General features: G+C 39.4%; 1 protein-coding gene across 1 annotated transcript; it reads right to left on the minus strand.

Annotated features, from left to right (window-relative positions):
* Positions 1 to 3,523: 3,523 nt before the first annotated feature.
* CNGB3 (cyclic nucleotide gated channel subunit beta 3) lies at positions 3,524 to 194,740 on the minus strand. The gene is made up of 18 exons (XM_044928514.2): positions 194,630 to 194,740; positions 190,772 to 190,853; positions 174,493 to 174,619; positions 97,933 to 98,078; positions 96,778 to 96,906; positions 95,696 to 95,904; positions 88,358 to 88,408; positions 83,002 to 83,088; positions 79,688 to 79,752; positions 78,837 to 78,959; positions 64,622 to 64,763; positions 59,892 to 60,051; positions 57,869 to 57,966; positions 36,582 to 36,665; positions 30,019 to 30,137; positions 7,088 to 7,234; positions 6,673 to 6,847; positions 3,524 to 4,135 (listed from the first exon to the last, which is right to left on the minus strand). Exons 1-18 carry the CDS (start codon positions 194,738 to 194,740, stop codon positions 3,878 to 3,880), a joined length of 2,313 nt encoding a protein of 770 aa, XP_044784449.2. The 3' UTR covers positions 3,524 to 3,877.
* Positions 194,741 to 288,358: the final 93,618 nt, after the last annotated feature.

A 288,358-nucleotide genomic window follows, 5' to 3' on the forward strand; every position in this document is an offset into this window, starting at 1 on the left:
TCCAGACCTGTGAGAAATACATTGTGTTGTTCATAAGCTACCCTGTATGTGGTACTTTTATTACAGCAGCCCAAACAGTCTAAGATAGTTGTATTTGAGAAAGGCCTGACTTTAGCCATGGCAGAAGGACCAAGAAAGATAATGTGATTAAAGTGGATAGTGGGTAAAAAGTGATTATTTATTTGAATTGAACAGAAAATATGAACTGGATGGTTAGCATTGAAGTTGAAAAGGAAAGGGAAATTAGTAAGATTTAAGAAAGAGACAGGATTTGGTGCACTATATAAGCAATGGAAGAATTGCTAATTATTCTTAGATTTGAGTCTGAGAGTCTGGTAGAATGAAGATATTATCTAAAAAGGGATAGTTTGGGAGAGAAAATAAATGACAGAGGAAGAGCATAATGGAGGTTAATTTTACTTTCTTTATAGAATATAAGGGGGAACATATTATTCATAAGCTCAGGACTTTTCTGATTTATTTTTTTCCCTATTATCAGACTTTTTAGAGGTCCTATTTTTACCTAACAGAAGCAGAAGATATTAAGAAGAGATGGCAAGAATACACAGAAGAACTGTACAAAAAGATCTTCACAACCCAGATAATCACGATGGTGTGATCACTGACCTAGAGCCAGACATCCTGGAATGTGAAGTCAAGTGGGCCTTAGAAAGCATCACTACGAACAAAGCTAGTGGAGGTGATGGAATTCCAGTGGAGCTATTCCAAATCCTGAAAGATGATGCTGTGAAAGTGCTGCACTCAATATGCCAGCAAATTTGGAAAACTCAGCAGTGGCCACAGGACTGGAAAAGGTCAGTTTTCATTCCAGTAACAAAGAAGGGCAATGCCAAAGAATGCTCAAACTACTGCACAATTGCACTCATTTCACACACTAGTAAAGTAATGCTCAAAATTCTCCAAGCCAGGCTTCAGCAATATGTTAACCATGAACTTCCTGATGTTCAAGCTGGTTTTCGAAAAGGCAGAGGAACCAGAGATCAAATTGCCAACATCTGCTGGATCATGGAAAAAGCAAGAGAGTTCCAGAAAAACATCTATTTCTGCTTTATTGACTATGCCAAAGCCTTTGACTGTGTGGATCACAATCAACTGTGGAAAATTCTGAAAGAGATGGGAATACCAGACCACCTGATCTGCCTCCTGAGACATTTGTATGCAGGTCAGGAAGCAACAGTTAGAACTGGACATGGAACAACAGACTGGTTCCAAATAGGAAAAGGAGTTCGTCAAGGCTGTATATTGTCCCCTTGCTTATTTAACTTCTATGCAGAGTACATCATGAGAAACACTGGACTGGAAGAAACACAAGCTGGAATCAAGATTGCTGGGAGAAATATCAATAACCTCAGATATGCAGATGGCACCACCCTTATGGCAGAAAGTGAAGAGGAGCTAAAAAGCCTCTTGATGAAAGTGAAAGTGGAGAGTGAAAAAGTTGGCTTAAAGCTCAACATTCAGAAAACGAAGATCATGGCATCCGGTCCCATCACTTTATAGGAAATAGATGGGGAAACAGTGGAAACAGTGTCAGACTTTATTTTTTTGGCCTCCAAAAATCACTGCAGATGGTGACTGCAGCTATGAAATTAAAAGACGCTTACTCCTTGGAAGGAAAGTTATGACCAACCTAGATAGCATATTCAAAAGCAGAGACATTATTTTGCCAACAAAGTTTCGTCTAGTCAAGGCTATGGTTTTTCCTGTGGTCATATATGGATGTGAGAGTTGGACTGTGAAGAAGGCTGAGTGCTGAAGAATTGACGCTTTTGAACTGTGGTGTTGGAGAAGACTCTTGAGAGTCCCTTGGACTGCAAGAAGATCCAACCAGTCCATTCTGAAGGAGATCAGCCCTGGGATTTCTTTGGAAGGACTGATGCTAAAGCTGAAACTCCAGTACTTTGGCCACCTCATGCGAAGAGCTGACTCATTGGAAGAGACTCTGATGCTGGAAGGGATTGGGGGGAAGAGGAGAAGGGGATGACAGAGGATGAGATGGCTGGATGGCATCACTGACTCGATGGATGTGAATCTCAGTGAACTCCGGGAGTTGGTGATAGACAGGGAGGCCTGGCGTGCTGCGATTCATAGGGTCACAAAGAGTCGGACACGACTGAGGAACTGATCTGATCTGATCTGATTTTTACCTTAAAAAAAAATTTTTTTTTTACCGTTTCTTTCTGGCTCTTGTAATCACTCTCCACAACAAATTCCCATTTATCAAATAAGCACTATTTAACAATTTCTGTTTGCTTAACTCTGGAAAAACACCACCCAACCTTTTCTAAAATTTGTCATGTCTCTGTGATACTCTTAATATTTTTGCATATAAAAATGGTGAGTAACAAATGATACATTTTATTCTAGTGATTAATTTATACAGTTTGCTGAATGTGTCTGTGTTGTAGGCTTCTTGGCTAATATAATTTGTTAAAACACTCTCAGCAAAGTGCTGTTACAGTGACCATCTTGTGAGACTTGGAAATAGCCTTATTATACTGATCATAATGTTATACAGCAATGACATTTATTAGAATGGAATTCTATATGTATTATTACTTCCGACAGCAGCCTGGCTTTTTTAGCCTCCTCACAGCATGAGACTTTGGTAATTATGCTAATGCTAGCTGATTCATGAGGACAACTTCCTAAAGTGCACTTAATTAACTCGGAGATTTTGTAAACAGCTGTACATGTAGTTTCCGGAAATTGTAGGGATATGTCAATCTGACATGTGTACAGTCTGCCTTCCTAACCTCATCAGTTTTTACTGAAGCTGAAAACAAGCAGCTCAAATTTGGCATCTTCTGAAGCAAATGCCTGCAAGCTTCTGAGAAATGTTGCTTTAGCCTCCTGGAAGATGGGGACAATCTGATTTCCCTTGTTTGAGTCTGTTGAGCCAGATGAGACTTCTAAGCTGATATGAATGAAAATATTAAAGCGTTGTCTTTAGTAAAGGGTATAGCTTTTCCAACATGTTGCTGCAATGTGATTTTGCTTGTGGGTTTGGGCTTCCCTCTTGGCTCAGAGGGTAAGGAATCTGCCTGCAATGCAGGAGACCTGGGTTCGATTCCTGGGTCAGAAAGATACCCTGGAGAAGGGAATGGCAGCCCACTTCAGTATTCTTGCCTGGAGAATCCCACAGAGAGAGGAACCTGGCCGGCTATAGTCCATGGGGTTGAAAAGAGTCTACACGACTAACACTTTCACTTCCACTATTGTTAGTATTGCTAACCAGCTGTGGTCTTCAGAGGACTCCTCTGCAAGGTGGATTTTACATCCATTGAGTTCATAATGATTGCTTCCTTTAATCCCACCTGGTGGGTTGATCTGATACTTGACTGACATAACCCTGGCTTGGATAAAAATCAGTTGATGTTTGACATTTTATTAAAATCTCATACTCCCCAAGTAAGAGGTAATAGTCATATACATGGAACATTTAACCAAGACTAAGTGCAATGCAAGACTTTAACACACACACACACACACACACACACAATTAAGAGAAAAACCTAGTGAATCATTTCAGAGCCAAGACCAACCTCATCAAAACGGAGGGAAGAAACATCATCAAGAAAGTACAGAAGGAAAATAACCTTCTAGGTACCATTCGGAGAATACCAATTGCACAAAGCTGATGACAACGGAGAACAGGGATTTTTTCCTTAATAATCTTCTTATTGCCACTGCAGAAGATCACACTCTCAGATATGCCCTAGAAACTAAGCTAGAGATTTGCTTGTGGTTTCTCAAGGGTGCCGGCAAGGTCTTTTCCTGTCATTAGTTTAAACTCCTATCCTGGCTATAATCTCTCGGGGAACTAGCTAGAGTGTATCTAAAGATCATCACATATTTATTGTTTAGCCTTTTCTTTGACTTCGATCGTCAGAACCTCTTCCCCGGCCTCGGCAGAAGGAGCCATGCTGATGATGAGTGATTGACGGGTAGTTCCTCTGGGTAAAACCGCCTTTCTAATTGCCTGGGGCGCTTCCTCCGCTGTAATGGAACTCGTTTGACATTTGGATGTTTCAAGTGGTTTCTCTGCTGTTGCTCTTCCTTTATCTTCAGATTCTTTTCCTTTATCCTCTTCTTCCTGGTTTTCATCTTTTCGCTAGAAGAAAGTTATTGAAAAGAATTGATTGGTGCTGAAATCATAATCGAGGATATTGGAGTCTTTTGATTACTATGCAATACCTAAGGATCGCAGTCAAAAGACTGACGTAATATGGGAATCCTGTCTGCCTTTGACTATCCTTTAACTAAGTTTTCAGATGTGCTGGAGAACGGGGTTGAGCTGTCACCTTTGAATTCAGGGTTAGTGTGCCTTACATTTCTGTTCCTGCCAAGGAATTTGCTCCCTATTGGCCCCCATGGTCTCTTAATTATTAGACTTAGTGCTCAAGACGCTTTGCTCTTCAAATATTTACTTATTTTATGAAGATAAAATTTTAAATATTTATCTTTTAATAAAAAAGTATTAGCCCAATACCAAATAATGCTCTAAAAACACTCTAGAACTATGGTTTTCCTCCTGCATAAGCTCATGGGAGCATCTCAGGGAGAAATTCATGTCTCCTTCCTAGTACAGTCTTCTCCATTTGCCCTGTGGGTATTTGATATAGTTTTAGAAACTTTGGCATTTAGTGTCATCTGTAGAAATTTCACATTAAGAAACATACCATGCTCTTTGCTGGTGATGCTTGAGATCAGTTTGAGAGAGGCTTGTACAGGGTATGAAGGCACATATACAGAGTTGAGAGCCTTACTTAACACACAGAGTTGTTTTCCCCATAAGTCTTCTACACAGATTATTATTTTCCTGCCAATTAAACGAGGCATCTGGTGTACCCTGACCTCCATCACAGTGTTGTGTGTGTGGAAAAGGAAGAGGCAAGTTTGAATCTCTTGAGTGTGATTGACTTTATAATATTTGCTTTACCAATTTTCGGAGTCACAGATACTCATTTCTTACTGTTTTAGAGACAACAAAATAACTAGATTCAGAAAACTTGAATCTCTGCTCTGTTTTTCGGGATCTGCCCTCATAAACTTATCATGAGAATCAAAGAAATATGAAAAAAAAAAAAGAGAAAAACGAAAACATTTCAGTTTCATGACATTTCTAGGAATTAGGAGACAGCTTGGTGTAGGTGTTGAAGTCTGAATTTCTGACTAGTAACTTTTGCTCTGTCATTGATGGTGATCTTATCTAAATAATTGATCTGGATCTCAGTTTATTCAGCTATAACATGAAGGCTGAGATGCCCTCTGTGAGGTTACTTCTGACTTAGTGATAGTAATTGAATGAATACTGGTGAAAATGTTTAACGGCTGGTAAAATGTCTTACACATTTATAGGTATATATATGTTTATATAAATACAGTTGATCCTCATTATTCATGGTAGTTTTGTTCTATAAAGCTGCCATGAACACTGAACTAGCAAACCCTGCTCTTTGGGGTAATGCAGGTTTAGGATCCTACAAGCCTCTGGTTTTAACATTTTTGTCAACTCCTCAATACATAACTTTGTTTTACATACATTTCTATTTAGAAACACCTTATTTAATATGTATGGTTTATTCATTACATTGAACTCACAGCCAATAGCACTCTGACTCATGCCCGGATGAAGCTTATCTAATACACGTGTTTCTCTGTAGGGCACATCACTGCATTTTTGCCCTTTGGAACACAGTACTTTGGCACTATGTTTGAGGGCCATTTTTAATAGTGTGTGTGTGGGGGGGGAATGCACAAAAATACAAAAAAAATGACAAAAAATAGACCATGAAAAGTTCATTCATTCACAGTGTAAGAGCTGAAACCAGAAGGCAGAGTGTCTCCTTGTTCAAATCCAGCTGAAAACATGTGCCTCCAGAAACTTAAATTTTTGCTATTCTGTACATGTATGCCTGTGAATGACCCCCAAACACCTTAAATATTGGTTTTGAGGCTACAAACACACTGTAGTGAGTAAGCAGTTTCACAAACACAGAAAACACAAATTGAGCCGCCAGGGATGCCATATACACAGAAGTGCGGTGTTGGGTTTAGTCGCTCAGTCATGTCCAACTTTTTGTGACCCCATGGACTGTAGCCCACCAGACTCCTCTGTCCATGGGGATTCTCCAGGCAAGAATACGGGAGTGGATTGCCATTCCTTTCTCCAGGGTATTTTTCCTGACCCAGGGATCGAACTTGGGTCTCCTGCATTGCAGGCAGATTCTTAACCGTCTGAGGAATATAGAATCCAACAGAAATCAGTCTAGATTAAAGTGGCTACCCAGTCCAGTATTCTTGCCTGGAGAATTTCTTGGACAGAGGAGCCTGGCGGGCTATAGTCCATGGGGTCACAAAGAGTCAGACACTGCTGAGCAACTAACCCTTTCACCTTTGGTCATATATATATATATATATATAGTCACAAAACACTAAAACTGTCATAATAAACCCAGGGGGTTAACTGTGATGATACATGGGTATACAGTAAATAATAGTAAGTGCTGTGTATAATGTAGCAATTATATGCATTAGATGAATCCAGATTATCCCAGTGTCTGACATGGGATTAAAGTAGGAGCTTGTCTGAGTGTATTTCGTCCCCGGGGTCTCTGTTACAGCCCTCCTTTCCCTCTGTCCTATTACCTGAGCGGTTTGTTCTCTCTTCAACATGAGTAGTCTTGCAAGACCTGCTTTTCCAGAGCTTCCCAGAAGAGCTTTAAACATTTTTGGTGTTTCTTGTTTCGGTGGGAAGAGAAAGGCAAGTCCTTTGTTTGGGGGGGTTGCCCCTGTGCCTGGAGCTTTGTTCTTTAGAAGCACTCTGTGGGCAGGAGAGAAAGGCCATTTTAGATAGCATTGTGACGATTCTGGAAGAACTTCCCAGAAATACTATCTTTTTGCCTAATCTGTGAAGTTTTCAATGCATAACCACATAAACAATAGTATGTTAGGTGGTTCTCCTGGAAACAGTTAACTGCAGCCATGAACACAGTGTCAAATGAAGCCAACTCCTCTCTAATGGGTTTTTTTTTTTTCTCTAATGAGATTTCAAAGGTGGTACCTGGCTTTCTTCATGAGCAGCTTTTCAGAATCTGGATAATGCACTAGAATTTCTTGGAGGGTCTTTTTGTCCAGAGTTAAAAGATTGGCAAAGCCATGGGCCACCACGTTGGCTGTTCTTCGGTTTCCTCCTCTTGCCGCTAGAAGGCTGTAAGAGAGAAAAGCAAATCTTTGCCACCATATTCTATCTCCCTCCACCAAAATCTTTAAAAAAATAAATACCACATGTCAGAGCCATTTATACTGCTTCGGGGTCATTCCCTGGAGTGAGAGGTCAGGTGATTCTGTGGAGAGAGTCAGGATGTGGCGGCAATAGAAGTGGCAACAGCTTTTAACATGTTTGGCATCTAACTCCCGCCTCAAATCAAGGCTTTGTAGCCATCAGAGCCAAGGAGACTCTTCCTCCCAGATTCCAGAAGTGCTGCCTCTCTTTGGTGGGAATCCTTTATTTGCTCTTCCAGGTTCACATTTTATCCCTCCTGACCTCTTTGCCCTCCAGGAAGCTGAATTGTGGGTTTGCTCTCTGACTTTGATTTGGGGTGAGCCAATGGGAAATAGGAGGAGGAAGTCAGAAAGCAGGTAGAGAGTGCTTTTGGAGCATTTATTCCCCCATTCTTGCCCTGCCAGGACTTAGGTTAGCAATGGCTGCAGTTGCTACCAAAAATCCACAGCCCCTGACACGTGGCCATCTCCTAGAAGAACAGCTCCCACAGATTTCTTTCTGGGCCCTGATAACATGCCCTGCCCTTGTCCCCTTTAGGCTTGGCTGTGAAAACAGCTCCCTTGTAGCTAGCTTTGAGGTGTATCAGCATCTCTTGTTGGGTACTCTTAGATTTGTCTTTTAATTTTCTTTGACTGACTTCTGTCAAAAATCCCTTTATTAAAGTCTTCTTAGTTAATTTCCTTAAAGGTACATTCTGTTTCGCCTGTACTCTGAGCAATAAAGCTCTGACAGCAAATCTTAATGATACTTTGGTAACACTAGGTGGATTCAGTCTCTTCCTAAAAGTAGTTTCCAGATCAAATTATTTCTCAGTATCATAAATTCCTCTGTAGTACCGTCATTAGGGCTTCCCAGTGGCTCAGTAGTAAAGAATCTGCCTGCCAAGCAGGAGACACAGGTTCAATACCTGGGTTGGGAAGATCCCCTGGAGAAGGAAATGGCAACCCTTTCTAGTATTCTTGTCTGGAAAATTCCATGGGCAGAGGAACCTTGGCAGGCTACGGTTTGTGGGGTTGCAAAGAGTTGAACGTGGCTTAGTGAAACAATAGCTATGGTCATTCATATACCACTTTTCACTTGGAATGTTCGAGAATTGTGGGTTTTATATCTCTCAGGGTATCAGATCAGATCAGATCAGTCACTCAGTCGTGTCTGACTCTTTGCGACCCCATAAATAGCAGCACGCCAGGCCTCCCTGTCTATCACCAACTCCCGGAGTTCACTGAGACTCACGTCCATCGAGTCAGTGATGCCATCCAGCCATCTCATCCTCTGTCATCCCCTTCTCCTCTTGCCCCCAATCCCTCCAGTATCAGAGTCTTTTCCAATGAGTCAACTCTTCGCATGAGGTGGCCAAAGTACTGGAGTTTCAGCTTTAGCATCATTCCTTCCAAAGAAATCCCAGGGCTGATCTCCTTCAGAATGGACTGGTTGGATCTTCTTGCAGTCCAAGGGACTCTCAAGAGTCTTCTCCAACACCACAGTTCAAAAGCGTCAATTCTTCGGCACTCAGCCTTCTTCACAGTCCAACTCTCACATCCATACATGACCACAGGAAAAACCATAGCCTTGACTAGACGAAACTTTGTTGGCAAAATAATGTCTCTGCTTTTGAATATGCTATCTAGGTTGGTCATAACTTTCCTTCCAAGGAGTAAGCGTCTTTTAATTTCATGGCTGCAGTCACCATCTGCAGTGATTTTTGGAGGCCAAAAAAATAAAGTCTTACACTGTTTCCACTGTTTCCCCATCTATTTCCCATGAAGTGATGGGACCAGATGACATGATCTTCGTTTTCTGAATGTTGAGCTTTAAGCTAACTTTTTCACTCTCCACTTTCACTTTCATCAAGAGGCTTTTTAGCTCCTCTTCACTTTCTGCCATAAGGGTGGTGCCATCTGCATATCTGAGGTTACTGATATTTCTCCCAGCAATCTTGATTCCAGCTTGTGTTTCTTCCAGTCCAGTGTTTCTCATGATGTACTCTGCATAGAAGTTAAATAAGCAGGGTGACAATATACAGCCTTGATGAACTCCTTTTCCTATTTGGAACCAGTCTGTTGTTCCATGTCCAGTTCTAACTGTTGCTTCCTGACCTGCATACAAATGTCTCAAGAGGCATATCAGGTGGTCTGGTATTTCCATCTCTTTCAGAATTTTCCACAGTTGATTGTGATCCACACAGTCAAAGGCTTTGGCATAGTCAATAAAGCAGAAATAGATGTTTTTCTGGAACTCTCTTGTTTTTTCCATGATCCAGCGGATGTTGGCAATTTGATCTCTGGTTCCTCTGCCTTTTCTAAAACCAGCTTGAACATCAGGAAGTTCATGGTTCACATATTGCTGAAGCCTGGCTTGGAGAATTTTAAGCATTACTTTACTAGCGTGTGAAATGAGTGCAATTGTGTGGTAGTTTGGGCATTCTTTGGCATTGCCTTTCTTTGGGATTGGAATGAAAACTGACCTTTTCCAGTCCTGTGGCCACTGCTGAGTTTTCCAAATTTGTTGGCATATTGAGTGCAGCACTTTCACAGCATCATCTTTCAGGATTTGGAATAGCTCCACTGGAATTCCATCACCTCCACTAGCTTTGTTCGTAGTGATGCTTTCTAAGGCCCACTTGACTTCACATTCCAGGATGTCCGGCTCTAGGTCAGGGATCACACCATCATGATTATCTGGGTCGTGAAGATCTTTTTTGTACAGTTCTTCTGTGTATTCTTGCCATCTCTTCTTAATATCTTCTGCTTCTGTTAGATCCATACCATTTCTCTCCTTTATCGAGCCCATCTTTGCATGAAGTGTTCCTTTGGTATCTCTGATTTTCTTGAAGAGATCCCTAGTCTTTCTCAGGGTATAGCTGGGGCATTTTGCCTTTTGGAAGTAGCCAATACATAGTTATCAAATAAATGAACAATGGAGTGAATGAAACAAATGAATATAACATCTGTAATTCAGCAGTCATCTAGAAAATGAGGGTTGATGTTTGAAAACAAGACAATAAAAAGCACATTTCAAATGTTAAAAAAAAAAACAAAACACTACAGGCTCTGCAGTGAGATGGTAACACTCCCTGAGATTCAGCCTCTTGGAGTCAACCATTTAGGAATGGAGAAAGAAGTCTCACATTAATGAAAACAATCTCCAGAGTTGGGAAGGACTGAGCAAGCGGTCTGGCAATGGAAATGCTCACACTTTCACAGCCCTGCCTTTGGGGGCAATGAGATGTGAGAAGCTGCCTGGATCTTGGGCCTGAAGATTGATATCAGACCATGTGTATTTCTCCAGCTGTTGTTGCAGAAAATGGAACATTCTGACTGGCCATTAATCATTAGAAAACTAACACAGAGTTTAGCTGTGGCATGTAAAGAGCGTGGAAGCTGTCATTCCTGTCTTTACCACTTGAAAAAGTTGAACAAACTGAAAACCCAATGACTTTTCTCAGACCTGTCAGAGAACTGAGGTTGCAAGGTCAATCCCTGCCCCAGTCTGGATAATCAGATGATTTCAGAAGGTCATGGCCAGACCTGCTCATCTGGGCAGAAGCCCTTGGAGCTGTAACTGGTAGGGAACACTTAAATGGTAATTTTGACAAACTGCTATAGGTTGAGAGTAAATTATCAAGAGAATGAGAAACTCAGAGGGCCACAATGAGGGGGAAACTGATACTTTTATGGGTTTGACGTTGAGAAACTCCAGCAAATTCTCATGGTTGAGAGCCAAGAAAGATCTGCTTGCTGGTCTGGCAGTAAAAGGGGACAATTAATCATTGTTAAAAAACAAAACAAAACAAAACTCCCAGAGTGTATTTTTTTCTCCATCACAAAGGCCTACATCCAGGGAAAAAGATTACCAGAGTCTTATCCACCTTCAGGAAGGGCATTTCTCCCCCTCTAGGCACTTCTAGCCTTCCTGTCTTATGTAATAGGATAAGAAGGACCTGTGAAGATCGCATCCCAGGGAATTAAGTGCCCTAAAAGACTGAGATTTAATCCTAAAGTCTGAGCTCTCCCCCATACCTTAGCACCATGTCAAAGGGGCTTCTGTAAAAAAAGAGTGGATTATAGTTGAAAAATGCAGACTTGCTCTGAGGAGGAGTGTTTAAGGAAGGCCAAAGGCAACAGAGGAGATGGAAACAAGGGCGCTAGAGACATTTAGAAGCTCTAGCACCCACAGCTACAGCAAACGGTAAACACAGCTCAACTACTAATGAGAGTACTATAACATCTCATTCTAAACCTTTCGCCTCAGTTCCCATTACATCATGTACAACTTTTAACAAAAATTACAAAGCACGCTAAAAAACAAGTGAAATACAGCTGGAAGAGCCAAAGAAAGCATCAGAACCAGACTGAGATGTAAAACAGATGTTGGAATTATCAGATAGAGACTTTAAAATAACATGATTAATATGTTAAAAGATCTATTGGAAAAAGTAAGCATCATTCAAGAACAGATGGGTAATGTAAGCAGAGAGATAAAAATTCCAAGACAGGTTCTAGAGGAAATGTTAGAAATCAAAAATACTGTAGCAGAAATGAATAGTGACTTTGATGGGCTCATCAATAGACTGAGTATGGCCAAGAAAAGATTACATGAGATGTGTAGAAAGTCCTGAACTGAAATGCAAAGAGAGAAAAAGAAAATAAAAGCAGAACACCGAGAACTGTGAGACATTCTCAAAAAGTATTATACACACACACACACACACACACACACACACACACACAGAAGCACCTACCAATCTCTAATACTAAAAAAAGAACTTGAAGTAATTATAGCAAGAACTTTCCCAAATTAATGACAGACAACAAACCACAGTTCCAGGAAGCTCAGAGAATACCAAGCAGAAGAAATTCCCACCCCCATTCCTTAGCATATCATATTTGAATTGTAGTAAACCAAAGACACTCTTGAAAAGAGATAAGAGGGGAAAACATTACTTATAAAGGAATGATAATAAAAATTATGGTGAACTTTTCATCAGAAACCATGCAGGTAAGAAGAGAGTGGAGTGAAATATTGTGCCTGAGAGGAACAAAATCATCAACCTAGAATTCTATGCATAGTAAAATTATTCTTCAAAAGTGAAGGAGAGACAAAGATTTTCTCAGAAAACCAAAAACTGAAGGACTTTGACATTAGCAGAACTACTTTTTAAAAATGTTGAAAGAATTTCTTTGGGAAGAAGTAAAATGATACAGATTAAAAACTTAGGTCTATAAAGAGAATTAAAGACATGGGAGAAGGAATAAGTAGAGGTAAATAAAAGTTTTATTTTTCTTATTTTTGATTGATCTAAAGTATAACTTTAAATAAAGTAGCAGTGTATTGGGTGACTGAGCATAGGGATAAGTGAAATGACCGACATTAATGTCTTCAGGGCTGGTACGGAAGGCAGTTATAAGACTCCTGGATTACCTGTTATGTCAGTCAGTTCAATCCCTCAGTCGTGTCTGACTCTTTGTGACCCCATGGACCACAGTATGCCAGGCATCCCTGTCCATCACCAGCTCCCAGAGTTTACCCAAACTCATGTCCATTGAGTCGGTGATGCCATCCAACCATCTCATCCTCTGTTGCCCCCTTCTCCTCCCGCCTCCAATCTTTACCAGCATCAGGGTCTTTTCCAATGAGTCAGTTCTCCCCATCAGGTGGCCAAAGTATTGGAACTTCAGCTTCAGTATTGGTCCATCCAATGAATATTCAGGACTGATTTCCTTTAGGATGGACTGGTTGGATCTCCTTGCAGTCTGAGGGACTCTCAAGAGTCTTCTCCAACACCAGAGTTCAAAAGCATCAATTCTTCAGCACTCAGCTTTCTTTATGATCTAACTCTTACATCCATACATGACTACTGGAAAAATCACAGCTTTGACTATACAGAACTTTGTTGGCAAAGTAATGTCTCTGCTTTTTAATATGCTGCCTAGGTTGGTCAGAGCTTTTCTTCCAAAGAGCAAGTGTCTTTTAATTTCATGGCTTCAGTCACCATCTGCAGTGATTTTGGAGCCCTAGAAAATAAAGTCTGTCACTGTTTCCATTGTTTCCCCATCTATTTGCCATGAAGTGATTTGCCATGAAGTAACGTGTGATACCAGAGAAGGCAATGGCACCCCGCTCCAGTACTCTTGCCTGGAAAATCCCATGGATGGAGGAGCCTTGGTGGGCTGCAGTCCATGGGGTCACTAAGAGTCAGACATGACTGAGCGACTTCACTTTCACTTCTCACTTTCATGCATTGGAGAAGGAAATGGCAACCCACTCCAGTGTTCTTGCCTGGAGAATCCCAGGGACGGGGGAGCCTGGTGGGCTGCCGTCTACGGGGCCGCACAGAGTCGGACACAACTGAAGCGACTTAGCAGCAGCAGCAGCAGCAGCAACGTGTGATACTGGTGTAGTGTAAATGTGAAGGTAAACTTATTTTAAAATGTGTATGACAAACACTGAAATTTTTTGCAATGAATCATAATAGATATGTTAAGAGAAAAAGAGAATTATATAAAATGCTCAATTAAAACCAGAGAGGGCAAAAATAAATAAATAAAACAGAGGGAAGAAAAGCTTATTGTTAGGCCACCATAGGGCATCAGAGACTCCTACCTGAACTTCATGTTAAATTTGAGTTAAGACTATTCAGGTCACTTAAGAATGGATTTACTCCTCCTAGATGGAAACTACTTCTTTGGAATCCACACATGTTGACCATGTTAAGGCCTACTTATTTTGCTCAAGATCTCACATTAAAAACTTAAAAGTTTGTTTCTCCATGGCCAAAAAAACCCTGTTTACTTTATAGTCCTTTCCTGAGGTTCTCCCCAAGACAAGCTCTGCCTTCAATTTCTTTTCTTTTTTGAGGAAGAAAAAGAAATTTTACTGTATCATTCATCTATTTTATCATCTGTCTTCCTACCTATCTATGAAATGGATGTTAACATTTGAAGGACAGTGATTGGATGAGCCTATTTCATTCACAGTCCTATCTCCTTGGAATAGAGTAATCCAGTGCCTAGGCAGGGCTAGATGGCATTGAGGGGCTTAATTTGGACCTTAATTTGGACCTTAATTTGGACCTGAGATTGTCTCTGTGTGTGTCAGACTATGAGAGCAGAACAGAAAATAACATATTTAAATGTCAAGTTATTTTGAGATTTCTCAAGCCTTAATTAAAGTTGCCTACAGGTTACACATTTGGAGGGCTTGATGAGTTTTTGAACGGAAGAAGTAGTCTGTCTGCCAGATGGATTTTGCCCAAACTCTCTCAGCAATGTTTAAAATAGCATCTTTTTTTTCCTTCTGTCCACAAAATGCTTCTCCAGCATTCCACCAATGGAAAGTTTCGCTCACTAAATAGCTTAGTAAGAAGATCTCTAAATATTTCCAAGCCCACAGTGTTTCGGAAAGAGCACGTGCTGGAGGGTGAACAGCTGAGGTTAATGATAAGTGTCCCCAGGTCAAAAATAGCGAATAGAGCAACAGCTCAGAAAACGATGGGATGGATTCTAATCCCAGGTCTGCCTCTGTTTGCTGGGACCTTAAACAAGAACTTAAGGACCTTTTAGATGTTTCCTCCAAGCACATAAGTAATTATTGAGCACCTATCATGTATTCAGCAGGCCTAAAGGAAAAACACTAAAGCATGATATGGTTTTGTGCAAAGAGTACAGATTTTGGAACCAGATAACTCTACCATTTATTTATTTATAATGTTTAAAATTAAAAAAATTGAACTATAGTTGAACTTTGCTATTTATTAAGTATATTTCTGAGTAAGATACTTAATCTCTCTTTTGGGAAGCAAGACCATCTTTAGGCACCTACTATAGGTTTCATTATCTTTAGGGAGAAATAGGTGTTTGTGGACTCCTGACATTCAATTATGAAGGTGTAATTAGGTAAAACTCCTGGCTGAGAAGTTTTAAACCCTAATTTGGGGTATGTAATTGTAATAAGTATCAATAAGTATAATAAACTTTATTATTCAAGGTTTTCCAGAGAAACAGAAAAAACTAGGGTGTGTGTGTGCGTGAGCGCAAGTGTGCATGCGTGTGCTCACGCGCACGTGTGCACGCGCACACACACATGTATGTATATATAAAAGGAGATTTATTGTGGGTATTGGCTCACGTGGTTATGGAGACTGAGAAGTCCCACCGTCTGCCACATACAAGCCGGAGACCAGCAAGCTGGTGGTACAATTCAGTCTGGGTCCAAAGGCCTGAGAAAGCAGAAAGAGGAGCCTCTGGTGCAAGCGCAAGTTTGGGTCTGAACTTTCAGAACCAGGAGCTCCGATGCCTGAGGGCAGAAGGCAGATGCGCTAGCTCAAGCTGAGAGGGTGAATTTGCCCTTTTTTTGCCTTTTTGTTCTATTCAGGCCCTCAGTGGATCGGGTGGTTCCTCCTACATTGCTGAGGGTGATCTTCCTTACTCAGTCTCTGATTCAAATGCTAATTTCTTCCCCAAACACCCTCGCAAACACACCCAGAAACAATGCTTTATCAACTATCTGGGCATCCTTTAGCTTCATCAAGTTGACATACAAAATTAACCATTATATTACTAGCATGAGAAAGGTGAATAAGTGAATGAAATCAGTGATGGGAATGTCAGAGGGAAAAGGTATAAATATATTTAGTGTGAGATGACCTGTATGTGCAAAACTTGATAAATGTCAGGAATCAGTAGCAATATGGAGGTTATATATGTACGTATATAGCATATTTACATATATATTATACATGTATAATATACACACATATTATACATGTATGTAATATACATACATCATATACATATAATATGTAATATGCACATATACAATAAACAATCATGCCTATATATGTGTCTATGTATACATAGGTACATGTTGTGTGTATACATCAGAAAGAGCTAGAATATTCAGATGGTCCCTTGTCAGTCATTCATTCCCAGTTCTTTTCCAGGCCTGCCACGTATGGCATCATAAATTGTGCACAGCACACACCAACTATAATATGACTGGAACACACCATCACAGCCCTTTTTAGCAGAGCTGGTTTACGCAGAAGGCGTTCACAAGGATAAGCAGAATACAAAAGAGCCTAAGAGCAAAAGAAAAACAAAAATGGAAACATGAAATGAGGTTTATACAAGATTGCAAACTCTGCCACCAGAGGGCTTCAAATTTGGCTTTAAGTCTCTTACATCATAAAAAGCGATCAGTTCTTAGTTTTAAGACAGAAATACCTCCTGAAGGGCTTTAGTAGAGAGGCCACCACGTAAACGGGTGGACAACAAGTTCATATTCTTATCACAGATGCGAAACTAAGTTTGCCAGCACCGTTTGTGATGCGGTCCTCAGTAAACGCCGTGTGTCATTCCAAAGTCCAGTTCCATCAGAGCAATTCTGTGGGCGGGGAGGGCAGTCAGTATAGTGCATATAAGGTACTCCTCGCTCTTTGTTTTCAGTGGTACCCAGACTATCTAGAGAAAAATAATCCTCCTAAACAATGCCTTTCTCAACTGTTCTCTTGATTAGTAGTTTTTTCTAAGAGTTTGAGATTGTACGGACCATTACACTTTGGAGGCCAATCATGCAGAAACATATAAGAAATCCACTGTATGAACTGAAAAGGAAAGAAAAAAAGAAATTAGAGATAAATCAGGAGTGTGTAGAAATAGCATACTCCATAATGACCTAGATACTGTGCTAAGTTCTGGGGTTATAAAGATGATTAATATCTGTCCTCAAACCAAGAGGGTACCCGCCTACACTTGGTGGGAATGTAAATTTGTGCAGCCACTGTGGAGAACAGTGTGGAGGTTCCTTAAAACACTACCATATGGTTCAATAATCCCACTCCTGGGCATGTACCCGGAAAAGACAGAAGCGTTGAAAAAGATACATGCACCCCAGTGTTATAGCATCACTATTTACAATAGCCAAGACGTGAAAGCAAGTGTCCATTGGCAGATGAATGGATGTATGTGTTACACACACATACACAATGAAATATTAGTCATAAAAAGAATGAAATAATGTCATTTGCAGCATCATAGATGGACGTAGACATTATCATATAAAATGAAGTAAGTCAGATAAAGACAAATATTATATTACGTATATGTGGAATCTAAAAATTTGTACAAATAAACTTATTTGCAAAACAGAAATGGACTCACAGACATAGAACACAAACTTATGGTTACCAAACAAGAAGGGACAGGAGGTAAATCAGGAGTATGGGATTAACAGATGCACACTACCAAATATAAAATAGAGAAACAAAATTATTTACTGTAGAGCACGGGGAATTATATTCAATATCTTATATAAACTATAATGGAAAAGGATAAAGAAAGAATATAGATATATACATATATATGTATAACTGAGTCACTCTGCTGTATAACTGAAGCTAACACAATATGGTAAATCAGCTATATTTCAATAAAAAAAAACTATCTGACCTCAAGTTTCTTGCGATTCAGGAGTGGGAGAAGCATGAGTGAGGTTATCCGACTTTTTCTAGTTGTCTAGTCAACCAGAAAATATTGATAATGATATTAGTAATAGTGAGAGTTTTATAGTAACAGCTAATATTTGGGGGCATTTTTCTAAGTTCTTTTTGTATATTAATACATATAATGCTTTTCAAATCCTATGAAGTAATTATGTATTATTATTACTCCTTTTAACTTTCATTTCATGAAGAAATGAAACCTCAGTTTGGAACCTTGCCCAGAATCACACAGCTCATTGTTGATGAGTTGGATGCAAACCCAGACAGACTTCTTAAATAGAGATGCACAATTCAGAATGATTAATGCCTTGATAACCGTAAGAAATGAGAATGCTTCCTAAAATGAAGAAGTTTCTTGACTAAAAGCATTTTCTCACATAGAATTATTCCCTATAGTAGAAATAAATCCAACTCTAAATACTGTCTATGGAAAGAATAGCAATCATATCCCATGCCGAGTGAGAGATCACAACTTCAAATATCTACTCTCATTAAGCAAATTTCCAACAGGATTATATTTGGAAGGTAGGAGGTTAGGTCACCTAAGTAGGCTTTTTTGAGATATTCTTTAAATTTTTTCAGTGTTATTGGAAAATACTTCGTTGCTTGAATATTTTTACCATTTCACTAAAAATAAATTCTAATGAAACTTTAGTGGGTTAGCAAATATCAGAGGATGTTCTTATGTCACCTCTGCCCAGGCTGCTTGCTCTTTGCCGTGACTTTGATATTCATAAAATTACTGCAAGGCAAACACATGTTAACCTTCATGTTTGAGAAAAATCTCTGGGTATGGATTTTCATCAGGGTTAGAGGGTTCAGATTTCACAGATACAAAACATGTAGCCCTCTTTGCCCCAAGAGGTCTTTATTTCAGAGTTGAATTGGCCTTAGAAGTGGATGATCAATGAAGAATCCAGGTAAAAATTCTAAGAAAGGAGAAAGGAAAAAAAAGAATATCATGCACTTTTTACTCCATGCTTTACTTATATCCCTTCAACTACCCAGGAAGATATATGATACTCTGCTAGAAAATAGCTAACGATGTCATACGTTAATGACCACATCAACCTGGTGAGGTAGGTTATCAGCCTACACTTATTGACATAGAAATTGAGGTCCAGAGTCCAGTGAAGTGACTTATTCCAGAACAGATACTTATGCTTTCCGCTGTTGAAATCCAAGATCAGAGCTGACCTCCAGTCATGAGGTCTTTTTTTATATCCTAACTCGAGCGCTGCTAATGAAGCCATTGTTATTGTTTTAATGTTACGGATTTGCCTATGGATGTCAGAAAAAATCAGGGAGGAAGCCTGCTAGGCTGGCCAGGATAAGCTCTGCCAAATTCTGAGCGTTAGATTCTTTACTCCCTCTCTGCTCTTCCAAACAATGGTAAAGATCCTTGATTTTCATAGAATTGGTTACCAGATGGTCACTTTATGAGGAGTTCTGAGAACATCTGAATACAGGTTTAAACTGGTACTGATAACAAGTATCAGTGTACTCCAAGCCAGGCTTCAACAGTATGTGAACCTTGAACTTTCAGATGTTCAAGCTGGATTTAGAAAAGGCAGAGGACACCTCATGAGAAGAGCTGACTCATTGGAAAAGACTCTGATGCTGGGAGGGATTGAGGGCAGGAGGAGAAGGGGACGACAGAGGATGAGATGGCTGGATGGCATCACTGACTCAATGGACGTGAGTCTGAGTGAACTCTGGAAGTTGGTGATGGACAGGGAGGCCTGGCATGCTGCAATTCATGGGGTCACAAAGAGTTGGACATGAATGAGCGACTGAACTGAACTGACTGAATGGTGGTATCTACAACCATGAGAAAGATCCTTGTCTCTGAAGATCATAGTGAGCTGAGATGATCATCATCCAGTATAATACAAATAACACTTATGAATAAAATAAACTACATTCTTTATTTGCCTCAGAAAAAAAAAAAAAAAAAAGAAAAGACAGAGGAACCAGAGATCAAATTGCCAACATCCACTGGATCATTAAAAAGCCAAGAGAGTTCCAGAAAAACATCTACTTCTGCTTTATTGACTATGCCAAAGCCTTTGACTGTGTGGATCACAATTATCTGTGGAAAATTCTTCAAGAGATGGGAATACCAGACCACCTGACCTGCCTCTTGAGAAATTTGTATGCGAGTCAGGAAGCAACAGTTAGAACTAAACATGGAACAACAGACTGGTTCCAAATAGGACAAGGAGTATGTCAAGGCTGTATATTGTCACCCTGCTTATTTAACTTCTATGCAGAGTACATCATGAGAAACGCTGGGCTGGATGAAGCACAAGCTGGAATCAAGATTGCTGGGAGAAATATCAATAACCTCAGATATGCAGATGACACCACCCTTGTGGCAGAAAGTGAAGAAGAACTAAAGAGCCTCTTGATGAAAGTGAAAGAGGAGAGTGAGAAAGTGGGCTTAAAACTCAACATTCAGAAAACTAAGATCATAGCATCTGATCCCATCACTTCATGGCAAATAGATGGGGAAACAGTGGAAACAGTGACAGACTTTATTTTTTGGGGCTCCAAAATCACTGCAGATGGTGACTGCAGCCATGAAATTAAAAGACGCTTACTCCTTGGAAGAAAAGTTATGACTAACCTAGACAGCATATTAAAAAGCAGAGACTTTACTTTGCCAACAAAGGTCAGTCTAGTCAAAGCTATGGTTTTCCGGTATTCATGTATGGATGTGAGAGTTGGACTATAAAGAAAGCTGAGCACTGAAGAATTGATGCTTTTGAACTGTGGTGTTGGAGAAGACTCTTGAGAGTCTCTTGGACTGCAAGGAGGTCCACCCGGTCCATCCTAAAGGAAATTAGTCCTGACTATTCATCGAAAGGGTTGATGCTGAAGTTGAAAGTCTAATCCTTTGGCCACCTGATGTGAAGAACTGACTCATAGGAAAAGACCCTGATTCTGGGAAAATTTGAAGGCGGGAGGAGAAGGGGATGACAGAGGATGAGATGGTTAGATGGCATCACCGGCTCAATGGACATGAGTTTGAGTAAACTCTGGGAGTTGGTGATGGACGGGGAGGCCTGGTGTGTTGCAGTCCATGGGGTCGCAAGGAGTCAGACACGACTGAGTGACTGAACTGAACTGAACTGATAACAAAGTTGTTCACAGGAATATTGTGAAACTTAGGTGAGGGTTGCTCTTTGCTCTGAGGAAAAAGATGTTACACAATCAAAGACACTGTCTCTTGAAAAATGTGGTGAAAATACAAACACGTCTTTAAAAACATAGGTAGTATTCACAGTATTGAGCTAGAAAAAGATGGAAGTAAAATTTTTCTCCTTCAGTATTAATCAGTCTTCTTACCCCTTTCATACTTCCAATGTATCTATTATTTCTGTATTTTAGGAAAAGCAGTGTTGTGGAGGAAAGGATAACAGAGTTATTCTGATGAAGAATAAAAGTATGGAATTAAAATAGTTCAAAATAACTAAAACTCTACCTTATGTGCTCCTGTGTGCTAAGTCGCTTTGGTCATGTCTGATTTTGAGACAGTATGGACTGTAGCCCGCCAGGCTCCTCTGTTCATGGGGATTCTCCAGGCAAGAATACTGCAGTGGGTTGCCATGTCCTCTTCCAGGGAATATTCCTGACCCGAGGATCGAACTCACATCTCTTTTGTCTCCTGCATTGGCAGGTGGGTTCTTTACCACTAGCGCCACCTGAGAAGCCCAGAACTCTATCTTGGTACTCACACTTTGAAAACTGAGTGGTTAGGAGAAGCAGGCAAACTTTGTTTTGAGGGAACAAAGAAGTTTAAAATTATTTTGCAAAATATTTTGCCTTTTCACAATGGCTTAGAGTAAATATTTGTTAAATATTCTGCTAAATATGCAGGTGTGATTTGACCAATATAGCTGGTGGAAGTCAGAACTTAAATACTTTAAATGAAATCCAGAGTACATAAAACATCAGTTCAGTCACTCAGTCGTGTCCGACTCTTTGCCACCCTATGGACTACAGCACACCAGGCTTCCCTGTCCATCACCAACTCCCGGACCTCACTCAAATTCATGTCCATTGAGCTGGTGATGCCATCCAGCCATCTCATCCTCTGTCATCCCCTTCTCCTACCACCTTCAATCATTCCCAACATCAGAGTCTTTTCAAATGAGTCAGTTCCTAAAACATATCACTGCCTAAATTCTACTCAATAACTTGTTATGTGTGATGAAAAAAGAATGTTGTACAATGAAAGAAATGCGGAAAGTAAATGATTGCTTTTATGAAAATAAATAGGCCCAGAGGAAATTAATTCATTTAGAAAATATTTATTAAGGACCTATTATTTTCCATGCACTATTTAGAGAAATGAAAATTAAAACAACCTATTAAAATGCAAAACCAGTGAGAGTAATGAGGTAATATCACTGATGCTAGGGAAAAATAGCTTTATATTGCATGTTGTATCATAAATTGGTTCAATTTTTCTAGAAAATCATCTGCCCATATATTCCAAAAGTTATAGAAATGTTTCTACTTTTCGACCTAGTTATTTCACTTTGGGGAATAAACTTCAAAGAAATAAAAGAAAAGGAAAATGACTTTACAAGGACAAACATAGCAGTCTTATTCTTAATAATAAAAGCTGACAAAAAGGGCACAAGGCCGAATATGCATGTTCACGACAAAATGAATGTGCGTTAGTACATTTACAAAGATAGAAAGATAATGATGTTAACTTATTTATTCAATAGCTATTTATTAGGCGTTTATGTGGGCCAGGCACAGCCCTAAGGGCTGGGGATCAAGAGCAGATTGAGTGTGGTGTCAGCTAGGGCCTGTGTCTTTGTGCACAGTGGAAAAATACAGCCTCTCTGGGCAAATGCAGTCCTGTAGGTCAAGCTTGGCCAGAAAAATGCCCCCTTTTGCAAAGTAAAGGGCACCTGTGCATGAGGGGAGCGCAACAGCAGGGCTCACACTCGGGAGCGGCGCACAGGCTGCATTGCAGACCTCCCAGCCCTTCCCTGGACATCCTGACACAGAGGGTGACCAGCACAACCACACAGAGGAGTCCTGGTGCTTACAGTTTAGTGAGGAAGGAAGAAAGACGCTGAGGAAATAAATGCACCAGTGAGTGCATGCTTACAAAGGGAAGTGCTCTGAAAGAAAGGAATGTAGCCCAACCAGAGCATATGGCAAGGAGACCAGGTAGGTCCCTACAGTGGAGAATAAAAGAGGTCCCAAAACAACCTGAGGTTAGGTTAATGGGGTGGGTAGTGCATTTGGGCAGAGGTAAAAACTCCCCATGGTTGCTATGGAAAAACAGCATGGAGATTCATCCAAAAAATTAAGACTAGAACCGCCATATGATCCAATTGTTCCACTTCTGTATGTTCATCCAAAGAAAACAAAGACTAATTTGAAAAGATATATGCACCCCTATGCTTGTTCATTGCACCTCTATTTACAATAGCCATGATATGGAAACAGCCTAAGTGTCCATTAGTGAAAGAATGAAGAAGATGTGGTATACATACATAAAATACATAACCAGCGGGAATTTGCTATAAGATGCTGGGAGCTCACCCTGGTGCTCTGTTACAACCTAGACGTGGGATGGGGTGGGAGGTGGGAGAGAGCTTCAAGAGGGGGCACTTATGTATACCTATGGTTGATTCATGTTAATGTATGGCAGAAACCAACAAATCAACACAGTGTTGTGAACAACTCTCCTCCGATTAAAAATATATAAATTAAAAAGAAAAGACGTGGTAGATACATCCAACGGAATTCTACTCGGCCATAGGAAGATGAAATCTTGCCATTTGTGACAAAGATGGACCTTGAGGGTATTGTACTGGGTGAAATAAATCAGACAGAAGAAGACAAATACTATATGTTTTTTCTCATATGTAGAATATAAAAAACAAAACCAATGCAAAATAAATGAATAAACCAAACAAAAACATAGATACAGAGAACAGAATACTAGTTACCATCAAGGGTTTGGAGGACAGTGAAATGGATAAAAGGGGTCAACTATATAGACAGATGAAAACTACATTTTTTGTGCTAAGCTTGCAGCAGTATAAGTCAAAATGTAATGTATACATGAAACATATCTAATGTCATAAACCAATATTACCTCATTTTTAAAATTTAAAATTAGGAAAAAATAAACCAACCCTCCACAGTTGATTGGCATGTGGCACATTCCTTGGCACATTCAAGGAATTGAAGTACGGATTAAAGTGGGCAAGGGGAGTGTGGTACACCCTGCAGTGGAGAGGTAGGCAGGAGCTGGATTCTGCAGGGTCTTGGAGGTCAGGCAAGAGCTGTGATCTTATTCTCTGATCTTATTTCTAGGAAAGCACTGACAGCATTGAGTGGTTTTAAGCAGGAAGGCAATGACACGGTCATCCCTGTTTCTGAAAGACCCCCCAGCCTACGAGTGGGGCCTGGATTACAGAGGGCATGGTGGTTGGGGTGGGAGACTTGGAGCAGCGGCTGCAGTTGTCCAGTGACAGAGGGAGGTGGTGTGGACGGAAGTGTGGGCAGCAGAGAAGGAAAGGTACAAATGATCGGAGACACACTTTGGAGGTGAAACTGATAGGTGTGGACCTGCCATGTAGGGTGAGTTGAAGGGGTGCCACGCAAACCTTTTTTTTTCCCCAGTAAATTTCAAAGGTTAACAGTGTAAAGAGCTTAGTTTTATATTAGTTTCCTGGGGCTGCTGTAACAAATTCCTGCAAAACCAGTGACTACCAACAGATATTTATTTTCTCACAGTTCTGGAGGCCAGAAGTCCAAAATCAGGATGTTGGCAGGGCTGGCTCTCTCCGAGGACTCTAGGAAAGAATCCCGTCTTGCCTCTCCCAGCTTTGGTGGTTCCAGGAGTTCCTTGGCTGTGGCTGTGTAACTCCAGTTTCCGCCTCTGTCTTCACGTGGCCGTCCCCTCTCCTCCTTGTGTCTGTGTGTCTTCTCTTCTGTCTCATGTGAGGACACTTGTCATTGGATTTAGGGTCCATCCGACAAAATCCAGAATGATGTCACCCTGAGATCCTTAGCTTAACTACATCTGCAAGCTCTTCTCCCCACCTCCCCCCACCGCCGACTCACAGGTTTCAGGGATTAGGGCATGAATATGTCTTTGTGGGGGCCAACGTTCAACCCATTACAAGCATTATGTGAACAATCTTTTATATACTGCTTGACTTCCCTGGTGGCTCAGACGGTAAAGAGTCTGCCTACAAGCCTGGAGACCTGGGTTCCATCCTGGGCTGGGAAGGCCCCCTGGAGATGGAAATGGCAACCCACTCCAGTATTCTTGCCTGGAAAATCCCATGGACGGAGGAGCCTGGCAGGCTACAGTCCATGGGGTCGCAAAGAGTTGGACACGACTGAGCAACTTCACTTTCTTTCTTTCTTTTTTCACTTTGTATGGGCTACCAGGACTGACCTTCATGCACACATATTGTCCCACAAGTCTTTTGAGAAGCTCTGAAAGGCTTGCCTTCACCTCCCAAAGCAACTGCTAAATCTAACGGATTGATGCTTGTGAAACCTCTGCAGTCTATAACCTCCTGTGTATGCTCCATCATTGCGTGCAATCCGAGCATTTTATCACCTGCTATTGGAATCTTGTTGTTTCCTCATCTCTTATTTGTAAGGCCCTTGGAGGAGGTGATTGTTTTCCTTTCTTGTTCACCAGGCCAGGTGTGGCCTTCCTTGAGGCACTTCACATTATGCTGTACGGTGTCTTGAATATAATTTTTAAAAATTTTTTAAAATCAAATCGCAATTAACTACTTAATTAATTAGAGATTTCTGAATAGCACCTGCAAACTATTTTGGTTGGCAGAATATCAGCGAGAATCAACACATTGTATAGTTTTTCTATAGCTGCTGGTGACTTAAAGATGGAAAGTCTTAGTTCTTACATTTTAATTGCTTAGTCTATTAAGATCTGTTTGAGCAAATTAATTATAAATTAGTGGTAATTTCTGTTGTAAAGTCATGCATGAAATGCTATGGAACAACAGGGAGCAAGCAGCTGGTTATTTTGGTGGAGGTTAGAGGTGGCTTCCCCTGGAGGAGGGCATGGCAACCCACTTCAGTATTCTTGCCTGGAGAATCCCATGGACAGAGGAGCCTGGCAGGGCTCCTGGCAGTTCATGGGGTTGCAAAGAGCTGGACCCAACTGAGCGATTAAACAGCAGCAGTAGAGTTGGCTTCAGGGAGGTGACATGTGAATTGAAGTCTTGGGAGGCGAACAGATATTTTCCAGGGGGAGGTTATCCAAAGAAATCTGAAACCGGAGGGATTCCTATTGAAATCATAAGAGCACTAGCAAGGGAAAAATTTCAGATGCATTTTCAGGAAAAGTGAGATTTTTAACAGATGCAGAAGAAGGAGAGGAAGTGGTTAAATATATTCAGGGAATAAGACTTGGTAATAAATGTATTTGTGAAAAAACCAACAGTGGAGTCAGAACTACTACAAGGCCATCGCCCAGCAGACCCTGGGTCTCTCTGTTAAAAATGGGGTGTCTGAACTCTTCAGATGTTAATTGGAAGTGTGGTCTGGGTTTTCTCCATGACAGGCTGTAAATCTATATTTTAGTCAGGGCTTTGCTCTTCTGGATTAGTATGTAATGTCCTTGAAAGCCCTCGGTTCTTTTTTCTTTCTTTTTTTTCCAAAGAAAAAAGAATCTTCTTCAAAAAGTTACATGATGCTGTTGGACTTAGCTAGTTTTTACAAAGGTCACAGCATTTTTGAGTAGTAAACACGATTGCTAGATCTTTCCAGTATCTAGATATTTGGCAGGCAAGCCTCCATTGCTGGAATAAATAACTAGAGTGCCAGGGGCATATGACAGCTTTGGGCCTGCGAAGCCTGGGAGTATCTGGGAAGAAGCAGACGCATCCTATCTCTCCTCAACCACGGCCAAGAAGACAATCGAGGCAGAAATCTCCCTGTTGCTTGAATTAACCAGATTATTCAGCAAATTTAGAGCTTGTCTGGTCTACTGGTTTCAATTTGGCCTTACAAACCCAGTGCGTAACAGGAGATTTATTTGAGAAACTGCTGTCAAGAATCTAAGAGTCCTTTCAATCGCAGCTCAGCAGCACCTGGATTGTATTTTTAGAGTATTTCCTCCTGTGATGATAATATCAGCAATTAACGTACTTGTATTTATAAAGCCTTATTCTTTGGGGAGTACTCGACCCTTGAGAGAGGTCACCTAATTAATTTCTGCAATGTTTTAGATTAGACTGTTGCTTGTTTTGTGACCTTGAAGATTGCAGTGATTATTAAGTCACTAAAATATTAAATCACTTTTGCAAGGACTCCCAGTAAGGAAGCAATAGGAAACAGGCAAAGAACACACAAAGACCTGGACATTCTGGGAAGCGTTTTCACTCCTGCAACAGAGCAGGACCCCCACAGGCATGCCCACCCTGTTTTAAGCAAGGAGGAAAAATTAAAAAAGAGAATCCACATTATCAACAGAGAAATAGCATGCTTCAATATTCTAAGGAAACTTTAGTCATACTCATATAAACTCATCTGAAATTAGTCATATCTCTGGAACCTTGAAGATAACTTCTTAGCAGCTCTGAAATAAAAGGTTGAATGAGCACCTTTCTTCCTGGTATGGTAGAAAGATCACTTGACCGTGATCCATGAAACTTGTGTTTGAATATTGTTCCTTTCCTTATTGGCTATATTATCCTGGGCAAGATAATCGATGCCTTGGAATTACAATTTTCCCAATTGTGAAATGGATATGTTAATAACTGCTTGACAGTGCACTCTACCTTAAGGGCCAAAATCCTAGTTCAAGACTCCTTCATCTTTCACTCGAACCACTGCAACTGGCTTCTAACTGATCTCCTGTATTTCATTCTTGTTCTGCTGCTGCCTTTTCTCCGCATAGCTGTTAGAATTGTCTTTTAACATCACATTTCAAATTGTATCATTCTTTTGCCTAAAATCCTCCACTGGCATCCATTGGTATTTCGAATAAAATGCAAGTCCCTTACCATGGCCTAAAAGATCTGTACAGTCTGGTCCTTGCCTACTTCTTTGTCCTCATCGCTCCACAGGGCCCCTTATTCACTGAGTTCCAGCCATACTGACTTCTGGATGTTCAGCCAGACATGGCCGCCTTCCCTCTAGCCTCCCACACTTGCGGTTGCATCATCCGGGAGGCTCTTCTGCCACGTCTGGAAGCTTGCTCCATTTACTCTCGCAAGGCCCAGTTGGAATACTATCCGTCCAGAGAGGTGTCCCTGGACACTGTATGTGAAGTGGCATCCCTAGTCACTTTCCAACAATTCTTACCTCCATAGCAGTTATCACCATGGGAGTTTATCTTATCTAGTTAGTTGTTTATTTATTGCAACCTTTATCCCACAAGACTGTAAGCTCTTGTTCACTGTTTACACAGTACATTCCCAGAGTTCAGAGCAATACCTGACAGTCTAGCATGTCCGAGGCACTCAAGGGTTTATCAGAGGAATACATGAGTGTAATAATATATACGAAATGTTTAGCCCATAAAATGCTTAAATTTGCTGTCTGTAGCATCAGACCTTTGTATCCACAGGTTGTGCATTTGCACACAGGTTGTGCAGGCTGGTCTGTTGAATCCTGGGGTGTGGAACCCTCACACGAGGGACCCACAGACACAAATGGCTGATTCTACTATGCTATTTTACATAAGGAACTTGAGCACTGGTGAAATTTGGTATCTGTGGGGGTCCTGGAACCAATATCCTGATAGATATTGAGGGTCAACTAGAAGCCGAGAGGACCCCATGCCTGAAGGGCGGCGGCCAAGAGGAGTTACCCCACGTCCGTGGTCAGGGGCAGTGGCCGAGAGTGCCAGACGGCGACGGCGCAGGAACTGCCGAGAGGAGCTACCCCGCGTCTGAGGCCAGGGGGTGCGGCGGAGAGGAGCTACCCCGCGTCCGAGGTCAGGGGCGGCGGGCGGGAGGAGCTACCCCACGCCCCCAAGCCCAAGGCCAGGGGCGGCGGCCACGAAGAGCTACCCCACGTCCAAGAGCCGTGGCTGCGCGGGCGCAGGAGGGCCTAGAGGAGCTGTCCCATGTTGAAGGTGAGGAAGGGCGGTGGTGAGGAGATACCCCTCGTCCAAGGCAAGGAGCGGCGGCTCTGCTTTGCTGGAGCAGCTGTGAAGAGATACCCCATGCCCAAGGTAAGAGAAGCCCAAGTAAGATGGTAGGTGTTGCAAGAGGGCATCAGAGGGCAGACACTCTGAAACCATACTCACAGAAAACTAGTCAATCTAATCACACTAGGACCACAGCCTTGTCTAACTCAATGAAACTAAGACATGCCGGTGGGACAACCCAAGATGGGCGGGTCATGGTGGAGAGGTCTGACAGAATGTGGTCCACTGGAGAAGGGAATGGCAAACCACTTCAGTATTCTTGCCTTGAGAACCCCATGAACAGTATGAAAAGGCAAAATGATAGGATACTGAAGGGAGGGCTGGCGTGCTGCGATTCATGGGGTCGCAAAGAGTCGAACACGACTGAGCGACTGAACTGAACTGATTCTTACTCTTGGGGAACTCACCTTTAGGACAAACTTCTCCCGGCCAATAGCAAATAATAATAACAATAGCTAATATCTATTGAGTTCCTAATAGATGCTGAACATTGCTCTAAGCGCCTTTAATGAATTAACTCACTTATCAATCCTCTAAGATATGTGTTAATATTATCCAGCTTATTAAGATGAGGGACAGATGGTTCAAGAAACAAAGAAACAAAGGTTTTTGTTCCTAAGTAGAGGGATGGGGATTTGGACTCAGGTAATTTGGTCCCACAGCGATAATCGTTATCACTCACCTACTCAAACTACTGTCTTATCCTGGCACCCCAGCTTTCCAACAATCTGATGCCTAGCTGTCCCAATCTCTTCTTTCATCATTCATCCATTCGTTCATGCACACATCCATTGTTCAACATATATTGAGTAAATGCCTTATGCCAGGCACTGACCTAAGTCTTGGGCTTAAATGGTCTTTGGAGGAAGGGAAAGGATAAATAGAAATGTTAAAATCTTTATTCTATCCATGTTGTCAGCACAATAAAACCACTGATGAATTTGAGCAGGAATTTTACGACTTAAGACTTCTCTTTTATGACAAATGACAGTCTTCAACATCTACAAGGTGTCTTTTGGATACCTGATTTCTCCAAACACTGCCCCAGCTTTCAGAGTAACCAGAACTTGACTGCCATCAGCACCTCCAAGAACTTGGACTTCTCCTTGCTTAATGATATACATTTCCTTGCCAATTTCTCCCTGTATGCCAAATAAAAAGAGGAAATGATAGTCACTTTATTCTTGACAATTATGCCCCAAATTAAAGAAATATACACTCCTCTAGATGAATAAACATAAAGGAAAGAAGTGTAAAAGCAATTATTTGAAGACTTGAGGGGGTTATGGACATTAGTTTGATATATCACGTGAAAAGAAATGATAAGGAAAGTGATACTCTTCAAAATGAGAGCACTGTGTGCCGTCACTGGAGAGTCAAAGATATTTTAGCTAGCACATTGTTTCAGGAATGGGATTGGAGAGAGGAAATTAGAGATTGTAAGAACAGCAACCTTTTCTTTTTTATTTTTTGGTGACCACTGCTTTGCTTTGAAGAAGTTGCTTAATTTATGCAAAGAGTATGGGTTACAGTCATTCAAAGATGAACTCTACTCTTCTGCCTATAGCTCTGAGATCTCATTTTAGTAATTGGGGCATAGGAGACCCTTAAGCTATTATTCTTGTTCCACATTGAAAGTGTTAATGCAGCAGGTTGTTTTTATTCAGTTCTTGTTTATCTCTGGGGACCCTGGAACCAGGGCAATGACCCTTGTTCAAAGCCCCGAGAACTAAACTCCTGGAGTGTTCACATAGCCACTGGTTAATGATGCTGTTCTGTATGCCTCAGGCAGCGTGGCGGGATGTACCCGGCTGTCAACACTGTTTAATGTAAACACGAAGATTTATGATGTGTACTTGGTGTCTAGTTTGTAGTCTGAACTATGGCTGGTCATGTAGCTATGTGGCCAGACCCATTTAAAAACTCTAGACTCCAAGACTGTGTTGAGTTTTCCTAGCAGAGATGTTTTTTCCTTGTCCACAGCAGGTGATAAAGATGAATTTCATGTGACCCTCGTGGAAGTAGGACCTAGTAAATCTGCACCTTATTTTTCTAGTCTTTGCCTATAAATGTCTTTTTCTTGCTTTTCCTGCACTGTATGCTTTACTATAATAAATCTTAGTTGATAAATACCATTTTACATTGAGTCATGCAAATCACCAAACTAGTGGGTGATTGTGGGACCCTTGGAACACATCTCACTCCAGGATCCAAAAAGAATAAATATGCTTTACAAGAGACCTGAATGGCACTTGGGTCAAGAAAAGCTGTTAAACTTTAAATAAGACAGTTGTCATAATACTAGGCAAACTGGATAATAGTACCTATATGTCTTAATGAGTTGAGTCTTGATCAATCTGAGCTATTAAAAATAGCATAAATACAATAAATTCTCTTATACTTGGCTTAGGAGGGGACTAGATTATTTGAGTTCATCAAATATTCTTGTTAATCATATTTTCAGAAGATTAGAACACACTAAAATTAATTTAGGATTAAACAAGGTTGATTATAGTTTCTGCTCTGCAAAGACTGAGACAATGTCTCCTTTGTTCCAGTGCTGAGCATAGGAATTATGACGTAGACAACTCATTTATGAATAATTTATAATTTCACCATTCTCTGGGAAATTCTTTAATACCAAGGGTTATTTTCCTGATCATTACTTACTGTCACATTCTAACTGTTAGGTTAAGTTTGAAGTTTTTAGGTTCTACCTCTTAGCTGACATCTGTGACATTCTCATTTTATCTCCTTATGACTTTTATGAGGAAGTTAGCATAGATATTATTATTTTACCATTGTACAGAAAGAAAATAAAGGCACAGATTGACTTACTGGCTAATATTTGGCTGAGTAACCAACGCTCCATGACAGTAATTAGAAGCAAAAGGAAGCCTAGAATGCACATCTCTGGATGAAGCAATGCAAAAAGTATATTTAAATTCTGCATTGTGGAGAATATTAAGCATATATTTATTCCCAAATGTAGATCTGAGTAGAAATTCCAATACAGATGGATCTAATTATAGTTATTTCCATAATATCAATACTAATAATACATCTTGCATTTTTGCAAAGTATTTTTAAACTCACAATGTCAGATTTTACATTGCTCCTTATTTTATGCCTGTGTTTGTTTGATCAGAACATGCTACTTTATAGCTGCAAAATATTTTCATAGATATTAACTTATATAATTCTTGCAAAAATCTCAGTGAGGTCATATAGGAAAGATATCATTAGTTTTATTTAAATTTGGTAGTGTGTAAGTCATTCAGTCATGTCTGACTGTTTTCAACCCCATGGACTATATAGCCTGCCAGGTTCCTCTGTCTATGGAATTCTCCTGGCAAGAATATTGGAGTGGTAGCCATTCCCTTCGCCAGGGGATCTTCCTGACCCAGAGACTGAACTCAGGTCTCCTGCTTTGCAGATCAGATTCATTACCATCTCAGCTACCAGTAGAGACTTGAAAAGTTAAGTGTCTTGGGCAAATTTGTGAGGCTGGCAGATGACAGCATTAGAATCAGCAACACACCTATGTCACCTGACTATATAATATGTGTATTAAATATGATATAGTATATCTATACATATAGAACATATTTAATGAGGAATCCAATAGCAAGACTGATCTCTTTAAAACCCAACAAATTAGCTATGAGTTATTTTTAAAATGAGGGACAGTGTCTGAAAATTAGTTTTTCAAGAAATACTCCAAGAAGTAATGATTAGAACATGGTCATATTCCTTCATTTTTTGCATGAAGTCATTCTCAAGGAACTGGAATGATTTTTCAAAGGCAGTTTTTACAGCTGATTGGAGGTAGAAGTACGTAATGGGTACTTAAATATAGTTCAGCACTTTTAATTATTTTTTAATGATCATTTCAATAATTTTTCAAGGAGATCTGGCATAATCACCGGACCAAAACTTTCACTATTTCTTGCATATTTCTAGGCTAATTTAAGACTTTCCTGCAAGTTTAATTAGCATTCAAATGAAGTAGACATTCCTTAGAGAAGAAGGTCTGACAGCATGTGCAAAATAAGACCAAACCAAGCTTTTGTGGTTGGTTTACGTGCTAATTTGGAGAAAGTATAGAAATGCAAGCACTTCATATACAATAGGGTAACTCTTCCTGAGAGAGCATTTAAAATTTTCCGAGTTCCCCTGTGAAAGGCTATTCCAAGGCTGGCAGGGGTATTATGACAGTCAAATTAATTCTTGCAAATTAATCTTGGGAAAACTCCCAACACTCTTTGAAGCAGTCCAAGCTAGCCACTCAGTGAGTTTAGGAGCCATCCAGAGGATTGGGGCTTCTCTGGTGGCTCAGACAGTAAAGAACCTGCCTGCAATGCAGGAGACTCAGGTTCAATCCCTGGGTTGGGAAGAGGGGAATGGTTACCCACTCCAGTATTCTTGCCTGAAATTCCATTGACAGAGGAGCCCGGATGGCTACAGTCCATGGGGTCACAAAGAGTCAGACACGACGGAGTGACTAACACTTTCACACTTTCAAGCATATGTATCTAATTCCTTTGGGGAAACTTGGGAATGCGAACCCAGTGTTAGGAGATGCTTAGAGGATTAGGTAGGTCAGCAGACTCAGTCTGAGCCCTGCCATTTCTTCAATTATTTAAATGACCTCTAATGAACATGTTGGTTGTTTGTTTTTCTTCCCTTTTCCTACAATGATTTGTGGAAATGATAAAGCAAAAGCAAAGCTGAATTCAGCTGTCTAAAATCTGGTCAAGTAACAACTTTTCATCTCTACGTTTACTATTAATTAAATCCCTTCTTTAAAACAGAAACGGAAGCAGAGAAACGTGGCTTGGGTCTCATGTCTTTTCATTTCTGCTCTTCCCCCTGCTTACTTTTTTCCCTTCCTTCATTTGTGTTCAACTGATCCGTTTTTATTATTAAGTGATGGATGTGATGCAAAGAAGAAATTAGAAGCCAAAAGGCTGCATCTACTCTGCATTTCACACTTTGTTAAGCAAGTTTTCACTGCTTAGGGGCATGAGTGCTAAAGTTTCTATGAGTTGTCTCAATTTTCAGTCCCTGCTGCTATTGGAACAAATTGAAAGGCTATTTGGGTGCATTAAGGCCATGCCATCCTAATGCATCATTGATTGAAAGGAGTCCTTAAATCGAGCTGTGGTTTGCAGTTTCCATTTTCATGAAAATGATTTCATATCATCAGTATGCCCACTTTTAATCTGGGCTTATTTGTGTGGGCTTATATATTCCTCGGATGGTAAAGAATCTGCCTGCAATGTAGGAGACCCAGATTTGATCCCTGGGTCAGGAAGACTTCCTTGGAGAAGGGAATGGCAACCCACTCCAGTATTCTTGCGTGGAGAAATTCAGATAAGAGAAGCCTGGCAGGCTACAGTCCCTAGGGTTGCAAAGAGTCGGACATGACTGAGCGACTAACGCTTTCACACTGTATTCCTGGTTTCATGAATATCACAATGTCTCATCCATGTTTTCCTCTTTTACTACTGAGAGCTCCTTCTCAGTTGCCCTCCATGATTCTTCTCCACTGACCTCTTCCATAAATACTGTTTTTCTTCAAAGTTACAACCTTGGTCTTTTTCATGTACCTTTGCTGAGCTTCTTATGATTATCAGTTCTGTTATATGCTGGTTCCTAAAGATGTACCTCCAGTCATATCCTCTCTCGCAGACTACATTATTTCCACCTCTTCACCTGGGTGACTTAAAGTACCTTCCCTCTATCTGACTTTGTCTTTTGCCATTATGCTAGTTGATTATGTGCTTCAATTCCTTAAGTTTGTCAAGTTCTGTCCTGCCTCATGTCCCCAAGTCTTCATCTAAAAAACTGTCCTCTCTAGTTTTTTTCTTTTTTTTAAACTAGAGAACTATTTCTGTTTAGATTTTCACAAAGATTATGTCTGACAATCTGACAACCTCCCCACCTCTGAGTCCTCCAATCTAAATTAAGTACCTTTGCCACCACACAAATTCTGCATTCCCTTCATAGAAGTTAGCACGTTTTGGAGTTACGCATTTATTTAATTTGTTCATTGTTCATCTCTTCCATCAAGACAGTGATATTCAACTTTGGCTGCACGTGAGAATCACCCGGGAGGCCTAAAAAGTATTGATATATGGGCTCTACCAGACCAATTGAATTGCTGGGGATGGAGCCTAGACTTCTAAATTCTGGTGAATCTGATGTAGACTGTGAACTGAATACCCCAGCATCAGACAGTAGGCCTCTGAAGGGCAAGAACCACCCTTTTCTGATATATACTGAGTATATCCAGTATCTAGCACAGTGCCTGGCCCATAGCATTTCAAAATTATTTATTGAGTTTCACTGAATAAATGACACTCATATTTTCCAGCTTTTGACTTGTAGTTCCATACACTCTCTCCGTAGACAGTTCCTTCCTTTCTGCCTGAGCTCATGTGAACTTTTCCCCTTGATCTGGAACTCCTGCTTCTTCTTTCTCCTGGTTCATGCCGATTCATTTTTCAGGACTTTGCTTGACCAGCATCTTCTCCAGGAGCTCTTACCAGCACCCCAGGGAGAAGCATTCTCGACCTATGTCCCGCTACAGCTTGTGCTTACTTCTCCCACCGCATTTACCACATTATTTTGGGATGTAAGTGCTTCTTACCCCCACTTGTCTGTAAACTCCCTAGGGTTTTGGATCACCTTTCATTTCTTTGAACTACTCATCTTTCTCTACATTTAATTTTGATTGTTGCCTTCACAACTGATTTAATGTCTCAAGATGAAAAACCCAAGGTCATCATTCCTTCTCTCTCCCTTAAGTTAGTAATCAGAGATGTGCAAAAATACTCATTTTGGAGTTATTTATAATAGCAAACACTTGGAAATTGATTATGATACATTCATAGACTGGAATACTATGCAGCTTTAAAAAGGAGGTTGTAGATTACTTCCTATGATATATTGTGACGTGACAAAGCAAGTTTCACCCATAAGGCAGGTATGATGCTAATTTTATGGAACAAGCTCTAACTATCCATCAATCTATTCATAAAAGAGATAGGTTGAAATATATTAATAGTGGTTATTTATGGATGCTGGAGTTTTTGGCTTTGTGCTTTTAAGTGTTTCCCATGTTAAAAATAATGACCATGTATTACTTTGTAATTACAGTAAAATTTAAAAAATATGGCATTGATTATCCACTAACTGGGTGAGCTAAATGGAGGTAACTGATAGTTTGCTGAAGACATAAAAGGGGCAGAACCACCTTTCACTTCTTAAGGGAAAAGGTAGAATTAAAGGAAGGTATTTGGAATTAATGGGGTATGACAGTTGATGACTTCCATATACACAAACCGACTTTTCAGACCACCCACACTCATATGCTATAAGTAATGAAATCCATATTGTCTTATTCTGTTTTGAACTCTGAAAGCACATTATTGTTTTACAGAATTGTATCTCATGATTATTTTCATACTTTGGAGCTCACCCTAGGCAGATTTTGTTTAAACTGTTCTCCTGATTTATATCTGAACTCTTCAAATATATTTATTTATGAGTCATGCATTTGAAAAGTTGCAGGCACTCACCTTTTTGCAGACAAAGTCACCAGGTAAATAGACAACGGACTTCAATCTTAGCAGCATGTCATAAATCATCTGCATGTCACAGCCCTAAAGACAAATAATAAACAGAAAAGTAATCCTTATTGATCCAGCTAAGAGGCAAATATTCCAAGAGATTTAAAAAAGCAGTGAAAATAAACACTAATAGATTTTTGTCTGTGTTGATGCTAAAATAATAGTTGCCAGTAGATATGGACTTGTCTTAGAACAAAATATAGAAAAAAAAAACCTACAGTATAATGGTTAGAATTTAAATGCTGGTCAGATATATTAGATCCCTCTGGAGAAGGGACTAGCTACCCATGCCAGTATTCTCGCCTGGAAAATCTCATGGAGAGAGGAGCCTGGTGGGCTAAAGTCCATAGGGTCACAAAGAGTTAGATACAGCTGAGTGACTAAGCATGCACTCCTGCAGATATATTTGGGTTTTAATCCTGTTTCCACTACTTATTGCTATGTATCTACATATCTCATGGCCTCATTTTCCTAGTCTGCTAAATGGGAGTTAAGTGGTACTAATTTTGTAATAGTAAAATTTTACTCATGTAAAACTGAACATAATCTTAATAAATGATAAGTATTAAAGATTATGGTAATGTAATGGTAATAACAATTGATTATTAATATATTAACACTGACATATAAAATATTTGCCACATATTTTTCTTTTTAATAACATCTTTCATACTATTGTGAGATATTACATTTGCAAACTTGTATGTTTTTCTTCCCCAACTTGTCCTCTTTAACTGTACTTAAGAGATATAAAAACAATATATGTTAAATAAATGACTGTTCATATTCACTTCAGTAGTGTAAGAAACAAATTTGATTTGTTTGAAAATATGTCTATATTTGTTCTCTGTCTAAATAATTATAATTCATCTATGTGTGTGTGCTTAGTCACTCAGTCGTGTCCAACTCTTGGCGACCCCATGAACTGTAACTTGCAGGCTCCTCTGTCCCTGGGGATTCTCCAAGCAGCAATACTGGAGTGGGTGGCCATTTCCTTCTCCAGGGGATCTTCCAGACCCAGCGAACGAACCCAGGTCTCCCACAATGCAGGCAGATGCTTTACTATCTGAGCCACCAGAGAAGCCAATAATTTATCTACAACATAGGTTAAAGAAAAATCTGTAGATGTTCCAAAAATCTCACCTCACACAGTGATTTTGGATTTTCTACTTTCATTAGACTTTCTACTCCTCATAGTCAACAAAAGAGTCCAAAGTGCAGTAGTTGGGTGCAATCTCAAAAACGACAAAATGATCTCTGTTCATTTTCAAGGCAAACCATTCAATACAATAGTAATCCAAGTCTATGCCCCAACCAGTAATGCTGAAGAAGCTGAAGTCGAACCATTCTATGAAGACCTATAAGACCTTATAGAACGAAGACTCAAAAAAGAAATCCTCTTCATTAGAAGGGACTGGAATGCAAAAGTAGGAAGTCAAGAGATACCTGGAATAACAGGCAAATTTAGCCTTGGAGTACAGAATGAAGTAGGACAAGACTAACAGAGTTTTGCCAAGAATATGCACTGGTCATAGCAAACACCTTCTTCCAACAACACAAGAGAAGACTCTCCACATGGACATCACCAGATGGTCAACACTGAAATCAGATTGATTATATTCTTTGCAGCCAAAGATGGAGAAGTTCTATGCAGTCAGCAAAAACAAGACCAGGAGCTGACTGTGGCTCAGACCATGAACTCCTTATTGCCAAATTCAGACTGAAATTGAAGAAAGTAGGGAAAACCACTAGGCCATTCAGGTATGACCTACATCAAATCCCTTACATTGCATTTCAGTGGAAGTGACAAATAGATTCAAGGGATTTGATCTGTTAGGCAGAGTGCCTGAAGAATATGGATGTAGGTTTGTGACATTGTACAGTAGGCAGTGATCAAGACGATCCCCCCCCAAAAAATGCAAAATGATTGTCTGATGAGGCCTTACAAATAGCTGAGAAAAGAAGATATCAGATCAGATCAGTCGCTCAGTCATGTCCGACTCTTTGTGACCCCAAGAATCGCAGCACGCCAGGCCTTCCTGTCCATCACCAACTCCCGGAGTTCACTCAGACTCATGTCCATCGAGTCCGTGATGCCATCCAGCCATCTCATCCTCTGTCGTCCTCTTCTCCTCTTGCCCCCAATCCCTCCCAGCATCAGAGTCTTTTCCAATGAGTCAACTCTTGGCATGAGGTGTCCAAAGTACTGGAGTTTCAGCTTTAGTATCATTCCTTCCAAAGAAATCCCAGGGCTGATCTCCTTCAGAATGGACTGGTTGGATCTCCTTGCAGTCCAAGGGACTCTCAAGAGTCTTCTCCAACACCACACTTCAAAAGCATCAATTCTTCAGCGCTCAGCCTTCTTCACAGTCCAACTCTCACATCCACACATGACCACAGGAAAAACCATAGCCTTGACTAGACGAAACTTTGTTGGCAAAGTAATGTCTCTGCTTTTGAATATGCTATCTAGGTTGGTCATAACTTTCCTTCCAAGGAATAAGTGTCTTTTAATTTCATGGCTGCAGTCACCATCTGCAGTGATTTTGGAGGCCAAAAAAAAATAAAGTCTGACACTGTTTCCCCATCTATTTCCCATGAAGTGGTGGGACCAGATGCCATGATCTTCGTTTTCTGAATGTTGAGCTTTAAGCCAACTTTTTCACTCTCCACTTTCACTTTCATCAAGAGGCTTTTTAGCTCCTCTTCACTTTCTGCCATAAGGGTGGTGCCATCTGCATATCTGAGGTTATTGATATTTCTCCCGGCAATCTTGATTCCAGCTTGTGTTTCTTCCAGTCCAGTGTTTCCCATGATGTACTCTGCATATAAGTTAAATAAACAGAGTGACAAGATACAGCCTTGACGAACTCCTTTTCCTATTTGGAACCAGTCTGTTGTTCCATGTCCAGTTCTAACTGTTGCTTCCTGACTGGCATACAAATGTCTCAAGAGGCAGATCAGGTGGTCTGGTATTCCCATCTCTTTCAGAATTTTCCACAGATAATTGTGATCCACACAGTCAAAGGCTGTGGCATAGTCAATAAAGCAGAAATAGATGTTTTTCTGGAACTCTCTTGCTTTTTCCATGATCCAGCGGATGTTGGCAATTTGATCTCTGGTTCCTCTGCCTTTTCTAAAACCAGCTTGAACATCAGGAAGTTCACAGTTCACATATTGCTGAAGCCTGGCTTGGAGAATTGTGAGCATTACTTTACTAGCGTGTGAGATGAGTGCAATTGTGCAGTAGTTTGAGCATTCTTTGGCATTGCCTTTCTTTGGGATGGGAATGAAAAGTGACCTTTTCCAGTCCTGTGGCCACGACTGAGTTTTCCCAGTTTGTTGGCATATTGAGTGCAGCACTTTCACAGCATCATCTTTCAGGATTTGGAATAGCTCCACTGGAATTCCATCACCTCCACTAGCTTTATTCATAGTGATGCTTTCTAAGGCCCACTTGACTTCACATTCCAGGATGTCTGGCTCTAGGTCAGGGATCACACCATCATGATTATCTGGGTCGTGAAGATCTTTTTTGTACAGTTCTTCTGTGTATTCTTGCCATCTCTTCTTAATATCTTCTGCTTCTGTTAGGTCCATACATTTCTGTCCTTTATCGAGCTCATCTTTGCATGAAATGTTCTGCTGGTATCTCTGATTTTCTTGAAGAGATGCCTAGTCTTTCCCATTCTGTTGTTTTCCTCTATTTCTTTGCATTGATTGCTGAAGAAGGCTTTCTTATCTCTTCTTGCTATTCTTTGGAACTCTGCATTCAGATGTTTATATCTTTCCTTTTCTCCTTTGCTTTTCGCTTCTCTTCTTTTCACAGCTATTTGTAAGGCCTCCCCAGACAGCCATTTTGCTTTTTTGCATTTCTTTTTTATGGGAATGGTCTTGATCCCTGTCTCCTGTACAATGTCACGAACCTCATTCCATAGCTCATCAGGCACTCTATCTATCAGATCTAGGCCCTTAAATCTATTTCTCACTTCCACTGTATAATCATAAGGGATTTGATTAAAGGCAAAGGTGAAAAGGAAAGATATACCCATTTGAATGCAGAGTTCCAAAGATAGCAAGGAGAGATAAGAAAGCCTTCCTCAATGATCAACACAAAGAGATAGAGGAAAACAATAGAATGGGAAAGACCAGAGATCCCTTCAAGAAAATTAGAGATACCAAGAGAACATTTCATGTAAAGATGGGCTTAATAAAGGACAGAAATGGTACAGAAGCTATTAAGATATTAAGAAGAGGTGGCAAGAATACACAGAAGAACTGTACAAAAAAGATCTTCATGACCCAGATAACAACGATGGTGTGATCCCTGACCTAGAGCCAGACATCCTGGAATGTGAAGTCAAGTGGGCCTTAGAAAGCATCATTACGAACAAAGCTAGTGGAGGTGATGGAATTCCACTTGAGCTATTCCAAATCCTGAAAGATGATGCTGTGAAAGTGCTGCACTCAATATGCCAACAAACTGGGAAAACTCAGTCGTGGCCACAGGACTGGAAAAGATCAGTTTTCATTCCAATCCCAAAGAAAGGCAATGCCAACGAATGCTCAAACTACCACACAAATGTACTCATCTCACACAATAGCAAAGTAATGCTCAAAATTCTCCAAGCCAGGCTTCAACAGTTTGTGAACTATGAACTTCCAGATGCTCAAGCTGGATTTAGAAAAGGCAGAGGAACCAGAGATCAAATTGCCGACATCCATTGGATCATTGAAAAAGCAAGAGAGTTGTAGAAAAACATCTACTTCTGGTATGCCAAAGCCTTTGACTGTGTGGATCACAACAAACTGGAAAATTCTTCCAGAGAAGGCAATACAAGACCATGTGACCTGCTTCCTGAGAAATCTGTGTGCAGGTCAAGAAGCAACAGTTAGGACTGGACATGGAACAACAGACTGATTCCAAATAGTTAAAGGAGCACATCAAGGCTGTATATTGTCTTATTTAACTTATATGCAGAGTACATTATGCAAAATGCTGGGCTGGATAAAGCGCAAGCTGGACTCAAGATTGCCAGGAGAAATATCAATAACCTCAGATATGTAGATGACACCACCCTTATGGCAGAAAGTGAAGAACTTAAGAGCCTCTTGATGAAAATGAAAGAAGAGAGTGAAAAAGTTGGCTTAAAGCTCAACATTCAGAAAACTAAGATCATGGCATCAGGTCCCATCACTTCATGTCAAATATATGGGGTAACAGTGGAAAGAGTGAGAGAGTTTATTTTTTGGGGCTCCAAAATCACTGCAGATGGTGACTTCAGCCATGAAAAGATGCTTGCTCCTTGGAAGAAAAGCTATGACTAACCTAGACAACATATTAAAAAGCAGAGACATTACTTTGCCAAAAAATGTCTGTCTAGTCAAAGCTACATACATGACTTTTCCAGTGGTCATGTATGGATGTGAGAGTTGGACCATAAAGGAAGCTGAGTGCTGAAGAATTGATGCTTTTGAACTGTGGTGTTGGAGAAGACTCTTGAGCATCCCTTGGACTGCAAGAAGATCCAACCAGTCCATCCTAAAGGAGATCAGTCCTGAGTGTTCATTGGAAGGACTGAAGCTGAAGCTGAAGCTCCAATCCTTTGGCCACCTGATGCGAAGAACTGACTCATTTGAAAAGACCCTGATGCTGGGAAAGATTGAAGGCAGGTGGAGAAGGGGACGAAAAAGAATGAGATGGTTGGATGGCATCACTGACTCGATGGACATGAGTTTGAGGAAGCTGCAGAGGTTGGTGATGGGCATGGAAGCCTGGTGTGCTGCAGTCAGTGGGGTCATGGGGTCACAAAGAGTCGGACACAACTGAATGAGTGAACTGACTTTCATCAAATATTTTTAGTTTTTCCTCCCAGAACTGTTAGCATGTAGCTGCTTTCTTTTTGTGCTTGTCCATTTTTTAGGGACATTATTATTTTCAGATAACTAATCCCAGGTAGAAAAACAAAGTATCTACCCCCAGTTCATGGATTGGATAATCATTTCTTTAGCCATCATGCTGCTGCTGCTGCTAAATCGTGTCAGTCGTGTCCGACTCTGTGCGACCCCATAGACGGCAGCCCACCATGCCCCCTGTACCTGGGATTCTCCAGGCAAGAACAGCTGGAGTGGGTTGCCATTTCCTTCTCCAATGCATGAAAGTGAAAAGTGAAAGTGAAGTCGTTCAGTTGTGTCCAACTCTTAGCGACCCCATGGACTGCAGCCCACCAGGCTCCTCCATCCATGGGATTTCCCAGGCAAGAGTACTGGAGTGGGGTGCCATTGCCTTCTCCATTAGCAATCATAGGTTTCCATAATAATTTCAATAGCAAACACTTGACCTAGATCCATATAAAATTTACACCTCAGGCTTGCTTGACTGATAAGGAAAGTTAATGATTTATGATTGAAGTATTTTCAAATAGCCATGGGTTAGAAGCATTCAGATGAACTTGAAGCTGGGATTTAACAATTTATTTGAGAAGCTATAGCTTTGGGTTCTCTTGAATAGAGAGAAAGGCTGAAGCCAATAGGAATACCTTCTTAACACAGTCCAACACGTAATGTAATGACGAGAAGCTGCTATGAACCACGCCCTTGGTCCAATCAGAGGTGAAAGAGAGTGAGTCTAGTTGGGAATAATGTTTTAAGTAAACAGAAAAACAGTAATTTGTGGTAAAAGTTAATCATGCTGTAAGTTATGTCATGTAAATATCCATAAAACTTTTCAGAGGCGGGGGCACTTACTTCTGCCTGGGAGTGCAGACAGGAGACAGGGGAGATGGGAAGAAGGCGCTAATGTGGGCCACAAAGCTGAGTCATTTGATGAGTGTGATTTATATTTGAAAAGACATGCAAAGGTCCTTTGAGGGAGAGAGAAATGTACTGCTTCTTTCTTTGTTATATATTTGCTTAGAGCAAAATGTATAATTTTTATTTATGTTGTCTTTATTCCTACTATGTCTCAGATTATCGTATTTGTTAAGGCAAATGACAAACATTAATTTCTTTCTAAAATTTATTATTTTGCTTTTAGTAAAGCTTCTCTAACTCTACGGCTCAAGTGTTCTGTTTCTTTCAGTGCTGTCATTGATTCAGAGAAATTTCATTTCAGAAATTGGTGTTATGATCACTCAGGACTCTATTAGGGAAAAAACAGTATTTTAAGATCTATCCCACTAAAGAAAGTTCATGTTTTCGATATTTTAGAGAAAATTCATTAGAAATATATTTGGAAGTTCTTAAAGCTTAAGCATGACTTCTCTACCCACAGATTGTGCTATTGTTGTTTCCAGTCTTTTCAGTACATTTATGGAATTATTGCCATAAGAAAACAACACTTAATTAATAATTCATATTAACATAACACAGTTGGGAACTTTCATCAAAGTTCATTCCAGCAGGAATGACTATCACTGCGATGAAGGTAACTCTCAATTTTTTATACCTATGGAGAATAATTCATGGGAAATAGATGGGGAAACAGTGGAAACAGTGTCAGACTTTATTTTTCTGGGCTCCAAAATCACTGCAGATGGTGACTGCAGCCATGAGATTAAAAGACGCTTACTCCTTGGAAGGAAAGTTATGACCAACCTAGATAGCATATTCAAAAGCAGAGACATTACTTTGCCAACAAAGGTTCATCTAGTCAAGGCTATGGTTTTTCCAGTGGTCATGTATGGATGTGAGAGTTGGACTGTGAAGAAGGCTGAGCGCTGAAGAATTGATGCTTTTGAAGTGTGGTGGTGTTGGAGAAGACTCTTGAGAGTCCCTTGGACTGCAAGGAGATCCAACCAGTCCATTCTCAAGGAGATCAGCCCTGGGATTTCTTTGGAAGGAATGATGCTGAAGCTGAAACTCCAGTACTTTGGCCACCTCATATGAAGAGTTGACTCATTGGAAAAGACTCTGATGCTGGGAGGGATTGGGAGCAGGAGGAGAAGGGGACAACAGAGGATAAGATGGCTGGATGGCATCACTGACTCGATGGACATGAGTCTGAGTGAACTCTGGGAGTTGGTGATGGACAGGGAGGCCTGGCGTGCTGCGATTCATGGGGTCGCAAAGAGCTGGACACGACTGAGCGACTGAACTGAACTGAAGTGATGGAGAATAATGGGTCTCCCTAGTGGCTCAGATGTTAAAGAACCTGCCTGTAATGCAGGAGACCTGGGTTCAATTCCTGGATTGGAAAGATCCCCTGGAGGAGGGCATGGCAACACACTTCAGTATTCTTGCCTGGAGAATCCCATGGACAGAGGAGCCTGGCGGGCTACAGTCCATGGGGTCAGAAAGAGTCAGGCACGACTGAAGCAACTTACCAAGCATGGAGAATAACAGCATTGCAAATGATCAGAAAGAGAAGGTCTTTTAAAAAATCTACTTACATTTATTTTAATGTGCATAATTTGAAATTTGATGTTTTTGGCCTTAACTTTTACAATTGTAATATATAGGCCAAAATACAATATAACGTGTAGGCCTTGCAGTCTCTTGGACTGCAAAGAGATTCAACCAGTCCACCCTAAAGGAAATCAGTCCTGAATATTCATTGGAATGACTGATGCTGAAGCTGAAACTCCAATACTTTGGCCACCTGATGTGAAGAACAGACTCATTGGAAAAGACCCTGATGCTGGTGAAGATTGAAGGTGGGAGGAGAAGGGGACGACAGAGGATGAGATGGTCGGATGGCATCACTGACTAGATGGACATGAGTTTGAGTAAGCTCCGGGAGTTGGTGATGGACAGGGAAGCCTGGTGTGCTGCAGTCCATGGGGTTGCAAAGAGTCGGACACGACGGACTGACTGGACTGAACTGAACGGAGGCCAAAGTAAAGTTTATATTCCTTAAACAATTCCTGCTGGAATGAACTTGGATGAAAGTTCCCAACTGTGTTATGTTATGTTAATAGGAATTATTAATTATTTTGTGTTGTTTTCCTATGGCATTAATTCCATAAATTTAAAGATGTATGTGGCAGTATCATTTTCAGTACTGAAAAGACTGGAAACAACAAAAGAGCAATCTGTGGGCAGAGAAAAGTAGCGACGGTGTGTAGGTTGCAGTAGCATACTGTGGTTAAAATAACACACCGGCTCTCTCTCTCTCTAGATGTGGTTCAATTCAACAAATAATGTGTTCTGCACAAAAACAAGCTATAGAATATGTTCACTATGACTCCAACTATGAAAAAAACACTGAACACAATAATACTGCCTGTCACTGATTATAGATACTTCATACTGCCTGATACTGTTTATAGATAAAAAGTAAAATAAAAATGAGGGTTGGAAGGCTATTCTTAAAATTATCTTAGTGGCCACCTCTGGGGTGGGAGAAAGGAGAATGGAACTGGGGAGAAGAACTGATTAGACCTCAACTTTAACTTTTATTAATAATAGTAAAAATAAAGCAAAACACACATCCTAGGATTGGTTGTAGGAACAAAAATCCTCTTCGAGAAGGACCACGTTTCATCTTTCTCTTCTACCTTTCAGGTTAACTCAGGCAGAAAGCACTCTAAAGAAACCTAATTAACAGAAAGTATTGGATGAAACTAGGAGATAAACCTTAAAATAACTTAGCAAACGATTAGTGCTTTCCTCAGTAGAAACGCCCAAATACTTAAAAGGAGAGAATTTAGCTTATGTCTTGGATTTCCTCAGAGAAAAACATATGAACCACTACAAATATATATTTTTATCAACATACTTGCATAAAATATGTATTAATTCATGTAAATAGGCCATAGCAATTGTGTGTTAGAAAAAAATCTACAACTTAAACTTCATCAATTGATTCTGGACCCTAATGATTGCTTTGTGGGCAGGTTGCCACTGGCCTTGGGGCAACTGTGATTTAGGACTAGGTCCTTCCTTTCTCTCTTAGTGAAACAAAGTTTGCGTTATGAAGCTGTTATATCTTATGATGTATTTGAGGATAATTATCTCCTCCCCCTCTCCTGCCAAATGATTATTTTCTTGAGATACAGTTTGTTCCATTATCATATGCTTAAAAAGAATCACATCCCAGGGTTGGCATTTTTTTCTTTATAGTGCAGCTCTATTTCCTTTATAGAAGTAATTAGGAAAAATTTCTGATTCTCAGAAAGTCAGCACACAGCCATTGTTTCATAAATGTTCCTTTTTCTATAAAGTGAGCGTACCTGTGAGAGTGTCAATATTCACTTTTGTATGTATTCATCATCATTTGCATTACATTGTATTTCTTATATTTTTTGTTTAATTTTTTTTTTTCTATCTGTTTAATTCTCTCAACCTCCCTGTGAGGCCTGACATTCATTAACACATTGTCAACACTCTTGGATTTTAGATGAGGGAACACAGGCTCAGGACGTCTATTGACTCTTCAGCTGAGGTCACATGTGGAATCTGTGTCGGAGGAAGACTCAGCAGGGCGTGTGCGGGGGGAGTGCGCTGTTTAATCCGCACTCTGAGCAACAGGGCAAGACAGTGGCTTCCATCTCCCCGGTGTCTTGCCAGGGCTGGGGGCATGCCAGGTACTAAATAAATAAGGCCTGACGTCCGTCATGAAGTTGTTAGAAAGCATTCTCTTTTCAACAATGGGAAGTTCAGTGCCGTATAAAATTGGATTCATATTTGAATAAGGCTCCTGGAGATTTGAATGAAGTTGGGAGAAATTCTATTTTTAGTCAACACATGAGCTATATGTTAGATGAGTGTTCCCATACCCAGGGAGTCCTTTTAATACCGGCAAACTCTGAACACAACTGTCAAGTTGGTAAAATTTATCTCTGGGCGCTAACCTTCTCAGTCTTGAAGGATTTCTTCATTTCTAAGCTCATTCTCCCTAAGTTATTTGAAAAAGAACTCAAGATACTATCAGTAATATATAACTACTGGGACTTTCAGTCACCCTCAAGTATAAGCAAGCGTCTTCAAGGCTTTTCTAAATTCAGCCGTGTTTGTTAAAAGAGGCCTTGCTCTGTCCCATCTGAAACTGCACTCCCACTAAGCCAGGGATGGGTGATACATCTAGGCAGGAATTCTGAACCCAGTCGCCCATACTATCGACTATGCCAGTCATGTTATTGATTGGTAGCTTTGGGAGCAGCAAAGTCAAATGTGATAAATAATTTGCAAGGCATTATGATGGCATAACTTACTGAGTTCTAAGTGATCTTAGACTGAACCCTATGCTTCATGTTTGCAAACACGAGGAGAGTCATTTCCATCAGGCTTTCCCTGAGAACTAACAAAAATTCTCTTTTGCTAGGAGCCTCAGTATCATAGTCAACATGAGAAGTCACAAGCTGGATGCAACCCCCAGGATGAATCTAATCCATCTTCCTAGGACCCAGCATGACCACACACTGGTTTTACCTGCGTGAAAACTCCTCTGTGGCTGAATCAGTTTTATCCCTCAGGGACAGTAGTAATAATCATAATATACGAATAATGTACTTATATCTGATGTGTTGATATAAGCGCTTTGTATGTTTTGAGTTACTGAATTATCACACAACAGCCAAGGATGTCATCTCATTTGTGTAGTTTGCCTGCCTTCTGGGAGGCAGTGGAGAGCAGTGGCCATAGGGGTACAGGGTCTGAGGCACCCCACTGGTGCTTTAGACCGAGTGACTGCTCAGCGTGTTTCGCTGAGTGGAGTTCATCTGGGTTATAAGCTCAACGTCAGAATACTTTCAACAAGTCTAGCAACAGTATTTGGAGAAGGCCATGGCACCCCACTACAGTACTCTTGCCTGGAAGATCCCATGGACGGAGGAGCCTGTAGGCTGCTGCAGTCCATGGGGTCGATGAGAGTCGGACACGACAGAGCGACTTCACTTTCACTTTTCACTTTCATGCATTGGAGAAGGAAACGGCACCCATTCCAGTGTTCTTGCCTGCATATCCCAGAGAAGGCAGAGCCTGGTGGGCTGCCGTCTATGGGGTCGCACAGAGTCCGACACGACTCAAGCGTCTTAGCAGCAGCCGCAACAGTATTACTGATACCACCGTAGTTAAACATAGTTAAAAATGAAAAGTAGTAAGCGTCCTGTAATGCTCTGATTTCAGGCCCCTGGGAAGAAATATGTGAACAGGTGGACCCTTGGGTGAGGGGAAGTGCCTTTCCCATCCCACCCCTGGCACAGTCTGCCGTCACAGACGAAACTCGTCTCCGCGTGCTTCCTGTCTCTGACATCACAGCCTCTCCAGGCTCTGCTTGCCACACAAGGACGAGTCACAGCCGCCCCTGAGGGGTCCTGTTTGGGAAGCAGTCTGCATTGTTACCGGAGCAGCAGATGGTGAGACGCTTCGCGCTTTCCTTGACAGGCCGGTGGTACCTCCATTTTCAGTTTGGTGTCTTTCCTTTCCTACCTTGGAGCTGGGGCTCTGTGTGCTCAGTCGTGTCCAACTCTTTGCAAACCCCTGGACGCCTATGGAATTTTCTAGGCAAGAATTCTGGAGTGTGTTGAAATTTCCTACTCCTGGGGTCTTCCCAACCCAGGGATGGAACTCATGTCTCTGTGTCTCTTGCATTGGCAGATGGATACCACCGCTCCATCTGGGAAAGTGAAAGTCGCTCAATCGTGTCCTACTCTCTGCGACCCCATGGGCTATACAGTCCATGGAATTCTCCAGGCCAGAATACTGGAGTGGGCAGCCTTTCCCTTCTCCAGGGGATCTTCCCGACCCAAGAATCCAACCGGGGTCTCTTGCATTGCAGGTGGATTCTTGACCAGCTGAGCTATCGGCTTCCGGGAAGCCGATCCGGGAAGTCCTACTAACAAGCTGCTGCTGCCGCTAAGTCGCTTCAGTCGTGTCCGACTCTGTGCGACCCCATAGACGGCAGCCCACCAGGCTCCCCCGTCCCTGGGATTCTCCTGGCAAGAGCACTGGAGCGGGTTGCCATTTCCTTCTCCAATGCATGAAACTGAAAAGTGAAAGTGAAATCGCTCAGTCGTGTCCGACTCTTAGCGACCCCACGGACTGCAGCCCACTCGGCTCCTCCGTCCATGGGATTTTCTAGGCAAGAGTACTGGAGTGGGGCGCCATTGCCCTCTCCGTACCAATAAGCAGGGGGATCGTTTTCAGTTTCTAAAGAATGCAATCTTAATTCTACACACTAGGTGGCGCAACAGAACTTTCACTAAATTTTCTCCCATTTCTGGTACTTTAGTGGTAGACACAAAATGTGATTTCCCTAGCATTTAATTTGATAAAACATATTTAAAAATCAATACAAAAGTAATAAATCAACAGATAGGAAGGGAAATTGTCCAACCTCATAGGAATGAATCACTCCTTATTAGCTTAATACTTGAGTTTGGGCTGGAAAAAGAGACCCATTTTTGTGGAAAAAAAAAAAAAAAGTCAAAAAATGACTATTCATCTCGAAGCTCTTTGGAAACTCTGATCACTCCATGCAGAAGGAGCAAATCTTACTAATTCACCACAATTGATTGAAGCAAAGTTTTAGTGAAATTCTGTGACTTTAGTTCTGCCTGCTTTGAACAAGAGGGAGAAAACCACCTGAGCTACAAGGTCTTAGTAGGAGAGTAGCAAAGAGTGTGTAAATTTAGGTGTCTGGTGTGAAACTAATCAATGTGCCGAGTCTAAGTCTGTGACATTCACTGCAGGATGCTAAGTTGCTGTTTTTTGACTCCGGGGACACTTTCTCAGTATCTTACCACTTATCTAGACAGGGCTGGTGGGGAGCTGAAAGGTCTCATCACCGAGCTGCTAAGACTGTAGCCTGTGCAGTAAAAATTTGCTTCCTGCTCTCTTTGGCCTCAGTCAGGTAAATAGTTTCTACTTTCTGTAAAATGAGGGGTCATAAAACTTTTCTCAGAGACATGCTGTGAGAATTAACTGAGAGAAGGTAGCAAAGAAGATAATACAGTGCAATCAGAACCCAATAAACAGTAGCTATGATTTTTGAGAAGTAAAGAACCCATCTGACAATGCAGGAGACATAAGAGATAAGAGTTTGATCCCTGGGTCAGGAAGATCCCCTGGAGGAGGGCATGGCAACCCACTCCAGGACTCTTGCCTGGAGAATCCCATGAGCAGAGGAGCCTGGCGGGCCACAGTTCATGGGGTCACAAAGAGTTGGACACGACTGAGCAACGAAGCATGCATACATGCAAAGCAAGGTCCACTCCGTTATGTGGGTTGGCCTCATCCGATAAACTGAAGGCCTTCAGAGAAAAAAGTCTAAAGTTCCCCGAGGAGCAGGGGAATCTGCCTCCAGACTGCCTTTGGATTTGAGCTGCAACAGTAACACTTTCCAGGGTTTCCAACAAGCTGACCTGTCCTGAAGGTTTTGGATCTGTTGTTCCTCTTTACATGAGCCCTTCTTTAAAATAAATCCCCCCCTCCAGTTGTGTCCAAGTCTGCGACACCCTGGACCGCAGCCCACCATGGGATTCTCCGGGCAAGAGTACTGGAGTGTGCTGTCATTTCCTTCTCCAGGGGATCGTCCCATCCCAGGGACAAGCTGAATCTCCTGCATCTCCACCATTGGCAGGCTGATTCTCTGCAGTACCCTAATACAGGGGCCATGAGACAATTGGTTACAGCAAGGTATGAGGTGACAGCCCTGGGAATGAAAGATCAGGGGCAGCACGGACCACCTTCATGTAACATTGTCCGTATTATAATCTGTGATACTCCAGCATGACTTACATTATTTCATTAAAGCAGTAGGACACTCACTGTTTCCCTAATAAATAAACAAACTTCACAAGGTTAAAAGGAAAGAAATATAAGCACATTGTCCTTTGGAATGGAAAAGGTCAGTTTTCATTTCAATCCCAAAGAAAGGCAATGCCAAAGAATGCTCAAACTACCGCACAGTTGTACTCATCTCACATGCTAGCAAAGTAATGCTCAAAATTCTCCAAGCCAGGCTTCAATAATACGTGAACCGTGAACTTCCAGATGTTCAAGCTGGATTTAGAAAAGGCAGAGGAACCAGAGATCAAATTGCTGACATCCGTTGGATCATCGAAAAAGCAAGAGAGTTCTAGAAAAACATCAACTTCTGCTTTATTGACTATGCCAAAGCCTTTGACTGTGTAGGTCACAACAAACTGGAAAATTCTTCGATGGGCACACCAGACCACCTGACCTGCCTCTTGAGAAACCTTTATGCAGGTCAGGAAGCAACAGTTAGAACTGGACATGGAACAACAGACTGGTTCCAAATAGGAAAAGGAGTACATCAAGGCTGTATATTGTCACCCTGCTTATTTAACTTATATGTAGAGTACATCATGGGAAATGCCTGGCTGGATGAAGCACAAGCTGGAATCAAGATTGCCGGGAGAAATATCAATAACCTCAGATATGCAGATGATACCACCATTATGGCAGAAAGTGAAGAAGAACTAAAGAGCCTCTTGATGAAAGTGAAAGAGGAGAATGAAAAAGTTGGCTTAAAACTCAACATTCAGAAAACGAAGATCATGACATCCAGTCCCATCACTTCATGGGAAATAGATGGGGAAACAATGGAAACAGTGATAGACTTTATATTTTGGGGCTCCAAAATCACTGCAGATGGTGACTGCAGCCATGAAATTACAAGACGCTTACTTCTTGGAAGAAAAGTTATGATCAACCTAGACAGCATATTAAAAAGCAGAGACATGACTTTGCCAACAAGGTCCGTCTAGTCAAGGCTATGGTTTTTCCAGGAGTCATGTATGGGTGTGAGCATTGGAATATAAAGAAAGCTGAGCACCGCAGAATTGATGCTTTTGAACTGTGGTGTTGGAGAAGACTCTTGAGAGTCCCTTGGACTGCAAGAAGATCCAACCAGTTCATCCTAAAGGAAATCAGTCCTGAATATTCATTGGAAGGACTGATGTTAAAGCTGAAACTCCAATCCTTTGGCCACCTGATTTGAAGAAATGACTCATTTGAAGAGACTCTGATGCTGGGAAAGATTGAAGGAGGGAGGAGAAGGGGATGACAGAGGATGAGATGATTGGATGGCATCAGCAGCTCGATGGACATGAGTTTCAGTGAGCTCCGGGAGTTGGTGATGGACAGAGAGGCCTGGCGTGCTGCAGTCCATGGGGCTGCAGAGTCGGACACGACTGAGCGGCTGAACCTAACTGAACTGTCCTTTTAAAAATTGAATACAATGCACAGTTAAAGCAACAGACATATATCTTTGGAAAAGCTGAAACAAGTTTATTCTAATTTGTTAGTTTATTCTAATTTATTTAGCATAGACTTATTTTCTGGTGCTACATTGCAAACAAATTCTACAGCATCTGCATCCCTTCACACATTTACAAAGTGCAAAGAGTCCTTGTGAAATTTCTAACTGAAGATTCAAGATACAAACTTAAAGCATTCTTTCAGTTCAGTCGCTCAGTCATGTCCAACTCTTTGCATAAAGTATTCTTTCGGGCATCTCACACTAGGTATTTGTGAATTAAGTGATTTTCAAGTACTTTTAATTTACTCTAATCCTGAAGACTGGAAAGACACAGAGCATGCCTGCCAGCCCCAAGTCCTGGTATCCCTCTGTGTGTGTGTGTGTGTGTGTGTACGTGTGTGTGTGTGTGTGTGTGTACGTGTGTACGTGTGTGTGTGTGTGTATGTTTATGCGCGCGCTCTCTGTCTCTTTTTCTCTCTGCTCCTGCCTGCTGGCCTTTTAAAGATGTGGAAGATCCATTTTCAGGGAGAATTCAAGATATGGAGGTTGTTAACCGTTGACACCTTTTTTTTGTTATCCCTCGATGTTCTGTTCTATTCGAAGTATCCCCATTTCTTGTCTTTGTAAAACTGAAATCCGTGCTGTTGGGTTCCTCCTTTCCAGCTTTCTTGGCCTGCAGGGTCGGGCCTGTGTGCCTTGGTTTCTAGACTGTCTGTAGTTGTCGACACATGCTCCGGTCCTAACGAGGGACAACAAGGCCCCTGCCTGGGAGCCGACCCCTTTTCACTCCAAAGCCGCCCGGTGAACACAAAGGTTTTCTCCTTTGTGCCTCAGACCCTCGAGGGCAGAGGTGACTCTCAGTGAACGCTGACTGAATGAGAAGCAACGCGTCATTTGGGTATAATTTATGAGCTAAGGGTGTAGGATTCCCTAGTCAGTCTATTTCCTCCCTAAGAAAATAACAAATTTGTGTCAACTACAAAGATTGTCTTCATAAGATTTAGAAAAGAAATAAATTTAGGAATTTTTCCATACCTGCTTATTTTCTACTTCACTGGCTTTAGGGAAAAAAAATAACTTTTTTCATTTAACAGAAATATAGATGGAAATGGGTTCTTTCTGGAAGGAACTACATCTTTAATGGAAATGTCAGGGAAGAATGAATCTATGTTTATGAATAATGGTAGCAACATGTGATGATCTAACCTTTTTTTCTCAATCAGATATTGTTGATTTTATGGATTTCCAAAAATATATGCAAAAACAAAAGAAAAATATTTTTAAAGCTGGAAACTGATAACTTCCTAAGTCAGAGATAATTATATAAAAGTCATCGGTGTATCAGTTAAAGGTTTTGTTTTCTTAAACATAGCTCCGGTTGTTCTCACTTAGTCTCAATTAAGCCAGTCATTGATGTGAAAGTCACTCATTGGTGTCTGACTCTTTTCGACCCCATGGACCGTAGCTGCCAGGCTCCTCTGTCCGTGGGATTCTCCAGGCAGGAATTCGGAGTGGGTTGCCATGCCCTCCTCCATGGGATCTTCCTGACCCAGGGATTGAACGCGCGTCTCTTACGTCTCCCGCTTTGGCAGGCAGATTCTTTACCACTAGCGCCATCTGGAAAGCCCATAGATATGTATATGTATATTTAAAAGAATAAATAACAGAGAAAAAAATTCTGTAGTATAATGCTTACCCTTATTTATGTGTGTAGCACTCTGATATTTTCTTGTCTATTTTATATGCTGGTTATGACCCATTTAATTGAATTCATGATCCCCGAATGAATTGCAAGCTGCAGCTTGAAAACGATTTATTTAGAGGCACCTGTTAACCAAGGTAGAAATCCCTTTCCTGACCTCCCTGATAGAAAAATCAGAAAACTGAACGCGTTCCATGATGCTTCTAACTGCTTTCCAATTAGGAAACCACATTCTAAAATCTCCAGGAATTGACCCCAGGGCACCTTCCCTTCCGTCCTCTCTCTTTCCTCCTAAGACCCCTCCTGTGGGGATCAAGACCATTAGGACCAAGACTTTTTCCCCAAGAATGTTTTATTTCAGTAGCTGTATCTTCAGCTTAGAAATGGGATTTACAGTTGAGTGTTATTTTGCCGAAATAGGGAGAGTAAATGTTATTCCTTGTTCATTTAACAAACATTACTCTATGTAATCACTGTTGCTCTTGAATTAATTTTCCCAATAACTAAATACACTCAGCATGTATACATTTTCTTTTGAAGCCATTCTTTTTTTAACTGAAGAATAATTTATATGCTGCGAAATGTATAAATTTTAAAGGACGGATCAATTTTGACAAATGCATGCATTGTGGCACTTCCCTAGTAAGACAAAATTTCTATCACTCCATAAAATTCCCTCATGTCTCCTCATAGTTAATATCTTCTTACCTACTCCCAATTATAAGCGGTCATTGGTCTGATTTGTACCATTATAGAATAATTTTGTTTCTAAAATCATTCTTTTGCTATCTTCTTGGTTCTCTTCTACTCAATCCATACTTCTTATCCCCTGAAAGATACTCTAATTTGTCAAAGTCCTTCTTAAAACTGAGCTTCCCTTTTGGCTCAGCTGGTAGAGAATCTGCCTGCATTACGGGAGACCTGGGTTTGATCCCTGGGTTGGAAAGATCCCCTGGAGAAGGGAAAGGCTACCCACTCTAGTGTTCTGGCTTGGAGAATTCCATGGACTGTATAGTCCATGGGGTCACAAAAAGTCAGACACGACTGAGTGACTTTCACTTCACTTCTTAAAACTGGTTATTTACTATATATGTTAAAAGAAATGTAGTTGCCATAATCAGGAAAATTAATATTAGGTTAAATTTTAGGGCAATATTGTATATAACGCTATTGACTCACATGTAGCTTGAGGTCAACTAAAACTCCCAGATATTAAAAAAATTGTTATAAAACTATTGGTCTTTTATAATTTTAGGACTAAATGCACGATTTTTCCTTTATGCCTATGGAAGTTAACCTTGGTTTTGCTCATTGTTTCAAACTATTCAGTTAATTTTAAGTTTCGTCATCTAACACATTTATAACTATTCCTCTTGCTTTGTTTCATCTGCCAATTTGAAAATCACATGGTTTATATCTTCATTCAAATCCTTATGGAAATTTAGAACAGGACCTATCACCCAAGAAAAGGGTCTAGGATACTGACACATCTCTAGTTTCCTGCAGTCTTGGGTTAAGCTAATCTCGAGAGTGACCCTGCCTAACCATTCCAGCATACAGGGTCTGCCTCTTCATCTTTTATGCAAAAGTATCTTTCACCTATTTTCAAGCCATCTCTTTCTGTGTGGATTACATAATAGGGGATCGTATCTAGTCCTTAGCTTAAAATCCATCAGTATATTGATTTGCCCAAATCTATGGCTCCAGCTTGGACCTCTCCTCTGAACTCAGATTTATTTATCAAACTGCCTACATGATATTCCATCTGAATTCTGGTTCTCACTTCATACTAACACATCTCCAAACAATCTGTTTCTATCTTTCTCACTCTATGCTTGCTTTAAAACTTCCTATTTTGCAAATGGCATCTTTGTTCTTACTGTTCCTCAGCTTAAATCCTAAATTATCCTTGATTTTTTTCTCTGTTCACACAATCAAATAGCAAAAACTATAGGCTCTTTCTTTGAATGCGTCCAATATTGGGCCACTTCTTAACTCTGCTGCATGGGGTCACACAGAGTTGGACGACTGAGCGACTGATCACACACACACACACAGACACACAAACTCTGCTCCAGCTACTCTGGGTCTGAGCGCCATTATCCCTATAGAATTCTGTAGATGGTGATCCCTCCTTGGCTTCCCTGACTTCCATATTTGCTTCTGTGGTCTATTCTCCAGACAGCAGGAAAAAATCTCTTTCAAAAAGATCTCAAGTAGGTCACCTTCTGCTCAAGATCTTCAGTGGTTTCTGCATCTCAGAGGACAACCCGAAGTTTACGCCACAGCCTCCAAAGCCCTCCATTAACTTGCCCTGACTGATCATTCCAGTTTTTCCTCTCCTCTGCCTCCTCTTGCTGCACACCACTCTGCCTTTAGCCTTGCAGATCAGAGCTTCATCTCATCCATCCTCCTGCAGGGCACCCTCTCCGTCTATCCCTCCTTTCCTGCTCCCAGTAGCTGCACGCTCACTCCCTTGCTTCCTGCAGTCCTCTGCCCCAATACTCAGTTGCACTTCCCTAGAGCAAACCTTTCATGGCCAATACCACCCTTACTCTCCTTAACCTGCTTAATTCTGTTCCTAGCATTATCACCTCCACACATGTTCTATATTGCTTTTTTATTCCTCTCTTTCGAAATATAAGCTCCATGTGTGCAAGTATTTTTTTTTTAAAAACCATTGAATTCCTAGTAGCTAAAATGGTGCCGGGAACATTTAAGTAAGAACTGAATAAAATGTTTGTTGAATGAGTTAATTAAACAGATGAATCAGTGAGTGCCCCACACAGAATAAGTGTTAGGTGAAAGACACTTACATGTAATATAATGCATTAAGAAGAGGCAAATTAGAAAATTAGAAACATTCAAAACATTAAAATTTCTTTGCTATACATTTTTTCTTTACAAAAAAAGACCTCTAAATTTGAATTTGGCCATGTAAAACGTTTGAATCCAAATCATTTGTATTAGAGACATAATTAGGCGCTGATTCTCTGATTGTCAGGCCAATCCAGAGCTAATCTGGGGCCTGATTGTCATGCATTGCCAAGGCATATTCGTAAATGGGAAATGACGGGCTTAGTAGCAAAGACATAGAGCTGTAGAATTTAATTGTATTTAAATTAATGCCAGAAGAGCCTGAAGAGCTCTTCTTCTTTGACACCAATTAGGAGAGAGGCTGCTAAAGAATAAGTCATCTGCTGAAGACAGACCCATAGTTTATTTGACTCTAATTTCACATAAAGTCTCCAGATAACTTTCATTTTATTAAAAATAGGGCAAAAATCATAAATGCTGTATTCAGGAAGAGCTTTGATACTTATCGGGAAATTGATGTGTTGCCTTCCTACGCACTGGAGAAGCACTTGCCTTGAACAAGTCGACTTTGCTGATGACGCCGAAGTTGACGTCAACAGTGAGGGCGAGCTGCATGGTGGTCGGCAGCGTCTCCAGCAGATCGGACTCATCTTCATAGAGATAAACACATCAACCCACAAAGAAGAGTCATTAATAAACAATACTGAAGCTCATTAAACATTACAACAATAAGAGTAACAAAATGCCAACTCCTGTTTTGTAAATAAACAGCTGCACCACTGTCTATATTGTCGTTACTTTTATTGGACTGGCATGCCCCATCACAACGGAAAAGAAACATATTTTCACTATTGACGACACGACAATTCTGAATAATTCCGGAACTTTGTGCTTGCTGAAACTTTAGATATAAAATTTAGAGAGGATGGGGCCAAGACTAGTGAACAAACTGAGGTGGGAAAAGGATCTGGTTCCCATCTTCTGATTCCACAGCCTTAACATCCTAGGGATGGCAAAGAAAATTGAGTATAATGAGTACCACGTGGCTTACAGAGTTCTGTCATGATCTTATTGGATGCTTGGGACAACCCTAAGTATGTTCATTCCTGCTTTCTGGAAAGAAGAAAGGAAAGTGGAAATGAAACTTAGAGCAAAAAAGTGTTAAGTGTCTTGTTTGTGTGTAAGTGCTGAGTGGCTGAGCTGGGAATGGAATCTAAAGAAAAAATGTAATAAGTGAGCAAATTCAAACGATTGTTATTTCCTTGCTTATAAACTCAATGAACTATGTGAATACATTAAAGATTTTTCTACCTGTGAATTAAATCATGGGCCTTTAGGCTGATAAAATGGTCCATGAATAAGACTACCCATTCTTAGTCTATAGTATAGTATGGGTTTCTGAGAGTTGATTACGTGTGATGTTTTCTTACATCTGTCTAATGTTTCTTACATGCTGTCTAATTTTGATTCAAATATTGAAATTTTCAAATATTCAAATCAATATTCAAATATTGATTCATATTCTAAATATGAAAATCCTTCCTATAAAAACACAGATCTTTGTTTCCAAGGGCTGCTTATCTCTAGGTCCTTCCTAAGCCGAGGGTTTGGAGCAGGGTCCACAGGGAAAGAAGGAATGGGTCTGCCACCCTTTCTCTCCCTGCTCCTCCCCCTGCATGAGACGCCCTCAGGAATATTTGTGGGTGCTTAGGAAAAGATTTGATTTTTGTCATTTAGATTCGGGAAGATGTTCTAAACCTGTGGTTGGCATCTCTTAAGACCAGTAGAGAGGAGAAAAAAACCATCAACAACCAGTGGTTCTTACCTGCTTTTTGGGAACTTTCATGATTTGGGAATCACACTGTAATTTGCATTTTGAAGGCAATAGCCTTTTTTACTTCTCAGTAGCACCAGTTCTTATTTTTATAGGGTGAGGTGCAAACTGAAAGTTGAATCTGATTATTGTTAAGTAGCACATTATCTTTAACTTACTTTATATCTTTTAGTAAGCGTTATTTTTACCTCCAGTGCTATGGCACTAACAGTAGGCACCGTGAATGATTAAGGGTCTCCTGGTAGAGACCTGCAGCTGAGAGTGGCCTGAAAGATCGCTGCTCTGAGCGCTGAGCTCTGGGAAGAGGATGATATTGCAGAGGAGCAAGAGTTTGGAGAACAGGTGCACATCTGAGCTCAGTATAGGCCATTTGCTGGCTCTGTGCCCTTGGCCAATTTTTTTTTCAGTTAGGAGCTTCCATTTCCTTGTCTCCTAAAAGGGGGTTGGTAACACCTAATTTCCCCCATTTTTCTGGGTGAAGATTAGATGAGGTAATGTGTGTAATATCTAGCATCTGTTGGACACTGAAGAAAATTTAGCAAGCCTTCCAGGATTTGCATAATCAGTAAGTTATGTCTGATTTGAGGAAAAAATCCCATGGTATTAAGTGAGTGCTTTAAAGATTATTTAGTTGTTTCCCAATCTTTTGTTCAAATCCAATTAGTCTCTGCTGCTGCCTTACAGGATTTTCATTACGGGACACGGTTTACAGGGACTTAATCAGTAATTCGCAATGCTTACCTAGCATTCTTTGAGAGGCCCACATATATTCATACCAAGTCCGGACCCGATTCTGCACAATCTTAGGAATCGAATAAGTATTCATATAGGCAATGGTATGATCCATGCAGATGCGGAAGTTGTTCTGATTGGCTGTAGCTGCCCCAATTACGTCTTGCATCTAAAACCACAAATACGGTCACTCCACACCCAGCAGAGGAAGTGGAAGAGTTACTGTAAGCCCAGTTGAATTAAGAGTCCTCACATGACACAGTCCATTCTAATGCTGACTACCTGATCTTTTAACACACTGATACTGGATCTTACTTTCAACCATTTGCTGATAAGATATTGGACAAATCATATCCTTTATGACCCAACGAGGACAATAGAACCTATTTTACCTACCGTGTGAGGCTTTTGTGAGGATTCAGTCTCATAATGCATGTGACTGCACACGTTCTTATTTGCAAGCTTGCATATTACTACAAAGGTGTTAGTTGCTATTTTAAAAATATATAGCTTGTGCTTATGCAAGAAATGTGCAAAGAAAGGTAAAGCAATTAATTACGTGGCAGAATGGCTAGTCCATTTCGGTGAATCTCGTTTTGCAAGCATCCTTCAGATTTTGCAGTGTGGCTGGCTATATGGACTCAATTCATCATGAAACTGCAACCTCTGTACTTCCCTTTGTGTTGTTTAGACAGATAAAATCAAATCTCATCATGCTTAAGGCATAGTATTCAGCAGAAGTTGAAATGTGCTGAAATTCCTGACGCATCATCTACAGACGTGACAACGCTTAAGGAAGTGTCAGGCTTTAGCTCTTGGGTGTTTATAACTCAGCCATAAAAACCCACTCTAGGTTAAAAGCTGATCTTTAAGGTCTCAGCACAAAAAAGATCTATAGCCCGACTCTTCCTCTCACATAGAGGGAAGCGAGTGGTTGTAAATTTGCTTTGACTGTGGGTTTATAATAGGGAGGAAAACCTGGGCCTCGCTTTCACACTCTTAAGACTTCGCTCATTCATTCTAGTAGCTGAGCTTTTTCTGCTTATGGAAAAACCACTCATTCTTTGAGGTCTAGATCAAAAATGGCTCTTTTGCTGCGATGCCCTCTTCAGTTTCCACTTTTAGAGTTAACAGGTTCTTCTACTTGTTGGGAGCATCTACTGAGGAGCTATGCAGAGAGTCAACTGTACACACCTTTTCCAGTTCGGAACTTACCCCTTGAGGGCTATTCATCATCAACCTCAATGCCTAGACCCCCTTTTTCCAAGCCATTTTAGACAAATGATGGACATTACCCACTCACCTAAGGCCTTGAGAATTGGGATATTAGAGGCTGGGTTGGGAGATTTAATAGAGTTTTAAATTGAGACCCAAGGACAATTAAAAGCCTTATCGATTGGTGTTGAGGGCAGAGGATTTGTAGTGACAGTAATCTGAATGCTTTATGTGCAAGGCTGGATTTTGATGGTATAGGTGAAGAAGACATATATTCTATGATGTGTGTTCCAGATTGGAGGAGGAAGATGTCAGTCTCTATGAGCTGTATTCGAGAATAGAATACTGCAGCTAAAATGTGATGTGATTATCCAGGGTGTAGTTCTTGGTATGGTTATATGTGGGAATTTTGAATCAGTGGAGATTCTGTTCAGGACTTTCTGACTTTTGTTTCTGTTTTTCTCAGCATCTTTTATTCACTGTACGAGTCAAGGCACAAACCTCTATCTCCTGCCTCAACCTTTCTTTTGGGCTCTACTCCATTTTCTCGTGGCTTGGTGGTTCTCACTGATCCATTTGGAACGTCACAGTCAAGGTACAGGCAGGTGTGGTGTGGGGAATAAAGCAGCGCTTTCAAACTTTTGTGTGCATATGAATCTTCTGAAGATACTATTAAAATGCAAATTCTGACCCAGTAGGTTTGGGGTGACGCCTGAATTCTGAATTTCCCAGGTGATGCTTCTACTCTTAGTCCAAAGACCACTTCGAATGGAATTTTAACTGGAGCTGGGCATAGTTTTTTAATCTTGTAAGAATTGCCTTGAACATAGTAACTGCTATATATGCCAGACTTTACTATTTTTATTGTTATTATATGGTCTTATCTTATGACTTCTGAATTACATGTATGAATTTGGGATACTTTTTAATCTCCTTAAACTAGAGTTGTCTCAACTGCAAAACTGAGAAAATACTGAAGGCGATCTGGCTACTTCACATAGATTTTAGAAGTTATAAAATAATATGATCTTTGCCATTTATATTCAAATTAGTTGCATTTATATTCAAATTAATTGTCTTTCTCTATAAACAAACTTCCTATTTTCAATCACTGTTAATGTGTCTCCCCAAGCATTAAGATTATGATAATTTATACTCATAGTTTTTAACTGCATAGTGTTCATCTTCCAAACTGAAATATTTTCTAAATCGAGTTTCCTTTACAATCTCTCTCTCTACTCAATTACCACGTTCAGGTTGAAGTGGCATATATTCACCATATTTTTTTATTTTTTGTATTTTGATGCTTCGATTTCTTGGACTATCCCTCCCAGAGTTAGCTAAGCCAGGTGGTGCAGTGGTAAAGAAACTGCCTGCCAATGCAGGAGATGCAAGAGATGTGGGTTCCATCCCTGGGTCGGGAAGATCCCCTGGAGCTGGAAATGGCAACTCACTCCAGTATTTCGTGCCTGGAAAATTCCATGGACAGAGGAGCCTGGTGGGCTACAGTCCACAGGGTTGCAAAGAGTAGGACAAGACTGAGCACACAAAGATTGCAACCAACTCAAATGGGAGAGCCCCTTTCATATGCAAAATAGCCAATCCTGGGCCCTGACTTCAGCAGCCTTCTTCACTGGCTCTCATATTCCAGGCTACTCTCCACCTGCTGCAATTACCTCAGGTCCAATTGCCAGGCCACTGAGAGAGTCCCTACAATCCAGAGCCTGTTGAAATGATACAAACTTGCCAATCTTAAATGCTGTTACTCTGCTTGATCAGTTCCTTTTCTGGTTCCCTCCTAAGTAGGCCTCTGGGCAAGGAGTGACCATCTCCTCCTGGATCTATTTGTATAACAGACTATCTTTTCAGTGTCAATCGTCTCCTGATCTGTTGCCCTCACCATCTGTAAATGATAATAAAACCTGTATTTTAAAACAGTATGCATGCATGCATGCTAAGTGGCTTCAGTTGTGCCTGACTCTTTGCAACCCTATTGACTCTAGCCCGCCAGGCTCCTCTGTCCATGGGATTCTCCAGGCAAGAACACTGGAGTGGCTTGCCTCTCCTCCTCCAGGGGATCTTCCTGACCCAGGGATCAAACCTGTGTCTCTTTCTCCTAAATTGGCAGGCAGAATTTTTTTTTTTCTAAACCACTAGAGCCACCTGGTAAGCCCTTAAAACAGTATAACCCTTCCAATTTATATTTTGATTGATCTTCCATAAATCTCTTTGTTCAAAATTCTTCCCTGGCTGACTTTCCATTGCCCTTAAGATGAAGTTCAACATCTGCAACATTCAGAGCCCTTAAACTATCTGGTCCTTACTACGTCTCTAACCTTATTTACAGGTGTCTTTCTCTCCAGCTATTCTGGTACTCTTCTGTTTCCTCAAACGTATATGGTGCTTTATTATTGCCATCTTTCACACATAGTTTCTGATTGACTGAACTCTCTCTCTTTAACTACCGAATCCTATCTGCTTTTTTAAGATGTTGCAAAGACATTTTCTCCTCCATGAAACCTCCTGGGAAGCTTCCTTTTTCTGCTCTAATACAGAGCTTTCAAACTCCCCTCTGGAACTTATCATGGTTAGCAGCTCCTTGACATTCATGGAAGTAGGATTTGAGTTTTGACTATTTGTGATCAGCTTTTTGTTGTTATTTAGTCACTTCAGTCGTGTCTGACTCTTTGCGACCCCATGGGCAATAGCCTGCCGGGCTCCTCTGCCCATGAGATTTCCCAGGCAAGAATGCTGGAGTGGAATAATTTTCATTGCTAAATTTTGTTAAAGCATGGGTTATATTCATAACACTGTTAGTGTAGTGAGTGGGAATCAGTCGCTTATCTGGTGGTAATAATCATTTTGTGATTACAATCTCAAGATGGGGTTTTGCTTTCAGACATAAAATGTGTAAAGCGCCTTACAAGGAAGTATAATTCTAAAGACGCTGTGCTGTTGAGCTTTTTATTTCTTGTGGTCTGAGAAATCTCAAAGGTGCTGGGCTCTAACCTTGGCAAATGCCAATCATCTTGCAATAAAGTTATTTGGGTATTTGATTTACTTTCTCACAAGACTGTGATTCCTTGAGAATAAGGACAAGAAGATGCCATAATAAACATTTATGAACCAAGGATTTTAATTAATTTAGATGACATTTGGTAACCTCTGATTTAAATGACCTCTGAAGTTGACTTTAATCCAGGGATACTATGACAATATTTGAAGTTTAAGTAAAAAAAAAGAGGGCTTCTAAAGGTTTTCAGAAAAACTTAGAAATGTGACTCCCTGAGAGTCTAACAGATACTCATTGTGTACAAGTTTTCTGATAGATTTAATAGTTTAAAAATGGAAAGGCAATGTTGATCCATTTACAGCCCCCTTCAATTCATTAAAAGAGATGAAAGTTAGTAAAATTTAAAAAGCACCATATAGATTTTTATTTTTCCTATGTAAAGTTTATAAAAAATTGATAGGGTTTCAAAAATGACAGCATCATGTATCTAGGGATTCACATCTCAATTTACCTGACCAATTAAGCTGGAGAACACAAAAACTCCAGAAAAGAAGTTCAACAGTTGAAAAAGAATTTCAAATGAAGTTTGTGGTTCTGGAAGGCCCCCAATGGTAATCAAAGTTCGAACTGCCCAATAATAACATCTCAGATACCTGTGAAAAGAGAAGATATGCATTTTGCTTTTTACTATAGCAGTAAAATGCATTATGCTTGGGAATATATTGCTATAATACTAGATTTTAACACATTCCCTCGCAATTAAGATTTCCTAGTTTTAAGCAGCATTAGCAACTACCGTGTGTATTAAAGTAAACTTCTCTTTTAAGGTAAACTTCTTGATAAACACTGTGAAATGACTAAACAAAGCCAAAGAAGGTGTCTATTAGTCATTCCACTTATTTCTCCCTGCAAAACAAGTCACCCTAGAGTTTAGTGGTATGAAGCAGCAACTATTTTACTAGGCTTGTGACGCTGTGGGTCAGATGTTTGTGGAAGACCCCTAAGACGGCTCATCTACTCCATGAGGAGTGAACCCTCAGGAGACTTGAATGCCAGGAGACAGCTGGGAGGACGTGATTGAGGCCAGAGTCCTGAGGCCGTGGTTCCAACTGTTGGCTGAGTTCTTCTGTCGTGCATGTCTGTTTGGAACACCCAGGTTGTCTCCTCTCACAGTCTGAGCTGGGATGGTGGCACCCGCTGGGGCTGGCTGTGTATTTTCATTCAGCCTGTGAGTGTGGCTAGCTTGGGCTTCCTTACAGCATGGAAGTCTTGGTGTAGATGGACTTCTTGCCTGGCTGGCTTCCCCCCGAGTGGTAGAAGCTCAGGCAGTAGCTTGTAAGGCTTCCTGTAACTCAGAAACCCTATAATGTCTTAATCTCTTGCCACATATATTTGCCAAGCAAGTCTCTAAGACCAGCCAGATTCAAGGGAAGGGATATTCAAATCTACCTTTCAATGAGAGGAGCAGCGAAAAGTGTGAGGCTACCTTTAAACTACTTCATAGTGACTAGTGAGGGATATCATAGATATCAAGGGGGTTTATGGAGATTGAAAAGACCTTTATAGTTTAGAACCAGCTGTTTTTTTACTGATGGAAGATAGAGCAGGTGGGTATATACCTCCTGTCTCTTTTCTACTCATATCTTACTATATGATTGAATATATAAACCATGACAGAGACAGAGAACTGAGTTCTATCTTAAAAGGGAAATTACTCTTGAGTGTAATAGCTAATTTTTCTAGAAATTTAGTATTGAAGAAAACCAAGTATGCTCAGAAATATACTTTATAAAGATTCTGTACTAAACTTTAGCAATTGCAAATGGAGAGACAGATCATTATAGCCCAGATGGGAAGAAAATCTGGGACCAGGGCAACAAAAACGAATATGATAAAGATGAGGACAGAACATGTGAGATTCACTTGGCTATATGTGGCTAAGGGTTTCATGGAGTCCCGAGTGAGGTGGGAAGAGAAATTAGTATTACAACCCATTGTATATATATTATAATTTTGGTCCATAATTAGATACTGTTTGTTGCTGTTTAGTCGTTAAGTTGTGTCCGATTCTCTGCAACCCCGTGGACTGTAGCCAGCCAGATGCCTCTGTCTATGGGGTTTGCATGGCAGGAATATTACAGTAGGTTGCCATTTTCTTCTCCAGGGGATCTTCCTGATCCAGGGATTAAACCCATGTCTCCTGCTGGCAGGTGGATTCTTTACCACTGAGCCCCTGGGAAGCCCACACAATTAGGTGCCTATTTGATATATTCCATATAGCTCTGATAACCTGGTCTGGATCAGATATTTCCACTGAATCCTGGAAGAAAAATGTCCTATATAGAGAGGCCATTTTCAGATATTGTTGCAGAGAGGCATGCAGACTTAGTGGGCTGCAGCCAGCTATCTTGGTTTCCAGAGTACACAGGAAAGCAGCACTGCTACAGAATCCTGGCCTGGCCAGTCCTTCATTTCTTATCCGGGTGTGCCGCATAAACGCTTGCACTTTAAGCAAACGTGCATTTATCTTTGAACAAGGATGGCCTTTTCTGTGTGTGTGTGAGAATAGGTTATACTTTTCAGGTCTTCAAACAGTAAGAAGTTGAGGTTTACAAAGAAGGAATCAAACTGCAGTTAAAGTCAGTATTCAAATAAAAACAGACCTAGAGAGAAATCACTTGTTTTGAAATTCAATACCTTTTGAAGGACATGAGTCTTTTTGTTTGTTTTATCTGGTACATACAAGAACGGACAAATAATTAACTCTTTGGTAGGATCTGAAACCACTGTGCCAAGAGAATAAAGTATCACTAGTCTGCAACATTTTTTCTAACAAGCTTTCTTGGACTTACAGATACTAGAGTGAACTGGATGTCAAAGAGAACTACCTTGAAGAAGTATGGAATTAATTTTATGGATTGCATTTAATTTTCAACTCCAGTTTATAATTTCTCATCACCTGACTTAGCGTGATCACAAGTCCTGGGCCTGTGGGTCTCTGAATTAAGGAAATTTATTGACCCCAGCGCAACCCACGAGTGGGACATGGACCAGATTCTCTCCCTACATAGCCAACTCCAACTATTGGGATTACTGTGCCCTACAAAGTCCCTCTAGTATTGAGAGGAACAAATATAGGAATTGCTTTCTCTTATTTTCTTATTTACAGATGTTACAAAATAACAAGTGTAAAATTTAGGCATTGATTTTCCAAATCTGAAGGGTCAGCCTTGAACCATTTTTTTCATGATGAAAAAGCCTGCAACGTTATTTGGAAGTTTTCTGCCCTGATGCTTTGTGGTTTACCTTGGAATTCTTTTCTCAGTCATGTCTTATATCCAGGCATGCACAAACAAAGGTAAGATTTGTAATTTAATTAGATGGCACCATATTGATCTTCCAGGATTAGCTTAATTAGTCAAGTGTGTCCACCTCTAATATTTACGCCCTGGGCAGATAGATCTTTTCAAGGAGATTCTGTGTGGCTGATTTAATACATGAGCTATCTTATAGGCTATATATATATATATATATATATATATAGCCTCAAGTTAAAGCACCAAGGCAAAATTTGACATAAAACCATAAAAAATAATTTTGTATGAAAATAGAACTTCTTCCTCTGTGAAACAAATGCAACATGAAACTTCCCCCCAGCATTTTGTTTTGAAATATTTCAAACAAGCAGAAAAACTGAAAGAATTTCACCCTTGTATTCACAGCATAGATGTTATTAATATTATGAACATTTTACTTTGTCTTCTTTGTCACATGTTTCTCCACTTTCCATCCATCAACCCATCTTATTTTTGGGTGCATTTCAAAGTAATTTGCAGACAGACACTTCCTCCTAAATACAGTACTTCAGAATATATATGTGTGTGTGTGTGTATATATATATATATATATATGTATTACTACAGTTCTAGACTGATATAGTTATTTAAAAAAACTTGAACATACATTGAAAGCACAAATCTTAAGTATACCATCTGACACTATTTGATGAATTATGAGAAATCCATACATCTGTGTAATTCAGAAACCCATCAAGATAGAGGACATTTCTATCACTCCAGAAATTTCTCTCATTTCTTTTCCCCAGTCAATTCCTGCCCCCAGGGGTGGCTGTTGTTTCAGATGAGCTTTGCCTGCTTTAGAATTTCACGCAAATGAAATCACACATGTGTACACGGTTGTGTAAGATTTCTTTCACTCAGAATAATGTTTTTGAGATTTAGCTGGGTTTTTGTGTGTTTATTCGTTTTTACTGCTAAGCATATCCCTTGCATGACTATGGCACAGTATGTTTATCCATCTTCCTGTGGATGAAAACCTAGACGTTTCAAGCTTTTGGTTCTCATGAATAGACATTCTATGAATATACTTATATACATTCTTTCATAGACATATATTTTTAAGTTCTCTTGGGCAAATATTTAGGGTTGGAATTTTTGTTTTTAAGGTAGGTGCTATATTTAGTTGTAAAACAAACTGTCAGATTTTATCCCTCCAACAGTGTATGAGATTTCCAGTTGCTTTATATGTTTAACCCAAGAATATGAAGTTTTAAAAAATTTTAACCAATGTGGTGGATGTGTAGTGGGACATGCAACTTTTAAAAGTACCCAATTTCATACTTTATGAGTGAACCTTTTAACTACCTCCACCTGTCTTAGTTCCAGTTCCAGGTTTCTGTAAATTTCTCACTGAAGACACTGAATCTGGAGGAGAACGTTAGGAGTCTAATCTCATTAGAAGATAAACTCCTCAAAAACAGGCATGACAAATAGGAGCTTAATAATATTTGTTAAATGCTGTGAAAGAATAAGTGAAAGATCTTGCAAACCCAAGACTGAAGAGCATGGGAAGCTGCATCTGTGATTACGTCCATGTAATCCCCATGCGGACTCCTCCCTGTCACGCCACCAGCTGCCTTTCATCTCCCTCTGGTCTGCCGATCTGCTGTTCTGGAGTGGCTTTGATGCATTTAAGGGAGTCTAAGTGTCTAGTGTAAAGACCACTCTTTCTTTCTTTTCCTGCTAGTGTCTGAACTGAAGTATCTAGGGGACCCTGACTTAATAACTTCATTTACCCTTGTCTCATCTTCCTTGTCAGATAAGGCAATGGCACCCCACTCCAGTACTCTTGCCTGGAAAATCCCGTGGACGGAGGAGCCTGGTGTGCTGCAGTCCATGGGGTCGCTAAGAGTCGGACATGACTGAGCGACTTCACTTTCACTTTTCACTTTCATGCATTGGAGAAGGAAATGGCAACCCACTCCAGTGTTCTTGCCTGGAGAATCCCAGGGACGGGGGAGCCTGGTGGGCTGCCATTTATGGGGTTGCACAGAGTTGGACACGACTGAAGTGACTTAGCATAGCATAGCATCTTCCTCGTGTACAAAGGGAAGGGAGTAAGTTATCCTAAATTTCCCAAGCACTAAAGTATGGACATTCCAACTCCTTCACCCCATCTAGAGTTATTATTCCCATGACAAACTTGCTTCCTCTTTTACTCGTTCATTTGATGATTTTTGTGTCGGGGACTGAGGTTAGGGATTTGTTAAGAATTTTTTGCACATTGGGAAATTTGTATCAGAAAATAAATAAATTGTGGTATATATGGATAAAGGGAGACTGGGAACATTTCTGGATACCAAATAACTGGAGGCAGGAATGGCAAACCACTCCATTATTCTTGCCTGGAGAACCCCATGGGCAGTATGAAAAGGCAAAAAGATATGACACCAGAAGATGAGCCCCCAGATTGGAAGGTGTCCAATATGCTATGGAGGAAGAGTGGGGGGAAATTACTAATAGCTCCAGAAAAAATGAAACAGCTGAGCCAAGGTTGAAACGATGTTCAGTTGTGGATGTGTCTTGTGGCAAAAGTAAAGTCTGATGCTATAAAGAGCATTGCATAAGAACCCGAAATGTTAGGTCCATGAAGCAAGGTAATTGGACATGGTCAAGCAAGAGATGACAAGAGTGAACACTGACATCTTAAGAATCAGTGAACTAAGATGGACAGGAGTGGGCAAATTTAATTCAGGTGACCAAGATATCTACTAACATGGGCAAGAATCCCTTAGAAGAAATGGAGTAGCCATCATAGTTAACAAGTCCAAAATGCAGTACTTGGGTGCAACCTCAAAAACGACAGGAAGATGTTGGCTCATTTCCAAGGCAAACAATTCAACATCACTGTAATCCAAATCTATGCCCCAACCACAAATGCCAGAAAGCTGAAGTTGACTGATTTTATGCAGACCAACAAGACCTAACACCAAAAAAGATGTCCTTTTCATCATAGAGGATTGAAATGCAGAACTAGGAAGTTAAGAAATACCTGGAGTAACAGGAACATTTGGCCTTGGAGTACAAAATGAAGCAGGGAAAAGGCTAACAGGTTTGCCAAGAGAACACATTGGTTATAGCAAATACCCTCTTCCAACAACACAAGAGATGACTCTACACAGAGACATCACCAAGTGGTCAACACCAAAATCAGATTGATTATATTCTTTGCAGCCAAGGGTGGAGAAGCTCTATACAGGCAGCAAAAATAAGACCGGGACCTGACTGTGGCTCAGATCATGAACTCCTTATTGCAAAATTCAGGCTTAAATTGAAGAAAGTAGGGAAAGCCACTAGGCCATTTAGGTATGACCTAAATCAAATATCTTACAATTATACAGTGGAGGTGATAAATAAATTTAAGGAATCAGATCTGGTAGACAGTGGGTCTGAAGAACTACAGAGATTAATAACATAGTACAGAAGGCATTGATCAAAACCATCCCCGAGGAAAAGAAATGCCAAGAAGGCAGAGTGGTTGTCTGAGGAGGCTTTACAAATGGATGAGAAAAGAAGAGAAGCAAAAGGCAAGGGAGAAAGGCAAGATACACCCAACTGAATGCAGGGTTCCAGAGAATAGCAAGGAGAGATAAGAAAGCCTTCTCAAGTTAACAGTGCAAAGAAATAGAGGAAAACAGTAGAATGGAAAGGACTAGAGATTTCTTCAAGAAAACTGGAGATATCTAGGGAACATTCTATGCAAGAATGGGCATGATTAAAGGCAGAAACAGCAAGGCCTTAGCAGAAGCAGGAGTGATTAAGAAGAGGTGGAAAGAAATACACAGAACTATACAAAAAAGGTCTTAATGACCTGGGTAACCATGATGGTGTGATTACTTACCTAGAGCCAGACATCCTGGAGTGTGAAGTCAACTGGGCCTTGGGAAGCATTACTATAAACAAAGCTAGTGGAGGTGATGGAATTCCAGCTGAGCTATTTAAAATTCTAAAAGAGGATGCTGTTAAAGTGCTGCATTCAAATATGCAAGCAAATTGGGAAAACTCAGCAGTGGTCATAGGACTTGAAAAGGTCAGTTTTCATTTTAACCCCAAAGAAGGGCAATGCCAAAGAATGTTCAAACTACTGTTTAATTGTGCTCATTCACGCTAGCAAGATAATGCTCAAAATTCTTCAAACTAGGCTTCAACAGTACATGAACTGAGAGCTTCCAGGTATACAAGCTGAGTTTAGAAAAAGCAGAGGAGCCAGAGATCAAATTGCCAACATTCACTGGATCATAGAGAAAGCAAGGGAATTCCAGAAAAACATCTACTTCTGCTTTATTGATGATATTAAAGCCTTTGACTGTGTGGATCACAAATAATTGTGGAAAATTCTTAAAGAGATGGGAGTATCAGATCACCTTACGGGTTTGCTGAGGAACATGCATGCAGATAAGAACACTTAGAACTGGACATGGAACAACAGAGTAGTTCAAAATTGAGAAAGGAGTAAGTCAAGGCTGTATTTTGTCCCCCTGCTTGTTTAACTTCTATGCAGAGTACATCACGTGAAATACCAGGTTGGAGGAATCACAAGCTGGAATCAAGATTGCCAGCAGAAATATCAACAACCTCAGATATGCAGATGATACTGCTCTAATGGCAGAAAATGAAGAGGAGCTAAAGAATCTCTTGATGAGGATGAAGACGAGTGAAAAAACTGGCTTAAAGATCATGGTGTCTGGTCCTATCACTTCATGGTAAATAAAAGGGAAAAAAGTGGAAATGGTGACAAATTTTATCTTCTTGGGCACCAGAATCACTGTGGATGGTGAGTGCAGCATGAAATTAAAACATACATGCTCCTTGGAAGGAAAGCTATGACAAATCTTGACAGCATGTTAAAAAGCAGAGACATCAGTTTGCTGACAAAGGTCCTTACAATTAAAGCTATGGTTTTTCCAGTAGTTATGTACAGATGTGAGAGTTGGACCACAAAGAAGGCTGAGCACCGAAGAATTAATGCCTCTGAACTGTGGTGCTGGAGAAGACTCTTGAGAGTCCCTTGGACTGCAAGGAGATCCAACCAGTCCATCCTAAAGGAGATCAGCCCTGAATATTTTGCTCAAGCTCCAATACTTCGACCATCTGATGTGAAGTGCCAACTCATTGGAAAAGACCCTGATTCTAGGAAAGATTGAAGGCAGAAGAAGGGGGAGACAGAGGATGAGGTGCTTGGATAACCTCACTCCAATCAAACTCCAGGAGACAGTGAAGGATAGGGAAGCCTGGCATGCTGCAGTCTATGTGGTCTGAGTCGGGCATGATTTAGGAACAGCAGCAACTTATGTTCTGATTTTGAGCTAAGTAAGCCCTTTCCTGCTTTGTCATATTTCACAGTCAGATGAAGGCTGCCATGTACTTAGTATAAATGAAAATAACCTCTTGTCTTCTACTGAAATGAACAGACATTGTTATTTTGATGAAGATTAATAGAATTGTAATAAATGCCTCTTGTTTTAAATGTTCACAGTGCTTCACTTATACCCTACAGTTGCTGCATAATTCTAACTAGGACAAGGTTCACAAGTCCAGTGATCTCATAAGCAACCTCCAAATTATATGTCATCAGGAGCCATCACAAGGGTTAACTAAAAAAAGACTTTATGCTTTTGAGGTCAAAGAGTAATATGAAGTAAGAGAAGAGATAGGTGCTGCTTTAAAACGGTGGGAAATGCAGGTGTATTAACAACTGCCATTTACAAATTATTTATTATCATTTTATTTGCCTGTGCCGAGTCTCAGTTGGGGCATGTGGGATCTAGTTCCCCTACTAGGGATCAAACCCAGGCCCCCTGCATTGGAGTGTAGAGTCTTAGCCACTGGGTAAACTCTGGGAGATGGCGAGGGACAGGGAGGCCTGGCATGCTGCAGACCACGGGGTCGTAAAGAGTCAGATGTGACTGGGTGACTAAACAATAACAAGAACAATTATTTATACATTATATATATACACATATACATATATATATATATATATATATATATATATATATAAATAAAACAGCACACACACATTTGCTACTTTTAAAGGCATTTTCTTGGTAAGGATGTGTCCCTGACACTTGGTAAGAGGATTATTGGGCTTCCCTGGTGGCTCAGCTGGTAAAGAATCCGCCTGCAATGCGGGAGACCTGGGTTCGATCCCTGGATTGGGAAGATCCCCTGGAGAAGGGAAAGGCTACCCACTCTAGTATTCTGGCCTGGAGAATTTCATGGACTGTATAGTTCATGGGGTTGCAAAGAGTTGGACACGACTGAGCGGCTTTCACTTTCACTTTCAAGAGGATTATTAGAGCTTTGGTTTTGGGTGAGAGCCCTCCTGTCTAAAGGAGCAGAGAATGCAGGCTGTTTGATAGCAATGCTGAAAAATGTATTGAAACATGCTCTTTGGGCCAGAAAATGACCACTTTTTTGTAATCTATCATGAATGATTAAGAAGAATGAGTGGCTTCTTTTTCCAAAGAGAAAATGCAGATAGCCTATCAGATCAGATCAGTCGCTCAGTCGTGTCTGACTCTTTGCGACCCCATGAATTGCAGCACGCCAGGCCTCCCTGTCCATCACCAACTCCCGGAGTTCACTCAGACTCACGTCCATCGAGTCAGTGATGCCATCCAGCCATCTCATCCTCTGTCCTCCCCTTCTCCTCCTGCCCCCAATCCCTCCCAGCATCAGAGTCTTTTCATGCGAAGAGTGAGTCAACTCTTCGCATGAGGTGGCCAAAGTACTGGAGTTTCAGCTTTAGAATCATTCCTTCCAAAGAAATCCCAGGGCTGATCTCCTTCAGAATGGACTGGTTGGATCTCCTTGCAGTCCAAAGGACTCTCAAGAGTCTTCTCCAACACCACAGTTCAAAAGCATCAATTCTTCAGTGCTCAGCCTTCTTCACAGTCCAACTCTCACTTCCATACATGACCACAGGAAAAACCATAGCCTTGACTAGACGAACCTTTGTTGGCAAAGTAATGTCTCTGTTTTGGAAGATGGCCTATAGACACGTGAAAAGATGCTCAACATTGCTAACCATCAGGGAAATGTAAATCAAAATCACAATGAGATATCACCTCATACATCTTAGAATTTCTATCATCAAAAAGAACAAAAATAACAAATGTTGGCAAGGATGTGGAGAAAAGGAAACCTTTGTACACTATTGGTAGTAATGTAAATTGGTATAGCTGCTATGGAAAATAGTACAGAGGTTTCTCAAAAAAATTAAAAATAGAACTATCATATGACCCAGCAATTCCATTCCTGGGTATATATCCAAAAAACCTACCAATCTGAAATGCACCCCAATGTTCATAGCAGTGTTGTTTACCATTGTCAAGATATGGAAGCAACCTAAGTGTCCGTTAATAGATGATTGGTTAAAGAAGATGGACACATCTTTTCCATATAGACACAATGGAATACCACCCAGCTATGACAAAGAACGAAATCCTGCCATTTGCAGCAACATGGATGGACTTGGAGGGTATTATACTAAGTGAAATGGATCAAAGACAAATATTGTATAATATCATTTCTATGAGGAATTGAAAAAAATACAACAAACTAGTGAATATAACAAAAAAGAAGCAGACTCACAGACATAGAGGACAAACTAGGGGTTTCCAGTGGAGTGAGGGAGCGAAGGAGGGGCAATGTGGGGACAGGGAATTGAGAAGTACAAGCTATTACGTATAAAATAAGCTATAAGAATATATTGTACAATGTGGGGAATATAGTCAATATTTTACAATAACTATAAATGGAGCACAACCTTTAAAAATTATGACTCACTGTATTGTACATCTATAACTTACATAATATTGTACAGCAACTATAACAATAACAATTTTTGTAAAAGGATGAGTAGCGTCTAATTCTTTGGTACAAGGTTCCATTTGCATCTCCTAATACAAGCTTATTAGTGAGGTTCTCAAATCTTTTATCTTTACTGTCTTTGGTGCTTGATCGGTTAATAGTTGTGTGTTGATGTCTCAGACTTTGACGGTGTGTTTGCCAGTTTCTCTTCCTTCTAGTAATTTTTGCTCTTCAAGTTTCTTTGACTCATTGTAACTGTTTTGCATTAGGTGCATTACACATTTAGAACTGGGAAATACTGATGGCGAATTGAAACTATTACCATTATATGGTGACTTAATTTTTCCCTAAAATAATTTTTGTTTCGAAGTCTATTTTGACTGATATAGTTTGATAATCTCTTTCAGCTGGTGAATTTAGTCCATACTAACTTATTCTGCTTACTGATATATTTTATCAGTAAGAATTGATGCTTTTGATCTGTGGTGTTGGAGAAGACTCTTAAGAGAGTCCCTGGACTGCAAGGTGATCCAACCAGTCCATCCTAAAGGAGATCAGTCCTGGGTGTTCTTTGGAAGGAATGATGCTAAAGCTGAAACTCCAGTACTTTGGCCACCTCATGCGAAGAGTTGACTCATTGGAAAAGACTTTGATGCTGGGAAGGATTGGGGGCAGGAGGAGAAGGGGAGGACAGAGGATGAGATGGCTGGGTGGCATCACCGACTCGATGGACATGAGTTTGAGTAGACTCTGGGAGTTGGTGATGGACAGGGAGGCCTGGCATGCTGCAATTCATGGGGTTGCAAAGAGTCGGACATGACTGAGCCACTGAACTGAACTGAACTAATATATTTTAAATTGTTTTAGCATCTCACCATTTTTTTTCTTCTAATGATTAAGAATTTATCCTCTCTATTTCTGTTCTTTACTGATAATCTCACCACTCAACTCCAGCTTCAGGACACATAATATTTTTCTAGATTTCAGAGATTCCTTTTACTTTCTAAAGAATTTAGCAATCATTGGGAACTGTTGTAATATGTTATATAGAAATGTGTCTTATAACAAGTAATTACAATACCTAATACAACAAACATTTCAAGTAGGTTATCTTCTTGTATTTTAATGAGAGGGCATTTTGAATATCTGGTCTACACTATAGCTGGAATTAGATGTCTAAAATATTAGCACACTTTAGCTTTAGCTTCTTATGGGTCAAAGCTGAGGTTTCTTTCTTCTTATTATAATAATATAAATTTAATCGCTCCTTCCTTTTTTCTTTCCTTTCTCTCTCTTTCATATACTCAGTATATGTTAGGTATTTAAAGAAGGCGAGAAGGAAGAGAAAGAGTGAAGAAACTCCCTTCTTGTCTTCTCTAAGACCTGACATATACTAAGCATGTGCTGTATACTTAATATTCTAAGCACTGAGAGCAAGACATATTCTCTAAAAATGCTGCAGAGAGGCATCCAGGGATGAAGAGAGAAATAGCTCTCCTCTTTCTAGATGGCAGAAATTTTTCTAATTTGAGTAAAACAGTAATCAGACTCATGCATCTGATGATATTTAATTATATACTTCTAGAAGATATTTCGGAGAAGGCAATGGCACCCCACTCCAGTACTCTTGCCTGGAAAATCCCATGGACCGAGGAGCCTTGTAGGCTGCAGTCCATGCTAAGGTTCGGACACGACTGAGCAACTTCACTTTCACTTTCCACTTTCATGCATTGGAGAAGGAAATGGTAACCCACTCCAGTGTTCTTGCCTGGAGAATCCCAGGGACGGGGGAGCCTGGTGGGCTGCCTTCTATGGGGTTGCAGAGTCGACATGACTAAAGCGACTTAGCAGCAGCAGCAGCAGACAATATTTAATATCGTTGGTATCTTAATCAGTTTTCTATATAGTTCTATTAAGCTGAATACATATGTAGTTTCTAAAGGAAATTACTTATAGATTTGGTTATAAACTTTCTTCTGTTGCTGTGTGTGTGCGTGTGTGTGTGTGTGTAGTTTCCCAGTCAGTGGGCCCTATGACTTTAAATTTTTAAAATTAGTTCTGGCTAAAATTTCAAAAAATGTTGTTACCATCCCTCATTCAGATCCTGCTCACTCTAGCTGGTGTGTAATTCCGTGAGTTATCTTTCCTCCCTCCTGTAATTGCTTTCCTTCCCAAGGCTGCTGTGAGCTGCCCTTCAAAGTCATGCTGGGACCTGCTATTTTCCGGTAACGACATTGCCTTACAGTATGCTCAAACTCATTTCCCTGGAGCAGAAAGTCAGTGGCGGCCACTTTATGCCAGGCCTTTATATTTACCAAAAATTTCACTATTAAATAATTCAGCTGCCATTATTGAGTTGTGATTCTACTGCACCAAAATTTTCAGATAATCTCTTTTAATCTCGGAGTACTTGCACATCTAATTATCAAGTTTAGTTTATGATCCTTGTTTAAACTTTATCCTAAGTTTAGTTTATGGTCTGTAAGCGTTTAATTGAGTTAGTGGTTATAGCTGACTCATAACCCATAAAACCCTTCAGTGGTAAACTAATTAGTCATTGCACCTGCCCTCCAAATAATTAACATTGTTCACTACTAACATCAGTGTTGGAGTTATTAAAAGTTACTTTACCACTCCGTTATCTATAGCAGAGGCTTCTCAACTTCTCTGATCTTGATCCAGAATAAGAAATGAATTTTACAGGTCAACTCAGGACACACACACACCCACACCCACACCCCCCCACACACACAGACGTGAATGCACACACACGCACACACACATGCACACAGATACACACATGCACACATGCGTGCACACACACACATGTACACACACACACAAGCACACGCACATGCACACACACATGCACACATGTGTGCACACACACACACAGATGCACACATGCACGCACACACACAACACACCCCTACTAGGAATGACAGCCAATTTTCTACTCTGTCATCCTCTATTCATTCTACCCTCTCTCACTCAAAAGCATACTGACTTCCTACAGAGTTTTTACTGTCCACTAATGGACTGTGCTTTACAATTTCAAAAACACTGGCTTACGAAAACTCCCACTGGAATAGAAGTTAAGAAGAGTCAGTAAAAGTTTCCTTCAAAAGGAACGCTTACCCTGCACGCAGACATAGAGAACAGACTTGTGAACATGGGAGGGAAGGAGAGGGCGGGGTGAACTGAGCGCAGGAGTGAGATATACATGTCACTATGTGCACAATAGATGCTCCTAGCTCCTGGGAGGTGGCCGTGTCACAGAGGCGCTCAGCCTGGTGCTCTGTGATAACCTGGGGGTGTGCGCAATAGATGCTCCTAGCTCCTGGGAGGTGGCTGGGTCACAGAGGCGCTCAGCCTGGTGCTCTGTGATGACCTGGGGGTGGGGTGAGGCTGGATGGGGGAGGTTCAAGAGGGAGGGGTTAGATGTACACTCGTGGCTGATTCACACTGCTGTACAGCAGAGCCGACCCAACATTGTAAAGCAATCATCCTCCAATCAAAAATAAATAAAAAAATAAAAAAAATAAAACTCACTTGTTTCCCTCACCATCATACACCCATCTGGTACTTCCAATTCCTTCATAGTTTGAAGCCCAATAATACATACAAGCATTAATGTGCAGCGTAAACAGCAAGTATCCAGTTGTACGAATTACTCTGTCAATGAGAAGTGCAAAGTGAGGCTTGTGTTGTTTCTGGAATACAGCCTATTTTAACATTTTCTTTTTCTTAAAGTCTCTGCTGAATCTCCTTGCTTTAAATTTGTGAACTGTTAGCTCTCATTAGTACAGTATAAAATGATGGTGCCGTCACAGGTTTTCAGACTTCAGTCTCTTGACTGGGACTGACAGAGTGGAAAAAAAACCTCTTCTCTTCTCACAGATGGCATGAGTCAGTTCCCTGAAAGACATGTCTCCAGGGTCACCTCTCCAGTCTGAGTTCCATAAAATACACCATGCTGATTTCACTGGATATCTCCGAAAAGCTCATGGGACTTCATGCTACAGTTGACTGACTAGAGGTCTCTGGGCAAGTTAAGTTCAGAACAGCGAATGAATGAAAATTCAGATTGGAATGAATTGTCAGGAGAGAGATGCAAAGTCAGCTTGGAAAAGAACACATTTCTCTGACCTTGTTCTGAGGGAAGCAGGTAATATGCCCTCTTTTTTTGGTCAGGTATTCTTCTAAATCTAAGTTTCATACTTTCATCTCACTTTGAAGTGTTCAGATCTGTTTTAGAACATAACCCAATATTCTACATGGCCCCAAATCTGAGATTATTCCTTACTCTCTTGCAGGGAGGCCATATTCGTCCCTAATTCTGTCTGAAATGTCATAGCACTGCGCTCTCTCCCAGCCCCAAAGTACACTGAGTTATACTTTACCTGTAAATGTACGCCTTGTTCATTATAGACTCGAGGTGATGGTTAAACTCAAAAAATGAAGAGTACTGTGTAGGAAACAAGCAAAGGAATCCAAAAGTGTGTTAGTCTTAAATACATCTCTTACATTTAAATAAAACAATATGAAATAAACCTTATTTGCTACTGAAAATAATTATATTCATGTCTTAAACAAAAACCGAGATCTGTTTAAGTGGTGTTTTCCTCTGGGCAGTGCGTTTCAGCAAGGTGCCAAACTTATAGAGCTTCTTGCTTTTTTTTCATTTCTACTCTCTAGTTACGTCTTATTTGTAATGCTTTTAGAAAATCAAGCTTAAAAACATTTCTTTCCTTTTTTCTTTTTAAAGCATATAGTGGAACTTTGTCTCACAATAATTAAAAATCACACCTCCCTTCAACATATAAGTAAAATAGGAGAAGAAGAATAAAATACATTGAAGTCACAAACAGGTGTTAAGTCCTGGTGCTCAACACTGGCATTACATATAAGCAAGTTGCATTAAATGTGTATTTATTTCAACAAAATTTAAAGTCCAGTAACTGTTAGCATTGGTTTTCTATCCATGACACTGTTCAAAGATACAGTGGGTTTAGATGCGTCTGAACAGTTGCTATTTGCCTCAAGGTTTTCTTCTGCTTACACCCACTTCCATCTCAGCAGATACTCCCTACATGCACCCCCTACTTTCTCTTTTAATTTATAGGCTGTAAAATGCAAGAGCATGAAATCCAGAGGTGAACACCAATCTCCTCTCTTCCATTTATTAACTGTGTGACCTTGCAAAAGTCACTTAATATTTCTGTATTTCATTTTCCTCATCTGTAAAATGAGGACATCAGAGAACATGACTCCAAAAGAGGTTGCATACTTACATGACTTCATGCATTTAATCGTATAATATGCTTAGACTCATAGGACCTTACAGATTGGAAGGGCTATGAGAGGTTATTAAGTTCAAAGAGTATTTGGTTCACAATTTCATCCAATGCAGGTATGACTATAATAGAACATTTGGGAACTAGAAAACAGGTATAATAGCAATGACTACTAATCTCGGAATATGCACAAACGATTTGTTTTTCTAGAATTCCTGAGTAGGAAACATCCATTCAGCACTCAGATTAAGATAATTTCCATTTGTGGTAACTTGTTTACTGTGCTCTTGATAGAAGCTTGCACAAAGACACATTTTAAAGTTTTGCTTAAGTGTTCACTGTAGAGAAAATTCATATTCTTAATTTGTTTTTTCATATATACTTTGGGGGTAGACAAATGATATTTTCTCTAGAGAACTGCAAACTAAAATGACACACTTCTGTGGAAATGGCTGGACTGTGGGGCTATGATAAGAAGATTAATGCTGACTTTCAGGACTTCCTAGATTTTAAAAACCTACTACAGATAGTGGTAGTATCTTTTGGACACCATAGGGATGCAAAGATGGGGTGTGAAGATGTAGCGTTTTATAAGATTTTATTATGATACAAAACTCCCCAATTCATAGGAACCAGAGACTCTCTGAAAGTTGCTCATCTGAGAAGTGGGCTCCTGAAATGTCCATTTGACACTAGAAAACTGATGATGGATGGCCAGCCCACCAAGCTGCTAGGAATGTTAAATTCTACTCAGTCTAGAACCACACCCTGTGGTCAAAACAAAAGTCCCTAGAGTAGTCTTGAGTGTGTGAGACTATAGAGTAACATCCCTCTTGATGTGGAAAAATCATGAACGTGGAAAGAGAGCCTTTCAGCCTGAAGTTCACTTGCTCATCTGATGATAGTAAAGACTTTGGAGTCAAAACATATGTGATAGACTCCAGATACTGCCACTCACCAGCTGCGTGTCTGGACAGATTTTTTTAAACCCTGCTTATTCTCATTTTCATCTCCAGAAAGAGCTTGTTTGGAGGAATAAATGAGACAATGAATAAAAGTTTAACAAAGTGTGTAGCACCGAGCATGGATCCAGCAAGCAGCAGTTGCTGCTGCGTCAGGATCCACTCGAGCCTCCAGGTTATGCCATCTTGTCTTCCCAAAGTGTCAAAGAGATAATCGCCTAAAACTGAAAGAATCCGTGGTATTCCTTTTAAGAAGGCTGTCTTTGGGAATGCAAGCTACTATTGCTATTATTAAAGATTTCTACAAAATTCCACATGCTGACTCTCCTCAGACTCATTTTAGGTACCTGATAAAGCTATGACTTATAAAATATTTATATCTTAGAATCTTTATCAACAGGTAATTTATTAATACAGTTCAAGAACAGTAAGAAATGCATACCTTCAAAGTCTTTTCTCCTATTCTGCCCCCGTGCCTGCCTGCTAAGTCATTTCAGTATTGTTCGACTCTTTGTGGCCCTGTGGACTGCAGCCCGCCAGGCTCCTCTGTCTGTGAGATTCTCCAGGCAGGAACACTGGAGTGGGCTTCTGTGCCCTCTTCCAGGGGATCTTCCTGACCCAGGGATCGAACCCGAGTCTCTTATGTCTCCTGCACTGGCAGGTGGATTCTTTACTGCTAGGAAAGGAAGCCCCATTCCTGCCCCTATGCATCCTGATTTCCTCTCCAGCCTCAGTTAACCATTTTTATTAGATTTTTTTTGGTAGTTGTCCACTGTTTACATAATACAGAAAAATAGAATATGTTTTCTTTCTGTTGCAAGACTTAACATTGTTCTATAAACTGTTTTGTAACTAACATTTTTTCCTTAACTTTGTTGTTTTATCTTGGAGGTTGTTCTCTACCAGTTCACAGAAAACTCCCTCTTTATTTTTACATTACAAAGTCTTCTACTGTATAGAAGTACTGCGATTTAACTAGTTCCCTCTCAATGAACATTTGAGCTCTAACTATATAAATACTTTTGTTATGCAAAAGTGTTTGCATTTTTCTATAATTATAGAATTTTAGATGAGTAGGATAGCTTAGCAGTCATCTCATCTGACACCCTCATTTTAAACCCAGTGTTCCAAGCATTCAGTGACTATGTAATAAAAAGTGACAAGTGGAAAAGAATAGATTTATAAAATATTCATTCATAATTATAGCTGTATTTAGAAACACAAAAGCATTCCTATTTTAAAAATACCTGTTATGAGGTACAGACTCAAAACAACCAAGAGCAAGCAACTTCTATCAGTAGAAATAATGATATTTTCCCTTCATTCAGTTTTTAAAATTTATAGCATTGATGAGGGCAGAAAAAGGGAGGACAGTTTTTGGAAACAATTGGGATATTTTAAATTACTTGAAGAGTTCCATTATTATAAGAAGAAGACAATTAAATATAGTAATCTTACCTTTAGCATCCTATTTGTCCTAAATATTGGATTAAACCCAAAGACGAGGTAGAAAACATCAAAGGGCATTATTGATGCCATATCCAGCTGTTGGAAGAACATACTCATAATTATGATGTGATTACATAAGGTTTTGGACATAAATTGACATATCAGTGTATGTAAAAGTTAACTAGTCACTGTGAATTATTTGCTGTTTAATATAAAATTGTTTTCAGTTAGATATGCATGGTGTCACTGAAAGGTAGATCAACACCACGAAAACAAGAGCACTATTTCATAGCTTCTGGCCAATGAATTTCATTGCCAGCTGCATGCATCTGGTCTTGCTAAGCTTAGGCGTTGCATTTGTCTGGAATTTTGTTGAGCTGTCACATGTATTTCAGAGATGGCATGGTTGCTACTGTTAGAATATATTTTAATAGTATTTTGAACTTGGGGTTTTTGGACTGAAGCTCAAGCTCATGATTGATTTTATTTGAAACAACTGGACATTCATTGTAGTGATAAATTTTTATGTTTCAACCAGTTCTCCAGTGGTCAGGCTGATTATATTGTTGGTGGTACATCCAGATGCTTCAGTCCTTTCTACTGCTCTCTACTTTGGATCATATTGTTTACAACAAATAGCAGGGAGCATATCTGTCACAGAATGTACAGGCTAACAGAGATGAGAGGAAAGAAATCAGTTCCATTTACAATTAATTATCAGTTCTGATGGGAGAAGGTATTGAAAGTACCATTATAGCTAAAAACATATTTTAAATATGTGATGTATTTAAATTATTCTGGCTTTATATTACCTTGGTAATTGTGAAATGAAAGCATCATACTTGCATACTTTCTTGATTTCAATGATAACAATAAAAATTTTTATGTAAGATAATGATTCATTTTCATTCATCTTTATGTTATCTTGAAAAATAGGGTACATTAAAGAAACATTTAATTTATTTAAGATAATTAAGAGCAGTTAAGAATTTTCTGTAAGGCCATACATATGAAATGAAAAGTTAAAGTAATTGATTGTGTACTAGAATTTCAAAGCCTAGTGATATTGGAAAGAAATGGGACTCTCAGTTTGAATCAACCAGATTGGTTACCATAAACAAAGGATTTACTAGAAGTATTGGCTTAAAATGCATAATGTCATCAAACCTTATTGATTTTATCCTACAGATACTGAGCCTCCTGACAAGTTGAGAGGTGTACATAGAGTTACTATAATAATGTCTTATAAATGAGGAAGCAGGAGCACGGAATCGCTGATTTGTCTAGTGCTATTTCAACATCCAATTGCTTGAAGGCCCATTTGACTTTTCCCATGCAGACAGTCAATAAGTTGTGCTTGATATTAACATATTGTCATGGATTTGTGTAGATAGAGATGATTTATTTCTCACTGAATTGTAGAAAATTGAATTAATGATCAACACTGTACTCTGTACAAGGAACTTTGCAAAGCACATTGGAGTTAAGATACTGTTTCTGTCCACAAGAAATTAACAGTCAATGATAGGATAACCAAGCACAAAAATAGGTATAACACAATGCCATAAGACATGTATTATATGTCTACCTGCAATGCAGGAGACCCTGGCTTGATTCCTCGGTCAGGGAGATCAGCTGGAGAAGGGATAGGCTACCCACTCCAGTATTCTTGGGCTTCCCTGGTAGCTCAGCTGGTAAAGAATCTGGCTGCAATGTCGGAAACCTGGGTTTGATCCCTGGGTTGGGAAGATCCCCTGGAGAAGGGAAAGGCTACCCACTCCAGTATTCTGGCCTGGAGAATTCCATGGACTGTATAGTCCCTGGGGTCACAAAGAGTTGGACACAACTGATTAGCTTTCACTTCACACATGACCTGTGGGATGTGCTAAGGAAATTCAAAAGAAGTGACCTCAATTAGACGTGAAAGTTTACACTTAGAAACCCAAATTAAATATGTGAGTTAATTTGCATTTATTCAAATTCAAGAAAGTGATTAAGAGTTTGAAATAAGCTTTGTAGCACTTACAAAGAATATTAGTTCTCTTTGTAGAGTTCATCAAAGTAGTTTAGATCTTTTAAGACTATGTCTAAGTATGTGGGAAATTTTTACAAAGAAAATTAGTTGGAGATGAAAACAGATTGAAAGAAATTGCAATCACCATAGATTGCCAACAGGGACAATCTGGCACCTAAACCTAGATCTGTATATTTTACAAAGTCTGAGGCCACTGTAGTGTCCTTGAAATGGGAAGTTGGAGTTCAGTCATACAGATTGGGTAACCTTGTATCACCCTCAACTCTCTGCCTATTTCTCAGAGTTAGGATAAACAATAAAAGATAATAAACTACCTTGTAAATAATTATTCGAAGAGGCAGAGGAATCAGAAGTCATATTGCCAGCATTTGTTGGATCATGGAGAAAGCAAGGGAGTTTCAGAAAAACATCTATTTCTGCCTCATTGACTATGCTAAATAAAGCCTTTGGCTGTATGGATCACAGCAAACTGTGGAAAATTCTTAAAGTGATAGGAGTACCAGACCACCTTACACTCTGCTGAAAAACGTGTATATGGGTCAAGAAACAATGGTTAGAACTGGGCATGGAACAAATGACTAGTTCAAATTGGAAAAGGAGTACAACAAGGCTGTATATTGTCACCCTGCTTATTTAACTTACACGCTGTGTTTTTGTTTGGTTAAGTCGTGACTGACTCTTTTGTGACCCCATGGACTATAGCCTGCTCCTCTGCCCATGGGATTTCCCAGGCAAGAATACTTGAGTGGGTTGCCATTTTCTTCTCTAGGGGATCTTCCTGACCCAGGGATTGAACCTGCATCTCCTGCATTACAGGCAGATTTTTTACCACTGAGCCACCAGGGAAGCCCATCGTGTGAAATTCCAGGGTGGATGAATCACAAGTTAGAATCAAGATTGCAGGGAGAAGTATCAACGACTTCAGATATGCATATGATACCACTCTAATGGCAGAAAGTGAAAAGGAACAAAAGAGCCTCTTGATGAGGATGAAAGAGAGTGAAAAAGCTGGCTTGAAACTCAACACTGAAAAAATGAAAATCATGGTATCCAACTCCATCACTTCATGGTGAGTAGAAAGGGAAAGAATGGAAACAGTGACAGATTTATTTTCCTGGGCTCCAAAATTACTGCAGTGACTGAAGCCATGAAATTCAAAGACGCTTGCTTCTTGGAAGGAAAGCTATGATGAACCTAGACAGTGTATCAAAAAGCAGAGACATCACTTTGCCAAAGAAAGTCCATATAGTCAGAGCTATGGTTTTTCCAGTAGTTACGTACTGATGTGAAAGTTGGACCATGAAGACTGAGTGCCAAAGAGCTGATACTTTTTACCTGTGGTGTTGGAGAAGATTCTTGAGAGTCCCTTAGACTGCAACGAGATCAGTCCATTCTAAAGGAAAGTCAACACTGAATATTCATTGGAAGGATTGTTGCTTAATCTGAAGCTTCAACATTTTGGCCACCTGATGCAAAGAGCCAACTCATTGGAAAAGACCCTGATGCTGGGAAAGACTGAAGGCAGGCAAAGAAGGGGAAGACAGAGGATGAGATGGTTGGATAGCATCACTCACTCAATGGACATGAATTTGAGCAAATTCCTGGAGACAATGAATAAGCATGGTGTGCTGCTGTCCATGTGGTTGCAGAGTCAGACATAACTTAGTGACTGAACAGCAACAACAACAGATAATTATTGGTGAAAAACTACATATGGGTGAAAAAATAATATTATACAATTATTTGAAAAAAAGAAGGTGCCATGTTATCTATATAATTGCTTCTTTTTAAATTTGCTGTATGCCATTTGAACAATTTCCAGAGATTTTATCTTATTTAAAACATTTTTATTTTGTATTGGAGTATAGGTGATTAACAATGTGTGAATTTCAGGTGTACAGCAAAATGATTCAATTATACATATACATGTATGTTGTTGTTTAGTCACTGGGTCATGTCTGACTCTTTTGTGACCCCATGGATTGTAACCTGCCATCTTCCTCTGTCCATGAGATTTTCCAGGTGAGAATACTGGAGTGGGTTGCCATTTCCTTCTCCATGGGATTTCCTGACCCAGTGATCAAACCCGTGTCTCCTGCATTGGGTGGCAGATTCTTTACTGCTCAGTCACCAGGGAAAGCCTGGTGTTGGATGTATACATGTATATTGTATACTGAAAAGCAAAGACGTTACTCTGCTGACAAAGGTCATATGGTCAAAGCTATGGTCTGCCCAGTGTTCACGTACGGTTGTGAGAGCTGGACTGTAGAGGAGGCTGAGCACCAAAGAATTGATGGTTTTGAACTGTGGTGCTGGAGAAGACTCTTGAGAGTCCCTTGGACTGCAAGGAGATCCAACCACTCAATCTTAAGGGAAATTAACCCTGAATATTCATTGGAAGGACTGATGCTGAAACCGAAGCTTCAGATTTTTGGTCACCTGATGCAAGCAGCTGACTCATTGGAAAAGTCTTGATGCTGGGAAAGATTGAGGGCAGAAGGAGAAGAGGGCATAAGAAGATGAGAGGCTGGATGGCATGACTGATGCAATGGACATGAACTTGGGCAAACTTCGAGAGACGCAGCCTGGCATGCTGCAATCCATGGGGTCACAAAGAGTTGGACATGACTGTGCGACTGAACAACAACAGCAGTGTATGTGTTTGTATATGTATACGTGTTAGTTGTGTAGTTGTGTCTGACTCTTTGAGACCCCATGGACCGTAGCCTCTGTCGATGGAATTCTTGAGGCAAGAATACTGGAGTGGTTGCCATTTCCTGCCTTCCTTCAGAGGATCTTCCTGCATTGCAGGCAGATTCTTTACTGTCTGAGCCACCAGAGAAGCCCATGTATATGTACATTCTTTTTCAAATTCTTTTTCCCATTTAAGTTATTGCAGAATATTGAGCAGAGTTTCCTGAGTTATTTCATACTGTATTTTATGTTATATGAACAAGAATGAAATAGGAGTAGAAACAATTTTGTTGACTTTTACATCATCTTGCTACATGAATTGGAGGCTAAAATTCTGAATGGACAGGACAAAAATACACTCCATATTCCTTTACTGACATTTAATAGGATTTAAATATGACCACTCTGTTTTGTTTTGCTTAATAAAGACCCATATTTTGAATTACACACTTGCACATACATGGAAGTATATTGTATAATTATTGAGAAGAAGAAACTCAGCCTAATACAACTTCATCTGTATAAACTTTGTTAAACAGGCTGCAGTTTTGAAAGGAAGCAGTTTTTTTTGGTAGAAATTTGTGGATGGACTTAAACTCAAAATGATATTGGATTTTGGAATTGTAAGTCACCTACCTGAAATTTTGTAGAATTCCTGTAGTGTCTCTTTAGTTCATTTGAATCCACCTGAAATATATTATAATTCATATTAATTTTATGCAATTTCATTAAATACATTCTCACTTAAAAATATTTATAACTATTTCTTTCTATTAGGCCCTTCCAATTTCAGCCTATAAATATGCTTCCTGTTTACATATCTTAAATCAATAAACCTTCCTTGGCTTTGTTTTCTTTTTGTATTTTTTCTAATTATTTGTCACACTCAAGCTTCTTAGAGAGTTGCCTACCTTGTTTTGTTCTATGCACTTCCCTCATATTTATTCCTCAGCAAAAGGTAATTTGATGGTGATTTGACTTTTGCTTACTTCTTCAATTCCACCAAGGCTACAGTTTTGAAAGCCACCAGTGATCTCCTAATGAGCACACCCGGGGGGTCCTTTATAACACTATCATTCTTTTATGGTGGGGCTTCCCTGATAGCTCAGTTGGTAAAGAACCTGCCTGCAATGCAGGAGACCCCAGTTTGATTCCTGGGTTGGGATGATCCGATGGAGAAGGGAAAGGCTACGCACTTCAGTATTCTGGCCTGGAGAATTCCATGGACACAGTCCCTGGGGTCGCAAAGAGTCGGACAGGACTTAGCGACTTTCACTTTCACTTTTCTTTTATGGCATTCACTGTGTTTTGAAATCACACATACCTTTCATTCCCATTTATTTAAAATCGGTCTACTCTGTGAATGATAATGTATTTCTGGACAGGGTTGATTTTGTTTAGCAACTGTGTATAACTAGTGACTATAAATATTAAAAGCTCAATAAATATTTGAGTGGATGAACAGGTAAAGGAACAAAGAGATGAAGAAAACTTTTGAAGCAGTTGACTTTTTGGGGACAATATTAAACTTTCTTTTTCCCAAGAATCTGTAATGCCATTCTTTACTTCTTCAGTTTCAACTGAAGAAGTTGAAAAAAAACTGCTTCCTTTCAAAACTGCAGCCTGTTTAACAAAGTTTATACAGATGAAGTTGTATTAGGCTGAGTTTCTTCTTCTCAATAATTATGCAATATACTTCTGTGTATGTGCAAGTGTGTAATTCAAAATATGGGTCTTTATTAAGCAAAACAAAACAGAGTGGCCATATTTAAATTCTATTAAATGTCAGTAAAGGAATATGGAGCTTATTTTGTCTTGTCCATACAGAATTTACTTCTTCAGTTTCAACTTTTGAGTGTCCCGCTTGCATTCTTTGACTAACCATTTAAAAGTCAATATTTCCCAGGTTTCAGCCTTCTTCTCTTTTCTCTTCATATTAATTATACTTCCTGGGAAATTTCATCCACTTGCAGAGTTTCAAAGTTACTAGGTATGTTGATGCTACCAAACCTCTACCTCCATTTAATACCACTTTCTGGAGCTGTTAACCTGTCCAACAAGTGGCTCCTCACTTATCAGTTGTGTTAATCGCAAAGTTAGCCTACAGCAAACATGAATGCAGCATCATCTCCATTTCCCCTGAAGCCTGATCACACTCCTTCTCCAGCTGAGTATCCTACGCGCGTGTTTTCATCTCCCTAGTCAATGAGCCCACACCACGCCCTCTCGCTCAGCTCTCATCCAACCAGCAACCAAGTTCTACTGGTTCTCCTTCCTACAATTTTCTCATGCCCAAGGATCAGACCCATATCTCCTAGGTCTCCAGCAACGGCATGTGGGTTCTTTACCACTCACGCCACCTGGGCAGCCCTGTTCTCAAGCCTGTTTTCTCCTCTGGCTTTGGTTTCCTTGCCTTGAGTCATGCTCTCTTTGATCAATTCCACAGGGGCAGTGAGATGATCGCTCTAGATCACTAGCAATTCTATTGATTCATGATGTCACAGGACCTAAAGGAAAAAAAAAAATCTGCTCCCTTGCATGTACACAAAGCTCTGCTCTCTGTCCACTCGCCTCCTGCAGCACGTCATACTCACTCTGTTTAGAAGTGCATCACCAAAGTTCCTACCTTGGTGCCTTGACTCTGCTGTTCCCAGAGCTTGGGACATAGTTTTTCCTTTATCTTAGGGGAACAAAGGTGTGCAGGCAATTTCAACTCATTCCTCAGAATGTGGGCCAAGTGTTCCCTCCTTTGTATGGTTTTCTCTGTATCAAATAGCACCCAGGGCTCACCTATGTCATGACTCACATCACAAAACGCCACCGTTTTTCTTTTGTTTATTTCTCCTTCATCCTCTGAGCTACTTAAAAAGATAAGGACCATATCTTTTCCCTCCATTTCTCAGTTCCTAACACAATGTCTAACACATAATGGGTGAGCACTAAATGTGTGATAAGAGGTAGAGGAATAGAAAGACATTCATTAATATTCAGACCTAAAGGAATTAATGCTAATATTGGACTGATGGGGCTCCCAGGTGGTCTTAGTGGTAGAGAATCTGCCTGTCATTGCAAGAGACTCAAGAAACGTGGGTTTGATCCCTGGGTTGAGAAGATCCCCTGGAGAACGGCATGGCAACCCACTCCAGTATTCTTGCCTGGGAAATCCTACAGACAGAGGAGCCTGGCGGGCTACAGTCCATGGGTTGTAAAGAGTCGGACAAGACTGAGTGACTACTATTACTACTACTATTGAGTTTATATTTTTCGATTTTAGCTATAGGTAGGAAGAAACTGTGTACTATTAATTATTCAACCAAAGTATTATAACTTGGACACATGGAAGCAGCATCCTCTAACATTATTATCCAGGCTGTCCATGTTCAGAAGTTTTAAGCTGCTCTTGAACAGTGTTGAAAATCGGTTAGCTAACTTTCCAATTCCTGTCCCACCACCTCATTTTCCTTATCAAATTTTACAGAAGTGTATTAGAAAATAAACAACAAATTTATTTAACAATTGTTTTCTCTGAAACAAAATGGCATCCTGAGCCACAGGTAGACATAGATATGTATATATAAGTTTATGTTGAATCAAGTACCAAGCTTGAGTAAGATGAGTCAGTTGCTTTAAAGCTTATATGGAACAAGCAGACATTTCAAGTGCTAAGAAGTTACATTAAAGTGTAACCATATCCTTCAACTCTGGAAGAATTCTCTTAGCATATTCGTACCTTTGCTTTCAGAGTTGTCTCTGATCCTATGATGGAATAAATGGAAGTGTGCTAAAACTTGCTGCTACTGCTAAGTCGCTTCAGTCGTGTCTGACGCTGTGCGACCCCATAGACAGCAGCCCCCCAGGCTCCCCCGTCCCTGGGATTCTCCAGGCAAGAACACTGGAGTGGGTTGCCATTTCCTTCTCCAATGCATGAAAGTGAAAAGTGAAAGTGAAGTTGCTCAGTTGTGTCCGACCCTCAGTGACCCCATGGACTGCAGCCTTCCAGGCTCCTCTATCCATGAGATTTTCCAGGCAGGAGTACTGGAGTGGGGTGCCATTGCCTTCTCTGAAAACTTGCTAGATTATATGAAAATGCCGTCTGGGGTTTCTAAAACCTCTCTTCTTGGCACATTAAATATATTTGGCATCGTTAGCCTTCTGAAGATCAGTATGCTAACTGAGGACAATTAAGCACTTATTTTTTAAAATGTGAAAAGTGAAAGTGCTAGTCACTTAGTCGTGTCTGACTCTTTGCAATCCCATGGACTGTAACCCACCAGGCTCCTCTGTCCATGGGATTCTCCAGGCAAGAACACTGGAGTGAGTTGCCATGCCCTCCTCCAGGGAATCTTACCGACCCAGGAATCAAACCCCGTTCTCCTGTGTTGTAGATGGATTCTTTACCATCTGAGCGATTAGGGAAGCCCATAAAATAACTACAATTTAGATTAAATAGTTATTCAAGAGAAAAAAAAGATCCTTGAGCTAAGACTGCCATTCACTCACTCCTTCAAATATATCTGGAATATATCCTCTGATTTCCTAAGGTAAATAGGGAAATGAACTGAATGCTGTCCCTGCTCTCAGGAGACTTATCAGGTAAGAAAGGAGACCACATATACAAACAGGAGACAAAAGGAAGCTAGTGTGTGGACATTCATTCATTTGATTCAGTCAGCACTTTACTGCACACCTTCCAGAAGCTGGACCACGGCTAGGTGTTCACGTTGTCTTATTTAATCTTCACAATAAGTTTATGAGGTGGGTGTAATAGTTCTATTTTATGGATGACAAAGATAGTACACAATGAAAGGGTGAATTTATTTTCTTCAAGTATTATTCTAAGTTAATTTCAGAGGTGAAACTTGATCCTAGTCTATTACTATTTATTTCTACTACATCATAGTGAGCTTAATGGTTATATACCAATTAAATGACAGAAGTATGAACAAAATCTTCAGAGCAAAGAGAAGAGAGTGGTTAATTTTCTTCAGATCAGTTTATAAATAGGAACTAAATCACCAAAGGCAGTTGACTCTAAGGGCAGGCCTGATAGACGTGGTCACTAGAAGGGCTTGCTTGGTGGCTCAGAAGTAAAGAATCTGTCTGCAATTCAGGAGACCTGGGTTCGATGCCTGGGTTGGGAAGATGCCCTGGAGAAAGAAATGGCTATTCTTGCCTGGAGAATTCCACAGACACAGGAGCGTGGTGGGCTATGGTCCATGGGTCACAGAGTCAGGCATGACTGAGAGACTGACACTTTCACCTCTTTCACAGAAGGTGCTGAGGGTTTCCATGGATCCTTGTGATTGGCAGGCTCAGCAAAGTGTTGTGAGTGCAAATCTCATCTAAATAACCCCCACGGTCATTCCCAGCTCTACTCCTGCTGTCAATGAAGGACATTTTAAATGAGTTGTTTTTTTTTTTTTTTTGGTCCTTGAATCAAAATTCTGCTCTCTATGGAGCACCATTTTCAGAAGAAAGATATTGCACATAAATACTATGGAAAACTTGCAAACACTCACCATTCCCTCTATTGTGGTCTCCAGCACTCAATCTGGTATCTATTTTCCCTCAAGCCTTTCAGGAATTAATATTTCCATACTCTGCCTGGAATATCTGGTAACTGTAGGTACGTAATAAATGTTTGTTGAGTGAATGAATAACTTGGTGGTGTAACATAAAGGTCACATGGATAGCTCAACGGCAGTGAGACTTTCAGGTTGGCTACTTGACTTGGATCATCCTCTTAGCGACATGTAATCAAAGTTTCAAAGTCTAAAACTACCTACTCTGAGTTAAAGAAACCATTAAACTTCATTTGAACAAACAAAGCAATTAGTTCCTGCTCTATATTTGTGGCTTGTGATAATGAGTTTTAAATGGAGCTCATTGAGTGTATTTTTCTTGGTTATTTTTCTTGGTTATAACACTCCATTATGTGCAAAGATGTCTTTGAAAATTGAAAATAAAGTTTCTCCTTGCTGATTTTGTCATTTTCCATTTGTCAAGCATTGATTTTTCTCCCCTTCTTGTGCATCTAATGGAGGTTGAGATTAGTGCTCACTTTCTCGCGTGCTGTTTCCTTCTTATTTGTGTGCCGTCATTGCCGTTCATCAGCCTGCCAGTGTGCTGAGAGGAGTGCCGGCCTAACTGGTGCTCTGAGGCCCGCACAAGGAATGGTTTGAATAGATTTTTGCAATAACTTTAGCTCTGGCCTTGAGAATTCTTCCTAGGAAAGATTTCTTTTTTTTAAATTAAATTTATTTATTTTAATTGGAGGTTAATTACTTTACAATATTGTATTGGTTTTGCCATACATCAACATGAATCCGCCACAGGTGTACACGTGCTCCCCATCCTGATCCCCGCTCTCACCTCCCTCCCCATACCATCCCTCTGGGTCATCCCAGTGCACCAGCCCCGAGCATCCTGTATCTTGCATCAAACCTGGACTGGCGATTCGTTTCTTATATGATATTATACATGTTTCAATGCCATTCTCCCAAATCTTCCCACCCTCGTCCTCTCCCACAGAGTCAAAAAGACTGTTCTATACATCAGTGTCTCTTTTGCTGTCTCACATACAGGGTTATCATTACCATCTTTCTAAATTCCATATATATGCGTTAGTATACTGTATTGGTGTTTTTCTTTCTGGCTTACTTCACTCTGTATAATAGGCTCCAGTTTCATCCACCTCATTAGAACTGATTCAAATGTATTCTTTTTAATGGCTGAGTAATACTCCATTGTGTATATGTACCACAGCTTTCTTATCCATTCATCTGCTGATGGACATCTAGGTTGCTTCCATGTCCTGGCTATTACAAACAGTGCTGTGATGAACATTGGGGTACTCGTGTCTCTTTCCCTTCTGGTTTCCTCAGTGTGTATGCCCAGCAGTGGGATTGCTGGGTCATAAGGCAGTTCTATTTCCAGTTTTTTAAGGAATCTCCACACTGTTCTCCATAGTGGCTGTACTAGTTTGCATTCCCACCAACAGTGTAAGAGGGTTCCCTTTTCTCCACACCCTCTCCAGCATTTATTGCTTGTAGAATTTTGGATCGTAGCCATTCTGACTGGCGTGAAATGGTACCTCATTGTGGTTTTGATTAGAAGGCATTCCCTATCAACTGGTATTTTTAAAGGAAAAAAAAAGACAAAACAAAAGCAAAACTACTCCTTTCAGCTTTTTGATAACTTAAAATCATCTAAGGATTCAAAAGAAAATATTCAGTAAATCAAGGAACCTACCTCTTATCTTCAAAAACATGTACGAGCCTAGGGTGCCATGTACTTGGTTGCTGTGCTCACCCCAGGGTGGCCCTGGAGGGTCTGTTTCTGTGCAGCTCTCCCCAGGACTGTGACAAAGATATCACAGGGCACTTGCGTTGGAAAGGAAGCATCCTTTTAGTGAGCTGGGGAGGGGCCCTGGGGGGCAGGGGAGTGTAAGAGATTTGGGTGTGTACTTGTGAAAACTTATTCTTCTCTTTCTGTCTTAGATTGATTGGATTAACTGTGAAATTCCCTCAACAGTAAGAATAAATCCAGTTGAAGATGAGGGTGAGAATGCTCTTTCTCAGGTGGATCAAACACGGCGCTTGATGCTGAGGAATGAGGTGTGATGAGTCTGGAAAGTGAAGTGCGGAAAGAAGACAGGCAGCAGACACAGTTGCAGGCGCCCTATGGGCATCAATTCATCCAGTCTCCCCATCAATATTATGAAGGTACTACTGTTGCTATTTTTAAAATGAGGAAACTAGAGCACAGGGAGATGCACGGTCCCCAGCACACAGGGGAGAGCTCAGCGGTTGTTTTGTTATGGTCGTTACTAAACTGATGGTTCCAGTGGTTAAAGACCCACGCGTGCAGTCCCTCAGACGTTAAATTAACAACAAGCAAACATTAATTGGTTTTTTGTAGTTCAGTCTTTGATATTCCTTTGTCAGTTTCTGCTTCTCCAGAGCCCCTACTTACTATTATATCTCCTCCTCTCATAAACTGGAGCCTGGGCTGGATTAATAGCAGATCGAAGAGGTAGATGGTATCGCATATGAGGTCTGTAATAAGCCAGTAGTGTGTGTTGTGTGGTGTCTGGTACGGGAAGACCACTCGCAGGGGTATAAACCAGCAGTTCCAGTTAAAGGCGATGGTGACAAGCGAGAGCCACAGGAGATAGAATCGATCTGGAAAAAAAGCGACAGGAGCAACCCACATGGCATCTACAGAACATTAAAATAATTCTGTTGCTGTTGGTCAAGTTGGGGCACTCCCCTCTGGAGATAAGGGATTTGTGTAGGAGGCTCTATTTACAACAATCATGAGGTTCTGCCCCTAGAACCGAGGTGCTGGGCTTTAGGACGGATGTTAGATGATCTTAGCAGCTTTCCTAACTTTGGAGGGTGTCCTTCCTGTTTCCTAGAGTAGTAGCCACTGTGTCTCTCTGCCGGAGTAACTGCACGATTAGCATCACGGGAGGGGAACCCGAGGAAAAGTCGCAGCCTCACTGTGTCTGGAACTGCAGCAGGACCCTCCAGAGTGTTCTTAAAGAAGCTGCAGGGTCACGCAGGGCTTGTGAACCAGGGTCCACATCTTGCTCACCGGGGGTGACTGAGGTGGAGACGGGGTGAGTCAGTGGTGACGGCAGTCCACGACTGCACCCAGGGCTTTCTTCTGCCCCGGGGAGGCTGGGGACGGGACTTGTCCAATTAAATGCACAATGTGAACCCATGGAAGAAGACATATTTTATAAGGATTTTTTTTTTTTTTTTTTTGGTGGGGAGAATGTTCAATGAACATATTGCTGAATGCTTCTTTTCAAAGATTATTAGGGACTGGACCTGCTTTGGACTGTTTAAAAACAGACAGGAATATTTTTATATCTTCTTTTCACTAGAAAGTGGCAAATGATCCATTGCAGGCCATAAGTTTAAATACTGGTTTCTAGACAGGCTCAGAATACTGGCTAGAGAACATGGAAGCCATCTGTGAGCTTGGGTTTCAGGGGTTCTTGGGAATAACCATTCCTCCCACCGAGACAGTCCACTCCTTGATGGTACCTGTGTAGGAATCTATGCTTTTTGGAAGTCTGAGTCGCTTTAGGTACTCGGTCAGGGGCGCCTTCTGGGAATGCTCTTCTTTTAGCTTAGCACTACTTTCTTGGGTTGATGACACAGCTGTGGGCTTTGCTTTACAGGAGAAAAAAGATGAAAAGCTTTTTAAGAGGTTAAGTTAGCTTAGGGAGGAAAAAGTTTAGATTGTTTGGAATGAAAACATTTTGTAATCTTCCTTCACACAGGCAGATGAGGCGTTTTATGACATTTACAATATTGTCGTGTGTGAAAATACCTAAGTAATGAAAACATTGAAATTTGGAAAGAAGTAGCAGATTTAAAGTTTAACTTAAATGATTTAAAGGTGTTGCTAATAGGATATTTTAAATACAAGCCTCATTCCCACATATTTTGGAGCATAAGTAGTTAGTACTTTGGATTGACATTGAACAGAAACTTTAAAAATATACACCATTCCACAGGTTTTAGTTTTGGGCTTCTTTAGCTTTATTCATGTCCTTCCAGTGTGGGTAAGTAAAGCTCAAAACACTCTTTTTGGTATATCTTTATAAAGCTATGATGACTATATTTTAGACCTTTCCCTTTAAAAAGAAGCTATTATGTAATAGTTCATCTCCCTGCCAGGGCATTGTCTCCCAGCTGGCTTGCTTAAAGTGCTGGAGTATAAGGAAATGGCAACCCTCTCCAGTGTTCTTGCCTGGAAATCCCACGGACAGAGGAGCCTGGTGGGCTAGAGTCCAGAGGGTCACAAAGAGCCGGGCACGCTGAGTGACTAGGCACAGCACAACGCTTTAGCAGCTTGCCCCAGCAGCAGACCTCAGCCGACGAAGGGCAGGAGTTGGTGGACTGATCTCCCAGCTTCCTGTTCCTCCAGGATGATTCTTATGTGTCGTCCACACAGATGTTCAGCTGGGTCAGCCCCAGTGGCCCTGCCGTTAGCACACCCTCACTGTCTTAACTCCCTTCCCTGTCTCTCTTGCTGTCTCACCTCCTGCACCACCCTCAATATAAAATATTCCTAGCTAAGTCATTGTCTTGGGGAAACTGCTTTTCGGGAAGCCCAAGTTAAACCATTTGCAAAATACTGATACAAACCCACTCATCCTCTTCGTCCCAGAACTTTGGGGTAACACCACTCACCAGTTTGGGGACTGCTCTCAGGTGAGGACATATCACCTTCCACTAACTTTCTTTTGTAGAAATCTGTTCTTTGACGCAGTCTTCTCACCAGGCTGTGTAGCTGGGCATCTGCGTACTCGTTAATAACAGGGGCTACAGGTGGTTTGCTTTTTGGATGAAATGGAAAAAAAAAAAAGGTGACAGAGTCAGATCTATAAGGAGATACATACAGGGGAGGGATTACGTTTCTTCCTCTTCCCCATACACCCAAGATAATGTGTTAGCTTCTCCTTTCTACAACTGAATAGAACAACTCAAGAATAAAATTTAATGGATGTGGTGCTCGTGCAATACAGATTTCCCACTGAAAAACTAGAATCCAAAATTAGCAAATGACTATTCTGTGATGCAGTCCATAGGGTCGCAAAGAGTCAGACACGACTGAGTGACTGAACTGAATGGATTCTGTGATTCTGTCATTAGGTGGTATCATGAGAAAAAAAAATGGTATAGTTGACATGGTTGCTGCTGCTGCTGCTGCTGCTAAGTCGCTTTAGTCATGTCCGACTCTGTGCAACCCCATAGATGGCAGCCCACCAGGCTTCCCCATCCCTGAGATTCTCCAGGCAAGAACACTGGAGTGGGTTGTCATTTCCTTCTGCAATGCAGGAAAGTGAAAAGTGAAAGTGAAGTCGCTCAGTCGTGTCCGACTCTTCGTGACCCCATGGACTGCAGCCTACCAGGCTCCTCCGCCCATGGGGTTTTCCAGGCAAGAGTACTGGAGTGGGTAGGCAGAGTTCTAAGATGTCTCCTTGGCTTGCATGTCCTAGGTAATTCCAGGGACAATGAATATGGTGGAGTTTACTTCTATAATTGGTTGCATTATGTGGCTCAGCTGACTTTAAGATAAGGAAATTATAGCAATGTGTCTGATGTAATCTAATGAGTCCTTTAAAAGCAGACAGTTTCTCCAACTGGTAACAGAACAGAAAGTCAGATTTGAAGCACACAGGGAATTTCATTGGAGGGAAATTCTCCATTTTTGGCTTTGAAGGAGAAAGGAGTCCCCTGATAAGAATTGCATGAAGTCTCTGGGAGCTGAGAATGATCCCTGGCTAGTAGATAAAAAGGAAGCAAGGACTTCAGTCCTACAACTGTAAGAAACTGCATCCTGCCAATAATTGAATAAACTTAGAAGTGGATTCTTCTTTGGTGCCTCCAGATAAGAGCCCAGCCAGGCATGGCTGGTACCTTAATTTCAACTGTGTTGTGCCTAAAGCAGAGAACCCAGCCAAGCCCACCCAAACTTCTGAGCTGTGGAAATGTGAGCTAGTAACTAGTTGCTGTTTTAAGTCTCCAGAATTGCCATAATGTGTTAAGCTATAGTAGAAAACTAATATACCTAGCATGCTTTAATAAACTTCCCTTCTAAGAAGACATACAAAATAAGCATACAGTAAGTCCCCTGTATAAAAACGAGTTCCACTCTTGTTTCTTTTTGTTCTTTCTCTGAGCCTCCAATTCCATCAGGCCTTCATTAGTAAGCTTCTTGTGTTGCACAGCAAGGAGTTCAGTGAAGGCGTCCTCTTGCAGACCTCGCTCCAGCTTCTCAGTGAAGGTCATTAAGTTGCTGAAGACCTCTTTGGACTCCTCATCCACCTTCTTAAATCCACGAAAGTTGTGAACAAACTGCAGACAAAGGTTCTCCCAAGTACCATTCTTGGTGACAGCTGTAGCCTGGTGCCAAGCATAATCAGTGTTTTCATGGTCTTGTAGATCAGAATACTGGAGTCGGTTGCCATGCCCTCCTCTAGGGAGTCTTCCCAACCTGGGGATCACACCCAGGTCTCCTGCATTGCATGTGGATTCCTTACTGTCTGAACCACCAGAGAAGCTCTGTAGTTGTTATGGTCCTTCCAATGTTGTCACAAGGTTGTTCCTGATTCATTCCTTGTCTTCACTGCCTGACAAAGTGTGATGTAAATAATATTTCTTGAAAGTCACTATAATTCCCTGGCCCATAGGTTGGATGAATGACCTAGGTACTACGTTGATCCTAGGATGAAAGTTGTCCATGAATTGGGGGTTGGTGGTGGTGACCCAAGCATTGTCAAGCAGCAAAAGCATGTTGAATGGGATGTCCTTCTCTGAGCAATATTTCTCCACATCCAGGATAAAGTGGTGGAAAAAACCAGTTCTGGAAAATCGCCTGTGTAACTCAAGCTTTGGGGTTACAGTACTCTTCCACACAATAGGAAGAGAGTCCATGGCTATGTTTATAAAGGCTCTTGTGTCAGGGAGTGTTTAACAGGATTCCTACGTGCTGTTTCTCACAAGTCCTTTGTTTCTTGTAAAGTGGGACAGCAGGCTGCTCCCAGGAACTGAGGTCACTGTGTGAGACAGGCTTGAATCTCCTTTAGTAAACATTCTCTTTATGACAAACTCAATTAATCAAGACCCTTTTTATAAATATAATAAATAAGGGGGAATTGTCAGGGAACATTTAACAGGAGGATTCCTGCGTGCTGTTTTCTGTTTCTCAAGGATTGTCTGTTCCTTATCAGTTCCTATTCCAAGAATGAGTAAAGCTGCATGCAGTTCTCAGGACTGAGGTCATGGGATGAGACATGCAGTGACTCTTTTCAGCGTCAGTGACCTTGTATGTATTAGAGTATCCATATTGTGGCTATTGATAAAATTTCATCCTGTGTAATAGCTGAGTAATCATCTTACTAAAGATATATAAGCCTGCATTTCTGCTAATAAAGCACCTTTGCTCCATCAGAGCTTGGGTCCCTGTGTCTTTCTTTCTTTCTGTCTCTCTCTCTCCTTGGCTAATTCTCTGGAATGCAGAAACCCGTCTAGCTCACTCTCCTGCCGGGCTTCTAAGACTCTCTTGAGAAGGCGCCCTGTGCCTTCACCCCCACCTCGAGAGGGCACCTGGTACCTTCATGAGAGATGCAAGTCCTGTGTCAAGGACTTTATTGGTTCTCTGCATAAACCAGGGAGTATCAGCCTCTTTCTCTCTTTCACTTTTCTTATCGTCACCTCCAGACCTCCAGGTCCCGGTCCATTAAAGGACACCAAGACTCTTGAATTCTCAGAATGATTAAGAGAGATTTCAGCTTCATATCACCAGAAGCATTGCCACCAAACAAGAGTTAGCCTGTCCTTTGCTGCTTCATAGCCCGGCATCACTTTTCCTCCTTACTGATGCAACTTCAGTCTGGCACCCTCTTTAGTACAGACCTGTCTCATTCACATTAAAATCCCGATGGGACAAATATGTGACTTCATAAATAATTTCTCAAAACACATTTCTCAAAGCATTTCAGGAAATTTACAGCTACCATATCTGCATTTGTTGCCTTGCCACTTACTTTTACATTGTAAAGGTCGGCTCTAGCCTTGAACTGATGAAATCATACATGACTGGCATTAAAATGTGTGCCATCTGATTCTTCACCACGTTTCTTCTTCAAGTCTTCATAAAGGCTTTCAGCTCTCTCTTGAGGCAGCATTAAGCTGAGTGGGACTCGACACTGATCCTGATCCTGCATCTATACACTGAGAAGTTTCTCCACCTCCTCCATCACTCTTCCTTGCTTCTTCGATTTTATTGTTGATGCCATCGGCACAGCAGACTTCACATGTTCCATGAGTTCATCCTTCTTCTTTAGAACCATGTTGATGGGTGAACAATTCATGTTGTAAGAACAAGTGGCGTCTGCCATCTTTTCGCCTCACTCTACTCTCTGTTATTTTCTTTTTGTTTCCATTGTTCCTTCTCGGCACTTCTCAGTAGTACCGGCTATATCACCGCTGCTTTTACACTTGCTTCTGGACACCTTGGGCTTGAAATACAGACACTGTACCACTGTACGGTACACAGCACTGCACAATAAATTGCACAAAAGTACAACCGCCCCTAGGGGATGCATGCACGTGACAATGTATGTCAGACGTGTGAATAACTTACACCACCGGGCATGTGAACACATGTTTGCATCTTTGAAACTGTGCAGCTTGAAGGCTTGTATGGAGTGGACTTACTTTATAAACTAGTATATTTTATAATGATCTGAATTTCCTCATAGTTTATCCTCAAAGCTCTAACTCACTCTTGACCCTCCTTCTGAGTCTAACACTGGGTCTACATAGACCCACATAAGTTCCAGCCATGCTCACCTTCTCACATCCATATCTGCCTTTTCCATCTCCCTTCCAAATGGGAACCCATGGGGTTCACAGTGGAACTGGGTAACCTGTGCATTCTATTTAAAGAGGACTCTAACATGAGCCCCTCTCCACTAATATCCATTTTCCACCAGGTCCACAAATATATCATATCTAACTGTTTACAAATTCCCTAACCATTGATGTCTTTCTTTCTCCCCTTACAATTATCATAGTATAATTTGCACCTCTTTCAAATGTCTAAAGTCCTGCTTCAGCATCAAGATTCTTCAGGTGTGTCTGTGTCCCATTAAGACCTTTATAAACCATTCAAGGATGGAGCAGCAGTGGAAGAAAATCTGATATACGATATAGAAATAGGAGGGCATTCAGTCCACAAAACCAAGAAAAAATTTTTATTTTCTGATGAAAACTTGTTGCCATTTATATCATGTCATAAATTTCGGCTTAAAATCTTAGTATGCCTAGAAGCTTATTCATTCATCAAACAGTTATTGAGTTTCTACTTTTCGTACTGGAAATAGAAAGATATGTTGAACAGACACTAGCCCTTTGGATGTTCACAGTTTAATGAGGGAAGCAAGGATGTAAATAAGTAGCTAATTAGAAGTAATAAACATACATAGAAAATGCTATGCTCACACTGAACTTGGCCTGGGGATCAGACTGGCCCCATAGGGAGAGCATCACAAGTCTGGAAGGGTTAGACTGTCTTTGACAGAAAAATGAAATGAGGCCCCTCCTGGCCTTGAGAACAACATGTTAAAAAATGTGAAATAAATATGATACGTTGAACAAGTGTTTTGGCGTGACTGGAAGGCAATGTGTACATGTAAGGGGCCAGGTGGTGGTGGGGTGGCAGGAGAGGTAGTAGTTAGGTCTGAAAAGGTGAGTGGGGTCAGGTTATGATGGTTCCTGTTTAATCTGCTTACGGGTTTAAACACTGACCTATAGGCTACTGGGAACCAATGGAGAATATTACGCAAATGAGGTGTATGAGCTGATAGACATTTTGGAAAGGTAGCAATAACGGGAGCATTGAAGAGGAGCAGTGTAAATGCATATAGGCAAGGAAGGAAGCTAATAGGTTAGGTTAGAATTGATGAAGGGAAAATGGACTAAAGAAGTATTGTAGAGCAGAAATCAAAGAATTTGAACTTTCTGGATCTTTTGGATAAACCCAAATAAAGAATCAAGACCAATTTCTCAGTTTTTATTGCGAGACACTAAATTCACAAAGATTACTATTACAGGAGACTAGATTTATGAAAACATTAATAAAAATTTGAATTCAGAAAGAGATGCTTGTTTGTAGTGGGTATATGAAAAGATGAACTGTGTCTATAAGTATATGTGTGTGTGTTCAATTCATGGTGTTTGTAGGACTTTATGTGATAGGACCTTGCTTGGGACACTCAGGATGCATTCAGGAATATAATTCTTACAACAAGATCTTGATGATCTAGTATATCTGGGATTTTTGAAGCTATGTTTGTTTTTGATAGTATCATAAACTGACAGTTTCAAGATCAGGAACTGTATGTTTTCTTAATATTTTGCAAGATCTAGGACAAGGTATATTTTAAATAAATGTTTGTTGAATAAATAAACCCAGTACTTTCAACCTTTTTCTTTGACCTTATTTGATGTACTTCAATGCATTAAAAAAAATCCATAAAAAATAAGGTTGAGGCTTGGTGGATTACTGACTGTAAAGTCAGGTGTTCAAACTGTCAAAATGTCTAATTCAAGCACTAAGACTTAAAGAGAATGCTTTTCTTTTTCTGAATTATCTGTCTTATTTGATCATATAATTGGCCCTTAATAACACCAGTTTGTACTGTGCAAACATATCTCACAGTTACATGTTTAAAATTGTATTATAAAGCATGTCACTATTTCTAATCCATAGCTATATTTCACATACTCTGTATTTTTCTTTTTGTGTTAGCTGAACATCAATATGCTAATCTATTCCACCTTTTCTGTTTTTTTCCAGCTTTCTTCCACAGTAATCCTTGCCTATCTTCTTCTCCACCAATGTATATACAGAAGTTATAAATGTATTTCTCCTTAGGTAATTTTGTGAATGAATGAAAAAATGGAGACGAAGAAACAATATTCCATAAAATAAACAAAAAATTGTATGGAAGTATGAGGGAACCAATGAAATATGCTTTTATTTTTATTTATTTATTTATTTATTTTTAAATTTTATTTTATTTTTAAACTTTACATAATTGTATTAGTTTTGCCAAATATCAAAATGAATCCGCCACAGGTATCCAGAGGGATGGTATGGGGAGGGAGGAGGGAGGAGGGTTCAGGATGGGGAACACATGTATACCTGAAATATGCTTTTATAACAAAGGTTCTTTTGAGTTATACTTGATAATTCTAGTTCATATTGTATATTTTTAAAAGAATTATTCCTCATAACTCCTTGGTGAAGAATTAAGGAAACAGTAAATATATTTTATAAATTTTGATAAACAAACATGAGAGTAAAGTTTTATTGATAGTCATCTCTGATTGACATGGTTAAGCATTTTAGATTTTGTGTGAGAGTTGGACTATAAAGAAAGCTGAGTCACAAAAAATTGATGCTTTTGAACTGTGGTTTTGGAGAAGACTCTTGAGAGTCCCTTGGACTGCAAGGAGATCCAACCAGTCAATCCTAAAGGAAATCAGTCCTGGGTGTTCATTGGAAGGAATGATGCTGATGCTGATTGAAACTCCAATCCATTGGCCACCTGATACGAAGAACTGATGCATTGGAAAAGATCCTGATGGTGGGAAAGATTGAAGGTAGGAGGAGAAGGGGATGACAGAGGATGAGATGGTTGGATGGCATCAGCAGCTTGATGGACAAGAGTTTGAGCAAGTTCCGGGAACTGGTGATGAACAGGGAAGCCTGGAGTGGTGCAGTCCCTGGGGTTGCAAAGAGTCGGACATGACTGAGCAACTGAACTGAACTAAATATATACTTATGGAGGAATAAAGAATTAGTTATTGTTAAAATACAATTTATTTCTCTTTTTGATAAGGGTTCAGAGGAAACTCATTTCGAAAATCAATTGATAGCAAATAAGAGAATTATAACAGTATTCCTTACTTCCTAAATTCAATCAGATAGAGGCAAAAAAATTATATAATTAACAATTGTCCCTGTGTTTGGGATTGCAAAAATTTTTGCACTCCAGGACAATGTATCACAGTAGTATTGGGATGGGTTAGAAACAGGCTTTTCTTTGGCAACTGAGAGAAAAGCCAATGTGAGAGGAAAGGTAGGAAAGAAAAACTCATCTGCAAGTGACTTAGGAATACCAGTTTCATGAAAGAGTATGTATGTAAATTATAGATTTTGAACTTGATTCTTTAAAAACTATTAGTGTTTATAGGGCTCTAGGAAAGTTTTCATGTGCACCCTGTGATACATATACTCTAGTTTAAGATTGTAGCTTTAACATAACACAAATGGATGGCAAATTTTGATGGGGCAAAATGAATAGATAGTAATCAGGGATGAGTCTACAGAGGAGGAGTAATGATACTTTAATGACGTAAAGGGAAGATACTCAAAAGCCTGAGGAAAGATGTATTAGTTGTTGCCTTGTTGAGGACAATAAAGGCTAAAACATTTTAATATAGGATCTCCAATCACCTGTAATTTAGCTTGAAAGGTCAATTGAGACCACTGAAGAACCATAACAGAATTCTAAACAGAAGAGGGACATTATTAGCTATATTTTAGAATGTTATTGTAAAAAGAAAGATGGTAATTAATTGTGATGAGGAAAAAGTATGATTTGAAGAGGGAAGAGAGTTGAGTTAAAATCTGTGGATTAGTGTAACAGTAGGAAATGTCAAATTTGGTGAATATGGATAGTGTTCTGCCAAAATTCATGTCCGTCCAGAGCCTCAGAATGAGACTGTACTTGGAAACAGAGTCTTTGCAGATGTAACTGTTTACGATGAGGTCACACTGGAGTAGAGTGGGCTCTTAATCTAATGATGGGAGTCCTCCCTATAAGAATGCCAAGTGAAAACATGGAAGAAACACATGGAGAAAGACATGTGACCATAGGGGCAGAGGCTGGGGTGATGGGTCTACAGTCCAAGAAGCACCAAGGATTGCTGGCAATGACCAGAGGCCAGGAGAAAACCGTGGAACAGATTCTCCCTCAGAATTTCCCGAAGGGCCAACCTTGCCAATAGCTTGATTTCAGACTTTTAGTCTTCAGAACTGAGAGTAAATTCCTGTTGCTTGAACCCAGTCAGTTTGTGGAAATTCGTTATGGCAGCCTTAGGAAACTAATAGAATTAGCGAAGTAGGTAATTGTGATACCACATGGACAACTCAGATGGAGATATAAAACGCTGCAAGATAAATTGAAGTATATTAAATTTAGCATATGGTAAACTTGAGGTGTGAATAAATAATCAAGATCTTTTAAAACACAATCAATATTTTAGGCAGTTGAAAATTTGGATCTGGAAGTCAGTTGGGGGCTGAATGGAGAATCACCTGTCTAGAGGAAACGGTGCAAATTATATAGAATTACATACGACTGGGAGGTCACAATCTTGGAATCTGCTGACATTTAAGGAGTAGCATAAGTAAAGGAACTGAGAAGCAACAATTAGGGGGGAACTGAAAGAAAAATGTCACAAAAGTTGGGGAAGCCAAGAGTTTGAAAAAGGAAGTCAGTGTTATACCCAAAGCAAGATGGGGACTAGACTAAGGAAGACTCTATATATTTAGCAAGTAAGATTTCATAGGTGATTTTTAAGAAAATTGATTGGGGAAAAAAATGTAATGTGATCAAATTTTGTCATTTTTATCCTCTATTGTCTCAAGTATTTTGTAAAATCAGTACTTAGAATCGATCTTTGTTCTCTAAATAATACTTTAGATTTCCATTCATTAGTTCCTAAATTCATTTAAATGTATTTATTTCCTATAATACAATCTTCTTGAATGATTTTTGGCTTTCTTTTGCAAACTTTGCTAGATTCTTCTTAATGCTTAATTAAATGACAGCTCTTTTAAGAAATTCCAGTTGGTTAAAGTCTTTAAAACCCATGATTTCTGTCTTGAGTAACAGACAGGAATTAGCTAATAAATTCCAGGAAAGGTGTGGTCAAAATGGAGGAGTAATAGTCCCTGAATTCATCTAAATTACAACTATTTATGAGCAACTATCTAACAGAGAAACGCCCTATGAGAAAGACAGGAAGACTAGCAGAAAATAATTTTACAGCTAAAGATATAAAGAAGGAACCACAAGAAGATGCGCGGGTGAAAAGGATACATGATACAGTCAGGACCCACATCCCTCCGTCTGTGACCCACAATCACAGAGGTCCTTCCTGAGAACTGGGGGATCTCAGTCCCAAATTGGGCTCCTTAGATTGGGGGTCTTGCATTGGGGAGATGAACCTTAGAGTGTCCAGCTTTGAAAATCAGTGGGGCTTCTGTGTGGGAGAGCCAGAAGACTGTGGAAACAAAGTGTCTGTTCCAAAAGGGTGTATGTAAAATCTCACACTCTAAGTCTTAGCACAAAGGCAATGGTTTTAGAGAAGCCTGGATGGGATCCCCTTGCTCATCTTGAAAAGCCTCCTGAAGAGGCAGGAGGCAACGGGGACTCCCTCTAGGGTTGGAGATGCTGGCTGCAGCTATTTTGGGGAGCTTGTTTCACTGTGTGGACACTGGTGGACAGTGCCATTTAGGAACCCTCTCTTTAGCCTATTAGAACTGCAGGCTTACTTGCCTATCTACCAGTGGACTGACACCAGATCCGCTGTCCTCTATCCTGTACAGCCAGCCATGAAGGGATCTTGCTGTGACCATTGGCAGACTGGTATCAGTATTGTGGCCCTTTGGACCTCAGTCTTGGGGGCCAGGCATTTGGGACCCAGCCTCCCCCACCACTGGGCCACAGTCACTGCATGAGGCAGGCCCTTGCAGTCAAGTGGGCTGGGAAAAGCCTTGCTTACCAGCATGCCCACAGAAGTCAGGCCTACCACAGCAGAGGAGGGTTCCCAGATTATATAGGGGCACCCCAAGAGCATACATCTGGTGGCCACAGCAGTATGATCCTAGAAATCAACTATAATTTTTTTTCAACTACAGTTTTTTAAAAATACAAAACACACAAACATGTGTAGCCAAAACAATATGCTACGAAACACTAAAAATATCAAAGGGGGAAAAAAACACCTGAAGACAAATGGAAGTGGAAACACAACATTTCAAAATCAATGAGAGCAGAAACAGTTCTAAGAGACAAGTGGGTAATGATACAGACCTATCTCAAACAGCAAGAAAAATCTCAAGTACTCTATCCCCAAACCTGAAAACTAGGAAACAAACAAACAAGCAAACACATCTCAAAGTTAGAAGGAAGGAAATAATAAAGATCAGAGCAGAAATGAATGAAATAGGGGAGTCTCTCTCTCCACCCACCAGGAAAAACCGATACAAGAGATCAATGAAGCTGAGAGCTATTTCTTTGAAAAGATACACAAAATTGACAAACCTTTAACCAGACTCATCAAGACATAAAGAGAAAGAACCCAAATAAATAAAATTAGAAATGAAAGAAGTTGTCTCTGACACTACAGAAATACAAAGAATTATGAGTCTACCATGAAAAATTATACACCAATAAAATGGACAATATGGATGAAATGGATAAATTCCTAGAAATGTAGTTTTCTAATACTGAATCAAGAAGAAATAGATACTATGAACAGACCAATTATCAATAATGAAAGTGAATAAATACTACTACCAATAATAATTAAAAAAAACTCCCAACAAACAAAAGTCCAGGACAAGATGGCTTCACAGGTGAATTTTACCAATTGTTTAAAGAAAACTACCACTTACCCTTTCCGGCTATTCAAAAAAATTGAACAAGAAGGAATGCTTCCAAACTCGTTCAATGAGATTGGCATTATTCTGTTACAAAGACCAGACAAAAACATCAAAAAAGATTACAGGCTTATATCCTTAATAAACATAAATGCAAAGATTCTCAACTAAGTATCAGCAAACTGAATTCAATAATACATTAAAAGGATCATGCACCATGATCAAAAGGAATTTATTCCAGGGATGCAAGAATGATTCAATATCTTCAAATTGACCATGTTAACAAATTGAAGAACAAATAGCATGATCATTTGGATATACGCAGAAAAAGCTTTTGACAAAATTCAATATTCATTTATGGCAAAACTCTCAACAAAGTGGGTAAAGAAGGAATATCTCAACATGATAAAGGCTATATGTGACAAATCCACTGTCAGCTTCATACTCAATTGTGAAAGCGGAAAACCTCTACTATAATTTCAGGAACACGATAAGTGTACTCTTGCTACTCTCATTCAACATAGTTTTGGAAGTCCTAGCCCCAGCAATGAGACAAGAAATAAATTAAAAGTATTCAAATTAAAAAAAAAAGTCTTCTAATTTGAAAGGAAGAAGTAAACCTGTTGCTGTTTGAAAATGACATGTTAGTGTATGTAGAAAATCTTTGACACTAGCAAAAAAGTGTTAGAACTAATAAATAAATTCAGTAAAGGTGAAGGATACATAATTAATACAAAAATCTGTTGCATTTCTATATGCTATCAGAAATAAAAATTAAAAAAAATTCATTTACAATTGCATCCAGAAATAAAGCCATGAAAAAAATCTAATGGAGGCAAAAATTTTGTTCTCAAAATATCAATGTCATTTTTCATAGAACTAGAAGAAATAATTTTGAAGTCTGTATGGAAACACAAATGATGTTGAAAAGTTAAAATAATCCTGGAAAAGAAAAATGTGAGTTTATCATGTTCCTTGATTTCAAACTTTATTGCAAAGCTAATGTAATAAAAACTTTATTTTTTTAAAATAATGTTAAAAACAATAAAAAATGTATGGTACTGGCCAAAAACATACACATAGATCAATGGAACAAAATAAAGACCACAGAAATAAACCCACATTTATATGGTCAATTAAGTATGATGACAGAAACAAGAATATACAATGGAGGGAGACAGCCTCTTCAGTAAATGCTATTGAGAAAACTGGATAGCTGCATGCAAAAGTATCAACCTGGATTATTTTCTCACAACATATACACAAATAAACTCATAATGTATTAAAGAATTAAATGTAAGGCCTGAAACCACAAAACTCCATACATGTCATGTCCTTTGATGTTGGTATTAGCAATATTTTTGGATCTGTCTCCTCAGGCAAGGAAAACAAAAGCAAAAATAAATAGATGCAACTACATTAAACTATAAAGCTTTTGCATAGCAAAGGAAACTAGCAATGAAATAAAAATTCGGCTTACTGAATGAGAGAATATATTTGCAAACAATATATCCAATAAGAGATTAATATCCAAACTGTAAAATGAAATTAGAGAACTCAACATTAAAAAAAAAAACCTGCTTAAAATTAGATATAGGATCTGAATAGAGATTTTTCCAAAGAAGATATCAGTCAGTTCAGTTCAGTCGCTCACTTGCATCTGACTATTTGCAACCCCATACAAATAGTCTGCAGCATTCCAGGCTTCCCTGTCCATCATCAACTCCCAGAGCTTGCTATGGAGGAATAGAAGGATGTGCTCATTTTCTTCTGAGAGAACTTCAAAATTGCGACTTGATACTGAACAACCATCGACAGGAGAATGTTGGATGCCACCAAAAAAAGATACCCCACATCCAAGAGCAAAGGAGAAGCCCCAACAAGATGGTAGGAGGGGTGAAATTGCATTTAGACTCAAACCCCATACCCACCAGAGACACACAGAAGGCTCAAACAAAACTTTGTGCACACCAGGACCCAGAGGATCCACATAGACTGAGCCAGACCCACCTTTGAGTGTTTGAGTGTCTCCTGCAGAGGCACAGGTCAGCAGTGGACAGCTGCGGAGACAGGGGTCGGCAGTGGATGGCTGCAGGGACAGGCGCTCTGGCTGCAGCAGACCTGGGACACTCCAGCATGTGGCATAAGCCCTCTTGGAGGAGGGTGCCATCAGCCCCACCATAGATTTGCTGAGCAGACGCCCAAAAACTGCAGAACAATTGTACTACCAAAGAAATTCTCACACTGTTAAGAAAGTTCTAGGACCCACAACAGATTTCCCAACCTGGGGATTCGGCAAAGGGACTGAGAACCTCCAGGGAATTTGACTTTGGTGACCAGTTGGATTTGTTATAGAACTTCTGCAGAACTGGGGAAACAGACTCTTGGAGGGCACAAACAAAACCTTGTGTACACCAGGAGCCAGGAGAAAGGAGCAGTGTCCCCACTAGAGACTGACCCAGACTGGCCTGTGAGTGTCTGGGAGTCTCTGGCAGAGGTGTGGATTGACAGTGGCCTACCACTGGCGTCAGGGGCACTGAATCCAACAGTGTGGGCATAAGTCCTTTTGAAGGAGGTCTCCATTATCGCATTACCTCTACCATAATTTGGCCTCAAGCCAAACACCAGGGAGGGAACACAACTCCCCCCATCAACAGAAATTGGATTAAAGGTTTACTGAGCATGGCCTCACCCATCAGAACAAGACCCAGATTCCCCCACAGTCAGTCTCTTCCATCAGGAAGCTTCCACAAGCCTCTTATCCTCATCCATCAGAGGGCAGACAGACTGAAAACCACAAACACAGAAAACTAACCAAACTGATCACATGGATCACAGCCTTGTCTAACTCAATGAACCTATGAGCCAAGCTGTGTAGGGCCCCCCAAGACAGACGGATCACAGTGAAGAGTTTTGACAAAATGTGGTCCACTGGAGAAGGGAATGGCAAACCATTTTGGTATTCCTGCCTTGAGAACCCCCTGTACAGTATGAAAGGCAAAAAGAAGCCATGGAGACGGCCAAAAGACTTGAAAATCTGCCCAAGGTTAGTAGTCATCAGTGAACTCCTATCAAAACCACAATGAGATCTCACCTCACACACATCAGAATGGCTATTAAAAGGTCACAAGTGTTGGTAAGGATGTGGAGACAGGGAACCCTCGAGACTGTTGGTGAAAGTGTAGATTGGCGCAGTCTCTATGGGAAACAGCATGGAGTTTTCTCAAAAAATTAAAAATAGAACTAAGGTATGATCCAGCAATTCCACTTCTGGGTATTTGTCCCCAAATATAAAACACTAACTGGAAAATGTATATGTACCCCTATGTATATTGTAGCACTATTTACAGTAGCCAAGATATTGAAGCAACCTAAGTGTACACGGCAGACAAATGGATAAAGGAGATATTGTGTGTGTGTGTGGGGTATAATTTTATTCAGCCATAAAAAATAAGTAAATATTAACATTTTTACAACATTGATGGATCTAGAAAGCTAAGCTTTAGTGAGATAAATCAGCTAGTAAAAGACAAATAATGTATGATCTCAATTATATGTGGAGTCTGAAAACAAACAAATAAAACAAAAGTGTAACTGGCCCATAGAGATAACAAATGGGTGGTTACCAGAGGAGAGAAGGTCAGGTGAGTAACACTGATAAAAGGGATTAAGAGGTATAAAATTCTAGTTATAAAATAAAGTTATAACACACAAGATATAACATACGTCTTAATAAATATCAGTAATATTTAATAACTTTATTTGGGAACAGATGGTTACCAGATTTAGTGGTTATCATTTCATATCTTTTGAAAATGTCAAATCTCTGTGTAGTATACTTGAAAATAACATAATATCGTATATCAACTATATTTCAATACAAAGAATATTATATTCTAATTTGGGAGGTTTGGGAGGGAGAGAGTAGCAGGTCATTTTTCTAGTTTTCAGAGCAAAAAAACAGGCTTAAAATTCAATGTTCAAGAAAGCTAACAGCATGGCATCCAGCCCCATCACTTCATGGCAAATAGAAGGGGAAAATGTGAAAACAGTGACAGATTTTATGTTCTTGGTCTCCAAAAGCGCCGTGGACCATGACACGCAGCCACACAATTACAAGATGCTTGCTCCTTGGAAGGAAAGCTATGGTAAACGTAGACAGTGTGCTGAAAAGAAAAGACATCCTTTTGCTGACCAAGTTTCATATCATCAGAACTACAGTTTTTCCAGTATTCACGTGCAGATGTGAGAACTGGACAGTAAAAAAGCCTGAATGCTGAAGAATTGATGCTTCTGTACTGTGGTGCTGGAGAAGACTCTTGAGAGCACTTGCACTACATCCTCCATCAAACCAGTCAATCCTCAAAGAAATCAACCTTGAATACTTATCGGAAGGATTGATGCCGAAGCTGAAGCTCCAACACTCTGGCCAACTGATATGAAGAGGCGACTCAATGGAAAAGACCCTGATGCTGGGAAAGAGTGAAAGAAAAGGGGGAAGGGGGTGACAGAGGACGAGATGGTTGGATGGCATCACCAACTCAATGGATATGAATTTGAGCCAACTTTTGGACATAGTGAAAGATAGGGAAGCCTAGCATGCTGCAGTCCATGGGGTCTCAAGGAGTTGGACGTGACTTAGCAACTGAAAGATATTAATTAATGATAAATTCATAGAGCTGTCCTCTAATTTTACATCTGCAGAAAAGAAATCTGATTTGAATAAGTGAACATTTTTGTAGGATTAGATTTCTAAATAAAAATATTTGAAATTTACACACAATTCTGATTTTAAGCAATGTATCTTTGGCTCTATCATAAAAACAGTTGTAAGCAAAGTTGGGTCATTAAGATAAAGCTTAACCAATTCTCACTTTGCTGTCTTCTCACATTTACCTCTAAATACTGAGAAAAGTTTGAGTTGCTTGTCACATTTCACGTCTACATATGGTATTGTTTGTACACATTAATTTGTACATATGGTAGTGTACATATGGATATTATGATCCACAGCTTCCTAACCTAAATTATTTTTGATCTGTGTAGAACAGCCTATGATGCATCTGTGGCCCCAAATCTTGTTTGCAAACCTATTCCAACAGTCTGCTCTCTAGATCTATTCTTCTGTTTACCTGTAAGTGCTAGAGACTGTGTACATAGCACTTATTTTTATTTTTAGTTAATCATGTTCTAATAGTATATAAATACGGTGGTGCCTAACTTTGTTAGAATTTAAGTGACTAGTTAAGACTAAAGTCGCAAAAGTGTTACAGAAATATTGCCACAGAGATTTAAAATTTGTTAAGTCCCATATGTATACTAATATGCACAGATATCCACAAACACATCACTAGACATAAGAACAGCAACCCTTTCCAAATCTTAGCCCAGTTGGAAAGATAATTTTTTAATAGCATATCAATATCAAAATTTATTAGTCTTTAATACTAATATCTTTCATTTAATAAACATCTTAAATTCCCTAATGAATTTCATGTTTGAGAGTAAAGTAAGGAACAGTCATGTTTTTATTATTTGTTTTATACAAATCCAACCTAAATGAATCAAAGAATATATTCACAAATGTTCCTGAAATTGGTGTCTTGGGGAAGCTGAAGTATATTTTGAGTGTCTCATTCATTTATTCTACAGATATTTTTGCACACTACTTTTCATCAGGAAAGACAGCATGTTCTATATTTACTTCGAAGATTCTTTAGTTAATATCCCTCTCTTTCACTTTACATGTGCCCTTACATTTGTTCTTGCTTATCAGCTTCTTCTGAGTAAATTGCTGTTTTCTTTAAGAATCAATCTATTAAAATTGCTATTGACTGAATGCTGTTCCTCCAAATTCAGGAATATGATCATCCTTAATGTGACTATTTGGGAGATAAGATTTTAGAAAGGTAGCTGAAGTTAAATCGAGTCATAAGAGTGAGATCCTAATCCAACAGGATTTGTGTTCTTCTAAGAAGAGGAAGAGACACTGGAGAACTCTCTCTCTGATTGTTTACAGAAGAAAGACCATGGGAGGAGATTATGAGAAGGTAGCTGCCTACATGCCAGGAAAATGGTCTTAACAAATCAACCATGACAGCCCTCTGATCTGTACTCCTATCTTCCAGAACCATGAGAAAATTAAGTTTCAGTTGTTTAAACTGCCCAGTCTGTGGTATTTTGCTATGACCCTCTGAGCAGACTACTCCAGAATGACTGAATGTCTAGGAAAAAAAGGGCAGAGCTATTTTAAGAAGCAGATAAAAAAATTAGATCAAGATAATAGACTGAATGCCATAAATCTCTAGAAATGACAAAAATGATGGTTAAGAAAATCTATAGTGCTGGAAAACAGGAAATTTCTAGCTGGAAAATAGGAAATTTGAGAAGTTTCTTAATGAGAAGTCACATGGGTTCATATCATTTAATTTGCACATATTGTGAAGTGCTTAGAATAGGCTACTGTTGTTATATTAATGAAGAAAACCAATACCCAAAACACTCATAGGAAACATTTCTTGCAAAGTGAGAAGGATTCTGGAAATGCTCTACCCTTGAAGAGGGTAGATTCAAGTGCCATGGTCAACCATTAAGGTGATTACATGGGGTTAATAAGCACCAAATCTGCATGGAATGGATGAAAGCAGAAGCAATTGTCTCCAGGGTGGGGAGTAAGATCGGGTAAGATTGGGAATTTGAGCTGGAGAAGCAGAGCTGTATCCACGTGGGTGGCAAAAATCAGAGGGAGTTGGGGACTCTATGCCCAGACAATGAGTTAGTGTTATAGCCTTCTTAGGAATTCTTCAAATTAATGTAGATCCCTTGGAGTAGGAATTGGCAACCCACCCCAATATTCTTGGCTGGGAAATCTCATGGACAGAGGAGCCTGGTGGGTTACAGTCCTTGGGATTACAGAGAGTCAGACATGACTTAGTGACTCAACAACAACAATTCAGTATAGCTTATTTACAATATTCTGTTAGTTTCAGGTATACAGAATAGTGATTCAGCTTTCTGGCTGATAAAATTTCAGATATTCCATTATAGGTCATTATAATATATTAGGTGTAATTAGCTGTTCTTTACCATAAAGCCTTGTTGCTTACTTATTTTTTCTTAGCAATGTTTTCCCCACAATCACTGTAGAAAGAAGACATTTAATGGAACAGAATCTATAGCAATGGCTTATCATGTGCTGGGATGAATCGAGAAGGTGGATTAAGAGAGGGTGTAGTGGGACTGATCTTCCCCAGGTGATGGCAATAAAGGGGAGTAATGTCTGCAGGGAAATTAAAAAAAAAAACAACTATAAATAACTCAAAGTCAGTCCTTATATTGTCACTGTGTGCTGATAACAAATGATGCTGATGATAAAATACTTCCACCGCTAAGGTAGACCATGCCTATTATCCCTCTTTGCATACTACTAATCTACCTAAATTACAAAGAATTTCAGTAGAAAGATAATCATACAAGACAAAGACTGTCAAACAATTGCGCAAAATGAGCACTGTGAGAAGCATTAAAGAAAACAAACACCTGAGGAACTAAAATGAACAAAACGGACAACAATTTTTGTAAAAGATTAATGTCCTCATGGAGATAAGAGAGGGTATCTATTTTATGTTAATCAGAATCTTTATTGTGAAAGAATCAATTAGAGACTTGGAGATAAAAAATTTTAATCATCCAGAAAGCAAAAAAGCAATAACAATAAAAACAAAAACAGATATGAGATTGATTAAATTTCAGAATGGACACAACTGAAGAGAGATTCAGTAAGTTGAATAATTCTCCCAGAATATAACACAGAAAGACAGGAGATGTAAAAACATGCAAGACAAGGTAAGAGAGAACTGATGGTAAGAGAGGTGAAATAGACATGAAAGATACAACTAGAAGTTCTGACATAAGTTAGGTAAGTCCCTGAAGGAGAGGATATAAAGAAAAATTAATAAACTATAGAGAAACTTTTTTTAGAGAGAGCAGAAGAAATGCACAAATCTTTAGATTTAAAAAGGTCACCAAATGTGAGTGAGGAGTAAAATTCAAACATAGCAAACTGGTTTAAATCTCAAAACATTAAGATAAAAGTCCTAAAAGTTTCCAGAGGTGGAAAAAATGTCTATAAATAAACATAAGATTGGCATGAGATTTCTCACTGATACTGCTGGATGCTGGAAATTTCTAGAAATTACTAGAAGACTTAGACATTTCTGTTGCTGCTGCTGCTTGGAAAGTGAAAGTGAAGTCACTCAGTTGTGTCTGACTCTTCACAACCTCACGGACTGCAGCCTACCAGGCTCCTCCGTCCATGGGATTTTCCAAGCAAGAGTACTGGAGTGGGGTGCCATTGCCTTCTCCTTAGTCTGCTGCTGCTTAGTCACTCAGTCCAACTCTTTGTGACCCCATGGACTGTAGCTCGCAGGTTCCTCTGTCCATGGGATTCTCCAGGCGAAAATACCAGAGGGGATAGACATTGCCTTCTCCAGTGAATCTTCTCAACCTAGAAACTGAACTTGGCTCTCCTGCATTACATGTGGATTCTTTACCATCTGAGCCACCGGGGAAGCCCTTAGACATTTCTAAGGGAAAATAATATTTTTCCTGAACTCCCTGGTGTCAAATCTTCTGTAAGACCACCTCTTGGCTTTGCTCAGGAAGACAACTTTCTAAGCAAGCTCTGACTTGATTACAAAGCAGTAAATTCAATATTCATATCAACCATTGTATGGTGGCCTCTTCCTTCGACACTAGGAATACAATTTAAAAGGTAAAACAGTTTTGAAAAAGGAAGCAGATGAAGGGTTTAGGATTTCTGTGAGTGGAGAATGAAGGGCTCTGTAAAACCTGTGTTGAGAAATTCAGTTTAAACCTTGAGGCCAAAGTAGATTCTCCAACTTCTCTCTGAATCTAAAATTTGAAACATCTTACTGAAGAGAAATATGCTATTTCTGCAGGCCTGACTGTTGGGTCTACTCAGTTCAGTTCAGTTCAATCGCTCAGTCGTGTCCGACTCTTTGAGACCCCACAGACTGCAGCACGCCAGGCCTCCCTGTCCATCACCAACTCCCAGAGCTTGCTCAAACCCATGTCCATCAAGTCAGTGATGTCATCCAACCATCTCATCCTCTGTCATCCCCTTCTCCTCCTGCCTTCAATCTTTCCCAGAATCAGGGTCTTTTCCAATGAGTCAGCTCTTCGCATCAGGTGGCCAAAGTATTGGAGTTTCAGCTTCAACATCAGTCCTTCCAATGAACACCCAGGAATGATCTCCTTTAGGATGGACTGGTTGGATTTCCTTGCAGTCCAAGGGACTCTCAAGAATCTTCTCCAAAACCACCATTCAAAAGCATCAATTCTTCAGCTCAGCTTTCCTTATAGTCCAACTCTCACATTCATACATGACTACTGGAAAAACCATAGCCTTGACTAGATGGACCTTTGTTGGCAAGGTAATGTCTCTACTTTTTAATATGCTGTCTAGGTTGGTCATAACTTTTCTTAAAGGTGCAAGTATTTTTTTTTAATTTCATGGCTGCAGTCACCATCTGCAGTGATTTTGGAGCCCCCCCCAAAAATAAAGTCTGCCACTGTTTCCACTGTTTCTCCATCTATTTGCCATGAAGTGATGGGACTGGATGCCATGATCTTAGTTTTCTGAATCTTGAGCTTTAAGCTAACTTTTTCACTCTCCTCTTTCACTTTCATCAAGAGGCTCTTTAGTTCTTTTTCACTTTCTGCCATAAGGGTGGTGTCATCTGCATATCTGAGGTTATTGATATTTCTCCTGGCAATCTTCGGAGAAGGCAATGGCACCCCACTCCAGTACTCTTGTCTGGAAAATCCCATGGATGGAGGAGCCTGGTGGGTCGCAGTCCATGGGGTCGCGAAGAGTCGGACAAGACTCAGCGACTTCACTTTCACTTTTCACTTTCCTGCATTGGAGAAGGCAATGGCAACCCACTCCAATGTTCTTGCCTGGAGAATCCCAGGGACGGGGGAGCCTGGTGGGCTGCCGTCTGTGGGGTCGCACAGAGTCGGACACGACTGAAGTGACTTAGCAGCGGCAGCAGCAGCAGCAGCCTGGCAATCTTGATTCCAGCTTGTGCTTCATCCAGCCCAGTGTTTCTCATGATGTACTCTGTGTGTAAGTTAAATAAGCAGGGTGACTATGTACAGCCTTGACATACTCCTTTTCCTATTTGGAACCAGTCTGTTGTTCCATGTCCAGTTCTAACTCTTGCTTCCTGACCTGCATACAGGTTTCTCAAGATGCAGGTCTGGTGGTCTGGTATTCCCATCTCTTTCAGAATTTTCCACAGTTGATTGTGATCCATACAGTCAAAGGCTTTGGCATAGGTGGGTCTACTCACCCACCTACTAACCTTAAGTAAAAATCTTCTCTAAGTAGAATTCTGTACCCAGGTAGTTTTACTGCATCATAAAGGAAAGAGTCAAGAAAAAGGACAAAACTTGATCTCCTTTCTTTAAGGCACAGTAATCCCATTCATTACTAAACCATAGAAGAAGAATGTTTTGGGTTCCAACTTCTCCTACCAGGAGAAATTGGGAATGAGACGGTGGAGAGCAAAAGGCTGATGTGACAAGGGTAGAGTAGAAATATTTCAGCTCCACTCCCCCCACGACCAAATGTCATTACCCTGAGGCAGATTTGCAATTGTCTTAGCAGCAGTATGTGTTGCTGGGGCCTGAGGATGGAGCAGAAGCTCATAAAGCAGAGATCGACTTCCCTCATAAGAATGCCAATGGAGAGTTCCTGCCAGGAAGGGATTCCTCTTGAAGCAATTCAGTAATTTAAATGCAAAGAAAGGCAATTTGTAGAAAAACAGAAACCAATACTGTCTGAATCAATGAAGCAAAATCATAAGAAAGTCTCAGAGAAACTGGAAATAGCACAGAAATAAATCAGACTAGGGAATGGAGGAGGATTCAGGGTGCTTGTAATCAGACAAGTGAATTTATGTCATGATTCTGCACCCTGTGTACAGGACTGCTGAACAGAGGTCTAAACTCAGGTGGTTTGTGTGTAGTTGTGATCAGCTTTTTAAAAATTGAAGTGCAACTGACATACAGTATTATATTAGTTTCGGTCATACAGCACAGTGATTCAACATTTATATATATTTTTAGATGATCATCATGATAAGTCTAGTAACCAGATGTGACCATTTGAAATTAATACCATATTATTGTTTATTATAATTAAGGATAGGGGCTCAGATGGTAAAGCATCTGCCTACAATGCAGGAGACCTGGGTTCGATCCCTGGGACAGGAAGATCCCCTGGAGAAGGTAATGGCAACCCATTCTAGTACTCTTGCCTGGAGAATCCTATGGACGGAGGAGCCTGGTAGGCTAGAGTCCATGGGGTCGCAAAGAGTCGGACATGATTGAGCGACTTCACTTTCACTTTATTGTATATTATTAATACAATATGTTCCTTGCTCTGTGTATTACATCTCCACGACTTATTTTATAACTGAAAGTTTCTACCTCGTAATCTCCTTCACTTATTTTGCCATCTGCTTACCTGCCTCTAGCCTGTAAACCATCTTTGTTCTTTATATCTATGAGTCTGCTTTAGTTCAGTTTTTAAATTTCATATATAATTGCAATCATAAGATAGTTGTCTTTCTCTATCTGACTTACTTCACTTAAGCATATTACCCTCTAGGTTCACCTGCTGCTGCTGCTGCTGAGTCGCTTCAGTCGTGTCCGACTCTGTGCGACCCCATAGATGGAAGCCCACCAGGCTACCCTGTCCCTGGGATTCTCCAGGCAAGAACACTGGAGTGGGTTGCCATTTCCTTCTCCAATGCGTGAAAGTGAAAAGTGAAAGTGAAGTTGCTCAGTCGTGTCCCATTCATAGCGACCCCATGGAATGCAGCCTACCAGGCTCCTCCGTCCATGGGATTTCCTAGGCAAGATTACTGGAGTGGGGTGCCATCACCTTCTCTGGTTTGCCCCAAACGCCAGGACTTCTTTCTTTTTTATGGTTGAACAATATTCCACTGTATATACTACATCTTCTTTACTAGTCATCTATTAATATCAATAGACACTGAGGTTTCTGCTACATCTTGGCTACTGTAAATACTGCTTCAATACACACTGGGGTGCATCTATCTTTTCCAATTAGAGGTTTTGTTTTCGTTGGGTAAATATCCAGAAGTGGAGTTGCTGGATCATCTGGTAGTTCTATTTTTTTTTAATGTTTTTGAGAAAACTCTATATTGTTTTACATAGCAACTGAACCAATTTACACTCCCAGAAAGAGTGAATAAGGGTTTCTCTTTCTCCACATCCTCATCAACACTTGTTATATTTTGTATTTTTTATGAAAGCCTTTCTGAACCATCATTGTTTCCCTGGAGTAAATCTCACCCGATTATAGTGTATGATTCTTTTAACGTATTGACTTTGGTTTGCTAATATTTCATTGAGGACTTTTGCATCTATCTTCATCAAGAATACTAGCTGTAATTTTTTTGTGTGTGATATTTTTATCTAGTTTTTGTATCAGGATGATGCTGATCTTGTTGAAAGAGTTTGGAAGTATTCCTTCTTCTTCAGTTTTTTTGGTAATAGTTTGAGAAGTTCAGGTGTTAACTTTTCTTTGAATAATTGGTAAAATTCATTTGTGCAGCTGTCTTGTCCTGGACTATTGTTTGTTGAGTTTTTTTTTTTTTTTCTTTTAGTACTGATTCAATTTGCTATTGATAATTAGTTTATCTTATCTACTTCTTCTTGATTCAGTCCTGGGGGATTGCAGGAATTAATAGAAATAAATTAATAGAATAAATTAAATAATATAATAAATCTCTAGGAATTTATTCATTTCATCTTGATCGTCCATTTTGGTAGTTTCTTATGATCCTTTGTATTTCCTTGGTGACAGGGGCAACTTCTATGTCATTTCTGATTTTATTTATTTGAGTTCTTTAATCAATTTTGTTTATCTTTTCAAAGGACTAGCTGTTAGTTTCATTGATTTCTTTTTTTCTTTTTTGGTCTCTGTTTCATTTATTTCGGCTTGTATCTTTTTTATTTCCTTTCTTCTAACTTTGAGCTTTGTTTGTTCTTTTTTGTAATTCCTTCAGGTTTAATTGGGGCTTCCCTGATAGCTCAGTTGGTAAAAAAATCCACCTGCAATGCAGGAGACCCCAGTTCGATTCCTGGGTAGGGAAGAACTGCAGGAGAAGGGATAGGCTACCCTCTCCAGTATTCTGGCCTAGAGAATTCCATGGACTGTATAGTTCATGGGGTCCCAAAGAGATGGACAAGACTGAGTGACTTTCACACTAGGTTAAGAATAGAATGAGATTTTTCTTGCTTCTTAAAGTAGGATTTTACCACAATTAACTTACCTCTTAGAATTGCTTTTGCTGCCTCCCACTGATTTTGGAATGTGGTGTTTCAATTGTCATTTTTCCCCAGGTAGTTTTTTATTTCCTTTTTGATATTTTAGTAACTCATTGGTCATTTTAGAGCACATTGTTTATACTGCATGTGGTTTTTTTTTTTTTTTTTTTTTACAGCTTTTAAAAATTGTAGTTGATTTCTAGTCTCACACTATTGTGGTCAGAAATTATGTTTCACACAAGTCCAGATCAGATCAGATCAGTCGCTCAGTTGTGTCCGACTCTTTGCAACCCCATGAATCGCAGCACGCCAGGCCTCCCTGTCCATCACCAACTCCCGGAGTTCATTCAGACTCATGTCCATTGAGTCAGTGATGCCATCCAGCCATCTCATCCTCTGTCGTCCCCTTCTCCTCCTGCCCCCAATCCCTCCCAGCATCAGAGTCTTTTCCAATGAGTCAACTCTTCGCATGAGGTGGCCAAAGTACTGGAGTTTCAGCTTTAGCATCATTCCTTCCAAAGAAATCCCAGGGCTGATCTCCTTCAGAATGGACTGGTTGGATCTCCTTGCAGTCCAAGGGCCTCTCAAGAGTCTTCTCCAACACCACAGTTCAAAAGTATCAATTCTTTGGTGCTCAGCCTTCTTCACAGTCCAACTCTCACATCCATACACGACCACAGGAAAAACCATAGCCTTGACTAGATGAACCTTTGTTGGCAAAGTAATGTCTCTGCTTTTGAATATGCTATCTAGGTTGGTCATAACTTTCCTTCCAAGGAGTAAATGCCTTTTAATTTCATGGCTGCAGACACCATCTGTAGTGATTTTGAGGCCAGAAAAATAAAGTCTGACACTGTTTCCACTGTTTCCCCATCTATTTCCCAGGAAGTGGTGGGACCGGATGCCATGATCTTCGTTTTCTGAATGTTGAGCTTTAAGCCAACTTTTTCACTCTCGTCTTTCACTTTCATCATGAGGCTTTTGAGTTCCTCTTCACTTTCTGCCATAAGGGTGGTGTCATCTGCATATCTGAGGTTATTGATATTTCTCCCCGCAGTCTTGATTCCAGTTTGTGTTTCTTCCAGTCCAGCGTTTCTCGTGATGTACTCTGTATATAAGTTAAATAAACAGGGTGACAATATACAGCCTTGACAAACTCCTTTTCCTACTTGGAACCAGTCTGTTGTTCCATGTCCAGTTCTAACTGTTGCTTCCTGACCTGCATACAAATTTCTCAAGAGGCAGATCAGGTAGGGGGTCTGGTATTCCCATCTCTTTCAGAATTTTCCACAGTTGATTGTGATCCACACAGTCAAAGGCTTTGGCATAGTCAATAAAGCAGAAATAGATATTTTTCTGGAACTCTCTTGCTTTTTCGATGATCCAGCGGATGTTGGCAATTTGATCTCTGATTCTTCTACCTTTTCTAAAACCAGCTTGCACATCAGGAAGTTCACGGTTCACATATTGCTGAAGCCTGGCTTGGAGAATTTTGAGCATTACTTTACTAGCGTGTGAGATGAGTGCAATTGTGCGGTAGTTTGAGCATTCTTTGGCATTGCCTTTCTTTGGGATGGGAATGAAAACTGACCTTTTCCAGTCCTGTGGCCACTGCTGAGTTTTCCAAATTTGCTGGCATATTGAGTGCAGCACTTTCACAGCATCATCTTTCAGGATTTGGAATAGCTCCACTGGAATTCCATCCCCTCCACTAGCTTTGTTCGTAGTGATGCTTTCTAAGCCCCACTTGACTTCACATTCCAGGATGTCTGGCTCTAGGTCAGTGATCACACCATCGTGATTATCTGGGTCATGAAGATCTTTTTTGTACAGTTCTTCTGTGTATTCTTGCCATCATCTGCTTCTGTTAGGTCCATACCATTTCTGTCCTTTATGGAGCTCATCTTTGCATGAAATGTTCCTTTGGTATCTCTGATTTTCTTGAAGAGATCCCTAGTCTTTCCCATTCTGTTGTTTTCCTCTATTTCTTTGCATTGATCGCTGAGGAAGGCTTTCTTATCTCCTCTTGCTATTCTTTGGAACTCTGCATTCAGATGTTTATATCTTTCCTTTTCTCCTTTGCTTTTCGCTTCTCTTCTTTTCACAGCTATTTGTAAGGCCTCCCCAGACAGCCATTTTGCTTTTTTGCATTTCTTTTCCATGGCTATGGTCTTGATCCCTGTCTCCTGTACAATGTCACGAACCTCATTCCATAGTTCATCAGGCACTCTATCAGATCTAGGCCCTTAAATCTATTTCTCACTTTCACTGTATAATCATAAGGGATTTCATTTAGGTCATACCTGAATGGTCTAGTGGTTTTCCCTACTTCCTTCAATTTAAGTCTGAATTTGGCAATAAGGAGTTCATGGTCTGAGCCACAGTCAGCTCCTGGTCTTGTTTTTGCTGACTGTATAGAGCTTCTCCATCTTTGGCTGCACACGAGTCCAGTCTTCTTCAAACTTGTTTTGCAGCCTAACATGTGTTCTATTCTGGAGAATGTTCCATATGCACTTGAAAAGAATGCATACTTTATTATTTTAATGGAGTGTTCTATATACATGTATTAAATCTATTTGTCTAATATATCTTTTAAGACCAGTGCTTCTTTTATGGTTTTCTGTCTGAATGATTTATCCTTTGCTGTAAGTGGTGTATTAGAGTCCCTTACTATATAGTATTAATGTCAATCTCTCTTTTTATGTCTGTTAATATTGTTTTATATATTTAGGTGCTTCTATTTTGAATTCATTAGTATTTCCTCTTGTTGGAATTATCCCTGTATCATTATACAAGATATTTAAAGTATTAAAAGATACTTTAAAAATCTCTTTTAAAACTTTTGTTTTTATATCTATTTTGTGGATATAAGTACTGCTACCCTAGCTTTCTTTTTGTTTCCATTTATGTGTAATACTTTTTTTTGTATCCCTTCATTTCAGTCTTTGTGTATCTTTAGATATGAAGTGTGTCTCCTGTAGACATTATATAGATGGTCTTGTTTTTTATTCATTCAGCCACTCTATGTCTTTTGATTGCAGCAGTTAGTTCATTTACACTTAAAGCAATGACAGGTATATACTTATTGTCATTTTGTTGATCGTTTTCTGCTGGTTTTTGTAATTCTCTGTTCCTTTCTTCTTATCTTGTTCTCTCCTTCTGTGATTTGATGACTGTCTTTAGTGTTATGCTTGGATTCGTTTTTCTTTCATTTTGTGTATCTCATAAGTTTTTGAGATTTCATGGCATATTTTGCATCTTTTAAATTTGTGCATCCTTTGCTAATTATTGTAGCTATATTTCTGCTTTATTGACTATGCCAAAGCCTTTGACTGTGTGGATCACAATCAACTGTGGAAAATTCGGAAAGAGATGGGAATACTAGACCACCTGATCTGCCTCTTGAGAAATTTGTATGCAGGTCAGGAAGCAACAGTTAGAACTGGACATGGAACAACAGACTGGTTCCAAATAGGAAAAGAGGTTTGTCAAGGCTGTATATTGTCACCCTGTTTATTTAACTTATATGCAGAGTACATCATGAGAAACGCTGGACTGGAAGAAACACGAACTGGAATCAAGACTGCGGGGAGAAATATCAATAACCTCAGATATGCAGATGACGCCACCCTTATGGCAGAAAGTGAAGAGGAACTCAAAAGCCTCATGATGAAAGTGAAAGACGAGAGTGAAAAAGTTGGCTTAAAGCTCAACATTCAGAAAACGAAGATCATGGCATCCGGTCCCACCACTTCCTGGGAAATAGATGGGGAAACAGTGGAAACAGTGTCAGACTTTATTTTTCTGGCCTCAAAATCACTACAGATGGTGTCTGCAGCCATGAAATTAAAAGTCACTTACTCCTTGGAAGGAAAGTTATGACCAACCTAGATAGCATATTCAAAAGCAGAGACATTACTTTGCCAACAAAGGTTCGTCTAGTCAAGGCTATGGTTTTTCCTGTGGTCGTGTATGGATGTGGGATTTAGACTGTGAAGAAGGCTGAGTGCCGAAGAATTGATGCTTTTGAACTGTGGTGTTGGAGAAGACTCTTGAGAGTCCCTTGGACTGCAAGGAGATCCAACCAGTCCATTCTCAAGGAGATCAGCCCTGGGATTTCTTTGGAAGGAATGATGCTAAAGCTGAAACTCCAGGACTTTGGCCACCTCATGGGAAGAGCTGACTCATTGGAAAAGACTCCGATGTTGGGAGGGATTGGGGGCAAGAGGAGAAGGGGACGACAGAGGATGAGATGGCTGGATGGCATCACTGACTCGATGGACATGAGTCTCAGTGAACTCCAGGAGTTGGTGATGGACAGGGAGGCCTGGCATGCTGCGATTCATGGGGTCGCAAAGAGTCAGACACGACTGAGCGACTGATCTGATCTGATCTGATAGTTTATTTTACTACCTTTGTTTTTTTAACATTCATACTAGATTTGTAAGTATTGATCCAGTACCTTTTCTTTATTTTCATGTTTGTAAGTGAGATTATTTCATGTATTTTCTTATTTGCAGCTATGGCCTTTTTTTTTTTTCCACTTAAATATGTTCTTTTAACCTTTTGTCTACATGCAAGTTAGAGGTGATGAACTTCTTTAGCTTTTGTCTCTCTGGAAAACTCTTTATATCTCCAAATCTGAATAATAATATTGCTGTCAGCGTATTCTTGTTTTTTTCCTTTTAATACTTTAAACATACTGTTCCAGTTCTTAGTGGCCTGTAATGTTTCTGGAGAAAATTTCCTTACACATTACTCGTTGTTTTTCTCTTTCCACCTTTAAGATTCTGTCTTTAACTTGTGACATTGTCGTTATAGTGTGTCTTGGAGCATATCTCTTTGGTTCATCTTATTGGGACTCTCTGTGCTTCCTGTATCTGGACATCTGTTTCTTTCTTCAGATTAGGAAAGTTTTCAGCCATTATTTCTTCATATAAGTTTTTCGTCCCTTTCTGTCTCTTTACTCCTTTTGGGACCCATATAATGTGGATGATAGTATGCTTTAAGGTGTCCCAGATATGTCTTAAACTATACTTTTTAAATTAATTAATCAATTTTCAGTTCTGATTAGGGGATATCCACTACTCGGTCTTCCAGTTCATTGATCTGGAAGTCCACCTGCTGCTGATCCCATCTGGTGTATTTTTCATTCCGGTTATTGTATTCTTCAGCTCTGAGTGGATTTTATATTTTCTGTCTCAGTGTCAAGGTTCTCATTATATTCATCTAGTTTCTCCTGATTTTTGTGAGCATCTTTATAACCATAACTTTTAATTCTTTAGTGGATAACTTATGCATATTTGATCTCATCCTTTTTCTGAAGTTTTGTCTTATCTTTTTGTTTTGACCATATTCCCCTATCTCCTTGTTTATCCTAAGGTTGTGTGTTTGTTTCTAGGTGTCGGGTAGACCAGCCATGTCTCCTGGTCTTGAAGGAGTGGCCTTATGTAAAAAGTTGGGGCCTGGAAAAGCAGTCCCTCCTGGTTACTAGCTCCTGGTGCTCCAGATGTGTCCCCATGTGGGCTGTGTGCCCTTTATTTTGTGGTGCTGCAGTTCGGCGCACTGGTGGGTGGAGTATGCTCCTGGTGGGGAAGCCACTTTGGAGAGGTGCCTGTCTGGTCCAAGGCTGCCAACTGGGTGTGGTAAGTAGGGAGCCACTCTGCGGGATGGGGGACACCTGTCCTGGTGGAGGCCACCCACTCAGTGTAGAGCAGCAGTAGCTAATTTGTGGGGTGCTAGTCTGGTCCTAGGAGTAGTGTTAGTTGGTCAATTGTATCCAACTCTGTGACCCCACGGACTATAGCCTGCCAAGCTCCTCCCTCTGTCCATGGCATTCTCCAGGCAAGGAGTGGGTTGCCATTCCCTTCTTCAGGAGATCTTCCCAATCCAGGGGCCGAACCCGGGTCTCCTGCATTGCAGGCAGGTTCTTTACTTTCTGAGCTACAGGGAAGTCTGGTCCTAGGCCACCAAAAAGATGCAGCAAGGTGGGAGCTGCATTGAGGGGTGCTTACTAGGGCAGGCTGATTGTGTGAGGAAGTGCTAGAGAGGATTGCCACATGGGCAGAGGGTGTTAGCAATACAGACAGTGAATGTCACAAACGGAGCATGCCGGTGTCTGGCCAACCAGGAGAAAAAAAATGGCATCCACCAGCATTTTGAACCCCAGAGAAAGTTCCAGTGCCTTTTTGGGACTTCTCTTAAAGTTAGTCAGTACATCTCCTTCACTTAGGGTTCAGGTGCTTCTCAAACTGCTGCCTCTCTGCTTGGACTTGGAGTGAGTTTGCATGTGAGCCCTTTTAGAGTAAAGTTTTCATTTTCCATCGCCCTCTGGCTCTTCTAGATGAAAGCCCTGCTGGTTTTCAAAGCCAGATATTATGGAAGCTTGTCTCCCTGATGAAGGTCCCCAGAGCTGGCGTGCCCACTGTGGGGCTCAAACCCCTTCTCCTGAAGGAAAGCCTTTGCATTTGTGATTCCTCTCCTTCTTGTGGGTCCTGCTCCTACCTATCTCTGTGTGTTTTTTTCTTTATATCCATAGTTGTAGAAGAGCTGTTCTGCTAGTGTTCAGGTCCTTCTCATAGGATAGTTATTCTATATCTAATTGTAGTTTTGGTGTGTCCATTTATGGAGGGGAATGAAGGATCTTTTTATTCCAGTATCTTGATCCTTGTCTGGTAGTCAGCTTTTAAAGCCCAGGAGCACCAGGATGCCCTTCCCTGCCCATTTAGAAATTTGGCAGTTCAGTGTCTGACTGGGCAAAGTGCTCAGGTAGAGTTTGCCTTAAAGGTAAGTGAACAGTGAATGGTTATTAGAGATACATATCTTTGATTTGAAAATATTTGCCCAACTTCTTTTCTCTGAAAGTACAGATATATCAATCATATCTCAGGCATATAACTAATAGTATAAAAAATAATATTCAGCTTAATGTTGAAATAAATGAGAAAACAGAGCATATATTTAAGAGATCCTCTGAATGCCCAATTCATGTTTTTCTCCCCCACTTCTTCTAAATGCTTCAGTTCAACAGACATCAAGTTGAAATGAAGCACTAAGGAGCCAAACTAAACATGTTAAAGCAGGCATCTAGGCGTGTAGATAAAGTTTGAATAATTTCTGACCTTTAAACCACTAAATGAAAAGATAAACTATTAGAACTAGATAAATAAAGAGCAAGATGAAACTGAACAAGTTTCTGATAACTGCTGAAATTTAGCGAGTGAATTGTGCTAGTAGTCTGGCTCTGGATTGAAGCTTTCCTTAGGATGAAAGCAGACTATAATAATTTTCTTTCTCTTCTAGTAATTATATTTTCATGAGGAACTTTGTACTGACTGCTTCACTAACATAGTCTTTCTCTCTTTGTTTGCCTGCACTGCATGGCTTGTGGCAACTTAATTTCCTGACCAGCGATAGAATCTGATCTCATGGCAGTGAAAACTTTGAGTTCTAACCACTGGACCTCCAGGGAATTCTCACTGCTATAGTCAGTGACTGCAGGGGACAGACCTTCATGTCTGAGGACAAAACATTAACACCACCATTAAAAAGGCACCAGTTGACTTTTGACAAAGGTACAAAAGCAATTCAGAGGAGGAAGAAGCCCTTTTAACAAATCACGCTGGCACAACTGGACATTCAAGGCAAAAATATGAACTCAATCCTTAACCTCATGCTTCATAGAAAACTAACTCAAAATGGATCATAAACTTATGTGTTGAGTATAAAACTATACTCTTAGAAAAAAAGGGAAAACTCCTCTATGCCTAGGACTAGGCAAAGAATTCTTAACTTTGACACCAAAAGCATAGTCCATAAAAGAAACAAATGGATAAATTATGCCAGGTTAAAACCAAAAACGTTTGTTCTGTGAAAGATTCTGTTATAAGGATGAAAACAGGCAACAGAATGGGAGAAAATATTTGCAAGCTACATATCTGACCAAAGTCTAACATCTAGAGTATATAGAAAACTCTCAAAACTTATTAGTAAAAATTAAAAGACTACAAGTATAAACCCAAGTAAGATGGTAGGTGTTCCAAGAGGGCATCAGAGGGCAGACACACTGAAACCATACTCACAGAAAACTAGTCAATCTAATCACACTAGGACCACAGCCTTGTCTAACTCAATGAACTAAGCCATACCCATGGGGCAACCCAAAATGGGTGGGTCATGGTAGAGAGATCTGACAGAATGTGATCCACTGGAGAAGGGAATGGCAAACCACTTCAGTATTCTTGCCTTGAGAACCCCATGAACAGTATGAAAAGGCAAAATCATAGGATACTGAAAGAAGAACTCCCTAGGTCAGTAGGTGCCCAATATGCTACTGGAGATCAGTGGAGAAATAACTCCAAAAAGAATGAAAGGATGGAGCCAAAGCAAACCAATACCCAGCTGTGGATGTGACTGGTGATATAAGCAAGGTCTGATGCTGTAAAGAGCAATATTGCATAGGAACCTGGAATGTCAGGTCCATGAATCAAGGCAAATTGGAAGTGGTCAAACAAGAGATGGCAAGAGTGAATGTCGACATGCTAGGAATCAGTGAACTAAAATGGACTGGAATGGGTGAATTTAACTCAGATGACCATTATATCTACTACTGCGGGCAGGAATCCCTCAGAAGAAATGGAGTAGCCATCATGGTCAACAAAAGAGTCCAAAATGCAGTACTTGGATGCAATCTCAAAAATGACAGAATGATCTCTGTTTGTTTCCAAGGCAAACCATTCAATATCACAGTAATCCAAGTCTATGTCCCAACCAGTAACGTTAAAGAAGCTGAAGTTGAACAGTTCTATGAAGATGTACAAGACCTTTTAGAACTAACACCCCAAAAAGATGTCCTTTTCATTATAGGGGACTAGAATGCAAAAGTAGGAAGTCAAGAAACACCTGGAGTAACAGGCAAATTTGGCCTTGGAATACGGAATGAAGCAGGGCAAAGACTAATAGAGTTTTGCCAAGAAAATGCACTGGTCATAGCAAACACCCTCTTCCAACAACACAAGAGAAGACTCTACACATGGACATCACCAGATGGTCAACACCAAAATCAGATGGATTATATTCTTTGTAGCCAAAGATGGAGAAGCTCTATACAGTCAACAAAAACAAGACCAGGAGCTGACTGTGGCTCAGATCATGAACTCCTTATTACCAAATTCAGACTTAAATTGAAGAAAGTAGGGAAAACCAGTACCATTTAGGTATGACCTAAATCAAATCCCTTATGATTATACAGTGGAAGTGAGAAATAGATTTAAGGGCCTAGATCTGATAGATAGAGTGCCTGATGAACTATGGAATGAGGTATGTGACATTGTACAGGAGACAGGGATCAAGACCATAGCCATGGAAAAGAAATGCAAAAAAGCAAAATGACTGTCTGGGGAGGCCTTACAAATAGCTGTGAAAAGAAGAGAAGCGAAATGCAAAGGAGAAAAGGAAAGATAAGTATCTGAGTGCAGAGTTCCAAAGAATAGCAAGAAGAGATAAGAAAGCCTTCCTCAGCGATCAATGCAAAGATAGAGGAAAACAACAGAATGGGAAAGACTAGAGATCTCTTCAAGAAAATTAGAGATACCAAGGGGACATTTCATGCAAAGATGGGCTCGATAAAGGACAGAAATGGTATGGACCTAACAGAAGGAGAAGATACTAAGAAGAGGTGGCAAGAATACACAGAAGAACTGTACAAAAAAGATCTTCATGACCCAGATAATCACGATGATGTGATCACTGACCTAGAGCCAGACATCCTGGAATGGGAAGTCAAGTGGGTCTTAGAAAGCATCACTACGAACAAAGCTAGTGGAGGGGATGGAATTCCAGTTGAGCTATTTCAAATCCTGAGAGATGATGCTGTGAAAGTGCTGCATTCAATATGCCAGCAAATTTGGAAAACTCAGCAGTGGCCACAGGACTGGAAAAGGTCAGTTTTCATTCCAATCCCAAAGAAAGGCAATGCCAAAGAATGCTCAAACTTCGGCACAATTGCACTCATCTCACACACTAGTAAAGTAATGCTCAAAATTCTCCAAGCCAGGCTTCAGCAATATGTGAACCGTGAACTTCCTGATGTTCAAGCTGGTTTTAGAAAAGGCAGAGGAACCAGAGATCAAATTGCCAACATCTGCTGAATCATGGAAAAAGCAAGAGAGTTCCAGAAAAACATCTATTTCTGCTTCATTGACTATGCCAAAGCCTTTGACTGTGTGGATCACAATCAACTGTGGAAAATTCTGAAAGAGATGGGAATACCAGACCACCTGATCTGCCTCTTGAGAAATCTGTATGCAGGTCAGGCAGCAACAGTTAGAACTGGACATGGAACAACAGACTGGTTCCAAATAGGAAAAGGAGTATGTCAAGGCTGTATATTGTCACCCTGTTTATTTAACTTATATGCAGAGTACATCATGAGAAATGCTGAACTGGAAGAAGCACAAGCTGGAATCAAGATTGCTGGGAAAAATATCAATAACCTCAGATATGCAGATGATACCACCCTTATGGCAGAAAGTGAAGAGGAGCTAAAAAGCCTCTTGATGAAAGTGAAAGAGGAGAGTGAAAAAGTTGGCTTAAAGCTCAACATTCAGAAAACTAAGATCATGTCATCTGGTCCCATCACTTCATGGGAAATAGATGGGAAACAGTGTCAGACTTTATTTTTTGGGGCTCCAAAATCACTGCAGATGGTGACTGCAGCCATGAAATTAAAAGACGCTTACTCCTTGGAAGGAAAGTTATGACCAACCTAGATAGCATATTCAAAAGCAGAGACATTACTTTGCCAACAAAGGTTCGTCTAGTCAAGGCTATAGGTTTTCCTGTGGTCATGTATGGATGTGAGAGATGGACTATGAAGAAGGCTGGGCGCTGAAGAATTGATGCTTTTGAACTGTGGTGTTGGAGAAGACTCTTGAGAGTCCCTTGGACTGCAAGGAGATCCAACCAGTCCATTCTCAAGGAGAGCAGCCCTGGGGATTTCTTTGGAGGGAATAATGCTGAAGCTGAAACTCCAGTGCTTTGGCCACCTCATACGAAGAGTTGACTCCTTGGAAAAGACTCTGATGCTGGGAGGGATTGGGGGCAAGAGGAGAAGGGGATGACAGAGGATGAGATGGCTGGATGGCATCACTGATTCAATTGACTTGAGTCTGGGTGAACTCCGGCAGTTGGTGATGGACAGGGAGTCCTGGTGTGCTGCAATTCATGGGGTCGTGAAGAGTCGGACACGACTGAGCAACTGAACTGAACTGAATATAAATTGAACAAAAGACTTGAACAGACATTTCAAAAAATAAGATATAAAAGTGGCAAGTAAGCACATGAAAAGGCTTAGAATAGCATTGACCATTACAAATGAAAGCTGTAGTGATGTATCACTACACATCTATCAGACTGGCTAAAATAAAAAAAGTGACATTGCCAAATGCTGGCAAGAATGTGGAGAAATTGCATCATTTCTTTTAAATCTAACTGTGATTACTGTATGACCCAACAATTTCACACTGGGACATTTTTCACCAAGAACTAAAAACTTGTGTTCACACAAAAGCCTGTACACAGATGTGCAAAAGCAGATTTTTTTTTCCATAAACCCAAACAGGAAACAACTTAGATGCTCTTCAGTGATTGAATGATTAGACTATGGTACAGCCATATCATGGGAAATAAAAGGAATGCATTATTGATGCACACTATACTTTGCATGAATCTCCAGGGAATTATAATGATTAAAAACCAATCTCCAAAGGTTAGAAGCCTTTTCCGTTTGTATAACCCATTCCATTTGTATAACCTTTTTAAACATGGGAAAATTATAGAGTTGGACAACAGATTAGTGACTGTCAGGGCCAGGGAAGGGACAGGGTGTTGGGTAGGGAGAAAAATGCATGTGGCTATAAAAAGCAACAGGAGAGACCTTTGATGGAACTGTTTTGTGTTTTGACTGGTGATGGATACATGAATTTACACGTGATGAAATTACATAAAACACACACACGAGTACAGGGGAAATCTGAGTAAGATCAGTGGATTATCTATTTTAATATGCCAGTTGTGCTATTGTTCTATAGTTTGCAAGGTGTTATCATTGGATGAAAGGTATATGGGAAATTTCTATATTATTTCTTATAACAGTATATAAATTTACTGTTACCCAAATTGAAAGTTTCATTAAACAAAAAAACCTGCTTAGTTACCTTTAGCATAGTCAGGTTAGAAGCATGGATGTGTAACCTTGCCCCTCAAAGAGTGGTCTGTGGACCCGTATTGGCATCGCCTGAGAACTTTTCAGAAACCCAGAATATCAGGTTCCACCCCAGACCTATTGAAACAGAATCTGCATTTCGACTAGCTCCTCAGATAGTTTGCACAGTAGTTTGAGAAATATTGTTCTGTAAGAGTGGTTTTACAAGCTTAAGTCTGTAAATGTTGGCAGAATTCATACTTTTTCATTGACTTAAGCGCCCATTACGTAAGGGGGCGGGGGGAACGCTCTAACTTGGATTGAATGCTGGCTGTGTGAATAGCACACGCTTCCCACAAAGCTCAATGAGATGGGCTTCACTGTATCCCTTTTCTGATGGACTGAGACTCAGCCTACATGATGAAAAACCATGTATGTATGAAAACTGGTGATAGAAGGTTATTAACAGATTATGACGGAACTATAGAAGGGAAAATGCAAATACTTAGAACTCAATATTTTGAGATCTGTGAAAGGTGAGTATTTTGATTTTAAGAGGCCAAGCTAGGTTTATAGTGAGTTACTTCTCTTAAAAAATGGAGAATATTCTGAGTACATGGAACACAACTGAGCAAGAATCTAGTCATTTAGTCCCATTTTAACAATATGAACTAGAAGGTGAACTTGTTAAAATTGAATGACACTAACTTAAACTTAGTTTGCTCATATGTAAGGTAAAGCGAATATTTTACAGGGGAGAATAACATGATGAACTATGGGAATATGCTTGAATCTTTAAGAGGAAAATGTGGAAAGCAAAGAACAGCATATGGGATGATAACATAAATCGCCAGGGCTTTTTGGAGTGGCAGGGCACCCTCCTGATGAACACTGTAATCAAGCTTTACAGTCAAAATTGCTTACCGTGTCTTGTGCAAATAATTTGCATCGTCTGTCACATACTGTATTACACTGAACATTCGGTTCAAATAACCGAGTTTCTGAAGGGCATAACAGTACGTAGAGTAAAGCTTAGCCATAAATCATATAAGCATGGTTGAGAGAGCTTGCCATTTGATCTATTTGTAGGCAGTACAGATCTTGGATGTGCACCACAGATTTTTATGTAAATCAGGGACATCAATAGTCAAATAAATTTGCATCTGCAACTCTATTCCTCTCAGTGAATGTGACAGAATCATCTTATTGGCTACAAGCAAAATGCAGAAATAATGTAAAAGAGATTACAGCTTTAAAATATTGCAGACACCCTATGGCTCTGTTCTTTTTAATTTGATATTGGAGAAGAAGAGGTAATTGTCAGCAGAACTGCGTATGTATCCTTTTGGAAACAAAAATTTATGCTTGGCTTTCTAACCATAAGCTGGATTCAGGTTGTCCTGCAATTGATAAGTGACTGGGATTATTAAGATTCCCGTCATGCCATCTGTAATACTAGGTTCTTAAACATCTTACTCAGGAGGTAAGATTATTTGTCATAAAGGCTCTAAGTCAAATACGGTGACTCTGCAAACAAAAGAATGCACCCCCGCAGCTGGAGATAGGATATTATTGTTATATTCTTGAACACTAGATATTTTTTTTTGGTTGTGTGCAGGGAAACTTCAAGTTTTGGGGAGCTGGAAACTATATAATTTATAGGGCTCTTTTAATTAAAAACAATAGAAAATTGAGTCTTAATTTCAATGCCGAATCTTTAGTGAGGGGCTCTAAAACATGAAACTTATTAGCTTTACGGTAAATTCACCCCTACAGATGTTAAAGATGTATTCAAAACAGTGCTCTGTTTTACAGTCATCCAGAAGTACCACCTCAAACCCAGCAAAATGAAAAACGAAAAATTAGTGTTGACAAGGTTTTAGAGAAATTGGAACCCTTGTACCTCATATATCACTGGGAAAATAAATGGTTCAGCTGCTGTGGAAAATAATTTGGCAGTTCCTCAAAAAGTTAACCACATGATTATTACATGAGCTCACACCTCCACTCTTAGGTTTAGGCTCCAAATAGTGGAAAACAGGCAGGTAAACAAACACGTGTACAAGCATGTATAACAGGCTTATTCATAACAGCCAGGAGATGGAAACAGCCCGAACGGCCACCAGTGCGTGAGTGGATAAACAAATTCTGGTATCCACATATAATGGAATGTTATTCGTCCACGAGAAAGAATGAAGTAGGGATGCATGCCACGGCAAGGATGAACCTTGAGACCATTACACTAAGTGAGAGAAGCCAGGGACACGATGTCACGTATTATCTGACTGCATTTAGACAAAATATCCAGAATGGATAGATACATGGAGGCAGAACACAGATTGGCGGATGTTAGGCGTTGGAGGAGGAAAAATATGGAGAGAAACTGTTTAACGGATAAAAGATTTACTTTAACGTAATGGAAATGTTTTGAAACTAGATAGAGGTCGTGGTCGAACAGCACTGTGAATGTACTGACTAGTACTCAGTAGCTCATCTTAAGATGGTTGATTTTATGTTGTATGAATCTCACCACAGTCTTTTTTTTTTATTCCACAATCCAGTCATTCACTCAGAAGCTAATTGCTAGTAGTGTTGTAACATTATAACGTCACCTTATATTACAGTGTGCTAAGCTCCAAGGAGCAGTAATCAAGTGTTTACAGAGGACTCATAGGTATCTCGATATGCTAAAAAGGTAAGTCACATGACTTGTTCTCAAATAATTTAGTATAAAAATGAAAAAAAAAAAAAAAAAACCCTGTAATTGTCAATACATTTCCAGAATTGTGTGATTTCCACAATCCTTCATAAAGGGAAAGAATCCACCTGCAATGAGGGAGACCTGGGTTCAATCCCTGGGTCAGGAAGATCCCCCTGGAGGAGGGCTGGCAACCCACTCCAACATTCTTGCCTGGAGAATCCCCGTGGTGAGGAGCCTGGCGGGCTGCACTCCATGGGGTCACAGAGTCAGACACGACTGAATGACTAAGCACGGCACAGCAAGGAATGATCAGACAAATCTTCGAAAAGTAGATAGCTTTGAGATGATTGTGTAAATCACCTCACTTGATATGTGAGTGCAAGTAATGGAGGAAACTGAGGGGGTAAGAGAGTGAGCAGAAGCGTGGAGATATGAATGAGCGCAGAACTCCTGGGAGCTAGAGAGACCAGCAGATAAATGTTTCGGGTAAAGCAGGTTAGTTATTGTGAGACTAGATAATAGAATTAATGACCCAGCAGGAGGTGGGTGGGAGGGCATGTTAGTGGAAGAAATAACATGAGCAAAATATACGCGTGGGAACTGCCACATACTCAGTATGCTGCTGCAGGAGTTCTTAATTTAGGCTTCATTGATTGTTTAAAGGTTTTTTTGGTTTCAGAAATTCTTTGAAATCCTGAAATTGCATACCCTTTAAAACTGTTCATGCATATTTTTTCTCTGGGGAAAAAAATCTATATATTTTCAGTAGATTTTGAAAGGGTAGCACCTCAACTGTTAGGATTTAGCAAAGCTCATATATTGCTAAAAATCGCTAGCAAACGTTTTTGGAACGTTTTTTTTCACGTTTTAGGAACTCTTGTTCTTCACAGAGCCAGAATGTTAACCTTGGGTCTGAAATAGCAAAGAAATGTCTAATTTAGGAGTCAATTTTTAAAGTAATCTTTCCCTGCAGTAAAGAGGCGTGGTATCCTAACGAAATTGATCAGTCTCAGTGGAATATGACCGGTCTCACACTTGTGGCAGCAGACAATGGCAGTTTGCAGTATGCCTGGAAGGGAGCTTAGTTTTGTCATTATAGACACACTACCACAACTCCCTCCCACTACGGTTAGATTGTGGTGGAAATACAGGCATTCCTGGTGGCCTCAGAAGCAGCGAGAAGCAAAGGGAGTAATTTGACGAGAGCTGCACCTTAATCCATGGGGTCGTGAAGAGTCGGGCACGACTGAGCGACTTCACCTTCACTTTTCACTTTCATGCACTGGAGAAGGAAATGGCAACCCACTCCAGCGTTCTCGCCTGGAGAATCCCAGGGACGGAGGAGCCTGGTGGGCTGCCGTCTGTGGGGTCACACAGAGTCGGACACGACTGAAGTGACTTAGCAGCAGCAGCACCTTGATCATTTCTAATGGATTAAAGGGGGAGTGATAGGGCTCTTCGGGATCAAGCAGTTTAACCTTCCGTTCAAAGAGAATCCTCTCTCCCCTACTTGGGACAGATGGCCGTTTGATCTCTCTGTGAACTTTCTTGATGATAGCAACTGCCTTTCACTGTAAGTTGTGCCTTCCAGGTGTAAATAGCCATCATTACTGGCAAGATTTTTTAATTAATAGACTTTGTTATCATTACTTTTTATTTTTTTATATTTTATTTTTTAACTTTACAATATTGTATTGGTTTTGGCATATATCAAATTGAATCCGCCACAGATATACATGTGTTCCCCATCCTGAACCCTCCTCCCTCCTCCCTCCCCATACCATCCCTCTGGGTAAAGTCTACAAGCAATAAATGCTGGAGAGGGTGTAGAGAAAAGGGAACCCTTTTACACTGTTGGTGGGGATGCAAACTAGTACAGCCACTATGGAGAATAGTGTGGAGATTCCTTAAAAAACTGGAAATAGAACTGCCTTATGATCCAGCAATCCTACTGCTGGGCACACACACTGAGGAAACCAAAATTGAAAGAGACACGTGTACCCCAATGTTCATCGCAGCACTGTTTATACTAGCCAGGACATGGAAGCAATCTAGATGTCCATCAGCAGATGAGTGGATAAGAAAGCTGTGGTACATATACACAATAGAGTATTACTCAGCCATTAAAAAGAATACATTTGAATCAGTTCTAATGAGGTGGATGAAACTGGAGCCTATTATACAGAGTGACGTATGTCAGAAAGAAAAACACCAATACAGTATTAGTTCAGTTCAGTCACTCAGTCATGTCCGACTCTTTCCGACCCCATGAATTGCAGCACGCCAGGCCTTCCTGTCCATCACAAACTCCCGGAGTTCACTCAGACTCAAGTCCATCAAGTCAGTGATGCCATCCATCCATTTCATCCTCTGGTGTCCCCTTCTCCTCCTGCCCCCAGTACCTCCCAGCATCAGGGTCTTTTCCAATGAGTCAGCTCTTCCCATGAGGTGGCCAAAGTACTGGAGTTTCAGCTTTAGCATCATTCCCTCCAAAGAAATCCCAGGGCTGATCTCCTTCAGAATGGGCTGGTTGGATCTCCTTGCAGTCCAAGGGACTCTCAAGAGTCTTCTCCAACACCACAGTTCAAAAGCATCAATTCTTCAGCGCTCAGCCTTCTTCACAGTCCAACTCTCACATCCATACATGACCACAGGAAAAACCATAGCCTTGACTAGATGGACCTTTGTTGGCAAAGTAATGTCTCTGCTTTTGAATATGCAATACAGTATACTAATGCATATATATGGAATTTAGAAAGATGGTAACAATAACCCTGTATATGAGACAGCAAAAGAGACACTGATGTATAGAACAGTCTTTTGGACTCTGTGGGAGAGGGAGAGGGTGGGATGATTTGGGAGAATGGCATTGAAACATGTATAATATCATATATGAAACGAGTCGCCAGTCCAGGTATCATTACTTTTTAAACAAAGACTTTATATTTTAGAGAAGTTGTAGGTTTACACTTGAGCAGGAAGCACAGAGAGCTCCTGCCTCATATGCCTCTCCTCAACCTCCATTTCCCCTATTATTAACCTCTTGCATTCATGTGGTTTATGGGACTTCTCTGGTGACTCAGACAGTAAAGAATCTGCCTGCAATGCAGGAGACCCGGTTTAGATCCCTGGGTTGGGAAGATCCCCTAGAAGAGGGCATGGCAACCCACTCCAGTATTCTTGCCTGGAGAATCCCATGGACAGAGGAGCCTGGTGGGCTACAGTCTATGGGATACCAAAGAGTGGAACATGACTGAGTGACTAACACAACTACTTTGTTGCAATCATGAAAAATATGATTATGAACTAAAGCCTGTAGTTTGCATTGGGTTTACTCTTTGTGCTATACAGTTATGTGGATTTTGACACATGCATAATGATGTGAATCCAGTACAGTATCATATAGGATAGCTTCATTGTCCTAAAACTTCCCTGTAGTCCACCTATTTATCCATATAAAACCCCTCTTTCCCCCAAATCCTTGGAAAGCACGAATCTTATGTCTCTACTGTTTGCCTTGCAGAATGTTGTGTAGTTGGAATTACATAGTACATAGCTTTTCAGATTGGCTTCTTTTACTTCAGATCAGATCAGTCGCTCAGTCGTGTCCGACTCTTTGCGACCCCATGAATTGCAGCACGCCAGGCCTCCCTGTCCATCACCAACTCCTGGAGTTTACTCAGACTCACGTCCATCGAGTCAGTGATGCCATCCAGCCATCTCATCCTTTGTCGTCCCCTTCTCCTCCTGCCCCCAATCTCTCCCAGCATCAGAGTCTTTTCCAATGAGTCAACTCTTCGAATGAGGTGGCCAAAGTACTGGAGTTTCAGCTTTAGCATCATTCCTTCCAAAGAAATCCCAGGGCTGATCTCCTTCAGAATGGGCTGGTTGGATCTCCTTGCAGTCCAAGGGACTCTCAAGTCTTCTCCAACACCACAGTTCAAAAGCATCAATTCTTTTGCACTCAGCCTTCTTCACAGTCCAACTCTCACATCCGTACATGACCACAGGAAAAACCATAGCCTTGACTAGACGGACCTTTGTCGGCAAAGTAATGTCTCTGCTTTTGAATATGCTATCTAGGTTGGTCATAACTTTCCTTCCAAGGAGTAAGTGTCTTTTAATTTCATGGCTGCAGTCACCATCTGTAGTGATTTTGGAGCCCAGAAAAATAAAGTCTGACACTGTTTCCACTGTTTCCCCATCTATTTCCCATGAAGTGATGGGACCGTATGCCATATCTTAGTATGCATTAAGGAGTCCTCTATAAATTTTAGTGACTTGATGCTTATTTATTTTTATCACTGAGTCATATTCTACTGTGTGGAATAAGCAGTTTTTTTTTTTAATCCATTAACCTACTGAAAGGGATCTTGTTTGCTTCAATTTTGGCAATTATGAATAAAATTGCCATTAGCCCCATATGCAGGTTTTGTGTGGACAAAAGTTTTTAACTCACTTGGGTAGATTTGGGTAAGAAGTGTGCTTGCTGGATTATGTATTCAGACTAAGATTATCTTTGTTAGAAACTACTGCACTGTCTTCCATAGTGACCTCACCACTTTTCTTTCCCACTAGCAGTGAATGAGAGTTCCAGTTGCTCCACGACATTATCAGCATTTGGTGTTTCAATATTTTGAATTCTAGACATTCTCACAGGTGTGTTGTGATACCTCTTTGTTTTAATTTGCATTTTCCTAAAGACAAATGATGTTGAGTGTATTTTCATATATGACTTTCCATTTGTCTATCTTTGATGAGATGTCTGTTCAGACCTTTTGCTCATTTTTTTTTTGGATAATTGGGTTGTATGTTCTCTTATTTTCTTTTTCAATTAAAGCATATTTGATTCACAATATAATATTAGCTTCAGGTATACTTAATAGTGATATAATATTTTTATAGATTATACTCCATATAAAATTATTATAAACTGTTGACTATATTTTCTGTGCTAAACATTACATCCTTGCATCTTATTTCTTTTCTGCCTAATAGTTTGCAGATTCTTAATCTTCTTTATCTATCTTGCCTCTCCTCTCATCCTAAGTGGCTCTCCCTCAGTTTGTATTCAAGTGGTTGTATATTTAAAACTTCTACTAGGAATTCTACATTTGTTTCTTGCACATTAAAAAATAATTTTTTTTAATGGCACTCATGATTTTAAAAGGAGAAGGCAATGGCACCCCACTCCAGTACTCTTGCCTGGAAAATCCATGGACAGAGGAGCCTGGTAGGCTGCAGTCCATGGGGTTGCTAAGAGTCAGACACGACTGAGTGACTTCACTTTCACTTTTCTTTTTCATGCATTGGAGAAGGAAATGGCAACCCACTCCAGTGTTCTTGCCTGGAGAATCCCAGGGACGGCGGAGCCTGGTGGGCTGCCGTCTATGGGGTCGAGTGACTTACCAGTAGCATGATTTTAAAAGGGTTTTTACCATTCTTGCCTTATTTGAATCTCTCAACAGCCCCATGAATAAAACTACTTGAGATTAGTCTCCTTTTTAAATGAGGAAATGAGGTTCTAGCAAATTAAAAGGTTTGTCCCAGTCTGTAAGAACAGTAAGTGGAAGTTTGAAGAGAAGATTCAAGTTCTTTAGTTTCATTTATTTTAATCTATTATTTCAATCTGTTATTTTTTTATCTACCACAAATATATTTGCTGTCTTATCTTATTTTGTTTTAATTTTAGACTTGGGACTTGTATCATCTGTGACTTTCTCCTAGTCACTGAAAAAGATGTTGAGCTGCACAATATAACATACAGAGTCTGGAGTAATGACATTACAGATGATCGGGTTTACACTGGTTCATTTATTAAAATTTAGTAGGTCTATGTTTTCAGAGAACTGTGGATTTGCTGAACACATTTCCCATCTTGTTTCAGAATATACGATAAAAAACTGTGAAATTCTTTCCTAAAACGAGGTTAATGGGACAAATTCTAGCAACTCCCACTTGCTATTTAAGGAGTACCATTTTGTTTTCTAAGTGTTCAAAAGTCATATTTAACAATCCATTTTAGAGTTCTGCATGGGATCAAGCATAGAACTGTGTGGTCTATAGTTTCTAGATTTTATATCATACTATTCTTTGAAAATTAATACATGGGCATATTTTTATATAGTATATTCAAATCAGTTGTAATTGAAGATTCTTCTAAATGTTATTTGTTATTTAGATGTTCCTTGGAAATTAAATAAAATTTTCATCAGGACAAAATGATGCTTCTGGATCTACCTGTGTGTGAGCATTATTATGACCTTATAGTCAAGGAGAAGTAATTCTCTTTAATGAATGGAATAGAAATGATATTTCAAGCTTGTACTGGGTGGAGGCTTTGACTGAGCCAAGGACACCTTTATAGAAAGAGAGAAAAAAGTTGCCTAGTGTTTGATTCCTTTGCTCTGCTCCCTTCCTAGAACTGTCCCACATTTTTGATGATATGCAAGATCTCTTAATAGGGGAAAAGCTTTCCATTCCATAATTAGAATTAAGCTCAACTTGCTTTTGAGAGAGGCATAATTTATGCTAAGAGATAAATGACCAGGATTGTTTTCTTTCCTGAAGTAGCCTTAGGGGTGGGGTGTGGATGACGAGGTGCGTGGTAGTGGCGGTACCGAGGATCGGGTGTTAGGTGGAAAGAGTTCTGTGAAGAGCCTGCGATCTTCACTGCAGTGTAGAGGGCGGCCTTAAGTTGAAAAGCGCTGCTAGGATGAAGTCAGGGCCCCCTGGGTCACAGTGATGCATTGTAGCTGCTTCGCGATTTAAAGCTGGATCACGCTGGACCACAGCAAGTTTACAAGTAATATGATGAAGATAGTCTGTCATTGAAAGTATTTCTCTCTTCTCTCACCTTTCTCATTCTGGACTCTTCTCTGCTCTCTGACCCTGCCGCACAGTCCTTATTTATTGTCCCCTCTTGTACTTCAGCGTGCAATCTACTGTCCTGGGTGCTGGGTTTATTTTCTCAGTTTTCTCAGCTAATATTATCTTCTTCAAATTAGTGATCAATGACAAGGCAAGTAATCATCTAGTTACAGCTTTGCAGTTTGAAAGTTAGTGAAGTAGAATACTCCCATAATTTATTTTTCAACTGACAACATATATTTAAGAGTCCTCTCAAGTTGAACCTCTTTTCCTATTCCAAATATTGCACATTAGTGTCATGTTAGAAAATACAACAGAATTTAAAAATCCTCTTCATTAAGATTTTATTGTGTTAATAGCTCAATTATAAATTAATTGGCTCTTATTTAAAAAATAACAATTCAGACTATTGCATGTCAAAATATAGCATACATGTACCATTTCCAATAGACCATTTTTTAGCACTTGTGGTTCCTTGTTAAATACTGTGTATGATTCTGGCCTAAGAAAAATAATGTCCTGACGTCTACAATAACTAATAAAAAGAAAAAAACCTCCTGAAGCTTTCCAGTCTTTTATCGCTTGAAAAATTGCAGTTAGTTTCGATAGTTAAATTTCCCCTGTGTCAATCTCATTGTGTTAGATCCTTTTTGCTAAATTTATAGGGTTGTCAGAATATTTTTTTTTTCACACAATGCTCATAATCTTCCAACCTTAGCAGGTGGTAAATCCTTTAATCTTTCCTCTCAGGCTCTCTGAGAGGAGACTCAATTAGAATCGAGATACAGTTTCTCCTTTTTTCCCCCCTTCTTCCTCACCACCCCGTCTTTCCCCCACTTCCTCTCCCCCTTTTCTCTGCCTCCTTCCCTCCATCCCTCCTTTCTTTGTTCCTACCCTCTTTCCTTCCTTCCTTCTCTGTTTCTCTTTCAATCCAAATCAAGTCAAATAAAATAGCAAGACCCCCACAAAATTTTAACATGCTCAATTTCTTTTTTGTGTTTACAAAAGGGCTTCATTGCTGTAGATTTTTATTTCGAAAAAAGGAGGCTTAAGAATTTCCAAACTAATTACTATAGAGTAAGAGCCACATACTATGAGAAGCAATATTTTAATAGGGATATTTCACTTTAACATAAATATCTGAAACTTCTTGTGATATTAAAAAAAAAATCTAGTCAGTAATTAACTCAGCTCTGACAAGGGCTTTTGCATACATCTTAGAGATTATTACAGTATCTTGCCTACCGTTTCCAAGCACCTGCATACTCAGCATCATTTAGCTGACCACATGGAAATTTACCACCAGGAAATTTCCATGAGTAGATATTTTCACCTAGTTGTATTTGAAAGGTAGCTAAAGAGACTTTTCTAATGGTCCAATGGTTAAGAATCCATCTTGCAATGAAGGGATGCAGGTTCAACTCCTGGTTGGGAAACTGGGATCCCACAGGCCAGAAGGCAGCTAAGTCCAAACCCACAGCTACTGAGCCTGTGCCCCACAACCAGAGTCCACACGCCTCAGTGAAAGAGCCCACGTGGCACAGGGAAGTCCTGAGGCAGCCAGATAAACAAAGAAATGATTAAAAATGGGAGCTATGGTAAACATTCTGGAAAATTTTCTTGATAAAGAATATACATCCCTTTAATGTTATTTTCTATTTGCAAAATGTCTTCCAGTTACAGTGAATAAGATTAAACTGTTTAAATTCTAACTCCTTACCTCCAATGCCTTCTGGTTATAATATGAATCAAAACCAGAACAGCCCCAAAGCAGATGAACTGGTAGAGCAAATGGAAAGAATGTTTTGGATATTTCTAAATCATGTTTTCTAGCTTCTGGGTAATTATCATTTCAATATAATTTAAAATATAAACAATATTACAAATATTGAATCCTAACTCTACTAAAACCTTTACCTCCTTAGCCTGGAAAGAATGCCTTATTTTTTTACACTTTGATAGTCTATGAAAATAAATTATTTTTATATTTTAATAGCTATAAGCTCATAGACTTCCCTGGTGGCTCAGACAGCAAAGAATTTGCCTGCAATATGGGAGACCTAGGTTTGACCCCTGGGTTCGACCACTGGAGAAAGCCTGGAGAAAGCCTGGAGAATCCCGTGGACAGAGGAGCCTGGTGGGTTACAGTCCATGGGGTCACAAAGGGTTGGATATGATTAAGTGACTAACACTGTCGACACTTTCATAATTTTCCTAATCACAATTTATGCACATAGCACTTATTGCTCTTTTCTTTTAGGTTCAGATGTTCCTTAGCTGTAAAAAATCTCTTTGGCAAGCAAAAGAAAACATATTATGAGCTGGAACTTCAAATTTTCAAGTCTAAGATGGTAAAATATGTTAACATTAGTAATATTACAGATTTCTTGGGATTTTAGTTTCTTTCAGTGTTGAAAGAGGCCCACGTTCCCGGAAATGTGGGCCTCTAGCACCCACTGATGATCCATACTATTGGTGGATTGAGGTGCAGAAGGCAAGCTTTGAAGGACATCTCAGTTCAGTCGCTCAGTCATGTCTGACTCTTTGCGACCCCATGAATTGCAGCACGCCAGGCCTCCCTGTACATCACAAACTCCCGGAGTTCACTCAAACTCTTGTCCATCGAGTTGGTGATGCCATCCAGCAATCTCACCCTCCGTCATCCCCTTTTCCTCCTGCCCCCAATCCCTCCCAACATCAGGGTCTTTTCCAATGAGTCAATTCTTCACATGAGGTGGCCCAAGTACTGGAGTTTCAGCTTCAGCATCATTCCTTCCAAGGAACACCCAGGACTGATCTCCTTTAGAATGGACTGGTTGGATCTCCTTGCAGTCCATGGGATGCTCAAGAGTCTTCTCCAATACCACAGTTCAAAAGCATCAATTCTTCGGCACTCAGCTTTCTTCATAGTCCAACTCTCACATCCATACATGACCACTGAATAAACCATAGCCTTGACTAGACAGACCTTTGTTGGCAAAGTAATGTCTCTGCCTTTGAATATGCTATCTAGGTTGGTCATAACTTTCCCTCCAAGGAGTAAGTGTCTTTTAATTTCATGGCTGCAGTCAACATCTGCAGTGATTTTGGAGCCCCCAAAAATAAAGTCTGACACTGTTTCCATGTTTCCCCATCTATTTCCCATGAAGTGGTGGGACCGGATGCCATGATCTTAGTTTTCTGAATGTTGAGCTTTAAGCCAACTTTTTCACACTCCTCTTTCACCAAGAGGCTTTTTAGTTCCTCTTCACTGTCTGCCATAAGGGTGGTGTCATCTGCCTATCTGAGGTTATTGATATTTTTCCCAGCAATCTTGATTCCAGCTTGTGCTTCTTCCAGCTCAGCATTTCTCATGATGTACTCTGCATAGAAGTTAAATAAGCAGGGGGACAATATACAGCCTTGACGAACTCCTTTTCCTATTTGGAACCAGTCTGTTGTTCCATGTCCAGTTCTAACCGTTGCTTCCTGACCTGCATACAGATTTCTCAAGAGGCAGGTCAGGTGGTCTGGTATTCCCATCTCTTTCAGAATTTTCCACAGTTGATTGTGATCCACACAGTCAAAGGCTTTGGCATAGTCAATGAAGCAGAAATAGATGTTTTTCTGAAACTCTCTTGCTTTTTCCATGATCCAGCAGATGTTGGCAATTTGACTCTGGTTCCTCTGCCTTTTCTAAAACCAGCTTGAACATCAGGAAGTTCACGGTTCACGTATTGCTGAAGCCTGGCTTGGAGAATTTTGAGCATTACTTTACTAGCGTGTGAGATGAGTGCAATTGTGTGGTAGTTTGAGCATTCTTTGGCATTGCCTTTCTTTGGGATTGGAATGAAAACTGACCTTTTCCAGTCCTGTGGCCACTGCTGAGTTTTCCAAATTTGCTGGCATATTGAATGCAGCACTTTCACAGCATCATCTTTCAGGATTTGAAATAGCTCAACTGGAATTCCATCCCCTCCACTAGCTTTGTTTGTAGTGATGCTTTCTAAGGCCCACTTGACTTCACATTCCAGGATGTCTGGCTCTAGGTCAGTGATCACACCATCGTGATTATCTGGGTCGTGAAGATCTTTTTTGTACAGTTCTTCTGTGTATTCTTGCATCTCTTCTTAATATCTTCTGCTTCTGTTAGGTCCATACCATTTCTGTCCTTTATTGTGCCATCTTTGCATGAAATGTCCCCTTGGTATCTCTAATTTTCTTGAAGAGATCTCTAGTCTTTCCTATTCTGTTGTTTTCCTCTATTTCTTTGCATTGATCGCTGAAGAAGGTTTTCTTATCTCTTCTTGCTATTCTTTGGAACTCTGCATTCAGATGCTTATATCTTTCCTTTTCTCCTTTGCTTTTCGCTTCTCTTCTTTTCACAGCTATTTGTAAAGCCTCCCCAGACAGCCATTTTGCTTTTTTGCATTTCTTTTCCATGGGGATGGTCTTGATCCCTGTCTCCTGTACAGTGTCACGAACCTCCGTCCATAGTTCATCAGGCACTCTATCTATCAGATCTAGGCCCTTAAATCTATTTCTCACTTTCACTGTATAATCATAGGGGATTTGTTTTAGGTCATACCTGAATGGTCTAGTGGTTTTCCCTACTTTCTTCAACAAGACTGGGAGCTGACTGTGGCTCAGATCATGAACTCCTTATTGCCAAATTCAGACTTAAATTGAAGGACATCTCAGAAGACCTTTGATTTGATTCTTCTGAAGCAAGAATCCTTTCCACATTATATCTAGAGTTAATTACCCACTCTTTCTAGGTGTGTCCACAGCTAACTTGAGGAAGTAATTTAAAAGATTAGAAAAACAGGAAGATTATGCTGTAGTAGTGTGTTATCTAAAACAACTCTCTTTTTGGACAAACACTACCATGCCATCTCATGATATAACCAAAAAAAAAAAAAAAATCAATAGGTAACCCTTGGAAATGGCTACTTCCGCTGTGGTATATTTGTACTCTTTTGTTATGGATTTTACAATTTAAGACTTAAACATTTTTTTTAATGCTTAAAAATGAGTAATCATCTTTGAGAACTTGGAAAATACAAAAACATGAAGGAAGAAAAATAATATGAATTTTAGGTTTAGTAGCCAAGGAAAATTATTATTAACATTTTGGTGTCTATTCTGTATAGATTTGAAAAATGTATTTGAGATTATATGATATAAACAACTTTGTGCTCTCTTTTTTGTTATTAGTAATCTGATTTTTTACATTAGAATTTGTAAACTTTTTAATGGTTAGTAACCACATTTAATGTTTACACTATAAAATGCTTCCTAATCTTTTTCATATCATGGCACACCTAGAAAATGACTATTTTTACGACCCTCTAAGGTGAATAGATGAAGGTGGCTTGAGGGTCAGAGACAGACCCTGTGATCATCTTTGAGAACAGAGAGGGTAAGTGATTGCGTGATCCGTTTTGCAGTGTGACAGGAGCCACCAGTGAGCAATTCTTAAGGCTCTTCTGTATTGTTCTATCGCTGGACATGTAATATGCCTGTAAATTTGAATCCTTATAGATAATGTTGCAATATCATCTTTGACCATAAAGATTCTTACACATTTAAGAATTCTTAAATATTTCCTTAAAATAAATTATCCAAAATAGCAGGGTTGAATATTTTTTGAGCATGAATATTTCTGATACATGCCAATTATTTTTCTAAAGGTATGCAACCAATATTTGAGAATGTTTCTTTTACCTCCTCTTCTTCAGCACTGGATATTCTTATAAAAGCATTTCTGTTAATGTTAGGTTGAAAAATGGCTTATAATTTTCATAAGCATTTTTTTGTTACTCTCAAGATAAATGCTTTCACATTTTCTTTTAAGCCATTTTTTACTTGTTAACTGCTGGTTTAGAAATTGTATTGTTTCTTATATATTTGTATGAGCTTTTCATAGGCTATATAAGTGTAGACATTTTCTCAGCTTATTGTGTTCCTGATCAGTTTTTTAAATAATGAAGTTTTTATTTTGATATAAATTATCCACATTTCCCTTTGTCATTTCTTCCAGCTTAGAAAGTTCTCTATATATGTACCAAATGTTCACTTCAATATTCCTATTTTTTTTGAAAATCACTTTTTGGTTTAAATTTTACACATCTGAAATCTACTTGGCTCTTTGGACTTATGTGAAGACCTAACTCCCTTTCTTAAAACTAGCTCACCACCCAGCATTATTCTTTGAATAGTCTTTCATTTTTTGTGTGATTTATGATGTCATCTTCATTCTCCATTAATATACTATTCTTTTTCTATCAATCAGATTTCTGTTTTGAACAAGGCTACTTAATCCTTCAGCTACATCCAAATATTAATAAATAATATTTAAGTTTTAATTCACAGCTTTATCGCAGGATCCTTTTCATTCCACCCACAGACATGGCCAGAATGAAAAACAGCACGTGTATTGTATTGGTAAAGAGAGAGGGGGGTGGGGCTGGGGTGGGGAGGAGGAGAAAAGGCGAGCTTTTTGATAATTTATTTTTCCATAATAGAAGTTTGCTGAGTGCACGCGATCTGATTTCTTTTCTATCATTTCCTTCTTCCCGGTAGCCACTGCTTTCCTTTGATCTGCGTTCAGCTTTGTGGTTAGTCCGATAACGCCGGTCGCTGCGTCACATCCGATGGGTGGGCACTAGGGGGCAGTGCAGATGCACGTTACGGGCGCAAGCCCTGACGCTGCTCACAGGCAGTTCTGAGCAAAGTTCAAGCTTTGCTGTGACTGATTGGCGCTGTGCCTCTTTTTCTTAAGTTAATCCATGATTTGGTTCAGCAGTCCACAGCACAGTAGGAGCCAGGGCTAGGCAGACTATCGCAGACTGCCACGGAGCTTGTACAAGCGAGTCAAACCTCCTTTTGGTCTTACACTGTGAACTTGTTCATCCAATCATTCTTTCATTTGTACTTTTCAACAAGGACTATTATAACGGGTATTATATCCAACTATTGAGATCATGAATGGTTTTTACTTTCATTATGTGCTATTTATCAGATTTCCTAGTGGCAATGTGTAAAATTATTATATAAAAGAATATATGCCATACAAACTGATATTTCTTATTGTCCCCAGGGACTTCCCTGGTGGATCAGAGGGTAAAGAATCTGCCTGCAATGCCACAGACCCTGTTTTGATCCCTGGGTCAGGAAGATCCTCTGGAGGAGGGTAATGTGACCCACTCTAGTACTCTTGCCTGGAAAAGCCCATGGACAGAAGAGCCTGGTGGGTTATAGTCCATGGGGTCGCCCAGAGTCACACATCCACTGTTCCTAGCAGTCAAAACTGACTGTAAATTTACTAAAGGACTGTGCTTTAATGATGCAGATAGAGGGGAAGAGAGATCCGTCGAGTTACATTTTCCTATATTGTAAACCAGGGATGCTGAAAACGTCGCCATCAAGCACTGGAAACAAGGAACGTGTGAGTCCCTAGAAATTAGACATTTGAGGCTGCCTGGGTGGGAAGTTCTGCCTCACTCCCGAAAGCCAAAACCCTTGTTGCTTTCGCCATTTTCTTGCCGACGGTGCTCTGAAGGACTTTCTGCCTGGGCTTTGGAACCACATCAGAGGCTACTTTCTAGGTCAGAGGTCCCCAGTCTTTCTGGCGCCAGGGATCGGTTTCATGGAAGAGAGTTTTTCCATGGACCAGGGGGGAGGATGGTGTGGGGGTGATTCAAGTGAATTACATTTATTGTGCACGTTATTTTGTGGCCATCTCAGATATTCCATCTTTAGAGTCAGGGTTCTTGCTCCTGCAAGAATCTAATGCAACCGCTGCTCTGATAAGAGGCAGAGAGCTCAGGCCATAAGGCGAGCGACAGGGAGCGGCTGTCAATACAGACGAAGGAAGCTTTGCTCACCTCCTGCTGTGCAGCCCCTTGCCTAATGGACCATGGACTGGTACCAGTCTGCGGCCTGGGGGCTGGGGACCTCTGCTCTCGGTGGCTTGATCCACCTCGGGAGTTGAGACAGAAGCTCTGTGTGCAGGGCACTGTAGCACTGATGAGTTCCAAGCTGAAACTTGGAATACAGTTTCTCACAGTTAGCTCTACAGTCTTTTCAAATAGCACTGGTCTTAAGGAAATTATAATCTAAATTGAATTCTATAGATCTACCTTGGCATCTGTTGCTTTTAACATTGTTACAATGAAAAAATGCATTAGGACTTCCAAAGCACCATCTATTTTTTTTTTTTTTTAAACCTGGGGGATCATCTATATGAGCAAATGACAGAGGGTAGTTGATCTCCTTCATTCAGGGGTCATTAGCATACCAGGAACTGGAAATGTATCAGCAGCTACATTAAGGACAGATTAGAGTTAAAATTAGATCTGTAATTTAAATTAGCCCATGTCTAAGTATTTAAAGCTATCCAGAGATGATAAACCCCTCCCCACACCTCTCAAAAAGCATCTTGGAAGAAGGAAATTGCCTAGGAATTCTAATTATCTTCTGAAGCTGTTTGCCAGTATTTCATTTTGAGTGGAATTCTCATATGTATTTCTGTCAGTGAGTAGGCAGCTTTTTTCTTTGGCCAATTAAAACTCAAGTCTTGGAAACTTTTCATTGTCATTGTTTAATTTTTGCTCAGTCTTTTACTGTATTTACCTGTCAAAATTATGCTTGGGCCTGTAAACTTGAATAAAAGAAAAGGTGACCCTTCCAAAGATGTCCACGCTCTCATCTCTGGAACCTGGGAAATTCTTGTTAGTGGCAAAAGGAACTTTGCAGTTTATAGACTTTAAAATGGGAGATTATTTGGGTGGGCCCAGTCTAATCACTGGAGAAGACAATGGCACCCCACTCCAGTACTCTTGCCTGGAAAATCCCATGGATGGAGGAGCCTGGTAGGCTGCAGTCTGTGGGGTCGCTAAGAGTCGGGCATGACTGAGCGACTTCACTTTCACTTTTCACTTTTCACGCATTGGAGAAGGAAATGGCAACCCACTCCAGTGTTCTTGCCTGGAGAATCCCAGGGATGGGGAAGCCTGGTGGGCTGCTATCTATGAGGTTGCACAGAGTCGGACACGACTGAAGTGACTTAGCAGCAGCAGCAGCAGCAGTCTAATCACATGAGCCCTTAAAAGTGGAAAACCTCCTCTGGTTGCAAGCAGAAGAGAGCATCAAATCCAAATACAAGGACATACCTGACATGAGCATATGTGGATCCAGAGAAAACCTAGAGCCTGAGCTTCTGGGATACTGCTGCTGATGGTTTATAAATGGCACCAGAGGCTTAGCCTGCAGTGGGCGGTGAGATGCTTCATTACTAGGCCTGCTAAATTTATGTTTGCCCCAGTTCAGGGAGCTGATCCCAAGGAACTAAAGAGCCTCTTGATGAAGGTGAAAGAGGAGACGGAAAAAGCTGGCTTAAAACTCAACATTCAAAAAACTAAGATCATGACGTCCAGTTCCATCACTTCATGGCAAATAGATGGGGAAACAATAGAAACAGTGAGAGACTTTCTTTTCTTGGGCTCCAAAATCACTGCAGATGGTGACTGTAGCCATGAAATTAAAAGACGCTTGGTCCTTGGAAGAAAAGCTATGACAAACCTAGACAGCATATTCAAAAGCAGAGACATTACTTGGTCAACAAAGGTCTGTCTAGTCAAGGCTATGGTTTTTCCAGTGGTCATGTATGGATGTGATAGATGGACTATAAAGAAAGCTGAGCGCCGAAGAATTGATGCTTTTGAATTGTGGTGTTGGAGAAGACTCTTGAGAGTCCCTTGTACTGCAAGGAGATCCAACCAGTCCATCCTAAAGGAAATCAGTCCTGAATATTCATTGGAAGGACTGATGCTGAAGCTGAAACTCCAATACTTTGACCACCTGATGTGAAGAGCTGACTCATTGAAAAAGACCCTGATGTTGGGAAGGGTTGAAAGCAAGACCAGAAGGGGACGACAGAGGATGAGATGGCTGGATGGCATCACTGACTGGATGGACATGAGTTTAAATAAGCTCCAGGAACTGGTGAAGGACAGGGAGGCCTGGCGTGCTGCAGTCCATGGGGTTGCAAAGAGTTAGACACATCTGAGCAATTGAACAATAATAACAATGGTGTTGGCCCAGATGCTGATCTGAAGAGACCAAGACAGAAACTTATTACACCTGGTTAAATTTTTCACCGAGTTATTGATGAGCAAGGGTTGTTGATTTCAGAACTTTCTTTATTGAGGCCCTCTATCAGGAGTGAGCTAAGTATGGTAATTTAATGGTAGTTGCTTGTATAAATTGCCTGTTAATCAGAACACAGTTTCTTCCATATTGTAGTTTACATTCCTCAGTTAGTCTTTTCAAAATTGTCTTTAAAAGTTGAGGGTGAAGTATTTTGTCAGGTTCCATTAAAACCAAATATCCGATCTAAGGAGAATCGTTGATGATTGAGTAGAGATTGCTGTGCCGGGGGGGATGGCTAGGCAAACAGCCCCTCTTCCCCTCAGATTAATGTCTCAACAAGGCCTATTTCCATCTACGTGAACCATATGTTACATTTCCAGTTCCTTTCAAAACACATGTTGGTACAGTTTAAGCAAAACATTCATTACTTTAAAAAAAAAAAAACCCTCTGATTCTAATTTTAAAAACATGAGAGTAAATGCATTGCTCATTAGTGCGGGGAAAACACCATGTTGAGCTCCAAGTGGGGAAAAGTGCAACAGCCTTGAGAGCTCTTCAAGCATGTGGCCACCATACTTCTCTCTGGTTCGCTTTGCCTTTCTCTAATTAGCTTTGCCCTGAGCAGGAAACCTCCTCTGTCCGATAGCTTGGTGCTTTTGTTACGTGGACAGATGCCTACTGAAGTCCAGACTGTAACCACTGTTTTCCTTTCACTGGAGTCTTAACTCATATCCTAGACTCTGGAGGTGAATATTGAAAGCAGTCACCTCCTGATTATAGCGCTTTCTCCAGACCTGAGTCACACGAGTCATTATAACGATTGCAGTTGAAATCAACAATTGTAGAGAGGAAATCAGATGCATAGCTCCCGCTTATACTTGTGGAAGCAGTTAAAGCATGAGTCCAATTTTGTTTTTGACCCCAAATAGCTTAAAAGCACATTAAACCGTGAATTTGCTCTGAGTCATTGGAAAAGACTTGATGGTATTTTGTGATAAAAATGTTGTGAAATCAGACATGGAGCTTGACCAAATATATTAATGGAGGAAAATGTTCAGTTGCTTAAGAGAAATCAACTTGGCAATGGTTTACATTTCCGAATGAAGTAAATATTTATGGGGAAAACATTATTATCCCTCCAGAATTATATAATTTGGGGATCTCATTCAATTAGTCATTCATTGGTTTATCATAGGCCTACTATATGCCAGGAGTCTTCTGGACATTGAGTATACAGGAATTTGGAAATAAGCTTAATGAAATCCTTCCCTCAGGTATCTTACTTTCTAGAAGGGAGAGACTGACAATATAGACATTTAAAAAATACAGAGTATGTGAGGTGATGATAAATGCTACAAAGCAAAACAAGTCAGGGTAAGGGCATGGGAGAAGTGAAAGGGACTGCCATTTCCTATCAGGTAGCCAGGGAAGGTCCCTTCAATGAATGAGGTGACATTTGAGCTAAGACTTGGAAAACAGTGAGGGAGGAATTACAGAGATGTGAGGGAAGCCTGTTCCAGCATGGCTGGGTCAGAGTGAGGCAGTGAAGGTGCTGGGGGCTAAGGGCAGAGAAGCGGGGGTGAGGTTTGGGGACAGGGAATGTAGGGACTTCTGGGCCATCGTGAGGACAGCTTTCACTCTGAATGAAACGAGAAGCCGCTGGAGAGTCTGGAGGAGAAAGGGGTGATTTGCATTTCAACTCGATCGGTCAGGCTTTCTGTTGAACATAGATTACAGGGACGAATAGTGCAAGTCAGTGATGGTTAGGATGATATTGCAACAGCTATAGGTGGGATGCTGAGATGTGGCAAGATTCTGACCAGGTCCCAAAGGAAGAGCCAACAGAAGTTGTTATTGCCTTGGCTGGACTTTATGAGAGAAAAAATACGGTGATTTTTTGGCTTGAGAAAAGGGAAGAATGAAGGTGCCTTGTACCGAGAAGGGGAAGACTGTAAGAGGAAAAGATTTGCAGGAAGACAGGGAAATTAAGAGTTGGTTTTGGACATGTCTAATAGACACCATAGTGGAGATATTAAGTAGGTAATTGGTATGTGAAACCGAGGTCTCAGGGAGAGAGACAGATTGGAGATACAAATTCAGGACTCATGAGGGTATCAGTGTTGGTTAAAACCATAGAACCAGATAAAATAATACACTCAAAGAATTTAGTAAGGGCAGAGGAGGGGTCTGCAGATCATGCTTGGGGACTTCCAAGTTTAGGGAGACCCTAATCACCAATGAACAGTGGTGAGAATGTCCAGGGAGGTCGGGCATCAGTCAGAGCGAGTCATCTGGGATGAAGGGAGTGTTTCAAGGAAAAGAGAGAGGTCAACTCTGGGCTGCTGTTGATGAGCAGAAAGGAACAAAAGTGAGCCTGCCCATTGGCTCCGGGAATGTAGGGGGCATTCTTGACTTTGATAAAAATGGACAAAACCAGTAAAAACATCCCTAAAAGTAGAAAAAAACCCTAGTGGAATGAAGGAATAAAATCCTGGTTGAAACAGATTCAGGAAGACAGGACAGGATGGGAAGTAGAAAACGTGAATATAGGTCATTGGTTTGAGGAGACTGACTTTAAGGAGGAGCAGACAAATAGGACAATAGCTGATGGTCATTTGGAATTAAAGGAGGCATTCCGTTGCTGTTGTTTAAATGTGAGAAATGCTGCAACATGATTATATGCTTATAGAAATGTACAGAAGTGATCCAGCAGGGAAAGGAGAGATTAGATGTTTCAGGAGAGAAAGGGAACACTGCCAGCATGATGTCCTGAGTAGGTGGCGGGGGGGAGCACGCCTGAAGGAGTCACCTTGAGACACGGTGTGCTCAGCCCATCCACTGTAATAGGAGCAAAGACTGATTAAAAGGGTCCCGACCTAGACATGTGTTACACTGGATGATGGATGCGTGTGGAGCGTCTCTCCTGGTTGCTCCTGTGTTGTTCACTTGCCCCTGTGCTGCTTTTTCCTTTCTGTGTAGCTCTTTCTCTACTGTCTATCAATGTCTTGCACGGCCAGGGCTTCGCTGGGCTCAGACATGCCTCTTGTGAGCTGGATGCCCAGATAAGACCTCTGGTGAACAATTGCATGTGGACACTTAGAATGAAATGAACCAGCAGGCTAGGTGGAAGTGAATTACCTAGCTGGTGGTTGGCGCATAAACTGGTTGAGAGACTATCTCTTATCTCAACAGAAATAGGGTGAATGTTTATTGGTATGGGCTTCCCTTGTGGCTCAGCTGGTAAAGAATCTGCCTGCAGTGCAGGAGACCTGGGTTTGATCCCTGGGGTGGGAAGATCCCTGGAGAAGGGAATGGCTACCCACTCCAGTATTCTGGCCTGAAGAACTCCACGGACAGAGGAGCCTGGCAGGCTACAGTCCATGGGGTTGCAAAGAGCTACACATAACTGAACTACTAACCCTAGAACCTTTTATTGGTGTAAGATTACTAGAGATTTAAGCTTTCAGATTTGTCTCACCACATTACATAACAAATTGACCAGATACAATGGGATGCTGGAAGACAGTAACAATAAATGAAAACATTACCTGCTGCATAAAAGAAAAACTGTTGAGACATATCATGACTGGTGAAAATAGCCATAGTTGAAAAGATTCCTATACTTAAAATGACAACAGTATTTAAGCCTTCAGTTCAGTTCCGTTCAGTCACTCAGTCGTGTGCGACTCTCTGTGACCCCATGAATCGCAGCACACCAGGCCTCCCTGTCCATCACCAACTCCTGGAGTTCACTCAGACCCACGTCCATCGAGTTGATGATGCCATCCAGCCATCTCATCCTCTGTTGTCCCCTTTTCCTCCTGCCCCCAATCCCTCCCAGCATCAGAGTCTTTTCCAATGAGTCATCTCTTCCCATGAGGTGGTCAAAGTACTGGAGTTTCAGCTTTAGCATCATTCCTTCCAAAGAACACCCAGGGCCGATCTCCTTTAGAATGGACTGGTTGGATCTCCTTGCAGTCTAAGGGACTCTCAAGAGTCTTCTCCAACACCACAGTTCAAAAGCATCAATTCTTCAGCGCTCAGCTTTCTTCACAGTCCAACTCTCACATACATACATGACCACAGGAAAAACCATAGCCTTGACTAGACAGACCTTTGTTGGCAAAGTAATGTCTCTGCTTTTCAATATGCTATCTAGGTTGGTCATAACTTTTCTTCCAAGGAGTAAGTGTCTTTTAATTTCATGGCTGTAGTCACCATCTGTAGTGATTTTGGAGCCCCAAAAAATAAAATCTGACAGTGTTTCATATTATATGTATTCATAAAATTTCCATCAGTATCTTTAAAAATACGTTTTATGGTTCATTTTGGGCTTCCCAGGTGGCACTAGTGGTAAAGAACCCACCTGCCAATGCAGGTGGGTAAGAGACACAGGTTTAATCCCTGGGCTGGGAAGATCCACTGGAGGAGAGCATGGCAACCTACTCCAGTATTCTTGCCTGGAGAATCCCATGGACAGAGGAGTCTGGTGGGTTATGGTCCACGGGGTCGCCAAGAGTGGGACACGACTGAAACAACTTAGCATGCCATGCACATGGTTGACTTTGTGATTTCTGGGCTTCCCTGGTGGCTCAGACGGTAAGGAATCTATCTGCCTATATTGCAGGAGACCCAGGTTTGATCCCTAGGCTGGGAAGATCTGCTGGAGAAGGGAATGGCTACCCTCTCTAGGCCTGGAGAATTCCATGGACAAAGGTACAGTTCAAGGGGTTACAAAGAGTCAGATACGACTGAGCAACTAACACTTTCACTTTTTTTCTTTCTTTTTTTTTTTAGATTTAGATTTCTGGAAATCTACTTGGAGTAGACTAAATGCATGATGTCTTATTCACAAAGCAATTATCTCTAAGTGCCTATGAAAGTGTTAGTCGCTCAGTCATGTCCGACTCTTTGCGATCTCTTGGACTGTAGCCCGTCAAGCTCCTCTGCATATAGTTAGGTGCCAGACCCTGCGCCAAACATCTGAGATAAAATCGTCAACCCCTCTGATAACTGCCCCACTCTAACAGCTAAGTAATTCTGCTCACCTTTGCTGACTTGCTGAAACATTCAAGTCCCTTCCTTGCTCAAAAAGGTAGGAAAAAAGTATAGGAGTCTCTGATAGCCTCCATTTCCCATCCTGACCCCCACAGGCTAACTTACTTATCTTTTAGGTTGCTTATGGGGCTGCTCCCTCGGCTTATCTGTATAGCATTTTTGCTGCTTTTTGAGACTCTGGCTGCTGCAAGTCACTGCCAATTTTTCTGCTCCCCGTGACTGAAATCTCTGTTTTCTCTTTCTCGGGTCATTCCTCTCTTTTGTCTGCTGCTGTGACCAGGTAGGGAGGCACTCCCTTCCCATCTCTAGACCTTGGTCTTAGCATTTTCTTGTCTCCTACTAATGCCAGTCCTTGGCAGATCCATCATTTTCTTCTTCCCAAGGAGATAAAGATTTTAAAAAACTCGATGAGTCATCTAGTTACTCTCTCACATTAGGGAGCTTCCATTTTACCTGTTTTTACCAGGTCTTCCAACTTCCATCAGTCAATGAACTTTCAAATAAATCAACAAAACCTTTTTTCTAGACCCTTGCTATTGATGCACATTTGGACTATTACAAACGCATTTAAGAGAATGTGTTTGGCTACAAAAACATGCTATTCACGTGGAAGACTGCTTATTAAATAATGTCAGACAAAAGATATCCAAAATATCTGAAATACAATATCTAAAAATACTACTATATAAATCCAAATCCTAAAAATAGCAAAAGAATACTGAAAGGAAACACACAAATTTATTAATTTTAATCCACAAAATGTTCTTACCACTTTGATTCTGTCTTCTCTATGGGCTTCACATTGGGAACAGCATTAATGAATGTTTTCCCTGTGGACCACATCTCTAACTTTATAGTGGAATTATATTTTTTAACAGTGAACTTGTTTAGAACTTGCCTACCCTTTTAAAGCAGAGATGGTAGCTGTGTTCTGTTTGGCCCGTAGTTGAACATAATTTCAATTTATTTTGGTAGTATTCATTTTGGGCTCTTTTTGAAAAAGTCAGATGATATTCACAACATTGGCCTCACTTTTCCATATGGCAGCACTCAGCTTGATTGTCTCTTTGTGGAAAGGAAGAGCACTTGGGTACACTCAAGTTCACTTCAGTGTCCCCTCCTCTTGTCTCTTACCACCCTGCTCACTCCTTTGTTTCCATATTCTCTGCTTCATTCATGGGTACTATTCTCCTGCCTCGTAGTAATCTGAATTTGTCCACTTGCATAATTTTTAAAAAGCTTTCAATCAATCCATTAATTATCCTATGTTTTCCTTCACTGTACCAAGTAAGTAAGAAGACTCATTTTTTTTTAAATCATAATTTTGGTGAAAAAATTATTACAAAATTTGTCTAATTTCCTTAGTTTTAAGGCAAATAAAAAAAGAAGGTAGACACAAGTTCTGTCTGCTCTGGTTTTCTATGGCAACAGGCAGCTGATTTGCCTGATAATGAGTGATATTAATCCATGATAAAGACTGAAGTGATTAAAATAGGACCACAAACCATGTCTGTAGGCTTGTACCTCTCTCAAGACAACTATGCATGTTCTTAAATTTGTCTTTTGTGTGCTGACTCATGTCTGACTTCCTACCAGTACATCGCTCTTGCTGTTTCTGATACTGGTCTGTTCCATCTTCACATGTCGCATCTAATTTCTGGCAGCAGTATTAATGTATTTTAAGAGTAGAAAGCACAGATGTAGACTCTAGCAGGTAATATGTCACCAAATATACACATTTATTTGGAGAAGGAAATGGCAACCCACTTCAGTATTCTTGCCTGAGAATCCCATGGACAGAGAAGCCTAGTGGGCTACAGTCCATAGGGCTGCAAAGAGTTGGACATGACTGAAGCGACTTAGTACACACATACACATTTATTATATGTATATGTATATGAATCAGTTCAGTTCAGTCACTCAGTCGTGTCTGACTCTTTGTGACCCCATGGACTGCAGCACGCCAGGCCTCCCGTCCATCACCAGCTCTTGGCGTTTACTCACACTCATGTTCATCAAGTCGGTGATGCCATCCAACCATCTCACCCTCTGTCGTCCCCTTCTCTTCCTGCCTTCAGTCTTTCCCAGCATCAGGATCTTTTCAAGTGAGTCAGTTCTTCACATCAGATGGCCAAAGTATTGGAGTTTCAGCTTCAACATCAGTCCTTCCAATGAGTACTCAGGACTGATTTCTTTTAGGATGGACTGATTGGATCTCCTTGCAGTCCAAGGGACTCTCAAGAGTCTTCTCCAACACCACAGTTCAAAAGCATCAATTCTTTGGCGCTCAGCTTTCTTTATATTCTAACACTCACATCCATACATGACTACTGGAAAAATCATAGCCTTGACTAGACGGACCTTTGTTGGCAAAATAATGTCTCTGCTTTTGAATATGCTGTCTAGGTTGGTCATAACTTTTCTTCCAAGGAGTAAGCGTCTTTTAATTTCATGGCTGCAGTCATCATCTGTAGTGATTTTGGAGCCCAGAAAAATAAAGTCAACCACTGTTTCCACTGTTTCCCCATCTATTTGCCATGAAGTGATGGGACCGGATGCCATGATCTTGGTTTTCTGAATGTTGATATGAATAATGTATACATAATATATATACTAATAATTACTTTATTTGAGATCAAGATGGAGTTTTAAATTGCACCATATTGAGTGTCAGAATTATTGTTTTACTTCTGGGATTACATGACATAATGGTTTTACTCTATGCTAATTACCTGGTGGCTCTGTGGTAACAAATTCACCTGCCAGCAGATGTTGGTTGGATCCCTGAGTCAGGAAGATCCACTGGAGAAGGAAATGGCAACCCATTCCACTAGTCTTGCCAGGATAATCTCATAGACAGGGAAGCCTGGTGGTCATAAAATAGTTGGACATGATTTAGCAACTAAATAACAACTTGTGGAGTGTGTGTCTGTGTGTGTTTGCTGCTCAGTTGTATTCAACTCTTTGTGATCCTTTGGACTATAGTCCTCCAGGCTTCTCTGTCCATGGGATTTTTCAGGCAAGAATACTGGAGTGGGTTTCCATTTCCTTTTCCAGGAGATCTTCCTGACTCAGGGATGAAACTTGTGTCTCCTGTGTCTCCTGCATTGAAGGTTGATTCTTTACCATCTGATCCATTGGGGATAGTATCTTTATTATTCTGTAAGTTTGGTGTGGGATATTTTCATTGTTGTTCCTTTCTACATGTTTTCTAGTTTCACTCATGATGTATTTGTTGACCCAAGGGTCACTTAAAAGTTTGTTTTAAATTTCTTTTATTATGACATTTTTTCAAAATTTTAGTTTCTTAAAAATTAACTTCTAACTTTACTGCATAGTAGTTAGAAATATATTCAATGTGAAATCTTTAAAATTTAAGACTCATGGTAAGTCTAGACTTGAGAAGTGGTCACTCCTAGTGAAATGGTTCTTTGCTCTGGATGGATGGTGGAATTACCTGAGGAGGTTTTTAGACATGTTAAAGACCCACTCCAGACCAGTAAAATCAGTATCATTGGGAGTAGCACACAGATATTTGTATTTTTAAGGAGCTCCTGGGAGATTTTATAGCGTACCTCGGCAGTATATTGTGAATTTTTGTAATGTTCTATTTAAGCTTGAATTAACCGTTTATCCTTCAGTTAATGGATATAAGGGTTCTCTAAATTTCTTTTATGTTTAATTTGTCAGTTGTGTTGTTCAACTATACCATATACCTAATGAATTTTTAAAAACTATTAATAAACAAAAATGTATATTTTAAACTCAGCCATCAAGGAGCTGGAATCATTAATTTCATTTGTAATTGACGTAATTACTCAGTGTTCCCTCTGTCTCTTGTCTATCATCTTATAATATTAAAATCATATAGATTTAGTGTATGTTTTAATTAAATTAGTGTTTTTCAAATATATTTTAACATGAGTGTTTCATTAGGAAGTTCTAAAATTGATCGAATTCTTAATTCTTTGTATGTAATCACCTTACTATAGAGGGAATAGTTCAGTTCTATCTCATTTTTTACCTTCAGTTTAGACATTATTATAATTATTTTGCTGGTGATTCAGATGGTAAAGAATGCGCCTGCAGGGCAGGAGACCCAGGTTTGATCCCTGGGTTGGGAAGATCCCTTGGAGAAGGGCATGGCAACCCACTCCGGTATTCTTGCCTGGAGAATTCCATGGATGGAGGAGCCTGGCGGGCTACCGTCCATGGGGTCGCAAAGCATTGGACACGGCTGAGCAACTGACACTTTCACTTCCGTAATTATTTCATGGTGTCAGTGTTGATCTCCGTTTGTCCACATGTTTTCCTTCATTCGTTTGTTATCGAATCTCTGTGCTGAACTGTCTGTTTGCAATCAGCAGCATTTCTGACTCTTGCTTGTTATTGCAGTGTCTAAAGGCCTGGGAACCTTATTTTTAAGACTCCTCTGCCAGAAGGGTTCTGAGTTACATTCCACCAATGAGAGGCTTTTTGTAGGCAATTTGAAAGTTAAAAGGAAGTTGTCATCTGGCAGGAGACCAGAGCATATTTCCTCAGAATCAGCAGATCTTCTTAAGCCTTCTTCAGAATCTATATTCTACTGCCAGTATCCAGCTTTGAAATTAAGGTGCAGCTGTGGCTTTGGCAGCTAATTTCTGGATTGCAATTTCCACCCTTGAACTTACAGGCAGCTCTCCTACCTCTTACAACAATTCTCAAACTGCAGAATTCTTTGTATAATATTTAGAATAATCATGTAGAATCAAGTATAATAAATTAATTTTAAATTAACTATTTATTAATTAAATGAATAATTGGTATTTTTATTGAAATATTTACAATAAATTCTTTTTCTTGTCTGATCCCTGACTACCCCTGTGTGAATATTTCCTCCTCAGATAGTTTTTTTTTTTCCCTAAAGTATACATTAAAACATTTCTAAGCTCTCTTCTTTTTGCTTGACTGAAAGTATCTCAGTTTTATGCTAATTTTTGAATAATAATTTCACCAGGTAGACAACCTTAGACTATTACTTTTAGAATCATGATAATGTTATTCTCCTGTCTACTAGTTTCCACTGTTACAGTTAAGTCAGATATTAGTTTATTTTTCCTATTTTATGTGGCCTGTATTTTTTAATTAAAATACCTTTTTTTTTTTAATCTTTTGTACTTTTAAGTTTTACTAGAATATATTTGGAGAAGGCAATGGCACCCCACTCCAGTACTGTTGCCCGGAAAATCCCATGGATGGAGGAGCCTGGTAGGCTGCAGTCCATGGGGACGCTAAGAGTCAGACACAACTGAGTGACTTCACTTTCACTTTTCATTTTCATGCATTGGAGAAGGAAATGGCAACCCACTCCAGTGTTCTTGCCTGGAGAATCCCATGGACAGAGAAGCCTGGTAGGCTGCAGTCCATGGGGCCGCACAGAGTCGGACACGACTGAAGCGACTTGGCAGCCGCAGCAGCAGAATATATTTAGGGTTTGTTGCTGTTCAGTATCTAAGTCGTGTCTGACTCTTTGTGACCCCATGAACTGCAGCACGCCAGGCATCCCTGTCCTTCACTATACCCTGAATTTGCTCAGTCTCATGATATTTGAGTCAGTGATGCCATCCAACCATCTCATCCTCTGTCGTCCCCTTCTCCTCCTGCCCTCAAACTTTCCCAGCATCAGGGTCTTTTCCAGTGAGTCAGCTGTTGGCATCAGGTGGCCAGAGTATTGGAGCTTCAGCTTCAGCATCAGTCCTTCCAGTGAATATTCAGGGCTGATTTCCTTTAGGATGGACTGGTTTGATCTCCTTGCAGTCCAAAGGACTCTCAACAGTCTTCTCCAGAACCACAGTTCAAAAGCATCAATTCTTCAGTGCTCAATCTTCTTTATAGTCCAACTCTCACATCTGTACCCGACCACTGGAAAAATGATAGCGTATATGGATCTTTGTTGGCAAAGTGATGTCTCTGCTTTTTAATATGTTGTCTAGGCTTGTTATAGCTTTTCTTCCAAAGGAACAAGTGTCTTTTAATTCCATAACTGCAGTCGCCATCCACAATGACTTTGGAGGCCAAAAAGATAAAACCTGTAACTGCTTCCACTTTTTCTGCATCTATTTGCCATGAAGTGATGGGGCCAGATGCCATAATCTTTGCTTTTTGAATGTTAAGTTTTAAGCCAGCTTTTCCACTCTCTTCTTTCACCTTCATCAAGAGGCTCTTTAGTTCCTCCTCACTTTCTACCATTAAAGTGGTATCATCTGCATATCTGAGGTTGTTGATATTACTTCCGGGAATCTTGATTCTAGCTCGTGAGTCATCAAGCATGGCATTTCACATGATGTACTCTGCATGTACATTCTGACTTCCCTGGTGGCTCAGACAGTAAAGAATCTGCCTGCAATGCAGGAGACTGGGATTTGATCTCTGGGTCTGGAAGATCCCCTGGAGAAGGGAATGGCAACCCATTCCAGTACTCTTACTTGGAGAATCCCATGGACAAAGGAGGGTGACAATATACAGCCTTGTTGTACTCCATTACCAATTGGGAACTAGTCACTTCCATATCCAGTTCTAACTGTTGTTTATTGACCCACATATAGGTTTCTCAGACGACAGGTAAGGTGGCCTGGTATTTCCATATCTTTAAGAATTTTCCACATTTGTTGTGATTCATAAAGTCAAAGGCTGGAATAGTCAATGAAGCAGAGGTAGATTTTTTTTGGAATTCCTTTGTTTTTTTCTGTGATCCAGTGGATGTTGGCAATTTGATCTCTGGTTCCTCTGCCTTTTCTAAATCCAGCTTGTACATCTGGAAGTTCTTGGTTCATGTATACTGAAGCCTAGCTTGAAGGATTTTGAGCATATTGTTAGAATGTGAAATGAGTGGAATTGTATGGTAATTTGAACATTCTTTGGCATTGCCTTTCAAGGAAATGGCAACCCACTCCAGTACTCTTGCCTGGAAAATCCCATGGACAGAGAAGCCTGGTAGACTACAGTCCATGGGATCACAAAGAGTTGGACATGACTGAGTGACTTCACTTTCTTTCACTTTCTTTGGGATTGGAATAAAATCTCTTTGAATATCTCTTTGAATATTTATTCTCCACCATTCTATTTATTATTTTTTTGGAATTCTGATTATATGCATTTTTTATCTTTTCATGCTTGCCTCCACAGTTAATTTTAATCTAGCTCTCATAGCTTTTATCCTTTTTTTTCTGGTGGAAGTCTGGGTGATTTCTTCCGATTTGTCATCCACTTTGCTAGCTCTTCAACTCTCTAATCTGTGGTCTAGCTCACTAACTTTCTAATTTTAGAGGTTATATTTTTTGTTTCTAGATGTTTTTCTCAGTTAATTTGCAAAAATACCTTGTCAGTTTTGACAAATTCTTGTTTGATGTTTCTTATTTTCAATCATTTCTTTCTTTTAATATATATATATATAGCATACTTATTTTATGCAATATACTATTTTGGATAATTTCATCCTCTGTAGGTTTTTAAGAGTCTGATTCTGCAGTTTGTTGCTTCTGCAGTGTTGCTCATAGTTATTTATTTCCTCATATGTTTAGTAATTTTTGACTAAATTTGACTAAAATTGGACTTTTATCAATAAGGATATTTTGAGATGTGTTTTTAAGGTTTACTATCTTCCAAATTTTGTTGGATTTTTGAAGATATCTGGGCTTTTAAACTTAATTATTTTAAATATTTTTTAGCTTCAATTTTTTTTAGGATACAGATAGTATAAGAATCTTGGTTCCAGGCCTATATGAATACTGACTTGTGGCTAATATTTTATTTTCTCCCTTTTCCTTTTCCTTTCATCTCCTCCCATGTTCTTTTCTCTTTTCTTCCCCATCCCCTGCCTCCCTTCCCAATTTTAAATTTCTTCTATTTTTCCCACTCAAAATCAGGACAAAGACCAAGTATTTCTCAAGCTTTTTCTCTCTGAGAAATAGTTTACCCTTCGGTGGGTTACCTGGTGGAATTCTAGTTTTATGAAAGAATTTCCAATCTGTTTTTGCATCCAGTTTAATCCCAGGTTTTATTTCACTAGTGATATATTTCAACTCAGATCTAGGTTGTAGAGTTTCGAAAAATCCTCAAGGCAAACATCCAGTTTCTAAAACTTTCTATCAGAAGAATTTATTTTTCACTAGCTGGGGAATGCTTTCAAATGTAGGTTTTGCATTTTACCTAGTAGATTTGATTAAATTCTCCTCAAAGAGTTTTCTATTAATATAAATATTTAGTCTGCCATATTGCTAGAAATATAGTTAGCAATCATTATTAATGAGTTGCCAATCTGTTGTTAAAAGTGTTTGCAATGCCTAATTATAAAAGTATTGCTTACCATAGAGGCAAATTTTAATTGGGGCTAAGTGTAATAGTGCATCATTCTTTATTATTCATCTCATAAACTCAGCAAATGGGTAGCTGATTTTATGGTTTCTACAATCTTATAAATTTTTACAGTATCAATTGTATTTTATTTTATAAACTTGATAGCTGACATTCCTTTTCTACTGCAATTATAAAGTCACATATGGATTTTTAAGTATCTTTCTGGCAGTGATTCTTGCCTTTTCTAGCTACAAGACAATAAACATCAGTGTTTATGAGTGCTGATAAGACTCTGAATTCTATTCTGTACTCATTGTTCCTGCTGTGAAGTACTGCCTATTTGAAAACCACCCAAATAGAGACTGATTGCTATTATGAACACAGAAGACTATTCAAAGAAATAACCTTCCTTCTTGGCATGATGGGTAGCGGTGGTGATGAAAAGCCATACACCAGACGGTAAAAGTCAGTCTTGCAGTGCACCCCAGTCATGGCATTGAACTTTTCACTCACTTGCTTGTTCATCATTTAACCACTTAACCTATCAGGCATTCAACTTTGTCTCCTTTTCAGACATAGCTATTTGACATTTCCAGGCAAAACACATCTTCTTTTGCTTGCTATTCATTAGCGTCCATCAAAATACACTTTTTTATATTAAAAAATAAGACTGTGCTGAGATGGAATGCCAGAAACAAGCTGTTTTTCTTAGTAATGGACAAACAGCATCACTGGGACTTTCCAGGGGTGAACCCCATGTCTTTTAGAAGCGAAATGATTCATCTGACAAGATAATGAGTTGGTTGCTTTTTTTCTGGGAATATTTGCACAGAAAATTTTCCCCTTGGCTAAACAGTTTACAAAAATTCTGAAGTGATATAAAAAACAATAAATATAAAAAGAAATAAACTAGTTTACCACAAATGGATTCAGAATGGAGTCAGAAAGGTAGACATGTAATACTTGGATATCTTGAAAAGAAATCTCTTCCTGGGTTGACATGTATCTGAGATAAGTATTATTACTATGGCTAGAAAATTAATTTTAGACTGTATTTAGAAACTTCTTGGGAGTTGGATGAAAAAAATCACAGGATCACAGTAGTGGTTTTATTTTATGAATTCACATCTTTATAATAATAATATAAACTTTACTCACCTTTTTGTGTTTGTATAAAGAGCTAATAGACATAAATAATATGTCAGTTTGGCTTTGGCATATATTCATACTCCTCTATCCTCACAAAACTATATTTGAGAAAAGAGAATATTTTTTAAACATGTGGCATAACTTTGTAAGTAGTTAACATTAGAATTTCTCTTCTGTGGCATAATGAAGACGGTCATTGTTGTGTATGTCTAAGCATACTGAGGCTGTAAATTAAAGAGTTGGGTGATGTCTTACTCAGTTTAGGTTGCTATAACAAATACAATGGACTAGTAGCATATAAACAACTGAAATTCATTTCTCACAGTTCTGGAGGTTGGAAGTCTATCACTGTGCCAGCATAGTTGGGTCCTGGTGAGAGCTCTCTTCTGTTTTATAGGATTCTTGTATTCTCTCATGGTGGAAAGAGGACAAGAGGGCTCTCAAGGGCCTCTTTATAAGGGCAAGAATTTCATTTATGATGGAGTCCACCTCCTAAAGACCCAATCTTCTAACCCTATCACATTGGGGGTTAGAATTTGAGCATGTGAATTTTGAAGGAGCACAAACATTCAGTCCATTGCAGGTAAGAGGAGAGGGCTGTGAAATGGTGAGAAAAGACCGTATTTTAGCATCAGAAAAACAAGGACTTGTATAGTGTCAACTGCTTTATGTGAGTAATGGAGATGGTGTGACAATTAATAGTATGTGTCACCTACCCTGAGCCACAGGGTCCCAGGTATTTGTGCAAGCAAGCCAGGTCATGACAGTCAAGGCCAACTCTTTGCAATTCTATGGACCATGTCCTGCCAGGCTCCTCTGTCCATGAGATTCTCCAGGCAAAATACTGGAGTGGATTGCCAAGTCCTCCTCCAGAGGATCTTCTCAGGGATCGAATCCGCACCTCTTACATCTCCTGCATTGGGAGGTGGGTTCTTTACCACCAGGACCACCTAGAGACCCAGGAGAGCCAATGACATAGTTCAGGTCTAAATCTGCAAGTCTCAGGATTGATGGCATAATTCCAGTTTGAAAGCTGGCAAGCTCAAGACCCCAGGAGGCACAGAGTCTGAAGGCAGGAAGAGCTCCTGTCCCTGCCAGAAAGAGTCTCTCATTCCAGGAGGGTCAGCTGTTTTGTTCTACTCATGCAGGCCCTCAACTGATCTGATGAGGGCCACTTACATTAGAGACGGCACTCTGCTTTACTTAGTCTATACATTCAAATGTCAAAGTCATTCAAAGCACCCTCACAGCCACAGCCAGAGTACACAGCTGTGTGTCCAATCAGCTGAGGGCCTGCATGAGCAGAACAAACAGGCGGACCCTCCTATGAGTGAGAGGGACTCCTCCTGGCAGGGGCAAGAGCTCTTCCTGAATTTAGACTCTTTGTGCTTTCTGGGGTCTTGAGCTTGCCGGCTTTTGAACTGGAATTGTACCATCAATCCTGAGAGTTTCAGATTTAGACCTGAACTATGTCATTGGCTCTCCTGGGTCTCTAGATCACTGATTGGCGATGTTGGGACTTCCCAGCCTCCATTATCATCGGAGACAATTCCTTATAATAAATCTCTTTATATACATAAAGTCTTGTTTATACACAGGACTGTAAAAGGTCTGTTTTCATTCTAATCCCAAAGAAGGGCAGTGCTAAAGAATGTTCAAACTACCACGCTATTGCACTCATTTCACATGGTAGCAAAGTAATGCTCAAAATTCTCCATGTCAGGCTTCAACAGTATGTGAACATGAACTTCCAGGTGTATAAGCTGAATTTAGAAAGGGCAGAGGAACCAGAGATCAAATTGCCAGTGTCCATTGGATCATAGACAAAGCAAGAGAATTCCAGGAAACATCTACTTCTGCTTCATTGACTATGCTAAAGCCTTTGACTGTGTGGATCACAACCAACTGGACAATTCTTAAAGAGACGGTAAAATCAGACCACCTTAACTGCTTCCTGTGAAACCTGTATGCAGGTTAAGAAGCAACAGTTAGAATTAGACATGGAACAACAGACTGGTTCCAAATTGGGAAAGGAAGACGTCAAGGCTGTATATTGTCACCCTGCTTATTTAACTTCTATGCAGAGTACATCATGCGAAATGCTGGGCTGGATGAAGCACAAACTGGAATCAAGATTGCTGGGAGAGATATCAATAACCTCAGATATGCAGATGACACCACCCTTATGGCAGAAAGCAAAGAGGAACTAAAGAGCTTTTTGATGAAGGTAAAAGAAGAGAGTGAAAAAGCTGGCTTAAAACTGAACATTCAGAAAACGAACATCATGACATCAGGGCCCGTCACTTCATGACAAATAGATGGGGAAACAATGACTGACTTTCTTTTCTTTGGCTCCAAAATCACTGCAGATGGTGACTGCAGCCATGAGATTAAAAGACACTTGCTGCTTGGAAGAAAAGCTATGACAAAACTGGACAGCATATTAAAAAGCAGAGACATTATTTTGCCAACAAAGATCCGTCTAGTCAAAGCTATGGTTTTTCCAGTAGTCATGTATGGATGTGAGAGTTGGACTATAAAGAAGGCTGAGCATTGAAGAACTGATGCTTTTGAACTGTGGTGTTGGAGAAGACTTCTGAGAGTCCCTTGGACTGCAAGGATATCCAACCAGTCCATCCTAAAGGAAATCAGTCCTGAACATAGATTGGAAGGACTGATACTGAAGCTGAAGCTCCAATACTTTGGCCTCCTGATGCAAAGAACTGACTCACTGGAAAAGCCCCTGATGCTGGGAAAGATTGAAGGCAGGAGGAGAAGGGGATGACAGAGAATGAGATGGCTGGATGGCATCACTAACTCAATGGACATGAGTTTGAGCAAGCTCCAGGAGATGACGAAGGACAGGGAAGCCTGGCATGCTGCAGTCCATGGGGTCACAAAAAAATGGGCATGACTGAGTGACTGAACAACAACAATCTTGTTGTTAAAAATATATTTATATCTATATCCTGTTGGTTCTCTTGTTATCTACCTCTGGCATATCTTTTGCTAAGTGTGACAGAAACTAAAGGCATAATCAATAATATCACAGTGTACTTTACACACAAAGACAGAAAAAATCTACAACAAGCATTCTCCCCAATACTAATCGATCAGCTTGGACACATAATTCCTATTCAACCCATGGCTTAGGTCAGAGGATAAAATATATGCACTTAGAATAAAAAACCTGACTTTAAGTTTTATTTATTAATAATCTAACTTTTTTAAGTTCAAAAAGTTAAGGTGAGAATGTCATTCACACAGCTTCTATATTTAGCACCTGCAATCAATCAAATCCTTAATGTTTTTCAAGGAGAAGGAGCTTTTTAAAACCTGGTTTTAAAACCTGGTTTTGCCCAGGTTTAAAGTTGCTGATTTGTAATAACTGAAGATATCAAAATCATTATTACTCATTGAGAATGTTGTGAAATAATACTTTTAATAGAAATTTATTTTACCATTGATATTTTCTAGTTATGTACAAAACCTCTGCTCTCTAGGACTCAAGATGTGGTACCCTTGATGCCTGTGAAATCAAAAGAGGAAGGCTTTGGTAAGTCCTCCACGGGATTTAAAATTAGGATTTCTAGTCATATTAGTCAAAAGTGACGCTGGAATTTCCAGTCATCCTTTTAAGCTGCTCCTTCAATGTAACTGGTTCTCCCTCCATCCTGAGGAAAAGTGTGGTTGGCTATAAAGCCAGAGCTTTAAACTAACATGGGTCTACTCAGTCTGTCAGTAATTCTCAAGAGATTTTGCTGCTTATATTGCAAAGTGAAAGTGTTAGTCACTCAGTCGTGTCTGACTCCTTGTGACCCCGTGGAATGTAGCCCGCCAGGGTCCTCTGCCCATGGGATTCTTCAGGCAAGAAGACTGGAGTGGGTTGCCCTTCCCTTCTCTAGGGCATCTTCCTGACCCAGGGATTGAACCCAGGTCTTCGGCATTGCAGGTAAATTGTTTACTGTCTGAGTCACCTGGGAAGCCCATATTGCAAAATGAATAATCAAACATTCCAGAGAATAATCAGTTCATGAGTCCAAGAGTCTGAAATGGGACTGGTGTGACTAGAGCAGAGAGATAGGAAGAAGGGGAAGGAACTACGCTCTGGGGTAACAGACAAGGCCATGTCCAGGAGTTTTGTGTGTTTAAGATATGACCCATTTTTCGGGTAACTGAAATGTCTGCATTTTCATACTTCAGAAAAGTTAAAGTACTCTATTAGGTGAAGAAGAATGTGTCCCGAAAAATGTTGGTTATGGCTTCCACTTCAGTCCTTTGAAAAACTACCTATCATCCTGGTTGTTACAAAAAATAAAATATACTAAAATAAATGCTAGAAAGAGAGATCAGTTCAGAAAGTTAAGCTGTTGATTAGCAGCGAGTGTACTGGTGGGAGGCAGGGAGAGTTCCACTCCAGGATCTGACTTTTCCACTGTCTGATCTTGGCGGAGCTGACCCTATGACTAGAGGCAAACTAATTAATCTCTTTGTGCCTTGGCTGCTTGTCTTTGCAGTAAAGACAACAGTGACTCACCAAAAGGACTGTAAACTGTCTATAAATGTCAACCGTTACAGATATAATATAAATACTTATCCCAGTTCTGAGAGTCTAATATTTACTTCAGAGTTTAAGTATCTTCTCTCTGCCTAAATAAAATGTCATGTTTAATTTTTGTCAAGCTATTTTTTGTATGTGTGGTAGAGTAAGCTTGACTTTATTTTCTCATACAGTCAAATCTATGCTTATTGAAAATGCACTTTTTCTGATGCCTGTTGTTCAACTCAATACACTGGGTCCCAAATTATCATTGTAACACCTCTTGGCAGCTCACAGTTTAATGCAGTAGAGCTGCTGGGAGAGAAGTGGGAATAGGGGGTGGAGGAGAAGCAAAGGTACTTTTAACCTTTTTATAAATGACAGCTCTTCTTGCCTCTTAAATAAGAAGGGTACGCTTATTTCAATTATATTGACTATAGTCAAGCAATTCAAATTGGATCAGCAGACACATAATAACATGCCAAGCGGTGGCCAAGTTAAGGAGCTTCAAACTGGGTTTTATTGTGGATTTGCTGATTCACATGGAAATTGCCATTTCCTTTGTGATATTTCCAGTAATTTTGTGGGAAGTATTTATATAACTGTATTCCTTCAGTGGCATAAAGATTATCTCTTTCTGTAATTATTCTTGGTTATCATATCACACTTTCTTTAGCAGATGAAAAGAAACACTAGTCTTCTGGAACAATAAAATGTTTGCAGTATTGAAGTAGCTATTTCTTTGTGAATTCAGAGAAGAATCATACATTCTCTGCAAGTCCTTTAAAAAAATTCAAGTCTCATAAGTATGTAGGCTGTTGGCAAGATGATATTAATGACTCAGACATGTGACGACAATGTTTTTGTTGGTGTGCTATGGACTATGGCCAACTGGGTGCCTAAAGATCCTGGTTCGCGGCCGTGGCGGGCTGCGAAGGAACAGTGAGCTGGACAGACCGACGCCGCCCATAGCTCTGGCCCGGTCCCCGTGCCGTGTGACTGATGTAGTCCTCCCGGCCTGTGCTCAGCTCAAGTGAGGATGGGAAAGTGTGAAAGTCGCTCAGTCGTGTCCTGAGGACTAGCTGTTTGAAGTTCAGAGTGCCGAGTTAGGTATTTTATTGAGCTCTTACCTAACTGGGTCTTCTTTCCCTGTCCCCATTTCCTTCTGCTCTGGTTTTGCTCCAGTTGATGCTGCTGCATTTTGAGAGCCAGGGTTTATGGTCTTATCTTCATGTGTATTTTTCTCAGAGACTTTGTCTGTGGAAAAGAAACAACATATAAATAGAAGACTATATGCCACTCTTAATACAGCTGTGTTGGACAGCAGATGATGCTTGTTTTTGTTTTTTCAGGATGGTCTTCTCCAGAACACCTCCTCTCAGATTCCTCTGAACAAAATAGGATATTATTCAGGAGACATTAATAACATGCAGAACTTTCAGACTGATTAAAAAATACACTTAAATGTGGTGCATTATGCAACAGAAATTTCACATGGTATAATTTCTTTTTGATATTAGCAAAGCTGAGATTAATAAGGATTAATATTCAAAATAATTAACATTCAAAAGGCATTTTCAGTTTGCTAAAGTATTCATAATTTATGGCTGAAATTGATTCATCAAAAATTCAGAAAAATAAAACAGGCAAAAAGGATGTCATTGGTATTTAGAATTTTGCATTCTAATTTTGCTTATTGATAAAAATGGTTTTTGATTTGATCATTTTAGCTATGACCACTTTTCTGAAGAAGCAATGCAAGCTAATATGTATTAGATTCATTTTTATTTTTTCATTCAAACCTACAAATACAGTTTCCAATTAATATAGTTTAAATTGTAATTTACCCAGAGAATAATCAATTCATGGGTAAATATTTGAATTTTAGAGAAGATTTTAATGAAAGTAAATGGCTTAATATAAAAAGAAAACACAGCAAATCTAATACAGTTATGTAAAGTTTAAAAATAAAATAAAATTAAAAAAAAAAAAAAAGAAAACACAGAGGGAGCAAAGAAATAAAATGAATACAATTTAATTCACTATTCACAGTTTCTAATTTATTTTTAATTGGATGTACTATGTTTTGGAAATTGAAATCAAAGCCCAAATAATGATTCTTATTTTATTATAATACATTATAATTTTAAAACTTAAGCCAACACAGTATTGAAGATTTGGGTTTGCAAAACTGATAAATCAGGAGATGATCGCTTACTTTACAAAAGTTTTCACCATACAAGTCCTTTAATATCAAAATTGTTATGATCCATCTAAAAGTTTTCAATATACTAAGCTTTTCAGGAACATGTTTAAAGAATAAATTCAAGTCATTACTTGCAATTAAAACAAAAAATTTCTGCTGACTCAGTAAAAAATCTGCCTGTGATGTGGCCAGATCAGGGTTTGATTCCTGGGTCGGGAAGATTCCTTGGAGACGGGAATAGCAACCCACCCCATTATTCTTGTGTGGAGAATTCCATGGACAGAGGATCCTAGCGAGTGGGATCCTAGGATCCTAGTCCATGCGATCGCAAAGAGTCAGATACGACTGAGTGACTAACACAATATACAACAGACTCCGGGAGTTTCCAAGATGATTTTTTTCATTTTGCATCTATTTACCTTTGTTTTGGAATTAAAGTAATTTCGGCTGGAAGATAGGAAACACACACTTTCCATATGTCATTTTGTACTAAGAAACTTGAGATAGAAATAAGAGAGAAGAATTTCCCTTATGTATTTGGCTCAAGTCATATATTTCTATTTCTTTTTATCCACCTCCCACAATCATTTTCCAGATCTTTGACACTGTGCCATGTACTGCTGCCTAAGAAAGCGGATGGCCAACTCTTTTTCCTATGTCTACAAATATTGGGGGCAATCACTGTATGGTATTTTAAAGCAGAGTTCATAACCTCTGGCTCTGGATGTCCAGTACATTCCTGGACTGGAACTCGACGCTATATGTTGTGTATGCATTTTTTTCCCATGGAGAGGAACTAGGGTTAACGTGAGCTCATCAAAGGAGTCTGGACCAAAAAAGGGCTATGAGTTATTTTGTGCACATATGAATTTCTAGAAACACCTGTCCCCCAAAGAATATTAGGATTGAAGTAGAGCATGAAAAATGAATAAAAGAATTCAGAAAAAGCCCTCCTGAATATAAAAGAGGCAGAATCTGTAAAACAGAATATTCCTTAGGAGACTTTTAGTGACTACTTCTTAGAGAGGCACATGGGTATAAGTTATATTATCCTCTTCTTCCTCTTCCATTGCTAATTCAATCCACAGCATATGTATCTTTGCTGTTACTTTTCTGCTAGTACCAATTATATGACCAATCGTTTTGCAGCAGTTATTTTCTTCCATTCTAATAAAGAATTTATCTTTATTCCACAACATTTGGGTTTAACTAAGTAAGCAGATCTTCACATCTTACCAGGTCTCCTCTAGATATTACCAAGCCTTTCTAAAAGGATGCTCCATTATGACAAATCTGGGCTATTTAGAAATTAATTATAGCCTAGTTTGCTTTGTGGATAAGCATTTCAATTATAAAATAAATCTTCAATCATAGCTTATTGATGAAGATGAGAAACCAGTTATTTTCCATTCTTGGATTCAAAGCAGAACAACTAAAAAAAATACCTCTGAGAACTGAAAACAAAAGGCTCTCCATCAACCACAGTCAGCGTGGGTGTCTTTTCATCCATGCAACATGTTATTTTGTTTGTGGGAACAGATGGTCACATTGTTGGCATCATCTTCGTCATGAGAGAGAAATCCAAAATGCATGGCAAACCTTGCATTGGCATCTGGGTAGAGTTCTGTGAGCTGGGCATTGTACTTGTTCCCAGCTTCGCACATGGACAGCAGGATTCCCTCTTTTGTAGCTGCACAAATGAACGGAATGAGCCTTCCTGCCAACTGTACTCTTTGCACACTGTCGAGCAATTGCCAGATCTCATCAGGATACTTGGTCAAATTTGGCCCTGGAATGTGTACCCATGGCAGATATCAGAGTGTTCTGATATGGCTGCTTTTACTGAATGCGCAAGGGTGAGTACTGAGTGCTCTCCAGAAACCTGGCTGATTCTGTCTCCAGCCCGGGCCTCAGCAATACACCTCCAGACTGTCTGACCCCCTTGCAGCAGGGCTTGGTGACAGCCTGTGTAGGTGTGAAACACCTGCTTTCCTCTTCAAGAGAGGAAACGATTGATGAAAAGTCATCAACCTTCTATATTTTATCAGTGGCACTAAATAACTGCTGCAAAAGGAGGGATTCAAATAAAGAAACTAATTTGGGAATAAGGTTCTTAATTAGGCATTGGTTCAAGTGGCTCTTTTTTGGATGAATGTAAAAAGAAGACCTGAAAATGCTTTCATTGGTTGGAATATGTGATGCAGGGGACCTTATTACTTAGTTAAATTTCTAACTCTTAAAATAGCAAATACATTACGGGTTCTGTTTCAAAAACAAATCTCTTTTTATTCAGTTCAGTTCATTTCAGTTCAGTCCTTCAGTCAGGTGTGACGCTTTGTGACCCCATGGACTGCAGCACACCAGGCTTACCTGTCCATCACCAACTCTGGGAGCTTGCTCAAACTCCATCAAGTCTATGATGCCATCCAACCATCTCATTCTCTGTTGTCCCCTACTCCTCTCACCTTCAATCTTCCCCAGCATCAGGGTCTTTTGAAATGAGTCAGTTCTTCCCATCAGGTGGCCAAAGTATTGGAATTCCAGCTTCAACATCAGTCCTTTCAATGTATATTCAGGACTGATTTCCTTTAGGATGGACTGGTTGGATCTCCTTGCAGTCTAAGAGACTCTCAGGAATCTTTTCCAACACCACAGTTCAAAAGCATCAATTCTTCAGCACTCAGCTTTCTTTATAGTCCAACTCTCACATCCATATCTGACTACTGGAAAAACCATAGCTCTGAGTAGATGGACCTTTGTAGGCAAAGTAATATGTCTGCTTTTTAATATTCTGTCTAGGTTGATCATAGCTTTTCTTCCAGGGAGCAAGCATCTTTTAATTTCATGGCTGCAGTCACCATCTGCAGTGATTTTGGAGTCCAAGAATATAAAGTCAGTCACTGCTTCCATTGTTTCCCCATCTATTTGCCATGAAGTGATGGGACCAGGTGCGATGATCTTTGTTTTTTGAATGTTGAGTTTTAAGCCAATTTTTTTGGTCTCCTCTTTCACCTTCATCAATAAGCTCTTCAATTCCTCTTCACTTTCTGCCATAAGGGTGGTGTCATCTACATATCTGAGGTTACTGATATTTCTCCCAGCAATCTTGATTCCAGTTTGTGCTTCATCCAGCCTGACATTTTGCATGATGTACTCTGCATATAAGTTAAATAAGCAGGGTGACAATATACAACCTTGACATACTCCTTTCCAAATTTGGAACCAGTATGTTGTTTCATGTCTGGTTCTACTATTGCTTCTTGACCTGCATACAGATTTCTCAGGAGGCAGGTCATATGGTCTGGTATTCCCATCTCTTTAAGAATTTTCCAGAGTTTGTGGTGATCCACACAGTCAAAGGCTTTGGTGTAATCAATAAAGCAGAAGTAGATGTCTTTCTGGAATTCTCTTGCTTTTTTGATGATCCAACAGATGTTGGCAGTTTGATCTCTGGCTCCTCTGGCTTTTCTAAATCCAGCTTGAACATCTGGAAGTTCTCGTTTCAGGTACTGTGAAGCCTGGCTTGGAGAATTTTGAGCATTGCTTTGCTAGAATATGAGATGAGTGCAATTGTGTGGTAGTTTGAACATTCTTTGGCATTGCCCTTCTTTGGGACCAGAATGAAAACTGACCTTTTCCAGTCCTGTGGCCACTGCTGAGTTTTCCACATTTGCTGGCATATTGAGTGCAGCACTTTCACAGCATCTCTTTTAGGATTTGAAATAGCTCCACTGGAATTCCATCACCTCCATTAGCTTTGTTCATAGTAATGCTTCCTAAGGCCCACTTGGCTTCGCATTCCAGGGTGTCTGGCTCTACATGACTGATCACATCTTCATGGTTTTCTGGGTCATGAAGATTTTTTTTGTACAGTTGTTCTGTGTATTGTTGCCACCTCTTCTTAATATCTTCTGCTTCTGCTCCTTATTAGATACCAACAATACCTGAGTGCTAGTTGCTGGATGAATTAATAAAGACTAAATCTGAGTACTCTGATTAGATGCATAAATGATACTGTTATTTTCCTGTTAATGAATGAACATTTGGCATTAAAAAGTGAATAACACAGTTTACGAAGCACATGATTAATGGGCACCCAAGGTTATATTTATGGCTCAGCTTGTGATTAATTTTATAGTTGCTAGACTATAAGTATCCTTAGAATAATTTTAATTATAACATAATACTTTGATCACACTTGAAATTTTATTACATCTTTGCAGATTGTGAAATGACACGGAGGACGCTGGCAAACATTATAGCAATGCATGTACAATGGAGTCTGATGGAGCGCCCTGAAGTGCCACCGAATAGAAAAATGGAGTACTTTACATTAAGTGCTCATGCAATTTTTAAAAATCTAAGGGAGAAGGAATCAGAGTAGGTGAGAGTTCTGGAAACCTTCCTATTAGAGGAATGGTTGAGGAACTTAAGTTCTTTAGCTAAGGTACTGAAGACTAACTAGTGACCTAGCCGTTATTTCCAATTCTTTGAAGGGCCATTAAATAGACAAGAAAATAAAATTATTTCACACAGTCCAGAAGGCACAGGAGGAATCCATCCATGGAATTTATAAAACACACAAACAAACCTCAAACATTCTTAAACTTGTCTAACAGTGAAACACACATTTTTGTGAGGCAGTGACGGCCCCGTTGCTGGAGGTGTGCAGGCAGAAGCCTGGACTAAGAGTGTCAGATGAGGTCCCTGAATCTGGCCAGAGGTTAGAGTTCCTCCAGGCAGCCGTAACATGCTAAAAAGTCCTGAAGGAATTTTTACATTTAGGCAGATTTTGCTTTAACATGCATCTCCATAAGTAAAAAAATGAATAATAGCAAACAAAAAAGAATACAGATCCACATAAGGTAGCTTTGGTACTGTGTCAGAATCAGCTCTGGTACTTTCTCAACGTCATGCTTGATTTCCAGGACATTTTGTTGGGAATAATTCATCTAGAAAATACATTTTATGCATAGGTATTAAGGCAAAAGTGGTGATTTACTGGTGCTAGGTACCGAATAGAGAGCTCTAATCCTTACATCACTAATTCTCTGGGTGACTAGATAAGTCGCTTTTCTATAACAGTTTCCTCATCCATAAAATGAGAAATACTTTTGTCATGGGGATTTCTGTGAGGATTAGATAAAGACTGCATTTGAGAAAAATGCAATATAAATACAAAGTGTTCCACCAGCCAGACTACGATAAATTAAAATTATCTTTTAAAAAAATATCTACATTAACTCCTTCCTGTCTGCACAGCATTAATGTGTGTGGGGTATACAGGACCTTTTGTTTACTCGAAAGGATTCCAGGGATTTGGAAAGCAGAATGCGATTTTCTATATTTTTTTTAGTAGAAAGAAGCCTAAAAACATAGAGTTGGATGTAACTGAATTATGCAAATATATTTAAATCATTCAAGCTACAAAAAATGGCATTTTGTCCAAAACATAATAAAGGAGCAAAAACACCCATCCAATTCACATTGGTTACAGTCTCAAGTTTTTAGTTAAGAAAAAAAAAGAAAGAAACTGAGGTATTTGATCCCAGTCTGCTCTTCTGTTTGATATTTAAAACAGAGTATGGTTTCTCTGCCTACCTTACTCTTTTAGCCGACACAGCCCCGCACTTCCGCTACGTCACCAGCAGGAGCAGTGCCCGAGGGCGCCCCGAGCGGGGTGAGCAAGAGCGGATGCCCGTCCGCAGCTGCCGGGTGCCCGCATGCTGTACCGGAGGCTGCGCACTGGGAGCGAAGGCTGTTATCTGAGTCCGGCAGACCACTCTCTCTGGACTATGGACCAGGAAATGAATAGATGGCGGGACAGCAGTCCAGAGGAGATACGCAGACAGGAACACAGCCACCTTGACAACTGAAGCCACGTTCACCGTGAAACAAGAGTCAGAGAAGGCAATCAGCCCCTAGGACAGCTTCTGTCCCCAGAGAGCTTTTTCAGTTCCAGTTATCCGCAAGTTTTCTCGCAGGGACCCGTTGTCAGCCAAGGTGCCCTGATCACTCCTCTGTCCCTTGCCAACCCAGCATGGTTTGGACTTTTCTTCCTCATTTCAAACCATAAAAGACACGGTATAGATATATATATTTTTTCTAGACTAAATTTTCAGAAATGTCACATGCCAAGTTAATTCATTTCTCATTTCTTTTGTCCATCACTACATTAGGTATCATTTTTGAAAGAATATTCCTTAGTGAGCTCTATAATTCTAGTTATATACTATATAAGACTATTAGCAGAGAAATATGCTTGGAGCAACTTTGATAAAAATTTAACTCATTTTTGTTGTTGTTTTTGTGGTTTCTATATTCCCATCTTTCCTTTAGCTGGTGAATAGACTGACAGTCACAGAGAATGGACTATAATGCTAAAATTAACCATAGTAGTCCCTCTTCTGGATGCCAGTCAAGCTGTTTGCTCTTACATGGGGAATTTACTGATACTTATAAATTAGATTTCAGTAGATAGTCTGTCTATTTTCCTATCCCACATAAGGCAAGTTAAATTGTACAAGTTAATTGTTACTGCCAAGGACTAAAGAGTGGTGTTAGTTGCTCAGTGGTGTCTGACTCTTTGCAACCCCATGGACCATAGGCGGCAGGCTCCTTTGTCCATGGAGTTCTCCAGGCAAGAATATTGGAGAGGATAGCCATTCTATTCTCCAGCTGATCTTCTGGATCCAGGGATCAAACCCAGGGCTCCTGCATTGCAGGTAGATTCTTTTCTGTCTGAGCCACCCAGGAAGCCCAAAGAAGGGTCTCTTGTTTAAATAAGCTAGGATTGCCACTCTTTTTTTGGTCTATATTTTAAAAAGTCAACATGTTTTATTTTTTAGAATAGTTTTGCTCTAGAGCTGTTATCTCTCTGGATCTCTGTTCAAACTGTTAAGAAGCAGCTGAGATGCAGGCCATGTCAGTTTGGAGAGATGGAGGGAGCTGGCAAGGCCTGGGATGCTCTGCAGACCTACACTGTACTGGACCTGGAGCGCTGGGATCTTGGTTGTGGAGAGCTGTTTGACCCAGAAGGTTTGGGGGGATCCCACAGCTGTAGTCTGTTCGTAGCACAGTCTGGGCTGAAAGGCATGAGCGGAGAGGAAGGAAAGAGTAAGAGCAGAACTAAAAGCATCTTGTTGAGGGCTGTCAACGTCCACAGGTTTAAGCAACATGGAGAACCTACACGTGGTGGGTTAGAGGCCACGGGATGGTGGTATGGGTTAAATTTGACAAGAATTCAGTTTTTCCTTCTGGAATTTAAAAAAGGGAATCTGTGAACATTTAAAAAGTCAACATTTAAAAACTGGGTCACTTCAAGCTAAGATTTGTCTTTGCAGCCTCTCTAGACTGGAGATGGAATGTCTGGAAGCACGTGACCCGTATCCCCACGTGGAAGCGGCTGGTAGGAGCCGCGTACCCTCAGGGCTCTTTGGATTGGGCATGAGCAATCCTCACTTGCACGCCCTGACTTCTGTCAACACTGGAATTTACAAACCTCAATGCTCAATGCTTTACCTATATTACTTAAATTTATACCCACAACCTAGTCGTGACAGTATTATCCTTATTTTATATATAAGCAAGCTCTGAGTCAGAGATGTTTAATATCTTGACTGCTACTGCTAAGTCGCTTCAGCCATGTCCGACTCTGTGCGACCCCATAGACGGCAGCCCACCAGGCTCCACCGTCCCTGGGATGCTCCAGGCAAGAGCACTGGAGTGGGTTGCCATTTCCTTCTCCAGTGCATGAAAGTGAAAAGTGAAAGTGAAGTCGCTCAGTCATGTCTGACTCTTCGCGATCCCATGGACTGTAGCCTACCAGGCTCCTCTGTGCATGGGATTCTCCAGGCAAGAGTACTGGAGTTGGGTGCCATTGCCTTCTCCAATATCTTGACTAAGGTCACAGAAAAACTAGTAAGTAGTGGAATTATAATTTGAATTCAGGAGTGTCAAGCTCTAAAATCAATGCCCTTTCTAGTATAAAACACTGCCTTTAGTATTAATTGCATGATTGTCTGTACAGAAAAAAATGTTTTTAATTGTGACTTTTAAAAGTATGGAGTGTTTTGAAGCCATATGCATCAGTTTTCTATTGCTATAGCAAATTACCACAAATGTAGTGGCTTAAAACAACAGAAATTTTGTAAGTCAGAAGTTTTAAGACAGACTGTGTTCTTTCTGGAGGTTTTAGGAGAGAATCTGCTTCCTCATCTTTCACAGCTTGTAGAGGCTGCCTGTATACCTTGGGTCCCTTCAGGGTCCTTTCCCCCGTTTTCAGAATACATCAATGCAACCTCTGCTCCCCTCATCCCATCCCTTTCTTCAGCCTTTGGCCCTCTTGCTTTCTGCTTGTAAAGACCCTATGACTACACTGTGGTCCCCTTGATAACCCAGACTAATATTCCCATTCTCAAGATCCTTAACGTAATCACATCAGCGTTTTTTTTCCATGTAAGATAAGAAATTCATAGGTTTTGGGGGTTGGGGTGTGGACATTTTTGAGGGGGGCATTATTCAACCTACCACATCGTACTGGCGATGGGCACCTAACTTTGATACACTTCCACACAACAGAGTCACTTTACAGCATCATGAATCACTAGGTAAGTTATTTACATATTCCCTCCTGGTACCAAGACATTTATTTAAAGAACCATTTAATGTAACATAAATGAAGTGTAATCCTAAGAAAGATGATTGTAATCAAAAGAGGACTTTAGTAAGTTATCTTTATTTGAATCCAAAATATATTGCATTCTTCATTTCCATGCAGATATAAATTAAACCATGCTCGGCAGAAGATAAGAGTTCTATAATCAGAAATCAACATCTGCAGATATTATGACATTGCACCTGCATGTTTTGAAGTGAAGAACACAAAAATACCAACCATGTGTAAGATGCTATCTTTAAGCAGTAATAATTTTGCTTCCACTTTTTCAAAACAAAGTATCTGTTATTCCTATTAAAATTTTTGAAGACATGCTTAGTTTGCAAATTTGTTTTTCTCCTTCCTACTCAAATAGCTCCTCTGTTAAATGAAGCTTCCACAAAGAGTTTTTATTACCAATCATGAAAATTAAGCTTACAAATACACTTTGAATAATATATAATAAGAATAAACTTATAATCCTGAAGATGTGATCCTTGGTTTCATACCATTAAGCTTATATTTTTATGTGAGAACCAGATTTGAGACCATTATTATTATAAAATAACTCATGCTATTAAAATCTCATCAAAAAACAAAGTACTTAGACATGAACCTGACCAAGGAGGTGAAAAACTTATATGCTGAAAACTATAAACCATTGATAAAGGAAACAGAGTGATTTAAAGAAATGGAAAGATATCTCATACTGTTTTATTTGAAGAATTAACATTATTAAAATGGCCATGCTACCCAAAGCAATCTATAAATTTAATGTGATTCTGATCAAATTACCCATGAATTTTTCACAGAACTAGAATGAATAATCTTTAAATTTATATGGAATCATATAAATATAAGAGATGCAGAATTGCCAAAGCAATCATGAGGAAAAAAACAAAGCAAGAGGCATAAGTCTCCCAGGTTTTAGACAATATTACAAAACTACAGCAATCAAAATAGCATGATCTTGGCAGAAAAACAGTTATGCAGATCAACAGAACAGAAGAGAGCCCAGAAATAAACCCACATACCTATGGTCAATTAATCCTTCCACAAAGGAGGCAAGAATATACAATGAAAAAAGACAGTCTCTATGGCAAGTGGTGCTGGGAAAGTTGGACAGCTGTGTGTAAATCAATGAAGTAAGAATACCTCTTCACATCATACTCAAAACTAAACTCAAAGTGGCTTAAAGACTCAAACATACACCATGACAATATAAAACTCCTAGAAGAGAACCTAGGCAAAACATTCTCTGACATAAATCATGCCAGTGTTTTCTTAGGTCAGGCTCCCAAGGAAATAGAAATAAAAGCAAAAAGAAACAAATGAGACCAAATCAAATTTATAAACTTTTCCACAGCAAAGGAAACCATAAAACAAATTAAATGATAGCTTACAGACAGGGAGAAAATACTTGCAAATGATGTGACTGACAAGGACTTGATTTCCAAAATATACAAATAACTCATAGAACTCAATAAGAAAAAACGAGCAACCCAATTAAAAAAAAAATAGATGGAAACCCTAAATAAACATATCTTCAAAGAAGACATACAGATAGCCAGTGAAAGTGAAAGTTGCTCAGTCATGTCCAACTCTTTGCGACCGCATGGACTATACAGTCCATGCAATTCTCCAGGCCAGAATACTGGAGTGGGGAGCCTTTCCCTTCTCCAGGTCCAAACAGAAACAGACTTACAGACATGGAAAACAAACTCATGTTTACGAAAGGGGTAAGGCGGTGGAGGAGGGATAAATCAGGAGTTTGGGATTAGTAGATACAAGGTACAATACATAAAGTAGATAACAAACAAGGTCCTACAGTATAGAATAGGGAACTATCTTCAATATCCGGTGATAAACCATAATGGAAAAGAACATGAAAAAGAATGTGTGTGTATATATATATACAATCTATGTATAACTGAATCACTTTTCTGCAAACCAGAAACTAACGCAACATTGTATATCAAGTATACCTCAATAAAAAACTAAAAAAGGTGATAATAAAACAGAATTATAGTTGAATCATCTTGAATCAATTGAATCATCTTGACAATTTTGTGGGTTTTTTCTTCCTTTGGCTTATGTAGATTTGATTTCTACTGTAGGGTGTTTCTCTCTTCCTCAATACCTCCCTTTGTTAACCACAGTTCATTGTATGCAGTGAAAATTCGTATATGATCTATAGAAAAACCTTCTATTCCTTTTGAAAAAAATTGAAGATTAAATAATGTTCTTAAATCGTTGCTAAGAAGATGTCAAGAGCTGGAGCGGGTGTGGAGAAAGGGGAGCCCTCTTACATTGTTGGTGGGGATGTAAATTGATGTAGCCACTGTGGAAAACAGGATGGAGGTTACTCAGAAAGCTAAAAATAGAATTAACAAATGATTCTGCAATCTCTCTCCTGGGCATATATCCAGACATAACTATAATTCAAAAAGATACACACACCTCCGTGTTCATAGCAGCATTATTCAAAATAGCCAAGACATGGAAAAATCCTAAATGTCTACTGACAGATGAATGTGTAAAGAAGATGTGATACATATATGCGATGAAATACTATGCAGCCATAAAAATGAAAGATGCCATTTGAAGTGATATGGATGCAACTCCGGGAGTTGGTGATGGACCAGGGGCGCCTGGCGTGCTGCAGTCCATGGGGTTGCAAAGAGTCAGACAGGACTGAGTGACTGAACTGAACTGAACTGGATGCAACTACAGATTATCACACTAAGAAGGAGAAAGACAAACCCCATATGGTATCCCTTATATGTGGAATCTAAATTATAGCACAAATAAACCTATCTATGAAACAGAAACCGAAGCAGGGACACAGAATAGGCTGGTGCTTGCCAAGAAGGAGAGAGAGGGAGAGGGCTGGTGAGAGCCTGGGATCAGCAGATGCAGACTAGTCCATGTGGAATGGACAAGCAGTAAGGTCCAGCCATAGGGTGGCTTTGTAGAAAAGATGTGCAGAGACTTCCCTGGTGGTCCAGTGGCTGAGACTCCATGCTCCCAAAGCAGGGGGCCTCGGTTTGATCTCTGGTCAGGGAAGTAGATCCCACATGCCGCAGATAGACCAGGTGCAGTCAAATTTAAATAAAAAAAAAAAGAAAAAGTTCCCTGTATAGCACAGGGAACGATATTCAATATCCTATAATAAACCGTAATGGAAAATAATATGGAAAAGAATGTATGTATATGTGTAATTGAGTCACTGGTGTACAGAACTAATTAATAGAACATTAAAGCAACTATATTTCAATAAAAAAGAAAGGGACCACAGGAATCCGAGACTACAAGTATATATAGCTATTTCAAGCAGTCTTACTCTAAAGGAGGACGTGGGAATGAGGCAATAGTCAAAGAGGAATTAGGATCGAGAGAGGTGTCTTTCCGTTGAAATTTTGTTTTCATTAAGGTGTTAGGGAAATTAAATAAATAGTCTTGTTTAGGCTTCAGAGACAAAGCAGAGTGGGCCTCTGACCTTGCTTCTAACCTGCCTGGACACTGCCCAGACTGAAAGAGACTGTTTGCTGGGAGTGCAAGACCTGCAGCACCGTAGAGAAGATGGGGGAGGAGCCTTGAGATTGTTGAGACCTGGAGGGGGCCAGGGCAACCAGGTCCCAGCCTTAGCAACAGTCCAAGTTTTACATGCTAAAACTAACAGGAAACCAGAGCTGCAAACTGGTCACCGATGGATGCTGAAATCGGTGTGCGTCCTGGGATTATAAGCGGGAACCCCAAATTGCAGCCTTTGAAGTCCCACCCAGGGTGCGGCCTCGCTGCCTGGGACCCTTTCCCAGCTGGGACTCCAGATGCTGTGACTTGGGACTTAGTCTGGATGTTGGTCAAAACCCAGTTTGGTGGTGTATCTTCTGCTCTTTCTGTTTCTCTTTCTGTTTAATGTTAGTTTATTGAAAGTAAGCTAGATAATTCTCTAACAAATGTTTGTATTATTTATTTGTAGATGAGTGGCTTATTTTGTTAACAACTCTGAACCTGAGATGAAAGTGAAAACTTTCAGCAAAACAAAAAATGGAAGGGAAAAAAATGTCAAGAACACATTTTTTTTTTTTTTAATTATATCCTCTTGGTATAGGAGTCTTACTATCTGTGGAAATTTTATATATGTGAACTTTTATCAGAAATAGAGTCTTATGCTTATTAAATATTTCCCTTTCAGTGACACATCATAGTAAATATTTTAAATCAAATAATCTAACAATTGAAGAGCCTAGCTTTAGTAATGAGTTCAGATCAGATCAGATCAGATCAGTCGCTCAGTCGTGTCCGACTCTTTGTGACCCCATGAATTGCAGCACTCCAGGCCTCCCTGTCCATCACCAACTCCCGGAGTTCACTGAGACTCACGTCCACCGAGTCAGTGATGCCATCCAGCCATCTCATCCTCTGTCGTCCCCTTCTTCTTTTGCTCCCAATCCCTCCCAGCATCAGAGTCTTTCCCAATGAGTCAACTCTTCACATGAGGTGGCCAAAGTACTGGAGTTTCAGCTTTAGCATCATTCCTTGTGATATTAAGCTACATTTATATTGAAAAACATTGCAGAACATTCACTTTTTTTTTTCTTTCTTCTTAGGTAAATAAATGGTAAATGCTGACTCTGATAAACACTGTTTTTTTTTGTTATCTTGGAGGAGATGAAAATGCAAAAGAATGATAGTGGACAAAATAGCTGATTTCTATAGAGAAAAGTAAGTATTCTCTTCATTCTAATAAGGACAATAAAAATCTAGAACTATATTTCAAAATAAATAAATAAACAAAATCAATAAAACTAGAGAGATAATAAAAATAGAAATATGACTTAACTATAAAAATAGATTTTTATTTCCACAATGTTATCTTTCAAACTGGGAACATATTATTTTCCTCCAGTCATTCAAGATTATTCTAAAGTTTTCTGTTAAATTTTTATTTTCTTCACATAGACACTGTCTTTCTCTTAAGTAAGAGCAGTGAGATATAATGGCAGTGGGACCATTTCTTCAGCTTTTGAGTGTGTTGATATTACTTTGGAGTAATTTGTTTACTTACAACCTTTCTTGTGATTGTTCATTTACAATCTTGTTTGTAATTTTCATATTCTTCTTATTTTTCCTCTTTATAGACAGGAATTTTGGCTAGTGAAAAGTCAATTGTGCCTCAGCCTCAAGATTTATTCTAGTAAAACTAAAGAATCATTAAAAATTATCATAGATAGACCTTTGTCTAATATATGAAAAGCTAAGACATTTACTCTAGTTTTGTGACAATAATTATGTTATTGTTTAACAATAGCATATTTTGTTCTAGTGATTCCTCTACCATTTTTGTGTTTCCCTGGTGGTCGTGTTCCTACTCAGGAGAAATAGGAGAGAAGGGCTGGAAAGAGGGACTGGGAATAGATCTGATTAGATCCTGCAAAGTCAGGTGAAGTAATTTAGATTTTGTCGTGCAGGCAATATTGAGGCACTCAAGGTTCTTTAGAAGAGACTAGCAGAGATCAAAATAGTGATTAATTTTGAAAAAGTAATCTGCTAATACTGTTGAGAGCTGGACAAAAAGGAGAAAGATTGGGTGAAATAGAGCTCTAATCAGAAGAGATCACTTAGGGCCTGGGAGTCATGCAGGCATGAATTACTAATAAGGATAGTATTGGTGTTGGGATCGGAAAGGAATGAAGTGGGTTTGAGAGCCCTTATGAAAGAAGATTTGGTGGCTAATTTTCTTTATAGAACAGCCTAGACAGAGGAATAAAACATCAATTAAGTTTTGAGCCCAGGAGACTGAAAAAGAAAAAAAAGATAGAACCAGGAATAGAAATAAATCAGGAGAGGGAGCTTATTTGAAAGAGAAGATAAGGAATTCAATTTTAGTCATGCTTTCTTTGAGATGGCAGTAGAACATTCAGCTATATTTGTCCAGTGGTTACTTGGAAAATATTGAACAGGGTCTTAAAAAAGAAATTGGTCTGATATGAATTTATTTATTTATTTATTTAAAATTTTATTTTATTTTTTAAACTTTACATAATTGTATTAGTTTTGCCAAATATCAAAATGAATCCGCCACAGGTATACATGTGTTCCCCATCCTGAACCCTCCTCCCTCCTCCCTCCCCTCATCAATGTAGAAATGAATGTGGCAGCCTTAGGAGGAGACAAGATTTCTAGAGGAGAGAGTTGGCAGAGGAACACAGAACCTTTACACACGCACAAGCCACATCTATTTTATTGTTTTCATAACACTTATCTGAAAAACTATTTGCTATATTAACATAAACTTAACCCAAATTATTTATCACTGTTTCTCTAACTCACAGGCCAGTGCCTGGCATGTGATAGGTAAAAAAGAAGACATCTATTGAATAAATGACTGAATGAAGAAATAATTTTTGTAAATATCCATATTTTCACATTGTCTCAAGCATCACCCTAGGTAATATCTAGTCAAGGAATAGCGTGCTTCATCAGACAATACATTTCAGAGAAATATGCTTTTTACTTTTTTTCCTACAAATTTGGGTCTTACCTTGGATTTTGGTCTGTGACTCTTCAGCTGAGACTGGTGGCATCTTGGTTTTGAGACATTTCTTTTCATTTTTGTTTTCTCCCTTTGAGAAAAAAAAAAATAGAGACTATATGTGTGATTTTGAACTGTGATGATGGAGAAGATTCTTGAGAGTCCCTTGGATTGCAGGAAGATCCAACCAGTCCATCCTAAAGGAAATCAGTCCTGAATATTCATTGGGGGGACTGATGCTAAAACTGAAACTCCAGTACATTGGCACCTGATGCAAAGAATTGACTCATTGGAAAAGACCCTGATGATGGGAAAGATTGAAGGTGGGAGAAGGAGATGACAGAAGATGAGATGGTTGGATGGCATCACTGACTCGATGGGCATGAGTTTGAGTAAACGCCGGGAGCTGATGGACAGGGAGGCCTGGCGTGCTGCAGTCCGTGGGGTCGCAAAGAGTCGGACACGACTGAGTGACTGAACTAAACTGAATATGTGATTTTACATAAAAATGAAGTTGAATGTAATTATAAGAGTTTTTCATTTCATTATCAAGCCAATCATCAAAACTGGTCATTTGTTTATGATATACTAAAAGTGGTAGTTCTTGCACTGAGATGGATATTCCTGACTCTACTATTGGATAATCAGCTTCAACATCAACAGTTTGTTGGTCACAGTCTGTTTTTTCTGGTGTGGTTGCTGATTCTCCCTGACACATGCTTCTCACAATTCTGGTTCTCACTTCCCATAACCTGAACATTGGTTCTGAGCTAAGTCTTCGGTGATAGAAGGTAAAGTGATGGAGCGAAGAAAGCACTTTGGTGTCTTTACTCACAGCTCTCTTCTTTATTCCCTCCATGATTTCATTTGCCTCTGCCTCCTCATTTATCTGAACACTTAAGCTTTCCTTGAAATGTAAGTATATCTCGCTGGATGTGGCCAGTGTATACCTGAAGATTTTCCTATGGGGACAGAGTGAATCAAGAGATAAGGTTAAAGCACCTAAAAACTGGCTCCCAAGCTGCTCTCAGTCTTGCAGGGGGAATAAACACACACAGATGTAACTGACATGAAATGTTATAGGTGATGAGAAAATGTTTGTGGACCCTAGAGGTGGGGCTAAAGGTGGAGTGGTCAGTTCTACTGGAGTGGAAGGGAAAGGATGGACACTGTTAGAGAGAAAGTGACTCTTGAATTTACAAATCAAGATGAGATTTTTGTTTTCCAGATAGACAAAGCATGGAAAATACTCCAGACAGAGGATGCATGTTTAGCAAAAGCCTAAGGTGTGTATAGGTGAAGGGAGACCACAGAAGTGCTCAGAAGGGGAAAAATGTGAGGATATGAGGCCAATGAAGAAGGAAGGGGTCTTGAGAGTCTTATAAGCCTTGATATGAATCTTGACATTACTTTTAGACACTGTATGTCAGACACATTTTAAACTGAAAAGCAAATGAATTAGATGATTTAATTTCAGCCTTGTAACAACATGCATATTAGGCAAGGCAGCTATTATTATTCTTATATTATTGAATAAGAAATTGATTAACTGCCTAGAAAACAGATCTCTGGATAGATTATGAAATAGTGACAAAGGCTTCTGACTTCAATCAAGTACTTTTACATCATATTATTCATTAACATTTTCATCATAGTTTTATGTGTACATAAATATTAATTTATGTGAATAATGCCTTACTCTGGAGTATGAGAGAGAGTTTGGACAAATGTGAATTTGCAATTTTTGATTTAATGGCTATTTACAAATCTGAATTACCTATGATATTTTGGTTTGAGAATTAACTGTTTAAATGACACTTAAAATACAATGCAAATTGATTTATTCATTCCTAGATATTTCCTTATAGGACTGAAATAATCTATTTGTATTTCAGAAACATGTTGTTTAAATGTCATTTTAAAAGGTTATATTCTGTAGAGGAAAATAGGGGTTTAACTTTGTGTCAATTTTAACATTTAGCACTGTTGAAACTGGATAAAAAACTATTTTCCTTTTACTGACATATTATTGGAAAAAGTAGACTCAAATAATTCCCTAATATGACTTTTAAGATATGTGATGCCAGCAGACTTCCTGATGAGCATCCATAAATTATGGCCATCAGAATGCACAGAATGTGTAAGAGCGCTTCTACTGGGGTCTACTCTGACTAGCTCTCCAGTATTAATGTTTCTGAAGGACAGACAACTCCTGAATTTTTGTTTACTTTGCCTTGTCTCTAGCATCTCTTTTTTTCCTCCTGTAGGTTAAGCATTTTGAAAAGTTGATTCAACTACTATTTCTCCCGTTCTGTAGCAACATAACCTAATGATTTAGTTCTCAGGCACTAAAATCAGACAGAACAGGATTCCAATTCAGAGTCTGCAATTTGTCAGTTGTGTGTAAATAGCAAATTATAACAGGGCCCGTGGGTATTGTGAGTATTCAATACAATAGTGCTTGAAAAGGGATAACACTTTGTTTGGCACATAGTAATTCCTGTTAGCTATTATGTTCTCCCAGAGAATAATGTATTAGCTATTTTTTATGTGCTCTGTGGGAAAATAATCGTGATAGTTGGCAAGTTGGCAAGCATTGCTGTGATGACTTTCCCAGAGAGAAACACAACTAGGCTAGCGGAAGGGAAGTACCCAGCTCAACATTTGTGACCGTCTATAAGTTTTTAAACATATAAATAACTCGTAAAGTGTGAGATTATTTATTTTGACACAAGAATTAGAAAGATGTCAAGGACACTCTCGTAAAGCCATGCTAAGCACATGCTCTCCAATTCTCTCCACTGTAAAAACAGTCTGTGTTAATCAGAAAAGGAAGGCAAATTTTCCAGGGCTAACATTAGGTAATCTTGATATTTTATGTACTCTAGGCTCATTTAAACCTGAATCATTAGACCATGCTATGCCAGTCCCTGACGTACCTTCTTGTTTGTACTTGACATCTTTCATCCAGTTGTCTTAGATGAGAAAATAATTCTTGCTTTAAAAATCTTATGTTGTGATTTTAGGTAAATCTAGTGAGTAATTCATGAAAATTGTTCTATAGAGAGCTGTAAGTGAATGTTGATCATATGATTATCATTTGGACTTAAATCTGTCATAAGGATACAAATGATTAATAATGGTAATAAGAATTGCCCTACTATATGCTTTATCTATACTGTCTCTAGTTTGTATACCAAGGCTACAAAGCAGGTATTATCTTTATTTTAAAGGTGAACAGACTTAGAACTTAAGAAAATATTTTTTCCAGAGCATGGTTTCTCCACTTTGGTAATATTAAAGTGTTAACCTGGATAATTCTATGTTGTAAAGGGCTCTCCTGTACATTCTAGGATTTATAGCAGCATCTCTGGCCTTTCCCCTTTAGATACTAATAACTTCCTACCCTTAAACTGTGACAACAAAAAATATCTTCAAATACTGATAGTTGTCCTCAGTGCAAACTACTCCTCATTGAGAACTTCTGGTCTAGAGAAACCACCATTAAAATATGGTTTACTAAGACCAGGATGTTTGACCTTCTCTGTTGGAACTAGATCATATAACATGCTTAATATTTGAGAAACAATTTCATTTTGGATGATGGCAGAAGTGAAAATCAACAAAGAGAAGTCTTACTTGGTTTTTCCAAATTGTAATAGAGTCTTCTACGCATTACTCCATTTTAAAGCCAATATATGCAGTATATAAAATGATGAGGATAAACCCCAAAGACGAACAGTCCATGGCTTAGTCGGTAGCAGGTAAAACTTCAGAGAAATCACATATCCCAGTGTTTATGAAAATCCCTCTCCCAGCCAGGAAATGAAGCGAATCAGGAGTGATTTAGGGACATGGGGCGCATACCTGTCCTGTGGCTTGCCGCGACTCACTGCTTGGATCAGGATCTTGGACATTCTCATTGCTTCCTTCGCTAGGCTTCACCTTGTTGAATTTTACTGTCAGTGATTTAAACATCTCTGAGGTGGTTCTGAAAACTTTTGTTTTATGACTCTGTATCTCAAGGTAGAGAAATGTGCTTCGATTTTCTTTTCATTAGCAGACAAGCCAATTAGTTGTTTAATCAGGATTTTGTTCTGGTTAATTCCTAGAGGCAACTCTTTAGCTAGTCAGGGCTTTGGCTTAAAAGCAGCAAATTACTTCTGCTTGGGTGATTTAAATTCTGTTTATGAACTTCAGAGAGTCAAAATACCCTTGTGAATAATTTAGAAGTGAGAATTAAAACTTCATTGTTGATTTAAATTGTTTAAATTGTTATTTAAATGTGGGCACATTGCCCATTGGTTTATTTTTCTTTCTTTCTTTGTAATTACCCACCTACCTATCTCCATCTATTGAATTTAGGGTTAAAATAATACATGCAAATGATTAAAGACTCTTGGACAGCAAGGAGATCAAACCAGTCAATCCTAAAGGAAATAAACCCTGAATATTTATTGGAAGGACTGATGCTGAAGCTCCAATACTTTGGCCACCTGATGTGAAGAGCTGACTCACTGGAAAACACCCTGATGCTGGGAAACATAGAAAGCAGGAGGAGAAGGGGATGACAGAGGACGAGATGGTTGGATGGCATCACCGACACAGTGGAGATAAGTTTGAGCAAGCTCTGGGTGATGCTGAAGGACAGGGAAGCCTGGCGTGCAGCAGTCCATGGGGTCACAAAGAGTCGGACATGACTGAGCGACTGAACAAAAATGAGGTGCTTATGATATAAAGCAACTCCCCCAAAGTCCTCGTTTCTAGTTCTGACTTGTGAGGTAACTACTTTTTCTCTTTTTTTCTTCCTGTGATTATTTTCTTTAATTGGCATTTTATTATTTGATTAGATTAATGATTTTTTTTAGAAAATATAATGGAAAGTGAGACAGTATTCCCCATTCCCAGTAGCCTAAACGTCCATCTCCGATGCACGAGGATGGTTACATTAGAATAAAGCAGAGAGACTATTAGCTTGCTAGGGCTGCCGTAACAAAGTGCCACAGGCTGGGTTGACTTAAACAACATAAGTGTATTTTCTCGAAGTTCTGGAGGCTAGACGTTTGACATCAAGATAACAAGGGGCTTCCTTTGAAGGCTGTGGTAAAGGACCTGTTACCAGTCTCTCTCCCTGGCTTGTAGATGATCATCTTCTCCCTGTGTCTTTCCTCTGTTCGTGTTCGTGTCCAAATTCTGTCTTCTCATAAGAACACCAGTTACATTAGATTAAGGCCCACCTCAATGACCTTATTTTAATTGACCTCTGTAAAGACTCTTATTTCCAAATAAGGTCACATTTTGAGGTAGGAGAGATTAGAACTTTATCACCAATTTTTGAGGGGATACTACTGAGCCCATAACACAGAGACAGTATGTTTGATGAATATCACTTTAGAGGAAATGTAATTTATTGCTAGGAAGCAATCTGCTCCAAAATTTCTTTCAAGTTTACTATTTTCTTACAAATTGCTGAAATATTATGAATACTATATATGTGATTCTTAGTTTTATAAGTCTAGATAATTCTGTTGGATTATTAGTTTCTTAAATTATTAAAAATATATCTTTCACTTGTATTAATTTTTTTCTCTGATTAATCACTGAATCAATAAACCTAAACTCCTTGAAGGAGGACACTGTGCATCATTTATTTGGCCCCAGAGAGCCTTCATATAGAGTAGAAACTCAACCCCTGCTGAATAGAATTTAACTGAAAGCCCTTTATGTGATCTGACAGCTCTAGGTTTTCCCTATATCTCTGCTTTAATTCAAAACTAATTAAATATATTACACTCACAGAATCTAAATTTTGCATTTCTTAACAACACTTGGCACCACAATATGCCATTTCTTTCACTAATATTTTCCTGCATCTCTGCCGTCTCCCTAAATAGCTGGAAAGATGATTTCTATCAGAACCTTTGCTGCATCACTTCGAGTATCACCTTGTCATCAAAAATAGTGTTCTTTCATAGTATGTGATCCAGTTTAAACATCTATATAAAATATCCGAATATTTCTTTCACAGTTTGACAAATTAACATTTAGCTGTTAACCAAATTATGAAAGAAATATTGCAGTTTTTTAAAAACACTATCTTTTAACCATTTAGCTTTTTAAAAAATATCAAACACTTTTGTAGAAAAAAAGATGAAACGAATATTTCAGTTGCAAAACTTTGTTCTGCTCTTGTAAAAAAAGAATTGAAGTAATTTAAATGATAGAAAATGCTCTTTTCATAACAGGAAAATCCTTTTGAAGTGAGATCTTGCTTACTACATCAAGTTCCAAGGACACCAGAAACATTAAAATACTGATGGGTTAATTACATTTTACTTGGTTTTCTGGAGAATAAATATTTTACAAAAATGCAAAAACAGCTACTTTTATAAAATAAAATCTGGGCCTGTAGTTTGTGAAGCAAAAATACTTGCATATTAATAGGTGGAATCTTATTCCTTAACATGCCTTATTTTAAAAAGTAAAATTGCCTAGCTTTATTGAGGTATGATTGACATATGCCATTATGTAAGTTTCAGGTGTACAATATGATGTTTTGATACACGTATATATTGCAAAATGACTTCCACAGTAAAGTTAGACAATGCAGCCTTTCCCTGACATATTTACCATTTCATTGTGTTGTATATTGAGACACATTTAAGCTTGATTCTTCTCGTGACTTACAATCTTGTTAGTTATGGTTACTTCTGGTGGTTATTTCTGCATCACTAAAAAATCTGCTTATTCTACTCTATTTATGTGTGTGAATTTGAATCCCAAATCAGTGTGAGGGAGATTCAACATTAAGAATTGTTAAGGAGAACTTTATTTTCCTACCCAGAGCCCAAACAAACTTCCCTGATGGTCTGTGCTGTTGGACAGATTTTTTTTCAGTCCAGTAAGAATGTACTTTTTAAGGGTGCTTTGACTTTGTTTTCAATAGAGTTTTTATTGAACTTCTCTTGTGCAGTTGCCAATTAAAACCAGAGCCTTTCAGCTCCAAGACCACCCTCCACATTATCCACACCCAGGGCAGCCTGAGTTAACACATCTAATACTTCTTCCTTCTGGATTTCTGGAACCTGGGGATTTCCTTGAGATAACAGTTATGTATTTTAAGAAAACAATATGGAAAAAAATATGCATAACTGAATTATTTTAATATATAGCAGAAATTAACACAACATTTTAAATCAATTATACTTCAATAAAACTAAAAAAATACTTATGCATTTAAAAGTGTATTTGTAAGAGGAAAAATATGCAGGAAAGATTTTTAAGGAAGAATTTTAATTTAGTTTTCATATGATCAAAATCATAAGTCTTTTATTGATTTTTTATTTTTTTAAATTTATATTTTTTTATTTTAATTGGAAGCTAATTACTTTACAATATTGTATTGGTTTTGCCATACATCAACATGAATCTGCCATGGGTGTACATGTGTTTCCCATCCTGAACCTCCCACCCACCTCCCTCCCCATACCATCCCTCTGGGTCATCCCAGTGCACCAGCCCCAAGCATCCTGTATCCTGCATTGAACCTGGACTGGCAATTCATTTCAAATACGATATTATATATGTTTCAATGCCATTCTCCCAAATCACCCCACTCTCTCCCACTCCCACAGAGTCCAAAAGACTGTTCTATACATTTGTGTCTCTTTTGCTCTCTCGCATACAGGGTTATCATTACCATCTTTCTAAATTCCATATATATGCGTTAGTATACTGAATTGGTGTTTTTCTTTCTGGCTTACTTCACTCTGTATAATAGGCTCCAGTTTCATCCACCTCATTAGAACTGATTCAAATGTATTCTTTTTAATGGCTGAGTAATACTCCATTGTGTATATGTACCACAGCTTTCTTATCCATTCATCTGCTGATGGGCATCTAGGTTGCTTCCATGTCCTGGCTATTATAAAGAGTGCTGCAATGAATGTTGGGATACACGTGTCTCTTTCAATTCAGGTTTCCTCGGTGTGTATGCCCAGCAGTGGGATTGCTGGATCATAAGGCAGTTCTATTTCCAGTTTTTTAAGGAATATCCATACTGTTCTCCATAGTGGCTGTACTAGTTTGCATTCCCACCAACAGTGTAAGAGGGTTCCCTTTTCTCCACACCCTCTTCAGCATTTATTGCTTGTAGACTTTTGGATCGCAGCCATTCTGACTGGTGTGAAATGGTACCTCATTGTGGTTTTAATTTGCATTTCTCTGATAATGAGTGATGTTGAGCATCTTTTCATGTGTTTGTTAGCCATCTGTATGTCTTCTTTGAAGAGATGTCTACTTAGTTCTTTGGCCCATTTTTTTTCCCACATTATCAAAAAGTAGTTTTTCATATTATCAAAATCATAAGTCTTTTATTGATTTTTAAAAAACAAACTATAAGTTTTCATTTTAGATTCAATCATTTCATCAAAAAAAAAACACGTAAAAACCAACTTTATTGATTATATGATTTGATTTGTATGTCTTGAAAATACAAAATTATCAATATTTATTTTTGTTCAAAAAATGGATGTTCATTGTTTTAAAAGGCAAGCTTTTCTTTTTGATTACATTTTTTGCTTCAGAAACAATTAGGAATGAATTTTCAGATATGTATGGGGTCATTTTAGGAGCTTCTCAGTTAATCCTCTATGCCTGTGGCCAGTTAGATTTTTGAACTTAGGATATAAACATGCAAGGAAATGTTAACAGCAGATTTGTGATTGATTCTCCCCCTTCCCAGGACCCTCAGAGGAAGAAACAGATTCATCAGACCTCCTTGTAAATTTGACCATGGTATTTACTGGTGGAAAGATACCAGGAAGAGCCTATATGTAGGAAATGTATTTAGTAGGACATTTTTGGTCTGTCTAGGTTGCTTAGGAGATCAGTCCTGGGTGTTCATTGGAAGGACTGATGCTGAAGCTGAAACTCCAATACTTTGGCCACCTCACGAGAAGAGTTGACTCATTGGAAAAGACCCTGATGCTGGGAGGGATTGGGGGCAGGAGGAGAAGGGGACGACAAAGGATGAGATGGCTGGATGGCATTACCGACTCGATGGACATGAGTCTGAGTGAACTCCAGGAGATGGTGTTGGACAGGGAGGCCTGGCGTGCTGTGATTCATGGGGTCTCAAAGAGTGGGACACGACTGAGCGACTGAACTGAACTGAACTGAGGTTGCTTATTGCAGAAAAGCCTGTAATTTACGGATTTATGTGGCATGGCTGGCTGGAGATGGGGTAACTTTGTAAGGAAGCTTAAATTGGAGATATCCTCAAACCACCTTGCTTTCTCTTTTTTATTGGCCACACCATGGGATTTCCCAAGTGTCTCAGTGGTAATCTGTCTGCCAGTGCAGGGGCTACGGATTTGATCCCTGATCCTGAAAGATTCCTGGAAGAAGGACTACAGTATTTTTGCCTGGAAAATCCCATGGACAGAGGAGACTGGTGGGCTACAGTCCGTGGTGTCACTAAAGAGCCAGACATGACTGAGTGAGTAAAACAAAAAAACGCAGCATGTGGAATCTTAGTATCCTGACCAGGAATTGAACCCAGGCTCTCTGCAGTGAAAATGCTGAGTCTTAACCACTGGATTGCCAGGAAAGTCCCAAATATTTTAATTTATTTCTTGGCTGAGTTGAGTTTTAGGTGCATCATGCGACATCTTTTGTTGTGATGCACATGCTGGTTGTGGTCCATGGGCTCCCGGGTGCCTGGGCTCAGTAGTTGCTCCTCATGGGCTGAGTTGCTCAGTGGCATGCGGGATCTTCCCAGATCAGGGATGGAATCCGTGTTCCCTGCATTGCAAGGCAGATTCTTAACCATCAGACCACCAGGGAAGTCCCTCCCACTGCCTTCCTTTTGTGAGAAATACTTTTGCATACAACACTCAAAACCTCCTTGTACATCTGAAATCAAAATGTGTCAAAATGCAGGAGAAAGTGGACAGTTTTAAATGCTGGGTCTGATGGTTATCAGTCAGTTCAGTTCGGTTCAGTTGCTCAGTCGTGTCGACTCTTTTCGATCCTGTGAATCGCAACAGGCCAGGCCTCCCTGTCCATTCCCAACTCCCGAAGTTCACTCAGACTCATGTCCATCGAGTCAGTGATGCCATCCAGCCATCTCATCCTCTGTCGTCCCCTTCTCCTCCTGCCCCCAATCCCTCCCATCATCAGAGTCTTTTCCAATGAGTCAACTCTTCACATGAGGTGGCCAAAGTACTGCAGTTTCAGCTTTAGCATCATTCCTTCCAAAGAAATCCCAGGGCTGATCTCCTTCAGAATGGACTGGTTGGATCTCCTTGCAGTCCAAGGGACTCTCAAGAGTCTTCTCCAACACCACAGTTCAAAAGCATCAATTCTTCGGCGCTCAGCTTTCTTCACAGTCCAACTCTCACATCCATACATGACCACAGGAAAAACCATAGCCTTGACTAGACAGACCTTTGTTGGCAAAGTAATGTCTCTGCTTTTCAATATACTATCTAGGTTGGTCATAACTTTCCTTCCAAGGAGTAAGCGGCTTTTAATTTCATGGCTACAGTCACCATCTGATGGTTATAGCTTTTCCCAAAAAGGATGTTTTATAAATGCTTGATAGTGGCCTGTATCCATTGAACCATTAATGCAGTTTGCTGTGATTTGGGGGAGTCTGATTTGACAATTCAAACCTTAGGATTTATCACAGATGATAAGAAAATGATACAGATATTGATTCAAGCATCTTTATCAATAACTTAAAACACTTCCAGTATCTTGATCTTTGTCAGTAGCATGGTGTTCACATAGGCATTAAAATTACAGATGAATACTTTCACTTTGTTTAGATCAGTTCAATCAGTTAGTCAGTTCAGTCTCTCAGTCGTGTCCGACTCTTTGCGACCCCATGGACTGCAGCACGCCAGGCCTCCCTGTCCATCACAAACTCCTGCAGTTTACTCAAACTCATGTCCATTGAGTCGGTGATGCCATCCAACCATCTCATCCTCTGTCGTCCCCTTCTCCCGCCCTCAATCTTTCCCAGCATCAGGGTCTTATTTGCATCAAGTGGCCAAAGTATTGGAGTTTCAGCTTCAGCATCAGTCCCTCCAATGAATACTCAGGACTGATTTCCTTTAGGATGGACTGGTTGGATCACCTTGCAGTCCAAGGGACTCTCAAGAGTCTTCTCCAACACCACAGTTCGAAAGTGTCAATTCTTCAGTGCTCAGCTTTCTTCACAGTCCAACTCTCACATCCAAACATGACTACTGGAAAAGCCATAGCCTTGACTAGACAGATCTTTTATGGCAAAGAAATGTGTCTGCTTTTTAATATGCTGTTGATCATAACTGTTGTTCCAAGGGGCAAACGTCTTTTAATTTTATGGCTACAGTCACCATCTGCAGTGATTTTGGAGCCCCTCAAAATAAAGTCTCTCACTGTTTCCTCATCTATTTGCCATGAAGTGATGGGACCAGATGCCATGATCTTTGTTTTCTGAATGTTGAGCTTCAAGCCAACTTTTTCATTCTCCTCTTTCACTTTCATCAAGAAGCTCTTTAGTTCTTCTTCACTTTCTGCCATAAGGGTGGTGTCATCTGCATATCTGAGGTTATTGATATTTCTCCCGGCAATCTTGATTCCAGCTCGTGCTTCATCCAGTACAGCGTTTCTCGTGATGTACTCTGCATATAAATTAAATAAACAGGGTGACAATATACAGCCTTAACATATGCCTTTTCCAGTCTGTTGTTCCATGTCCAGTTCTAACTGTTGCTTCCTGACCTGCATACAGATTTCTCAAGAGGCTGGTCAGGTGGTCTGGTATTTTCTTCTCTTTCAGAATTTTCCAGAGTTTGTTTTGGTCCACACAGTCAAAGGTTTTGGCATAGTCAATAAAATAGAAGTAGATGTTTTTCTGGAACTCTCTTGCTTTTCCAATGATCCAATGGATGTTGGCAATTTGATCTCTGGTTCCTCTGCCTTTTCTAAATTCAGCTTGAACATCTGGAAGTTCACGGTTCATGTACCGTTGAAGCCTGACTTGTAGAATTTTGAGCATTACTTTGCTAGCATGTGAGATGAGTGCAATTGTGTGGTAGTTTGAGCATTCTTTGGCATTGCCTTTCTTTGGGATTGGAATGAAAACTGAGCTTTTCCAGTCCTGTGGCCATTACTGAGTTTTCCAAATTTGCTGGCATATTGAGTCCAGCACTTTCACAGCATCATCTTTCAAGATTTGGAATACCTCAACTGAATTTCATCACCTCCACTAGCTTTGTTCGTAGTGATGCTTCCTAATGCCCACCTGACTTCATGTTCCAGGATGTCTGGCTCTAGGTTGGTGATCATGCCATTGTGATTATTTGGATCTTGAAGATCTTTTTTGTAAAATTCTTCTGTTTATTTTTGCCACCTCCTCTTAATATCTCCTGCTTCTGTTAGGTTCATACCATTTCTGTCCTTTATTGTGCCCATCTTTGCATGAAAAGTTCCCTTGGTATCTCTAATTTTTTTTTAAGATATCTCAAGTCTTTCCCATTCTATTGTTTTCCTCCATTTCTTTGTACTGATCACTGAGGAAGGTTTTCTTATATCTCCTTGCTATTCTTTGGAACTCTGTATTCAAATGGGTATATCTTTCCTTTTCTCCCTTGCCTTTTGCTTTTCTTCTATTCACAGCTATTTGTAAGGCTTCCTCAGACAACCATTTTGCCTTTTTGCATTTCTTTTCCTTGTGGATGGTCTTGATCCCTGTCTCCTGTACAATGTCATGAACCTCTGTCCATAGTTCTTCAGGCAGAGTTCTGAAAGTTCAGCAAATGAGAAACTGGAAAGAATTTTAGAATTAGAAATATGAATTTTGGCTCATGCTTTTTCAGTGGGTAGATGTGTGAGCTGGCTTCCCTGATGGCTCAGTGGTAAGGAATCCACCTGCCAATGCAGAAGATGTGAGTTTGATCCCTGGGTTAGGAAGATCCTCTGGAGAATGAAATGGCAACCCACTCCAGTATTCTTGCCTGGGAAATCCCAAGGACAGAGGAGCCTTGTGGGCTATGGTCCATGGGGTTGCAAAAGAGTCAGCAAAACTTAGTGACTAAGCAACAACAACAAAGATGTGTGAGTTAAATTGAATCTCTTGCCTTAATCTGGAATTGACATGACGGGGCAAAATGATATTTAAGTTTCCTTCTAACTCTAAATTCTCTGATTTTGTGTCCCACAGAAGAAGACAAGAGAAAGAAGAGGGTTGCTTTTCTGGGTGAATTGGCTATTGGAATTTCACCAAGAGCCCTCCAAATTTTTTGTGCAAGGTTAATTGCTGCAGTAGTGACTGCCAGCCCGAGTAAAGACAATCATGCTCCAATATGAATCTGATCAATATGTCTAGATGAAAGCCCTCAATGACTCTTCCTGCTTTTGCTATCATGTCTAGGCTACCATTCTGACCTTTCTTGCCCTTTAAAATCGATTCTTCCCTAACTCTCTCATTTCATGTATAACCCACTCTTAGCCCTCGCTTAATTATTCATGGTAACTTGAATCACACTGCTTTCTCTTACTATCCATGTCTTTCTCTATCCATGTCTTTGCTCACAGGTCCTTCTCCTGCCTAAAATCCTGTTCCACTTCTTATCTATCTACCTTGCTGGGTATTTTCTTCTCCCAGCTTTTCTCCCAATAAGTGTACATATAATCCTTTCTTTGTTGTTCCAATTGTACCTTGTGCCACATGCACACCTTCACTTTATCAATTTTCATTTTACAACCATTTCCAGATCTCTTTTTCCTGTGAAAGAGTAAGCTTGTTCAGGTTGAGGCTGAACATTTTGGTCACCTTCAAATCCCTTTTGCCTGACTCCATGCTAGTATATTCTAAATACTACATGAGTGTTTGTTGAATTAATGATGAGAAAATGATGGTTTAGACCATCTCTTAGCTCGGAATTAATTATAAAGAGGTTGTCTGTGACAGGAACAGCTTGTAAGAAGCAGAGAAAATGTCTCTGGAGGACAGAGATGTTGTTCAGTCACTAAGTGGTGTCCAGCTCTTTTCAACCCTGTGAACCGCAGCACGCCCAGCTTCCCTGTCCTTCACTACTTCCTTGAGTTCACCCAAACTCCTGTCCACTGAGTCAGTGACGCCATCCAACCATCTCATCCTCTGTTGGCCCCTTCTCCTCCTACCTTCAATCTTCCCTAGCATCAGAGTCTTTTCCAATGAGGCAGCTCTTCGCATCAGGTGGTCAAAGTACTAGAACTTCAGCTTTATATATTATGGTCTCATTAACTTTTATGAGTAGTTACTCATTGTATGCAAGGCTTGATTTTAGGCTGAGCATGGTGTAGGTTAAGAGAAGTATACATAAAATAATGATGGATTTTACAATGAACCATGTTTTAGATTTGATGAGCATGGTTTATAAATGGCATGTAGTAATATTTTATATATAATTCTAACTCTAAATTCTGTAATTTTTGTGTTATTCTGAATATGTATATATCTATACAAATATATGTAATTACACATATGTACACAGAGATGGTAACAGAGCCCTACTAAAATAAAAAGAATCATTAGTGGCAAATAGTACCATATTCTTCTTGTTTAGCTTCAGTAGAGCATTATCCATCATAGCAATGTTGCTTGCATTAATCTTTTTTGATTTTTGAGTTTTCTGTTAAGTTTACAAGTAGATTTTAGCTTTATAGTTATATAAAAGATACAAGCAAATGGAATTTACATCTAGTTCCAGGTTTGAACATATTTATATCTTATTCCTACAAAATTATTCAAATCAATGTTGTAGGATGCACAATGAAGTTTCCACTTAATAGAAATTCAGACATTCTTTGAGAAAATCTTTGTTGACAGGATTTCAGACATTCCCATTGAAGAGTGATTAAGAGGAATTCTTAATAGTCTTAAAATCACAGCCTCTGCTTCTGAGAGGGGGATGGCTTGGAACGAAATTTCTTTCTTTCCTTTTGGCAGACTATTGGAAACAACCCCTTCACAGACCACAACCTTGTCATGGAAAAGGGGGCTTGCATAACTCAATGAAGCTATCAGCCACGGCATATGGTCCCATCACTTCACAGCAAATAGGAGGGAAAAATTGGAAATGGTGACAAATTTTATATTCTTGGGCTCCAAAATCACTGCAGATGGTGACTGCAGTCATGAAATGAAAAGATGCTTGCTCTTTGGAAGAAAAGCTATAACAGACCTAGACAACATATTAAAAAGCAAAGACATCACTTTGTGACAAAGGTTTGTATTGTCAAAGCTGTGATTTTCCCAGTAACCATGTACAGATGTGAGAAATGAACCATAAAGAAGGCAGAATGTCAAAGAATTGATGCTTTGGAATTGTGCTGGAGAAGATGCTTGAGAGTCCTTTGGACTGCAAGGAGATCAAACTAGTCAATCCTAAAGGAAATCAACTCTGAGTATTCACTGACAGGACTGATGCTGAAGCTGAAGCTCTGGTACTTTGCCCACTTTATGTGAAGAGCTGACTCTTTGGGGAAGACCCTGATGCTGGGAAGTATTGAGGGCAGGAGACGAAGGAGGCAACAGAGGATGAGATCGTTGAATGGCATCACTGACTCAGTGGACCTGAGTTTGAGCAAACTCTGGGAGACAGTGAAGGACAGAGAAGCCAGGTGTGCTGTAGCCCATGGGGTCACAAAGAGTCAGACATGACTTAGTGGCTGAAAAACAAATTGAAGACAAACTAAGATTATATTTTCCCCTATGTCTACCAAAGATAGTAATATTTAGATAATTTTATGAGATCATTCTGAATTAAACAAAAATAATCTGAATATTATTTCAATAAAAGAATAGTAGCCACTAAGTTATAAAGGAAATAGCTGGTTTATAATAGATAGCCTAAAGCAACAGCTTGAATGGAAACAACCACGAATTTCCCTTTCTAGGTTTTGGGAGCAGTTTTCATTTTAGGAGATGATCATTAACTGATAACAAGACTGAAATGTGACCAAGTCCTGAAAAATTTACTGTTCAGTTCAGTTCAGTTCAGTTGCTCAGTTGTGTCTTACTCTTTGCAACCCCATGAACCACACAGCACACCAGGCCTCCCTGTCCATCACCAACTGCCGGAGTCTACCCAAACCCATGTCCATTGAGTCGGTGATGCCATGCAACCATCTCATCCTCTGTCGTCCCCTTCTCCTCCTGCTCTCAATCTTTCCCAGCATCAGGGTCTTTTCAAATGAGTCAGCTCTTTGCATCAGGTGGCCAAAGTACTGGAGTTTCAGCTTCAACATCAGTTGTTCCAGTGAACACCCAAGCCTGATCTCCTTTAGAATGAACTGGTTGGATCTCCTTGCAGTCCAAGGGACTCTCAAGAGTCTTTTCCAAAAAAGCATCAATTTTTCAGTGCTCAGCTTTCTTCATAGTCCAACTCTTACATCCATACATGACTACTGGAAAAACCATAGCCTTGACTAGATGGACTTATGTTGACAAAATAATTTCTCTGCTTTTTAATATGCTGTCTAGGTTGGTCATAACTTTCCTTACAAGGAGCAAGTACCTTTTAATTTCATTGCTGCAATCACCATCTGCAGTGATTTTGGAACCCAGAAAAATAAAGTCAGTCACTATTTCCACTCTTTCCCCATCTATTTGCCATGAACTGATGGGACCAGATGCCATGATCTTAGTTTTCTGAATGTTGAGCTTCAACACTGAGTGAAAAGCCAACTTTTTCACTCTCCTCTTTCACTTTCATCAAGAGGCTCTTTCGTTCTTCTTGCCATAAGGGTGGTGTCATCTGCACATCTGAGGTTATTGATATTTCTCCCAGCAATCTTGATTCCAGCTTGTGCTTCTTCCAGCCCAGCATCTCTCATGATGTACTCTGCATATAAGTTAAATAAGCAGGGGGACAATATACAGCCTTGACGAACTCCTTTTCCTATTTGGAACCAGTCTGTTGTTCCATGTCCAGTTCTAACTGTTGTTTCCTGACCTGCATATAGGTTTATCAAGGGGCAGGTCATGTGGTCTGGTATTCCCATCTCCTTCAGAATTTTCCACAGTTGATTGTGATCCACACAGTCAAAGGCTTTGGCATAGTCAATAAAGCAGAAATAGATGTTTTTCTGGAACTCTCTTGCTTTTTCCATGATCCAGCGGATGTTGGCAATTTGATCTCTGGTTCCTCTGCCTTTTCTAAAACCAGCTTGAACATCTGGAAGTTTACAGTTCACTTATTGCTGAAGCCTGGCTTGGAGAATTTTGAGCATTACGTTACTAGCGTGTGAGATGAGTTCAATTGTGTGGTAGTTTGAGCATTCTTTGGCATTGCCTTTCTTTGGGATTGGAATGAAAACTGACCTTTTCCAGTCCTGTGGCCACAGCTGAGTTTTCCAAATTCACTGTACTGAATACATTACATTTAGTAAGAAGGAAAGCAGATAAATTATGCATTTTTTCAGTTATAAAAATTCAGAAAAAAAGTACTGGATACTCAAGACACCTGAGAAATTGATTTTGGCACTCATCTGCAAAATAGAAGATAAAACAACAAGCTCTTAAGGATTTGGGGAAGATTTCTAAAGGTAATTAATAGGATGACTATAAAAAGTATCTGATTCAAATCATTCCTTTTTTGTGGTTGAGTAATATTCCATTGCGTACATGTACCACACTTCTTTATCCATTCATCTGTTGATGGACATTTAGGTTGCTTCCTCATTGTGGCTATTGTAAATGGTACTGTAATGAAAATGTGTCTTTTTGCATTATGGTTTTCTCAGGGTATATGCCCAGGAGTGGGATTGCTGGGTCATCAGTTCAGTTGAGTCGTTCAGTTGTGTCTGACTCTTTGTGATTCCATGGACTGCAGCATGCCAGTCTTCTCTGTCCATCACAACTCCCGGAGCTTATTTAAACTCATGTCCAATAAGTCAGTGATGCAATCCAATCATCTCATCATCTGTCATCCCCTTCTCCCACCTTCAATCTTTCCCAGCATCAGGGATTTTTGCCCAATGAGTCAGTTCTTCACATCAGGAGGCCAAAGTATTGGAATTTCAGCTTCAGCATCAGTCCTTCCAATGAATATTCAGGACTGATTTCCTTTAGAATTGACTGGCTGAATCTCCTTACAGTCTAAGGGACTCTTAACAGTCTTGTCCAATATCACAGTTCAAAAGCATCAATTCTTTGACACTCAGCTTTCTTTATAGTTCAACTCTCACATACATATATGACTACTGGAAAAACCATCGCCTTGACTAGATGGACCTTTTTTGGCTAAGTAATGTCTCTGCTTTTGAATATGCTGTCTAGGTTGGTCATAGCTTTTCTTCCAAGGAATAAGCGTCTTTTAATTTTATGGCTATAGTCACCATCTGCAGTGATTTTGGAGCCCCCCAAAATAAAGTCTGTCACTGTTTCCACTGTTTCCCCATCTATTTCCCATGAAGTGATGGGACCGGAGCCCATGATCTTAGTTTTCTGAATGTTGAGTTTTAAGCCATATTTTTCACTCTCCTCTTTCAGCTTTATCAAGAGGCACTTCTCTTCACTTTCTGTCATCTGCATATCTGAGGTTATTGTTATTTCTTCCAGCAACCTTCATTCCAGCTTGTGCTTCATCCAGCCTGGCATTTCCCATGATGTACTCTGCATATAAGTTATATAAGCAGGGTGACAATATACAGCCTTGAAGTACTCCTTTCCTGCTTTGGAACCAGTCTTTTGTTCCATGTCCAGTTCTAACTGTTGCTTCTTGACCTGCATACAGATTTTTCAGGAGGCAGGTGAGGTGGTCTAGTATTCCAGTGTCTTTAAGAATTTTCCACAGTTTGTTGTGATTCACACAGTCAAAGGCTTTGGCATAGTCAATAAAGCAGAAATAGATGTTTTCTGGAACTCTCTTGGTTTTTCAATGATCCAGTGTATGTTAACAATTTGATCTCTGGCTCCTCTGCCTTTTCTAAATCCAGCTTGAACATCTGGAAGTTCAGGATTCATGTACTGCTGAAGCCTGACTTGGAGAATTTTGAGCATTTCTTTGCTAGCATGTGATATGAGTACAATTGTGTGGTAGTTTCAACATTCTTAGGCATTGCTTATCTTTGGGATTGGAATGAAAATTGACCTTTTCCAGTCTTGTGGCCACTCCTGAGTTTTCCAAATTTGCTGGCATATTGAGTGCAGCAGTTTCACAGCATCATCTTTAAGGATTTGAAATAGCTCAACTGGAATTCCATCACCTCCACTAGCTTTGTACGTAGTGATACTTCCTAAGGCCCTCTTGACTTCACATTCCAGGATGTCTGCCTCTAGGTGACTGATCACACCATCATGGTTATCTGGGTCATGAAGATCTTTTTTATACAGTTCTTTTGTGTATTCTTGTCACCTCTTCTTAATATCTTCTGCTTCTGTTTGGTCCATACAATTTCTGCCCTTTATTGTGCCCATCTTTGCAAGAATGTTCCCTTGTTATCTCTAATTTTCTTGAATATATCTCTAGATTTTCCCATTCTATTGTTTTCCTCTATTTCTTTGCATTGATCACTGAGGCAGGCTTTCTTATCTCTCCTTGCTATTCTTTGAACTCTGCATTCAGATGGGCATATCTTTCCTTTTCTCCTCTGCCTTTAGCTTTTCTTTTTTTCTCAGCTATTTGTAAGGACTCCTCAGATAGCCATTTTGCCTTTTTGCATTTCTTTTCCTTGGGGATGATCTTGATCACTGTCTCCTGTACAATGTCATGAACCTCCATCCACAGTTCTTCAGGCACTCTGTCTATCAGATCTAATCCATTGAATCTATTTCTCACTTCCACTGTATAATTGTAAGCGATTTGATTTAGGTCATTCCTTAATGATCTAGTGGTTTTCCCTACTTTCTTCAATTTAAGCCTGAATTTTGCAATAAGAAGTTCATTATCTGAGGCATAGTCAGCTACTGGTCTTGTTTTTGCTGACTGTGTAGAGCTCCTCCATTTTGGCTGCAAAGAATATAATCAATCTGATTTCTGTATTGACCATCTGGTGATGTCCATGTGTAGAATCTTCTCTTGTGTTGATGGAAGAGGGTGCTTGCTATGACCATTGCTTTCTCTTGGAAAAACTTTATTAGCCTTTGCCCTGCTTGATTTTGTACTCCAAGGCCAAATTTGCCTGTTACTCCAGGTTGCTCTTGACTTCCTACATTTACATTCCTGTCCCCTATAATGAAAAGGACATCTTTTTTGGCTGTTAGTTCTAGACGGTCTTGTAGGTCTTCATAGAACCATTCAACTTCAGCTTCTTCAGCATTACTGGTTGGGGCATAGACTTGGATTACTGTAATGTTGAATGGTTTGCCTTGGAAATGGACAGAGATCTTTCTGTTGTTTTTGAGATTGCATCCAAGTACTGCATTTCGGACTCTTTTGTTGACTATGAAGGCTACTCCCTTTCTTCTAAGGGATTCTTGCCCACAGTAGTAGATATAGTGGTCATCTGAGTTAAAATCCTCCATTCCAGTCCAGTTTAGGTTGCTGAGTCCTAAAATGTTGATGTTCATTCTTGCCATCTCCTGTTTGATCACTTCCAATTTGCCTTGATTCATGGACCTAACATTCCAGGTTCCTATGCAATTCATTTCGATATTTGGAAAAACTAATACAATATTGTAAAGTTTAAAAATAAAATAAAATTTAAAAATAAAATAAAATAAAAGTGTAAAAAAAAATATTGCTCTTTACAGCATCAGACTTTACTTCCACATTCAGTCACATTTACAACTGGGTATTGTTTTTGCTTTGGCTCCATCTCTTCATTCTTTCTCCACTGATCTCCAGTAGCATGTTGGGCACCTACGGACCTGGGGAGTTCCTCTTTCAGTGTCCTATCTTTTTTCCTTTTCATACTGTTCATGGGGTTCTCAAGGTAAGAATACTGAAGTGGTTTACCATTCCCTTCTCCAGTGGACCACATTTTGTCAGAACTCTCCACCGTGATCTATTCATCTTGGGTAGCCCTACATGGCATGGCTCATAGATTCATTGAGTTAGACAAGGCTGTGGTCCATGGTAGCTTTATTTCTAGTATCTTAAGGAATCTCCACACTGTTCTCCATAGTGGCTGTATTAGTTTACATTCCCACCAACAGTGCAAGAGGCTTCTCTTTTCTCCATGTCCTCTCCATCATTTATTTTTCATAGATTTTTTGATGATGGCCATTCTGACCAGTGTGAGGTGATACCTCGTTATAGTTATGAATTTGAATCAGTTGAACTGAGGTAGAAGAACCTAGAACCTGTTATATAGAGTGAAGTAAGTCAGAAAGAGAAAAACAAATGTCATATATTAACACATATATATGGAATCTAGAAAATGGTACTGATGAACCTATTTGCAGAGCAGGAATAGAGACACAGACATAGAGAATGACTTGTAGACACAGTAGGGGAAGAACAGGGTGGGACAGATTGAGAATAGCGCTGAAATACATACATTACCATGTGTAAAATTGATAGTTATTGGAAAGCTGCTGTATAAAACAGGAAGCCCAGCCTGGTGCTCTGTTGTGCCCTAGAGGGGTGGGTGAGGGTGTGGGAGGGAGACTCCAGAAGGAAGGGATATGTGTATACTTATGGCTGATTCCCTCGTAGCTCAGATGGTAAAGAACCTGCCTGCAGTGCAGGAGATCTGGGTTTGATCCCTGGGTTGGGAAGATCCCCTGGAGAAGGGAATGGCTACCCACTCCAGTACTCTTGCCTGGAGAATTCCATGGACAGAGGAGCCTGGCGGGCCACAGCCCATGCGGTCACAAAGAGTCAGACGTGACTGAGCGACTAATATCCATTGTTGTACAGCAAAAGCCAACACAATATAGTAAAGTAATTATCCTCCAATTAAAAATTTAAAAATTTTAAAATGATGTGAAACAGTCATATAGAAAAGGTATCTAGTAAAAATGAAAGTGCTCAAGAAATACTTAATTAATTGAGTAAAACAAATTGTATTTCCAGAGAGCAATAAGATTTAAAACACTCTGTTTACTAAAGTATATAACTTTACTGAGCAATAAATATTTGCATTCTTACTGCTAGCTGTTGTAGGGTATATAGAGATAACTCACATATGCCCTATGACACACTCAGATTCTTCAGAGATGGATAAGCAATCACAATTCACCTTTTCTAATGGACAGATATGAGTAATGTTATATTAATAGTAGCACAGAAGAGCAGGTGACCGAGTCTGCCTAGGTGTGAGCGAAAGTGAAAATGTTGGTTGCTCAGTCGCGTCTGATTCTTTGCGACCCCATGGACTGTAGCCCACCAGGCTCCTCTGTCCATGGGATTCTCCAGGCAAGAGTACTGAGGTGGATTACCATGCCTTTCTCCAGGGGATATTCCGAACGTGGGTCTTCTGCATTGCCAACAGATTCTCTGCCTTCTGAGCCTCCAGAGTGGGCCGTAAAATGGAGAGTAAATCTTTGCAGAGGAGTTAATGCTCACAGTGGGTTTAAAGGAGGAGGAATTCACTGAGTAGATGTGGAAAAATAGGACATTCCAGACACAGAGACAGCATGCAGTTAACTAAGGTGTTACAGGTAAGTGGCAGTTACTGTGGCCAGCACATTGCCCATAGGAGACATGTAACAAATCTTTATTAAACTAGTGGTGAATATTAACAATAAATATGAATATATACATAATTTTCTTTACATTAAATATTAGTCATAGTCCATATTATTTCCAAAGAGGACCAAAGACATTGATTTTGCATTCTCTTCATTTTATAGGGTTAGCAAAATCATTAAAATAAAAAAACAAATATTCAAATAAAATTCCCAAATATGTTTTTCTTGAGTTGATGACATTGACTATTTGATGATCTTACAAAGTAGATTTATAGCAACTTGGAAAAAATTTTCCATCATAAAATATGTATAACACTATTAAGAAATATTTGATAGTATGATTTTATGTGATGATAAATTTAGAGTAGGTTTTTTTTTTTAATCACCTGCAGGTGTAATGGGGCTAAATGTAAATCAGCTGATATGAAGAATTTTTGAAACTTAAGTGATTTTAAATATAGTATTTCAGTGAGTAGAAATGCTCTCTGTTTCTCTGATTATAATATTTGCATTGCTTTTAATTTATAATTAAAATGCATGAGCAGCAAATGTAGCAGATATTAAGGGTAAAAATGCCTTCAGGAAATTGTTAATAACTAGTGGCATCTGTGACTAATGAATTCTATATTGGTTTAGACTGTGACTAATAGAATAAATGTTTTGAAAAAATCCTTATGTTAGTATTTTATAAACAGTAATCAGGTCATGATGGATTTGTTATGTAGAATATGGATAGGGTAACTGTGTGAAGTTCCCTTAGTCTTTACAAAGTTGATTAGCCTGTTTCAGTATTTGATTCCAATTATGGACTCTCATTGCTTATTTATTTATTTTTTATCATCAAGTGAGCTAACTGAAAGCACTTCAGTTAATTGAACATCATGATCTACTGTTATGTAAGAAGATTAATAGTGCATTTCGTAAAGAAGATTGTCTATATACAATTAGCTCCCTAACTAAGCTGCTTTCCACTGGATTTTTTGGTTTTCTATATTCTAAATTTATCGGTGATCTAAACCTAATGTTTTAGAAATTTTTGAGTTATGTTAGGATGTTCTTAATCCTAGTAATATATCCAGCACTAGTGAAAGTTGGTTTATGACTAATACTGCTGGTTATCTCAATAATAAAAGAAGATATATCCTTGACCCAACATGAGGATGGTACTAGTTTTCAACATTCAAATTTACCAATAGTGAAAACTTTGTTGATTTCTTAGGTTTAAAGGATGAATATAATATATAGCAATTTGAAAAATTTTTGAGGAAGATGATCAGTTCTTTATTTAGAAGCCATAATCGATTTCATGTTTGAGTTTTAGTCTCCTGGTTCTTACAGTCTGCCGGATGTTTAATTTGAAATGTCTTGTGCACTTTATGATCAACCCACTTAAAAAGAAAATTTATTTCCCTTACCATCAAACTAGTAGCTTCTTCTGATTTCTTGTTTCGTTAGAGGCATTATCATTCCTTTAATTTCCCTAGTGATGTGACTTATTTACTTGTTTTTTTGATTCTTCCTTTTCCGTTTCTTCTCTTATCCATTCCCATTTTCAGCATTGTCTCTAAGCACATGGAGATGCTTTACTGCTGTTATAATGTCTGGTTGGCTAGCAGAAGCCATGCATAATGTTCTGAGGCCAGCTGGTTGGCTTGTGTATGTGAAGGCTGGAGATGCCCAGCCCTGAAATGTAATGAGGAGTCCCACAGAGCAGTTGTTGGAGCAGTGTTGCTCATATTCTTCTGTAATTTCAAAGAAATCACTGGTTTCATTAAGTATGAGTTCTAACATTGATCTATAAATATCTCTCATGTTGACTCTCGCGATGCACTCATTAGAAATTTAAAAATAAACTTCTTCTGAAATAATTTAAAATTTAGAGGAAAGTTACAAGGACATGGCAAATAAATCAGTATCTGCTTCATGAAGATTCCCCAACTGGAATACATTTTACTATATTTGTTCCTTCTCTGTCTCACTGTTTCTCTGTATACATACTAATTACCACAGTATTTTCCGGAATCATTTGAGTGCAAGCTGCAAACATGATACCTCATCACTCTTAAGTATTCAATGTGTGTTTCTCCAGAAAAGATTCTCTCCTACATGACCACAGTTCAAACCTCCAAATCAGGGACTCCATACCAATATGACATTGATAGAGCACTGTTGTCCAATCCACAGACTGTTTAAATTTTGCAAAACTCTCTCAACCATTTCTCCTTTTCTTCCTGGTCCAGAGTCCATTCAGGATCATGTGTTGCAATTAATTGCTGTAACTCCTCAGTCTCCTTAAATCTGGAATGAGTCCTCTGTCTTTTCCTGACTTTCATGACTTTGACAGTTTTAAAAAGCACTAGCCTATCTTTTTATAGGATGGCACCATCTATTTTATACAATTTTGTCCAATTAATATTTCTAAAAATTTTAATCAAACCTCTCAGATAGTACCAGTCCAAATCTCACATTGGCTCTCTTACATTTACAGTTGAGTTAGGAGGTTAAGGAGTTTTCAAATGTTGCTTTTGTAGCTCATGTCATTTATTAAATTTCACCACAGGTTATACTCATATTCATCCATTTGCTGATTTGGGGATTCATTTATTCAGTCATTGAAGGCCAGTGGCATTTCATGTGTTATTTCACTTAAGGCTTGTAATACCTTATCAGATTAAGTTTTTATTATTGGCCCCAATAATCAGATGAAAAATGAAGCTTACAAGAATCAAGCAATTTGTCAAAAGTCAAAATAATAAACAGTATAACTGGGACTCTAATGCCAAAGCTATAATGCTTTCAAAGGCTTATTTACTGAGCACTGGTGATGCTGAAATTGAGACCCCTGTTGTTCAAAAACTTGCAGCTTAGTAGAGATACAGGCATGCAGATGGAGAGTATAAATATTTAGATGAAGGGAATATAATTCATTCATTTTGAGTCCTGGCACTGCCTTATAATATGCAATCATCCAATATGCCCTGCTAAATAAATATATGTATTAAATGGAAGGGGTTAAAAAACCCTGCTTAATTAGTTACTTAATTATACCTAAGATTTGAAAATCCATTTTAACCTGAAGAATATTTTAATTTGAATAGTCAAAATAGCTTACATTTAAAACTATGTAATTTTAAATCAATTAGTACTTAAATGAGTGGTTACAAGCTATCTGTACACAGGCAGACAAATGTAGAGAATTTTGATTGCTACTAATAAAGTTATATAATAAATTATTAAATGAATCTTGTGGGAATCTATATTGAGTTAAATTATTGCATTTAATTCAAAAGATGCTTTCCAAATTTTACTCCTCACTTTATTTCTGTAGGGTATTATCAGTTACGTAATTCCAGATGTAAGTTTATGTGAAGTTTCTGTTATGGCCATTTCTGATTTCACAGAATAGATGTAACTAAAGGGTTTATGAATGTCAACTAGTCTATTCATTTGTTCCTAGGATGTGTCCCCAAAAGAAACTTGTTTGCATTCTAGTGGAAATCTATACCAATAAACTCACTTTCTCTTAACATTTTGATATTTAGTACATTTATTTTTTGCATAAAGTTGAAATGTCATCATGAATCATTAGAAATGGGCAACTCGACCTAGCAGGAAACATAAGAGCATTTGAAACTAGGGAATGTGGATTGAAGAGCCAGTTCCAGCACTTACTGACTTTGGCAGCTCACAACTTTCATGAACTGTAATTTTCTCTTCTGTGTAAACAAGATAAGCATGCCTCCTTTATAATATTTCCATCCATAATTATTTTTATGTTTAATTAAATGATGTTTGTGACAGTAATCTGTAACATTGAAAATGCTTGATAATAGAAGTTTTAATGGTAATTATAAGTAATAGATTAAAAATAATAATGAGCACAATATTGAGCACATTATATCAGAACACTAAAAATAGGTTATCCTGGTTCATTGGTATATATATATAGATTTAGATATATAGTTGGTTAATGGATAACTTTGTTAAACCTTGTTATTGTAATGCTGCTGCTGCTGAGTCACTTCAGTCGTGTCCGACTCTGTGCGACCCCATAGACGGCAGCCCACCAGGCTCCCCCGTCCCTGGGATTCTCCAGGCAAGAACACTGGAGTGGGTTCCCATTTCCTTCTCCAATGCATGAAAGTGAAAAGTGAAAGTGAAGTTGCTCAGTTGTGTCGGACTCTTAGCAATCCCATGGACTGTGGCCTACCAGGCTCCTCCATCCATTGGATTTTCCAGATAAGAGTACTGGAGTGGGGTGCCATTGCCTTCTCTGTGTTATTGTAATACATCAAGATAATTACTTTAACATCATTTTCTCTAAGATTTCCTCAGTATTTATTGTAGAGGATCAGTAGCTTATTCTACAAGTACATATCGAGACCACAATGAGTTAACACTATCTCAGTTCAGTTCAGTTCAGTCGCTCAGTCATGTCCGACTCTTTGCGACCCCATGAATTGCAGCACGCCAGGCCTCCCTGTCCATCACTAACTCCTGGAGTTCACCCAGATTTACGTCCATCCAGTCAGTGATGCCATCCAGCCATCTCATCCTCTGTCGTCCCCTTCTCCTCCTGCCCCCAATCCCTCCCAGCATCAGGGTCTTTTCCAATGAGTCAACTCTTTGCATGAGGTGGCCAAAGTACTGCAGTTTCAGCTTCAGCATCATTCCTTCCAAAGAAATCCCAGGGCTGATCTCCTTCAGAATGGACTGGTTGGATCTCCTTGCAGTCTAAGGGACTCTCAAGAGTCTTCTCCAACACCACAGTTCAAAAGCATCAATTCTTCGGTGCTCAGCTTTCTTCACAGTCCAACTCTCACATCTATACATGACCACTGGAAAAACCATAGCCTTGACTAGACGGACCTTTGTTGGCAAAGTAATGCCTCTGCTTTTGAATATGCTATCTAGGTTGGTCATAACTTTCCTTCCAAGGAGTAAGTGTCTTTTAATTTCATGGCTGCAGTCACCATCTGCAGTGATTTTGGAGCCCCCCAAAATAAAGTCTGACACTGTTTCCACTGTTTCCCCATTTATTTCCCATGAAGTGATGGGATCGGATGTCATGATCTTCGTTTTCTGAATGTTGAGCTTTAAGCCAACTTTTTCACTCTCCACTTTCACTTTCATCAAGAGGCTTTTCAGTTCCTCTTCACTTTCTGCCATGAGGGTGGTGTCATCTGCATATCTGAGGTTATTGATATTTCTCCCGGCAATCTTGATTCCATCTTGTGTTTCTTCCAGTCCAGCGTTTATCATGATGCACTCTGCATATAAGTTAAATAAGCAGGGTGACAATATACAGACTTGACATACTCCTTTTCCTATTTGGAACCAGTCTGTTGTTCCATGTCCAGTTCTAACTGTTGCTTCCTGACCTGCATATAGATTTCTCAAGAGGCAGCTCAGGTGGTCTGGTATTCCCATCTCTTTCAGAATTTTCCACAGTTTATTGTGATCCACACAGTCAAATGCATTGGCATAGTCAATAAAGCAGAAATAGATGTTTTTCTGGAACTCTCTTGCTTTTTCGATGATCCAGTGGATGTTGGCAATTTGATCTCTGGTTCCTCTGCCTTTTCTAAAACCAGCTTGAACATCTGGAAGTTCACAGTTCACATATCGCTGAAGCCTGGCTTGGAGAATTTTGAGCATTACCTTACTAGCATGTGAGATGAGTGCAATTGTGTGGTAGTTTGAGCATTCTTTGGCATTGCCTTTCTTTGGGATTGGAATGAAAACTGGCCTTTTCCAGTCCTGTGGCCACTGCTGAGTTTTCCAAATTTGCTGGCATATTGAATGCAACACTTTCACAGCATCATCTTTCAGGATTTGAAATATCTCAGCTGGAATTCCATCACCTCCACTAGTAACACCATCTAGTCACCAAAATTTGTATGGAGTCCTGAAAGTGAAAGTGAAGTTGCTCAGTCGTGTCCGGACTCTTTGCCACCCCATGGACTGTAGCCTAACAGGCTCTTCCATCCATGGGATTTTCCAGGCAAGAGTACTGGAGTGGGTTGCCATTTCTTTCTCCAGGAGATCTTCCCGACCCAGGGATTGATCCCAGGTCTCCCGCATTGTAGGCAGGCCATCTGAGCCACCAGGGAAGTCCTCATATATTACTGATGGGTGTATAAATGTTATAACCACTTTAGAAAATTGCCAGTTTCTTTTATTTTTCAATTCAGAAATTGTATTACATTATCCTTGTCTTACTGACTCTGTTTTATCACAACATATCTTGTTATACTAATTATAACCCAACATCCACAATTGTCCTGGGCCATTAGAATCTGCATCTCTCCCTTCAGTTTCTGGGAAATGAACAAAAGATCTCTTTCCCTACGTTTATATTTTACTCCGAAAGCTTAGTGAAACTAGAGTGTGTTAGTTCTAAAAACATTTCTTTTGCCTTTTTTGACTAATACATTCACACACACCACAGTTTTGGGTTACTGGCCTTTATAAACCACTGAGAGATGTAAAGATTTTTAATAGTAACATTTTAGGCAGTGGAAATGGCAGTTTTCATAGCTGAATGAAAAGCATCCCTGTTTATTTGCCAATAATCCAGATAAACATGAATGGCATTATTCTTCAAAGAGTCTAGTGACAGCTAGCCTACAAAGTGTCACACAGCTGCTGAATCCTCAGTTTCCTTAGCATGTAACCTGCTTCTCTTTCATTATTGCAGTTTGAAGCATGTGCTGGGTTGTGTTTCTCAGTTTCTAATGTGGTTAAACTGCATATTTACTCTATGACTCCTCAATTCTCCTCCTAGAAACTCACCCAACAGAAGTGAGTGCTTCTGTCCACATAAAGACTTATATGGCAACATTCACTGTTAGCTCGAAACTGGAAATAACTCAAATGTCCAGTTTGGAGAGAATAGTTAAAACTGGGGCCTGTTCATACAGAGAAATATTTCAAAGCAGTCCAAAGGAGCAGACAAGTGATGTATACAATAACACTAGTGTATCTTAAAGCCATTGTGTTGAAAGAAACGAGACAGAAAATAATGCATAATTAATGATTTAATTTATATGAAGTGAAAGAACAGATTAAGCTCATCCCCACTAATACAAATTCGAATAGCAGTTGCCTCTAGGTGGTGGGTGGGACTGTGCGTATGGGGGGAAGCTGACTGGAAAGGAGCATGAGGGAACTTTCTGGGCTAAGTCGCTTCAGTCATGTCCGACCCTGTGTGACCCCATAGACGGCAGCCCACCAGGCTCCCCCGTCCCTGGGATTCTCCAGGCAAGAACACTGGAGTGGGTTGCCATTTCCTTCTCCAACGCATGAAAGTAAAAAGTGAAAGTGAAGTCGTTCAGTCGTGTCTGACTCTTAGTGACCCCATGGACTGCAGCCCACCAGGTTCCTCTGTCCCTGCGATTTTCCAGGCAAGAGTACTGGAGTGGGGTACCATTGCCTTCTCCGGGGAGCTTTCTGGGGTGATTGAAATATACTAAATCTTGATCTGGATGATGCTTACCTGGAATTACTATATTTGTTAAAATTTAGTGGTCTACATTTCATATTTATGCATTTTATTGTATATTAATTATAGATCCGAAGAAGGCGACGGCACCCCACTCCAGTACTCTTGCCTGGAAAATCAGATCAATAAAGTACTATGAGCTACATTACCACATTTATGAGCTATAGTGTGTGCTTTTTACTTTGAGGGAACATCTGATGTCTGGATTAATGGGGTAAAGTCCTGGAATCTGCTCACGTCCTCGTGGAGGTGCAGAGTGAGGGAGCAGCTCTAGATACACAGCGGCGGTAATCCTCCAGTGGAGGGATATACACAGGCCCAGCACAATGGATGGAAACATTTACTTAGTTGCGTGATATTTTCAGAAGGGTTCTCAGAAGCTAATTCTAGACTGCTGAATGCAAACTTGTGAAGTCAGGCAGGGGCAAGGAAGAGATATAAAGATCTGTGGGCTTTTTCATATGTCTGTGGTCAGCAGGCAGGTCAGCTGGCCCTGGCAGCTGGTGGATTTAGTCTGATAGTTGGTACGATGTTGAGCTGTCTTCCTTGATTCTCTTTCACGTGGCTTGTCATTCTTCATTTCACTCGGACCCTCTTACATGGTAGGGTCAGAGAACCAAGAGAATCAAGAAATAAAACCTTTATATGTAAGTTCTTTTCATGTCTTTTACAGCACTTTGGGTAATATTCTGTTGTCCCAAAGCACATCGTATGTTCAACTCAGTTTGAATAGTTAGCCAAGTTAAATTCCATCTTTCAATGGGAAGGAAAGAATTTAATAACATTTTTGGGTAATCTATATAAAAATCTCCACTCAAGATTTGTTTTATATATTTAATTTCCAATTTTTTTTTTCAGAAAACACCTTTTCTTAGAAGTTTCTAGGCAAGGTAATTTGTAACAGGTAGTTAAATAAGCATCAAGTCATATTACAGAATTTAATCACAGTTTCAACTTTAAAAGCCTAGGGGCAAAAGAGAAGGCTGGCTGGAATAAGATTTGGGAAAACTTTTACAAACTAAAAAGAAATTTGTTATGGCTATATTATGAGTGTTATAGGCCTTCCAGGTGGGGTTAGTGGTGAAAAACCCGTCTGCCAATGTAGGGGACGTAAGAGATGCGGAGATGATCCCTGGGTTGGGAAGATCCCCTGGAGGAGGGCATGGCAGCCCACTCCAGTGTTCTTGTCTGGAGAATCCCTGGTCAGAGCACGCTGGCAGGCTAGAGTCCATGGGGGTCACAAGCAGTCAGATACGACTGAAGCAATTTAGCATGCATGCATGGGTATTATGGTACGGGTATATTTTATCATTTTTATTATTATTTTTTTTGGTTTTATATAAGAGAATATCAACTCAAACTAGCTTAAGCACAAAAGAGAATTTATTAAAGGGATATGGAAATAACTCATGGATCCCAGAGAGAATGCTATCTTGCCCTCAGGGTTCTGAAAAACCTCTATCTTCTCCAATTATCATCTCTTCATATCTCATACTTTTTTTCTTTGGCTCGTCACTCTGACAGAAAATGACTTTTAACAACACCTGGCAGCCAATATGCTACAGTTTAGAATCTTAGAGAATGAACTCTGACACAGGTCCAAAATTTGGGGTACTGATGGGCCTACTTGTCCTTGACTAATGCTCATTCCTTGAGGTCAGGTGAAGTTGCTCAGTCATGTCCAACTCTTTGCAACCCCATGGAATGTAAGCTACCACGCTCCTCTGTCCATGGGATTTTCCAGGCAAGAGTACTGGAGTGGGTTGCCATTTCCTTCTCCAGAGGATCTTCCCAACCCAGGGATTGAACCCAGGTCTCCCACATTGTAAGCAGACGCTTTACCGTTTGAGCCACCAGGGAAGTGAAAAGTGACTGTTCTCATGGCTATGACATATATGGAAAAGCAACGATTTCAAGACACTTTTGGGAGAATATACTAGGAGGAAATGTGTTGAGAACATTCTATGTAGCCTTATGCTTCACATACAAATAGTTTTTCTTTTTATATGTGCCTCTGCACCAAAGATTGTTGAGCTATTTTTTTTTAATCACCACTTCAGTTCAGTTTAGTTCAGTTGCTCAGTCGTGTCTGACTCTTTGCAACCCCATGAATCGCTGCATGCCAGGCCTCCCTGTCCCTCACCAACTCGTGGAGTTCACTCAAACTCATGTCCATTGAGTCAGTGCCATCCAACCATCTCATCCTCTGTCATCCCCTTCTCCTCCTGCCCTCAATCCCTCCCAGCATCAGGGTCTTTTCCAATGAGTCAACTCTTCTCAAGAGGTGGCCAAAGTATTGAAGTTTCAGCCTCAACATCAGTCCTTCCAATGAACACCCAGGATTGGTCTCCCTTAGGATGGACTGGTTGGATCTCCTTGCAGTCCACAGGACTCTTAAGAATCTTCTCCAACACCACAGTTCAAAAGCATCAATTCTTCAGCACTCAGCTTTCTTTATAGCCCAACTCTCACATCCATACATGACTACTGGAAAAACCACAGCTTTGACTAGACACATCTTTATTGGCAAAGTAATGTCTCTGCTTTTTAATATGTTGTCTAGGTTGGTCATAGCTTTTCTTCCAAGGAGTAAGCATCTTTTAATTTCATGGCTGCAGTCACCATCTGCAGTGATTTTGGAGCCCAAGAAAATAAAGTCTATCACTGTTTCCCCATCTATTCACCATGAAGTGATGGGACTGGATGCTATGATCTTAGTTTTCTGAATGTTGAGTTTTAAGCCAACTTTTTCACTCTCCTCTTTCACTTTCATCAAGAGGCTCTTTAGTTCTTTGCTTTCTGCCATCAGGGTGGTGTCATCTGCATATCTGAGGTTGTTGATATTTCTCCCAGCAATCTTGATTCCAGCTTGTGCTTCATCCAGCCCAGCAGTTTCCTATGTTATACAGTAAATCTTTGTTTTTTGTTGCGTAGCTATGTTTCAATTAGAAATCTAGCATTCTAATTCATAATAAGTCAAACAAGTAGAAGCAAAGTGTCATATTTTTTTTAGTTAGGCAAAAATTCATGAGTTTTCTAAAATATATATTGTATATATTTGTATATCTGTAACAAAAGCTTTTCTACTCCACTTGAAAAAGACTTGAGAAAGAACATCAAAAAAAAAGGAAGAGATAGAGAAACTGGAAAACATAAACTAAATGAAATGGGAATTCAGAATATAAAATAGAAAAAATGACACAAAATAGATAAAAGATCATCATAGCTCGACTATAAAGAAAGCTGAGCACCAAAGAATTGATGCTTTTGAATAGTGGTGTTGGAGAAGATTCTTGAGAGTCCTTTGGACTGCAAGGAGATCCAACTAGTCAATTCTAAAGAAAATCAGTCCTGAATATTCATTGGAAGGACTGATGTTGAAGCTGAAACTCCAATACTTAGGCCACTTGATGCGAAGAAACGACTCATTGGAAAAGACCCTGATGCTGGGAGAGATTGAAGGCAGGAGGAGAAGGGGACAACGGAGGATGAGATGGTTGGATGGCATCACCGACTCAAGGGACATGAGTTTGAGCAAGCTCCGGGAGTTGGTGATGGACAGGGAGGCCTGGTGTGCTGCAGTCCATGGAGTTGCAAAGAGTCAGACACTACTGAGTGACTGAACTGAATTGAACTGAACTGAAAATATCATCATATAGTCCAGTTGTTTTTAAACATTACTGCACATTAAAAACACACCTGGAGCTCTGGAGAAGAAAAAGAAATATTGAGCATTTGTCTTTTTCAAAAAATTTTAAGGTAATTCTGATATGCATTTGGATTTTGCCATGTGATTACAGACTTTTCTATTAGATCTTAGTTTTGGTGATACAGAGTTCTATTATTTTTCTGTTGACCAATCATGATACAATGGTGTTAAGTGAGTAATAGTTACATAATTACAATAGTAAAAAATGTTTATCAGTTTTCACAATCAATAGCCAGACAAAAAATAAAAGGTAGTCAGAGTTGTAAGTCATAATGGGAACATGATTAACCTAAAAGTATAAAGTAATTATGTACAATTTAGGGGGGAGGTCAAGCAGAGTGAGGTGGTAAGTGAGAGTGCACGAATCCACATGTTTTCATCTACCCAGCCAGTCTATGTCTTTTAGTCAGTGCATTTTATCCATTTACATTTAAGGTAATGATCGATATGCGTGAACCTATTACCATTTTCTTAATTGTTTAGGGTTTATTTTCTGCAGGTGTTTTCCTTCTCTTGTGTTCCCTGCCTAGATAAGTTCCTGCCTAGATACGTAGTGGAGAAGGCAATGGCACCCCACTCCAGTACTCTTGCCTGGAAAATCCCATGGATGGAGGAGCCTGGTGGGCTACAATCCATGGGGTCCCTAAGAGTCAGACACAGCTGAGTGACTTCACTTTCACTTTTCAGTTTCATGCACTGGAGAAGGAAATGGCAACCCACTCCAGTGTTCTTGCCTTGAGAATCCCAGGGATGGGGGAGCCTGGTGGGCTGCCATCTACGGGGTTGCACAGAGTCGAACACGACTGAAGCGACTTAGCAGCAGCAGCAGATAAGTATGGCAGCAGTCTGCTCTAGGGATGATGGATTTTTTTATGGTGGATTATTATTTAGTATTGTCAGTATATGATAACAGTAAAATTATTATTTTTTAATTATCTAAGGGTAATACAGCCCTCTTGTTATTTATAAGGGACTGTCAACTTGCATTACCCCTTCTTCCTTGATAAAGTCATTTACCTTCTAATATTTTTTAATAGTATTTTTAAATTAATGTTTCTGCCTCTTTATTTTTTCCACTAATGGCTTGGATGATATCTGTTCAGTTTCTATTTGTTTTATGGTTACCCTGATAATGCCTACATTTATCCTCAATCTATCAAACTCTGTTATACAATGCCTTCACTCCTCTCTAGGACAATACAATGACTTTAGAATATTTAACTACAATTACTCTCTTCATGACATAAATATTATTTATGTTTTATCTCTCATAATCTTATTAAAATCACATAAAACATTATTCATATTATTATTTTTTATAGTCAAAGGTCTTTCTGATTTACATGCATTATTTATCATGTTTAGCCCTTTAAGTTTTCCTGCATCTTAGACTTTTCATCTGACATAATTTTCTCTTTTCCTGAAGTATATTTATCGAAGTTTCTCTCATGAGAGCTTGCTAAAGACAGATTCCCTCATTTCTTTATTTGAAAATGTCTTTATTTCACCTTCATTTTTGAGAAAATTTCTTTCAAGATATATTCTTTTAGCACATTGACAGGTTATTATTTCCTGGCTTCCAGCATTACATTGGAGAAGTCAACTCTTTAAAACTTGACCTTTGAAGATAATCTTTAAAGATCTTCTATCTCATGTTGTTATTCTGCAGATTCACCATGCGTTTCTTAGGTGTACCTTTTTATTTATTTCTGTAAGATCGCTGGGCATCTTTAATCTATGGATCTGTGTCTGTAACAGACAGCGATGTCACACTGCCTCCCAGCGGCCCCTGCCCCCCTGCGTCCATGCCCTTATTTAGTCCTCTACTGTATTTATCTGGTTGGCTTGTGTTGGCAAGTAGAGTATTGCAAGAGTGGTGGCATGTTACATCTGAGATTATTCCTCAGGTCTCTCTCCCACCCTTTCTCTCTCTCGGATAATTTTCTCTGGGGAAGTCAGCTGCATGTTGTTACATATTGTTAGTCGCACTTCTGATGGAGCCCTGTGATGAGGAATTGAAGCCTTCCACCAACAGCCATGCTGGTGATTTCGCAATCAGTGCCCTCACCCCAGTCAAGCTTTCAGATGACTGATTGTAACCTCATGACATGCTTTAAGCCAGACCCGTCTAAGTCACTTCTGAACTCCTGATCTTGTTTTTGTAAAATAATACATGCTTGTTGCCTAAGCCACTACGATTTGGGGTAATTTGTTACATAGCAATAAATAAGTAGTAAATTTGTGTTCATCATTTCTGGAAAATTCCCAGCCATATCTCTTCTACTATTGTTCCTGCTTTGCTCTGTTCTCTCTGCTTCTTTTGATTCTCTCGTGTAAAAATCTGTTTCATTCCCACTTTATTTTCCATTTTGTTTTGTCACATTGTGTTGCATTCTATATAATTTATTCTGACTTACTCTACGTCATGAAATCTGATACTATTGAGAAATACATTCTGTCAAAATATTTTCTTATCACATTGATGAAAAGTATATACAATTTTAACTTTGAAGGGGAAAGCATTTTGTTTTAAAATTAATTAGCCTGTGGTTATCTTTTTTATGAATATACATGCAAAATTATCAGCTAAATATTAGCAAACCAGATCCAACAACAATAAAAAAAATCATACATCATAATCAAATGGGATTCATTCCAAGTTCATATGATGTTTCAACATATGCAAATAAATCAATGTGATATATGACATCAAAAAAAGATAAAACCCACATGATCATCTCGATAAATGTAGAAAAAGCATTTCACAAAATTCAACATCCATTCATGATAAAAACTTTTACCAAAATGAGTATAAAGGGAACATATCACAATATAATAAAAGCTTTAATAAAAAAACCCATAGTCAATATTATACTAAATGGTGAAAAGCTGGAAACATTCCTGCTACACTCTAAAGCAAGACAAAGATGCCCACTCTTACCACTTCTACTCAACATAGTATTGGAAGTCCAAGTCACAGCACTCAGACAAGAAAGAGAAATAAAAGATATATAAATTGGAAGAGAAACGGTAAAATTGTCATTATATTCAGATGATATGATACTGTATATAAAAAACCCTAAAGATTCCACCTGAAAACTACTAGAAATTCAGCAAGGTAACAGGATATAGTATTAACATATGGAAATTGGTTGCATTTCTTTACATTAATTATGAAATATTAGAAAGGGAACGTAAAAGAAAAATCTTTTAAAATCACACTAAAAAAACCCCAACAAACAACACTTTAGAAATAAATGTGACCAAGGAGGCGAAAGAACCTAGTTTTAGCAAGAATCTGTCTAAGTTTAACCAGAATTCTCCACCATCAATATCTGATTATCTTTCATATTTGATCTTCCTTCTCACCCCTCACTGTCCTCCAGGTAGTATCTCATCACACTGGCCTTCCTTCAGCAAGAATCTTGTTAGATCAGTGAGCAAGAATTATCCTACCTTTTAGTAATTTTCCACCACTGACTCCCCGGCTTGTTCCTTACTATAAAATTCTGACTTTCCTTTGTTATATCTGGAACTGAGCCCAATCTCTCCCCTACTGCAAAACAGCCTATCATGAGTGTTCCTTTGAATAAAGTCTGTTTTAAAATTTTAACAGTTTCATGAGTAATTTTTTCTCTAACAGTTTCATGAGTAATTTTTTCTCTAATTGTTCACCACCACACCAAGGCATGGTCTCTGTCCCAGTTAATTGTGGCTTCTGCTTCATCAGATCCTATGTGGTTCATGGGTTCTGACCTAGACCCCCAGATAAACCATCCAAGTGAAATTTAAAAATTTCTTGCATAGACAAATGCCTTCAAAGTAAACTTATCTTCTGAGTTTGTTTACCCTTCTAGATTCCCATTTTCTCCTCAGCCTTGGCCTAGAAATTTCCTACCATTTGTCAGCTATTTTTCAGTATTTCCAAAAGAGTACTTTTCACATTCCTGGTCAAATTCATTTGATAGGGTTTGTTTGCATACCTTCAGCTTTCTCTCTTATAGAATGAGAACTATAACATCACTTTTACAATCTGGTAACAGTTATTAGATGAGGATGAGATGGTTGGATGGCATCACCAACTCAATGGGCATGAGTTTGAGTAAACTCCGGGAGTTGGTGATGGACAGGGAGGCCTGGCATGCTGCAATCCATAGGGTAGCAAAGAGTTAGACACAACTGAGTGACTGAACAGAGCTGAACTGAACAGAACAGTTATTAGATAACATGTTAACACAAGAGAATAGTCTTCAAGCTCTTGGACTAAATCTTCCTAACGGTGGTGATGGTGGTTTTGTCACTGAGTTGTGTCTGACTCTTGTTCTTCATGCACTGTAGCCTGCTAGGCTCCTTCTCTGTGGGATTTCCCAGGCAAGAATACTGGAGTGGGTTGCCATTTTCTTTTCCAACTGTAACCCCTGCCATTTGTTAAATTAGCTTCTGCTCAACTGCATGAGAAGGTGCCTGACAGGCCTTATATCTTAGCTGAACAAGGAGAGGAGAGATTCCGATTGAGCGAAAGCTCTCCCCCTACCTCCACTCCCCAGTTAGAAAGGGGAAAGAAAAAGTAGGAAAATGGAGAAGGTGTGATAACACCTCTTGGTCTGGACATTTGAAGCAGAGATGGTCATCCGCAGTTGACTGTGAGGGACAGAATCTGCTCTGGGCAGGAGGCTGTGTGAGACCAACACGAGGAGGGCGGTGCTGGGGCCCAGGAACGAGGTCTGCATGACTCCACATGCGCATTCTCTCCTTTGACAATCCAGAGCCTCCATGTCTGAGGCACAGACAGTGCAGGTGTCATGGACTACAGTGGCAGAGTGAGCAAAAAGAAGAAATAGGCAGTTTTTATTATATATGTAGAATGGGTAAATGACAAGCTTCTACTGTGTAACACAGGGAATTATATTCAATATCCTGAGATAAACCATAGAAGAACATGAAAAAAATGTATATATAACTGAATCACTTTGCTGTATAACTGAAATAAACACAACATTGTAAATCAACTATACTTCAATAAAAAAAAAAAAAAAGAAATAGGCAGTTTTTGTGGGCAGTGTACATGGATAAGGTAGAGCCAGACCAGGGGATAAGTTACAAGGAATAGGCTGAATTTTCCTTCTGCTGACAGTCTTGATTATGATTTACTACTTTGGGGACAATCAGGGATCAAGGGAAGGCTTTCAAGAGGAGCTGAGAGACCAGAGTGACCCTAGAGGGGGCACTTGAGTGTTATACTATTGAAATGATACTAATAGCAAATGTTTATATGACATTTACCACATGTAAGGGACTGTCTTAGATGCTTTACTTGTACATGAAGAAAAAGTGAAAGTGAGGTTGCTCAGTTGTGTCCAACTCTTTGCGACCACTTGGACTGTAGCCAACCAGGCTCCTCCATCCATGGGATTTTCCAGGCAAGAATACTAGAGTGGGTCACCATTTCCTTCTCCAGAGGATTTTCCCAACCCAAGGATGGAACCCAGTTCTCCCGCATTGCAGGCAGACGCTTTAACCTCTGAGCCACTAGGGAAGTTCCTTTACATGTACATGAATCCATGTAATCTCCACACCACGTTGTGAGGTAGGTGTTATTATTTTACAGACAAAGCACCTATGAAGCCAAGAGAAGTTGAAGTGGGGTCTGAATCCAGGCAGAGTGGCTCCAGCGTCTGTGCTGTTAATCGCCATGCTGCAGTGAGATTCACAAGTCCACGTGAAGAACTCAGAAACCTCAAGGTCATTTATCAATGCAGCATCCAATGAGTGACTACATGCAGATATTGAGTAAGGCCCATGACTTTTGCTCAAACTCTGAAAACTGAGCTTTTATTTTTTAAAAAAATTTAAGAAGTATGAAATAAGGGATGCCACCTCTCAGAAATCATGCTTTAATTATTTTCAGATACTTCCCAGGAAATCTAGTTTTCAAAATTTCCCCAGATGATTTCATCATGCAGTCCAGTGTTAACAAACATTGTTTTAACAAGACTTTTTCCATTAAGTTAAACATCCCTTGAATGATTAAGCCACCTGTTCTCAAAGTATGGACTACTCTCTTCCCCCGACTTCATCAACAGTACCTGGAAACTTGCTCTGCTTAGTTGCTCAGTCATGTCCTACTCTTTGCAACCCCATGGGCTATAGTCCACCAGGCTCCTCTCTCCATGGGGATTCTCCAGGCAAGAATACTGGAGTGGGTTGACATGCTCTCCTCCAGGAGATCTTCCCAACCCAGGGACCAAACCCAGGTCCCCCTCATTGCAGTCAGATTCTTTACCATCTGAGCCACTAGGGAAACTTGCTAGAAATGAAAATTGTTTGGCCCTACCCAGACATATTAAATAAGAAACACTTTTATGGGGCCTAGTAATGTGTGTTTTAACTGGTAATTTTCTTGGTAATCTGATGCATGTTAAAGTTTGAGAACCACTGATCTAAAGACGCTTACTCCTTGGAAGAAAAGTTATGACCAACCTAGATAGCATATTGAAAAGCAGAGACATTACTTTGCCAACAAAGGTCCGTCTAGTCAAGGCTATGGTTTTTTCCAGTGGTCATGTATGGATGTGAGAGTTGGACTGTGAAGAAGGCTGAGGGCCGAAGAATTGATGCTTTTGAACTGTGGTGTTGGAGAAGACTCTTGAGAGTCCCTTGGACTGCAAGGAGATCCAACCAGTCCATTCTGAAGGAGATCAGCCCTGGGATTTCTTTGGAAGGAATGATGCTAAAGCTGAAACTGCAGTACTTTGGCCACCTCATGCAAAGAGTTGACTCATTGGAAAAGACTCTGATGCTGGGAGGGATTGGGGGCAGGAGGAGAAGGGGATGACAGAGGATGAGATGGCTGGATGGCATCACCAACTCAATGGACATGAGTTTGAGTGAACTCCGGGAGTTGGTGATGGAAAGGGAGGCCTGGCATGCTGCAGTTCATGGGGTCGCAAAGAGTCGGACACGACTGAGCGACTGAACTGAACTGAACTGATCTTAAGTAATTAGCACAGCTCACTTGTATATAAGTTTCACTCTGAAGTCATCAGTGTTAAATGTTAGGTTGCTTAAATGTTTTTCCTCTGTTTTGAATACTAGATTGTTATGTTACAGTTTGTATTTATTCTGTATTTTACCCATCTAATTCTCGACATTATTAGATAAGCTCTCAGTCTGTCCCTTGTAAATCCACGTTAAGAGATCTGGTTTGGATAAGGCTGCATTGTCTTAAGCTTTATGCTGCATTTTTCCTCGATGAGACATACATGGGAATTATGAATAATTCATCATCTACCAATAGCCTGATAGTGTTTTGGTTAATTAACCTAAAATGTAGGAAAACAGAATAGCTTTTATTAAGAAAATATCTCTGGGGAATAAGTCAGGAGGTAAAAAGTAGTATATAAAATCTAGTCTCCTGTCACTTTTCTAGCTTTTTTTGTTATGTGAATTATAGTAATTGTTGCAGTAGGGAAGTAAACACTTGGGAAATCAGCTGGTGGCTTAGACAAGGTTGGAATCATTATTCGATATGGTCACCATGTTACCGCATCTGGTTCTCGGCTCTGCAGGCTGAGAAATTAATTAATTTTTCAAGCTTGCCCTTAGGTGATATCCTCAGGGCATTCTTACTACACCAAACCCCTAAGAGACTAGTGTGTTGCCCAGAGTTCTAACTTATTAACTTATTTTAAATATTTAACTTTCAGGTAGGGTAGAGTGAATTCTCTTTCCTTTCAGCAAAGCCATAAGAAAAGACAAATTGTAATTAAAAGGATGCTTGGTGAGCATAGAGCCAGTCCAGAGGGAATGAATTGAAGGATAGATGTCGATTGCATCTGTCTTTCACTTGAGGTTGTTTATGAGGGGGAGAGGTACTTATTGCTAAAATCAGAATATGTTGTTCTCTGGGTTCTCCTGGATGCTTTCTTTTTAGAGAACCCTTCCTATTCTTCCTGTTTGATCATTCATTTTTCTTGATATATATTCTCTCTTCATTATGGAAACAATGCAATTTATTTGATTATATGTTCTAATCATCCTTTTAAAGAGAACTCATTTATTGAATGTTGATTTTCTATACTTTCATTTTATGTTCAAAGTATGCTTTGAATATGCATGTGCGTGCATCTACTTGCTTGTGGAAGTGGAGGTGAATAAGTTGACTATATTGTGTTTTATTAAATCTCAGTTCAGTTCAGTTCAGTCACTCAGTCGTGTCCGACTCTTCTCGAACCCATGAGTTGGAGCACTCCAGGCCTCCCTGTCCATCACCAACTTCCGGAGTTCACTCAAACTTACATCCATCGAGTCGGTGATGCCATCCAGCCATCTCATCCTCTGTCGTCCCCTTTTCCTCCTTCCCCCAATCCTTCCCAGCATCAGAGTCTTTAAATCTAGGACACTATTATTGAGAAAAAATAATTTGTAGTACTAAGGAATAAAACTGTGCTAATCATGACACAATGCTTTAGCACTTAGACGCTTTATTTTATATTTATAGAAGGAACACTTTTAAGGACATGCACCCATCTCCTCCTGCGAGAGCACCAAAATCACAGCTAACAGTTGAGCAGCCATCGACAGGAGGACACTGGAGCCTACCAAAAAAAGATACCCCATGTCCAAAGACAAAGAAGAAGCCGCAGCGAAATGGTAGGAGGAGTACAATTATGATAAAATCAAATCCCATGCCTGCTGGAGGACAATGGTACCAAAGAAGTTCTTGCACTGTTGTGAAGGTTCAGAACCCGAAGTCAGGCTATCCAGCCTGGGGACCCGACAAAGGGACTGGGAATCCCAGGGAATCTGACCTTGAAGGCCAGAGGGATTTGACTACAAGACTTCCACAGGACTGGGGGAAATAGGGACTCCAGTCTTGGAGGGGACACACAAAACCTTGCACGCACCAAGACTCAGAGGAAAGGACCAGAGAGACCCCACGGGAGACTGAAGCGAAACTACCTGCACGTGTTGGCGGGTCTCCTGTGGAGGCGTGGACCAGCAGGGGCTCACGCAGGGACGGGGGCATGGCAGCAGCTGTCTGGGAAGGTCCCCTTTGGAGTAAACCCTCTTGGAGGTCACCGTTAACTGGACCATAGAGCTGTGGACGTGTCACCTCAGGCCAAAAAACTACCAGGGAGGGAGCGCAACCCCACCCATCAGCAGATAATTGGATAAAAGCTTTACTGAGCAGGCCCTACCCACAGAGCAAGACTCAGGTTTTCCCACCAGCAGTCCCTACACAAGTCTCTTAGCCTCTTCCATCAGAGGGCAGACAAAAGAAGCAAGAAGAAGAACAATCCCACAGTGACTAAAATAGGAAATATTTGAAGAGATAATAGCTGAAAACTTCCCTAACATGGGAAAAGAAATAATCAGCCAAGTCCAGGAAGCACAAAGAGTCCCAGGCAGAATAAACTCCAGGAGGAACACACTGAGACACATAGTAATCAAACTGACAAAAATTAAAGACAGATAAAATATTAAATGCACCAAGGCAAAAATGACAACATAGAAGGAAACTCCCATCAGGTATCAGTTGATTTCTCAACAGAAACTCTACAAGCCAGAAGAGAATGGCATGGTATCTTTAAAATGATGAAAGGGGAGAACCTGCAACCAAGAATACTCTACCCAGCCAGACTCTTATTTGATGGAGAACTCAAACGCTTTCTGGACAAGCAAAAGTTAAGAGAATTTGGCACCATGGAACCAGCTTTACAAGAAATACTAAAGGAACTTCTCTAGGCAGAAAACAAGAGACAGAAAAGCCCTAACTACAGAAAATAAACCCCAAATAATTAAGAAAACAATAATAGGCTCATGCATATTGATTAAAGGCACCAAAAGACAAAGGCTGGCTGAGCAGATGAAAACACGTGCATGTAGGCACTTCCACTTACCACATCACTCTGCTTGACCCCCCCAATTGAGTGTAATTATTTTATATTGTTAGGTTAATCATGTTCCCATTATGGCTTGAAATAGTAATTATCTTTTACTTTTGTCTGGCTGTTGATTGTGAAAACTGATAAACATCTTTAACTATTGTGATTATATAACTATTACTCACTTAATACCATTGTATCATGATGGGTTAACAGAAAAATAATAGAATTCTATTCTCACCAAAACTACTATTTAATAGAAATACCTGTAATAACTTTTTAAAATCCAGATGCATATCATCAGAATTATCTTGACATTTCTTGAAAAATACAAATGCCCAGGTATTTTTTTTTTTTGGCCAGAGCTTCAGATATGTTTCTAATAAACAGCCATGTTTAAAAACAACTGGGCTATATGAGGATCTTTTACTTTTATCTAGTTTATTTCACTTTTTATATTTCCTATTCAATGCTTTCATTTCATTAAGTTTGTGTTTTCCAATTTTTCCATCTCTTCTTTTTTTATTGATGTTCTTTCTCAAGCCTTTATCAAGCAGAGTAGAAAATCTTTTGTGTATATATATACACATATAATATTTATAATATATACATTTCAGAAAAGTTATGAATTTTTGCCTAACTAAAAAATTTATGACAGTTTGATTCTACTTGTTTGACTTAGTATGAATAAAATGCTTGATTTCTTTAAAAAGATAGATATGCAACAAGCAACAAATGTTTATTGTATAGAACAGGGAATTATAGTCAATATCTTATAATAATCTATAGTGGTAAAAAATTTCAAAAATAGCATATATGTATATGTATAGCTGAATCACACACACAAAAAGAATTCTACTTTCTGGAATTTATTGTCTATCTTTTTGCCAGTTTTTCTAAATGTTTATTGTCCTATTGACATTTAATAACAATATATGAGACACAAATTTTTAAATATATTTGGGTAGGATATATAGATCTATTATATTTAAGTTATTAATGACATCATTCAAGAGGCTCCTTTTTTTTCTGCACTTAATAAAATATTCTCAAAGAAATATTATTACATCTCACTATAATTATATATTTTTTATTTTCCCTTGTATTTCTTCTGATTTTTGCTTTATGTATCTTTGTTTCTGTATTGTTAAGGTATCTAATGGTTCGTGAAGTCTATCTTCTTTGCAAATTGTACCTTTATCTTTAAAAATATTCATCTTTGTTTCATTTAAAATAAATAAAAAAGAAAGAGCACTTAGATTCATTTAAACATAACTGAACAAAATAATATATAACTCCTTTTCATAATTTAAATATTATGCCAATAATATAAAACATAAGTTGATTAAAACACTTTAAAATTGGCTCAATAACAGAATCCTATTTTTCTGAATCATTTTTTCACTTAGAGCCACTGACAGGTGTGTTTTCAATACAATGTCACCATCAATGATGTGAAAAACACTGATGGTTCAGTGTTTACTTAAAAAGTGATACACTGGTAGTCATTTTATGTCTTTGTAAAAATATATTGAAGTATTGTTAATTTGCAATGTTGTGTTAGTTTCTGCTGTACAGAAAAATGATTCAGTTATACGCATATATTCTTTAAAATTGTGGTTTATTACAGGATATTGAATATAGTTCCTGTGATATACAGTAGGACCTTGTTGTTCATTTTAAAAGTTTTGATGCTGGTCTTTTTCTATCTGATTCCTCATTATTATACTTTTTTCTTCCATTGAATCTCAAGTAGCTGGAAGGTAAGTGTTTCTCTTCAAAGACAGCAGGAAGTTGTTTTTTTTTTTTTTTTCTAGTTTCATTAGCCTATAATTGACATATAGCACAATATAAGTTTAAGGTGTACAGCATAATGATAGGAGAAGGCAATGGCAACCCACTCCGGTACTCTTGCCTGGAAAAGCCCATGGACATAGGAGCCTGGTGGGCTGCAGTCCATGGGGTCGCTAAGAGTCGGACACACTGAAGCGACTTAGCAGCGGCAGCAGCATAATGATATGACTTACATACATGATGAAATTATTACCGCAGTAAGTTTAGTGAATATGCGTCATCTCATAGAGATAAAATATCAAAGAATTAGAAAAAATTTTCCTTGTGATAAGAACTCTCAGGATTTACTCTCTTAAAACTTTCATATATAATGCACAGCAGTGTTAATTACATTTATTATGTTGTACATTACATTCCTAGCACTTGTTTACCTTATAGCTGGAAATTTGTACCTTTCCACTGCTTTGTCTAATTCTCCCTTCCTCTACTCCCCTCCTCTGGTAAATACAAATCTGATCTATTTCTGTTTGTTTATTTGACTTTGAAGTATAATTGACTACAGCACTATGTTAGTTTCTGTTAAATATAACATAGTAATTTAATGTTTCTATATATTTCAAAGTGATCACCATGATAAGTCAAGTTATGAGGTGTCACCATACAAAGATATTACATAGTTAAAAACTATATTCCCCACACTGTACATTTTACACCCATGACATTTATCTTGAAACTGAAAGTTTATACTTAATCTTTCTCACTTCTTTCTTTCCTCCCCTAACGTCCTTCCCTCTGGCAACCTATTTGTTCTCAGTATCTATAACTCTGCTTTATTATGTTCATTTGTTTTGTTTTTTTTATGATACATATAAGTGAAATCATACAGTATTTGTCTTTGTCTTAGCAGATTTTTGATTAATGATAGTCCTTATGCAACGTATAAATTGATCACACCACCTTTCTTTAATTACTTTGATTTTCTTCTATTTATTTGGAGGGAATCAGCAATTTTCTCCAACTTCAGTTGCATTGCATGGTGTGGGGAGGTAATATACCACATTGCAACACCAGCATTACCTGAGAGTTCATTAGCAATATAGAATCTCTCGCCCACCCAGACTCACTGAATCAGAATCTGACTGTTTAACAAAATCCCTAGGTGATTCACAGCCTTTGACTGTGTGGATCACAAAAAACTGTGGAAAATTCTTAAAGAGATAGGAATACCAGAGTATTCCTGTGAAGAGTCAACTCTTCACATGAGGTGGCCAAAGTACTGGAGTTTCAGTTTCAGCATCATTCCCTCCAAAGAAATTCCAGGGCTGATCTCCTTCAGAATGGACTGGTTGGATCTCCTTGCAGTCCAAGGGACTCTCAGGAGTCTTCTCCAACACCACAGTTCAAAAGCATCAGTTCTTCGGCACTCAGTCTTCTTCACAGTCCAACTCTCACATCCATACATGACCACAGGAAAAACCATAGCCTTGACTACACAAACCTTTGTTGGCAAAGTAATGTCTCTGTCCTTGAATATGCTATCGAGGCTGGTCATAACTTTCCTTCCAAGGAGTAAGTGTCTTTTAATTTCATGGCTGCAGTCACCATCTGCAGTGATTTTGGAGCCCCCAAAAATAAAGTCTGACACTGTTTCCACTGTTTCCCCATCTATTTCCCATGAAGTGATGGGACTGGATGCCATGATCTTTGTTTTCTGAAAGCTGAGCTTTAAGCCAACTTTTTCACTCTACACTTTCACTTTCATCAAGAGGCTTTTGAGTTCCTCTTCACTTTCTGCCATAAGGGTGGTGTCATCTGCATATCTGAGGTTATTGATATTTCTCCCGGCAATCTTGATTTCAGCTTGTGCTTCTTCCAGTCCAGCATTTCTCATGATGTACTCTAAATATAAGTCAAATAAGCAGGGTGACAATATACAGCCTTGATGAACTCCTTTTCCTATTTGGAACCAGTCTGTTGTTCCATGTCCAGTTCTAACTGTTTCTTCCTGACCTGCATACAAATTTCTCAAGAGGCAGGTCAGGTGGTCTGGTATTCCCATCTCTTTCAGAATTTTCCACAGTTTATTGTGATCCACACAGTCAAAGGCTTTGGCATAGTCAATAAAGCAGAAATAGATGCTTTTCTGGAGCTCTCTTGCTTTTTCCATGATCCAGCAGATGTTGGCAATTTGATCTCTGGTTCCCCTGCCTTTTCTAAAATCAGCTTGAACATCAGGAAGTTCATGGTTCACATATTGCTGAAGCCTGGCTTGGAGAATTTTGAGCATTACTTTACTAACGTGTGAGATGAGTGCAATTGTGTGGTAGTTTGAGCATTCTTTAACATTGCCTTTCTTTGGGATTGGAATGAAAACTGACCTTTTCCAGTCCTGTGGCCACTGTTGAGTTTTCCAAATTTGCTGGCATATTGAATGCAGCACTTTCACAGCATCATCTTTCAGGATTTGGAATAGCTCAACTGGAATTCTATCACCTCCACTAGCTTTGTTCATAGTGATGCTTTCTAAGGCCCACTTGACTTCACATTCCAGGATGTCTGGCTCTAGGTCAGTGATCACACCATCGTGATTATCTGGGTCGTGAAGATCTTTTTTGTATAGTTCTTCTGTGTATTCTTGCCATCTCTTCTTAATATCTTCTGCTTCTGTTAGGTTCATACCATTTCTGTCCTTTATCGAGCCCATCTTTGCATGAAATGTTCCTTTGGTATCTCTGATTTTCTTGAAGAGATCTCTAGTCTTTCCTGTTCTGTTGTTTTCCTTTATTTCTTTGCATTGATCACTGAAGAAGGTTTTCTTATCTCTTCTTGCTATTCTTTGGAACTCTGCATTCAGATGTTTATATCTTTCCTTTTCTCCTTTGCTTTTCGCTTCTCTTCTTTTCACAGCTATTTGTAAGGCCTCCCCAGACAGCCATTTTGCTTTTTTGCATTTCTTTTCCATAGGGATAGTCTTGATTCCTGTCTCCTGTACAATGTCACGAACCTCATTCCATAGTTCATCAGGCACTCGATCTATCAGATCTAGTCCCTTAAATCTATTTCTCACTTCCACTGTATAATCATCAGGGATTTGATTTAGGTCATACCTGAATGGTCTAGTGGTTTTCCCTACTTTCTTCAATTTAAGTCTGAATTTGGCAATAAGGAGTTCATGGTCTGAGCCACAGTCAGCTCCTGGTCTTGTTTTTGCTGACTGTATAGAGCTTCTCCATCTTTGGCTGCAAAGAATATAATCAATCTGATTTCGGTGTTGACCATCTGGTGATGTCCATGTATAGAGTCTTCTCTTGTGTTGTTGGAAGAGAGTGTTTGTTATGACCAGTGCATTTTCTTGGTAAAACTCTATTAGCCTTTGCCCTTCTTCATTCTGTACTCCAGGGCCAAATTTGCCTGTTACTCCAGGTGTTTCTTGACTTCCTACTTTTGCATTCCAGTCGCCTATAATCAAAAAGACATCTTTTTGGGGTGTTAGTTCTAAAAGGTCTTGTAGGTCTTCATAGAACCATTCAACTTCAGCTTCTTCAGTGTTACTGGTTGGGGGCATAGACTTGGATTACAGTGATATTGAATGGTTTGCCTTGGAAATGAACAGAGATCATTCTGTCATTTTTGAGATTGCATCCAAGTACTGCATTTCAGACTCTCTTGTTGACCATGATGGCTACTCCATTTCTTCTGAGGGATTCCTGCCCGCAGTAGTAGATATAATGGCCATCTGAGTTAAATTCACCCATTCCAGGTCATTTCAGTTCGCTGATTCCTAGAATGTCAACATTCACTCTTGCCATCTCTTGTTTGACCACTTCCAATTTGCCTTGATTCATGGACCTGCCATTCCAGGTTTGTATGCAATATTGCTGTTTATAGCATTGGACTTTGCTTCTATCACCAGTCACACCCACAGCTGGGTATTCTTTTGCTTTGGCTCCATCCCTTCATTGTTTCTGGAGTTATTTCTCCACTGATCTCCAGTAGCATATTGGGCACCTACTGACCTGGAGAGTTTCTCTTTCAGTATCCTATCATTTTGCCTTTTCATACTGTTCATGGGGTTCTCAAGGCAAGAATACTGAAATGGTTTGCCATTCCCTTCTCCAGTGGACCACATTCTGTCAGATTTCTCCACCATGACCCGCCCATCTTGGGTTGCCCCACAGGCATGGCTTAGTTTCATTGAGTTAGACAAGGCTGTGGTCCTAGTGTGATTAGATTGACTAGTTTTCTGTGAGTATGGTTTCAGTGTGTCTGCCCTTTGATGCCCTCTTGCAACACCTACCATCTTACTTGGGTTTCTCTTACCTTGGGCATGGGGTATCTCTTCACGCCTGCTCCAGCAAAGCGCGGCCATTGCTCCTTACCTTGGATGAGGGGTATCTCCTCACCGCCGCCCTTCCTGACCTTCAACGTGGGATCATCACTTCATGGCAAATAGATGGGGAAACAGTGGAAACGTGAGAGACTTTATTTTTTTGGGCTCCAAAATTATGGCAGATGGTAACTGCAGCCATGAAATTAAAAGATGCTTTCTCCTTGGAAGAAAACTTATGACCAACCTAGACAGCATATTAAAAAGTAGAGACATTACTTTACCAACAAAGGTCCAACTAGTCGAAGCTATGGTTTTTCCAGGAGTCATGTATGGATGTGAGAGTTGGACTATAAAGAAAGCTGAGTGCCGAAGAATTGATGCTTTTGAACTGTGGCATTGGAGAAGACTCTTGAGAGTCCATTGGACAGCAAGGAGATCCAACCAGTCAATACTAAAGGAAATCAGTCCTGAATACTCATTGAAAGGACTGAAGCTGAAGATGAAACTCCACTACTTCGGCCACCTGATGCAAAGAAGTGACTCATTGGAAAAGACCCTGATGGTGGGAGAGATTGAAGGGAAGAGGATAAGGGGACGACAGAGGATGAGATGTTGGATGGCATCACCAAGGAGATGGACATGAGTTTGAGTAAACTCTGGGAGTTGGTGATGGCAGAGAGGCCTGGTGTGCTGCAGTCCATGGGGTCACAAGAGTCAGACACGGCTGAGCAACTGAACTGAGCTAAGTGATTCAAGTTAGCCAGGCATCCCAATGCACCACAACTTTATCTATTTGTAGGACTCTTCCTTTCTTAATTACTGTAATGTTACTGACTGCTTCTTTGCAAGAAAATAAGGATTTGAGGTAATTTCTCCAACAACGATTATTATTTACTTATTTCCCCAGTCCTCTATTTCTATGTCTTTCTGTACACTTAATAAGTTAGTTTTAATAATAAATCATAGTCTAGTTTTTTTGAAGACATTTTAAATCATAATCTACTCCTAATACCAAGAGTACATATAACTCAATTGAAATAAAAATGGTATGCACAATTATGTATGATCCCTGGTACAGAGTGGTTGCAAAATGATGTAGTTCACTTTAAGAATGTTAAAATATAAACAAAATGTGTGTGCTTTAGGGTTAATGACATATGACAATTATTGAGTTTCATATTAGGCTTTTCCTGCCCTTTGCTTCTTCACTATTTTATCCTGAAAGAAAGGAGATGGTAATGGAATTGAGGTTTTAATTTTAGTCATATGTTTAAAGGATGAGAGTTCCTAGATTTTCCAGACATAAGAATAGGGAATAAAACTGATCTTCTCAGTGGTTCCTCAGTGGCTCAGATGGTAAAGAATCTGCCTGCAATGCAGGAGACCTGGGTTCCATCCCTGGGTCTGGAAGATCCCTTGGAGAAGGGACAGGCTACCCACTCCAGTATTCTTGCCTGGAGAATTTTATGGACAGAGGAGCCCCGAGGGCTACAGTCCACAGGTGGTAAAAAGTGAGTCATGACTGAACGACTGACACTTAAAAAGTTGGACACGACTGATGTGACTGAGCATGCATGCACACTGGGAGAAGATTTTAGGATGGGAAATCAAGTCTGTGTCTTCAGAGCCAGTTTGTGAAACTACTTTCCTTTTAATATTCACCTTCAACAAGCAATAACAATTTCTCCTCCTATGTTGTAGTCACAGGTCTTGCTTCTCAGGATTTCCCAGGCTCTTTAGATGAGGGTCTTACATTTGATATTTGCACTGCCACAAATTCCATCAGGTAAGGTCAGTTGCTAGTCCAACAGAGCAACTTAGGGTCTAAGGCCAGAGCTTAAAAACCTGGTTGTATTAATTTGGCTGGGACTTGCCTGCTGGTCCAGCGGTTAAGAATTCATCTGCCAATGCAGGGGACATGGTTCCTTCCCCAGCCGGGAAAGATTCCACATGCCGCAGGAAAACCCATGTGCCGCAGCTCCTGAAATCATGCACCCCAGAGCCTGTGCTCTGCAACAAGAAACGCCACTGCAACGAGAAGCCCGCACACTGCAACTAAAGAAAGCCTTTATGTGGATGTGAAGACCAGCACAGCCAAAAAGTTAAAATAAAAGTTAAAAACATTAATTTGGTTGGAGTAATATAGGGATATGGATTTAGTTTAGTGTAGAACTGTTGGATTGCTCACTTCTGATCTTTTTCTTGGTAGATTCTCAGGTGGTTAGGGCCTATGGGATACTCAAAACATGAAAGAGTTGGAATATTGAGCATAGACAATCCAAGTTCATCCACCTGAAAGCTTCTAGGTCTTAAATGCCTCTTTAATTTTTAGGCACTCAGTTTTTTCCTCCTCTCTGTTACCAAATGCCTTGCTCATTGAAATTCTATAACATTTCTGGGCAAATTTGACCTGTAGGTCATGCATTGATGAAAAATATATCTTTCTGAACTTTAGTGTGTCTTTCAAAATCTTTAGAGAAAATATTCATGCTGAAAGTTAGCCCATATAAATTCTACTAGATCTAATTTTCCTAAATTGATTGTATAAACTTTGTTAATTTATTTTTCACTTCAGATATTTTTATATTAAGAATAAGTGATTATTGGGGGGAAAATACACATCCATTTTGTGGACGAGGTCCTGTAAGCCTCAGGGCTCTTACACATCAAAGAAAGTTTTTTTTGTTTTTTTTTTCAGTAGAGGATGAAAACAGGAGACCCATTGCTTGCATTGACCTTTAGTAACCTGAAGCTCCTTGGGAAGCTAATATGTGTCATGATATCAAAGAGATGTATTCCTTAAAGTTCTCTTGTTCTTCGCTTCACCAATACTTCTTTATTCTGCATTGACACTGAGATTCCTGCTCTTTTATCATGAATATTTAAAGCTTGTCACTATAAAAATCACATTAGCTAGTTACAGCAGGAACTTGGATATCAAAGGGTGGAACTGAAATAGTCAAAAGTGAAAAAACAAAACAAAACCATCAGCTGGTCATTTACACATGAAATTCAAAATTTGAAAGCCATGTGGATTTATTGTACTTACATTATTAAAGTGTTAGGCAGCGTTGCTGTAGCCCAAATCATTATCCTTTTGAAACATTTGGATGGAAGCTTATCGATGCATCAGCTGGGACCCTACTTGGATGTTATTTGCTTACCTTAATGTGTAATGTTACACCATTGCAGTCACCTGGTTCTCTTGAAGCTTGTTTATTGCATAATTATAACATTACAGGACACCAGGGCTTTTGAGATTTTGGCACAAAGCCAATAACATACTTTTACTTCTCTTTTCTTGCTGTATTTTGGAACTAAATTAACACAAAATTGATAGCTACTTTCAAGATATGAAGCAAGCAGCTTTGCGATATGGCTTATGAAGTAAACAGCATTTAAAGTGAATTCAAAAGCATGTTTAGTACATTATTACATGTGGATATTAGAAATCCAAGCAATTAGAAAGGGCTATAGTCAAAGCTATGGTTTTTCCAGTAGTCATGTATAGATGTGAGAGTTGGGCTATAAAGAAGGCTGAGTGCCGCAGAATTGATGCTTTTGAACTGTGGTGTTGGGGAAGACTCTTGAGAGTCCCTTGGACTGCAAGGAGATCCAACCAGTCCATCCTAAAGGAAATCAGTCCTAAATATTCATTGGAAGGACTGATGTTGAAGCTGAAACTCCAATATTTTGGCCACCTAATGCGAAGAACTGACTTATTTGAAAAGACCCTGATGTTGGGAAAGATTGAAGGCGGGAGGAGAAGGGGACAGAGGATGAGATGCTTGGATGGCATCACCGACTTGATGGACATGAGTTTGGGTAAACTCCAGGAGTTGGTGATGGACAGGAAGGCCTGGCATGCTGCAGTTCATGGGATGACAAAGAGTTGGACACGACTGAGTGACTGAACTGAACTCAACTGAGAAAGGGCTATAACTAACTCAGGCTTCTATTCTTCAGAGATTATTCCTGTTAAAAACCTTACTTTTAATTTCTTTCTCTCCATATGGGTGGGTATGTATATAGATAGCAATTAATAAAAATAGATATAATATTTGGGATTATCTATACGTACTATATACTTTTTTATTTAGTAATAACACATTATGAATCCAGTAGATCAAACCAGTTAATCCTAAAGGAAAGTAACCCTCGATATTCATTGGAAGGATTGTTGCTGAAGCTAAAGCTCCAATACATTGGCCACCTGCCATGGAGAGCTGAGTCATTGGAAAAGACCCTGATGCTGGGAAAGATTGAGGGCAGGAGGAGAAGGAGGTGACAGAGGATGAGATGGTTGGATGGCATCACTGACTCGATGGACATGAGTTTGAGCAGGCTCCAGGAGAGGGTGAAGGACAGAGAAGCCTGGCATGCTGCAGTCCATGGGGTCGCAAAAAGTTGGACACGTTTGAGTGACTGAACAACAACATCGTGAATAGCATTGTGTCAGTAAATGTGCTACAACCTTGTTTCTCATGCTGTGTTAATTGTGTGAACTTAACAAATTCTTAGTGTTGAATACTTTCTGATGAAATGAAAATTTACTAAACTGGGTCCTAGTTACTTTGAACGTTGGTTAATAGACTGCATTTGCACAAACAGAGTATTAAGCAGTGTGGAAAAGGAAAAGCGTTCAGGGCTTAACTGTATGTGGCCTGCATGAAAGATATGCTAGAAAATAAAATGTCCTCAACTTTCAGTTTAAAGAATGAGGATGGTAATAGTACAAAATGGAATACAGTTTTCTTCGGCTCTCCTGCAGATTTAAGGAAAAGAACCCAGACTTGCATTTAGGCAAGACTCTGAAGCACACCCACTGTATTTTCCTGCCTTTTGGGAATCTGGAGCTATTAGTCATTCTAGAGAAATTTAGACTTGAGAAGATTGTGTAAGAACAAAAGAATAAAGATCAAGTTTCAAAAGTTGTTTAATCTTGAGACTATGTAATCAGATGGAATTGCTGACAAGTAGCTATTTCATAACGTTCCTGAGCTAGAACTAGTTCATGCAACCACAGTATGGTATAAGTAGATAGTAGAATGCTTTTTTTCTTTTTAAAAATTGATTCTGGACTTCTACAGTCATTGAAGTAAATAATTTTTCTCCAAATGATAGTTTCTACTTTTAATAAATATTCATTTTTAATCTTAATATTATGTTTTAAAATGACTATATTTAAATATTATATGAAAAATTCCTTCTTTAGAGGTGTATGCCTTCTTCTTTCAAGCTCTTCATGCTAATTTTATATATAATCATATATATATAATATATTCATATATAGGCTTTTTCATGTAGCATCTTGTAAGAATGAAGCTTTCAGGAAGTTGTTCTTTTCAACTGAACATACCCTCCTACCTATTTATCCCCTACTACCTACACATTCTTCATCTTGTTGTTTTAATATAAACATGAGCGGAACATAGTTATTTCCCTGCTGGGCCTTGTAATTTTTGCATTAAGTTATGCCTATGTAGATGTAACAAATGCTAGTTAAAAAGCAGCTTATGATAGGGAAAAAGTTTAAGAAAGTATTCTGGGAGCATTGAGAAGATAAGATAAATTTAGTTTTGATAAGGAGAGGTTTTGGGGGTAAGTCAAGATTTGAGATAGATCTTAAAGGAGGAGCAAAGTGCAGTAGGCAGATAAGCAGAGTATCAGAAGAAGAGGTCTTATAGCATAAGGTTAAGTGTGAGGATGTTACCTTTAGACAGTTAACATCAAATTTGGGCTTTCTCTGTTCTAACCATGGTTTAAGTTCATAATTTCTGTAAATCTGTTTCCTTTTCTAACTAATAGAAAAATACTATGAATACTATCTAGGCTTTTCAGGAGAATTAGTGGGATAATATTTGTGCCAAATAGATATTCAATAAATTTCCATGATAATTATTACTACAATCTAAGCCCCAGCATTTGGGATAAAAATTTGGCATATAAAAAGGGCCTAAATAAAGATTTCTTAAGTGAAACATATTTCAACTTGAGCAAAGATATTGAGAAATGTGTGTACGACAAGCTAGGGGAATGGTGACAAAATTTTGGGTGATTGTCCATAGGATAAGCATTGATAGTATTGATCTAATGAGTTTGTATGAGTGAGTGGCTTTGAGAGGGTAATGAGGGCATAAACTATGGCTGTCAGTGAAGTCAGATGAGGGAGGTGGATTGAGGCTATAGAATATTTAAAGAATCTTATGATGTTTGATGTAATGTGAGTCAGGGAAAGTATGAAAATGACTTTGATATTCATAAGAGAAATATTCCAAAGATAGGCTTGATGCATTCTACTTAGAATAACAGCACAAACACTGGTTTTGAACAGAGAAAACTTAGGCTTATTACTTTGTTCTTTTACTTAACGTATTTTTACTTTAGGGAAGTTACTCTACCTGTTAAGACTTCAGTTTCTTAATTTTTAAAATAAGAATGAGAATATCCACATATATACATACGTGTATACATATATATAGTAAACAGTGAATTGCTTCACAGAATTAGTTGATTTTGGTCCACAGATTTTGAAAAAGGTAAAGACTAGAGGCAAATTTGGGAATGATTTTGCAATGGATGTTATTAGAAGAAAAAAGGATGAAAGAGCCATGTAGTACATTTACATTTAGATGAAGAAGCAAATCCAGAGACAAAATGAAGAAGAGACCAGATAATTGGAAGGATGTAAGTCCACCAGGCAGGCCAATATCTGTTTCCGCTGCTGCTACATTTCTAATATCTAGATTAGTCTAGGCATATAGTAGGCCCTCAGTAAATGTTCACTTAGGGTAAATAAACAATAGCCAGGAGATTGTAGATTTGAAATAGCAAAACACAGAATACTTACTTTGTATTCTTAAAAAAGTTGATACAGATCAGATCAGATCAGATCAGTTGCTCAGTCGTGTCCGACTCTTTGCGACCGCATGAATCACAGCACGCCAGGCCTCCCTGTCCATCACCAACTCCCAGAGTTCACTCAGACTCACGTCCATCGAGTCAGTGATGCCATCCAGCCATCTCATCCTCTGTCATCCCCTTCTCCTCTTGCCCCTAATCCCTCCCGGCATCAGAGTCTTTTCCAATGAGTCAACTCTTCTCATGAGGTGGCCAAAGTACTGGAGTTTCAGCTTCAGCATCAGTCCTTCCAATGAACACCCAGGGCTGATCTCCTTCAGAATGGACTGGTTGGATCTCCTTGCAGTCCAAGGGACTCTCAAGAGTCTTCTCCAACACCACAGTTCAAAAGCATCAATTCTTCGGCGCTCAGCCTTCTTCACAGTCCAACTCTCACATCCATACATGACCACAGGAAAAACCATAGCCTTGACTAGATGAACCTTTGTTGGCAAAGTAATGTCTCTGCTTTTGAATATGCTATCTAGGTTGGTCATAACTTTCCTTCCAAGGAGTAAGCATCTTTTAATTTCATGGCTGCAGTCACCATCTGTAGTGATTTTGGAGCCCAGAAAAATAAAGTCTGACACTGTTTCCACTGTTTCCCCAAGTTGATACAGTTGGAGGTAAATAGAAGATAGGTAATCTTCAAGACGACAATGTTGTTTAGCCTAAGGAGGAAGGAAGCACAGAAAATGAGGCAAAATAAACAAGCCCTGACTAGTCATCAATTAGGCTTGTAGAAAATAGAAGGCAAGCGCCAAGACTGATGACTCAGGGGGAAGGAGTTGGTGATGGCCCTGTGCTCTTCTCATGCGCACACTTCTCCTGGGAGAAGATATCCACTCACATGCTTTTAATGAATGTCTGTTGGGATGTGACTCCAAAGTCTTTTCCTTCAGCTGAAATCTTTTCCCTGAGGCTAGAGCTATGTATCTAATGACCTACTCTTACATATTTCCATTTGGATTTCAAAAGAAAACACAAACTTTATTATAAGAACCTGAACTAATTTTCTTTCCCTAAATTACTCTTTGTATTTATTTTCTTTTTTAATTAAAGTTGTAATTTTGAGCTAATTATAGGTTCAAATGCAGTTGTGAGAAATAATGCAGAGATTCCATGTACCCTTTACCCAATTTTCCCAAAGGTAACATTTTGCAAAACTATAGTACAATAGCACAAGCAAGATGTTGAATTGATATATTTCTCTTATATATTTCTTTTATTTGTACTTAAGAATTATTATCAAATTATAGGGAAGTACTATATAATCAGAGAAGGCAATGGCACCCCACTCTAGTACTCTTGCCTGGAAAATCCCATGGATGGAGGAGCCTGGTGGGCTGCCGTCCGTGGGGTCGCTAAGAGTCGGACACGACTGAGCAACTTCACTTTCACTTTTCACTTTCATGCATTGGAGAAGGAAATGGCAACCCACTCCAGTGTTCTTGTCTGGAGAATCCCAGGGACAGGGAAGCCTGATAGGCTGCCGTCTATGGGGTTGCACGGAGTTGGACATGACTGAAGCGACTTAGCAGCAGCAGCAGCACTATATACATAGAGTAGTTAAAAGTTCAAAAGACATGTATAAATTATGTAGTCATAACAATTATCATCCAAAATTAAGAGTCATCTCTTAATTTTTCTGATTCACAATTTTTTTTTTTCAGAGAGTAAAAGATGTCCCATTAAAAGGGAGTGGTTTGCCCAGGATCATTCAGTAATTTAGTAACCTTTCTTAGACCATTTTATCATGTCAAAATTGATTTGACTAAGTGCCTTCTATATATATATTTTTTGGAGGGACCAGCACTCTCCTCTACCTAGTGCCCAAGTCAGAAAATTACCATTTCTCACTCCAATAAAGCATTTATTCATTCACTGTGCTTATGAGAGACAGAATCAATGTAGCTTCAAAACATTCTGGGGCTTATCATATGAACAGAAAGCATACTTTTTGAATACAGGAAATTAAAAAGTATTCAAATGTTTTCTTAGAAGTTAAGTTGATGAAAGATAGCCGGTGCTCTTGATGAGATGGTATAGATTTAACGCTAGAGAGCAAGGAGTCTGCTAACCTTTTACGCTATTATGTCCCCAGTTCCGAGCACATGCCTGTTGTATAGTAGTGTGTTAGTCGCTCAGTCGTGTCTGACTCTTCATGACCCCAGGGACTGTATAGCCTGCCAGGCTTCTCCATCCACAGTATTCTCCAGGCAAGATTACTGGAGTGGGTTGCCATTTCGTTCTCCAGGGGATCTTCCCCACCCAGGGATCAAACCCAGGTCTCCCACTGCAGGCAGGTTCTTTATGGTTTGAGTAGAAGTCTCTACTTCATGTTTCCCTGTGCTTTACTGATATTTGATTGTTGGTGATGAAGAGTGTTAAGTCATCCTGCACCTTCAGACCCTAACAGCCACATTCTCTGCCCAGAGGCGAGCTCCACATTGGGTCACAGTATACCATTCCCCCCCACCCCCCATATGAAGTGGTTAAAGCAACACTAGGGGATGGGTGATTTACTGTCTTACAAATTTTATCAGAAAATGAGAAACATTAAAAGCAAACCAGCTGAGCATTCAACTTATGAAGTTAGAAACAGAGCAAGAGAGCAAACCCAAATAAGTAGGAGGGAAAGACATAATAAAGGGCAGAGATCCGTGAAATACAGTACAAAGATAACACCAGAAAAAACAGAGAAGGTTTCAAAATGGATCTTTGAAATGATTAAGAAGGTATGGAGACTTCTGGCAAGACTGATAAAAAAGAAAAGAAAATGACATGCAAATAGACAAAATACAGAGTGACAAAGGGGAAAGTTATAATAACACAGAGATTAAAAATAAAATAAATCAAAACAACTATACCCTAACCAATTTAAAATTCATTGTGAAATTATGTATACATACTTGAAAAAACATAAAAGGGCACAAAATTGGAAGAAATGGAAAATTGAATAGACTAATAAACATATAAATAAATCAAAATGGTAGTTAAAGACTCCTCTTTACGAAACTTAGGCCAAAACATTACCAATCTTTCAAGGAGCTGTTAATTCCAATCTTATAAAAAATTTTCCAGAATATAAAAAGTGGCAAAAGATGCCAAGCCTATTTTATATAGTTAGCTTAAGCCTTATTCTAAAACTCTGTGATGATAGCACAAGAAAAGGTGCCCACTTTACTTACTAACACAAATGTGAAATTCCTTAATAAAAAATCATTAGCCAACTCAACTCAGAAGTGTATAAAAATAATACATTATGAGATAGATTTTATCTAGGAACGCATGGATGTCTGAATATATTAAAACATCTAAGAATTTAATTTATCCATTAATTGACCAAAGTAAAAACATCATAGTTATCTTAAAATTGCAGAAAGATATATTTGATAAATTCTATATACTATAAAACCCTTAGGAGACAAGAAATATAAGTCTTTAATTTGAAGAGACTATATATAATTTCTTATTGTAAGCAAACTTGATGGAAAAAATAAACATATTATTTTAAAGATCAGGAATAAGACAAGAATTTCTACGGTCACTGTTTTACACAATATTGGATATTCTGACCAAGGCCATAAATAAGAAAAACAGAAATGACTTGTGAGGATTGGTAAGAGAGAAATACATGCCATAATTTACATGTATATGATTATCTACTGTATCATTTTCCTGGAGCTGGCATAAAAAATTTAACACAAGTTAGTTGACTCAAAGCAACAGAAGCCTATACCATCACAGATCAACTGGCCAGAAGTTCAAAATCAAGTTCCAAAATCAGCAGAGTTGATTCTATCTGGACACTTTGAGGCAAATCTCTTCCGTGCCTCTCTCCTAGCTTCTTGTGGTTGCCTTGACATCCTGGAGCTTAGAGCTGCATTACTCCAAAACCTGCCTCCATCACCACATGGCCTTTTCTTTATCTACGTGTCTTTACGTGGCATTTGTAGAAGGACACCAGTCACTGGATTTTGGGCACATGACCTCATCTTAACTGATTACATGTGCACAGATCTTACTTCTAAATGAGGTCACCTTCTGACATTCTAGGTGAATATGAATTTTTTGAGAACACTATTTAATCCAGTACATCTGAATAGAAGAAATAAGCCAAGAGAAACAAAAGATGAATTTAAAATGAATATAAAATTTTAGCACAATCATCAGACACAAAAATCAATGTTTAATAATCAATGACATTTCTCTACACCATATCTAGAAACTATCATCACAGATAAGATATTCACAATAGCAACAAAATCCATAAAGCTTACAGAAGTAAATATATCAAAGAATACGCAAGACATCTATGAAGGAAATTTAAAGTATATTAAAAGATATACTGTTTTTAAAATTATACAAAAAACATCAGAATAAAAAGAAATATTTCCATATTTTAATGGGATGGCTTAATAGTAAAAAAAATTTATTTTTTATTAAAGTTTAAGTTCAATACAATCATAATCAAAAATCATCCAGTTTTTTTGAGGAACATGATAAGCTTATTCTAAAATGTATGTGGAAGAACAGAGATCTAGGGGTAGAAAAATCAATTATCAAGGAGAAAAAAAAGGGACATTTTATATTTTACACATACATGTATGTATTATTTAGGCATATTAGATTGGATACCTATATGAAGTTGGGGAAACAGAAATGAAAAAGGCAGCTAATCACAAATGAATGAAGAGGCACCTTGCTCAGATCAACGTGTAAATGAACTGAGGCTTAAAATAAGTTACTTTGTGAGCATGGAGTCAGAATAATGGCATTTTTAGAGGGATTTCAGTCTCTATAGAAGGGATAATACTTTTGCCATCATTTCCATGTATTAGGTAGCTGTACCAAGTCTGTAGGAGTTAGTGAACTAGAATGGATGGGAATGGGCGAATTTAATTCAGATGACCATTATATCTGCTACCATGGGCAAGAATCCTATAGACGAAATGGAGTAACCCTCCTAACCAACAAAAGAGACAGAAATTCAGTACTTGGGTGCAAGGGAGAAAGGGAAATGTATATCTAACTAAATGCAGAGTTCCAAAGAATAGCAAGGAGAGATAAGAAGGCCTTCTTCAGTGAACAGTGCATAAAAATCGAGGAAAAGACAGAAGGGGAAAGACTAGAGATCGCTTCAGGAAAATTGGAGATATCAAGGGAACATTTCACCCAGAGATGGGCACAATAAAGGACAGAAATAGTAGAGTCCTAGTAAATGCAGAAGAGATCAAGAAGAGGTGGAAAGAATACACAGAAGAACTGCACAAAAAAGGTCTTAATGAACCCGGTAGCTACGACGGTGTGGTCAGTCACCCAGAGTGAGACGTTCTGGAGTGTGAAGTCAAGTGGGCCTCAGGAAGCAACACTGCCAGTAAAGCTAGTGGACGCAGTGGAGAGAAATAGAGCCGATCAGGGGATCGCGGCGAGGGCAGGGCAGAAGGCTGCTGTCTCAGACGGGAAAGCGGCTGCCTGCAATGCCGAATCCTAGGTCGGGAAGATCCCCTGGAGAAAGCAATGACAACCCACTCCAGCACTCTTGCCTGGAAAATTCCATGGACGGAGGAGTCTGGTGGGCTACAGTCCACAGTGTCGCAAAGAGTTGGACACAACTGAGCGACTTCACTGTCTATCTATCTAGATGGTAGTAGACTCCTTTGAAGGTAACATCTGAACTGAGACTTGAGTGAAGTGAACTTTGAGGCTCTCAACACAAAGGAGGAATAACCAGTGTGGTAGGAGTGTGCTTGGTGTGTCTGAAGATGGAGAAAGAGGCCAGGGTTACCGGAAAACAGTGGCCGGAGGAAAGTGGTAGAAGATACGTTTGGAGGAGTAGCCAGACCAAGCAGTCAATTGCAGGCCTGGTAAGGGCTTTGAACTTAAGTTTCACAGTGAGGGAAAAGCAAGGAGGCACTCACTGTCAGGGGCCTGCACCCTGACGCCTCGCAGCCTCCTGCCAGATCTGGCCCTCCTGGATAGACTGTGTCTCCGGACTCATCTGCTGTGTCTTTCTCTTCTGTTCACTCGACCTCAGCCGCACTGGCCCATCTGTGGCTTGCCGGCCGGGCACACTCCAGGAAGACTCGATTCCTTCCCTTCATTTCAATCTCTGGTCAAATGTCACCTTCGCGGAACAGCCTCCCTGAAGGTTCTATTTGAAATATCAGCCTCCATCACTTTTTATCCTCTTCCCACCCTTATACTATGTTTTATTTTTTCCTCCTAATGCTTTACACTCTTAACGTCACATTATTGTGCATTTGATTTCTGTTTTTTTCCTGCTAAATTTGCAGGGTCTTTGTCTCTAATATGATTCATTACCAGATATAGAAGGTTCTGGCATATTGAAGATGTTCAATAAGTATTTGTTAGATGAAAGGGTCCAAGGAAAGATTTAGCAAATTCACTTCTATGAATCACATAGGAAACATTGATCAAGTACTTCCTTTGAGACAGACATTATTCTAAAGACTCTAGGTGTGGGAGTGCTAAATTGCTTCCATCCTGTCCGACTTTTTGTGACTCTATGGACTGTAGCCCGCCAGGCTCCTCTGGCCATGGGATTCTTCAGGCAAGGATACTGGAGTGGGTTTCCATGTCCTTCTTCAGGGGATCTTCCTGAGCGAGGGATCAAACCTTCCTCTCTTAGGTCTCCTGCATTGGCAGGCAGGTTCTTTACCACAAGTGCCACCTGGGAAGCTCCAAAGACTCTCAGTATATTAACTTATTTCATCCCCTCTGTACTTGCAAGTGAGAAAACGGAGGCAGGGAGAGGCCATGGAACTTGCCAAACTCACACAGCTAAGTGGCGTTAGAACTGGGACTGAATCTAGAAGACAGGGCTCCAGAAGTCGGCACTCATCCACGTTTAATCCCATATTCTATTTTTATTTTCTTAAGCTTACTGTTGGATGTTAAAAATTAATATGTACTCTAGCATGCCGTTAACTTTCAAAATTTACTACTGCTCTAAATATGGTAACAAATTGTTTACTTGAATGAACTTTAATATTATTGACAGCTTTATTAGGAGTTTCTGGATAAAATCATAGGAGAGGGAAAAGCAACTGAGCATTTACTAATTTGTTTAGGTCAGGTTGTTAGAGAAGGTAAATGTTTCCATTCTGGTGCATTCATTGGAAACGTATTTGTAACTTGACTACTCTTTTTCCCAATTAATTCTGGAATGAGAGAAAAGAAGGAAGTGACTCATACGATAAGCTTCATAAGGTGTCACAGGATGAGAAATAGGACAAGGGTCAGTTTTGTAAATTACTAAAAATATGAACTTGGGAAAATTATTCTTAATAAGCAAAAGTGTTGAAATTTAAGGGATGTGTGCCAGTTGTGTATGAAGGGAACTCAACACCATTTTCCCCTTCCTAGGCTTTCTCCTAAATTCTCGGTAATAACATTTTTCCAAATCTTGGCCAGCAGGGTTCTGGATTAGACTCCACCCTGTGGATCACCCATTCTGAGGCTGCAGGTAGTTGAGTTCATTGGTGGTAATAAGCCTGCATTTCCTGGTTTCCTAAAAACCAGCAGAGGCTTTCCCTGACCTGTGCTGCCGCAATTCTCTTAGCTGTGTTTTATAAGCCTCACAGTGTCAGACTTTATTTTTGGGGCTCCAAAATCACTGCAGATGGTGACTGCAGCCATGAAATTAAAAGATGCTTACTCCTTGGAAGGAAAGTTATGACCAACCTAGATAGCATATTCAAAAGCAGAGACATTACTTTGCCAACAAAGGTTCGTCTAGTCAAGGCTATGGTTTTTTCCATTGGTCATGTATGGATGCGAGAGTTGGACTGTGAAGAAGGCTGAGTGCCGAAGAATTGATGCTTTTGAACTGTGGTGTTGGAGAAGACTCTTGAAAGTCCCTTGGACTGCAAGGAGATCCAACCAGTCCATTCTGAAGGAGATCAGCCCTGGGATTTCTTTGGAAGGAATGATACTAAAGCTGAAACTCCAGTACTTTGGCCACCTCATGCAATGAGTTGACTCACTGGAAAAGACTCTGATGCTGGGAGGGATTGGGGGCAGGAGGAGAAGGGGACGACAGAGGATGAGATGGCTGGATGGCATCACCGACTCGATGGACGTGAGTCTGAGTGAACTCCGGGAGTTGGTGATGGACAGGGAGGCCTGGCGTGCTGTGATTCATGGGGTCGCAAAGAGTCAGACATGACTGAGCAACTGAACTGAACTCATTTCTATTAAATTTATTTCTGGATGAACTACTTTAGACTGGCTTCTGCTTTTCTGACCTGACTCCTAATTGCTGTGCACACATTTTCTCAGGAAGAGTATTTTATTTGATATGTGTTTTATAATTTGTTTCCTTCCACAAGATACTAAAAAAGATTATTATTATTTTTTTTGGTTAGAAAGTGAATGAAGATATTAGTGTCAATTACTGCCTTAAAATGTTACATTTGGGTCATTAAAATGGGTAAATCAAACCAGTTATTCCATAATTTATATTTATATAATATTTATAACTTGTTTAGTACTCCCACAGTTTTTGGAATAAAGTCAGTGGAGATTTCCTTGATAGGTAAGAACTGCCAGATTTTCAGTTCAAAGAAGTGGAAGAACCTTTCAAATATTGTTAAAAAAATATTTGGATGCAACTAATTTCTTCTTCAAAGGAAGATATTTGCACTATCTCTTGATTCTTCTGACCACTCCTACTTTTTTTTTACCACATTCTATGCCACAAAATCACTCATCTTTGTACAGAGATTTTAGTTTACAAAGCACATTCCATATATTGTATCATTGGATCCGCACACATTTAAGCTCAGTTCCTATGTTTCTTGTATTTTCTCTTATTGTAGCACTTATGTATTACATTCACATTTTTATGTCTCTTTCACTACCTTTGTATTTCAAACTTTTTTGAGAACAGGAATCATGTCTTAATGATCATTGTCTGCCTGATGATTAGCTGGGGGTCAAGCTCTGAGTAGATACTCAGAAGTGGTATATTTAATGGATGGATGAAAGAGGCTGAAATTGAGTTGATTTAAGGTATTTTTAGATTCTGAAATCCATGACCTCTATATGAAGTCACTTTACTTCTCATTCAGAATATATTTATGATGTCAATTAAGTTGGCAAAATAATTGTAAAGAAAAAACCCACTAAACCCCACACCATATTTTAAGGAAAGTACTATAAAGGAAAAGGAGATATTTGACTTTATAGCTATCTTTAACTTGAATTAACCCCAATTTACCTTTACAGACACATCTGCCTGATCTCACCAACATAAATATTCCAGTCTATCCAATAGCTGTGACAAGGAAATGGTTAACAAAAGTAATTCACTTTATGTGCCTAGAAATCTTGACAAATGCTTCAATGTCTGAGAAATTCAGGGAAGTAGAGAAAAAGCAGTGACAGATGGGGTGGTTTATTTTGAGCCAAGTTTTAGGCAATCTCTGTGTTGATGAAGAAGAGTTATTCATTCTGGAACACTACTATATGCAAAGAATTACATAAGTGCTGAAGAGAGGAACGTGTGTTAGCATGGTGTCTGTCCTCAAGAAGTGCAGTGCCTTGCGGAAGAGTCAGATATTCAACAGGTACAATCAGATGTGATAAGTGCTGGATAAACGACGAAGTAAATGATGGGATTTCATATTAAAGGATGCTCTTTATTTTTGGATTATGCTGGAAGAAGTACCCCCTTGATGCTAAGCCATTAGACATAGATCAAGTAGAAAGGACTGATATTATCTGTGCCAATTACCTATTTTCAAGTATAAAGTATGGTCTACCTTAGAGGCGTTTGCCCTGGCTTAGAACAATTGATTGGAAACTAAGTGTTTAGAGCACAGGAAAAAAAAAAAAAGATCTTACTAGTGACTTAGATGGTAAAGCATCTGTCTACAATGTGGGAGACCCGAGTTCGATCCCTGGGTTGGGAAGATCCCCTGGAGAAGGAAATGGCAATCCACTCCAGGACTATTGCCTGGAAAATCCCATGGACAGAGGAGCCTGGTAGGCTACAGTCCATGGGGTTGCAAAGAGTCGGACATGACTAAGTGACTTCACTATAATGCACACACCCAACTACTTTTTAAGGAAAAAAGAAATTAATCTAAGACTTTCTGTCCTTCCTGTTTCATGTTACAATGAAATAAGTAAAAGTTGCTCAGTTTTGTCTGACTCTTTGTGACCCCATGGATAATACAGTCCATGGAATTCTCCAGGCCAGAATACTAGAGTGGGTTGCCTTTCCCTTCTCCAGGGGATCTTCCCAACCCAGGGATCAAACCAGGTCTCCTGCATTGCAGGTGGATTCTTTACCAGCTGAGCCACAAGGGAAGCCCATGCATGTTAGAGTAAATGAATATAAAAACTGTATATTTTAATTTAAATGTTTAATTTGCAGGAATAGTGCTCAAGAACAGGCATTGGAGGGAGTGGGAAATGTAGTTAAAGTGGAAGTGGTCTTGGATTGAGTAATGGGGTTCCTTCACGAACACAAGGCAATTTCACGCCTCTATTTTCCACTGAATGGAATTCTTGCAGGTGTGTATACTAATGTTACAGAGTTTTGCTTCTATATCTGTACTAGGAAATTAAAAAAGATTATATGTCATTTTAATTATAGTCAAAAGAGTTTGCATGATTTAATCCACTATTTTTTTTCCCCCCAAAGCAGAGTGACTTTTTATTTTGGTAGACATTTCTTACCAGATAAAGCACGTATTCATCAAGAATTGCTGTGATTGCCTAACAGAGAGGAAAAAAACCCTACCCTAAATTAAAAATAAAACCCGTCTACTTTAATTATAAAATCAGAATGATTACTACTATTACTGATTATTTAAATATTCATGAGAAAAAGGCTCTAAATTTAGACAGCTGTATTTGAAGATAAGGTATGTTCACATTTCTTATAAAGAGATACAGTTAATCCCTTTCCCCATGGTGGAGCTCTGGGAGAACTATGGAACGTGTCTTTCTTGCTTTCTGTACATTCAAAATGTAGTGAGTGGCACTAAGGGAGTTTTTCTACCAAGTCAAATGAGTGTATCAGGATGCTTTTGCCTTAGATGCACAGAAATAATTTATTTCCTTATTCCTTTTGATTTCACATAATGCTTCAAATATTGACTATCTGAATTTTGAAAATTGACATATCTATTTTTAAAATATCCACATGTGCCGAGGTCCAGCCCAGGCTGATCCAGGGTATTCGAAGGAGAGACGGCTAGGCGACCTATTCAAATGTTAATTAGAGATAATAAAGAGTAATAGAATGAGGATAGCTCAGTAGGAAAATTCAGTGGAGAAAAGAAGCTGAGTGGCTTGGTTTACGCGGAAAATCAATATAACCCGTGACACCAGGTTAGCTCTGACCACGGAGGCCGCAGGCGCCCTCTCGAGTAGCGGAAGGTGCCCCACCTTAGACACCTTCTTGAGTGGGTCTTAGAAGCCCAGGCAAATAAATGATCGCAGAGGATATCCGCGGTCCAGATGGACACTCAGCTGGAAGTTAAAGGGAAGAATGACATGGGGAGACCAAGCGTTGGTGAGCAAGGCCCATAGCTTTATTTTCAACAGGGGCTTTTATACCCTAAGTTACACATAGAGGATAATAGGGGATGCAAAGTCAGCAGTCTTTGATGCTTATCAAAAACCAGGGTTTCTCTCCTGCAAATTTATCATATACAAATGGTTTAGGTGATTTACATCATCTTCTGGCCAGAGGCCTATTAACATTTTATGACTCTTGACAAGGACTTATCAACAAAGACTTATTTTCTCTAAGAGTAATTATTTTAAGGTTTGGCGCCATCTTCCGAAGATAAGATTACGTTCCTATAGGGTGGATGCGTAATGGGCTTACAAAGGAAAGAATTTATTACCTTAAGGGTCTAAAGTTACTAACACCAAGGCCACTACTTATTTTATCTACATACCAACTATATTAATTAATACACATTCAAGGATACAATTCAGGGGATGTGAAAACCTGGCAACAAACACTGGCTCATCAATGAAATCTTTTACTAGTTTTATTCTGACAGTTTCTAACTCTCTGAGAGGCTCTAAGCTATTTGAATATCTTAAGCTTCCCATGCCTCTCCAGGCTGGGAGACTGTAAACAATCGTATGCATAGCTGTAGGTGTCCGGGTAAACTTGTCAGGCGAGTTAGAGAGCCATCTGAGGGGTTTGGATTTAAACACTCCTAATTGCCCAGGAACTTTATTAATTGGAGCTGTAAGTTAACTCTTTGACAGAGAGAGTGAGATGGTGGTGGGGGACAGCCCCCAGTAAAGTCAGAGGTGAGAGCACAAAGCAATAAAGTAGGCAGACTCTGGTTTTTTTTGGGGGGTAGATGCTCGAGAATATCCGGGGGCACGCCCGAGGCTTGATCCCGCCTTTGCGTATGCCAAGCCTCCTTCCTCATGACCTTTGTCACGAGTGGAATGTCTCTCGCCGGCTCCTGGCACACATGAGTGAATGAAATATTGCCTGTTACCCAGGGAAATTCTGTGACTACCTGGAAAGTATTGGAAAATCCCATATACCCTAGATAAACTGTTGTTCCAATGCCTAAATGTTAGAACTAAAATTAACTCTAAGGAATAATCCAGTTCAAGCCATGATTTTAGTGACAATGAGTTGAAGGCTCAAAGAGTTGAAATGATAAAAAGTCAGATTTAGTAGCAGAAATGAGATGGAAATCTAGGCTTCCAGAGTTCCTGGTTAATACCCTTTCTGATGTTTCACCATCCTTGGACTTTTTTAGATCTCAGGGATAAGCATTTCAATCCCCACATCTGGTTTTTCCTTCAAGCAAAATTATTGATTAGGAAATGTGTTTCTGTGCACTAATCTCTTCCTGTGACTTTTTTTTTTTCCATTCCACTTTCTCACTCTGTTCCTTGTGCTTTGTCTTGTTTCTCTTTACCTTCAGAAAATCTGCTACTCCATTAAAAGCTTCTCTTAGAGACTGCCATCTAGTAAATTTGCTGGTAAGATGGGAAGGGGTGAAATCAGATGGACGAATAAAAAGACATTCCATGTCTTTCCCTCGACATTCTCTGAATGCTGTCTTGTTTTGATCAATATTTTTAATGAATATTACTATCACTTTCCCTACTAGATTTTGTGCATCTGGAGGGCAAAAGCCAAGACATTTTCTCACTTTTCTGTTATTTGGCAGGAAAAGAAGTGTGCAACAGATACAGCAAGTGTCAGTACGTTTGTATTTAAGTGGTACTTCAACCAAAGCAGCAGGAGAACACACACCACCCACAAGCTCAGCATCATTTTGCGATGTAACCAAATGTGATATGAATGACATAAAGCTAAGGACACATTTCCATTAATGTTTTTTTGAACTTACAAAATCTGCTAACAAGCTATATGCCATCTCAGAAAAGAACAGCATATGTTGTCCAAAATTTGGTCAAGAACCAAAATCATCACTCAAGATATCTCAGGCAGAAAAGGTTTCAATAAATCACATGAAATGAATTAAACTAGACACATTTAATTCAATAAACTAGATAATGAAGGTAATTATATGCTTACAAAGCCATTAGCAGAGCTGGGAGTGTGAAGGTCAGAAGAGCGCCTTTTGCTCTGAGGTGTTGTAGTTTTCAGAAAATCTCTGGAACTCCAGGAAACTACTGATTTTGTTCACAGTGGAGGGAAGGGCAACCACTTCACTATTCTTGCCTGAAGAACCCCATGGACAGAGGAGCCTGGTGGGCTACAGTTCACGGGGTTGCAAAGAGCTGGATGTGACCAAAGTGACTTGGCACACGTGCCCTGATTGTGTTCACGGCTGCTTCCAGAGCTGAGCTTGGTAATTCCCAGGAAAGTACCTAAAGGTCCTCCGAGAAGGAAATGGCAACCCACTTCAGTGTTTCTTGCCTGGAGAATCCCAGGGACGGGGAAGCCTGGTGGGCTGCCGTCTATGGGGTTGCACAGAGTCGGACACGACTGAAGTGACTTAGCAGCAGCAGCAGTGCAGAAACAATATCCTGGTTTCTGCTTTTCTTTTGCCTCTCAAATTTTATGCAAGTGCTCCCAGCTGGCGCCTTCTAACCTATAATCCCACTCACAGGAATTGTGAAGAAGGTAGCTTCCAGGCTTTAGCTTTGCAACACAAAGGGGATCCTGGGGCAGGTGGGGAGAAATGGCATCAGGAGTCTGACGACAATCGAACACATAACAATTTCCATAGCTTTTAATTCTTCTGCTTTTACCGATTATTTTAGATTGTATTAATTAAAAAATCCTCCTGGGTATTTTGTTCATTTAGTCATTTGACGATTTGAGTATGTAACTCATTTATGCATAATACAGTTCTGATTTTGTCAAGAGAGTAGCTTGATTAATTATTCATTAGAATATCCTGTAAGAGAGAACATGATATTTGGGCCATTGAAATAAGTCTTCAAATGAAAAAATCGTGTGGCTATACTCTGACAAAAACTTACCGCAGGGAAATATTTTGTCTTGAAAGAGTTCTATTTTTGAAAGGAGAAGTATAGTGAATACAAATCATAAATATTTTGGCTTGAAAAAGTTTTATTTTTGAAAGGAAAGTAAGATGAAAGCAAATCATTTATGAAATTATTCCTTTTGCTTTGGGGAGAGACTATAACTTTGGGATTGGAGTTTTGAAATAGCTTCCTAATATAACTTACAGATGAATGATTCTTTGCTTGTACCAATGATAATTATCTAAGTATGACATGTACCTCAAAAACTTTCATGGTAACAAATACACAACTGCTGATACTTGAGGGATAATAAAAGCTCTTTTATAGAAATGATACTATTTTCCTGCTGCTGATCATCACCTTTCTTTGCAAATATTTAATAATTTATACATTTGAAATCTATCAATATATAGAGGTTAAATATGCTTTATTTCCCAGATAAAATATTATTTCCTAATGGATTTAGAAAGAGAGTCACAGAAAAGAATAAAAACATGCCTGCACAAATAATAGCTATCTATATATAGGGAAGGGCTTCCCTGGTGGCTCAGTGGTGAAAGAATCCACCTGCCAAGCAGGAGACATGGGTTGGATCCCTGGGTCAGGAAGATCCTCTGGAAAAGGAAATGGTAACCCACTCCAGAATTCTTGCCTGGAAAATCCCATAGACAGAGGAGCCTGGTGGGCTACAGTCCATGGGGTCACAAAAGAGTTGGACATGAGTTAGCGACTAAACAGCAACATATAAATAGGAAGAGAAATAAAAAAATAGTATCTTTCCACTATTGTTCTTAGAAGGAAAATGGTCCTTTTATGGGTGTGATAGGCTAAAATTTATTAATGTTGTACTGATCACACTCTATTACCTTTGCTGACCCTGAAATTGTCAGCAATAGGATAGGGAGAAGATATTTGTATACACTACATAAGTGGTCTAACCAGAAGACAGTAAGGAAGTGTTCGGGAAAGAGAGGAATTAACAAACAGGAGAGTGTGTGGGGAGGGTGAAAAGTGTTGGAAGAACAAGGATCAGTGAGGGTTATGACCTGCATAACAGAGGATGAGGATGAGATGGTTGGATAGCATCACAAACTCGATGGATGTGTGTGTGAGCAAGCTCCAAGAGTTGGTGATGGACAGGGAGGCCTGGCATGCTGCAGTCCATGGGGTCACAAAGAGCTGGACAAGACTGAGCGACCGAACTGAACTGAATGACCTGCATTCCTTCAATGCCTTTGGAGAGACATAAAGGAGGCTGAAATTCTGCTTTATTAATTGTTGATATGAGTAATATTATTTGCATCTTTGGGCTGCATTCTTTAAATGTAATACTGATCCTGAATTGAGCTACAAGGGTTATGGCTCAAACAAGTTTTCTGAGCACGTAGGCTTATAATTGGATGACCACAGTAGATAGGAGGGAGTCTAAGGGAGAAGAGAATTTCTGCTCCTTACCCACTGAGCTGGTCAACCGCTATGCTTCCTAACTTGGGGAGCAGATTTTGCAATGAACACGTCTTCCTTGTGGTATGAGACTTTAGAGGCTGCTCATCTCATATATCATGGTTGATAGTCCCACAAAGAGGAGACTGACTTTCATAAATATTAGGGTGGTCAGTCAGATAGCTCAAGAAAGCCCAGCTTTTTGTGCAGCCATCCTCTTTACTTTGTGTATTTGAGCTTGTGTTTGAATAACCCATGAGTCTTACATGCTGGATAGGGGCACTCACTGCCTTGTCCTACAGGGCTGGCCACACTCTTTCCTGACACCTTTCTGTCAGTATTCAGTCATGCACTTTATAAACATGTGAAAGTGAAAGTCGCTCCATCTTGTCCGACTCTTTGCAACCCCATGCACTATATAGTCCATGGAATTCTCCAGGCCAGAATACTGGAATGGGTAGCCTTTCCCTTCTCCAGGGGATCTTCCCAACCCAGGAATCGAACCTAGGTCTCCCACATGGCAGGTGGATTCTTTACCAGCTGAGCCACAAGGGAAGCCCCATAAACATTTACTGAGCATTTAATATGCATCAAGAAGTATGCTCAGTTCTGGAAATACAGTAGAGGAAAAGAAAGGCGAGGTCCCAGCTTTCATGGAGCTGTCATTCAAGAGAGAGAAACAGACATTTAACAAGCGATAAACCTTAAGATAATCACAGACACTGATAAGAGCACTGTGGATAATGAGTAAGGTGATGAGATACAATAGAATAGGATGCCAGGGGCCAGTGTCTTTTCCTTCTGGAAAGACATTTCTCAACAATGAGAAAGACTCATCTGTGGGAAAAAAATCTGTTGAAGAACGTTATAGACCAAGAGAAGAGCCAGTATAAAGTTCCAGCTGCTAGAGAGAGGGGACCAAAGTATGCCAGTATGGTTCCCAAGTTGCAAAGATTTTCTTTGGTGACTCTCTGCCTCCTAATTCTTCCATTTCATAACTTTGGGAAATTTTGCTTAATTTTTCTAAGCCTCAGTGTCTCTATCTTTATTGCAGGATGATAATTTTTTATTGTTTTACTGATTAATGAGACAATGAAACACCTAGCATGATCTCCCGCACCTAAGAGAAAGTGAAAGGGACTATACAGTCCATAGAATTCTCCAGGCCAGAATACTGGAATGGGGAGCCTTTCCCTTCTCCAGGGGATCTTCCCAACCTAGGGATGGAACCCAGGTCTCCCACCTTGTGGGTGGATTCTTTACCAGCTGAGCCACCAGGAAAGCCCAGCACATGATAGGTATTATGTAAATGATCACTCATCTTCATCACCATTATTATTAGAATATACTGTAAACTAAAGGTGATGATAAGCCTTCCAGCATTCTATCTATATCTTTTTAGTTTTATCTAGGTTAGCATGGCTTAGGATGCCATTGAAGTTAGATCGGAATTGATGTTAGAGCTGTATAATTGGGAAAACATCTGGGCAGAAACAGTACAGAGATTTCTACAGACCGCTCCCTACTCAATCATTTTACTCTATTCATTGAAGACGTTTTAGAAATCACTGCATGAGACGGAAGCACTTTTATCCCAATCCCCTGGCTGCCCCAATCCATATGCCATAAAATAACAAATTGCCTCTTTACCAATGGTTTGGGAAATTGAGCTCAAGATTTCTAATCAGCTATAGAAAAGTTAATATACCCTATAAATGAGTAATTAATTACCAATATTTTTAGCTTGATTGTCTAGACTGTAATGATTAAACTGAGGACAGATTTTATATTTGGCATGCTGCCCTGAATATTTCCATGAACTTCAAAACAACTCCCCACTCAAATCAGCTTCATTGGAGTGCACAGTTCGATAAGCTGATTTCCTCAACTGTGAAGTCTGGATTTCTTCTAATTCATTTCACTCGCGAGACACACTTGTGGAACTCTCACTTATTATTTAAGAATTTGTGAGGAAAGTAACATGTACCAAGTTTATATTTAAAACTACATATGCAAGCCCTGCCTTACCTGTCTATTCTTCTTTGACTATACCTATCCTTTACTTTGAATGAAATAACCCATGATCCTTCTAAAGATACCAATAGGAGATCCAACCAGTCCACCCTAAAGGAAATCAGTCCTGAATATTCATTGGAAGGACTGATGCTGAAGCTGAAACTCCAATACTTTGGCCACCTAATGCAAAGAACTAACTCATTTGAAAAGGCCCTGATGCTGGGAAAGATTGAAGGTGGGAGGAGAAGGAGACAGAGGATGAGATGGTTGGATGGCATCACCGACTCTATGGACATGAGTTCAAGTAAACTCTGGGAGTTGGTGATGGACAGGGAGGCCTGGCGTGCTGCAGTCCATGGGGTCACAAAGAGTTGGACATGACCGAGTGACTGATCTGAACTGAAGTGTTTAAAAGAATTTTCCTGAAAAAATACAAGAGTTTCTATATGGTTAATGGAAGTGGTTGCTACAAATGGCATTGACTTCTGCATCAGACAAAAGCTTCAGTCAGTTTTGCTTTGCAAAGGCAAAGGTTATCAGATATAAGCTTGAAATAATAATAGTTTACCTAACTTGCAGGGAGCAGTTTAAATGCATGTGAAGGGCTAGCACATAGCAAATAAAACCTTCATGATAGCTCCAGAGAGAAGCTATGGAAGAAAAGAAAAAGGTTTATATGTCAGTACTGTTAATGATACTTTCCCCCGCTTTTGTGGACAAGTGGCCTCACATTTTCCAGCTAGCTCTGGGACCTCCAGCCCTCTTCATCTCGATGCTTCCTCTTCCACTGCTATTTCCAGTATCTCTCCTCCCCAGACCTTTACAGTGACCTTCCAGCTGATCTCTCTACCATCATATTAGTTTCTTCTCTCCATCACAGATATCATTTGTCATTAATATCAGTAGATGATTATTATAACTACCACTAAGACTTCTAATAGTAAGATAAAAGAAGTAACAGTAATAATGTGAACTGATTTCTGTAAATTATTGCTTTAATAAAAATAAGTTAAATGCTGTTATGTTAATATACTAATGAGGGGTTTAGAATGAGTGACTTTCCATGCACGTTGCACAATATTTTTTTCTTATTTGGATATAAATCGGTTTGCATGTGTAAAATCTTTTCTAAACCTCTATTCTTTACTTGTTTTGCTTTTAGAAATGTTTGTCTTCACAGTTTCAGACACATTAAGACTACTGACCAAACTATATGAGCGTTTTCTAAAATTTGCAATATTTACAAAAGCTGGATCTTGAAGATATTGCAAACCAACTTTATAGGCATAGGCACTTTTTTTTTTTTTTGGTATTTAGTTTGCAAACTCCATTTTATTCATAGTTTGTTTCTGAGTTTTTTTTTTTTTAAACTAGTTCACAAATCTGGTACATACAGGCAGTTAAAACTGGTTATCACTTTGATAATCAGAAGCCTCTGGTATAACACAATCTTTTGAGTTGTTTTATCACATCCTTTAAGGGAGAAAGTTTTAGCTTTTAAATAATTGTTTGAGAGCTTTTCAAACATCTTAAGCTTTTCAGTTTATCCCAATTATATTATTTTGTACTTTATTTCACATGAAATTAAAATTGTAAAACTAATTCAACATCTAGCTATATTTGGTATCTATTTTAATTCTTATTAGATGGGTCACATAGCATTATAACTGTTTTCATTAAAGTAATACACATTCATTGTAGAAAGCTTGGAGATAAAGGATACTGAAAAAATTGAAAATGAAAAATTAATAGCAATTAAGGATATTTTAATTGGCTATTTTAAAGAAAAATGTTTATGCTATGAATTAGATTTCAGCTTTTGAGATGAATGAGCATTATCAGGCATAAGAACACAGGTGGTCTTTTAATTTTTCTTTTGTTTCTCATGTGTTTTATTATAATGGCAATTACAAAAATCAAATCAAATGTTTCTGCCTTGATTTAATGCAACTATAACTAAATAGACTTAGTTTGAAAAAAGTTACGTAATTAAAGAAAAAGACTTTTAAAAACCTTTTATTATATTGGCAAACAAATCATGAATTTTACTTGTTCAGACATTTGATGTTCTGAAATTAAAGAAACATTTTAATTCTATTATTCATAGAGCATTATGTAAAAGAAAGTAAATCTTGTGAATTAAGTTTTTAGAGAGCAGATTAGGACAAATATTAACAAGAGAAATTCTTTTCTTAAAAATTTTGTTTATAGAATGATAAATGCCACAAGCTTCCTAAGTCCATTAAAGAAAGAATAAGACATCTCTTGTGTTGTAGATTTTGGAGGATTTGTGCTCCAGATTTAAAATTTCATACAAATGGCTAACAAACACATGAAAAGATTCTCAACATCACTTATTATTAGAGAAATGCAAATCAAAACTACAACGAGGTATCACCTCATACCAGTTAGAATGGCCATTAAGAAGAAGTCTACAAGCAATAAGTGCTGATGAAGATGTAGAGAAAAGGGCACCCTCTTGTTGGTGGGATACAGCTGTTATGAAAAACAGTAGGGAGATTCCTTAAAAAACTAGGAATAAATCTGCCATATGACTCAGCAGTCCCACTACCGTGCATGTACCCTGAGAAAATCAGCCATATGACTCAGCAGTCCCACTACCGTGCATGTACCCTGAGGAAATTAGCCATATGACTCAGCAGTCCCACTACTGTGCATGTACCCTGAGAAAATCACAATTCTAAAAGACACATATACCTCGTTGTTCATTGCAGCACTATTTAAAATAGCCAGGACATGGAAGCAACCTAGATGTCCATCCACAGATGAACGGATAAAGAATATGTATTACATATAAACAATGGAATATTACTCAGCCATAAGAAGGAATGACTTTGAGCCAGTTGTAGTGATATGGATGAACTTAGAGCCTCTTACAAAGAGTGAAGTAAGGCAGAAAGAGAAAAACAAGTATCATATATTAATACATATATATGGAATCTAGGAAGATGGTAATGATGAACCTATTTGTAGGGCAGAAATAGAGACACAGGCCTAGAAAATAGACTTGTGGACACAGCAGGGGAAGGAGAGTGTGGGGTGAATTGAGAGACTAGCACTGAAACATATGTATTCCCATATGTAAAATAGAGATAGTCATGGGGATTTGCTGTATGATGCAGGGAGCTCTAGAGTGCAGTGGGGTGAGAGGTGGGAGGGAGGCTCAAGAGGGAGAGGCTATATGTATACCCGTGACTGATTTAAGTTGATGAATGGCAGAAACGAACACAACACTGTAAAGCAATTATCCTCCAGGTAAAAATAAACAAATTTTAAAAATTGCATTAAAAAATTCTAAGTCAATTTTGAAGAGGTACATAAGAAAAAAGTTAATTCAAAACCAAATTTAATATGTAATAAATAGTTATCTAAACTCCATCTATTAATATTATTCAGAATAAAATATTTCTACAAACAAAATGTATATATAGCTAGCAAGATGTTTACTAAGTTTTTTAAAGTTTCCTATGAAGATAAGCTATAAAGATTAAACTGATAAGCTCAACAAGTTTTTCCCTGGTAGTAATCAAAGACAATGAATGAAAGACTGAAATTATGGTTAGTAACCTATTAGCTAAAGTGTGTTGTAAACGTCCAACATGATGCTAAAGATAATATATTCTGTTAAAAACTCAAGAAAAACTATATAGGCAGAATATTGTTATGCTGTTACCGATGTATATGTCTTTCTTGAGTTATCTTCACCATAAAGAGGCAGAAAAAGAATATTGTATTAAGAGGAAAATAAAGAGGAAGTTACAGTGGATTGACCCCAGGGCAGGGAGCCGCAGCGGGGAGGCTGGTTGGGCGGGGGGTGCCCTGCACTCCTGGGTGTCTTCCCACATCAGCTCCAGCCTCCCCTAAATCCCCTTCCCAGCCACTCCAGCAGGGCCTTTGCTTGAGCCCCGACTGCACGTTGACTGACACCCGACAGCCAGTGAAGATTCTATGCTCACTGGGGACTGCAGCGGGGCAGCCAGGTCACCGGGTAAGTCATCCAGCTCCGCAGAGCAGCCGAAGGGCACGTCCCTGCTGATAGGGCCTGATGAAGCCTGGTCCACAGGAGAAGAGACTGGCAAGGCACTTCAGTATTCTTGCCTTGAGAACCCTGTACAGTAAAGGAATAACATGGCCATCAATCTACAGAGGACTTAAAGTTGAATTTTTATAAAATTTAAGAAAGTTTCAATAACTTCCAAATATATTTTATTACAGTGGTTGCAGTGGGATATTTCTTGAATTTCCTATACTAGACTTACAAAGACACTGCATAGGAAATGTCAAGCCAAAGAATTATATAGTAAATGTAAGCATGTTAAATAATATCCCATCTAGGGCCTGAAGTCTTTTATTTCTTTTCCTTTCCCTCTGATTAATGTGGCATACAGGAGAAATCTGTTGTTTCCCATTATGAATTTTAAAAAAGCAAAGGCTTTATTTTGTTAAGAGAGGACATTGACTGTGTATTTTTTTCACACTGTGGTTGTGATATTTTTCTTTCTTTTGATCTATCACTTTACCTTTAAAGATTAGGTTTGGTCTTTTTTTATTGTGTAAATTTCAGATATAAAACATTATAATTTGACATCTGCATACATTACAAATTGATAATCGCCAAATGTCTACCCAACCACCCAAATGCATTGGGTGGCTCACTTTGGCCACTCGATGCAAAGAACTGACTCACTGGAAAAAACCCTGATGCTAAGAAAGATTGAAGGCGGGAGGAGAAGGGGACGACAAAGGATGAGATGGTTGGATGGCAATCACTGATTCAATGGACATGAGTCTGAGTAAGCTCCGGGAGTTGGTGATGGACAGGGAGGCCTGGCGTGCTGAAGTTCATGGGGTTGCAAAGAGTTGGACATGATTGAGTGACTGAACTGAACTGAACTGATGATAGCACTTAGAATATTATCTAATTCCCATTCTTCTGGTGATGGAGAGGCCAGTTTATTGTATAAAATTTAATCTTCAGGCAATTCTTATAACTAGAAATGTCTTCCTAATTTAATTTATTTTTACTAATTTGTGGCTCAGATGGTAAAGCATCTGCCTACAATGCGGAAGACCCGGGTTTGATCCCTGGGTCGGGAAGATCTTCTGGAGAAGGAAATAGCAATTCACTCCAGTACTCTTGCATGGAAAATTCCATGGACAGAGGAGCCTGATAGGCTACAGTCCATGGGGTCGCAAAGAGTCAGACACGACTGAGCAACTTCAATGTCAATGTCAATTTGTTTTTGGTACCTGCGTGTTTGTCCTAACTTTTCTCCTTTCCTGTCATTCTTGAATTATATGGTCCAATTTCATTAATAAAAGTTACCTCTTTAGTACTCAATGGGAATAGATAGGAGCATATATTAAATAGATGGTGGGCAGCTTGTGTACTTTGTATCAGGCTACTTTCTCCACTTAACATGAAACCCATAATGTCAGAAAACTTAGGCCTCCTCAATACAAGGGAGAGAAAGAGATCCAATTTTCAACCATGACTTGAGACCGTTTGATTGAAGAATGCTAACTGATGTTCTTACTTCCCACCAGAGAAGATTATAGAACTCATTATGGGCTGAAGACAGCCTATTGCCCAAGTTATAGGTATACAATTTCTCACTCTCATGACAGTGATTCTGATATGCCTCTTAAAAAGTGAAGGTCGCTGGCTTACCTATATATGTTCCTATGTTAGGTGATACAGAAAAAATATATAAGAATATAAAAATAAAAAGACTGAAAAAGCTGGCTTAAAACTCAATATTCAAAAATGAAGATCATGGCATCAGTCCCTTACTTCATGGCAAATAGGTGTGGAAAAAGTGGGCTCAGATTTGATTTTCTTGGCAGAAACAGATTTGATTTTCTTGGGCTCCAAAAGTACTGTGGACGGTGATTGCAGCCACGAAATGAAAAGACACTTGCTCCTTGGAAGAAAAGTTATGAAAAACCTAGACAGCATATTAAAAAGCAGAGACATCACTTTGCTGACAAAGGTCCACGCAGTCAAAGCTACAGTTTTTCCAGTAGTCATGTATGAATGTGACAGTTGGACCATGAAGAAGGGTGAGCACTGAAGAACTGATGCTTTTAAACTGTGGAGTTGAAGAAGATTCTTGAGAGTTCCTTGAACTGCAAGGAGATCAAACCAGTCCATCCTAAAGGAAATCAACCCTGAATGTTCATTGGAAGGACTGATGCTGAAGCTCCAATACTTGGGCCACCTGATGCAAAGAGATGACTCATTAGAAAAGACCCTGACGCTGGGAAACATTGAGGGCAGGAGGAGAAGGGGATGACAGAGGATGAGGTGGTTGGATGGCATCACTGACTCAATAGACATGAGTTTGAGTAAGCTCAGGGAGAGGGTGAAAAACAGGGAAGGCTGGAGTGCTGCAGTTCATGGGGTCACAAAGAGTTGGATATGACTTAGTGACTGAACAAAAGCAACATAAAAATACCTTTTAAATATTGTAAAGAATATTGCATGCTAACTGTCAATTGTGAGATAACTTGCCAGTGGTTGACGATTGATATTATATAAGTAACAGAATCTCAAATTACTTAAAATATCAGGATAAATTCAACTTCATTCCTGTCATCTCTGCCCTCTCCCTCCCAAATCTTAATCTGTTTTTCTGAGTGGACAAGAAAGAAATAGAGTGACCAAGCCCAATGATATAGTATTGCACATGTGAACATCACTTGTTCAATTTATGAAGGAATAAAATGATGACTGCCACTGTGAACTGAACTGAACTGCAACAATGAGACAAGACAAAACTATAGATGAGAATAATTCAAGGCCACATGTTCCAAGAGACAAGAGTGAAGCAAGAACAGAGGAAGTTGGAGATTCTTTTTAAGTAGCAGTTACATTGTGTTGAGGAATAGGGAAGTAGAGAGCATCCAGAAGAACTTTAGGAAAGGAAATGAAGGAAAAACATTGAGATTCATCATAAATATTGATGGGACACAGACAGTTGAGGTAGTGTGGGCAAGGTGGAGGAGGGTAAGCCAGTTTGTTGCGGGCACAGACAACATAATACATTGCATGATAAATCTGAAAATGGAAGTTGAAGTCTGATCAGGGTGGAAGAAAGAGTTTAGATTTTATCGTCTTAACAGTAGATAATCACTGAGGATTTTGGTTTTAGGGAGCAGCTTAATTACAACTGGAAAACCCCTTAATTTCTGTCTTATTTCTGCCATCTACTCCTTTCTCATGTTCCAATCTTTATTCTTTAATTCAGTAAATATTTACCAAGGTCCTGCTATACATTGGGTATGTTCTAGGCCTTGTGACAACTCAGCACACAAAACAGACAACAACTTCTACCTTTCTGAAGCTTGCATTCTTTCCTTTCACAGAGGATCCCTTCTTTCCATTGTTAGCTTTGTTCCCTGAACATACTTCATAATTAAAAGCCTCTTTAGGCATTTAGGAATAAGAAAGATTTGGGAAGAAAAGAGAAAAGAAATGGCAAGGAAACTGATGGGATGCTGGAAATTGAGTAGGCGGACATGTCTGAATGGCACTTTTTATTTCTTTGTTAAGAACAGAGGTGTTTCTACTCTTCAGTGGTTCAGGCTGCCATAGCACAAGCCTCTTCCATTTCTACTGATGTTCAGGAAGGCATAAGTGGCAAAGGAGAAGGAAAAGAAACAGCTCAACTGCACACCTATACAGCAGCTGAATTTTTCATACCCCACCAAAGCTCTAGTGACTGAGGTGGTAGGTTTTAATTGTCCGAGCCTGACAATTCTATTACCAGGAGCAATAGAACTGATAAAGTTTTGGATGTACTGGATGTGAAAGAAAGGAACTTCAAATAAGGTCAGGTGACTGAATCTGCCATCTCCGTAAATATAATGCTGCAAGACATCAATATTTCCAATATGACTCTTTGAGAGAAATGACATTATGGTTAGTAAATATAGCATGGTGAATATTTATAGTCTAAATTAAACTTCTGCTAAGAGGTTTGCCAGTTGAATTTGAGCTCACGGTCCTTAGATTCTGAACCACTGGGTTAAACTGACTGGCAAGCCGCTGCATCGGCTATGGTCTTTGACGAAAGTTAGCCTGTATCTTGAGCATGCTCGGCATGCAGTAATTGTCTAGGGGTCAGGAATGGGTTAATAAGATGGAAGGTTTTTGTGACATGTACCATAGTAAGTTGCTGGATTTTATAAAAAGTTAGGCATGTTAGTGACTTGATGTTGAGTGGATTCGACTGCCAATATCCTAAGGGTAACACCCTGAGATGAGTTTCCTTAATTTATATTCTCCTAGAACATCACCTATTTTGTACAGGTGTTTGAATACAGATGAGGCAAGTAGCCTCTAATCTTGTTTTTGAGTCTTTTCCTATTAATGATTTCTCATTTTATACTTTTCTGTGCTCCTTTTCTTGTTTCTTTTCTCCTTTCTCCTTGATTAGTTTATCTAGTGGTCTATCTGTGAAAGGGGCTTCCCAGATGACGCTGGTGGTAAAGAATCTGCCTGTCAACTCAGGACACATGAGAGTCGCGAGTTTGATCCCTGAATTGGAAGATCCCCTGGAGGAGGGCATGGCGACCCACTCCAGCATGATTGCCGGGAGAATCCCATGGACAGTGGAGCTTGGAGGGCTACAATCCACAGGGTCACAAAGAGTCAGACAGTAGACTGAAGCAACTTAGCACAGGACAATCATTTATGGGTTTTGACAAAGTGAGAAAATGTTTCTCAACAAAAGTGCGAGTGACAAATGTTTCTTTCACTTAAACATTTAAAGGCTATTGTATGGCTATTAACTGCCTTGATTTCAGTCTTGTTGCATTTCAGGGATTAGAGAGGTCAGAGGAGAGGAAAAGAAATGAACAGCTGGTCAGTGGAGCAGACAGAACATATATAACCTTTATCGATGAAGCTCAGTGTCTTATATGAGCACAGTTCAGAGCACACAAAAACAGTTACAACAGTGGTTTCAAAGATCACCGATCACGGATCACTAATATACTAATAATGATGATGAAAAAGCTTGAAATCTTCTGAGAGTTGACAAAATGTGACACAGAGACAGGAAGTGAGCAAGTGCTATTGGAAAAGTGGCACTGATAAACTTCTATGCAGTTACCACAGACCTGCAGTTTGTAAGAAGCGTAGCACTATAAAACGTAGTGAAGCATAGTAAAATAGAGTGCAATAAAAGGCGGTATGTTGGAGAAGACTCTTGAGAGTCCCTTGGACTGCAAGGAGATCCAACCAGTCCATTCTGAAGGAGATCAGTCCTGGGTGTTCATTGGAAGGACTGATGCTAAAGCTGAAACTCCAGTACTTTGGCCACCTCATGCAATGAGTTGACTCATTGGAAAAGACCCTGATGCTGGGAGGGGTTGGGGGCAGGAGGAGAAGGGGACGACAGAGGATGAGATGGCTGGATGGCATCACCGACTTGATGCACATGAGTTTGGGTGAACTCCAGGAGTTGGTGATGGACAGGGAGGCCTGGCGTGCTGTGATTCATGGGGTCGCAAAGAGTCAGACATGACTGAGCGACTGAACTGAACTGAACAGATACTTTTAATTTTGTGGATATTGCTACTATGTTATTTGATCATAATTATAATTCTGCATTTTGGATTCTACACTTTGTCTTAGAGAGCATGCTTTTTTGTATAGTTCATCCTCTTTAATGCATGTACTTTGCCATCCCTTATGTGTGGAATATAAAAACGAATGATACAAATGAACTTACAAAACAGAAAGAGACAGCAAACTTATGGCTGCTCGCTGGGGGAAGGGAGAGTTAGAGAGTTTGGGGTGAACATGTAGACACTACAGTATTTAGAATGGATAACAGTAAGAACCTACTGTATAGCACTCGGCCCTCTGCTCAATGCTATGCGGCAGCTGCACAGGAGAAGGGTCTGGGAGAGCGGGTGCATGCATGCGCATGGCTGAGTCCCTTCACGGTTCACCCGAAACTATCACCACAGTGTGAAGAGGCTACACACCAATACAAAATAAAGGGTTAAGAAGTAATGATAGAGGTAAAATAAAGATATTTCATACCAAAAAAGTGGTTATGGCACCTCTTTTCTTTTCATTTTCATGTGCCTGGTATGTATATGCTCATCTTTTTATTTTTACCTTTCTGCTTTGTTTTAGAAGTCTCTATTGTCAATCTAATATGTGAATTCACCCCACTAGTATAAAAGATTTGTTTGGTGTTTTTGTATTTTAGTATATTGCTGTGATTTTTTTGTTTTTGCATTTTTATAGTTTGTTTTTGAAACTCGCAATATAGTTTGAATTTGTTTTGCTAATTCTTGTGTAGTTTATAGTTAATTTGTAATATTTATATGCAATTATTCTGATTTTTCCTAATAATTACACTTCTAACTGTAAATTTTGATAAGGAATTATTTTTAATGGAAAGTCTATTGACTAGTTACTGTCATTCATAATAAAATAATTATATTTCAATGCTTTCTCACCTTATATCTTTCCTTTCTGTAACTGATTTCAATTAATAGAGACACTTTTCTTAGTTTTTACATTCTTTTTATTATTTTATGCCTTCAAGTATCAGCTTTAAATGACTTTTCTTTTCCTTATCCTGCCATAAGAGAAATGAAAATGGGAGCTTAACTTAGAAATACCTTGGACTGGAAGTTTTTGTGCATTTTTTCCTATGTCCTGTGAACCCATAGACTTATTATTTTTGAATTTATGGATAGTTTTCTTTAACCAAATAGTTTTTTTAAATTTTTATCTACCATTATTTGCATTTCTTTTTTATCAACATCAATTCTGCATATAATGAATCTCACTTCTCCATATGTATGATTTTCTCTAATCAACTTGCTCATTTTTATCTTATTTTCTTCCTTTTCCCAATCACATCTTCCATCTTTTACTGTGTTTGCAGCATTATTTACTTTCTAAGTCTGTTTTCCAAATGGAGTTCATTTCTATGATAGCATTTTTTCCCGCACCATTTCTTTTCTAAGTTCAACGATGTGATATTTTTCTTTATTCTGTTTTCCTACTATTTCTCTCCAGAGCTCATGTCCTTTTCTTTTGAGATTTTATTTTATTTTTTGGAGCAATGTATTGATTACATTTTTAAAAATTCATGATAACATTGATGGTCGCAGTTTTCGTTTGTTTCTTTTTACTTGATTTACAATGTTATATTAGTTCCAGGTGTACAACATAGTGATTCAATAATTTTATAGATTATATGCCATTTAAAATTATTTGCTCCTTTATCAATATTTTTGGGTGAGTTACTAATTTTTTCTGTTTTTTTCACTCCTCTTATTTTCTTTCGGCGGGTTAGGAAAGACGTGTACGATGTCCTTGCATACTATTACTCATTTGTTTGACGAGGTGGGTTCTAGCTGGACCATACGTTTTCCTTGAGAGAAAGGCCAAAGCACTCTTCTACGCTGGTAGAAGTTCTCGTTATAACATAGCGTGTATGTGAGTGAGTTGTTTATAGTCTACTTCCTCCCAGTCCTCCAAGATTGGCAGCTCTAGGGCTATCAATGATTCAGTCTCTTTTCTCCAACCTGTCTCATCAACAGACTGCTTCCTGACGATGCCCTCTGCGTGCATGATTCCTCCGTCTGTCTCTGCTGCCAGCTTCTGTTTAATGACAAGCCATTTTGGAGATGCTCCAATGTCCAGCCTGTGCACTCTCTTCTTCTTAGCTTCTGGTTATCTCCGACATTGCGACATAAGTAGGGTTTGTGTTTCAGGGTATTTTCCTCGTTTTGAGTAATTTCTGATATAAAAGGGGTCAACACTATTTTAAAACCAGAAGTCTCATTTTCACTGTGGATCTTTGCTTACCTAAATCTCTTGCTTTATGTTCTGTAAATATGGTACCATGATTAGTTGTCTGCATTTATTAATCCATTAATGGATGCACGGTGTTGTATTTTAAAGCAGTTAGTCCTCTTTGTTCAAGGTTGGAGAAATAGTGTGAGGGATCATCTGTTTGTTTCTAAGGCAGAAGCAGAAATTAATAATATCATTATTAACATAATGGCCTTAATACATGTTTTGAGACCTCATTACTGGGATGAGAAACTGGGCCCTATTTGTCACTGGCTATGAAATGCAGAAATACATAGGTAACTCAGTGTCCTCCTATATAAAATGGTTTAAAAAAACAGCAGTATTTTTCATATAATACATTACCTAGCACATATAATGTGGTTTTAATTGTGTCTGAACATAATGGGTATTTGATAAATGTAGCTCTTATCACATCATTATTTTCACTATTGTTATGTCACTTTTTGTTATTGTCATTTTTTTAATTTATGTTATTGTCCCTTTTTTTCATTAAAAGTGAAAGTATTAGTAGCTCAGCCGCGTCTGACTCTCTGTGACCCCGTGGACTGCAACTCACCAGGCTCCTCTGTCCTTGGGATTCTCCAGGCAAGCACAGTGGAGTAGGGTTGCCATGTCTTTCTCCAGGGGATCTTCCTGACCCAGGGATTGAGCCACAAGGGAAGTCCTATTTCATTCAAAATGAGTTTAAATAATTATAGTAACCTCTGTTCACTAAGAAAACTTTTGAAGCCAGTTGAGAAGGAGGTGACCAAATTTTAAATTCATGACATTCTAAATGGTTAATTTTTATGAGTCTTTTTCGGACTATTTCAGTCTTCACAAGTCTGCATGAGCAATAATGCAGAGGTCCTGCACTTCATACTTTGTCTAGTTCTAATGCTTATATCTGAAACCCAGGGCTTCCTTATTATATTCTGTGCAATGGTTTTGAAAAAGGTATAGATACATGTGGAGCAATGAAGTATATAATTTTAAAAAAATTATATGAAAGCATCTTGTTTTGGAAAATCATTTCATAGCTGCAACAGAAGCTAAGTCTAAACCTGTCATGTTGCATTTTAAAATCTAACTTTTTTTCAGCAGCTTACCTTCTTTTCAAAATGCTAACTCACAGGAGCAGTGCAAAATGTAATTGAGAGGTAATTAAAATCAAGTCTTAATGTAAGGTTTTGAAGAAATGATGTGAATACTAATTTGGTATAGACTTTGCTGAACATTTAGAAGACGTTTAAGAAAGCCAAATGTTTCAAATTTCCCCTTGATTTGATAAAGTCAAAGTGGAATAATCAACAAAGGAGTTTTCAGGTAAGAACTGATAGGAAGAATTTAGGTATAATACTCCAGTACTCTTGCCTGGAAAATCCCATAGATGGAGGAGCCTGGTAGGCTGCAGTCCATGGGGTCGCTAAGAGTCAGACACGACTGAGCGACTTCCCTTTCACTTTTCGTTTTTATGCATTGGAGAAGGAAATGGCAACCCACTCCAGTGTTCTTGCCTGGAGAATCCTGGGGCTGGGGGAGCCTGGTGGGCTGCTGTCTATAGGGTCGCACAGAGTCGGACATGACTGACGTGACTTAGCAGCAGCAGCAGCATGATCAATGAAAAGACCATCAACATTAGATGAGCATCCAATTATTTTAGAGTAGAGGTCATATTATTTGTTATCTTTTGGAATTATTTTATTGCACATATTTTTGTGCAGGGATCTTTGATATTTATTGTTAGTTCAATAATCATAAAACATACAGAAGAAAGTCAAGATTTAACAGACCCAGAAAGTTAAAAGAAATTTAGAGGTTATCAGGCACAACAATCCTCTTCACAATACTCGACATAGGCAGTAATTCAGCCTTTGATTAAATTCCACCTGAAGAGCAGGCCAGTCTAATTCAGGTCATTTGTAATTGTTGTAGAAGCTATTGGACCAAAACTTGTGTCTCTGTTACTTAAATCCTTGGAATCATTCTTTCCTCCTCTGTCACATTAAGTGCAATAACTTTCCCACTGTGAACATGAGCTTTGGGTTACCCAGTACTGAATTAATATGTTCTCTGTTCTGTCCACTAGTGGCATGACAGGCTATTAAATTTTCTCTGTCCTATGAACCAGAGGGTATCTTTGATTAAATCTGTTACCATCAATGGCAGAGGTGGAAACACAACTATTTTTCTCACAGTTAAATCCTGAGTGATGAAGACAGCACTTGGAAAAAAAATAGAAGCCTTTATGATGTCTACCTACAGTAGATTACCAATTATGACTCATTATTAGTTCATGAGAGTCATTTGAAATCACCTGATGTACAGTTATGTACAGTCTAGACAGAAATGGTAGGGACCTAACAGAAGCAGAAGATATTAAGAAGAGGTGGCAACAATACGCAGAAAAATGGTGCAAAAAAGATCTTCACGACCAAGATAATCACGATGGTGTGCTCACTCACCTAGAGCCAGAATGTGAAGATCAAGTGGGCCTTAGGAAGCATCACTATGAACAAAGCTAGTGGAGGTGATGGAATTCCAGTTGAGCTATTTCAAATCCAGAAAGATGATGCTGTGAAAGTGCTACACTCAATATGCCAGCAAATTTGGAAAACTCAGCAGTGGCCACAGGATTGGAAAAGGTCAGTTTTCATTCCAGTCTCTAAGAAAGGGAATGCCAAAGAATGTTCAAACTACCACACAATTGCACTCATCTCACAGGCTAGTAAAGTAATGCTCAAAATTCTCCAAGCCAGGCTTCAGCGATATGTGAAATGTGAACTTCCAGATGTTCAAGTTGGTTTTAGAAAAGGCAGAGGAACCGGAGATCAAATGACCAAATATCTGCTGGATCATTGAAAAAGTGAGAGAGTTCCAGAAAAACATCTATTTCTGCTTTATTGACTATGCCAAAGCCTTTGACTGTATGGATCACAATAAACTGGAAAATTCTGAAAGAGATGGGAATACCAGACCACCTGACCTGTCTCTTGAGAAATCTGTATGCAGGTCAGGAAGCAACAGTTAGAACTGGACATGGAAAAACAGACTGGTTCCAAATCAGGAAAGGAGTACGTCAAGGCTGTATATTGTCACCCTGCTTATTTAACTTATATGCAGAGTACATCATAAGAAACGCTGGGCTGGATGAAGCACAAGCTGGAATCAAGATTGCTGGGAGAAATATCAATAACGTCAGATATGCAGATGACACCACCCTTATGGTAGAAAGTGAAGAAGAACTAAAGAGCCTCTTGATGAAAGTGAAAGAGGAGAGTGAAAAAGTTGGCTTAAAGCTCAACATTTAGAAAACTAAGATCATGGCATCCTGCCCCATTACTTCATGTCAAATAGATGGGGAAACAGTGGAAACAGTGTCAGACTTTATTTTTTGGGCTCCAAAATCACTGCAGATGGTGACTGCAGATGGTGGCATGGAATTAAAAGATGCTTACTCCTTGGAAGGAAAGCTATGACCAGCCTAAACAGCATATTAAAAAACAGAGACATTGCTTTGCCAACAAAGGTCCGTCTAGTCAAGGCTATGGTTTTTCCATAGTTTTGTTGTTTTGAAGTTTGTTGTTGGAGAAGACTCTTGAGAGTCCCTTGGACTGAAAGGAGATCCAACCAGTCCATCCTAAATCATATCAGTTCTGAGTGTTCATTGGAAGGACTGATGCTGAAGCTGAAACTCCAATACTTTGGCCACCTGATGGAAAGAGCTGACTCATTTGAAAAGACCCTGATTCTGCGAAAGATTGAAGGTGAGAGGAGAAGTGGACAACAGAGGGTGAGATGGTTGGATGTATCACTGATTCAATGAACATGAGTTTGGGTAAACTCCAGGAGTTGGTGATGGATAGGGAGGCCTGGCGTGCTGTGGTTCATGGGGTTGCAAAGAGTCAGACACAACTGAGCGACTGAACTGAACTGATGTACAGTTTGACTTGCAACTCGAAGTCTTTATTGAGAGACGTTTTCCAATGTATGCAGTCCACATTCATGATGACCCAACCTTATACTTACCTTTTCCTAATCATACTAGCTTCTCCTTCCCTCTACCTTCTTCAGATACTATCTATGCTTCAAGACCCAATTTAAATTCCATCATTTTCTTAAGGTCGTTTTGTCATGAACAGTGTTGGTAAAAGCTGAGCAATTGAAATATGGTGACTGTTTCTTGGTGTACTAGACTCTTCTTGGTAGTGGGTCTTCTTCCTTTTAAGGCAATTTCTTTGGAATGAGTTCTGTGATTTGTGGTGTCCCACTGACAAAGCCCCCAAACTTACTCCTCTTCTTTTCAGATTCTTTTCCTTACGTTTTCTTGATCACTCTGTTTCTTCCCCCAGTTCCTTGTCACTCCCATCCTTCTACTTCCTTCTTATTTTTTCTTAGTAGGTACTGAAGATCCATTAGTGTGAATTATTAGCAAATGAAAATGAGAGGTTAAGAAGGGCGAAACCTTCCAACTGTCAGAAAGCGAGGGGAAAGAATTGTAATCTATGCTTCTAATGCAATAGATCGAAGAAACACTAAAACAGTTAAGTTTCCATTAAAAACAAGTTGAATGTTTATATCCTACCACATGATTTTTGATATGTTTATATATTAAAAAAATTTAAATTCATGAGTGATATATACCTACTTCTTTTTCTATCTATTAAATGATGATTTAATCTTTGCATATAGTTTGTCATTTTTTAGTAGCTATCCTCTGCTTAGGCAACATAAAATAATTTATTATATACATTTTTGGAATGGAAAATTTAGATGATTTTGAATAGCATTTTTAGTTTCTGTTCATCAGGAAACCTGGGGATTTTGGAATAAGAAAATATCTTAGGAAGCCCATTATAACATTTTTACATGCATAATCCAGGTTGGTAACAACTGTTCCCAATTGCCATCCGGGGTAATTTGGGTCATTTCTGTAAAACTGTAATGAGTCAGGCCTTGTTTTTAAAGAATGCAGTCTGTTCATATCTTCTTGATTCCATAAAACTATGTGATCCAAGGAGATTTTTTTGTTTCAGTTATGAATCTTGAGCATATATTCAACTCCTAAATAGCAATTACTGCAAACAACGTAAATGCCTACTTTGAAATTTTGACTTTGTTGATGGTGGTCTGCTCAAAGTGAGTGATGCTCTTTCATGCTGAAGTCCCTTTCCCCTCCATAAGTGTCTAAGCAAGGAAAACTAGCCCCTATGTAGTCATCAGCTCCATTGACACATTTTAAGAGACTGAAAAGACAGGTTTTCTGTGGTTAGGCCACAGTTTTCAGACTTTCTCTGACTTTAACTAAAATATTCCTTCAAGAACTTCTTCTGTACATGGAGGAAAACACAATAATTATACTCTTTTTCTCATTTTGGCATTTAGCCATGGTTGATTAGAATTCTATTGTTTGGAATGCAGGCCTTCTGATTTCTTTTGTCTTGTATTTTCCTGAGTCTTTAATTAGTGAAGTTTAAAAATAAAGTTTGTATTCAAGCTTAAGCAAAAACCCTGATATACATTTAAAAAAAATTTAAATGTCACTTTGGAATGAACCAATCTAATTTTTTTTTGGGAAAGAGTTTATGTAAGAATATCTTTTTGCTTTCTACAAACGAGAACAGTTTTATTATGTAAGTTTGGTGAATTTGGGGGCATAGAATTCACAATGCACTTCTTTTGGGTAAAGATCAAAAAACAATTCTGTTTCTGAAGATATAAAAACTCTGGGAGAAGATTGATAATGTATTGCCAGAAAGCTTTTCTTCTTAAATGTGCTCTATGTGCTTTGCTGGGCAGCAAATCTCTGAGAGTCTCCTAATGCTTCCTGACACATTGGTTCTCAACAGTGCAGGCTGATCTATCAGGTTTTCTGAGTAAAAGCTTTCTATTCTAATTACCTAAATCTCTGTGTATGTTCGCATGACAGCATGCAGTGGCTTATGCAAAATGATTATAAATTTTTGGTAAAATGTATTCTTCTAAATCTTTCACAGAAGGATTTCATTTTCTCCTAGATGTCATTCTTTAGAGATGAAGAAAGTGAGTTTTTGAAGGTTAAGTAACTTGCACAGCGTCCCGCTGTAGAAAGCACAGGAGCCACTGAGGCTTTTTAGTCTAGCAACAGTCTCTTTCCACCAATCCATTGCTAGTGCTTTGGGAAACTGAACCCAGAGGATACTCTCAATCCACCCTCCCTGTGATTGAAAACGCACTTTTCCCTTTTGACTTCTTTTCCCTCTTTTCCAAAGTGAATGTTCTGTTGTGAAGAACTTCTAGCTCCCATGATGGTCTCTAAATTCAGTGTCTGCAGCATTGATGTGGATGGATGCACACAGTCTAAAGAATGTTATCAAGAGCTCATAAAACCCTTTCTAGGAATAGAGAAAAATATATAAGCCTCTGGTAACATCACCAAAAAATTCTGCCAGAGCAGGGAATTAAGTCATTGGTGAAGAATAGATTTTTCTAAGACACAGTTTATTCAAGGGGGTACTTATGACAATATTCTAAAAGATTATAAAGTCTTTTCCCTAGAAGAGAATTGTATATTTTAACAGATTGGTGGAGCAGATGGAGATTTGACATTCACTACCATAATTTACATTAACATGCTACAAGACAGACTTGCCTTGATAAGAAAGCCCAAACCACTTCAAAAATTCAGAAACAGCTTTTCATCAGTTCAATTCATCTCATTGAAACTTGATTTGATTTAGTCAACTTTGAAAAGAGGGACATCATAAATTTACACCAGGTATGATGATATATTGTAGCAAAATCATTTAAAATGTCCCACCTTCAGAAAATGCAATTCATAAAAGTGATGATCTCTTATTGCCAAATGTGTCTATTTCATTATGATGTTCCCTGCTTACTGAAATAGAACAGTGAATGATGCATCTGCTCAAGGAAGCAGAGGAACATTTAAACATCTGTCCAGTATAATAACATATGTTTAAACCTGTACTGAAAATTCCTTTCTTTAATCTTAAAGCCTTATAACTTTAATGGAGTTAAAGTGCTTTGTTTTAGATTTTTCTCTATTTAACATTAGAATTCCCTTATCCTTGACACAGATAATGTACTCCTCACTTTGGAGAACTCAGTCTAATTCAAGATACTTTGTTATTAACAATATTTCAATTATTGAGAGGATTGTAGGAATAGAAATAGGATAGTCAAACAGATGGGATCTAATCATAACCAAAGTGTGAAATAATGGCCGATCATGAGAGGAAAATTATGTGGCAAGTCTTAATAGTTTGTTCAGATCATAATTAGATGTTCTATATCAGTGACTTTCTTAAAGCACATGCTCAGTATATGTCAGGGGACTTTGGTTTACTTCATATTGATTGGACATATTACCTAAGTCTCAGGTAAATTAACATTTTCTGGGTTTCAAAGTTAGAGATAGGCAAATATTACTCTCCTGAATTTAAACTTAATGCAAACAAGGTTTGGGGTCTTAAAAATATGGGACTGTTTCATAGCATAGCCCTAAATTGCCACTTCACAGTGGCCTTGTTTTAATTTACACAATAATGAGCTACTGGAATTTATTAAGTTGAAACATGAAAATCCATTTGTAGTAGTTTATTGACATCAAAAGAAAATGTATATCCCCAAATCATATGCATTTTCATTTTTTTACTCTATTGTATACAAACTAATTTTTCATCCAGTCTGTTGTGACTTGTCTATGAATCATCTTTGCCAAAGTGAAGCAAGATTTATGAATTTTGACGCAAACAACAACATGTGGTGAATCAGAATAAGATCAAGTAAATTAGTATGTTCAAGTCAGTTTCACATATGGCCTGGGCTTTTATGAAACTGTGCATAACTCTTGGACAATGTGCAAGAGCTTATAGCACTCTATATAAGGAAGCTATTAATTATCACCAACTACAGGAAAATGTTTTCATGAAACAAAGAATTGTTTGTGAGATGACAAACTCATAACTCTCAAGGACTTTGGTAGGAAATAAGGTATACTGTGGATCATCTTTTAGGAAATAAAGAAACAGAGAGACTGAATATGGCTTTATGCTGTTGTCTCTTTATTGGCATCTGTGCAGTTTCCCCAGATATCATTTTTACATAGATTCTGACGATGGGTATGATAAAACTTTCCTGTGATATGCTCTCCCTGGAGCTGAAATGCATAATTCTAAACTGGGCATATGTCACTTAGCCAGGAATTGTTTCCAACTCACAACTAAATACAGGCTGATTTAGATACACTGCTACTTTGAAATGTCTGTCACAGCTCTTAAAAGAGCTCAATTGTTATTGGTTTTCTATCACATTGATAAGGATTCTGAATTATTAGTCTCTGGCCTGAAATATTCAGCTTAGTCCTCTATAGTTGGATTCTTACCCAAAGCTACTAATATATTCATCAGTTATCAAAGTGATAATATGCCTGCTTGTCTATCTATCACCTGAATGTGAATAAATACATATAAACATCACTATAAGGAATTGTGCGATCTGTGTCTGATGAGGAATATTGATGTTGAGCTACAGGAAAATGGTAATGAGATATCCTGTAGCCAGCTAATAGGGAACTTTGTGTCTTTGGGGAAAATCACCTATTTTTTCAGTCAAGTGGGCCTTAGGAAGCATTACTCTGAACAAAGCTAGTGGAAGTGATGGAATTCCAGTTGAACTATTTCAGATCCTAAAAGATAATGGTATTAAAGTGCTGCACTCAATATGCCAGAAAATTTGGAAAACTCAGCAGTGGCCACAGTTATGGAAAAGATCAGTTTTCATTATAATCCCAAAGAAAGGCAATGCCAAAGAGTGTTCAAACTATCACACAATTGCACTCATTTCTCATGGGGGCAAGGTAATGCTCCAAATCCTTCAAGCTAGACTTCAATGCAAGAACCTCCATATGTACAACCTGGATTTAGAAAAGTCAGAGAAACCAAAGATCAAATTGCCAGCATCCATTGGATCATAAAAAAGCAAAGGAATTCCAGAGAAACATCTACTTCTGCTTCATTGACTACACTAAACCTTTGACCTTGTGGATGACAACAAAGTGTGGAAAATTCTTAAAGAGTTGGGAATACCAGACCATCTTACTTACCTCCTGAGAAACCTGTATGCAGGTTGAGAAGCAACAGTTAGAGCTGGACATGGAACAACAGACTGGTTCAAAATTGGGAAAGGAGTCTGTATATTGTCATCCTGCTTCAGTTCAGTTCAGTTCAGTTCAGTCACTCAGTCATGCCCGACTCTTTGAGACCCCATGAATCACAGCACGCCAGGCCTCTCTGTCCATCACCAACTCCTGGAGTTCACCCAGACTCACGTCCATCGTGTCACTGATGCCATCCAGCCATCTCATCCTCTGTCGTCCCCTTCTTCTCCTGCCCCTAATCCCTCCCAGCATCAGAGTCTTTTCCAATGAGTCAACTATTCACATGAGGTGGCCAAAGTACTGGAGTTTCAGCTTCAGCATCATTCCTTCCAAAGAAATCCCAGGGCTGATCTCCTTCAGAATGGACTGGTTGGCTCTCCTTGCAGTCCAAGGAACTCTCAAGAGTCTTCTCCAACACCACAGTTCAAAAGCATCAATTCTTCGGCGCTCAGCCTTCTTCACAGTCCAACTCTCACATCCACACATGACCACAGGAAAAACCATAGCCTTGACTAGACGAACCTTTGTTGGCAAAGTAATGTCTCTGCTTTTGAATATGCTATCTAGGTTGGTCAAAACTTTTCTTCCAAGGAGTAAGCGTCTTTTAATTTCATGGCTGCAGTCACCATCTGTAGTGATTTTGGAGCCCAACAAAATAAAGTCTGACACTGTTTCCCCATCTATTTCCCATGAAGTGATGGGACCAGATGCCATGATCTTCATTTTCTGAATGTTGAGCTTTAAGCCAACTTTTTCACTCTCCACTTTCACTTTCATCAAGAGGCTTTTGAGTTCCTCTTCACTTTCTGCCATAAGGGTGGTGTCATCTGCATATCTGAGGTTATTGATATTTCTCCTGGCAATCTTGATTCCAGCTTGTGTTTCTTCCAGTCCAGCACTTCTCATGAGGTACTCTGCATATAAGTTAAATAAGCAGGGTGACAATATACAGCCTTGACGAACTCCTTTTCCTATTTGGAACCAGTCTGTTGTTCCATGTCCAGTTCTAACTGTTGCTTCCTGACCTGCATACAAATTTCTCAAGAGGCAGATCAGGTGGTCTGGTATTCCCATCTCTTTCAGAATTTTCCACAGTTTATTGTGATCCACACAGTCAAAGGCTTTGGCATAGTCAATAAAGCAGAAATAGATGTTTTTCTGGAACTCTCTTGCTTTTTTGATGATCCAGCAGATGTTGGCAATTTGATCTCTGGTTCCTCTGCCTTTTCTAAAACCAGCTTGAACATCTGGAAGTTCACAGTTCAGGTATTGCTGAAGCCTGGCTTGGAGAATTTTGAGCATTACTTTACTAGCGTGTGAGATGAGTGCAATTGTGCAGTAGTTTAAGCATTCTTTGACATTGCCTTTCTTTGAGATTAGAATGAAAACTGACCTTTTCCAGTCCTGTGGCCACTGTTGAGTTTTCCAAATTTGCTGGCATATTGAGTGCAGCACTTTCACAGCATCATCTTTCAGGATTTGAAATAGCTCAACTGGAATCCTGCTTATTTAACTTATATTCAGAGTACATCATGTGAAATGTGGGCTGGATGAAGCACAAGCTGGAATCAAGATTGCCAGGAGAAATATCAACAACCTCAGATATGCAGTTGACACCAACCTAATGGCAGAAAGTGAAGAGGAACTAAACAGCCTCTTGTTGAAGATAAAAAGGAGAGTGAAAATCCTGGCTTAAAACTCTACATTCAAAAAATGAAGATCATGGCATCTGGTCCCATCACTTCATGGGAAATAGATGGGGAAACAGTGGAAACAGTGACAGACTTTATTTTTTGGGCTCTAAAATCACTGCAGATGGTGACTGCAGCTATGAAATTAAAAGACACTTGCTCCTTGGAAGAAAAGGAATGATAAATCTGGACAGCGTATTAAAAAT

The sequence above is a fragment of the Bubalus bubalis genome, chromosome 15 (assembly GCF_019923935.1).
Source record: "Bubalus bubalis isolate 160015118507 breed Murrah chromosome 15, NDDB_SH_1, whole genome shotgun sequence".
Lineage (NCBI taxonomy): Eukaryota > Metazoa > Chordata > Mammalia > Artiodactyla > Bovidae > Bubalus > Bubalus bubalis.

What these genes read in the sequence shown, in the direction of transcription:
- CNGB3 (XM_044928514.2), bottom strand. Translation starts at nt 194,740, where the DNA reads ATGTTTAAATCACTGACAGTAAAATTCAACAAGGTGAAGCCTAGCGAA. An exon ending in GTCACAGACCAAAATCCAAG is followed by an intron (nt 174,620 to 190,771) that starts GTAAGACCCAAA and finishes TCTTTTCCACAG; the next exon opens with ACAAAGTCTCTGAGAAAAAT. An exon ending in TCTCCAGCTTAATTGGTCAG is followed by an intron (nt 60,052 to 64,621) that starts GTAAATTGAGAT and finishes TTGTGGTTTTAG; the next exon opens with ATGCAAGACGTAATTGGGGC.